Genomic DNA, 260,688 nt, shown 5'->3' with positions numbered 1-260,688 from the left:
TTAAGACCCAGGAATTAGAGGCCAGCTTAAACTTGGTGAGTAAGATGGTGATTGGTACTCAGGGACAGGATCGTATCCCAGGGCTACCACATGGCACTGTGATTCTGACCCCATGGTGCTCAACCAGTCCACGGACCTGACTCACAGCACAGGCATCCTGCATCTGAGTAGGGGTGGTGGCTTTGCATACAAGAGAACTTGTTATCTAACTGAAACCACTACAGAACATTTAGGGGGAAAAAAAATTCTATATTCTCATTTCCTTTCTCTCACCAGCCAATTTATTGTTGTTTAAGATTCAGATCATTTTCTTTATTCAGTTGGCAAAACAGACTTAAGAAGCACAACTCATAAATAACACTCCCAGGATTCTGGGAATCCTGCTGCTGGTTCAGTTGCAGTGAATCTCGTTATAATAATAATCTCTGTATAACTAAATCATTGCCAAGCCTCATCCGGCTGCTCATCAGTCAGGTCATCTTTGTTGAAAAACAACCATACAAAGTTCATTGAAATGGTATTTGATCTTTACCAACATCTACTTTGGCCACCTGATAGGAAGACTCAACTCGTTGGAAAAGACCCTGATGCTGGGAAAGATTGAGGGCAAGAGGAGAACGGGGCAACAGAGGATGAGATTGTTGGATGGCATCATTGACTCAATGGATATGAGTTTGGGCAAACTCCAGGAGCTAGTGAAGGACAGGGAAGCTGCAGTCCATGGGTCACAAAGAGTTGGACACAACAGAAACAACCTATTAAAGAAAATTTCATGGGGTAATTGGAAAGCCAATGAGAAAACATTGGGTGACAGAATGTTAAATGCGAGCTATTATTTCCACTTGGACAGTGGCCCCAAATAATAGTTGCCAACTACTCTCATATTCCAGACAAGGTGCAGAACCACCAAGTAGGGCTTAGAAGCAGTGTTCGCTTAACCTCTCACTCACCTTGAAGGTATACAAGGGTTGAGGTGGCAGCTCCTGAGGAAGGGTTTCTGTGGAAGGAGTTGTTAAGTGTCCCAAGCAGCCCTCCTGTGCAGCTGCTAGCGGGAAGGCGAAGAGGGCTCTTCTCTCACCTTGAGTCTGATGAGAGGGACTGAGAGCTTGAGGTGTGATGCCTGCAATTTGGGGAACGCCATGGACCATTATCTGGCTCATGCCTGAGAAATCTAAAGGGCCAGCGTTGGCAAAAGTGGCCTGAACACAGGGTAGGGACTCTGGTAGGGGAAGTAATTTACACCCACGGAAGACAAGTCTAAGATAGTGAGACAGACAGTGTGGGCTTGACTTTGATCAAGAGGACTGCTTGGAAGGGCAAAGAGACCTTAGCAGAAAGAAGCCAGGGGTTTGCCTCCGGAAGTCCACAGCCCAGGCAAAAGAATCTCAGGCAACTAGTCAGAAGCAAAATGAACTTGCCCGTGCTAAGGATATGAGTGGTCAGAGGCTGCCCAGTAGGATGGTGGTGGTGAGGGTGTTTCTGACAAACTCAGGAAAGCATGGATGAGAGACAGTGTCACCTCCGCGGCCAGAGGAAGCTCTGCCCATCTGGAGCCAGCTTTCTGCCTCCTTAGCTCTCTCTCTTCCCCACTTTCCTCCTGGAGGAGGCAGACAGCCTCCCTCAGGTACAGCAAGGGGAGAAACCAGGCTTGAGATAGAGCCTACCATTACTCCCCTTGGCCACAAAAGGGTGGGGTTTTTATCATTACTCTATACCAGACATATTAATTACTGATATAAGACTATTTTTTAAAACAACATATGCAATCTGTTTTAGCAGCTAATGACTTTTTAAAAAATATATGTATTCATTTGGCTGTATTGGATCTTAGTTGTAGTACACAGGATCCTTGTTGAACTCTAGTTGTGCCACATGGATTCCAGAACTTAGTTCCCCGACCAGGGATAGAACCTGCATTCCCTGCATTGGAAGGCAAATTCTTAACCACTGGACCACCAGGGAAGTCCTGGTATAAGCCTATTTTTGAGTATAAGTAATGAGAGCCCTTTTGTTTTGTGTGTTTTTTAAATTGAAGTATGGTTGGTTTCCCTGATAGCTCAGTTGGTAAAGAATCCTCCTGCAATACAGGAGACCCCGGTTTGATTCCTGGGTCAGGAAGGTCTGCTGGAGAAGGGAATGGCTACCCACTCCAGTATTCTTGGGCTTTCCCTGTGGCTCAGCTGATAAAGAATCCGCCTGCAATGTGGGAGACCTGGGTTCGATCCCTGGGTTGGGAAGACCCCTGGAGAAGGGAACGGCTACCCACTCCAGTATTCAGGTCTGGAGAATTCCATGGACTGTATAGTCCATGGGAGTCACAAAGAGTTGGACACGACTGAGCAACTTTCACTCTCACTCACAGTTGATTTACAATGTTTCAGGTGTACAGCAAAATAATTCAGTTATACATATTTATGAATATTTTCCAGATTCTTTTCCATTGTAGGTTGTTATAAGTTAATGAATATGGTTCCCTGTGCTATACAGTAATCCTTGTTGGTTATCTATGTTATATCTAGCACTGTGTATATGTCAATCCCAAACTCCTAGTTTATCCCTCTCCTCCCCCTTTACCCTTTGATGACCATGAGATTGTTCTCTATGTTTGTGAGTCTCTTTGTGTTTTATAAATAAGTCTTTTAATATCATTTTTTAAAGGTTCTACATATGAGTGATATCATATGATTATTTGTCTTTTTCAGAGGCTTTTTTTTCCTTAAATTTATTTTTTAATTGAGAGTGACCCCAAAGTCACCAGACCTACACATTAATTTATACAAGGGGCAGGAAAACAACCAGCCCCACAGAGCAGATTTGAGCAGGCATGATAGAAGGGCATTGAGCTGTTTTCTGATTATACCATGAGTCCTGCTGGGTCAATATATCAGCTATATATTCAAATATAATGTGTTCCCTATTATGCCTTAAAACCTCTGGGAATGTCTCAAGTGGCCATCTTATCTAAATTACAAATAACTGATATGTGTCAAGAAATTCCCTTCATGTGTAATAAATTATAGTTAAGCTTTCCAACAAGAAAGAATTAAGGATACTGGGTTAAAAGATCCAAATGGATCTAAATGTTGGTTTAACCTTTGCTGTGATTTCCTCTTTGAGAGACCTGGGGTTCGATAAAAGGTCTCTTTTAGTCAGGAAAGTCTAGGTTTTGAAAAGGCTATGGCCACATACAGCATGCCCTAGATCAGGGACCAAGTAACTCTTTGGGAGATTTTCTTAGTGTTCCTGTGGTTAAGAAAACCCCCCTCTCCCCCAGTGCAGGGGACACAAGGTCAATCCCTGGTTGGGGAACTGAAATCCCACATGCTGTGGGGGAACTAAGATTTGGGCACCACAACTAGAGAGAAGCCTGTACACTGCAACTAAGACCCAACGCAGCAAAATAAATATTTTTTTAAAAATTAATTCTTTGGGTTCTGTTCCACCAGTCCAGCAGCCCTCAGGCCAGCATATCTTGTGCTAGAGGACTGCAATGCTTTGGAGTAGGGAGGGAGAAACATTTCTGAAATGCAGACCAGTAAAGGGAGATCAACGTGTGGCTGAGGTTGCCATGATTACCTTGGTGATGGTTTCCATACCATGTGCTTGGCAGCTGTGATCTGGGAATTCCCGAGCACTTTCCTGTATTCTCTTGAGTGCGAGGTATTATCATCTTGCTCTCCTCCTCCAGTGGGAAAACAGAGTTGCAAAAAGGTCTGTGTCTGGTGTTCAGAGGAAGAACCTCAAATAAACACCAGATTTTGCGTCCTGAAATTCACCCCATTTCCCCCATTTGAACTATGAGACTGTCCTTCACTATGAGAGAATCGGCCAAAAGAGTGTGAACAATTTTTATTTCAATTCATCCTCTCTCTTTAGACCTTTTGCCAACACACACTGTGTTTGTGAAAGGCATCCATTATTTATTTGATTAAAAAAAAGAACCAAAAAACCCTTCCTCAGTCACAGAGCTAAAGATTAATCATATGACGGTATGATATTCTTTTTGTCACGAGTGACTGTTTTTAATCACTTGTATTCAGTCTTTTAAATTTCCAACTAGGAGATGTTGCTTCAGCCCCCGTGTTCTGTTGTCTGCCTTGGCTGCTGCCCCAGCCTCTACCCTGAGACCTCGCTTTGACCAGTAACTAAAGAGTTAACACGGATGGAGGAGAGGGCCTCCTTGTGGTGTCTGGACAGTTGGGGTCCACCCTGCTCTCATCATTAAGTATTTAAAATTTCACCCTTGGGATGGAGGCTCAACTTCTCTCCACCAAAAAACATCTTTTTATTTTCTATGATTCTTCTCATCGTTTTCTCTTAAAAAGGAAATTCCTCACTTTATTTCCAAGCCTAGCTCTACCACTGGTTATTCTTTATTCTACTTCCAAGACTTTCTTAAGGGTATCTAACCTCTCCCTCTCAAATGGCTCATTCTCTTCATCTATCGATGTGGACGTATTTTACATTAAATATGCACAGTTTTCTAAAGATTTATTTTCTGTTAATTGAAACATGGAACAACAGACTGGTTCCAAATAGGAAAAGGAGTACGTCAAGGCTGTATATTGTCACCCTGCTTATTTAACTTCTATTCAGAGTACATCATGAGAAACGCTGGGCTGGAAGAAGCACAAGCTGGAATCAAGATTGCCGGGAGAAATATCAATAATCTCAGATATGCAGATGACACCACCCTTATGGCAGAAAGTGAAGAGGAACTCAAAAGCCTCTTGATGAAAGTGAAAGAGGAGAGTGAAAAAGTTGCCTTAAAGCTCAACATTCAGGAAACTAAGATCATGGCATGTCCCATCACTTCATGGGAAATAGATGGGGAAACAGTGTCAGACTTTTTTGAGGGGGGCTCCAAAACAGTGCAGATGGTGACTGCAGCCATGAAATTAAAAGACACTCCTTGGAAGGAAAGTTATGACCAACCGAGATAGCATATTCAAAAGCAGAGACATTACTTTGCCAACAAAGGTCCGTCTAGCTAAGGCTATGGTTTTTCCAGTAGTCATGTATGGATGTGAGAGTTGGACTGTGAAGAAAGCTGAGCGCTGAAGAATTGATGGTTTTTGAACTGTAGTGTTGGAGAAGACTCTTGAGAGTCCCTTGGACTGCAAGGAGATCCAACCAGTCCATTCTGAAGGAGATCAGCCCTGGGATTTCTTTGGAAGGAATGATGCTAAAGCTGAAACTCCAGTACTTTGGCCACCTCATGCGAAGAGTTGACTCATTGGAAAAACTCTGATGCTGGGAGGGATTGGAGGCAGGAGGAGAAGGGGACGACAGCGGATGAGATGGCTGGATGGCATCACTGACTCAATAGACGTGAGTTTGAGTGAACTCCGGGAGTTGGTGATGGACAGGGAGGCCTGGCGTGCTGTGATTCATGGGGTCGCAAAGAGTCGGACATGACTGAGCGACTGAACTGAACTGAACTGAAGAATAGTTGCTTTACAATATTGTGTTGGTTTCTGCCATACATCAACATGAATCAGCTATAGATACACGTATGTCCCCTCCCTCTTGGACCTCCCTCTACAATTTTCGTTTTTAAAAAAGATCCCAAAATAAGTAATAATAAAGCTGAAGAAAATGTAAAAACCACTCAGTGTTCCTATTAATACTCATAAATAACCTATATGAGAAAAGAAACTGAAAAAGAATAGAATATATGGGCCTCCCAGGTGGTTCGCTGATAAAGAATCTGCTTGCAATGGAGGAACATGGGTTCGATCCCTGGATCAGGAAGATCCGCTGGAGGAGGAACTGGCAACCCACTCCAGTATTCTTCCAGAGATAATCATATGGACAGAGGAGTCTTGGGGGGCCTATAGTTCATAGGGTTGCAAAGAGTCAGACACAACTGAAGCGACTGAGAGTGCAAGCACATACGTACAACTGAACCACCTTGCTGCACACCCAAAGTCAATACAGCATTGTAAATCAACCACATTCCAATCTAATATAGAAATTAAATTAAAATTTAAATATGTAAAAATTATTCTCAGCTTGCACCCAGCCACTATTTTAATAGCAATTGCATTGAACCTATGGATCAGTTGAGGGGATATTGCCATCGTAGCAATACTTCTTAATTAATCATCTATTTTATACATAGTATCAATTGTGTATATATGTCAATCCCAATCTCCCAAGTCATCCATCCCCCTTTCCCTGTTGGTGTCCATATGTTTGATCTCTGTCTGTATCTCTGTTTCTGCTTGGCAAATAAGAGCTATATTATTTTTCTAGATCCCACATATACATAGTAATATACAATATTTGCTTTTCTCTTTCTGACTTACTTTATTCTGTATAATAGTCTCTAGGTCTATCCATGTCGCTACAAACTGGGTCATTTGTAGAGAGGTGGAGAGGGGGCTTTCTTGTGGAACTAAACCCTTAACATGTGAGATCTAACACTACCTCCAGGTATATCTATCAGTTCAGTTCAGTTCAGTCACTCAGTCATGTCCCACTTTTTGCAACCCTGTGAATCGCAGCATGCCAGGCCTGCCTGTCCATCACCAACTCTCGGAGTTTACCCAAACTCATGTCCTTTGAGTCGGTGATGCCATCAAACCATCTCATCCTCCGCCATCCCCTTCTCCTCCTGCCTTCAATCTTTCCCAACATCAGGGTCTTTTCAAATGAGTCAGCTCTTCACATCAGGTCACCAAAATATTGGAGTTTCAGCCTCAACATCAGTCCTTCCAATGAACACCCAGGACTGATTTCCTTTAGCATGGACTGATTGGATCTCCTTGCAGTCCAGTAAGAGTCTTCTCCAACACCACAGTTCAAAAGCATCAATTCTTCAGCGTTCAGCTTTCTTTATAGTCCAACTCTCACATCCACGCATGACTATTGGAAAAACCATAGCCTTGACTAGATGGACCTTTTTTTGACAAAGTAATGTCTCTGCTTTTAATATGCTGTCTAGGTTGGTCATAACTTTCCTTCCAAGGAGTAAGAATAGAGTTAATAAGACTGGTGTCAGAGGACTATTTAATGTGTGGAAAACCCACGTGTCTGGTATCAAAAGTGAAATAGTACTAAAGAGCGTTGAGAGTACAGGGGACATACCAAGGGGGGAAAGGGTGTGGATGAATTGGGAGATTGGGACTGACATATATACATGCTTGATACTATGTATAAAATAGATGATAAATTAAGAACCTACTGTATAGCAGAGGGAATTTTACTCAATACTCTGTGGTGACCTAACTGGGAAGGAAGTCCAAAACTAGAGGGGATATATGTATACATATAACTGATTCACTCTACTATAAGCAGAAACTAACACAACATTGTAAAGAAACTAAACTAATAAAAATTTATTAAAAAAAAAAAAAAGAAAGTCCTCCCTCCCCACTTCAGATGCCCACTTCAAGTCCAGGTTATTATCAGTGCTTCTGACCAATAAACTATAGCTTGGAGATTCCAGTGACCCTCACCTCAGGTTCAGTTAATTTGCTAGAGCTGCTCACTGAACTCAGGAGAAGAGTTTACTTACTAGATTATTGGTTATTATGAAAAAGTGAAAGTGTTAGTTGTGTCCGATTCTTTGTAACCCCATGGACTCGCAGGCTCCTCTGTCCATAGGATTCTCCAGGCAAAAATACTGCAGTGGGTAGCCATTCGTCTCTCCAAGAGATCTTCCCAACCCAGGGAATGAACCCATGTCTTCCACATTGCAGGGATATTCTTCACCATCTGAGCCAACAATTGTTGTCCAGTCCCTCAGTCATGTCCAACTCTTTGCAACCTCATAGACTGCAGCTAGCCAGGCCTCCCTGTTCTTCAATATGTCTCAGAGTTTGCTCAAGCTCAGGTCCATTGAGTTGATGATGCCATCCAACTATCTCATCCTCTGTCATCCCTTTCTCATCCTGCCCTCAATCTTTCCCAGCATCAGGATCTTTTCCAATGATTCAGCTCTCCGAATCAAGTAGCCCAAGTATTGGAGCTTGAGCTTCAGCATCAGTCCTTCCAATGAATATTCAGGGTTGATTTCCTTTAGGATTGACTGGTTTGATCTCCTTGTTGTCCAAGGGACTCTCAAAAGTCTTCTCTAGCACTGCAGTTCAAAAGCATCAATTTTTTTGTGTTCAGCCTTTTTTATGGTTCAACTCTCACATCATACATGACTACTGGAAAAACCATAGCTTTGACTAGACGGACCTTGGTTGGCAAAGTGGTGTCTCTACTTCTTAATACGCTGTCTGGGTTTATCATAACTTTTCTTCCAAGGAACAAGCATCTTTTAATTTCATGGCTGCCATCACTGTCTGCAGTGATTTTGGAGCCCAAGAAAATAAAGTCTGTCACTGTTTCCATTGTTTCCCCATCTATTTGCCATGAAGTGATGGGACCAGGTGCCATGATCTTCGCTTTTTTGATGGTTGAGTTTTAAGCCAGATTTTTCACTCTCCTCTTTCGCTTTCATCAGGAGGCTCTTTAGTTCCTCTTCACTTTCTGCCATTAGGGTGGTATCATCTACATAGAGTGAGTGAGTGAAGTTGCTCAGTCGTGTCTGACTCTTTGTGACCCCGTGGACTGTAGCCTACCAGGCTTCTCCGTCCATAGGATTCTCCAGGCAAGAATACTGGAGTGGGTTACCATTTCCTTCTCCATCATCTACATAGCTGAGGTTATTGATATTTCTCCTGGCAATCTTGATTTCCAATTTGTGCTTTATCCAGCCTGGCATTTCATATGATGTACTCTGCATATAAGTTAAATAAGCAGGATAACAATATGCAGCCTTGACGTAATCCTTTCCCAATTTTGAACCAGTCTGTGAGCCACCAGGGATGGATATAATTAAGGAATAGCCGTAGGGAAGAGACAAACAGAGTAAGATGTATGGGAAGGAAAATGGAGCTTCTGAACACTGTTCTTTAAGCTTCATTACATAGACGTGATTGATTATATCACTGGCCATTGGTGGCTGATTGAATTTTCTTCTTCCAATTTCTTTTCTAATGCTTTTACTGTTTTGTTTCTTACTGTTGGCTTTCTGATACACTTGGAATTTCTTACTTATGTTGCAATGTCCAGAGACCTAACTTGATGTCTTTCCAGTTCAATTGATAATTATGTCAATACTTTTCATTAAATAAGCTGCCATCAAATTGCAGCATTTGTCATGGGAATAATTTTAAAACCAATTTGGATTCATTTCTGCATTCTTTGTGCCAGCATCATTCTATTTTTAATCATTTTAATAAAGTAAAGCAAATTCTCCTTTGCTGTCTTCTTTTGCATAAATTCTGTCCTTGTAATTAGACATTTATTTTGTCATATTGTAGTGAACATTGTTGGTTGCCTTCTCAGCTTTCCATACATCGCTCTCCTACTGGGACGCAGCCATGAAGTTCGGATGGGGCTCTGAATCATGAATTCATTCATGGAAGAATGAGAACTGTATTTGTCTAATCAGAGTGAAACTTTGGACTTTTCGCTAAATGCTGGGAGAAATAGCAACTAGCCTTAGTAGCAGCAGTCTTGCAACCATAAAGATAAACTAGTCTGAGAATGATGCCAGCACATGGAGGAGAACAAGGCCAAGATAATCATAAAGAAATAAAACTGGGGTCTAATGAAAGTGTGCCTGTAGTCTGCCCTACCTCTGGAATTTTCAGCCGTATAAACCACTGAATTCCCTTTTTTTTATGTTCATGAGAATCAGCTTTTCTGTTACTCTCAATGAAAAGCCCCCTAACTAATACACATATGGGCTTTACAAGAATTTTCTTTTTAAAAACTGAAATGACCTTTTATTGTCCCCAAACCCTTCAATCTTCCCCATGATTCCCCACTAGATTCCATCTGTTTAGCATGGGCTTTCAGCCTCACTGCAATCTGATTCTATCCCACTTCCCAGGCTTCCTTCCCATTATTGTTGTCCCTCCCCCAAACCCCTACCACCTAAATCTAGAATTTATTACCCAATCCCCATCACTCTATTGGCACTCTTGTTGGCTCAGCCTCCTATTAAAGGTGTATCCACATTTTGACATACAGTCTCCAAACATGTATTGAGTGTCTAGTCCTATGGGGATGGCCTGTGTGAGGTGTTGGAGACACAGGCCTGAGTGAGACATGAATGCTGCCTTGTGGAGGGGGGTCGGACTCACAGATGGTTTTCACACAATGCGCTGAAGGCTCTTGTAGATACCTTCAGTAGACCTCATGTATGGTAGTGATGAATAAGTATTTGTTAAACAAAATGGGATTTAAGGCCATGTTAACTAACACAAACATGGATTCTAGATCCCTAAAATTAGATGTATGTATGTCAAGATAAAATTCTGCAAAGAAAAGCCAAGTAAACATAGGAAATGAATAGGACCCTTTAACAAAGTATGGTCATTTACAACTCTTTTCATGTGATGTCTTTGTCTGGTTTTGATGTTAGGATAATCTGGCCTCAAGAAAGGCAAGTTGAATATGACAGAAACCAGTACAATACTGTGAAGCAATCACCTTCCAATTAAAAATAAATAAATTTTTTAAAAATTAAAAAAAAGAACCATTGACCTAAAATATTTTCCCAGGAGATAGTTCTCATCATCTGATATGATCACACACCCTTAAACACATTTAATAGCACATTTCAATAACACCAAACTTTGAATCTTGTGACACCATGGTGAACTCTCAGCGCTAAAGTAGTTGTGAAATGTAATAAAAGAATCAAATTAAAAAAAAAAAAAAGGAGAATTGAGCAAAGTTTTTTTTGAGAGCTTTATACTATTCCATAATTTGCCATCACAACTTCCCCCTCTTCCTTTCGGGACTGTGGAAGGCCCCAGACTGTTGAAGATTGCAGTAAGATGAGTAGAACCAATTGATACACAGGAGAAAGTATGCCTCAGACACATGCATTCAGAGTAGAGTGTGGACCAGTGGAAGGGGGGGCCTCTGCTTTGTTCACCTTACTAACCTCAGGCACCCCATACACCCCAGTGCTTCAGCACAGCTCCTGATATATAAAGCAGGCACCCAGGTATTGCTCTCCAAATTGCAAAAACACTTCTATCTTCCCCCTCAAAAACCTGGGCCTGTCTCTTGCTAACAAAGCCCTATTTTATCTCCAGGCTATTTGTTTCCTTCTCCAACATTTTTTTCTTATTTTATTTTAATTATTTATTTAGCTGCACAGGGTCTTAGTTGCAGCATGCAGGATCTTTGATCTCCATTGCAGCATGTGGGATCTTTAGTTGCAGCAGTGGGAGCTAGTTTCCTGACCAGGGATCAAACTTGGACCCCCTGCATTGGGAGCACGGTCTTAGCCACTGGACCACCAGTAAAGTCCCACCAAGGGAAGTCTTCCCACCAGGGAAGTCCCCTCCAACATCTTTTCTTGCCCTTCTCTCCTTGAAGGCTGCCTGTACATTCATTTCAACCACAATGACCAGTGGAAGAAGCTGTACAGGTCCAGGCTGCACAGAATCTGACCCATCCTGGATTCCAGACTCACCAGGGCCCATCTCCTAGGATGAAGTTACCACCAAAACTTTGACTGTACCTTTCTGGAGAACAGGTTCCTGAGAACCAGACCATGCTGTCTCAGGCCGCAGCTACCACAATGTGAATCTGTCAGGTTTTTATATGCAGCTCAGCTCTGCAAATACACACCTAATTATCTCCTTCACCTTTTGCTCCTTTATATGTAATAACTGATCCTGGTGGCTTAGACGGTAAAGAATCCACCTGCAATGCAGGAAACCCCACTTGGAACCTGGGTCGAGAAGTTCCCCTGGAGAAGGGATAGGCTACCCACTCCAGTATTCTTGGGCTTTCCCTGGTGGCTCAGATGGTAAAGAATCTGCCTGCAATGCGGGAGACCTGGATTCAATCCCTGGGTTGGGAAGATCCCCTGGAGAAGGGAACAGCTACCCACACCAGTATTCTTGCCTGGAGAATCCCCGTGGACAGAGGAGCCCGGCGGCTACAGTACATGTAGTTGCAGAGTCAGACAGGACTGAGCGACTAAGCATGGCACACGTGCTAACTGAAAGTTAGGTATCCAATGTGGCCCTCTGGCAGTCTTGGCTGCTGGCTTCCTCAGGTCCTGTTTCCGCAGCACCAGTCTTCCAGGTTCCCCTCAGAGAGTTCAGAACCTTGGAGAGGCAGGCTGGCCCGATCATTGCCCCAGGAGTGCTGGCTGGATCTCTCCTTGGCTGCCCATTGTTGTCAACAGTTTCTGTCACTATAGATACAGTACTTGGAAGTAACAGAACTGTCCTTGTTCTAATATCTTCTACAAATTCTTCCCCTTGGCTCTCCTGCTACTTTTAAGTCAATGAGACTAAGTTTAAGTTCAGTTCTCCATGAATACAACTTAGCAAAAGGCCATTTTGCATTATGAACAGGTATGGGAGTTCTCATCCCCAGTGGCTCGGACAGTAGAGTCTGCCTGCAATGCGGGAGACCTGAGTTTGATCCCTGGGCTGCCATGATCCCCTGGAGAAGGGCATGGCAACCCCCTCCAGTATTCTTGCCTGGAGAATTCCATGGACAGAAGAGTCTGGCGGGCTGCAGTCCATGGGGTCGCAAAGAGTCAGACACAACTGAGTGACTAATACTTTCACTTTCAGGCTCCCAGTACCTGGTAAGACTCCCGACTGGAGTCAAGCCAGTTTGATTAAACTCCACCCAACAGCCTCTTAGTTAGACTAAGTTAGTCTAAGATGGTTCTCGGGCCATCAGCTATTTGTGTCAACTTGAGTCAGCCAAATTCTCTGGGCCTCAGCTGTAAAATTAAAGTCTTATAGACTATGATTGTATTTATTTTTATTAGTTTCATTGCATTTTTGTTTTTGTTGTGCAGTCGCTAAGCTGTGTCCAACTCTTTGTGACCCCATGGACTGCAGCACACCAGGTTTCCCTGTCGGTCACTATCTCCTGGAGTTTGCTCAAGCTCAATTCCATCGAGTCGGTGATGCCATCTAAACGTCTCATCCTCTCTCGTCTCCTTCTCTTCCTGCCCTCAATCTTTCCCAGCATCAGGGTCTTTTCCAATGAGTCGGCATTTCATATCAGGTGGCCAAAGTATTGGAGCTTCAGCTTCAGCATCAGTTCTTCCAGTGAATATTCAGGGTTGATTCCTTTAGGATTGACTGGTTTGATCTCCTTGCTGTCCAATAAAACATTTTTATTGAAGTATAGTTGATTTTCTATATTGTGTTAATTTCTGCTGTACAGCAAAGTGACTCAGAGATATATATATTCTTTTCCATATTCTTTTCCATTATGCCTTTTCACAGGATATTGAATATCGTTCCCTGTGCTATACAGTAGGACTTTGTTTTTCTATCCATCCTATATATAATGGTTTGCATCTGTTAATCCCAGACTCCCAGTTCTTCCCTCCCACCTCCCATCCTTTCAGCAACCACAAGTCTGCTCTCTATTATTTAGATTGAAAGTGAGGTCGCTCAGTCGTGTCCGACTCTTGTGACCCCCTGGACTGTAGCCTACCAGGCTTCTCAGTCCATGGGATTTTCCAGGCAAGAGTACTGGAGTGGGTAGCCATTTCCTTCTCCAGGGGATCTTTCTGACCCAGGGATCGAACCCAGGTCTCCCGCATTGTAGGCAGACACTTTACCCTCTGAGCCACCAGGGAAGCATTATTTAGATTAGTGTCACCCATTTGGTATGGAGCAGAGGTAAGTCACTGTGGGATCCCTTGTCCTTTGCCATTAATAGATTTACACACATGAAACTTGATTAGAAATAACATCAAGAGCAACTTGGGTGATTAATTAAAGCTTCTAATACTAAAAGGGGAGGGAGCATCATGGTTGCCAGATGACTATCAGACATCCTTTTTGGCAGAGGGGTGGGACCGGCTTGGGTCTTTTTTTAGCTGCAGTTGGAGGAGCCATTCTGTGGCTTTCTTCCTTATCTTTGAATCCTGTGGAGCTCCACCCAAACCATCCTCTTGGAAGTGTAGAGACACTCCTACTTCCTCCCTAATCCCAAAGTTTTCAGACTAGAGCAATGGAACTAATTTCTTGTTCTATAAGAGCAGGCCTGGGATTTCCCTGGTCCAGTGGTTAAGAATCCACCTTCCAATGCAGGGGACTCAGGTTCGATCCCCAGTCCAGGAACTAAAATCCCATGTGCTATTGGGCTACTGACCTCACATGCCTCAACTAGAGGTCTCCTGGGCGTAACTACAGAGCCCATGTGCTCTGGAGCCCGGGCACCACAAGGAAAGATCCTGTGCGCTGCAAGTAAGAGCCGTCACAGCCAAAAATAAATAAATAGATATTAAAAAGAAAGAAAAAGAGCAGCTCTAACCATCGTCTTATCATATGTGTATATATGTGTCTGCTTACTGTTTGAAAGTATTAATTAATGCAGCCTTCCCCATGGTATGGAATTCTTCACCATTTGCCGCTGAGAGCCTGTCCCTGCCCTGGGTAGAGACAGGAGTCAACGACTTCTGAAACAGCAAACCAAGATTGCAAATACTTAGTCATTAAGTCTACCTGTAAAACAGAGATTCAAATGCCTCTTTGTGCAGCAAGTTCCCTATCACTACTGTGGGCCTGGGGGCTTCGCTGGTGGCTCAGACAGTAAAGAATCTGGGAGACTCAGGTTCGATCCCTGGGTCGGGAAGGTCCCCTGGAGGAGGGCATGGCTACCCACTCCAGTATTCTTGCCTGGAGAATTCCACAGAGAGAGGAGCCTGGCAGGCTATGTTGATGGGGTCACAAAGACTTGAACACAGCTGAGTGACTAACACTTTCATTTTATTTTCACAGTGAAAATAAAGGCTCCCTGAAAAAGAGGAGGAGGGGCAAGGATAATGAGGACAGAAGATTGTAAGTCTGAGAAACGTCAATCCTCTTCCAGGGGAAGCCTCACTGCTCACCAGCACCAGTGGGTCTCCAAGTCAGCGCCCGGTCATCTTCCCTGAGCTCCTCCAGTTGTCAGTGATCAGCACACACCCACCCATCTTTCAGCCAATGATGCTTGCCTCTTCCCTGACTTCCTCATGCGGACAACTCCCTCCCTGTTCAACAGCCCTGGACCCTTGTTGGCCACCCGGAAGCAGTACTTAGAGGTGAAGTGGGTCTCTGGACACGTCAAGGAGGGATGGTGGATTGCAAGGGCACTCAGCGGCCCCTGACCCAGGTGAGAAAATCTGGAACAGTTTGAAATCCTCCACTGAGGCAGCATAATGGTGGAGCACGTGGTTCTTATTACACACACACAGTTCATTGGACTTTTCTCTATTTTCTTTGCCACCATCCTCATTCAATCTATCATCATTGTTTACAACTGGTCTCCCTGAGGCTACTGTTGTCTCCCTTCAACCCACAAAGCAGCTGGAGTGATTAAAACATTATCACAGACAGAGAAAACAAACTTATGGTTACCAAAAGGGAAAGGGTGGGGCGGGGGTGGAGAGGCGTGGAGAGCGGTAAATGAGGAATTTGGGATATGCACTACTATGTATAAAACTTCCCAGGTGGTGCTAGTGGTAAAGGATCTGCCTGCAAATGCAGGAGACGCAAGAGACACGGGTTTGATTCCTGAAGTCAGGAAGATCCCCTGGAGAAGGAAATGGCACCCCCCTCCAGTATTCATGACTGGAGTCAAGAATCCCATGGACAGAGGAGCCTGGCAGGCTACAGTCCATGGGGTCACAAAGAGTCGGACACAACCGAGCAACTGACCACAGCACATGTCCAAAACAGATAACCAGCAAGGAGCTACTGTATAGCACAGGGAACTCTATTTAGTATCTTTTAAAAACCTATGATGGAAAAGAATCTGAAATGCTGAATCACTTTGCTGTACACCTAATTATAAATCAACTATATTTTAATTTTTAAAAAGTTTACAAAAACACCACATTATACCAATCATTTCTGTCTTCAATGGCTTCTCACTGCACTAAGACTAAAGCTCAAGAACCTTCCACTGTCTACAAGGCACCATGCGGTCTGGGCCCTGGCCTCCTCTTCAGCCTCACCTAAGCCCCATCCCCCTTGCTTATCTTGTCCTAGCCATATTGGGTCTATGAACCAGTTTAGAAAAAACTAAATTCTTTCCTTCCCCAGGACCTGGCACTAAGTGTTCTTACTAGCTGGAAAGTTCTTCTCACTCATTCTCACTGGTCAGATCTCAGCTCAGTTGTTCCTTCTTGCTCTAAGATATTTGTTTCTTCTAGTCTCTATCTCCTCACTCTGTTTATTTCCTTCATAGCATTATCACAATCTAAAATCTTATGCATGTATTGATATTTATTATACATTTCTTTCTTCAGAACCCAAGCTCAGCAAGTTCAGGAGCAATCTATCTTGTTTTATCCAAGTGTCTAGCTCACTGCCTGGCACATATCAAATAGTCAATAAATATTTGTTGAATAAAAGATGTGCTAAAACAACACATTCACATGCATTTGCACACATAATATCACTCATACTGTGCTTAGCTTTGCAGGTGGCTCAGCGGTAAAGAACCCACTTGCCAATGCAGGAGACATGGGCTCAATCCTCGGTCATGAAGATCCCCTAAAAAAGGAAATAGCAATCCACTCCAGTATTCTTGGGAAATCCCATGGACAGAGGAGCCTAGTGGGTTACTGTCCAAAGAGTTGCAGAAGAGTTAGACACGACTTAGTGACTAAACAACAACAACATCAAATACAGTGCTTATTATACCCCAGGCATTGTTCTAAGAATGTTCTACCTGTTAACTCATTCAGTTCTCACATAACTCACACAGTGAGTTAGGTAAAGCTGGGATTGAAGCCTAGCAGACTTTCTCCAGAGTCTGTGCTTTTAACCCATATGCTGTAAAACCTCGGAACAAAGAATAACATATTTAGCACATTTTTAGTTTTCTCGTGTGGAGACACTCTTAGCCGCCCACTCAATATCCACCACAACCTCCTGCACCCTTGATGCTTGCCAACAGAACCCCACTTTAGTCCAGCAAGGCAGTGTGGCCAGCCCCAGCACTAAGCCAGTCCTGGTAACTCCACTCCATTCGCTCTGTACTCATATACTCAGCCTCTTTTTGCATATGGGGGTGGCATGTGACCTGGTTCTGCCCAGTGAGAGATCAGGAGGAGTCGACTGGGGGACATCCTCTTATAAAAGAGACTGGTGCGAGCTAAGAACTTACAGACACCATTTTTCTTCTTGCTGAATATATGGATTTGTTTCCAGAGCTGCGGCTCCGGTTTTGGGGCCATGAAACAATGAGCATGAGGATCAGAGGCCAATGAGATCAGGACAGCAGACTTAAAGCACAGCAAGAGCATGAGTCTGATGACGTCGTGGAGCTGCTGGATGAAGCTGAGAATCACCTACTTCAGACATCCAGTTATAAGAGATAATTAAATATCCGTAGGCAGCTGTTCTGCTTTTTTTTTTAAATAAACAGCTGTATTAAGGTATAATTTAATTTCGGCACCATACAATTCACCCATGTTAAGCATAATATTCTAGTTACAGAGTTGTGCAACCAGCTTTAGAACATTCCCATCACCCCCAGAAGATTCCTCGTGCCTGTCTACAGCCAATCTTCATTCTTACCCACAGTTCTGGGCAGTCACTAGTTTGTTTTTTGGTCTCTATAGATTTGCCTTTCCTGGACATTTCATAAAATGACATATGGATGTACAGATGGTACAGAAACCCACGCCCAGGTGACAGTAAAGTGAAGGAAAAAGGATGGACACCAATATGGTGTAATAGAAAGAGCCCTCAATATCAGGATGCCTCGTTCTGGCTCCGGCCCCTGTCCTAATCAAATATGTGCCTTGCATAAGTTTTAAAATAATCTCTGAGCTGCTTTTTCTCATCCATGAAATAAAGGGATTCCAGTGAGCGGTTTTTGAACTCTCTTCCAAATCTTAGTTTCTAAACTATTTTCTTGAGAAATGTAGTTGAATTATTTCAGATAAAGCTGTATCATTCAATAAACACTGACAACTCCACTCTTGTATGAATGAGTTAATCATGGTCAGGTGGATAATTCTGTAGCTGGGAGAACTGAAGGTGCTATGAAATATCTATCAAGAAAGAGATCTGTGTTGGGCAGGAATGTAATTGTACGCAGGAGAGAATGAGTGAATTGTTACAAAAGGATCATGTTGGATTGGACCACTTGTTGGAGAGAAGGGTGAAGGATGCTTAGAACATGTTCTCTTCATGGTACATTTGAATGCCTAGATATGAACGTTTCTATTGTAAAAGGGACATTGTGAATTAGAGTGTTGCCTCTTAATTATAGATAAATAGGATCATGTTTATCTTTAAAAAAGTCTGTTTGTTACTGTTTTTAAAGAAGTGGCGGTAAGATGGTGGCTGTAGATAAAAAGCCTTCTGGGGTCATGGGACTCTTCTGTATCATGATTGTAATAATGGTTACACGAATCTACACATGCATCAAAATTCATGGAAATATACACACTGAAAAAAGGCAATTGTGCTGCGTGTTCATTTAAAGAGTAAAATTCAAAAGAGCCTTTACCTTTTAGAGATACGTATTGAAGTATACAGTATCCAGTATTTGCTTGAAAATAATGTGGGAGGGAGGCGAGCAGTAAGCTACAGATAAAGGAAGATTGGCTGTGAGTTGATAATTTTTGAAACTAGGGGTATTGTACTCTCCAGGGGTTCAGTATGCTCTCTTCTCCCTTTCTGTGTCTGTTCAAAGATTTTCATCATAAAAAGTAAAAATAAAAAGCATCGGTGAGCAAGAATAAATTTTCTTCCTGCTTGCATGTTTAAAATAAGCTTATTTTGATTTCCTGACTGATGACTCTCTCTAAGTGAAGATGTAGTCTATACAGGTAAAGTAGTGTCAAAACTATATCATCTCTTTATATAATCTATGCTCATTTCATGATGTGAGAATGGATATTTTTATGTATATGATCCAGCTGGGCTGAATACATTTTAAAAATTACCTTTATATTAAATCAGAATGAATAACTACCATTTATTGAGACTCTTGAGAGTCTCTTGGACAGCAAGGAGATCAAACCCGGCAATACTAAAGGAAATCAACCCTGAATATTCATTGGAAGGACTGATGCTGAAGCTGAAGCTCCAATGCTTTGGCCACCTGATGCGAAGAGCTGACTCATTGAAAATGACTCTGATGCTGGGAAAGATTGAAGGCAGGTGGAGAAGGGGATGACAGAGGAGGAGATAGTTGGATGGTATACTGACTCCACGGACATGAGTTTGAGCAAATTCTGGGAGATCGTGAAGGACAGGAAAGCCTGGTGTGCTGTGGTCCATGGGGCCACAGAGAGTTGGTCACAACTTAACAACTGAACAACAACAATTTATTGAGCACCTGAACATCCCAGGTGGCACAGTGGTAAAGAATCCACCTGCCAATGCAGGAGCCATAAGAGATGTGAGTTTGATTCCTGAGTTGGAAAGATCCCCTGGAGAAGGAAATGGCAACCCATTCCAGTATTCTAGCCTGGGAAATCCCATGGGCAGAAGAGCCTGGAGAGCTACAGTCCATGGGGTCGTAAAGAGTTGGACATGACTGAGTGACTGAGCACACTTGCATGCAAGACAATACCTGTCTATTATAGTCATCAAAATAATCTTCAAATAAAACACCTTGAATTTTTACTCCTCCCCCAGAAGATACTGTTCCCACTTCATGAAGGAGAGAGCCAAAGTCTAGCAGGACTTGGTTGTATGTCTCGCAAGTGAAGTTGGGATGCAAATCCACATCTACTTCTAGAGAATGTGCTGACTTCCTGGGCAGTCAGATTTCCCGACTGGATGCTGTTCCAAGCAGGATGATTTGTACAGGTTCTGTATGTCCATCCTCCACTTCTGCCTGCTTCTGATCTAGCATCTCACATCTGGGACTTTCTTCAGAGAGTTTCAGACTCCCAAGGGTTTGCTCTGCTGAAGCCCAGAGAGCCAACAGTGTGCAGAGTTTATTACATCCCCATAAACTGGCCCAAAGGCAGTGATTCTATACACTGGAGTACAAAAGTTCACCTTCCTTGCTTTGACGGAGACAAACTCCGAGGAATAATGAACATATCTGAGCTCCCCTGGGGATCAGGTGTGAGCAGAAGCATGGTCTGAAATCAGGTCCTTGCTCAGCATCTGCCACAACCCTGGCCCACTTCCCCCACTCCCTCACTGGCTTCTTCTGAAAGGGTTTCCCTAGCAAATCACTTGTTCATGAACTGTTGTGTCAAGAGCTGTTTCTTGTGAACCCAACCAAGGACAACTTGTTTTTCCTATTTAGATGCAGAGTTTTTTGCTAATAATTTCACCTAGGAAACATTTATGAGACTATGATGTGTTTTCATAAGTTAAGTTCATAAAGTTAAGTTCTTTTGTTAGAGAAAAAGATAGTAAAACTATTTTTTTTTTAATTTATTTATTTATTTAGCTGTTCTGGGTCTTAGTTGCTGCATGTGGGATCTAATTTCCTGACAAGGGATAGAACCCAAGCCCCCTGCATTGGGAGTGGAGTCGTAGCCACTGGACACCCAAGGAAGTTGCCATATATATTTCTGCATGCAGTTCCCGCAGTGACTGGAAATAGACACGTCAAAGATAAAATATATTACCTGCTGTGAAGATCATGTGCATTCCTGTGTGCTGAGTCACTTCAGTCATGCCAGACTCTATTCGACCCCATGGACTGTAGCCCGCCAGGCTCCTCTGTCCCTGGGATTCTCCAGGCAAGAATACTGGAGTGGGTTGCCATGTTCTCCTCCAGGGGTTCTTCCCAACCAAGGGATCAAACCCATGTCTCTGATGTCTCCTGCATTGGCAAGGGTGTTCTTAACCACTTGTGCCATCTGTGAAGTCCTATGAAGACTGTTTTGACCCATAATGAGAGGCTAAAAATATGTGCTTTTTGTCGCTGCAGCATCCACACAAGTGATCTAGCAGCACAGCCGAGTCAGAATGGGCCTCTGGACGATCATCCAAATACCATCTGCCGAACCAGCAGAGCTTTCGCCCCTAAAGTTGGGGTGAGGGTTGGGAAGAGGGCCTGTTAGTGTGGGTTGAAAAGAAAAGACAGAACGGTTTGAGTAGACTCAAAACTCCATCCTTGGGACTTCCCTAGGGGTCCGCTAGCTATGAGACTATACTCCCAATGCTGAGGGCCCAGGTTCAATCCCTGGTCAGGGCACTAGATCCCACACGCGACAGCTAAGAGTTTGCATGCCTCAACTAAAGAATCCACGTGCCACAACTAATACCCAGAGCAGCCAAATATATGAATGAATATTTAAAACAAAACCAAAAACCTCATCCTCAAGACCTCCAAGCACGACAAGCACAATGCTTTCCAGTAAGCTCCTTGTTGGAAAGCAGGAACTGCGTTTATGGAGAATAGAGCTCAACTGAGTCCCATCTCTAGTGAGAAGGGGCTTTCCGTTGGTAAAAGAGTCTCCTGCTGTGATGTGGTGCAGGAGCACACTGTGGCGATTAATAAGAATGTGGTTCTGCATCTCAATTGTGTGAATCCATAGACTGGCTCCTTCACACCTTTGAGGCTCTGTTTCTTATTCTGTACAATGAGACAATAATAATAAAGACCTCATGTTGCTGTTGAGGGAATTGTATTAGGTCCATAAGCCCCCAGAACGTGATGAGAGCTTAGTAAGTGATTCTTACATTGGCAGAGCTGCACATGTTCTTCTTTGAATGTCTTTATCGAAGACATTGTGGTTGGAGAGACTGCAATGTACGCCCATGTATGCTGGGGGCAGGGACCATCAGCATCCTTTTAGAAAGAAATGCAGCAAATCAAGCACCTCCCAGACAAACTCCACCTGGGCTTCCACAGCAGTTTGTTCTTATCTATGTTACAGTGTTTGACTGTGGTATATTCTGATTTTTCTGTTAATGTGTCTCTCCATTACCAGGAAGAGAGGTTTTGAAGGGGTAGGCATCGTTTGCATCGCTGTGTCCCCAACATTTAGCAGCTGAAGCAGTAGGTGCTCAGTAAATATTTGTTCTTCAATGAAAACAGAGCCTGATCCCAGTAACTGGGGTGTGGGTAGAATTATTCTGACTCAAACCAAAGAAGAAAAGAATTTATACAAAGATGTCCAATGTAAGAAAGGAAGGAAGGAAGAAAAAGAGAGAAAGAAAGGAAGGAAAAAATGAAGGAAGGAAAGAAGAAAAAAGGAAAGAAAGAAAAAGAAAATATGTGATTCCATGATAGGAATTTTTAAGCAATTTAAAGCATATCAATTCTGATATTATAATATATATATATATCCATTAAAACTTAGAAAGTCTCTGTAACAACATGGAAAAAATAATTATGATGAATTACGGGGTTTTTTTTTCATTTTTTTTTTTTAGGGGCCATGTAGCATGAGGTGAAGGGGATGACAGAGGGCAAGATGGTTGGATGGCATCACCAACTCAGTGGACATCAGTTTGAGCAAGCTCCAGGAGATTGTGAAGGACAAGGAAGCCTGGTGTGCGGCAGTCCATGGGGTCACAAAGAGTCAGACATGACTGAATGACTGAATGAGCAAATGTGGCTCATGGGATCTTAGTTCCCCAACCAGGGATCGAACCCAGGCCATCTGCAGTGGAGGCAAGGAGTCTTAACCACTGGACTGCCAAGTAAGTCCCTAATTATGATGAATTGTTCAGTAAAAAGAAAAACATGCTTTTATCTTAATGATGACATTAACTCTGTAAAAGTTACATAAATGCATACAGACAAGGACTGGCAGGGAAATATGTAGACATATGAAAACAGGCTATTTTATGGTCATGATGACATCATGGGTGAATTTTTAAATTTTTTAGTTTTTCATTAGTCTTGCTATAATATTTGTGTGTGTGTGTGTGAAGTAAAATAATGTTCTTAAATAAAGAGAGTAGCTAATCTTTCACTGCAGAACTCTCAGTTTTCCCAGAACAGTGGCTTCTTCAGGTCTTTTTCAGCCCAGGAGTCTGGGATTTTCCAGCTCCTAGCTCTGCACTCTGAGACTCCCAGGACAGCTTCAGAAGCAATTGTTCGTACATATTGTCTGTGCTGTCAAAACCCTGTGGAAAAAGAGAGTTACAATAAGGCAGAATCAATACAAGTGGTGAAAGGGATGACCCCCACCTCTGAAGTACTCTCTAAATATTTACTAAATATTTGCTAATATGCCCATCACTCCCCTAAGTGCTGGGGATACAAAGGATGAACAGAGAACAGGATGAAGTTCTTGTCTCAAAGGAGATCAAAGCCCAACAGGAAAGGGAGGCAGCAAATAAACAGCTACAGTGTAATGCGGTAATCGCTATGGCAGAGCGTGGACTAGGTGTGTGGGAAGTTTCCTTAGGGGAAAGCATAAGAATGGCTTCAGACTAGCTGAAATCAAGGAGGGCTCATGTAAGGATGCGGAGAAGGCAATGGCACCCCACTCTAGTACTCTTGCCTGGAAAATCCCATGGACAGAGGAGCCTGGTAGGCAGTCCATGGGGTTGCTAGAGTCAGACACGACTGAGCGACTTCACTTTCACTTTTCACTTTCACGCATTGGAGAAGGAAATGGCAACCCATTCCAGTGTTCTTGCCTGGAAAATCCCAGGGACGGTGGAGCCTGGTGGGCTGCTATCTATGGGGTTGCACAGAGTCGGACACAACTGAAGCGACTTAGCAGCAGCAGCAGCATGTAAAGATGTAGAGAAATGTCATAGAACCCAAGAAGGAAGTGTATCCTGGATCCTTAGGATTCAGGAAGCCCATTTTCTAGATCTGAAATACCTTAGGAACCAGAGCAGCTTGCAGTCTCGCCATTTCTTTCTCTTTCTCCATCTCTGTCTCTTTCATTTCTTTGAGGATAATGGGGTCTTTTGTCTCCACTTCCCTTGGTGCATCTATTCCTTTCTCTGGACTCACCTCATTACTTGGTTTTCACAAGGCTCACCATGGATGATGCACATGTCTGACTCTTTGCGACCTCATGGACTGTAGCCTGCCAGTTTCTTCTGGTCCATGGGGATTCTCCAGGCCAGAATACTGGAGTGGGTTTCCATGCCCTCCTCCAGGGGATCTTTCCAACCCAGGGATCAAACCCAGATCTCCCACATTGCAGGAGGATTCTCTACCATCTGAGCCACCAGGGAACCCCGAAAATACTGGAGTGGGTAGCGTATTCCTTCTCCAGGGGATCTTCCTGACCCCTGAACTGGGGTCTTGAACTGGGGTCTCCTGCATCACAGGTGAATTCTTTACCAGCTGAGCTACCAGGGAAACCCCTATGGCTTCCTTCAAATGGTACCAAGCTCTAGACTTTGTGTGACCTTCAGATCTAACACTTACAGGTAATTAGAGTCATTAGACTCCAATTTCAAATTCCTAAGAAAAAGAACGTAGTAGGTGAATGTTGAATCGGGGCCAAATACAGTTGAGGGCAGGGTCACGTAGCCTACTGTCTACTCAGGAAGGGCCATGGTCCTGCCTCACTAGAAAGGGGCATCTGGAAGCAAACTGACCAATGCATGTCCTTTGTTGGAAAGCAAGAGACCTAAGATTTAGACTAGGGATGCTGTCGTCAAGAAGGTGTTTTTGAATTAAATTTTGGGGTGACAGTGAGGGGTTAAACTAGAGTAGGATGTAGATTTCAAATATAATTAGGAGGAAGAATCAATAAATGCGATTGGATGACAGAAGGAGGGTTGAAAGGTGAATCTCAGTCTGTCTCATCATTGCTTTAGCTCATCCTATCATCTATTAAGGAAACTTTTCAACTTCACTGTCCTTGGGAATACCAGAATTTTTTCTATAGACAAAACCAGGGAACTTCCACCTACCTCAGCAATAATACATTGTATTAACCACCAACTTCAACTGGAGAAGGACATGGCAACCCCCTCCAGTATTCTTGCCTGGGAAATCCCATGGACGGAGGAGCCTGGCAGGCTGCAGTCCATGGGGTCGCAAAGAGTTGGACGTGACTGATTGAGCACACAAGCACGTCAACTGCAATAAAAGCAGTTACAGGAAACGGCCTGATTCCTCAGAGGAACTGGAGAATTCCACCTATTGTCCAAGCTTTTTGCTGTATTCCAAATCCACACACATGTACACACACACTAACATATATTCCAAACACTTTCATGAAATGATGCAGAGCATCTTTGTCTGGCTATATTTGTTTTATTTGTTTTGCATAATGTATGGAATAAATTCACCACGCTATTTGTTGGAGAGAATCACAGCCAGCATGTGTGGTATGTTATACTCTGTATATATGTAAATACAGCCCATTTATAAACACAATGATTATGTGCATATGCATGTTTAAAATTAGATTTTTTTAAACAGAGGATCCATCAGTTTACAAACTATTATTTTGCACGTTGGTCCTTTCCATTTCCACTATTGTCAGCCTAATTCAAGACATTCAGCTCATCCTAAGTTATTGCAGCAGCCCTAATGGACCATTCTATCCATGACCAGCAGATTCAGCATCTTAAAGCATCACTTGCATGATAACACTCCTTGTTCACAGACCTTCCATGCTTCCCTGTTATGTACTAAAGTCCAAAGTCTATGTCCTAGCATGAAACACCAAGGGAATTTAGTACTTGCCAACTGCTCAAGCTTCTCTGCTTCTCTCCCATGCATCAGCTAAATTGAACTACTTTACTATGAGATTCCTAAATACACATGAATCTTTTCGATCAGGATATAATTCTGCTTTGGCCTGGAGTGATTACTTTTCTTTCCTCTTCTCCAATGATCATGCTAATTCTATTTCTTCCACTGCATCTTTGCTAATAAACTCAGTAAGAAGTGATTGTAGGGATTTCCCTGGTGGTCCAGTGGTCAAGAATTCACCTTCCAAGGGCTTCCCTGGTGGTCCAGGGGTTGGGAGTCCACCTGCCAATGCAGGAGACACCGGTTCCATCCCTGATCGGGGAAGATCCCATTTGCTGCAGGGCAGCTAGGCCCATGTACTACAACTACTGAAGCCCTCGCCCCTAGAGCCTGTGTTCTGTAGCAAGAGAGGCCCCTACGTGATGCAGCTAGAGGAAGCCCACAGGCAACAACAAGGACCCAGTGCAGCCAAAATAATAATATCAATAATAATACTAAAATAAATTAACTTTAAAAAAGAACCCACCTTCCAAACCAGGGGACTCAGGTTTGAAACCTGATAGGGAAACCAAGACCAGGGCGGGGGGTTTGGGGGGATGTGGGGGAGTGTGGGGGTGGGGTGGGGTGACGGTGGTTGGAGCCCTAAGCCCACGTGCAACAACCAGAGAGAAGCCCCCTCCTCGCAGCAAAGACCTGATGCAGCCTAAATAACTAAATAATTGTTTTAAAAAGAAGTGATCGTGCTGTCTTCTGCATCTCCAAAATATTTCACATGGATGTTTTTCCCTACCACGGTTATATCTGAGTAGATATCTCATCTCTCCTTCTAGAAGGTACTACCTGTGTTCTTCTTCCATCTTTACACACACTGTGATTTACACCTATCTCCTCCACGCGCCCCCCCACACCTGGCACCTCGCCTGCCTAACCCTCACCTATATCAGTCAGTTGCTTCAAACAACGGAATCCAAGCTTGGCTTTCCTTAAGGAATTTGTTGGCAGGGACTCATGAAATAACAGGAAGCTAGAGGACCAAGATTGGAATGCAGACATGCGCAGGGAACCAAGGAGGACCAAGGCCCAAAAGTACAGCTGTTTGGCTACAGGATTCTGCCATTGCGGCTGCTGGGCACTGTTGCCATTAGCCAGGACAGTTGGTACCATCGCCCACACTGGCTACAGATGAGTTCTATCCAGTTTGCTCCTCTGCCACCAGATTCAATATTGTGGGCAGGGAGTCTAGCAGGCTGAACCCAGGGCTTGTGCTCCTGCCTCGGCTTCCAAGAAGGAAAGAAGTCTAAATGGAGCCTCTTAACCTGGAGGAGACAAAGCTCTAGAGACCCAAAAGTGCACACACAATAAAGATTTTCTCTCAAATAAGAGAGCTAGGCAAGGTTATACCCCACAAAACACAAAGGTCAACCACAACTTCTATTTCCCCTTCAATCCATGACTTTGAAGTCACCCCCCTCTGTATAAACTTCTCTCTCCTCCTTCCAGGAGAGGTTAGGGACTCCCTCTCAGCTTGCAGAACATCCTGGAATTTCTCTATTACAGTGCCACATTGCACTTAATATAGTTTTTTTTTTTCTATTTGAAAATTCGTTTCTTGAAAAAGTAAAAGTATAAAGCAAAAACAAAAGCTCACTCATCATCTCATTTTTAACATTTTGGATTGAGTATTTTGATTTTTTCTTCTATTATACACATATTTTACTTATCATTTACAGAGTTTGGATCACACTTGCCACATGACATATTTGTGTTCATCTCTCACCTCTAGCGGACTGTGAAGTCCATGAAGGCAGAGATGGTGGTGTTTCCTAGTAGCACCTAGACGGTGTTTGGCACCTGCTTGGCTAATGCTTGTTAAATAAACTGAAAAGTTGCTCAAGGACAGAAGCCATGACCTGTAAAACTTTATAATCACTATAAGACCTATTATACTATCATAGTAAATATTTTAACTTAATAGTTTTGAATTAAATCATTTCTCATACATCAATCTTAAATTTTGAAATATATATATGTATACAAGTCAATATATATATATTGAAGTCCCCAAATTTCTTTCTCCATCCTCCTGGTAGGACCGGACAACTGTGAAGTTCTACTTAAATAGCCATTTGTTCTGACATTCTCTAGCTGATCTTTCCCATGGTCCGTGTAGGGCATTAAAGACGGCAGCAGGGACTTCCCTGGAGGTCCAGTGATTAAGACTCTGTGCTCCTAATGTAGGGGGCCCAGGTTTGATTCCTGGTCAGGGAACGAGATCCCACATGAAACAGCTCCTGTACTGCAACTAAGACCTGGTATTGCCACGCACACACACACACAAAAGGCAGGAAACTTACAGTCACTTTTGACACTGAAAAGTAGGAGCTATTTCTCTGCTGCTCTGTATGCTGGGCCAGCCTTGTGGCTGTTTTGACCAAAAGAATATAGCGGAAGTGACGCTGTCCCAGTTTCCTCTTGGAACCCAGCCTCCATATTGTGAGGGAGCCTGAGCTTGGACACTTGCCAAGGTCCCTCTGGAAGAGAACTGGGGCCCCTGGTGGCCAGCCCAGGCTGAGCACTCCATTGACAGTTAGCTATGGGAGGATGCTGGCTTGAGAGTAACCCTCCTCCCAGTCAAGCCGTCCCAGCAGATGCTACATGGAGCAAGGATGAACTGTCCCAGCTTTAATTCTGTTGCTGTCGTTCAGTCACTCAGTTGTGTCCGGCTCTTTGCGACTCCGTGGACTGCAGCACAGGTGAAGGCAGGCTTCCCTGTCCTTCACCATCTCCTGGAGTTTGCTCAAACTCATGTCCACTGAGTCGGTGATGCCATTCAACCATCTCATCCTCTGTCGTCCCCTTCTTCTCCCACCTTCAGTCTTTCCCAGGATCAGAGTCTTTTCCAATCAGTCAGCTCTTTGATTTAGGGGGCCAAGTATTGGAGCTTTAGCTTCAGCATCAGTCCTTCCAATGAATATTCAAGGTTAATTTTCTTTAGGATTGACTGGTTTGATCCACTTGCCATCCAGGTGACTCCGAAGAGTCTTCTCTAGCACCACAGTTCAAAAGCATCAATTCTTTGGCGCTCAACCTTCTTTATGGTCCAACTCTCACATCCATACATGACTACTGGAAAAACCATAGCTTTGACTATGCTTAATCCTGACTTGATATCAAAATGGTGAGCAAATAAATGGTTCATGTTTTAAGCCACTAACTTCTGGAATAGTTTGTGACACAGCAACGTATAACTGATACAACCCCCAGAGTTGACCCTGCTTCTCTCCTAGAGATAGAAGGGAGATCACTTGCCTCTGGGGCAACAGCAAGAAATTTGCTATTCCCATTTCTAATTCTTTCCTGAGTTGTATCAGGGAAATCAGAAGTTGAAGTGGCACTTTTAAGTGTCTCATTTTTTAAAAAACAATATTATTTATTTGGCTGTGTTGGGTCTTAGTTTCTGCATGTGGAATCTTTAGTTGTGTCATGCGAGCTCTTAGTGTGGTATGTGGGGTCTAGTCTCCTGACCGGGGATTGAACCCTGGGAGCCCAGCACTGCGAGTGTGGAGTCTTAGCCACTGGACCACCAGGAAAGTCCTTAAGTGTCTCATTGTGAAGAATTATTCAACAGCTGACCAGTGCTTCAAGAGAAACCTAGGGCCCTCAGCTTTGCCTCCCCCAGAGTCATCTCGCTAAACCTCCAAGGCATTGCTCAAGAAAGCCAGAGTGGCCTTGATGACCCCTTCTTGTTTAGAAGTCCTCATTATGGCTTCTAGGAGCCCAACTAGCAGTCCTCCAAATCATCTCTGTTTTTTCCTCCAAAAGATTCATCAGATCTCTGTGAAATTAGGATTCCACTTAGCCCTGGTAGATAGGCCCAGCCCCCTCTGATGTCCACACCTTAGTTACATTTGCATAACATCCAAAGTGCCTTACTAATCCCAAGCAAGCTACTCAAATTCTCAGTAGCTCATTGTAGAGACTCAGTATCTTTCTTTCCCTTGGTTTTTGTGATCCCCTATTTCAATTTCTTTTGCCTGATGCTTTGGCTGTCTGTGTTGGATGTCACTCCAGCATGTTAAATCCAGAGCTCTCTTCTGCTTCAGCAGCCCCCATGGTGTAATTTCCTCTTTTAATTCTGAAGGGCTGAGGTAGGGTATCAGGGCATCCTGGGGTTGGGGAGAATCCCAGGGGAATGATTTCGATCACTCCTCTGCTTTCAGGTGGGATTAGATGCACAAATCAGCACATAAAAATAACAGGAAGTATATATCTCACTACAAGATATCTGAGACTCTCTTGTAATCCACAATCTTTTACCCTAATCTGAAGCCTCCAGGATTGGGACTGAATCACTTATTAAAAAATGGACTGGGTCCTCTGCAAACTTGGGTCTCTACCAACACTAGGAGAGGCACACATTCATCTGAAATAGGGGAGGGAGGGCTTCCCTGGTGGTCCAGTGGTTGAAAACCCGCCTGCCTATGCAGGGGACATGGGTTCCATCCCCAGTCCAGGAAGATTCCACATGCCATGGGGCAAGTAAGCCCGTGGACACAACTACTGAAGCCTGTGTGCCTAGAGCCCACGCTCTGCAACAAAAGAAGTCACCGAAATGAGAAGCCCAAGCACTGCAACTGGAGAGTAGAACCCACTCACAGCAGCTAGAGCAAGCCTGTACACAGCAACAAAGATCCAGCACAGCCAAAAATAAATAAATAACTTTTAAAAAGAGTAAAATAGGGGAGGGGTGGTGTTAAGGGTCTTGCTTAAACTAGTTCCACTAAGAATCCTTTTAGGTAAAGCAATCAGTCATACAGATGGGGACATTTTTAAGAGTAAAAGGATTTGCTTTTGATAATTATGTCATGGCAACAGTTACAAACTGGGACTGTCCCAGTCAAACTCAGATGTATGGTCACCCTGTGTTTGGGAGGTCCTAAGAACATGTGGGACGGGAGGAGGAGTGAGGCAGGACAGATGTAAGAAGGAAAAAGTGTTCTAACACCCATCTTCTGTGTCCTTTGGAGTTTTTAGGCCCATGGTTCTTGCATTAAAATTGTCCAAGGAGCTTTAAAAAAAGTCAAACCCCAGACTCCAGCCTAGACCAATTGAGCCAGAAACTGCTTATGAAGACCAGGCACGAACATGCCTTGAACATTCCCAGGTGATTTTAATGCACAGGCAAGCTTGAGAACCCTGCTGGGGACCTTTGAGGAGAGCTTCAATTCATACCTGTAAAGTTTGACATAATGTTTAGGTTATGCTGTGTTGCAAAGAACAGAAGACCCCAGTAATCAATAAGGAGGTTTGCTCATTTAAATAAAAGTCTACGGTAGGTTGGTTAAGTCAATGGCTCAATGACATCATCAAAGTCTTACGTTCTTGAAACTTTGTGCATTTTGTCACTTAGTAATGTCTGGGAACAACAAGGGCAGATTGGGGAAACGTGTTCACTGGGACACATATTCTTTGTGTCCCAGTGAACAGCAAGGTCTTGACTTAGCAGGCACCCAGGGATTGTTGATTGTATAAATGTTAGTTCTTCCCATTAAAAAAAAAATCTTATAACCTTCTGCCTTTTCCCTCTGTCATCCTAATCTGTGGGTTTATTTCTGGGGTAGTTACCTGAACAGTCATGAGATGGCTTCCACAGTCCTAGACATTAAACTCAGCCGTGGAGTCCTGAAGGACTGTTTCATCCCTGTGTCTTTCTAAGATCTAAAAGACTTTCCTAGAAGCTCCCCAGCAGACTCGTCCCCTGTTGCATTAGCTGACCTGGGTCATTTGCCCAAAAACAATCACTGGCAAAGAGAATAAAGTCACCATGATTGGCTGGGATAGTTCAGGGCTTTTACCACTGAACTGGGGGAGAGTCTTCCAGGGAGGGACACGGCAAAGCAGAGTTCTGTGGCAAGTAAGGAAGAGTGTACAGGAGCTAATAGTTTCTGCAGCAGCTAACTGTGCCCCAAGTTAGAACAACTGCAGCAAACCCGGTCATGTGGGCTCATGGATAGGAACAACCACCATCCTTGGGTGGTTTTGTGCATCACAATGAGATAGTGTAAGTTGAAGGGCTGTGCATTATGTACTATTCTAAAATCATGTATTTTTATTTTTTATTATTTTTAAATTGAAGTATAGCTGATTTACCATGTTGTGTTAGTTTTGGGTGTACAGCAAAGGGACTCAGTTATACATACATAATTATATATATATTATATGTTCTTTTTCAATTCCCTTATAGGTTATTATAGAATACTGAATATAGTTCCCTGTGCTATGCAGTGGGTCCTTGTTGCTTACTTAATTTTTATCTGGTAGTGTGTATCTGTTAATCCCAGACTCCTAACTTATCCCTCTCCCCTCCTTTCCCTTTTGGTAACCACAAATTTGTTTTCTATGCCTGTGCGTCTATTTCTGTTTTGTAACGAAGTTCATTTGCATCGTTTTTTTTAGATTCTACATATAAGTGATATGATTTTTTTCTAGAATTTCATGTTACAGAAGGAAAAATGAAAGTGTTAGTCGTTCCATCGTGTCCGACTCTTTGTGACCCTATGGACCGTAGCCCACCAGACTCCTCTGTCCACGGCATTTCCCAGGCAAGAACACTGGAGTGGATTGCCGTTCCCTTCGCGAGGGGATCCTCCCAACTCAGGAATCGAACTTGGGTCTCCTGCACTGTAGGCAGGTTTTTTACCTCTTTACTGTTGGAGCCAGAAGGAAAATGAAGGCACAGAAAAATGGGGTGCTCTCATCAAGCTTACCCATGCAGTCGAAGCCATCTGAAGTGCTGGCTGGCCTGCTCCACAGGTAATGGTTCTGCTGGCACTTCCCACCATCCGGTTTCCTGTGGCTCAGCCAGGGAGTCTTTCAGGAAAGGGGTTAGAAGGAAAGTGAAGTCGCTCAGTTGTGTCCGACTCTTTGTAACTCTGTGGACTGTAGCCTACCAGGCTCCTCTTTCCATGGGATTTTTCAGGCAAGAGTACTGGAGTGGGTTGCCATTTCCTTCTCCAGGGTATCTTCCCGATGCAGGTATCGAACCCGGGTCTCCCATGTTTCAGGCAGACACTTTACCATCTGAGCCACCAGTGATGTGGGTAAGAAGGAGGTATGATGTAAATATAGCGCAGAAATTGAGTGGACTCTTGCTGGAGGAATACTATTTATGATGTGTGGGGGAGAATGGAGGAAATACTTGCAATGGTCAGGAAACGAAGAAACACTTAAATGGGGCTGAAATATTATAAAAACCCAAATGGAGACCCAGAGAAGATGCACGATGGGGAAAGAAGCCCTGGCAGGAGACATTGGAGAAATCGAACGCTGTTGTTTAATGTCTGTCAGGCTTGCACAGCGTTCAGTGCTCGTCGTGCTACAAGATGTTGGTTTTTTTTGTTTTTTCTGATTCCTAGAAGTTGATCTGTCAAAACACAGATGTTGCATTAGGCTGCTTTGTCATTAGTAGGGCAGCCCAGGTGGCACTCTGGTAAAGAAACTGCCTGCCAATGCAGGAGACGTAAGAGACAGGGGTTCAGTCCCTGGGTGGGGAAGATCCCCTGGAGGAGGGCATGGCAACCCACTCTAGTGTTCTTGCCTGGAGAATCCTATGGACAGAGGAGCCTGGCGGGCTACAGTCTATGGGGTCACAAAGAGTCAGACACGACTGAAGCGACTTAGCACGCAGGCAGGCACACATGGTCCCTTGTCTTAAAGACTTCACTTGGAGAGTCTTTGCAGAGGAGAGGAGATTGAGGTGTGCGTGAAGTTGAGATTCTATTTTTCTCAGATCATTTTAGAAATAATTAACTTAGTTATTTGAAAATGTGTGTATTGCTTCTCTTCCCCCGACTCCATGCCTTCTTAAAAAACTTCGCTCCAGCCTAAGTAGTTTCTTCATGTCCTTGGTGTGGGTGTAATAACATGTTTGAGAATTTTGAAATGCAGACCATGAAACAAAATATTCTGTGGTTAAGCCACAGTGCCGGAGGGGTAGTGTCATTGAGAACATTGCTGACCAAATAACCTTATACACCGGTATTTACTTTCTGGTGGTATCTTGTTCTGCCACCTCTAGATGCTAATTTATATTTGGAATAGTAAACCAGGACCAACAATACAGAGGAAATAGCCAAAGTTAAGGAACTTAATGCATTCTTGGTTAATGTGTCCTAATAAGCAGGGCGACTCTTGAGTAAAATTACAAAGATGATCATGTCCTTTTGGGGGCTATCTAGCTTCTCTTCTGCATGTCTCTGTTCCCCGCTGCCTTTCATTCCTACTGATGGAATAATAAGCGTTCTCCAACACTAGCCTCCCAGAATCCTGTGGGATGAATTCTTCCCACTGGTCTCCACCACCCCCGTAGCCCTCACTCTAGTTCATAGATTATCACAAGCACCGCCAGCTCTCTCCTTGCAACTCTCAGTCTATTCCAGCTCAGCATGGTTAAGCCACACTGGGTGTTAGGATGGGGTGGTTGGGTAAATCAATTTACTTCGAGGCATAAATGACCAAAGATATTTGCCATTTATTTATTTATAATATTTATGTGGCTGCTCTGGGTCTTAATCACAGCACGTGGGATCTTTAGTTGAGGCTTGTTGGATCTAGTCCCTGACCAGGAATTGAACTTGGACCCCCTACATTAGGAGTGCAGAGTCGTAGCCACTGGACCACCGGGGAAGTCCTGATATTTACCTTTTCAATGAGATGCTTTTAACCCAAATGGATCTGTAATTGGTAAAACTCTAGGCAGTGACAAAGAGCAATGAAAGTGAAGACTTTGCAAACAGTGACAAAGCGGGGTGAAGGAAGTCTGGGGACATGTTTGCTGTCACCCACTTAGGCCACAACAAACAAGCTACTTAACTAATCAGCAAGAGGGTCACACCTCCTCAGCTAGGAAAGAAGTAGAAGGGGAAACAGGAGATGTTCTTATAAAGCCATGGGATGCTTCCCCCTTTGCCTTGGGTGTTCCCTACTCTTTTTATGTCACTGGTCATGATTGTCTCTGGCCTATGTCCTTAGTCAATCCAGCTGGGCTTATAATTGTACAAACTGTGATAAAAGAAACATATCCCAGGATACCTTTCCTTAAAAGCAGTTCTTCTAAGATATCAGACTTTGGACCAGTATGTTCACAAAGATCTATAAGCAGAATTTTCAAGGAAGCAAACCCAGAAAAGCTTGATAAAAAGAGACAATGATAATGCTATATGTATGGGCTCTCATTCTTTGGTCCCTGGGGATTCCCTCATACAAAGACTCCAAAAGAAATGTACAGATTCTTTAGTTAAGCCTGATGAACTTCTTGTGTCAAATGTCAAAAGCAGCTAAGGAATCACAACCCTGAACAGAACAGTGAACTAGAAGGCTTGGCTACTGACCATCCCTCTCATGATAGTGAGCTGGCCAAAAAGTTCACTTGGGCTTTTCCATAAGATTTCAAAGAAAAACCCAAGCGAAAATTTTGGCCAACCCAATATATGCACATAAACACTCCATTTCTTAGTTTTCCCACAAAAATAAAACTTTGTGCTTGATTGTCTGCAATAGCAAAAGTTTGGGGGGAAAAATCAAATGTCTATTAAAAAAGGAAGTTGTGAAATAAACAATAGAATGTCTACACGATGAGGTATTAGGCAGCTATCAAAAAGGACGAGGAGGCTATTTTCCAGCACAGGAATAACTCCCGTAGAGATTGAACATACAAAGGTGTTACCCGCTGTGTAAGAAGGAGCCGTACAGTGACATACTTCTTCATATTGTTGAATCTGCATAAATAAATCAGAATCAGACGGTTACTCAGACTTCCATTGTGGCTCAGTTGGTAAAGAATCTGCATGCAATGCAGGAGACCCAGGCTCAGTCCCCCGGTGGGGATGATCCCCTAGAGAAGGAAATGGCAGTCCACTCTAGTATTTTTGCCTGGAAAATCCTATGGACAGAGGAGCCTGGTGGCCTATAGCCCATGGTGTTGCCAAGAGCTGGACATGACTCAGCAACTAAACCACCTGATGCTTACTTGTACAGAGAAAATGGGAGGGGAATCGAAATAATGGGAACTGGGGTGACAGGCAGACTCTTCACCATTTTCTATGGTTGGGATTTTTGAGCCATGAAAGTGGATTACCTGTTCCAAAGCTTCTGTGATTAGAATCTGAATTATTTCCAAACTGGTTTGTTGAGAGCATTTGTTATACTATTCTCCAGAGAAGTAGGTTGAACTTGGACAATATTCTCCATTGGATGGAGGAGGAAACAGAGCCTCCAGGTGATCTGGCTAAGATCCCTCCTCTGTCATTGTTTGATCTTGAGCCAACTGCTTAGCTTTTCTAACCGATCTGTGATCTTGGAATAACAATAGAATTGAAATGGTGACCTAATTAAAATGAAAACCTCTGCACAACAAAGGAAACTATAAGCAAGGTGAAAAGACAGCCTACGGAATGGGAGAAAATAATAGCAAATGAAGCAACTGACAAACAACTAATTTCAAAAATATACAAGCAACTCCTACAGCTCAATTCCAGAAAAATAAACGACCCAATAAAAAAATGGGCCAAAGAACTAAATAGACATTTCTCCAAAGAAGACATACAGATGGCTAACAAACACATGAAAAGATGCTCAACATCACTCATCATCAGAGAAATGCAAATCAAAACCACAACGAGGTACCATTTCACGCCAGTCAGTAGTCAAAAGACTACAAGCAATAAATGCTGGAGAGGATGTGGAGAAAAGGAAACCCTCTTACACTGTTGGTGGGAATGCAAACTAGTACAGCCACTATGGAGAACAGTGTGGAGATTCCTTAAAAAACTGGAAATAGAACTGCCTTATGACCCAGCAATCCCACTGCTGGGCATACTAACCAAGGAAACAAGAATTGAAAGAGACACGTGTACCCCAATGTTCATCGCAGCACTGTTTATAATAGCCAGGACATGGAAGCAACCTAGATGCCCATCAGCAGACGAATGGATAAGAAAGCTGTGGTACATATACACAATGGACTATTACTCAGCCATTAAAAAGAATACATTTGAATCAGTTCTAATGAGGTGGATGAAACTGGAGCCTATTATACAGAGTGAAGTAAGTCAGAAAGAAAAACACCAATACAGTATACTAATGCATATATATGGAATTTAGAAAGATGGTAATGATAATCCTGTATGTGAGACAGCAAAAGAGACACAGATGTATAGAACAGTCTTTTGGACTCTGTGGGAGAGGGAGAGGGTGGGATTATTTGGGAGAATGGCATTGAAACATGTATAATACCATATACGAAACGAATCGCCAGTCCAGGTTCGATGCAGGATACAGGAAGCTTGGGGCTGGTGCACTGGGATGACCCAGAGGGATGGTATGGGGAGGAGGTGGGAGGGGGGTTCAGGAGGGGGAACATGTGTACACCCGTGTGGATTCATGTTCATGTATGGCAAAACCAATACAATATTTTAAAGTAATCAGCCTCCAATTAAAATAAATAAATTTAAATTAAAAAAAAAAAGGAAATGGTGAGAGTGGAGTGGCAGACAAGGCCTCAGTGAAAGTTAGCTGCTGTTCTATGGCTGGTCAGTGTCTGAGATCCTTGAACCCAGGTCTCCTGATTCCTAGTCCAGTGTGCACTTCACCAGAAGCTCTGTAGGAAAGTACCTGCTCTTTTTCTCTTTTAAGATTTTAAAAAACATGGACCTTTTAAAAGTCTTTATTGAATTTGTCACAATATTGCTTCTGTTTTGATTTTTTGGGCCCTGAGGCACGTTGGATCTTAGCTTCCTGACCAGGCATAGAATCCACATCCCCTACATTGGAAGGCCAAGTCCCAACCACTGGACCACTGGGGAAGTCCCCGTGGCTGTTCTTTACTGTTCAAATATTTCAAGATTTCTTGGAAGGACGGTATCTTCTAAGAGGTAAGAATCATTTGGTATTAATAAAGGAATGCCTCTGAAAAGGATAGATTTTTCCATCCTAAAAGTTGTTCTGTTTTCTGGTTGTTGTAACGCTTTAAGCATTGATGGATGAATTAATATGTCTGAGGTTTGATTAAAAACACTGTAGGGCTAGAGGAAGTAGGTGGGGAGCGTAGATGAAACTAATTGGCTGTAAGTTAAAAACCGTTGAAGCTAGATGATGTGTACATGGAGGTTTATGTACTATTTTGCCTACTTTTAGATATGTTTAACATTTTCCATAATAAAAGGTAAATATATATACATATACACACACATATATAGTAGCAGAATAAAGATGGCTACAAATTCTCTGATACTCCCTCTTTTTGAGCGGTGGGGTCTATGTCTCTTCCCCTTAAGCTGGTGGCTGTTTTGATCAACAGAATACTGTAGAAGGGACCCTCCCTGTTAGTTTACTGACTGTGGCTTTAAGACTGGCAGCTTCTAGCCACTGTCTCTTGGGACACAAGCCTGGCTCCTGGAATTGCCATGAACGAAGTCTGACTTTCCTGCTGAGAGACCACAAGGAGCGGTCTTGAGACCACATGGAGAGGGGAAGGGGCTCAGCTTTCCAACTGGTGCCACTGAGGAGCCCAGCTCCTTGGGAATGAAGCTATCTTTGTCTCAACCAGCCCAGCCCTGGGACCAACTGGATACCGCTGAGTGACTTAGTTCTTGCACCTCATAAAATGCACCTTTTTGCATTCTCATAAAGCAGGAGAATTGCCCAGTCAAACATGCTCAGTCAAAAGTCCTGCCTCACAGAGAGTGAGCGTAGTGGGATGACTGATGTTTTAAGCACCAAAATTTATGGTTGTTTGTTACACAGCTGTAGAGGGATAACATACACATGAACATATCTACTTTTTTATATTATTATTTTTTATTCAAGTATAGCTGATTTGTTGTTGTTGTTGAGCTACTAACTCGTGTCTGACTCTTTATGACCCTATGGACTGTAGCCCACCAGGCTCCTCTATCCATAGGATTTTCCAGGCAAGAATACTGGAGCAGGTTGCCAGTACCTTCTCCAGGGGATCTTCCCAACCCAGGAATCGAACCCACATTTCCTGCATTGGCAGGGAGATTCTTCACCACTGAGCCACCAAAGAAGCCTCAATATCGTTCTATTTATTGCTATGCAGCAAAGTGATTCAGTTATTCTTTTTTTAATGTTCTTTTCTCAGACATACTTACTTTAAAAACTAAGTGCGAGACATTTAAACATCTGGCTACCTAAAATGTTGCATCACAATCAAACTAAGGTATAAAATTATGAAGAGCTTGGTTCTCAGTGTGACAAATTTATTTAAGTATTTGAAATTCAGGACAGTATTATAAAAGCAGACTGGGTCTTTTCAGTAAGTAAATTGTAATGAAAGGTTGTGAAAGAATTTCAGAGTCTGAGAAGTTCTACTAGTCTTCATTTGGTACCAGTTTTGCTGACAAAGGAACAAAAAACTTTCAAAAGTTCTTAGGAAAAAAGAACACAAACAGCTTACAGATGGATGCAGCCATATCTCAATTAAATGTGACTTAGTGGTCACTTTTCATAGTTTCCAGTGTCATCCTTTCGTTTGGTAATATGCGTGTTTCACCAAGTAGATAAATTAATCATAGTCTTTTGAGCATCCATTGATTTTTAAATCCAGTTTATTCATCATCTGCTTGTGCAAATTGCACTTAGGTTGACTTAAGTGGTAATTTCAATTGACGGAGACAGCTCCAATTTATTTAGAATCATACGTGACATAGAAACAACAAAACCAAAAAAGACAGAACTTCCTGTGTGCCGGTGCTTTCTATAGAACCTTTTCCAGCTCTTGGATTGGGCAGATCAAACCCCAGCCCTTCAGGGAGACCCCTCTCGCTTACCCTATCGCAGAACAGCGTCCCAGGTTACTAACTGACCCCTGGCTCTCTTTTACTTTGTGGTCACTCTGAGGGCATTATATGTCTTTCTCCGCCATGTACAAGACCCTTTGGACCTAAAACATTGAGTGGCATCTAGTAGATATGTAATAAATATTTGTTTAAGTGAATGTTTTTATCCCAATTGATTTATGGTGAGAAACCACCCAAATGTATCGACATATGGGAACAATTACATAAGTTACATTGGGGTTGGCCAAAAAGTTCGTTCAGGTTTTTACTGTAAGCTGTTAAACCGGAACAAAGTTTTTGGCCAACCCAATAGTATAGCCATGTGTTAGAATAATGTGCGAATTATGATGTGGTGCTAAGTTCCGAAGCAGTACACCGTGGGAGGACTTCAAAATTATGCCAGGTCTGCAGGAGGAGACCACTGGCCTCCTGACATGCAGTTTCTCTTCTCTGGGAAGAATGATTAATAGTCATTAGCTTGCTCTGAAAGCAGGCAGTTAGGCACCTGCTGCCTGAGGGAAGGACAAAGTATTTTCTGTGGCTGAGCCAAATTCTCTGTCGGGTGCTTCTTCGTGCAAATCATTCTCAGGAGGAAGTGCTCTTGTTTGCATGAGGAGCCCAAGACCTTCTGAGGGGAAGTGACCGTCCCTGAAACTCAAAGTTAAACGAGTCTGTTGGGTCAGGCTGGAAGGGCCCTAAGGCTTGCAGTTGGCATAGGCAGAGGGTCTTTTGAGAAAATTACCTTGAGGGTAGAAAGAGATAGGACGGGTAGCCTATTGTGTCCTGAGCTGGCATGTGTCAGTGACCATTCTAGGCCCATGAATGTGAAAGTAAGGGAGTGTGCCAGGGCACAGGGTCTTGGAGGCAGGCCCATGCCAAGGATGTGGTTCTGAGAATGCTGACCTCACCAAATGGTCCATCTAGTGGCCAACTTCTCAGCCATGCTTGACACTGCAAGGTGGTTAAATACAGGCTGTAGTCTCTGGGACCCTAGGGAGATTCACTCTTACTATCTCCCCTGGGCCCTGGATGACATCAGAGTCACCCCCACATGACCCCAGTAAGCAGGAAGACACCCCTGGAGTGACAAGTGTGCAAGGAAGCCAGACTGGACTTCCTGTGAACCTTGGTAAGAAATTCAAGTGCTTCTCTTTGGGAAACCAGGGGATGGAGGGATTGCGTTCCATCTATGAAGTCAGATATCTTCACTACAGGTTCTACTGGGTTAAAGGGTAGACCCCCCTCCCAACATTCGTGTCCACCTGAGACTGTGACTTTAAAGTCAGAATGGGACTTTATTTGGAAATAGGGTATTTGCAAAAGTAATTAGTTAGGATGAGGTCATATTGGACTATGTTGGAGCCTAAATCCAGTGACTGGTGTTCTTATAAGAAGGCCATGTGAACATACAAAGAAGCAGACATGCAAGGAAGAAGCCCATGTGAAGACAGAGGCAGGGTCTGGTACTTTGTTCCAACAATCCTAGGAAATTAATACACATGTATTTATAGAATGATCTTAATTTTGAAAAGAATGATAGATAAGTACCTGTATGTGTATTCACAGGGGAAGGCATACAAAAAAAGTGGGATCTTACACAAAGAACCTGTAGCAAAATGTTAGCTGTGGTTATTTTTAGTGGTATGAAAATGATCAACTTTTATTTCCTTCTTTTTTCTCCTTCAATTTTTCTATAACCAGCAGTTATTGCTTTAATAATCAGAACTAAATTAACTGCTCCTCTAATGGATGCTTCTGGCACATTAACACCCAAATCTGTAAATCGGATTGCTTTAAATCCCACTTTTAAAAGTACTTAGAGGGACTTCCCTGGTTGTTCAGTGGCTAAGGCTCTGTGCTCCCAATGCAGGAACCTGGGGGTCACTCTCTGGTCAGGGGACTAGATCCTACATGCCACAACAAAGATTGAAGACCCACATGCCAAGACCTGGTGCACCCAAATAAGTAAATAAATAAATATTAAAAATAAAAAGTACTTATACTGGCTTAATCAGTATTGCCCTCCAAATGTATTTGTCTTTCTAAACACAGCTATGGTTTGCTTTTGTTTAGCTTTTTATTTCTTTGTTTTATTTTCTGTCAAAAGATAATCCTCTTCAAGTTACAAAACTCCACAGGCCTGTGAAGTTTATTTCTCAATTCTTCCTTCTAACCATGTTGATGTTTAAAATTAGCTGGTGTTTCTAGTCTTGTAAGGAATAAATGAAAGAACCTCAATAATGATAATGATCAGCCTTACTCTGTGCTGGGCATTATTCTGTACGTTTACACATTGACCTGGGCTAGAATCCTCTTCATCTCCAAAATGTCCAGTGTGGATAATCAATGATGCGATTACCCTATGAAGTCCTATTGTGTGTGCGGGTGTATGTGTGGGCGCGAGCACTCAGTCGCTTGTTGTGTCTGACTCTTTGCAATCCTATGGATTGTAGCCCGTCAGGCTCCTCTGTCCATGGGATTCTCCAGGCACGAATATGGGAGTGGATTGCCATGCTCTCCTCCTAGGGGATCATCCCAAACCAGGGATTGACCCTGAGTCTCTTGCATTTCAGGCAGTTTCTTTACCACTGAACCACCAGGAAAGCCCCATGAAGTCCTATTACTATCCCCCATTTTACAAATGAGGAAACCAAGGCACAGAGCAATTCAAGAATCTGCCCAAGTTCACACAAGGAAGTGAGGGACAGAGCTGAGATCTGAACCCAAACTCCAGAATCCATGCTCTTCTAAATACTAAACAATACATTTGCACTACATCTGGTAGAAGAATATGGAAGAGTACAGACACTATAAGTGAAGTACAACTTTTTGCTAAGTAATTAGGTGCTTTAGATGTTATTTTTTTAGAATTTGTCTTGATGTGGACCATTCTTTTTTTTTAAAGTCTTTATTGAATTTGTTACAATATTGCTTCTGTTTCATGTTTTGGTTTTTTGGCCATGAGGCATGTGGGATTTTACCTCCCCAACCAGGGATCAGACCTGCACCCCTGCATTGGAAGACGAAGTCTTAAACCCTGAACTGCCAGGAAAGTACCTTTTAGGTGTTATTTAAAATCTGTTTTATATCCTACAAATAAGCACGATCCAGAGTAAAACAGATGTAATATGTTCCCTTAAAGTCCTGGAAAAATGAGTCTGAAATTGTTTTTACATAAGAGCACAGCCATTAGGCAAGGACATGGTTAGAAAATCAAAAGGCTGCAGAGACCAGCTGACCCCAGGGCTCTTACAGGTTTTCTTTCTGCTTCTGGGACATTCTTTTCTGCTACTTCCAAGTTTTTCTCTACACAAGCTCTTCCCTCTGCCTGAAGAGCCCTCCCTTCTTCGCCATGTTTGCCAAGAAAGTTCAAGGTTAAACTCCACTTTTCAGAGAGGTATTTCTTGACCCTGGTCCCCACCCCTCCACTCCACTCTACCACCCCTGCTCTGGACCCTCTGTGAGTTTTGGTCCCTCAGTTACACACACCAAGGGCTTGCTTTGCTCATGTTCGTAACACTCATGGCTCCAGTCCAACCTCTGTCTTCTCCATTCTGCTGGAGGGCCCTTATTCAGCTTGCTTAATGCCACATCCCCAGCATCAACACACAAGGAGTCATCTGGAAATATTTGTAAACTGAATTCCTGACAATCACACAGACTAAAAGAAACAGAAGACTCCCCTCCACACACACATTAAGCTTTGGGCTTGAAAAGTTTACCACTAACGAAAGCAATCGACAAGCCATCATGAGTGCGTGTGTGCTAAGTTGCTTCAGTTGTGTCCGACTCTTTGTGACCCTATGGACTATAGCCCTCCAGGCTCCTCTGTCCATGGGATTCTCTAGGCAAGATTATTGGAGTAGGTTGCCATGCCCTACTCAGGGGGATCTTCCTGACCCAAGGATCCATCCAGCGTCTCTTATGTTTCCTGCACTGGCGTGTGTGTTAGTTGCTCAGTCGTATTCTACCCTTTGCGACCCCATGGACTGCAGCCCTCCAAGGCTTCTCTGTCCATGGGATTTTCCAGGTTTTTTACCACTAGCACCACCTGGGAAGCTCACATCAATCATAAGACTGCAAAATTAACAGAATGGGGTTAAGGCCATGGCTGAGGTTGTCCTATTTATTTACCCCTAAAGCTGATGGTTAAATTCATCAAATAGGATTTTGAGAAGATGTCTTGCCTGTATTAAATTAACTATTCTATGTTCTAAATTGCACATAAGAATTTACATTTCTCAGATCTTATCTTGTACTGAAAGATCCAGCTTCCATCTGATACTAAGATATGCTCCACATTAGGAAGATAAATAAGCAGACCTGGAACTAACAAATGATTAGATGTCATAAGGGGCTAATTTTTTTTTCCTGCTGGAGAAATTAGTCATGACATATATAAATATCAACTATAGGTATTTATAGCAGGAAACCGAAAGTGTTAGTCACTCAGTTCAGTTTAGTTCAATTCAGTCGCTCAGTCATGTCCGACTCTTTGTGACCCCGTGAACTGCAGCACGCCAGGCTTCCCTGTCCATCACCAACTCCTGGAGTCCACCCAAACCCATGTCCATTGAGTCAGCGATGCCATCCAACCATCTCATCCTCTGTCATCCCCTTCTCCTCCTGCCCTCAATCTTTCCCAGCATCAGGATCTTTTCAAATGAGTCAGCTCTTCGCATAAGGTGGCCATAGTATTGGAGTTTCAGCTTCAACATCAGTCCTTCCAGTGAACACCCAGGACTGATCTCGTTTAGGATGGACTGGTTGGATCTTCTTGCAGTCCAAGGGACTCTAAAGAGTCTTCTCCAACACCACAGTTCAAAAGCATCAATTCTTCTGAGCTCAGCTTTCTTTATAGTCCAACTTTCACATCCATACGTGACCACAGGAAAAACCATAGCCTTGACTAGACAGATTTTTGTTGGCAAAGTAATGTCTGTGCTTTTTAATATACTGTCTAGGTTGATCATGACTTTCCTTCCAAGGAGTAAGCGTCTTTTAATTTCATGGCTGTAATCACCATTTGCACTGTTTTGGAGCCCCCAAAAATAAAGTCAGCCACTATTTCCACGGTTTCCCCATCTATTTGCCATGAAGTGATGGGACCATTTGCCATGATCTTAGTTTTCTGAATGTTGAGCTTTAAGCCAACTTTTTCACTCTCCTCTTTCACTTTCATCAAGAGGCTCTTGAGTTCTTCTTCACTTTCTGCCATTAGGATGGTGTCATCTGCATATCTGACGTTATTGATATGTCTGCCGGCAATCTTGATTCCAGCTCGTGCTTCATCCAGCCCAGCGTTTCTCATGATGTACTCTGCATAGAAGTTAAATAAGCAGGGTGACAATATACAGTCTTGATGTACTCCTATTCCTATTTGGAACCAATCTGTTGTTCCATGTCCAGTTCTAACTGTTGCTTCCTGACGCTCAGTCATATCCAACTCTTTGCAATCCCATGGACTATAGCCCACCAGGCTCCTCTGTCCATGAAATTCTCCAGGCAAGAATACTGGAGTGGGTAGTCATTCCTTTCTCCAGGAGATCCTCTTGATCCAGGCAGAGATCGAACCCAGGTCTTCTGCATTGCAGGCAGATTCATTACCATCTGAGTCACCAGGGAGAGGTAACCAAAAAGGAAGACAACTGATTTTTTATGATAGTTATGAATTATTTTGTTAGTTTATATAACTCAGAGATCAGCTGCCTGGGTACACCCCAGATATTCCAGAATTGTGGGAGGTACTCCGTTAGATAATATTTAAATAAAAATTTTCAACTACATAGGGTATCAGATGGTGATGAGCTGCCAAATTCTATGGAGGAAGTTAAGTAGGAGAGAGGACTAGGGAGTGAGGGGACAGAGCAGTATTAAGCATCCTGGATAAAGCCTCCCCAAGAAGGTGGCTTTTGAGTAAAGACTTGAAGTTGGTGCGGGAAGGGTGGAGGTAGGACAGAGATGGTGCAACCTTTCCAGCAAGTTCAAAGGCCCCCATGTCTGGTGAATTCAGGAACCCAGAGGCTGATCTGCTTGGAGCAGAGCCAGCAAAGTGGAAAGAAGCAGAAGGTGGAGACTGAGCAGCTTGGGGTAGGAAATAAATGGTATGTAAGGTCTTGGCTTTTAACCTGATGAAGTGGGAAGACACTGGAGGGTGTGGCAAGAGGTGTCATATAATCTGACAGCTTGTTGAGTAGAGATTGAAGGGTCAAGCGTGAAAACTCAGTGAATAATCTGGAGGCTTCTACAGAAAAGCAGACCAGAGAAAATGGTGACCTGGATCAGGGAGCTGGTAGTGGGTGATGAAAAGAGGTCAGCTTATAAATATATTTTGAAGATGGAACCACTTGTCTGATTACTTCCTTTTCAGTGTTGATACAACAGCCACATTTTCTTCCAGAAAACTTATGCCAATTAGTACTTCCTATGGGCAATTTATAACTTCAGATATGCAGATGACACCATCCTTATGGCAGAAAGTGAAGAAGAACTCAAGAGCCTCTTGATGAAAATGAAAGAGGAGAGTGAAAAGGTTGGCTTAAAGCTCAACATTGAGAAAACTAAGATCGTGGCAAATGGTCCCATCACTTCATGGCAAATAGATGGGGAAACCGTGGAAACAGTGTCAGAGTTTATTTTTCTGGGCTCCAAAATCACTGCAGATGGTGATTGCAGCCATGAAATTAAAAGACTCTTACTCCTTGGAAGGAAAGTTATGATCAACCTAGACAGCATATTAAAAAGCAGAGACATTACTTTGCCAACAAAGATCCATCTAGTCAAGGCTATGGTTTTTCCAGTGGTCACATATGGATGTGAAAGTTGGACTATAAAGAAAGCTGAGCTCAGAAGAATTGATGCTTTTGAACTGTGGTGTTGGAGAAGACTCTTGAGAGTCCCTTGGACTGCAAGGAGATCCAACCTGTCCATCCTAAACGAGATCAGTCCTGGGTGTTCACTGGAAGGACTGATGTTGAAGCTGAAACTCCAATACTTTGGTCACCTGATGCAAAGGACTGACTCATTTGAAAAGACCCTGATGCTGGGGAAGATCGAGGGCAGGAGGAGAAGGGGACAGCAGAGGATGAGATGGTTGGATGGCATCACCAACTCAATGGCATGAGTTTGGGTAAACTCTGGGAGTTGGTGATGAACAGGGAGGCCTGGCATGCTGCGGTTCATGGGGTCACAAAGAATCGGACACGACTGAGCAACTGAACTGAACTGAGCTGAGCTGATGGGCAATTTAACGGGATTCCTTTGTAGCTCAGTTGGTGAAGAATCTACCGACCATACAGGAAACTCAGGTTTGATTCCTGGGTCAGGAGATACCCGACATTCTTGCCAGGGAAACCCCATGGACAGAGGAACTGGCGAGCTTTAGTCTACGGGATCACAAGAGTTGGACACGGCTTAGCAACTAAACCACTTTCTCTATACCTTCACCAACAGTGAATTAATGTATTGCTTAAAATTTTAGAAGTGAAAGTTAATTCATATTATTTCTTTTTGGAGGGAGTCAGTTATTTCATGAAATGACCAAACTACAAGAAATGCCTTGGAGTTGAGGACCCCTCCCTTAGTAGGCAAGAGCTGTGAGCTGTATACCATCAGCCTATTGGGATGACTAAACTGCTGAGCTGACCTCGTGTTGCGTGCAGACCCATCTCTGCTCTCGCAAACCACATTAGAAAAGTGACAAGGTCAAATCGCACAACCATAAGTGGCTTACCATCTGGACGTTCTACTTTGCCCTCCCACAATGAAAGGACTCTAGCTTCTTGTTGATTTGCTGTTGCTGTTGACACTGAGGAATAGTTCTTTGTTTTACTTAGGATGAAATGATTCAAAGCACTTTTCTAAGGCTCAGTCTTTAAAGACTTGTTGAATTTCCCACATGACAGTCCAACCCGGTGACCAGCAGAGCCTGCGCCTAGCAACTGTCCTTCAGCCCTTGATTTCTGGGTTTGCACTCATCCACTCTGGGGTGCACACATTGCCATTTCATTTCTCACTTTGTTCTGCTGCGATAATTGCATGTTTGGGAAAAGGCAGCTAAAATATCACCGAGAAAATAAGAGAAGAAAAAGGTGACTTGTTGGAGTGCTTCCGTTAATTTAAATCTTTATTCTGGTTTGCTTTCTGTCTGGCTTCCTATTTTAGGTATTTACTCCTCAGGGCTGGAGTAATTGCATTTCTGGGCTTTCTTCTTCAGAGTTGGCTTAGTAAGATTTTTCCAACACCTCAAAGGTTTTGTTTTGTTCCAATATATTCGGTTCCTTTGGACTGTTTGTCCTGAATGTCTTTCATCACTTCTCTGTCCCCTCCACCCCTTTGCAGATTTTCTATTGTTCGCACACTGGTTTCTTCTTGCACCTGGAATTGTTTGCTGAGACATCTCCATCTGCAAGCAAACTGAAAAGAGGTTGTTTCAGTAGGAGTGTCGCCTGCTCTTTCTCAGCGTGTGCTTGCATTTCTGTGACAGTTTGGGCGATGAACTAATTTCCCAGTGTTTGGCAGTACACCAGGATTGTTGATGCATCCATCACACCCCTCCCTGCCCCCTCCAAACACACACACACCAGGAGAAAGTGTTCTGATTAAATCTCCCTCAAAGTCCCTCCCATTTGTCACTCACTTCCGCCTGGCTCTCCTGCTGCCCTTTGGTGGGAATTTTGGTTTTACATGAGAAAGAATTATTTTCTAGGTTAGATTTTTCCAAGGTAGCAATTTAACTGTGGTGGTTATCCTTTTTAAGAAGGGATGTCTTATTTTGGAACTGAGAAAGAAGCAGGGGGAATTCCACGAAAAATAACAGTGAAAGAAGAGAAGGTTGAAAATACACTGCCACCTAAATTTCCATTTAAACTGAGAAATAGTTTGCAGGATACCATCAAAACGCAAGGCCTCCTTAGACGTGGGAGTCTGATCACCAATTAGTCTTCCTCGTTGCTTGGTTGGAGTTTATCTTTGAACGCCCGGTTCTATGGAAGCAGTTGTCAAGGAAACCTGGACTGCAAGGCACTTCCTGAGTTCTTTCCATGGGTCCCGCCTCTGAGAGCTCGGGTGTGCCGTGGGGGCTTCTGTCTGCAGCTTATTATAGTTTTATCTCGATTAATACGAACAATCACTTGGTGACTCAGGACAATTTCTTTTTGCATCTCTTGATGAGGCATTGAAAACAATGAAACTGTCATTCTGTTCACCAGCTGGATTTTAACGGATGTTCCACCCAACAGTTAGTCACTAAGACTGTGTACAACACACCATCCTCGAAGACCTTCATATGTGGATTTAGGATGGTGTCCTAATAAAAAGATGAGTCATGAAGACTACCCAGATTTTTAATTCTGTGAAGATGAAAATTGTGATCTAAACATTATTCATAGTCTCCATTTCCCTACTGATAGGGATATAAGACTCATGGATTAAGAGAATCTTCATCTGTTCAGTGTGATGCTTGAAATGTTTCTTTCAGCACAGCTTTTAGATTTTCCTTTGCTTAAGCCCTTGTGCCGTAATGTGAGGGTTTTTAAATAGATAATTTTTTGTTTGTTTGGTTTAGGGAAAATCCATAATACTCTATTATTTGGCTCTATTCAGAACTTAGCTATTCCCTAAAGTCATCTTCTAAATGAAATGAGGAACTTGGAAAAATGATTTTGTTTCCAATATAGTAAGAAATCAGCAGATCATCTTTCCTAGCTGAGTCCATTGGGCTGCTATCACAAAATAACTTACAAACAACAGGAATTTATTTCTTATATTTCTGGAGGCTAGAGGTCTGAGATCAGGCTACCCACAGGGTTGGGTGATGAGCTATCTCCCTGTGTCTTCACATGTGGAAGGGACAAAGGAACCCATTCAAGAGGGCTCCACTCTCATGACTTAAGCACCTTCTAAAGGCCTCATCTCTTAATACTATATTAGTATTATAGTAATATAGTATACTATATGTGCTCAGTTGCTCAGTCATGTCTGACTCCTTGCAACCCCATGGACTCAGCCCTCCAGGATCCTCAACCTGGAGGAGCCCCAGCCCTCCAGGCTCCTCTGTCCATGGGATTTTTCAGGCAACAATACTGGACTGGGTTGCCATTTTCTCCTCCAGGGCATCTTCCCAACTCAGGGATCAAACCCAGGTTTCCTGAATTGCAGGCAAATTATCATCTGAGCCACCCGGGAAGCCCCATATAATATATATATATATATATATATATATATATACACACTATATATATTAGAATACATATACTATATGTAATATAGTATACTATGTGTGTGTATATAGTAGTATAGTATACTATAATATGAGCTTCTCTGAGGCTCAGAGGTAGAGAATCTGCCTTCCAATGTAGGAGATGTCGGTTTGATCCCTGATTCGGAAAGATCCCTTGAAGAAGGAAATGGCAACCCACTTCAGTATTTTTGCCTGCGTAATCCATAGGGTTGCAAAGAGTCAGACATGTCTTGGTGACTAAAAAGAACCCAAATATTATAAATAGTCATATAGTATGTCATCTTTGGGGGTCAAGATTTCAAAATATGAATTTTGGAGGTGGAGCAGAAATATTCAGACCATAGCACTAGGTCAGCAGCTTTGTACTATTCGTAATACCTGTGATCTAGTAAGTTCGGGTCAAAATTAGATGGCTAATGTTCATTCATTCCCTCATTCATTCATTCATCTAGCCATCCAACATTTACTTTGAGGAAGCCTCTGTAACTAACAGTGTAACTTCAGTGAAAGGCCATGTGGTATAGCAGATTGATGACTCATCTGAGCTAAGGCTGTGTGTAGATGTACTACAGCCAGGTCTCATATACAGTAATAAAGGGCTTGGGTTTTTTTTCTTGTAGCAAATGAAAGCCATTGCAAGATTGCAATCAGAGGGATAATGAGTGGCTGACGGCAACATGGAGGATAAATCAGGGTGGAAGAGTGGCGGCAGGTGAGAGTCGAGGAGTGTGTTGAGTGGCCCAGGCAAGCCTGATCTGATTTTGGGACACCCGGGGTGCAGATGGGAGAAAACGAGCTCTAGAGGTGTTTATGAGGAAGCATTGTAAAGAGCTGATCGATTATCCCAGAGGCACTAGGTGGGGTGACTTTGACTCCCAAACAGGAGAGGACGGATGTCAGAGGAAGGAAGATAAAATTGTGGGTTTGGGAGGTGCTGAGTGCGGGCTGCCTGAAGGGAAGCTCGAGAAAGCTCTGCAAAAGCTGAGCCGGGAGTTCAGGACACCTGAAGTACATCCTACTGCCAACAAAACATCCTCACTTTTGTTTTTGGGTCTCTTTGTTATTCTCACTTTCCCAAGCCCACTGTGACAATCTGTTAACAGCTCTTTTCCTGGCCTCAGCTCTGGTCTCTGCTCCATGAAATTCTCTCTTCATCCTGCCCCCAGAGGGATCCAAATGAAATGCTAATCCACCATTTCCTGATTAATTCCTTAAATGACATTTTCATGTCATTTCCTGATTAACGCTTTTCAGTGGCTCACTCCTCCCCACTGTGGGATGAAGCTTGAGCTCTTGGGCATAGCCCTCAAGCCCTCTCTGTGTGGCCCTTGCTGACATGATAAAGGATGTCCAACCTCACACATTTTGCTTCAGCCCTACCAGCCCCTGGCAGTTCCCTGACCTCTCCCTGTGCCGTTTTATGCTCCTGCTATCATCTCTTGCTGGTAGGGTTGAAGAAGCGGGAGCAAATGGACTAATGAATGAGGCAAGAACCTGGAAGACATAGAAAACAAGTGATCAGAGACACAGGAAGACAGGCAGGAGAGCTCTGCTGGGATTTCAGGAGAGGTGTAGAAATTGTAGGGGATGTAGATGAAAGCGGGGGCGACCCAAGGGGCTGGAAGTTGAGTGCAGGTGACATACTGGATCTGGGCTGCTTCTGCCAAACACAGGGTCCCTCTAGCGGGCAATCTTGGCTCCGGGACTTTCCAGTGACCTGATGGAGATTTTCTCAGGACTGTGCTGCAGTCAGGACCTGCCTTCCCTGCCTCCTTTCACAGGTGTCACGCCGCACCGTGGCTCAAAACCTCTCCTTGATGACTCCCACTCCCTTTATCTTTACAGGCATTTCCCTCAGTAAATCTCTGGTACATCTAACTCCATCTTTGTGTCTGGCTCGTCAAGGGTCCAGAATGATGTAACAGTTTGTAAGTTACCCAAATGCAGGGGCAGGGGATAAAAGGATTAAGGGAGGGACCTCGCTGGTGGTCCACTGGTTAAGGCTTCACCTTCCAATGCAGGGGGTGCTGATTGCCAGCTAAGATCTCACATGCTTTGTGGCCAAAAATTCAATACATAAAACAGAAGCAATAGTGTAACAAATTCAATGAAGACTTTAAAAATGGTCCACATGAAAAAAAAATCTTAAAATAAATGGACCAAGGGACTTGATTTGATATGGTGGAAGAATAGATGTGAGAGCATGGGGGTTGCCAGGGTAGATGGTAAGTATCAGAGAGGAGGGTGTGTGTGTGTGTGCACTCCATCTCTAAGTCATGTCCAACTCTTTTTGACCCCATGGATGGTACCCCACAAGGCTCCTCTGTCCGTAGGATTTCCCAGGCAAGAATAAGTGAATGGGTTGCCATTTCCTCCTCCAGGGGATCTTCCTGAACCAGGGACTGAATCCCCATCTCCTGGGTCTCCGGCATTGGCAGGCAGACTCTTTACCATGGAACCATGTGGGAAGCCCAGAGAGGAGGATATGAAAACTTAGTTGATCAGGAGGCGAGGCGTAACAAAGTACCAAGAATGGTCATGAAGAATAGGGTGGGTGAAGCAGAGTAGAAGCGAAGGTCAATGATATTGGACAAAAACTATAAGGCAAGAATATTAGTTTTCACTGATTTCACTCCGAATGAATAAAAGACCGTCCTTCTCAGCTTTCTCTGCAGTTGGCACAGCAAAAAATATATGTAAGTAGAAGTCCTCAGAAGGGAGGGGGACCTGGGAAAAATTGAAGTGAGCAGCCATCCGGAAGGTGCACCCATTTGCCGTTTTGTTTCTCTCTTTTCTTCTTTTAGCCTTTCGGTCAGTTTGAACCTTGAAGCCACTTGAAGGATAGAAACCAAGGTTAAGAACAGAAAGACTGAGTCCCCAGTAACATGGATTCACCCTTCTCACCCTATTCCACCTAATTTCTAGACTTGTTTTATATGAACGAACTCCATATTATTTAAGCCACTTACTTGGGGATTTTAGGTACAGCTAAACTTATGCTTCCCAGATGGTGCTAGTGGTAAAGAACTTGCTTACCAATGCAGGAGACATAAGAGACTCAGGTTCGATCCCTGGGTTGGGAAGATTCCCTGAAGAAGGGCATGGCAACCCACTCCAGTATTCTTGCCTGGAGAAACCCACTCCAGTATTCTTGACTGGAGCCTAGCAGCCTTCAGTCCATGGGGTTGCAAAGAGTTGGACATGACTGAAGTGACTTAGCATGCACACAAACTTATACAGAGATGCTGTTAACACAGACATAACAATAGGAACTTCTGCTGAACATGGTGTAGAGAGAAAGAAAGTACGTAAACAAGATGGCAAAGCACTTTGTGTATAAGGGGCGTGACTTGGAGGTCACAGACGAGAGGAGCAAGAGGGCGGTGGCAGTTACGAGAATGTGTGAATGTTGGGGGAATCAAGCGAGCAGAGTTTTCGCACGAGAGTGGAGAAGTAATGGGTTGGAAACATCAGTGGAAGGCAGCCAGTGGGAGAATGTTTATGTCCCCTGCCTGGCCCCAGTGATTGTGGGGTGAAGCAGAGGAATAGCTTCTAGGCTAGAAGGCTGAAGTGGAAGAGTTTGTTTCCAGTGGGAGTTTTGGAAAATAATTGAAATGGACAGGGGAGCTCTATCAAGTGAAGGGAAGAGTCAGAGGAAATAAATCAGAAAATGAGATTGAGGTAAAGAGAGAGGAGAGGATGGGGGGAAGCGTGGAGTGCTGCCTCTGGGGGCAAAGTGTCCGAGGATTAGAAAAAATAGAAGCACAGAGAGAAAGGCTTGCAGTGTTTCAGCCACTGATAGAGGCTTAGTGGTTGAGGGCAGCACAGCCCCATGAGCTAGAACTGGAGCCTGAAAAGGTTCTGCATTTTTGCTGCTATTCAGGGACACATTTGTGCATGGTAGCAAGGATGAGTCTAGTCACAAATGTTGATTCTGACTCCGGTATCATATAGGTGGCTTGCTGCGTGCTAAGTTGCTTCGATCATGTCTGACTCTTCGTGACCCCATGGACTGTAGCCTGCCAGCCTCCTCTGTCCATGGGATGCTCCAGGCAAGAATACTGGAGTGGGTTGCCATGCCCTCCTCCAGGGGATCTTCCCGACCCAGAGATGGAACCCACGTCTCTGATGTCTCCTGCGTTGGCAGGAAGGTTCTTTACCACTAGCGCCACCTGGTAAGCCCATACATGTGGAATCTCAATCCAAAAATGGAATCAAGATTCTCGGTGAAGCCAGGATTGGAAAGTCGCCTGAAGTTGAGGTATCTGAGAATTAGGGTTTTTACCAGGCTCTTTGGAGAGAGGTACAGTTTCTCCCTTACTTGCTGTTTCCTTAGGCACCCCTGTAGTCAAAAGAAAATCAAGGAAAAATCACAAATCTAAGGATTTGGGGGTGGAGGCCACAAGCGGAGAACTACTTGGCTCCATGTATTACATGAAAGAACCAATGTCTGATGTGATTAGCATTTCTGAAGTTCAAGAGTATTGCAGCCATATTTCCTCTTTCCTTGTCTCTTTTCCTCTCCTAAAAATGAGGCATGAACAATAGGACTAAATTTTCTGAACCCTAAAGACAATAAAAGCTCTGAACATAAGTGTATTTTTGTTAATAAGCCAGAATTCTTGAAATTAGACCCCCCCCCCCAACCCCCGCTTTACATGTAGGCTCTCTAGGACATACTCACTTTCTGGAAAAATATTTATTTATTTTTGGCTCTTCTGAGCACAGGCTTTCTTTAGTTGTGGAGAGTGGGATCTACTCTCTAGTTGCAGTCATGGGTTTCTCATGATGGTGGCTTCTCTTCCTGCAGAGCATGGGCTTTAGGTACACAGGCTTCAGTAACTGCAGCACATGGGCTCAGTATTTGTGGCGTATTGGCTTAGTTGCCCCATGGCATGTGGGATCTTCCAGACCAGGGATCGAACTGGTGTCCTCTGCATTGCAGGCAGATTCTTTTTATAAATTTATTTATTTTTTAATTAAAGGATAATTGCTTCACAGAATGTTGTTGTTTTCTGTCAAACCTCATGAATCAGCCATAGGCATACGTACATCCCCTCCCTCTGCAAAGCAGATCTTAACCGCTGGACCACCACGGAAGCTCCCATATTCACGTTCTATAACTAAGTTAATTCTGTTTTTAGGATTTCGTGACACTCACCCCATCTTGAGAGAATTAGGAAATATGTGGAATGTTGCAAAGATAGGGCTAGGGGTGACTAAGCCAGATATTGCTCCAAAGTGCCTCAGTCATCACAGGTCCTAACCCAAGCCGTGCACAATCTCCTCTCTGCAGAGAACACCCACTTCTTAACCTCCTCTCTTCATAGCACGTATCAGGCCCAGGATGTCCGAACAGTCCAGCTCCCAAGACGTAACATGTTTGGATTCCAGGGAAAATGAATAGACTTTGGAGGTTTCTGTTTTTGGCTTTCTGTCTTCAATGACTTTGGACGCTTTCTTCCAACTGGTTAAGATTGTGAATGAACACGAATGTGAAAGTCACTCAGTCGTGTCGGACTCTGTAACCCCATGGACTATATAGTCCATGGAGTTCTCCAGGACAGAATACTGGAGTAGGTGAAAGTGAAGCCGCTCAGTTGTGTCCGACTCTGCAACCCCAGGATTGTAGCTTACCAGGCTCCTCTGACATGATATTCTCCAGGCAAGAATACTAGAGTGGGTTGCCATATTCCTTCTCCAGGAGATCTTCCTGATCCAGGGATTGAACCTGGGTCTCCCGCATTGTAGGCAGATGCTTTACTGTCTGAGCTACCAGGGAAGTTCAGGGAAGTTCCCTTCTCCAGGGGACCTTCCGAACCCAGGTCTCCCACACTGCAGGCAGATTCTTTACCAGCTGAGACACAAGAGAAGGTTAAGATTAAATGTGCTTTTCTAAGGTTCTGTTGAGAAAAACCAGAAACCTGCATTTCCTATTCCTGTCACTGCTGGTTCCCACATTCCAGGAGATTCTCCCTGTCTCTCCACCTTCTTGTCTTGGGATGCTATTCCCAGGCCTGGAGGAGCCAGGATGGAAGCACAGCGGTGGATGATGAGGAGACGTGGTGGGGAAGCTGGGATGTGATGGAAACTGGGGCCTCACAGTGTCATTTCCCTTTGTCCACTGTCATGGGCAGGGCAGTCCTCAAAGCTCTCAGGGGCTTCTCCCCACCCCCAAGTCAGTTTGCGAACCCAGAGGAAACGCATTCAGTGAATACTAAAGGATGTCCATCCAGGGCCTGTGAGGGAAGAGGGGGTACAGTCAAATAGGGTCATCTGAAGAGAGTGTTAAAACGATGGCTCAGCTGGATTCTCCAGGAAACAGATGCTAGGGTGGAGTTAGGGTGTAACTGACTTATTGGGGGTAATGTCTGTGGAAGATGAAGGCGAAGGAAACAGGAATGAACAGGGAAACTCTGTGCTCTTTGATGCTGATCTGATCCCTTTGAAAGAACACAGAGGAGGAAGCAGGACTGGGCAGGGAAGCCTCAGAGCACCATTCAGATCTGACAGAGTCTTAACTGATTCAGCAGGGACGGTGAGCAAAGACTGCCAGTTAGTGGAGTCCCTCTTGTTGGGCAGAAACGGCCAGGCTTACCCACGATGCTCAGTCACTGTCTGGGGCTGTTTAGAAAGATGGAAACAACGGCAACAATTCTGATCTCGAAGTTCGAGGGCCACTGGTTAGTTGCAGCCTTGCAGCTCAATGGCTAATTCTTTTTTTTTTTTTTTTGGCTGCACTGGGTCTTAGTTGCAGCGCGCGGGATCTTTGATCTTCATTTCAGAATGCAGGATCTAGTTTCCCGACCAGGGATGGAACCTGGAACCCCGGCACTGAAAGTGTGGAATCTTAGCCACTCAACCGCCAGGGAAGTCCTGGCAAATTCTTTCTTGAAAAAAGATTTGAGAGACACACCTCTATGGCTGTCATCCGGGCTACTCAAAAAAGCATGGGGCATGGGGTTGTTAAGCCACTGGAAGCAACAGTCAGAGCTAGTGAGACAGGGGCACCACTAGCCCCCTTAGCTCCAAGGACAGAGAGACTGACCATGGCCGTCAGCTCAAGGATGCAGCAAGGATGGAGGGAATTGGGGCACCAATGCCTGGACCTCATTCACCGCCCCCCATCCTGCTGGTGCTCGCATTCTCCAGTCCCAGCCAGCTCGCTGATATCACGTGTGCCCCTCAGCCTCCTCAAGAAGAGAGTGGGGTGGAGGGGCCAGGTGCACCTAGTATCCAAGGGCAACTTCCGAGGAGCAACTACAGAGGGAGAGGTAACCCAGCCTTGGAGAGGGCAGGAGTCAGGACGTGCTGTTGCCTTGCTGCGCTTCTCCCCACCTGTGTGCTCCCGTGATCGCTGGCCAGGCTCTAGACCACGGCTCTCCAACCCTCAGCAGCTGCAGTTCCCAAAGCAAGGTCCTCAGTGGCAGATGACAGAGTAATTCCTTGGGTGGTTGGATGGCATCATTGACTCAATGGACAGGAATTTGAGCAAACTCTGGGAGATGGTGAAAGACGGGGAAGCCTGGTGTGCCGCAGTCCATGGGTCACAAAGAGTCGGACACGACTGATCAACTGAACAACAATTCTTTGGAAGTGGAGGAAGGAAGGGAGGGAGAGAGATAGAGACAGAGATAAGAGAGAGAGAGAGATGGGGAGAGCGAGAAGGAGGAGCAGGATAAAGAGGATGGTGATGATCATGGTGTTGGGGAGGAGGAGGAAGAAGGGGAGGAAGACAGAGAGAGAGACTGAGAGCCGCCCTCTCACACACACCACACATGTTCTATCAGGAATTTCCTGTATGAGGCATTGAGGGAACCAGAATCTGAAGTCAGTGACACGCCCTAGACTACTTATAAACCTGTGTGTGTGGTCCAGACTCCCCAAATCAGTCCATCTTTTAGAGGTCTGGCGCTTCTAGGACCCTGTGGCCATCAGCACATGCGTCCCCTTAGGTCTTATCAACTCCTACAGAGGGCTCCTCTCCATTATCAGCTCACTCTTTCCAGCTGCCTGTAGGCATTTATTTTGTGATGTTATTTCACAGACATTCACAGCCACAGGAAACATTAGTTCTGCTTCCGAGGAGTGGACAATGCTAGGCAAATTACTTTTGGCAGTGAGCAGTTAAGATAATTTTTTAATGATACAAACAGGCCTCAGCCAATGGTGTTTGACACAGGCCTGCTGGAGTTGAACCGGAGTGGACAGATGGTTTCTCTCCTAACTTAGTTTGATTGAGTGAGACATTTGATTTGAGCTTCTATTAAAGGGAAATAATGTATTTAATTGTTTGATGATGCTTGGCCTATTTTCAGTGAAAGCATGTAACTCTTTTTGTCTATAATTCCAAGCACCTTCCCCCACCCCCATTTAATCATCAAGGGTCAAATCCTTAAGTGAAGGCTCAGGACTTACTAAGTTACTTTTTTCCTACACATTTAGAAAAGTAATTGTGAAAGATATCCAAGCCATGTGACAGTATTGGGATCATGGGGTAGGAGATGGGGAAGATTTCTTCCTTTCCATAAGAATTTGTTTCCTTCTTGAGTCAGAAATAATTGGTGCAGGCAGTGTGGAGAACAATGTGGAGGTTCCTTTAAAAACTAAAAACAGAACTATCATATGACCCAGCAATCCCACTCCTGGACATATACTGGGAGAAAACCATAATTCCAAAAGATATACACAGCCCAGTGTTCATTGCAGCACTATTTATAGCACTCTTGCCTGGAAAATCCCATGGACGGAGGAGCCTGGTGGGCTGCAGTCCATGGGGTCGCTAGGAGTCGGACACGACTCAGCGACTTCACTTTCAGTTTTCACTTTCATGCATTGGAGAAGGAAATGGCAACCCACTCCAGTGTTCTTGCCTGGAGAATCCCAGGGACGGGGGAGCCTGGTGGGCTGCCGTCTCTGGGGTCGCACAGAGTCAGACACGACTGAAGCGACTTAGCAGCAGCAGCAGCAGGACATGGAAGCAACCTAAATATCCACTGACAAAGGGATGGATAAAGAAGATGTGGCATATATATATATGGAATGGCATATATATATATATATGTGCATATATACACACACACTGGAATATTATCTTCAGCCATCAAAAGGAATGAAATCGTACAATTTGCAGAGATGTGGATGGACCTAGAGGCTGTCATACAGAGTGAAGTAAGTCCAAAAGAGAAAAGCAAATATCTTATGTTAACGGATATGTATAGACTCTAGAAAAAGTGGTACAAGAAAGTGAAAGAAAGAAAAGAAAGTGAAGTTGCTCAGTTGTGTCCGACTCTTTGAGAGCCCATGGATTCCTCAGGCTCCTCAGTCCATGGAATTTTCCAGGCAAGAGTACTGGAGTGGGTTGCCATTTCCTTCTCCAGGGGGTTCTCCCGACCCAGGGATTGAACCCGGGTCTCCCACAATGCAGGCAGACACTTTACTGTCTGAGCCACTAAGGAAGCCCTCTAAATTCCATATATATGCATTAATATACTGTATTGGTGTTGAACCTATTTGCAAAGCAGAGGGATTGGGATGTAGAGGACAGACTTACAGACACCAAGAGGGGAAGGAGGGTGGGATGAATTGGGTTTGGGGTTGGCATACACTACTATGAATTGTCTTCTAATTGATTTTGAGAACTGGACTATTTCCTGCCGTATTGGTGAACAAGGATGTCACAGTCACCAGCAATTGCAGCTACCACAGATGGCGAGCTGGTGCGCCCTGGGGGAAACTCAGGAAGGAAAGAATACCTGCCGTCTAGCAGCCATCAGACTACAGCCACTCCCCACGGTGAGCCCTGAGCAAGCTCAGGATGTGAAAACAGGATACTGCCTACCTCCCCCAGCATAGCTGAGGGGAACAAAGGAATGACTTCAGTGAGCCCGGGCTCCTGCATCTTCCCATATAGAAAAGTGCTAAATTGCTTAAGTTGAGCTATCTGGTTTTCTTTCCTTAATAATAATCTTTTGCTTTCAGACTCGGATAATCTTCGAGTACTAGTACTCGAAGAAATTTCTATGTAACCTAGCTCATTCCCTCACCTCTTTTCTCTCAGGGTTACTTGAGATGCCATCTCCCAGGCTTGAAGTGCTAAAAATTCCCACTGAAGAAAACGTAACTTTCTTGCCTGGGAAATCCCACAGACAGAGGAGCCTGGTGAGCTGCACTCTTTGGGGTTGCAAACAGTCAGATACAACTTAGTGACTAAATAGCAACAGGAAGTGACCTAAATGCCCACTGACAGAGAAATGGATAAAGAAGATGTGGTTCTGCTAAGTCACTTCAGTCATGTCCAGCTCTGCGATGCTATGGACTGTAGCCTGACAGGCTTCTCTGTCCATCGGATTCTCCAGGCAGGAATACTGGAGTGAATTGCCATTAATAGAATATTACTCAATAAAAAGAATGAAATAATGCCATTTGCAGCAACATGGATGGACCTAGAGACTGTCCCACTGAGTGAAGTAAGTCAAACAGAGAAGGAGAAACATCCTATGACGTCCTTTGTATGTGGAATCTAAAAAGAAATGATACAAATGAACTTACTTACAAAACAGAAAGAGACTCACAGACTTAAAGAATGAATTTATGGTTGCTGGGGTGGAGCGAAGGATGAGGGGAAAGGAAAGTTCGGGATTGACATGTATACACTGCTGTATTTAAAACGGATAAACAAGAAGGACCTACTGTATAGCACAGGCAACTCTGCCCAATGTTACGGCAGCCTGGATGGGAGGGGCATTTGGGGGAGCATGGATGCATGTGTATGTGTCGGCAGCCTGGATGGGAGGGGCGTTTGGGGGAGCATGGATGCATGTGTATGTGTGGCTGAGACCCTTCCCCGTACTCGAAACTATCACAACATTGTCAACTGGCTATACCCCAATACAAAATAAAAAGTTTGAAAAGCAAAAAATAAAATATAAACTCTCAACTTGGAGGTTGTGAATATTTTTTTAAGTCCACAATTTACATTTGTAGGTTGGATCGCTGCATCCCATCTGTATTCACAGTGACAGCTGAACCAGCAATGTTGAGGCCTTGGTACCTGGTAAACTCTCTACTGGGAGTTTAGGATACTGGTGTGCACACCACAAACTTGGGATTGCCTGCCTGGGGTTTCACCTTTAACAAGGTAAAGAATGGAATGAGTTACAAACCTAAGACAGCAATACTAAATAGTTTCTTTCTGCATTGCATTGCATGGCGTGGCATTGCATCCATCCATTCATTCATCCAGTCATTCAGTAACATTTATGGAACTCCTCCCACCTCAGGCCCTGTTCTGCCTTCTGGGAAAACACTGGTGATTAAGTCTGGCATGATCTGCATGGCTCTTAAACAGGAGATGTGAATTCTTTGCCTATTATTTTATAGCCGCAGCTGTAATACATTCAGAAAACTGAGCCAAATGTGGTCAGAATTATGTGGAATTTGGGGAAATACGTTTCTTTCTAATGAAGTCCCCCCCCCCTCTTTTTCTGTCCGTTGTTTTTTGAAAGGTGGTGTGCTAAGCAAAATTTCAGTAATCTGAGGTGTCATTTGCAGACTGGTTTGCTAAGATTTAGGGCTTCCCAGGTGAAGCCAGTGGTAAAGAACTGGTCTGCCAATGCAGGAGACACAAGACACACGGGTTCCATCCCAGGGTCAGGAAGATCCATCCCCTGGAGAAGGGAACAGCAACCCACTTTAGTATTCTTGCCTATAGAATCCCGTGGGCAGAGGAGCCTGGTGGGTCACAGTCCACAGACTTGCAAAGAGTTGGACACAACTAAAGCGACTTAACATGTAGCATGCACATCGCTAAGGTTCTATGGTACCACTTGTGGTCTGTCATACCTGATGCTCTTCCCTTTGACTTTCTTTCTAACGCAAAAGAAATTTTAGAAATGCACTACCATCATTGGCCTAGAACTTGTAATAAAGGATATTCTTTTCAAGTAGAAATAACCCTTCAGTACTATATACCCACAAGCCAGGAACATTCTCCTATTTAGAGCTGAAAAGACAAGCGAAATGGGAGTAGCAAAAAAATGGATACATATGCATACTTTCAAAGAGTAATTATATTTTTACACCTCCTCAAGCTGTCCTATTTTCTCTCTCTCTCTCTGATGTGGCAGTGTTCAAGTTAAAGCAAATGGGAAAACAACAGACTAACTGTTACAACAGAAGACATTGTAAAAATCAGATTAACCAAGACAAGTTGGTTGGAAGGTTTAAAGGATCTCTGAGCAGCCCGATTCTAACATGGAGTGGGGAGCTTTGGCAGCCAAATCCCCATGGCATACGATGGGTGGTGACCTTATTCTGAAGCATGTTATTGTTTCCAAGTGTTATAAAGCTGCAGTTTCCTGGACACAGCAATGCTCATTTTAAGGGCATCTCTTTGATGGGAACTTCAAACAATTCGAAGAGAAACAAAGACAAAAAACCCCGAGATGGTGCATAAATATCTAGCCATCGCAGCGATGCCTCATGAATATCTCCACCAGCTGTTCACATGGGCTTGGAAAGAGGGTCGGTTTTCTGAGTGATGCTGTCTTTGAGACTTGTCCCTTCTTTCCTTTTTTAGGGATACACAACTAGGATGGCTTCTGGCCACATCTTTTGCTTGGGTAAAGCTGAACCGAGTACTTCCTAAGCTTGCTTGCAATCGATTCCTGTAGTTTCTGGCCTAAGAATGGATGCAGCAATCATTGTTCTATTAATAGCTCTTACATATTATGGATGGAGAAGCAGCGATTTTGCATATTTTTCCTCAGGCGTTTGTCTCCCAGCTGACAATGCAGCCATCCCTGTGTTGTATAAATGTAGGCCAAGGAGTCAAGTAATGTTTAAACAAAACCACATGAAAATGGCATGTCCATTTCAGTGCCTTTAAGTGGATTCAGGCCCCTGGCTTCAAAATGAGCAAGCAGGTGATGGAAAAGGCTCCAAAGTATCCTTGTTTAAAAATCTCCCACATCAAGGCAAAAGCAAGGACTTCACTTTTTAAAAATATATTTGTTTATTTGACTGCACTGGGTCTTAGCTGTGGCACGTGGGATCTAGTTTCAGTATGTGGGATCCAGCTCCCCAAGCAGGGATCAAACCCAGACCCGCTGCACTGGGAATGTGGATTCCTAGCCACTGAACCACCAGGGAAGTCCCAAGGTCTTCACGTTTAGAATAGTGCTTTGAAACCATCCAGGCCAAAGTATACATTGGGCTACCCTGGTGGCTTAGACAGTAAAGAATCTGCCTGCAATGCGGGAGAGCCGTGTTTGATTCCCTGAATCGGGAAGACCCTTTGGAGAAGGAAATGGCAACCCACTCCAGTATTCTTGCTTGGAGAATCCCACGGACAGAGGAGCCTGGTGGGCTATATAGTCCAAGGCATCCCAAAGAGTCAGACAGGACTGAGCAACTAAAACTAAAGACAAAGTATCCACTTGGAGATCATTTTTCCCATCTCACCTCAGTTGAATATATTGTAACAAGGTGACTCTCAGAATTCTGATCCTGTGTGTTACAAATGGCTCCCTCTAGCAGGAGGTGAAGAGAACAGTGCAAACAGCTGAGCTCGTGGCTTGGCGCACCTGGAACAAACACTCTATGACGTCAGGAGCGCTTAAGTGCCTTTTAGTCCACAGAAGGGATTTGAGGGAGCCCCTCTGGCTCTCAAGGAGCTGTGTGTGCGTTCAATGGACGGTTCCTCCGGGGCCAGGAAGGAGCTGAAGTGGGTCTTCCCATCCTCCCCGTCAGGCGTGAGAAGCCTGCTTACTGGAACCAGAACGTCATCACCCACATTGCTCATTCACTCTTGCTTTGAGACCCTGGATATCCCAGTGAGCAGCCCAGGTCATCTCCCACCAGTGATCACAAGGACCACACCGTGGGCCTGGTGTGGGCACCCACCCTCACGTCGTCACACTGAGAAGGCTGGGACGTGGGGCCCCGTGCTGCAGTGGTGCCATGCTTGCTCCTGGACACACCTCTCCTCGAGCAACAAAATACGAAGAAACTGTATGGGACTAAAAATAACTGCGTGCATGCATAGTTGGGGCAATTTTGGCAAAGAGACCAAAAAACCTAACTGCTACCTTTGAGGAGCTTGGAGCAAAAACAGAGTGTCAGGAGCAAAAGCAAGTTATGGCACATGCCCCCTGCACGCTGCATCACCCGAGGGGTAGGCAAACCACCTAAGCCACTCCTCCGCCAGACCCCTGGGCACATCCCTACCTTCACCCCATATAAGGAACAAGCTAGCCCCTCCTAGCGGGGAACGAGCAAGTCAGGGAACCTGTTGTTTGTTCTCCCAATCTTCCACTGCCCCCCCCCTCCGCCACACACACACACACACTCATACCGCAGCAGGGCCCCCAGTAAAGCCTTGCCTGAATTTCTTATCTGGCCTCTAGTCAATTTCCATTGATTAGGGAAGGTGAAGAACCCTGGTCCCAGGAGAGGAGTGCTGTCCACACGCAGCTCCTCTCTTTCCACAGGCTGTGAGCACAGGCTTAAGTGAAATATGGTGTTAAAAACACAACTACACCCCATCCAGTGGGAACCGGTGGGTTTGGCCATGGCCCGCACGGTGGGGGGGTGGGGACGGAGGGGTGGTGCCCAGCAGTTGGCGCTTCTATTAGAAAAGCAACTTGGGAGATTTCTTTCAGTGAGGGGAAGGGAGGAAAGGGGGGTGGAGAGGGGATGCCCGAGGTAGTGCACCCGAGTTGCAGGGATCTGGACAGATGGTCGCAGGCAGAGTCTCTTTCCGCCCGTAACTGTGGTTCAGGAAGGGCCCTTCCTGGTCCGACTGGCCCTGTGAGGAAGGGCACGTTGTGGGGCCAAAGCCTGCACAGGCCAGCCGGCTCTGGTGCTGTCCACCGCTCTTTTCATTTTGAATCCCGTGAGGAGGCAGGAGGCAGCTGGCTGATCCTCCACGTGGGGAGTCAGAGGTGGTGTGGTGGGGGTGGGGGATGGAAGTGGGGGTGAGAGGTGGAGGGTGGGGGAAGGGGGAGGAGAAGAAAAAGGCTGCGGTCCTGGAGCCCACAGGAAGCTGCTCACTGGCTTTGTGTCTCATGGGCATTCCTGAGTGAGCACGTGCCTTCCTCCTGTGATGGTGCAAACTTAGAACCAGGAACATTCAGGGGGCGGTGGAGAGTCGGGGATGGGGAGGTGGCCGCCACAGCTCCCCAGGGAGAGCAAGAGGATTTCCCCCCAACCCGCAACATCGAGGAAGGGTAAAGACAGGTCTGTGGGGCTCATACTCTGACCTAAAAATGGGGAAATTTTAAAAAGGATTATAAAGTTTCTTTCTTCCTTCCCTGTTTTTCACATGAGCAGCCACAGAGAACACAACTGGCTTTCAGTCTCCTTTGTAATTGGGGACAGGATTGAAATGGATAAATGAACCTCCCAGGTAATCCCCAAGCTCATTCTTTTCCATTAGCGTCAACCTCTCCCCTGCACAAATCTATCCCAGCTCCTGATGAGGAGAAAAATGAGCTACAGAAGCATAAAGGACATTGCAAGCCAGACCTGTCCTCTGATGGGAGTGTGAAGGCTCAGGAAGGAATGCAGAGGTGCAGAGGGAACCGCTTAGGGCTGGAGAGAGCCAGCCTGTGGGGCCTTCTGTCTGCAGAGAGGACAGACTCACAGAACTGGACAGGATAACCCATGGATAACCCAATCCCCCAATCCAGTTGGTTCCTATACAGTGGAGGGAGCAGGGTGGACACGGAAGTGCTGAGAGGTTAGAATTGCAGGGAAAGAAAAACTTTTCTTTTACCCTCTTACTGTCAGGGCAGAGTTAGGTTGACATAAGACGGATTGCAGTGCTGGAGAAGACTCTTGAGAGTCCCTTGGACAGCAAGGAGGTCACACCAGTCAATCCTAAAGGAAATCGACCCTGAATGTTCATTGGAAGGACTGACGCGGAAGCTGAAGCTCCAGTACTTTAGCCATGTGATGCAAAGGGCCAACTCATTGGAAAAGACCCTGATCCTGAGAAAGATTGAGGGCAAGAGGAGATGGGGCGACAGAGGATGAGATATTTGGATGGCATCTTCATGGACATGAACCGATGGACATGAATTTGAGCAAACTCTGGGAGATCGTGGAGAAAGATTCTGGTGTGCAGCAGTTGGTGTGTGTGTGCTCCGTAGTGTTTGACCACCAGGTTACTCTGTCCAAGGGATTTTCCAGGCAAGAATACTGGAATGGGTTGCCATTTCTTTCTCTAGGGGATATTCCTAACCCAGGAATCGAAGCTGTGTCTCTTGTGTCTCCTGCATCGGCAGGCAGATTCTTTACCAACTGTGCCACCTGGCCATGCCATGTGCGGCAATCCTTGGGGTTGCACAGAGTCAGACACGACTTGAGCAACTGAACAAAAACAAAGATGGATTCGCAGGAGAAAAGTATACAGCTTTTTATTGTTACATGGACTCGGGAGCTTTCACAGAAAAAATGAAGACCCCCCCCCAACCACATTCTAAATGGATAAATAACAAGGTCCGACTGTATAGCACAGGGAGCTATATCCAATCACCTGGGATAGACATGATGGAAAAGATATTTAAAAAAGAACGTATATGTGTGTGGCTGTCACTATACTGTACAATGGAGATCCGCACATTGTAAATCAACTATACTTCCATAAATAAATTTAAAACAAGACCCCCAAAATGGTTGGGTCTAAGTGGTCATATACCAGGTTGAACTAATTTCCCTGGTGGCTCAGATGGTAAAGAAGTCGCCTGTAATGCAGGAGACCTGGGTTCGATCCCTGGGTTGTGAAGATACCTTGGAGGAGGGCATGGCAACCCACTCCAGTATTCTTGCCTGGAAAATCCCCATGGACAGAGGAGCCTGGCAGGCTACGGTCCATGGGGTTACAAAGAGTCAGACACAACTGAGCGACTCAGCACAGCACTAGGTTGAACAGGGAGTAGTAACTGTGAAAAGGTAACTAAAATATATGGGGCTGCTCAAGGAAGATAAGGGCTATTTGAACAAGGTTTGTCTGTACTGATTTCTCTTGGCACCTTCTCCCTGTCTGTGGAGATAAGAACGTTTCTTTCCTCTTGGTACAGAGAGGACGTCTTGCACACTGGAGTTTTGTCTTCTGCTTTTAGGAAGGAAAAAGGAAGTCAGGGCGCCTTCTTGCATTTGCTGTTTTTAAAGTATCTCTAACTCAAAACAATCTTATGTCAAACTAGCTTGTTTGGGCATATTCTAGTAGCTTTTACCATCCAGCTGCTGCTGCAGCTAAGTCGTTTCAGTCATGTCTGACTCTGTGCGACCCCATAGACGGCAGCCCACCAGGCTCCCCCGTCCCTGTGATTCTCCAGGCAAGAACACTGGAGTGGGTTGCCATTTCCTTCTCCAATGCATGAAAGTGAAAACTGAAAGTGAAGTCGCTCAGTCGTGTCCGACTCCTTGCGACCCCATGGACTGCAGCCCACCAGGCCCCTCCATCCATGGGATTCTCCAGGCAAGAGTACTGGAGTGGGGTGCCATTGCCTTCTCCATAGTTAGTAGCAAAACAAGAACTGGAAGTTGGTCCTCCTCACTTCTGGTCTGTGGTTATTTGCACATCTCAGTTTCCTCCTCACTACCCAGGGTGACTGTTTCCTTGGTGGTCTAGGAAGCACCAGGCCCTATTCTCGAGGCCTCTGGGTTTTCTCTGATACATAGTATCACTCTTATTTTGTGGCTGAGGACTCAGGTTCAGAGCGGCTCTGTGGATTAGTGAATGGCAACTTCATGTTTGTGTGTGCTAAGTTGCTTCAGTCATGCCCGACTCTTCCTGACAGAGTTAATAACACTGTATCCAACCAGTCCATCCTAAAGGAAATCAGTCCTGAATATTCATTGGAAGGACTGATACTGAAGCTGAAACTCCAATACTTTGGCCACCTGATGGAAAGAGCTGACTCCTTTGAAAAGACCCTGAGGCTGGGAAAGATTGAAGGCGGGAGGAGAAAGGGATGATGGAGGATGAGATGGTTGGATGGCATCACCGACTCAACGGACATCGGTTTGGGTAAACTCCGGGAGTAGGTGATGGACAGGGAGGCCTGGCATGCTGGAGTCCATGGGGGTCACAAAGAGTCGGACACGACTGAGCAACTGAACTGACTGATTGTATATTTGAAAGTTTGTAAGAGGGGAGATCTTTAAAATTCTCATCACAAGAAATAAATTATTTAACTATGTGTGGTAATGGTTGTTAACTAGACTTACTATGGTGGTCATTCTGCAGTACATAAAAATATCAAATCACAGTGTTCTACACCTGAAACTAATATAATGTTATATGTCAGTTTCATTTCAGTTGGGGAAAAAAAGTGAATTCAAGCTCAGGTTTCTGAAAGTGAAAGTCTTAGTCACTCAGTTGTGTCTGACTCTTTGCAACTCCATGGCTTGTAGTCTGCTGGGCTCCTCTTTCCATGGAATTCTCCAGCAAGAATACAGGAGTGGGTTGTCATTTCCTTCTCCAGGGGATCTTCCCGACCCAAGGATCGAACCTGGGTCTCCTGCATTACAGGCAGATTCTTTACCCTCTAAGCCACTAGGGAATCCCACTTTCTGGTCTCTGAGTCCAGTGTTATTTCTACTACTCTACTAAGCTGGAGTCTTTGGCAGTACTTTCTTTTATTATTTTTCATGGGTTATACTTATTTTTACTGCTTCACTATATGTTGGGAATAAATGAGACACATACACTTTTTTATTTTTACTGAGAACATTCTTTCCTTTTGGCCTCAGCAGTTCTTGGTGGGGGACAGGGGAGGGGAGAAGGGGAGGGTGGGATGAATTGGGAGAGTCGAACTGACAGATATACACTGCTGCTGCTGCTGCTGCTAAGTCACTTCAGTCGTGTCCGACTCTGTGTGACCCCATAGATGGCAGCCCACCAGGCTCCTCTGTCCCTGGGATTCTTCAGGCAAGAACACTGGAGTGGGTTGCCAATTCCTTCTCTAATATATATACTACCATGTGTAAAGTAGATAGCTAGTGGGAAGCTTCTGTATAGCATGGGGAACTCAGCTTGGTGCTCTATGATGACCAGAAGGGTGGGATGGGGGTAGGTGGGAGGGAGATTTAAGAGGGAGGGGCTATATGTACACATATAACTGATTCACTTCATAGTACAGCAGAAACTAATGCAGTGTTGTAAAGCAATTATCCTCTAATAAAAAAAAATAATAAAATGTGTAATTTGGGGTTGATTAAAAAAGAAAAAAAAAAATTGCAGTCCTTATCTCATTCCTGGGTAAAGATGTGGCACCCAGGACTTCCCCAGGGGTCCAGCAGGTAAGACTTCTCGATTCCAATACAGGGGCTCCGGTTCAATCCCTGGTTGGGAAACTAAGAAAGATCCCACATTCCATGAAGCACAACCAAAATAGATTAAAAAAACAAACAAACAAACAAAAAAAACAAAAACGTGGCACTCAAGTTCAGAGGAGTGTAAATCCAGAGCTTCTGGATTTACTTGGATTAGCTGTGAAACAGCCTCCTTTCATGAGAAGATTACAAAGATTCCAAGTGTAATCTTTCCTATTAATAGACAAGCAAATAAGTTTAGTACTTTGAGGGGTCAAAAGTTCACAGAAATACAGCCAATCAGGGTCATTTTAGTTCAGGTAGATATAGATTCGTCTTGAACTATATCTACACTCTACCAACACTGCATTCAAGGTCTTAGCAACATATCCTTAGGGTACGAAGCAGCTGAACAATGCCTCGTTAGAGTCCTTAGGAATGAAATCCAGTCTGGCCCCCACCGAGGGCTGGCCTCCCACTCAACTGCAGGCAGGCTAGGACGTTGACAGCTGATGGCCAGGGCACTGCTTTGGGGCAAAAGATGGGCAGAGAGTGAGGGGCATGGCATGGGGCAGAGCTGAGATGCAGGGCTGAAGTGAGAGTTGAGTCCATCTGCCCACCTCGGCAGGGCTGTGGGGAGGAAGGGATGCTTCATGATGTTTTGACGACATGTAGGAGTTGGGTTCCCACGTGTCAGCTCGAAGCAGTACAAGCAGAGGTGCTGGTGAGTGAGAGAGACACCACTGGGGCAGCAGAGGTCCCCAAACTCTGGGATCTAATGCCTGATGACCTGAGGTAGAGCTGATGCAATAAAGTGCACAATAACTGTAATGCATTTGAATCATTCCGAAACCACCCCCCCAAAACACACCCCCCCCCCAAGTCTGTGAAAAAACTGTCTTTCACAAAACCAGTCCCTGGTGCCAAAGGTTGGGGACTGCTGCTCTACAGTCCAAATAAAACCTGCTGATTTTCCCTCTGGTTATGCGTAAGACTGATGGGATAGGAGAGGTCCCGTCTTAGGGGCTGTTGTTAGCCCAGAGCCCGAATCAAATGTGCATTATGTGGTCATCACAAAGCATAAAGCACCCTTGAGGGACATTCAAACTGGGTTTAAGTATCAGGTCAGGAACACCAACGAATTCATAATCATTTATTGTGAATCACTCATAGTTTACACATTATTAATGGCAAAAATAACACCGTTAAACACCTGCTGGATGAAGAACTTTATTATGACAATTCCCTACCGGCGTCACTTCTTTTCAAAAATGTAAATTTAAATCCTACATCTTCCCTATCTTTGCAGCACTATCTTCGAAGTGCTCTGATGCCAAACTATAAGGCTCTCTTTTGCTCTAACATCTAACACAAAGGGCACGCTGTCCCATTAATTCGACATGCTCTTTACAAGGCAACTTAACACACAAATTTTTTTAAAATCCAGAGGCTACATAATGATCACTTTATGTCTTGCTGCAAAATCAATGAAGGCCGCATGCAGGTGAAACATTTGTAGACACTGAGTTCTAGATAACTGTTGGTTATTCAGATCTGATGACCTGGTGTGGAAAATTAATATGCTTATTTAGCAGGAGTAGGTAAAGTACATGCACCAGTGGCTAGGATCAATTAGAATATAAATTAGGTGTCTAAACATTTAAATGAGAGCTTCCTTTGAGCTTCATTTGATGTCTGGCACTTCTGAGTTCTACACCTTAAAATGACAATAGCAAAGAGAACAAAATCAAACACTTAAAACAGGCACTGATTATAGGGTCAGCTGGACGGACAGCTCAGGACACAAAACTTAGCTGAGCAGTGAACAGACCCCTTGAAGCAAAGAAAGCGGAACATTAACAAGCTGGAAACGGGGCAAAAAAATAAGAGAGCCATTTCCTGTATTCTCATTTTTTAACATTTTCAATTTTCTTACTTTAAAACAAGAACACACACACAATAATTACAAAGCAGAAACGTTCTTTCCTTACTGCTTAGACCCTCTCTTTTGTCTTCCACCCTGCCTCTCTGCTCCTTCAGATAGTCTGTTTAAAAATAAGGTTGGGTTTAAAACAGAAAACAAAGGCTCTCCTGAATCACACTGAAAGAATATGAAATTCCTTCATCCTGTCAGGGTTAACATCAGGTACAAGTACAAGCACATGACGATGTATGTTTGAATGACATGTTGTAGCTATAGTGATTAAATCACATGTCCGCGTTCTAGTGTTAAAGCATAGTTACACTGACTTTTAAAAAATTCTTTTCATTGATAGTTTATATCTTGACATTATTTTGAGACCAACGAAAAAAATCCCCAAACTGCGTGGATTCTGTTCTCTCCCCAGCTTGCGCCCCCTCCCACGATCCAATGAACAAGAGAAGTTCATTGTAGAAGTAACAAAGGCCATGAACAGAGGCGTGTTGACAGCGGGTGCAGATGGAGGATCCAGAGTCAGGCGCTTCCGTCTCCAGTCCGGGCTTTCCGGGCTTCGATCATCTGCTTGGTTGCCCGTTTGCGGTCAGTGGCTAGCCCCAGCCAACACATGAAGTCAATGAACCAGGTGGTTGGGTTGAAATTTAAGCCAAATTCACTCGCAGAGTAGTCAAAGGGAAAGGTGTGATGGTAGTTATGGAAACCTTCACCTGGAAGACAAAGTAGGCTTGAAATAACACTATCGGCACCTCTCTGCAGAGCTTTTAAACGCCACGAGATTGCAAGACCCTGTGCTAGTCTCCATGGGGTACAAAAAACTTACAGAAGGTCCCCTATATACAAACCTGCAAAGATGTGTTGTACGCCATCTGTTGTACTGTGCATGCATTTCAAGGTACTGGACTGTAAGATTAGAGATGCTTTATTTTTTGTTTGCTTTTTATGTATGTATTATCTATGTGAAAAGTATTAGAGACCTATTACAGTTCAGTATTATATAGCCAATTGTGTTAGATGCCTACCTAGGCTAACTGCCGGGAGCCGGCGAGAGACATTCCACTCGTGACAAAGGTCATGAGGAAGGGGGCTCGGCATACGCAAAGGCGGGATCGAGCCTCGGGAGTGCCCCCGGATATTCTAGAGCATCTACCCCCCAAAAAAACCAGAGTCTGCCTACTTTATTGCTTTGTGCTCTCACCTCTGACTTTACTGGGGACTGTCCCCCACCACCATCTCGCTCTCTCTGTCAAAGAGTTAACTTACAGCTCCAATTAATAAAGTTCCTGGGCAATTAGGAGTGTTTAAATCCAAACCCCTCAGATGGCTCTCTAACTCGCCTGACAAGTTTACCCGGACACCTACAGCTATGCATACGATTGTTTACAGTCTCCCAGCCTCCAGAGGCACGGGAAGCTTAAGATATTCAAATAGCTTAGAGCCTCTCAGAGAATTAGAAACTGTCAGAATAAAACTAGTAAAAGATTTCATTGATGAGCCAATGTTTGTTGCCAAGTTTTCACATCCCCTGAATTGTATCCTTGAATGTGCATTAATTAATATAGTTGGTATGTAGAAAAAATAAGTAGTGGCCTGGTGTTAGTAACTTTAGACCCTTAAGGTAGTAAATTCTTTCCTTTGTAAACCCATTACACATCCACCCTATAGGAACGTAATCTTATCTTCGGAAGATGGCGCCAAACCTTAAAATAATTACTCTTAGAGAAAATAAGTCTTTGTTGATAAGTGCTTGTCAAGAGTCATAAAATGTTAATAGGCCTCTGGCCAGAAGATGATGTAAATCACCTAAACCATTTGTATACGATAAATCTGCAGGAAAGAAACCCTGGTTTTTGATAAGCATCAAAGACTGCTGACTTTGCATCCCCTATTATCCTCTATGTGTAACTTAGGGTATAAAAGCCCCTGTTGAAAATAAAGCTATGGGCCTTGCTCACCAACGCTTGGTCTCCCCATGTCATTCTTCCCTTTAACTTCTAGCTGAGTGTCCATCTGGAGCGTGGATGTCCTCTGCGACCATTTATTTGCCTGGGCTTCTAAGACCCACTCGAGAAGGTGTCTAAGGTGGGGCACCTTCCGCTATTCGAGAGGGCGCCTGCGGCCTCCGTGGTCAGAGCTAACCTGGTGTCACGGGTTATATTGATTTTCCGCGTAAACCAAGCCACTCAGCTTCTTTTCTCCACTGAATTTTCCTACTGAGCTATCCTCATTCTATTCCTCTTTATTATATCTAATTAACATTTGAATAGGTCGCCTAGCCGTCTCTCCTTCGAAGACCCTGGATCAGCCGGGGCTGGACCCCGGCAGCTAACTTTGTTGGACTTCTGAACAAACCAGACTTCCGAACTTGCTCTCAGAATAGAACATGTTTGTATGTAGGGGACTTACTGTACTTGCCGTCTGCCCTTAGGCAGCATTCACTGAATTGGCTAGACAAACGATTGGAACAGAAAAATAACAATAAAGTTATCAGCATAAAGTCTCAAGATGAATTTTCCCTGTACTGGTGACATGCTCCCATGACTTTAGAGCTGTACTTCAGAAGCTAAACGCCGAATGGCTGATAACAGATCATCATTTTGATGTATGTTCATGAAAGAAAAATAGCCTCTGTCGACTGAAGGGATTAAAGGAAGACTTCTTGGGAAAGCTCGGAAGAGATAAATGATAATCGTTCCCATAAGTAAGTGAATTAAGGAGTTGGATCTTTAAATATCCAAAATCTGCCTATATATTATTCTTCCCTTCGCAGTGAGTGACTTTTCCTCCCTTACTGCCCCTCCCCTGGGGTGTTTTCAGGGAGGAGTCTCACACATTTTTTCATTTTTCTCTAACAGCTGTATTAAGATGTAATTCACCACACAATTCACCCATTTAAAGTATCCAAGTTAATGGCTCTCAGTATATTCGCAGAGTTGTGCAGGCATCCCCACAAGGATCTTTACAACGTTTTCACTACGTAAAAAGAAACCCCACTCCCCAAGGATGGATGGATGTTGAGCCCCATCCATCCCCCCATCCTTCCAGTCCTACTTTCTTCCTCTGTGATGGTTAATTTTGCATGTTAACCTGACTGGCCAAGGGGTGCGCAGATTAACCCTTATTTCTAGGTGTCTGTGAAGGTGTTTCTGGATGAGATTAGCATTTGAAGCAGTGGAGTCAGTAAAGTAGACGGTCCTCCATGTGAGTTGGCATCAGCTGGTCCCTTAAGAAGTCCCTGGAGAAGGAAATGGCAATCCACTCCAGTATTATTGCCTGGAAAATCCCATGGCAGAGGAGCTTGGTAGGCTATAGTCCATGGTGTAGCAAAAAGTCGGACACGACTGAGCGAATTCACTTTTTTTCAGTCCCTTAAGGGCCTGGAGGAGGAATTGCCCCCTGTTTTCCAGACACACTGATTGAATGTCTATTTCATCTTCTCCTACCCTCAGACTGGGATCTGCATCATCAGCTCCCCTAGTTCTCAGGCCTTTGTACTCAGATTTAATTATACCACTGGCTTTCCAGGGTCTCCCGCATGCAGATGGCAGATGGTGGGACTCAGCCTCCGTAATCTCACCAGCCAGTTCCTCATCATAAATCTCTCCTCCTTCCCCTGCCCTGTTCCCGTAAATACACACAGAAACAGAATACATCTATCTACCTTTATATAGATTTAGAAATCCTACTGTTTCTATATGGATATACATTGGGTTGGCCAAAAAGTTCAGTCAGGTTTCCGTATGATCTTACAGAATATACCCAATATATAGGTAGAGAGAGACTTATTATAAGCAATATTTTATATATATATATATATAATTGCATATATATATATTCCAGTATCCTTGCCTGAGAAATTCCACAGACAGAGGAGCTAAGAGTTGGAGACAATTTAGCAACTAAACTACCATGTGTGTGTGTGTGTGTGTGTGTGTATGTGTATATATATATATATAAAATCTCTGACTCTTTGTGACCCCAGGACCATAGCCCGCCAGGCTCCTCTGTCCATGGGATTTCCCAGGCAAGGATACTGGAGTGGTTTGCCATTTTCTTCTCATACACACACACACACACACACACACACACACACACACATACTGTCACAAAGAGTCGGACTTGACTGAGCAACTTTCACGTTCACTTTTCTGGAGAACCTTTACTAATACAGTCTCCAGAGATTGGCTTATTCTGAACATTTTATGTAAATGAAATCAAATAATATGCAGTCTTTTGCAACTAGCTTCTTTCACTCAGTATACTGTTTTCAAGGTTGTAGCACGTATCAGTACTTCATCTGTTTTTATTGCTGAAGAGTATTCCATGGTATGGGATATATATACCACATTGCATTCATCCATTCATCAGGTGAGTGACATCTGGTGTATTTCTACTTTATAGCTATTATGAATAATGCTGCTATGAACACTCATATACAAGTTTTTATGCAGACATACACTGTCTTTTCTCTACGGTATAAATCTAGCAGTGGAGTTGCTGTATCCTATAGTAACTATTTTTAACCATTTGAGGAACCACCAGATTCCTCCTTTACTTCTTAAGTGGTTACTGGTCATCATACAGTTCTTCTATTGACCACATTTGGAAGATTCTGCTGTACGATGAGTCCATCAGATGGATCAGTCTGTGGTCTGCGATTTTCTTTTTAATTTAGGTTTTTTCAATCCTGCCCCTCCACCCTCATCATTCTTGGACTAGAATTCTAGAGTTTCCCCCTATTTTTCAGAAACAGGCACTGTTCAAAGAACTGTGAACATATTCCCCGGTCTCCCATATGGCTGATGTAATAAGAGTCTTCTAATGACCTTTATCAGGAAAGCTGACTGAGAGTTCAGTGTAGACCTTGAGAGCCTTCAAGCCAACACCCAGTTTTTCAGGACCTGTGTCATAGCCACATTCCTTGGTTTCCTGGCCCACATCCCCTACGGAAGGTGGTAACAGATGCATGGTGCCCACTCTTGTCCACTCTCAGAGTCACCACTGGATGTGGCTTCCCTCACCACAATTCTTATTAAAGACAAAGAGTGAGATGAAGAGAAAACAAGAGGAGAGATCAGGAAGCTCACACTTTTCTCTCTGCTTATCAAGTTATTCCCAAAGCTAAATCTGGTGTTTATTCAACTTACATTGCTCTTGTCAACACAAGATCCCTAGGGTCTGAATGGGTGACCCTTACACCATGATGGCAGAAATTCATTGTAGAGTGATGCAGAGACTGTTTATACTTAACAGCAGGAAACTTCCTTCCTGGGTTTGGTCTCGAGCTCAAGCTCAGCTTATACAGAAGCCCAAGATGCTTCTATCAAGACATAGCTGTGAGGCAATGGCAACCCACTCCAGTACTCTTGCCTGGAAAATCCCATGGACGGAGGGGCCTGGTAGGCTGCAGTCCATGGGGTCGCTAGGAGTCGGATACGACTGAGAGACTTCACTTTCAGTTTTCACTTTCATGCATTGGAGAAGGAAATGGCAACCCACTCCAGTGTTCTTGCCTGGAGAATCCCAGGGACGGGGAGCCTGGTGGGCTGCCGTCTATGGGGTCGCACAGAGTCGGACACAACTGAAGCGACTTAGCAGCAGCAGCAGCAGTCGCTCAATCATGTCCAACTCTTTGCAACCCCATGGTCTGCAGCCCACTTGGCTCCTCTGTCCATGGGGATTCTCCAGGCAAGAATATTGGAGTGGTTTGCCATGCCCTCTTCCAGAGGATCTTCCCAACCCAGGGACTGAACCCAGATCTCCTTCATTGCAGGCGGATCCTTTACAAACTGAGCCACCAGAGAAGCCCAAGAATGCTAGAGTGGGTAGCCTACCCCTTCTCCAGGGGATCTCCCCAGTCCAGGAATCGAACCTGGGTCTCCTGCATTGCAGGCGGATTCTTTACCAGCTGAGCTACCAGGGAGGTTCTGATAACATTTATTAATCACTTATTGTGTGCCAATCACAGGGCTGAATTCTTCAAAGGGTTTTAATGCTTATAATCTTCACATCACTCAGCTAGCTGCTACGATTAACCCTACTTTAAAATGAGGATGGAAGTGCACAGAAGGGACCAGTTACTTGCCTAAGACCATTAGGCTAGTAAGGAAAACAGCATCCCTGAAGGCTTGTTTCCTGCTAAGCACTGCTGCAAACATTAGGTAACCTAACCCTCTGGTGACCCCGGGCGAAGGTCAACGCTACTCTTATCCCCACTTTACAGATGAGAACCCAAGGTGGGGAGGAGCCAGATAATTTGCCCAGAGATTGAGCAGAGGAACCAAGCCTCAACTAAGCCTGTCAGACTGACTCTTAACCATTCTGCGGTCCCATGAGATTGTCAAGGTCCCGTTTCTCTCCATCCCTCTGTTTGAGGGCCTTTTTAAATGGTCAGCCAAGTGTTGGACAGCTGAGGCTAAGAGTGGTCAGGCAGTTTGAGAGTGACATCAACTGCTACTCCTCCTTTAGTAGGGAAATGGCTAGCGTAAAAATAAATAGCTGCTAATTACTGATTACCTACTATGTGCCAGGCACCATACTAAGCAGATGATATATAGTATCTTATTTAATTCTTGTAACACCCTTGAAAGTGTGAGTCCCTCAGTCGGATCTGACTCTTTGCGACCCCATGCACTGTAGCCCCCCCAAGCTCCTCTGTCTACGGGGATTCTCTAGGCAAGAACACTGGAGTGGGTTGCTATTTCCTTCCTTCTCCAGGACATCTTCCCAACCCAGGGATCAAACCCGTAACACCCTTATGAAGCAGGTATTCCTGTTTCCATTTCACAAATAATAAAGCTGTAAACCAGAGAGTAAGAGGCTTGTCCACGAGCCAGGATTCTAATGCCAAAGCCCAAGTTCATTCCAGTCCTCTCCACTCCCTTGCCTCCCTTTCCACGTGCCACAAACCCCCCAAGAAGCCAAGAAGGTCTGAACACCCACTGTCCCCAGGGGTTCCCACCCGACACTCACCAATGGCACCCAGGGTGACGAGTGGGTTCTGCCGAGGACTGATGTGCTTGTCATAGGGCCGGTTTCCGTACATGTGGGCGACGCTGTTGACCAGCCAGGTGACGTTGAGTGAGATGGTGTAGCGGAGGATGGAGGCCAGGAAGTAGGAGTTCCACAGGCTCTCTCCCCAGATGTACCAGGGCACCAGCGTGGGGACTACGAAGCACATGAGCACCACGGTGATCTTGTAGTACCTGGAAAGAGGAGGATGTCACGCTGCCACGGGGCACCTGTTAATGGTGGTGGTGGGGGAGTGAGCAAGCTGCAGGGGGAGTCAGGAATGATGCCAGGCTCTTGGAGCCTGTTGTGTGTCTCTGTATGGGGGTCACAAACCCATCCACCTACCAGGGCTAGGCAGGTAACACCAACTTGAGAATTAGGGCAGGCAGAAGTTATAGGAAGTGGTAGGACCTGCTGCAAACTTCAGAATTTCAAGTATTAAACAATCAGTACAGGTGAAACCCAAGCATCTCAGAGCTACGTGTGTCCTACAAGCCACAGTTTGATGGCTTCTATTTCTTTCACCAGTCGGTCAACCCGACAAACAGTTGTTTTTTTTTAACCATAATTTCAAGAAATATCCAATATTCTTTGAATACTTTGCAGGCATGTGAATCTGTTTTAATGTAGCTTGGGAAAAAGGTAAACAACCCTTCCTTAAATGTTCTTGAAAGGTTGTTGAATGAAAAAAAAAACGCCGGGATTCTTGGCCCCCAGAGGAGAATTCAATCTGGGGCCAGAGATGAGGCTTGATCGCTCAGAGCTTTTGTGTAATAAGGTTTTATTAAAGTATAAAGGAGATAGAGAAAGCTTCTGACATAGGCATCAGAAGGCGGCAGAAAGAGTACCCCACTGCTAGTCTTCAGCTGGATGTTATACAGTCACTAGCCGTCTGTTAATGAAAGAAAGGAATGTCTTAAAACTCAGAATGGCACCAGGCCCCTCAGCCATAAGATGCATTTTGGGATAATCTTGGCACCAAATGGTTCATCCTGGGCCATAAAATGATTAACTTGAATCTTGAAGAAGGGCAGATCACTATACAAATAGTTTCGTTTACATAGATTAGGGGAACAATATCTGAATATAACATACTGGTTTGTCAAGTAGGTTCTGAGCCAAGAGGCGGAACCGACTTGAACACAGAGTTTGGGGTAAATGCATAGTACATTAGCATAGCTTAAGATAAACATCTCCATAAGAAAAAGGCATTGGTTAACTCAAGGCTTGAGAATAGTTAACTTCAGGTGAAACCAGGTGTCATTATGGCAACACAGTATTTTAAGAGAAATAGAGAAAAAGAGAAAAAGAGAAAGTCTTTTTAAATTTGTATAGAGAAGGAAAAAATATCGCTAGTTTGTTTCCTCCTGCCGCTTAAGAGAGAGAAAAATGTCTGACACTTGCAGGCTATTTCCTCCTTTAGGAGACCCCTGGCCTTCCTGCCTGTTACCCTCTCACTCTCTGTCCATCCGCAATTACGTTCCAAACCAGCATAAAAATAAACAAATATATGAACAAGCATGGCCACGTATAAAGCAAAGATTAAAAATAAACCATCAATAGTTTGCTTGCTGGACTTGTGTACCCAGCAAGTGTTTCCTGAGCGCCTCCTGTATACCAGGCCCCAAGGGCTAGTGGTACCAAGACAAATTTGACAAGAGTCCCTGCTCCGGTCGTGTGAAACCTTTGGCTGTGTGGCACAGGCTCTTAGCAGGGACATGAAGGGGCTGTGAAATGAAAATGTTCAAAGCTGCCTGTTCCAGAACTTCCCTGGAGGTCCAGTGGTTAAGACTCCACGCTTTCACTGCAGGGGCCACAGGTTCGATCCTTGGTCAAGGAACTAAGATCCCACAGGCTGTGCAGTTTGGCTAAAAAATAAACCAACCCCTGCCCCACTCCAAAACAACAAAACAAAACAAAGCTGCCTGGTCACAGCTGTTTTCTCCTTGGTTTTCCTTCGGCTGACCCAGCTCATGGGAGGCCTCCGTCAAAAGGCGCATGTATGAACCAGGATGGGCGCAGCTTGAGGAAATGAGATGTGGGAGGTGGAAGAAATCTGACCTGAGTCCAGGTCTGACTCTTCACGGAGAACAAGCCTGTCTTTGTTCTTCCAGTCTTTGTGTACACAGTGAGATGGTTCTCCAAACAGAGCGTGAGGCAAGGGCTTGTATGTGGGTAGTTCATTTGGGGAAGTGACCTCGAGTAACAGGAGTGGGCAGCTGGGAAGAGGGAAATGAAATGAGGGAAGAGTCAAGCTGTGGGGTGCCCACTGCTGCGGGACCTCCCTGGGACACATGATAGCTCAGAATTCTCTCTAGGAATGAAAAGGGGACTATTTTCTCGTTGGCTCCAGTTCCTCTTTGGTCAAGGGGTCTACGTGGGATGTCAGCTCTCTCACACTTCCAGGTTTGCTTGGGTCTGAATGGCTGAGTGTAGTCACAGGCATCTCAGGTGGGGGTGGCACAGAAGCCAGGGCAGGAAGTAGGCAGTATGGCTGGGCACGTTGCTGGTGAGTTACACTTGCGTCGCAGGTAGCTGCAGAAGTGAAAAGGTGGGCTGGGAGTGTGAGGTGGGCACAAGAGGTGTCCAACACAAGCAGGAATTACAATACCACATGGGGTTCTTGTGAGGAACAAATACTAATGCCAGCATGGGGAGCTCAGCTCGGGGGTCTGTGATGACCTGGAGGGGTGGGATGGGAGTGAGATGGGAGGGAGGTTCAAGAGGGAGGGGATATATGTGTACACATAGCTGATTCACTTTGCTGTATAGCAGATACCAACACAACATTGTAAGGCAATTATACTCCAATTTAAAAAACACTAATACCTAATGGATGCTATGTGCTTACTATGTGCCGTGGCTATTCTGAGACCCATCCACGTACGGGGTCATTTAATTCTGACAAAAATTTTGGAGGAGGGGACCAGTAGTATCCTCATTTTACAGATGGGAAAATTGAACCTTTTACAGGTTATAGTTGGGTCAAGGTCACAAGGCTAATAAGTAGTAGGACCAAGATTCAAATCCAGGCAGAACCATTTCAGAGACCATCAGGCTATTCTGCTTTGCAAATAAAATCATGTAGGTTTTGCAGATTGCTAACTGCACGTAAGGGTCAGTTCTCACATAATTATCACCGTTTTTATTGGGCAACATATTAATCCATCAGGGTTCCCACGTGGTGCTAGTGGTAAAGAACCCACCTGCCAGTGCAGATAGACATAAGAGAGAGGGGTTCGATCCCTAGGTCAAGAAGATCCCCTGGAGGAGGGCATGGCAGCCCACTCCAGTATTCTTGCCTAGAGAATCCCATGGACAGAGGAGCCTGGCGGGTTGCAGTCCATAGGGTTGTAGAGTTGGATGTGACTGAAGAGATTAGCATGCACATTATCCTATCAGCACCCATTTCGGCATAAGATATGACTGCATTTTAGGGGAAGGAGGGTGCCTGGGAGGTCAGATGAGTGGCTGTAGTTGGAGGGGCAAAGACAACACACAGTGAAGAAGAGACTGCTGTCTGAGCCTGGGCTCCCAGAGTCCGATGCAGAAGGCTTTTGGGGAGATGCTTGAAGCGAGGAAGGCAGGGTGGGCCCGGGGAGAAGCTCACGCACAGTGAGCCTTGGCAGATCCCGTGGAGCCGGGCGACTCTTTTAGAGCTCTTTTCCTGGGGGAAACGTACCGCTGCATCATCCAGCCCCTGGCCTCAGGGTGCCTCCTGAGCTGGGTGAACCTGCGCACAAGGGCAACACCCCAGAAAGGACAGCAGCTGGGTGGGAGCATCCGCCGAAGAGGGGATCTGCAAGAAGCACGCAGGCTGTGGCCAAGGGTCCTGGCAGCTTGTGGAGGGTGTGTGAGGAGGCAGGGGCTCTGACGGGAAGCCCAGAGACGATGGTCTGCAGTGGCTGCTCATCTTGGGTGCCTCTGGGGAGGACAGGAAGCAGCTGAATGTTGTCTGCAGGGCATCCTGCAACTCGGGTGGTTCCTTCCGTCCCTCTACTCTGGGTTACAATCCAGTACCTCTGAAAGGAGCTTCTTGAAGTCCTGTTCTTTTTTATTTTTATTTATTTATTTATTTAATTTTATTTTATTTTTAAACTTTACATAATTGTATTAGTTTTGCCAAATATCAAAATGAATCCACCACAGGTATACATGTGTTCATGCAGTTTCTTCCTTCCTTTCTTTCCCTGCATCAGGGCTTAGTTGCCCCATAGCATGTGGGATCTTTGTCCCCCAACTAGGGATCAAACCCATGTACCCTGCATTGCAAGTCGGGTTGTTAAACCACTGGATCACCAGGCAAGTCCCCCTAGTCCTTTTCTGAGCCACAGTCTGGGACCCTCATTTTGCTCCTGGAAAGGAGACAGAAATCACGTACTGGCGGCTGACTCTGTGCTGGATGCTGGGCTAAGTGTGCCATAGGCTTTCTCTCATTTACTCCTCGCCATGGACTCAGGATGGACACACTCTCCCAATGAGGGTGCTGTGCCGTGGTGCAGAGGGGCTGTGGTTTCCCGGGGAGAAGCTTGGCCCTTGCCATGACTCTCTTGCTTTGCCCCCACACTATGGAATCCACCGTCTCTGGTTCGACTGCAGCCCACAGGCTTTGGCTTCAGTCTAACCATTCTTCCCTCTCGGGGGATTTCTATAGCTCCCTTGCACCAGGCAGGATGCCCCAGGTTACTGTACTTCTCAGAGAGAAAGGATGGTTATAACTTTGGGAAATAATAAATGTTAATGACAATGTTGAGAAACTGGAACCCTTATGCATCACTGATGGGAATGGAAAGTGGTCAAGCTGCTGCTGCTGCAAAAAACAAAAGCTTCTCAAAAGGTTAAATATCAAATTATCATATGATCCAGCCATTCCAAATCTGTGTATCTATTTAGAAGGTTGGAAAGCAGGGACTTGAACAGGCAGTTGAGCACCAGTGTTCATAGAAACAATATTAACAATAGCCACAAGGTGGAAGTAACCCAAGTGTCCATTAGTAGATGAACGGATAAACAAAATGCTGTCCATCCATACTATGGAATACTGTGCAGCCATAAAAAGGAACAAACTTTCGATACAAGTCACAGCATGGATGAAACTTGAAAACATGAAATTAACCAGGCACAGAAGGACAAATATGGTTACGATTCCGCTTATACAAGGACCCTAGAAGAGGCAATTCATAGAGAGAGAAAGTAGAATAGAGGTCACTAGGAATTGGGAAGGAAGAGGAAAGGAAAAGCAATACCTACTGCTATATAGGTATACTTTTTTTTTTTTAAGAGTGATGAAAAAGATTTGAGTATAAACGTGAGGACAGGTAAAAGATTTGAGTATAAGAGTGAGGACAGGTAAAAGATCTGAGTATAAGAGTGAGGACAGGTGAAAGATCTGAATATAAGAGTGAGGACAGGTGAAAGATCTGAGTATAAGAGTGAGGACAGGTGAAAGATCTGAGTATAAGAGTGAGGACAGGTGAAAGATCTGAGTATAAGAGTGAGGACAGGTGAAAGATCTGAATATAAGAGTGAGGACAGGTGAAAGATCTGAGTATAAGAGTGAGGACAGGTGAAAGATCTGAGTATAAGAGTGAGGACAGGTGAAAGATCTGAGTATAAGAGTGAGGACAGGTGAAAGATCTGAGTATAAGAGTGAGGACAGGTACACACTACTTTGCTGTGTGCTAAGTCACTTCAGTCGCGTCTGACTCTTGTGACTCCATGGACTGTAGCCCACCAGGCTCCTCTGTCCATGGGGATTCTATAGGCATGGGAATTCTACTGGAGTGGGTTGCCATGCCCTTCTCCAGGGGATCTTCCAGACCCAGGGATCGAACCTGGGTCTCCTGCGGATTCTTCACCACTAGCGCCACCTGGGAAGCCCACATACAACACTGTGAATGTACTTAATGCTACAGAATGAATGGTTAAAATAATAAATAGTATGTTGTGTATATTTTACCTCAGTAAAAAAAGAGAGTGATGAAGGAACATTTTCCTTGATAACAGAAAGGGCTCAGAGGGAAAGATGGCGTCTCTTTTTTCCATAGTGTCTCCTGACCTGCTCCACCGTCACAACCCTTGCGACGGTGACAGGAAGGAGCATCAGAAAAAAAAGGAGACCGCTTAGGTTGACGGAGCAGAAAGACAGAAAGGCTCTTGAATATGCTGCTGAGCCACCAAACTAACTGACCCTAGAGTGGCTTTATCCCTAAGGTATTACTCTGGGACAAGACAGGTGAGTCAAGAGGTTCTGTGGAGTAGCCAAAAGCCTTCTAGCATAATGTAGTGAACACTATGGTGAGGCATCCAGATTCCTCTTAGGATCAGAGGGCTTCATCTCCCAGGCGATGGCAATGCTGTCTCTGCCCAGTGGAGTCATCTTGCCCTAAGTCACACCTTCTCCCAACAACCCCATCCCATGACTGACCTAACAGGGCAGAAGTCCATTACCCAGGTGGAGTACCACCGCTCCCGCTCACCACGACTCTGAAGAATATACCACCTGTAGGGCTGGCTGAAGCCTCCTTTGAGACCAGTCAAGGCCTAGTTTCTTCCCTTCCTCAATCCTGTTTCTGTCCCTTCTTCCACAGGTGTTGACCACAACAACCCTCCCCAGGAAACTGTCTACAATGTAATATCCATCTCAGAGGCAACTTCGGAGTATCCTGTCTTGCCACAAGGATAGCCCGCTGGGCCTGTGGAGTGAGGCATAGAGTCAGACTCTGCAGAGTCTAGCACAGAGCCCTGCACAGAGCAGGCACTCCTAAATATGTTTACAGGAACGGTTAGTCAACGATGAGTTCTCAGAAAAATAAAAACACTTATGTGACTTCAGCAGGGCTGTTCAGAGTATGACAGATAAGATGCCAAGATTTTCAAAAAAACCCACAAACTGCACAATGAATGTGCAGCCTGCTTTTGGGTTTCTCATTAGATGTTCATCTCTTGGACTGGTGCCAACACAGGATTGTGTATATGAAGTCAACAACTCGATGAAAGACATTTGTGTTCCCTGAGACTCAACCCCCAGCTTCCACCAACAGGTTTCACTGTGAGGCTTCCTATGGAGGAGTCCTTGGGCCTGGAAAAGAAAACAACGGTCTCAAAGGCTCTTGCTGAATCATCTAACTTTGGGGAAAACAAAACTGAACTTTAAGTCCTGCCCTGATGCTCCGGGCCGGTTGCATCTACCTGGGACTTATCACCCCCTGCCCAGAAACCTCCCATCGCCTACATCTGCCCGGGAATTACTGCTCCCTGCCCAGGGGACTTATCACCCCCTGCCCAAAACCTCCCACCCCCTGTTCAACTACAAATGCCATCTCAACTAAAGATTACCCAAAATGCCCCATCCGACTAACGCTTCCCTTATCGCTTCCACAAACCTCCCTTTAAATATGAAGCCTCCCTGATCCCTCTCACGCTCAGCCTGGTTGGTAGGCTGACTGTTGCCCCTCCTTGCCTGAATACAGGTAACCTACCTCCGTTGAGGTCGTCTCTCCTTCTTTTCTGCCTTGGCCCGAACTATATCTTACATCCTACCTCCAGTTTAATGAGTGATATCTGAGCATAAGCTTCTGGGTCATTCTCTGAGCTGCCAAATATGCTACATTTTTGGCAACATTTAAGATTAACAGCCAGTCTAACAGGTTTGGTCTTTTCTTGGAATGTGAGTGACTTCCTCTCTGTCTATCTGTGAACACTCAGATGGGAGTTACCTATAGGAAAAGAAAGGAGATAAAAGCCTCCTAAAATCATCAAGGGAGAAAGAAAAAGAAAGGGGTGAAGAAAGAGATAAGGGGCGGTATGAATCTGAGAATGACCCACGGAAGAGTAGCTCTCCTTTACAGATCTGAAACCAGAGACTCACACGTTTAAGCCAAAATCACAAAAGTCAAAGCACTCAGCTCACCTTACAGTAACTCGGGAGGCGTGTCCTGGAGTTTTAAGATGACAGCTTGTAAGAGGAGACCCACAATAGATGTTGGAAACCTTTCAGTTCCCATCTCACAGTTGCTCATGACACCACTATCAAAGTGGGAAGATGGTTTTCAGCATTTAGCCCAAGATATGCAGTCCACTGGGCTTTCCAGGTGGCGTTAGTGGCAAAAACAGCAACAACAAAAAACTCACCTGCCAATGCAGGAGGCTTTAAGAGGTACAGTTTCGATCCCTGGGTGGGGCAGAAACCCTAGAGGAGGGCATGGCAACACACTCCAGTATTCTTGCCTGGAGAATCCCACGGACAGAGGAGCCTGGTGGGCTACAGTCCATGGAGTTGCAGAGTCAGACACAACTGAAGTGACCAAGCACGCACGTGCAGTCCATTTTCACACATCAAATGCCATCACGCCACAACACCACCATCCAAGTAGGCTTTGATTACAGGACATAGATATTGACACAGGCCCTAACCTTTCAATGCTTTGAAGAATATCCTTATTCTAATAAACTGGATCGCAATAAGAATTGAAACATTAAAGGCCTTGAGACCAAAAGTTTTTTCTATGGAGAAGAATCAGGGATTTCATATATATATATATATTCAAATCTGGGTGTGATAAACATCTTAAAACTCTCATTTTTCTTCAGATGAAAAAGAAACTGCTGTTCTCTGCAAGCATTTCTTGTTCTTTGAGTAACCCTTGCACAGCAGTCCGGTGCTGCTGGGGTGTGAGATCTTGAGAGTGAAATCTACTAGAGCATGAAAGAAGGGGAAATGACCTGCTGACTTCCAAACGGAGTCAGCTCAGGAAATGTGAAAAGAAGCAAATATAACGGGTGAGAGAGAAATTACAGTCCTCAAATGTATCGTAATGATGAGGGATGAGCCGTCACTGGCATCTTGATTAAACATGTTTGCTTCTGTGATTCCACTTACGGCCAAGTCAGAAATTCATCTTCCCTGCAATTTTCGCATCTTGTAGGGGACCAGGCAAAATCATCTGGGTGCTTACAACAAACATTTATTTTGAGGACAGATGTTCTGCCCTGGCAGCTGGTTAAATGAACGGACCATTCCCTCCTTCCTTTGTCTCCTCTGTTATCGACCACCAGGAGGTGGAATATGTGATTGTTTGGAGGCAGATCTGAAGACAGAAGCCCATTGATGGGCTTCAGAAAATCTTCCAGACTCTCTGAATTAAGTTGAAAAGAGGCTTCACCACTGTACCCTGGAGCCTGCTTCTCGGATGCTTCAGTGTCTTTAAATGAGAGTGTTTCATGATGGCTGCATTTGAAGTATTTTCAGAAAGTTTTAATCACTCCAGATTTGTTTTTGACCCTCAGTTAGTCTTGACATTACTTTCTCTGTGCTACTTCACAATAAGCATTCCCTTAGAAGAAAACCTTTAACTAGACTCTTTCACTTTAGAATAAACCTTTAACTAGATTACCTAGATGCATAATTCCCATATCCTGGATAATTCCTCCCATGGAGGAACCAGAGATAGCAACCAGCCTCTCCACGAAAGTATCTCTGTCGGAAACTTGCAGCGTGTAGGAAAAAGGACATATTTTTATTTTCTCTCCGACTTCAGCTTTATTTGCTTTTGAGGTCTGAATGTGGAGGCTAGTTGCATCCATCTACTTGATTTTAATTTGTCTTTGTACAAACAGCTTGCATGAGCTCACTAAGCAGCGTTTCAAAAGATAAACACCATCACTGCAGAATTTTAACACAAAAGAGCATTAACCCTACCTCATTAACAATGAAGGACTTGAAGAAAAATGCCCAGACATATTGATTGCTAAGACCATGGAAGGAAGGTTAAAAGGACTTTTTCCCTTTTCAAAGATTTGATTCCATCATAATGAGCGCAGGATGAATTCTTTGAGGTTAGGCTTTGTCTTGATCTAATTCACATCATTCGTAGTTCCTTGAACACAAAATGCTGGTTAACACAGCAGGTGCCCAATAAGTAGCTGAACTATTGACTTGCGTGACAGGAATCCACCTGTCTTTGGCCAAAAAAAATTAAGTCAGTTCACCCTCAGTTGTTTGATATTTAGGGTTTCTCCAGTCTCCTTTAGAAATTTAAGTTGATTAGACACTATGTCAATCTGTGTCTCTCTTGAGGATTTTTCGTCTCTGTCCTTCCTTCCCCCAACTCTACTCCCTCCCTTCCTAATTAGTTACCAATTGTTCTCAATAAATTATAAGAATAACAGATTAACTCCCGATGGTAACAGAATACGATGACTAAGATGAACAATTACAATTATTTACAAAATAACTTTAAAACAAAGTCACTGCACATCTACTTTCTCTCTTAAGACTGCACCCTTAAAACTGCATTCCACCTCGACTCTTGCTATCTGAGATAAACTGAACATCACAGGGGAAGACATAACCATTTTCTTTAACCTGGGACCCATGAAATTATATGCAAACTTTTTTTGTATTCCCATTTTTCTGGGGTTCAAGGTCCACAGCTTTCATCAAATTCTCAAAGAGATATTTAATTCCCAAAAGAATGAAAGCCCAATATGTTAGGTTACTACTTTTTGCTTTGATTATGCTGTTGTTATTTAAGTCTTATTTTCTCTGTTTCCTTTAGGATCTGGCCTAAGATTTAAGTAAGAAAAATTTAATTCATTTTAAAGAGTGGTCCTTTGATGTATTAAAAAATTTTTTTAAGAGTGGTCCTTTAAAATATGAGATTGTCCTCCCTTCTCTGTTTAACAGTAAAATTTTTTATAGAATTGGTGACAGTAGATAGCACTCTGTGTGTGTGTGTGTATGTGTGTGTGCTCACATGTGGATCTTGTGCTGAAAGGACAATAGCCAAGTGACAAGAGTACAATCCTCTTGCCCCACCCAAGGGAGCAAGGTTGATTCCCAAACTCTATCAATGATAAGTTACTCACCAGTAGCTGGTTTCTGCACAATAAAGAAGCCACTGGAGTAATTTTGGCTATTTGCATGATCAATATCAACTGCTACAGATGAACTGATTTAGGTGGGCTGACTAAGTTCCTTGTTGCACGCAAAAATGAACAGGCTGACAAAACACGGTTTTTTCCATTCCACGTGGAAGAAGTTATCACCCTTGCGCACAATGCATGCTTTCTAGCCCGTGGTTTCCATTCCTAAACTCAAGCTGAACCATCCTTCCAAAGGTCTCCAGGCCTTCAGAACTCAGCTGAAGTCTGATTTCCTGCAGAAAGCCTATCCTGGGACTTCCCTGGTGGTCCAGGGGTTAAGAAACCACCTTCCAGTGCAGGGGATGTCAGTTTGATTCCTGTTTGAGGAACTAAGATCCCACAAGCTGTCGGGTAACCAAGCCCGCTAGCCACAACTAAGACCCAATGCAGCCAAAAGTAAATAAATACAAAAAAGAAAGAAAGCCTATTCTGGTAAATCTCCCAACTCTGCTGATTGCATTTTCCAATAGCCCTCAGTACAATTGTGCTGTTAAGACTCAAGACAACACCTACTTTAGACAGCTGAGTTTTCTTGCTAGCTGAAGGTATAAATGTTTAATTACCCCTACTTTCTTTTAAATTGTTTGTGGCAAAGGATAAGATGGAGTTCCATCAGATGGAATCTGAATCAAAATGGAAATTTCTACATGAAAGGGGCCAAAAGACACAAATTTCCAGTTATAATTAGTAAGTCCTGGGTCTATAATGTGCATAGTAACTATAGTTAATAAAACTGTGTTACATACCTGTGTTGTATGCTCGAAAGCACCTAGGGGAATGGATCTTAGAATTTCTCATCATGAGACAAAGATTTGTAACTATGTATGGTGAGGCATGTTAACTGGACTTACTGTGGTGATCATTCTGTAGTAGCTACAAATACTGAAGCATGTTGTTCACCTGAAACTAATATAATATTATATCAATTATACCTCCTTAAAGATGGGTATTTCTGGACTTCCCTGGTGGCAGAGTGGATTAAAAATCCACCTGCCAATGCAGGGGACATGGGTTCGATCCCTGGTCCAGGAAGATTTCACATGCTGTGTTGTGGACAAACCCGTGGAGCACCTAAGCTCATGGAGCACCTGAGCCTGTGCACCATGACTGCTGAGCCTGAGCCCTAGAGCCCATGCTCCAAAATGAGAGAAGCCACCTCAATGAGAAGCCAGAATACTGCAATGAAGAGTAACCCCCAGCCAGGACATGTAAGCAACCTAGATGTCTATCAGCAGACAAATGGATAAGAAAGCTGTGGTACATATACACAATGGAGTATTACTCAGCCATTAAAAAGAATACATTTGAATCAGTTCTAATGAGGTGGATGAAACTGGAGCCTATTATACAGAGTGAAGTAAGTCAGAAAGAAAAACACCAATACCGTATACTAACGCATATATATGGAATTCAGAAAGATGGTAATGATAACCCTATATGTGAGACAGCAAAAGAGACACAGATATATAGAACAGTTTTTTGAACTCTGTGGGAGAAGGCGAGGGTGGGATGATCTGAGAGAATAGCATTGAAACATGTATATTATTATATGTGAAAAAGATCGCCAGTCCAGGTTCGATGCATGAGACCGGGTGCTCAGGGCTGTTGCACTGGGATGACCCAGAGCGATGGGATGGGGACGAAGGTGGGAGGGGGGTTCAGGATGGGGAACACATGCACACTCATGGCTGATTCATGTCACTGTATGGCAAAAACTATTACAATATTGTAAAGTAATTAGCCTCCAATTAAAATAAATAAATTTAAAAAAAAGAGTAATCCCTGTTTGCCACAACTAGAGAAAGCCTGAGCAAAGCCACCAAGACCCAGTGCAAGCAAAAATAAATAAAATAAACAATAAAAAATTTTAATGGGATTTTCTATGTGCCAAATAAATAGTATGTGGAAATCTGTGCCCATTTTTTGGTCCTTCTTAATCAGTGAAAGTTGCTCAGTCATGTCCAACTCTTTGCGACCCCATGGACTGTAGCTCGCTAGGCTCCTCTGTCCATGGGATTCTCCAGGCAAGAATACTGGAGTGGGTAGCTGTTCCCTTCTCCAGGGGATCTTCCCAACCCAGGGATCGAACCTAGGTCTCCCTGAATGCAGGCAGGTTCTTTACCATCAATTTTTTGAAATAACTTGACCTTCTATGATGGTGATGAGTATTCTGGCCTGGGTTTCTCAAAAGGCAAGTCTTAAGCCAAAGCTTCTATGAATTACTCTATATGGAGAGCTCAGTCCCGGGAGGACAGAAAGTGGGCGGCAGGGAAGGTCAGGGGGCTGACCTGAGCTGGTCACTGCTTGACCCCTCAACCTGGTGGCTCCATCTTCCAAGAGGCCAGATGGGTGACGGAGACTTGGAACAATCCCTCTGGGAGGAAGAGGGGGGAAGAGTGCATCTACCAGCTGCCCTACATTGCCCACATCCCCACTACCACCACACAGAAACTTCTGGATTGTCAACATGGGTGCTGAGAGGTGTCACGGGCTCCAGCACCAAGAGAGATGCCCCAGTGCAGGAGGCTCAGGCATAAGGATAGCGCTGTCAGGATGAACTTGCCGGAAACCAGCTGGAGCGCAGAGAACTGCCGAGAATGAGGGGCCTCAGCCTCAGGATAGAGGAGGTCCAGACATCTGTAATGTTGCCAAACAGGTGTCTGATACAATGAGCGTGAGCCTTAGACTCTGTTTTTCCCACAGGGTCTGTTAAGGTATGAAGAGCTCTTGGCTTCAAGTAACTGACTTATTATATGACTCAGTCATTACAAGAACTGAGTTCTTATATTTACTTATTAAATTTTGCCGATTCTGCCTTTATTTTCAGGTACACTGAAAAGCTGCCACTTCCGTTTGTCAGTTTTTCCACCTGCAGCAGCTTCCCTGTCTCCTTCTAACCTGCTCCTCTTAATCTGCCAAGGGTCCGAAAACCCTAGAGAGCTGAACTTGTATTTGCATGCGGATGGAGAACACACAGGCTCTGAGTCAGGGCCAAAGAGGGTAACCAGGGCTGAGACTGAAAATGCAGAATTACTAGGATTGTGACGTTTATTCAAAGACGTCTTTCTATGGAGGCAAAGGCGGGGAACATGTATTTTGGAGGTTAGAGGATTCCGTGAAATACGGTGAATCTGGTACTGAGCATCTACTGTGATGATTCTCTCTGTTTATTCAGAGGTTCTTGGCTTTATTCCAGTTAAATGAAATGATGGCATAGCTGAATTTCAGATAAATGAGACTCTACCGTATTTACTTTTCACTATATTGTGTGTATTTGAACTTAATGATATTGTTATACTGCCTGTGACTTACTTGAAGATACTTCAGCATAAACAGTGTGAGACAGGGGTGTGTGTACGTGTGTGTGTGTGCACACGCATGCACACTTTATTCTTCACCCTAGGGGATGTCCATTAACATCTGAAGTACCCTCATCAGGAACCCACACTTCATTAGTTAGCATTTGACAAACTCTCACAGTTCATAAACCAGAGGTCTGTCATAGAGTTCAACTACTGTTATCTCCAACCAGCCCTAAAGAGTTTGTAATTAGGATAAGGAAAATAAATTTTCACTGATAAAATGAGTGGTCAAAACATGTGGGTCGGCTAGAAATACTAGATAGGTACCTCTCAGCAGGATCAGAGTGGTATCACCTAAGCTTTTGTTCTGCCCTGTGTCCAGCCACTGACAGAATTCTGTTGCTGGATTCCAACAGGAAGAGGATACGACTGCATCATGGCTTCCATGCAAGGGGCTTGTTGTGGCATCCAAAAGGGCAGGAAGCAGGGTTAAAAAGAATGAAATAAAGTCATTTGCAGCAACATGCATGGGTCTAGAGATTGTCATGCTGAGTGGAGCAAGCCAGACAGAGGAGGGGAAATAGCAAATGACATGCATTCTATGCAGACTCTGAAAAGAAATACAAATGAACTTACTTGCAAAACAGAAAGGGACTCACAGACTTGGAGAATGAACTTATGGTTGCCCTGGGGGTGCAGGGGGAAGGATAGGGGAAAGGGATAGTTAAGGAGTTTGGGATGGACATCTGCTGCTGCTGCTGCTAAGTCACTTCAGTCGTGTCCGACTCTGTGCGACCCCATGGACTGCAGCCCACCAGGCTCCTCCGTCCATGGGATTTTCCAGGCAAGAGTACTGGAGTGGGGTGCCATTGCCTTCTCCAGGGATGGACATCTACACACTGCTATATTTAAAATGGATAGCCAACAAGGACCTAGGGCATAGCACGGGGAACTCTGCTTATGTGGCAGCCTGGATGGGAGAGGAGTTTGCAGGGAGAATGGATACATGTGTATGTATGGCTGCGTCCCTTTGCTGTCCACCTGAAACTATCACAACATTGTTAATCAGCTACATTTCAATACAAAATTAAAAATTTTTTAAAGGGTAGGAATCAGGGATTCATGAAGCTTGCAGATGTGGTACGTGGCTGTTTTTGTCCCTAACAGCGGTAGAGTTTAGTATGGTGTGGGATTCTATTCCCATGGGCTTCTTCCTCCTCTCACACTGGAGGTGGCCAGTCAGTTCCCAGCATCCATGGCCAAACGAGGCTCCTGTGGGGCCATCTATGTTTCTGTGGTCCTAGTCCACTCACTGTACCTTTACGGGTCAGAGAGCCACGGACACAGGGGAAGACGACCGCTGGTGTGATGATGCCGGGCACAAGTGGGCGCTGCTGCTCATGGAACTCCCCTGCTTCCCGCGGGAGGTGGGACTCCAGGCAGCTGAACATGGAGCGGAGGACCCCCGGGGCTGGTGCTGATGCCCACGTGTCACTTTAGCAACTGAGGGTTAGAGCATCATACACAAATCATCACCCCTGAAGCCGGTGCTCGGGCGTAGGCTGCCCAGGGCTCTCTCTATAAACTGGAGAGTAAACATACTCCTTAGTCCCCAGAGTATTCTGGGAGGAGGCTACACGTTTCTTTAGTCTCAGTAAATAGAGAGATGAATTGGTCATAGTCATAGTCCTCAAGGAGCTTAGGATCTAATGAGAGAACTATACAAGTAGGCCAGGCAAGAACACTGGAACCAGTTGCCAGGTAGCCATTTCCTTCTCCAGGGGATAGTCCTGACTGAGGGATAGAACCCATGTCTCTCGTCTCCTGCATTGGCAGGCAGATTCTTTACCACTGAGCCACTTGGGAAGCCCAACATTAACTATAAGGGAAATTCAAAATATCTCCTTGATTGAATCAATACTCAATGTTAATATATATCAATAATACAAGATTGCTTATAAAGTAAATAAATGTGTTTGTTCATGTCATACAGGAATATTAAATTGATCAGTTCATTAAAATAACAATAAACCTATTACGTGTTAGCATAAATAACATATATTGATGAAAAATAACTATTTTCCAAAACAAAAAATGAGTTTTAGTGTGAAGCATGGCCTCATTTTACATAATTGCAACTCTCTTTAATGTCTGGCTTAATAGAGGCAGCTGGATTGACATATCTGTGCCTGCAGTCAGTCTGCTGTAATATACTGTTTTGTTTGATATCTCTGAAGAAAAGCTGCCTTACATATCTCTGTGCTTAGTAACAGGAGAAGCTCACAGACACCCCCCTCCCTAAGAGGCAAGAGCTTATACGCTACATATAAAACTTGTACGCTTGGGGACCTCTCACCCAGACGGACCTTGAAAACTGACCTCAGCTCTCCAAAGGTAAGTTTTTGAAGAATAAGTGAGAGTTGTCAAGGTGAAAAACACGACAAGACAAGAACATTCTAGGTCATGCACGCGTGCTAAGTCGCTTCAGTTGTGTCCGACTCTGTGCAACCCCATGGACTGTAGCCCACCAGGCTCCTCTGTCCATGGGATTCTCCAGGCAAGAATACTGGAGTGGGCTGCCGTGCCCTCCTTCAGTTCTAGGTCTGTGCTTCCCAAACAATCACTGCACATCCTAATCACCTGGGATCTGGGGGTGCAGCTGGAATTCTGCCTCTCCTCTAACAAGCTCCCAAGTGATACTGATGGTCCCCAGAACCACAGTTTGACTAGCATAAATCTAAGCCAGAGAAAAAGCAGGAATCGAAGGCAAAGTGTCAGGGAGCAGGCTAAAGTGCGAGGGAATGGCACGACTAGAGAGAAGAGTGCAAGGCGGGCAGTTCCGGAGATAAGGGAAGCAGGCCTGGTCTCGGAGGTGACAGTGGTAACTTTTCCCACGGGGAAGCCGTGAAAAGGTCTTAGGCAGGAGACAAGTCTGGCTCACACGAAGTGTCAGGGATGAGATGGTTGGATGGCTTCACTGACTCAATGGACCTGAGTTTGAACAAACTCCGGGAGATGGTGAAGGACAGGGAAGCCTGGCGTGCTGCAGTCCATGGGGTTGCAACTTGGCAACTGAAGAACAACAACAAATAACTCAGAACTGCAATTATGTAAAGTTTAAAAATAAAATAAAATTAAAACAAAACAAAAACAAAAACAAATTCATTGCTGGAAAAAAAAAAAAATAAACACCACTGTAAAAAACAAAAAAAAAACATAAGAGCACAGTAAGCACAACAAGGATGAAGCGGAGGAAGCTAATATTTTCCGTGGATATTATTACAACAGAGTTTATTGGGAAGAACATGTGCTTTGGATGAGGATTGAGTTTGTCTAAATTCCAACTTTGCCCTCTTCAAAATGTTACCGAATCGCTTCCCGGCCTTTCGGCTAAGATCAAAATGTTACCGAGTCAACGTTTCAGAGCTTCAGATCCCATGCTGTGTAAAGAGATACGAATTACATGCACAGAGAATGAGTCTGGTGCATAGTAGGTACTCAAAACACTGAAATGAATACAATAAAGCATGTTATAGAGATAATTTTAAAGATAAAAACTGGAAGTTATTGCTGTTATTTTAACATTAGATGAAAGCATGAAACAAGACAATGGAGCTTAAGGGTTTTGTTTTTTTCAAGAGCAAAAACATTCAGAATGAAGGACAGAGGGGAATCACCTAAAAGTAAATGTTTTCCTACTGATATGCCAGGCAGTGTCAGCCCATAGTCATCCTTAGTAATGGAGGAGGTAGACTTCCTTGGTGGTCCAGGGGTTAAGAATATGCTGGAGAAGGTGTGGAGAAAAGGGAACTCTCTTACACTGTTGGTGGGAATGCAAACTAGTACAGCCACTAGGGAGAACAGTGTGGAGATTCCTTAAAAAACTGGAAATAGAACTACCTTATGACCCAGCAATCCCACTGCTGGGCATACACACCGAGGAAACCAGAATTGAAAGAGACACGTGTACCCCAATGTTCATCGCAGCACTGTTTATAATAGCCAGGACATGGAAGCAACCTAGATGTCCATCAGCAGATGAATGGATAAGAAAGCAGTGGTACATATACACAATGGAGTACTACTCAGCCATTAAAAAGAACACATTTGAATCAGTTCTAATGAGGTGGATGAAACTGGAGCCTATTATACAGAGTGAAGTAAGCCAGAAAGAAAGACACCAATACAGTATACTAACGCATATCTATGGAATTTAGAAAGATGGTAACGATAACCCTGCATGCAAGACAGCAAAAGAGACACAGATGTACAGAACAGTCTTTTGTACTCTGTGGGAGAGGGAGAGGGGGGCACAATTTGGGAGAATGGCATTGAAACATGTATAATATCATATATGAAACGAGTCACCAGTCCAGGTTTGATGCAGGATACAGGATGGTTGGGGCTGGTGCACTGGGATGACCCAGAGGGATGGTACGGGGAGGGAGGTGGGAGGGGGGTTCAGGATGGGGAACACATGTATACCTGTGGCTGATTCATGTTATGTATGGCAAAACCAATACCATATTGTAAACTAATTAGCCTCCCATTAAAATAAATAAATTTAAATTGAAAAAAAAAATCTGCGTTTCCACTGCAGGGGACATGGGTTCGATCCCTGATCTGGTAAGTTCTCCATGCCTCAAGATGTGGCTGAAAAAAAAAATCAAATCAAATCAAAAATAATGGAAAAGGAGAGAGACATTAGATGCTGGTGGCAATCAGAAGAGAAGGGCCTCGGGCCTCAAGCTAATTCTTTTCTAATACAACTTGGACCCAAAGTTCCAATACAAAATTTGAAGGGTTTAAATCCTAGATTTTTCCCCCCTTCTAGTTTCCTGGTGGTTATAATGGCAGATAATAATGGGCAAAGATACAAGGGCACAGAGGAAAAATTTATGCATGTGAAATACAGCCGCCACAGGTTTAAAAGCTCTCTCTCTGCCTGAGCATTCACAGTAGATCCTTCTAGTCCTCTTTCTCTATAATGCTTGGCTTGCAGGATCCAGAAATTCCCTTGGCACCACCTGGGATTCTGAGACTCTTAACACCTCATTCCTGGCTTGAAGTGTGAGTTATTGCAGTCACATCCGATGTGTTGCCTTCTCACTCCATTAGAGCAACCATTGGCCGTCTGACCGTAAATGAAAGTTTTCATTACCCTAAAAACAGATTCTTAGTTGGGCAGAACTTGAAAGCATATTTACTTATCTTGAAGAAAAGACATATATGGGGTTGGTCTAAATCTCTTGATAGTTAGGACATCTGAGGAATTGTTTTTCTTTACTTTGAAAGGAAAGACAAGATAAGAGGAGGTTTATGAGAGAAAGCCAAATGTCAAAAGAGATAGCTCACTTCAGCTGAGTCGTCAATGAGCATGTCTGGACAAACCACATTATCCCAGCACTACGAGTCTTTGTATCCGTGTGACCGATTTGTTATTGTTTTATATGAAAATAGGCAGTGTGAGGAGAAATAAGTGACTTGGACAGGGAGACAGTTCAAAGCCGATTTCTGACAAGGCTTTCCTCAGCTAGGGGGCTGATGGTGATTTCCTGGGTCTTTCTAATCGCTGGGAATTCATCTTTCTTAGTCTTTGTAATTTCAGGACTCTACAAGAAGAACTTGGCTCTTAGAACATCCTTGCCATAAGCTCTTAGAACTTCCCACAAAGGGAGAATTAGCCTGTGCTCTATTTTACTTTATTTATCTTATTATTTTAATACTTAATTATTTGGCTTCAACAGGTCTTAGTTGTGGCAAGTGAGATATAGTTCCCTGACCAGGGATCAAACCTGGGCCCCCTGCATTTAGAACGCACAGTCTTAGTCCCAGGACCACCAGGGAGGTCTCCATTCATTCAAGAATCTCTGAATCCACAAAAGCATCTCTTGAAAGAAAGCAAAGAGGGAAGGAGGTGAATTTTTAATTTCTAAAGCTGGGGAAGCTACCCTACCTGTCTTGATGGTGGTTCTGGGTTGGTGCCCTCTGCCTCTAGCCAGAGGGGCTTCCCAGGTGGCTCAATGATAAAGAATCTGCCTGCCAATATATGAGATGCAAAAGACGCAGGTTCAATCCCTGGGTTGGGAAGATCCCCTGGAGAAGCAAATGGCAACCCACTCTAGTAATTTTGCCTGGGATAATCCCAAGGACAGAGGAGTCTGGCAGGCTACAGTCCATGAGGCTGCAATGACTGAGCACGCACGCCTCCTGCCCGCACCCCTTGGGGCAACAACCTCCACATTCTCTACAGGTATGAGCCTCAGAGGTATTTTGTGAAAAGTCCGGGTAACTCACCATTTCCTAGTAACTCACCAGTTCCTGTCATTTACCTGAGATACATAGGGCAGTAAGCTAAGGTCTGGGCATCCACTCCCTGTCCCTGGGATACAAATTTAATGATGCTGTTAACAATAACAAAAATTATAGAATGCCTAGGAATGAACCAAACAAGAAACAAGGTCTACATTTAGAAAACTATGAACATTTACTGAAGGACAGTACGACAAAGGAATCAACTCTGTTCCTGGACAAAGAGACTCAGGAGAATGAAGAACCATCACTTTCATGCAGATTTCAAGGACCCTGTTCTTTCTTCCCTACTGTATTGTGGGTTTTCTCAGTTCATGATATAATCATCTACTAGTGTTACTTTCATACATGGACTTGGAGGTCTCTGGCGATTTCATGAGTGTCTTCTCAATTAAATGATTTTGTTGTTCAGTCACCAAGTCCTGTCCAACTCTTTGAGATTCCATGGACTGCAGTACACCAGGCTTCCCTGTCCTTCACTATCTCCCAAAGTTTGCTCAAACTCATGTCCGTTGAATCAGTGATACCATCTCATTTAACCATCTCATCCACTGTCATCCCCTTCTCCTCCTGCACTCAAGCTTTCCCAGCATCAGGATCTTTTCTAACAAGTCAGCTCTTCACATCAGGTGGCCAAAGTATTAGAGTTTCAGCTTCAGCATCAGTCCTTCTAATGAATATTTGGGGTTGATTTCCTTTAAGATTGACTGGTTTGATCTCCTTGTTGTCCAAGGATTCTGAAGAGTCTTCTCTACTTAAATGATAAGATAAATAAAAACAAGGACTGTCTCTTTTCAGTTCAGTTCAATTTGGTTCAGTTCAGTCGTTCAGTCGTATCCAAATCTTTGCAACCCCATGGACTGTAGCACACCCGGCCTTCCTGTCCATCACCAACCCCCTGGAGTTTGCTCAAACTCATGTCCATCGAGTCGGTGATGCCATCCAACCGTCTCATCCTCTGTTGTCCCCCTCTCCTCCTGCCTTCAATTTTTCCCAGTATCAGGGTATTTTCCAATGAGTCGGCTGTTCGCATCAGGTGGCCAAAGTATTGGAGTTTCAGCTTCAGCATCAGTCCTTCCAATGAATATTCAGGACTGATTTACTTTAGGATGGACTGGTTGGATCTCCTTGCAGTCCAAGGGACTCTCAAGAGTCTTCTCCAATACCACAGTTCAAAAGCGTCAATTCTTCAGCGCTCAGCTTTCTTTAGAGTCCAACTCTCACATTCATACATGACTACTGGAAAAACTATAGCTTTGACTAGACGGACCTTTGTTGGCAAAGTAATGTCTCTTTTTAATATGCTGTCTAGGTTGGTCATAGCTTTTTCCCAAGGAGCAAGCGTCTTTTAATTTCATAGCTGTAGTCACCATCTACAGTGATTTTGGAGCCCAAAAAATAAGGCCCACATCTGGGGGGAAAAGATCCTGATGCTGGGAAAGACTGAAGGCAGGAGGAGAAGGGGACGACAGAGGATGAGATGGTTGGATGGCAGCACCAACTCAATGGACATGAGTCTGAGCAAGCTCTGGGAGGTCCACATCTGGGGGGTTATGTTGGATCGAATGCAAGAAAGAGAAGCATATTCTGGTTTTAAAGCTTTGAAGGTGAAGGATCCACTTATGTTTTTATTTATGGAGATATAAAACCTCAGTTGCTTTGGATTTATGCGAAAACTGGGCAAATGAATAGGCTTTTAAAACCTAAGGTTTTGGACTTCCCTGATGGTCCAGTGGTTAAGAATCCCCTTGCTGCAGGGCAGCTCGCCCATGTGCCACAACTACTGAGCCCAAGTACTGCAAATGCTGAAGCCCACGTGCCTAGAGCCTGCACTCCACCGCAGTGAGAAGCCCATGTGCTGTAATAAGAGCGTAGCCCCTACTCGCCGCGACCAGAGAAAGCTCGTGTACAGCAATGAAGACCCAGAGCAGCCAAAAAATAAATAAACAACAAAATAACTAGAATACTAAAAAAACCCTAAGGTCTTCACAAACAGTATGGCTTTCATGGAGTTCTGGATGCGTAATTAATTACACAAATGTTTACTGCATATATTCTCACATTTTCATATAAATCAATTTATTCACCCAATAACTTTGTCAGGTAGATATCACTATCATCATTTTATGGGTGTGGAAGAAACAGAATCTCAGAATGAAAAAGTCAGATCTTTTGATTCCAAGACTGTATTTAACCTCTCCAAAACTACCTCTTTGGGTCAACTAAATGAATGAATGAATGACCGAGTGCTAACACAGATCATAATTCTCTCTATGCTTCACATAGTTTTAAAAATGGCTTGGTTTCTGAACGCACATCTGTTGTTGTATATAATGTTATCGATACATGTAATATATACGCCACCAACGTTACATTATGTAATGCCACAAGTCCCATATTCTATCTCTCTTCTGACCTTCAAATACCTCCAGGGATGTTAGAAGGGGCATGGGAGGGGGCATCGAGAAGCACCATTTGGAGTGGTTTCAAGAAATCCATAATAAAGCCATGAGGGTTATTTTTCAGTATGCATCCTTGATGCAATTCACAGAGCACCTCGTAGTGCATCCTCATGGTTGAGAATCCTGATTTGTCTCTGGACATCCTTTGTATTGATAGAAACAGAGACAATGGCTGAGAGTTCAACCCAAGTTTGTTCAGCAGGGGTTTAATTTCTCCAGTGCTCCTGTGTAAATTGTGTTAATAACAAAACCTCATATCTCTCTACCTAATCATTCTATAACACATTTAATAGCCTATAACATGGTGAGACAGGGACTTCGGAATTAGAATAAATTGTGTCACAGGTAAAGCTCCCTGGTAGCTCTGACATGACAGACTCTCATGAGTAATCTAAACATTCATTTTGGGTAATGGAACAGCTACCAATAAATTTATCACTTAAGACAATATTTTCGCTTCAGCTGTCAATGGACAAGGGGGCTCCATAATACATTACCAGTCAGCAGTCTGCATCAGTAAGAGAGCAAAACATACTTGAATTTCACAAATACGTAGGCATCACACTCTTTCAGTTTCAAAAACAGAGTCAGCCTCATCCAAAATTTTCACAAAACAGCTGTCACAATGACATAAACTTTGCAAATCATTTCACAGCAAGAACTATGGTTGTATGATAAGTAACGGATCTGTTTCTGGTTAACTAGTCTATTTCTCTAAGTGTATGCGCTGGTGGTTTCAGATGCCTCTGTTTAAACATCTTCTTTGTCGCTCTCTTTCTAGCTTAGTAGTTCCCTCCAGATAGATGTGGAGAGGAGCTGGAACAGGAGAGAGTCTTGCAGGAAGAAAAACAGCACTAAAATGACTCATTACCTGTGTTAACATATCCCAGCTCAGACCACTGAAGTGGGATGAACAAGACATGTGTAACATACCCCATGGGTGAATTTGCCTATCTAGACATCAGACGCACATGTGACTGTTCTACTTTCTTGTCCCATGACAGGCAGGATTCTGGATTAAAAAAAAGTAGGCTTTGGAGAAGGAAATGGCAACCAACTCCAGCAGTCTTGCCTGGGAAATTCCATGGACAGAGGAGCCTCAGGGGCTCCAGTCCATAGGGTTGCAAAGAGTTGGAGGTGACTGAGGAAGCAGCAGGTGCTCGCCAGAGGCCCCAGAGCTTTTGATGGCAGAGCCAGAACTGTGGCTGAAGACTCCCAGCTCCCAGGCCTCTTCATCCTGGCCTCTCTCACCAGATACGAGTGTGGAAAACTAGAATCTAAAATATTCCTGAGGGCTTTCCTGGTGTCTCAGTGGTAAAGGATCCTTACCTTCGAATGCAGGAGATGCGAGTTCCATCCCGGGAAGATCCCACATGGCACGGAGCAGCTAAGCCCGTGCCACAACTACTGAGCCTGTGCTCTAGGACCCGGGAGCTGCAACTCCTGAAGTCTGTGGGCACAAAGCCCATGCTCTGCCACAAGAGAAGCCACCACAATGAGAAGCCTGTGCACCCCAACCAGAGAGTGGCCCCTGCTTGCCACAACTAGAGAAAAGCCCAGGCAGCAACGAGGATCCTACACAGCCATAAATAAATAAAATCATTAAAAAAAAAAGTAGGCATTGTCACCTCACTTTCTCAGATATCTCTCTTTAACAACAAAAAGAAAGGAAGAGAGATGAAGAGACAGTATCTCTTTTAAAAAAAAACAAAATTAAATTCTTGCATTTGCAGTTTATTTACTTTTTGGCTCTGCTGGGTCTTCGCTGTGCCATGCAGACTTCTCTAGCTGTGGGTTACTGGCTTAGTTCTCTGGCTGTGGCGCACGGGCTTAGTTCTCTGGTTGTGGAGCATGGGCTTAGTTCTCTAGCTGCGGATCATGGGCTTAGTTCTCTGGTTGTGGAGCATGGGCTTAGTTCTCTGGTTATGCAGCATGGGCTTAGTTCTCTAGTTGTGGGTTACCGGCTTAGTTCTCTAGCTGTTGCGCACAGGCTTAGTTCTCTGGTTGTGGAGCATAGGCTTAGTTCTCTAGTTGTGGGTTACCAGCTTAGTTCTCTGGCTGTGGCGCACGGGCTTAGTTCTCTAGCTGCGGATCATGGGCTTAGTTCTCTGGTTGTGGAGCATGGGCTTAGTTCTCTAGCTGTGGAGCACAGGCTTAGTTCTTTAGTTGTGGAGCATGGGCTTAGTTCTCTAGCTGCAGAGCATGGGCTTAGTTCTCTGGTTGTGGTGCATGGGCTTAGTTTTCTAGTTGTAGAGCAGAGTCTTAGTTCTCTAGCTGTGGGTTGCCGGCTTAGTTCTCTAGCTGTGGAGCATGGTGGGAATTTAAAAGGGTGGGAATCCCTCATTATTCATCAGAAATAATTACAATACATCTTCACAATGAGATACTAAGCAGGGATTACAACTGGAAAGACTACCCCAATGTTCATCACAGCACTGTTTACAACAGCCAGGACATGCAAGCAACCTAAACATCCACCAACAGAGGAATGATGAAGAAGATATGGTACACACGCACAATGGAATATTACTCAGCCATAAAAAGAAACAAAATTTGGGTCATTTGTAGTGATGTGGATGACCCTAGAATCTGTCATACAAAGCAAAGTAAGTCAGAAAGAGAAAAATAAATATCACATACTAACACATATATATGGAATCTAGAAAAATGGTACTGATGAAGTTATTTGCAGGGCACGAATAGAGATGCAGATGTAGAGACCAGACTTGTGGACACAGGGTGGGAAAGAGGGTGGAATGAAGGAAAGAATAGCATTAACATAAATACACTGTCATGTATAAAGTAGATAGCTAGTGGGAATCTGCTGCATAGCACAGGGAGCACAACTCGGTGCTCTATGATGACCTAGAGTGGTGGGATGGGGTGCGATGGAGGGTGGGAGGGAGGTCCAAGAGGGAGGGGATACATTCATGCTGTTGTACAGCAGAAACTGACAAAACATTTAAAAAATAAATTAAAAAAATGAAAACTGGGAAGACTTCACAGTATTCTGTTAAGAGAAAACTGCAGATTATAAAGTAGGATGCTGAGTTCTGCTTCCATTTACAATGTGGAAAGTCCTAAAAGAATGTTGTTTCCATCTGAATGATGAGAAAAAGCTGAGTAATTTACAAAATAATAACTTTTCTCGAGCCCATCAAAGAGTTGAGGTCACAAGGCAACCAAGTAAACTGAATTCCAAAGAGCAAGAGGTCCATCCATGAACCGCCTCACTTGTGGCTGAGCACAAGCACCGGAGGTGGTCACCATGTTATTAGCTAAACATTCAAGGCATACTGAAAGGCCCAGGGTGGGTTAGTGTGTCGATGTGGAATAGCTTAGAGTCTCAGACAAGAGGGAGCTCGCACTTACTCTCAAGCTCTTTTCTACAGACCTCCACTGGGTGTTCATAAGAAAGGTTAGAGGCAGAGGAGGAAACTGGCGCGAGGGCCCCTCCACTTCACAGACATGCAGGAGGTGACACAGATAAGCAGCCGCTGCTGGGAGACAAGCTAGCTTCATCTGCTTTCCCAGAGCCTTCTCTTGCAAAGCAAAAATCTCAAGCTCCTGTGGGGAGGGCAGAAAACCCACTGGCCTCTAGGACCAGGCAGAAGTCCATTGCTTCTGGGAGAAGAATAAAAGCAAAACTTGCTTTTCTCTAAGGGAGGAGTAGGAGTCTCTCTCCCCCAGATGTAATCAAAGAGCCACTGCAGCTTAGCGAAGGGTGGAAGCAAAAATCTTCTATCCACTGGCTTACGCACTGCTCCAAAGCAGGTCTCTCACTGCAGAGAAAGGAATGCTTAACCCCAAGGTTCAGGCTTGCCTAAGACTGATGCAAGGCCAGGACAACAAAGAAACCCCATTACCCCTACAACAAGCCATGCCCAGAGAGACAAACAACAGAAGTGAGTGCTCTTCTCCTCCAATCATTGGGATGAGGACAAGAGTACAAGAGAGATCTACTCTGTGTGCAGGTGTGCAGAGACAGCTGAACGCTGAGGGTAAAGAATAAATGCTTAGAAAACTCCTCTGGCACCCCAGGTTCCACTCCACACACACACAGTAACAGCAACCATCCATTGAAATCTGTGGTGCACTAACTGTAACCATAGCAACAACGAGACCCAAATCCAGCTCACCTCTTGATTCACTGACTCAGCCTCCACCTCTGCCACACACCCCCAACACTGATGGCTTGAAAGAATAAGTATGTCCATTCTCAGTAATAAATGGTATTTACCTCAGTCTCTCTGTTCTTCCAGGCATGATGTCTAGCATATAATTAAAAATTATGAATCACACAAAAGCACAAGAAAAAAAAATTATCAAGAGATAAGTAATAAATAGAATCAGACTCAAGGACGACCCAGATGTTGTATCAATCCGATAGGGGCTTTAAGATAACTATAATTAACATGTTAAAGGGATCTAGTGGAAAAGATGGACAATATGCATGAACAGACGGGAAATTTCAGCAAAGAGATAGAAAGTACAAAAGTGTCAAATGCAAATGTTGTACACAAAAAGCAGTATCAGAGATGAATTTCTTTGATGGGCGTATTGTTAGGGCATAGCTGAGAAAAGAATTCATGAACTTGAAGATATGTCAACAGAAATTATTCAAACTGAAATATAAAGATAAAAAGGAGTGAATTAAACAGGACAGCACTTTCAAGAGTTGTGGAACATGAAACAGTAAGACATCTGTGTAATTAGAGTCCCAGAAAAAGGCAAAGATAGAAAACAAGGTCAAAAATAATCTGAAGATATAATGACCAGGTATTTTCAAAAATTAATGAAATAATATACAAACAGCTCATACAACTCAACAACAAAAAACTACCCAAATGAAAAATGGACATAAAGAGACATTTCTCCAAAAGAAGAAATATAGGTGGCCAACAGGCACATTAAAAGATGCTCAACATCTTAAATTATTAGAGAAATGCAAATCAAAACTACAATGAGATACCACCTCACGCTGGTCAGAACAGATACCACCTCATGCTGGTCAGAACAGCCATCATTAATTAAGTCTAACAAATGCTGGAGAGGGCATGGAAGAAAGGGAACCCTCCTACACAGTTGGTGGGAACGTAACTTGGTGCAGCCATTGTGGAAAACAGTATGGAGCTTCCTCAGAAAAAACTAAAAATAGAATTACTATATGATTCAGGAATCCCCCTGCTAGGCATATATCCAGACAATAATTCAAAAAGATACTTGCATCCCTATGTTCATAGCAGCACTATTCACTATAGCCAAGACATGGAAACAAATGTCCATCGACAGGTGACTGGATTAAGAAGATGTGGTACATTTCACATTCAGCCATAAGAAAGTAGAAAAATGATGCCATCTGCAGCAACACGGATGCAACTAGAGATTATCACACTAATGAAGTGAGTCAGAAAGAGAAAGACAAATACCAGACAGTATGACTTACATGTGGACTCTAAAATAGGACACAAATAAACCTATCTATGAAAATGAAACAGAATTAGGGGACGAGAGAGTAGTGGTTGCCAAAGGCTTGGGGGGATGAAAGAGGGTAGGAGTGGGAATCTGGGATTAGCAGATACAAACTGGTGTATCTGGAATGGATAAACAACAAGCTCCCACTACAGGAAACTATACTCAGTATCCTATAATAAATGGTATTGTGATTCAAATATACTTCAATAAAAAATGAATTAAAAAAAGTTAATGAAAGACAACAAGCCATAGTTCCAGGAAGCTCAAAGACTCTCAAGCAGGATAGCACTCTCCTGCTCTGCCCTTACTCAAAAAAATAAAACCAAACCAAACCTAGACACAGCAGAGTCAAACTGCTTAAACCAAAGACAAAAGAAATCTTGAAGGCAGCAAGAAAAACACTACATGAGGACCTGGGTGAGAAGGTAAAGAATTTGCCTGCAATACAGGAGACACGGATTTGATTCCTGGGTCGGGAAGATCCCGGAACAAGGAAATGGCAATCCACTCCAGAATTCTTGCCTGGAGAATTCAGTGGACAGAGGAGCCTGGAGGGCTAAAATCTATGGGATCACAAAGAGTCGCACACGACTGAGTGACTAACACTGGAGCTTGCTTATGGACCTCTGGTGGTCCAATGGCTAAGACTCTGCGCTCCCAGTGCAAGCGGCCCGGATCCAATCCTGGTCAGGGAACTAGATCAGGAATAATGCTAAGAATTCCTGCAGACTTCTCAGATGCTGTACAAGGCAAGACTGACATCTTGTTGTTCGGAAAGTCTGCTTTAACATTGTGTTACTTCTGAGTTTTATGTTCAGTAAAAATATCTTTCAAAAATGGAATTAAAATAAAGACCTCCAGACAAACAAAAGTTGAGAATTTATTGCCAATAAAACTGTGCTACAAGAAATAGTAAAGAAAGTTCTTTGGGTAGAAGGATGATATCAAATGGAAGTTAGGATACACACACAGTAAATAGGCTGGAAAGGAAATAATTAACGGAAATATTAAATATATTTTTCTTATTTTAATCACTTTTAAGTAGTATATAGAGTATGGATATATTTTGTAGAAAGAACAGCATAATGCACTTTAAAAAACTTTAGAAGGCTATACAGCAAAATTTCAACTAAATTTTTCTGAATGGAAGGACTACATATTATTTTATTTTTTACAAAATTTATTTGCATTTTCTGAATTTTTTGCATAGAATTTATATTACATTTTGTGCCAAAAATATCTTTTAAAGATAATGTGCAGATTTCAAGAGCTCAGAAGTTAGAGAAATTTTCTAAGTTAACTGTTAGAAGAAATAATAACTAGGAAATGAATTTTCTGTTATGAAAAACTTTTCCCACTTTTTCCCCCCTACTATATGGGAAAGAAGAGGCAAAGAAAAGGCAAAAAGGGCCTCTTTGATGCATAAGCCAATAGTAATAAAGTTAAGTTTCTAGATAATAAATAAGGATTAACTAGAAGCCTCTTAGAAAGGCTATGGATGTTCTCTCTGCAAGCTGAAACTTTGGGACTGGAGCCATATACATGACTTGAAGGGTTGTTTATTCCAAGGAAATATTAAAAGACTAATCTCTACATGGTCTAGAAAGAGAGCCAGGAATTGATAATGTCTAAATATTAGTGAGAATGTTATCTACTTGCACCAAAATGTCTTTCATTTTGTCAATCTTTCAAATGTCATTCTAATTTTGCTTTGACATCTCTGTAATTATTCAAAATTTACATTTACATTTTGAAAACTAACTAAAACTTTTTAGTTTTGGTAGATTCCCAGGTGGTGCAGTGGTAAAAGATTCTGCCTGTCAATGCAGGAGATATGAGACACGGGTTCAGTTGCTAGGTTGGAGTGATCCCCTGGAGAAGGAAATGGCCACCCACTCCAGTATTCTTGCCTGGAAAATTCCATGGACAGAGGAGCCCAGTGGGCTACGGTCCATGAGGTTGCAGAGTCTGACATAACTGAGCATATTAATATCTTATTTGTGGTTCAGTCGCTAAGTCAAGTCCGACTCTTTGTGACCCTGCGGACTGAAGCACGCCAGGTTTCCCTGTCCCTCATCATCTTCCGGAGTTTGCTCAAACCCATGTCCATCGAGTTGGTGATGCCACCCAGCCATCTCATCCTCTGTCGTCCCCTTCTCCTCCTGCCCCCAATCCCTCCCAGCATCAGAGTCTTTCCCAATGAGTCAACTCTTTGCATGAGGTGGCCAAAGTACTGGAGTTTCAGCTTTAGCATCAGTCCTTCCAATGAACACCCAGGACTGATCTCCTTTAGAATGGACTGGCTGGATCTCCTTGCAGTACAAGGGACACTCAAGAGCCTTCTCCAGCACTACAGTTCAAAAGCATCAGTTCTTTGGCGCTCAGCTTTCTTTATGGTCCAACTCTTATACCAGTACATAACTACTGGAAATACTATAAATTTGACTAGATGGACCTTTATCAGCAAAGTGATGTCTCTGCATTTTAATACACTGTCTAGGTTTGTCATAGTTTTTCTTCCAAGGAGCAAGCATCTTTTAATTTCATGGCTGCAGTCACCGTCCACAGTGGTTTTGAAAGAATAATTTTGTGCAGATATATGGGCTGTTCTTCTTTACATTTTTTTTTTTTTAAGAATTTTTACTGTGCTCTTCTTTTTTGACATGGTTAATCAAGGCCATGGGGAGCCTCAATCTTTAGAATTCAAGAACAGAATCCAGGTATCATCGTTTACATGACAGAGTTATTGAATGGATCAGAAATAGACTGAACAACAATAACAAAGACATGATGTAAGTAGACAGTAGGCAGTTCATGAAAGTGTTGGTTGCTCAGTCGTGTCCAACTCTTTTCAACCTCATGGACTGTAGCCCTCTGTCCATGGAATTCTCCAGGCTAGAATCCTAGAGTGGGTAACCATTCCCTTCTCCAGGGGATCTTCCAGACCCAAGGATTGAACCCGGGTCTCCTGCATTGCAGGCAGATCTTTACCATCTGAGCCACCAGGATAAACAGCAGCTATTATTGCCTACTGAACTGACTCGAAGATACAAGAAGATGCCTTATTGCCATCAGTAATGAAGCAAAGATAACACTTTACAAACAGCAGTTCAAAAATCCATTGACACCTACTGATTAATATGTCTAACATGTTCGTGACTGGAATATTCAGATGACATTCGAGACACTGTCTCTTCATCTTGCAGGGGAATTTCACACATAGACATGGATGGTCAGTGTGGGGAAAGAAAAATGATACTAACGTGGTTGATGTGTGTATTCACACACACACATGCACACACATACACACACAGAAGCAAGTTCTCCCAAAGTCCTAGTAGGAAAAGTACCTCTTACAGAGGCAAACACATGACATTTTCACTTGGAAATTTTCAAAAAGTCAAAATGAGTTCTTGAACTATGGGCCACATGGTTTCTCCCCTGTCCAAATTTTTAGCCACTAAAACTGGGAAGCTTTGTTGGTACTGCCACCTCAATATTGAATCATGTCCTGTATTCCAGAGTATCATCCAGGTGTTTGACCACAGCAGAGTCTTTTAGAAAGGCCAAAAACAACATTGTAAGGCAACAATACCCCAATAAAAATGTTTTTAAAGGAAAGGCCAGAAGTTTGGCTTGGGATTGTTCCACCTCTTCCTTATTGACTTTTAACAAAAGGGATCTGACTGAATACAGCTCATACTTCTTCCACTGATTTTTATCAAGTCCTTGGACCTCAGAAATTCAGAATTTTAACTCCTGTCAACGACAGCTGGATATAGAGAAAGTTATTCAAAGAAATAAATTATTTCATTCTTATAAGTTTTACAGAGCCCGGATAAGATGTGACAGTTTTAAAGTGAGGACAGAGTGGGAGAGAAGATTCCAGGGCCCAAGCTGTTAACCAGAGATAGGCTGTCTCTCACAGGGCTTCCCAGGTGGCGCTAGTGGTAAAGAATTCACCTGCCCGTGCAGGAAACCCAAAAGATGTGGGTTTGATCCCTGAGTTGGGAAGATTCCCTGGAGGAGGAAATGGCCACCCACCCTAGTATTCTTGTCAGGAAAATTCCATGGACGGAGGAGCCTGGCGGGTGACAGTCTGCGGGGTCAGAAGGAGTCGGACACGACTGAGCACTCAAGTGGAAGAAAAGATTCAAGGAGAAGGAACATTTACAGATACAAAGAATGTGTGAAAAGAATAAACCTGGGCAAGACAATGGAGCGAGGAGAGATTACAAGAGGACAAAACCCTCGCGCCATCAAAACAAAACGCCTGAGCAATAGGCTGAATGGCTTTTGTTCTCTCAAGAGGCTGGAGGAGAGGAAAACATGGGGAACATCAAAAGGGAGAACGCTGTGTGACAGAGGAGGGGAAACTGTCCTCGTGCAGAGAAGGGCACCAAGGAACAAAGCCCTCTGGCAGGGAAAGAGACAAAGACAGCCAAGATGGTAAGAGGCCCATCAACAAGATGGCATGAGCTGGAAACAGCTTCAGGAGACAGGACTGAGTAACAGAAGAGGTGGAACAGGGAGCAGCCAAGGCGTCCATGGAGAGAGACACCCAGTCCGACCATGGGCGAATGCCTAGCGAGGCTTCCTTTCTCACTTTCCCAAATCCAAATTGGGCTCTAGACAGAAAGAGCAAGTTCTGTCCAGAATCTGGTTCTCTTGTCCCTGTTCCATTGCCAGCATCTAGAGCAGAGCCTGGTATGCAGCAAATATTCAAAACACAGTATTGAATGACAAGTGATACACGTAGAAATGAAAAGGAGGCTGGATGCCTTGAGCCATGTGTCTCACGTGGGTATCAGTTGCTTCAGTCGGGTCCAACTCTTTTCCACCGTGTGAACTGCAGCCCGCCAGGCTCCTCTGTCCATGGGATTCTCCAGGCAATAATACTGGAGTGGGTTGCCATTCCCTTCTCCAGGGGATCTTCCCAACCTAGGGATTGAACCCAGGTTCTCCAGAATTGCAGGCAGATTCTTTACCATCTGAGCCACAAGGGATGCCCATGTGCCTCACGGCTTCCATTATTTTTTAATATTTCTTTATTTGGCTGTACCAGGTCTTAGCTGTGGCACTCGGGATCTTCAATCTTCCCTGAGGCATGTGGGATCTTTTAGTTGTGTTTGGACTCTTAGCTGCAGCATGCAGGATCTAGTTCTCTGACCTGGGATCAAACCTGGCCCCCCTGCACTGGGAGTGCGAAGTCTTAGCCACTGAACCACGGGGGACGTTCAAAGACTTTCATTATCGAGATGTGAGTGGGCAGAGACGATGCCCAAGAGCTGGGCTCTGCATACAGCATGCCTGAGTGATGCTCACCCTGGGGACAGTTTGATTCCGCCCTTGCAAGACCATCAAGGACCCAAGTGAGACAGGCAGTGGTCAAACCACAAGTGACTGATGAGCAAGGGAGCTACAGAGGGTGTTTATGCTTGAAAGGCTCTGTCCCCAACATCTCATCCACATGTTTGGATGTTTGAATGTCTCATTATCTAGAATCTCTCCTTTGGGGGTGATTTCTATAGAATTTTCCATAAGACACAATTAGCCAACCAATGTGCTCAGCCATTCAAAGTCACTAAATTCTAAACAAGAATTGTTGTATCACTCTAGCAACAGTTAGAGTAGGGCTGCAAGGCAAAAGAACTCAGGGTGGAGAGAGACTCCCCAAGACCCAGCATGGAGCCAGAACCAAAGAGCAATGGATTTGGTCAACAGAGATGGAGCCAACTTGTTTGTAAATTCCCAGGTGATTCATCCCACCCACCTAGGGAATCCCCCAAGTGGAAGATGAAGCTGTGACCATAGAGAAGTGAAGATGAGTCAATTGTAGACTTGTTGTTTGACTGCTCTGTCTTGGTTATGTGATGTTACCAACAGAGAAATACACTTAGGGTTTACACAGAAAGGACTAAAACAAAGTCATAAGAAGGAAGGTATCACCGAGAGATTTGGTGCTTGTCCTTAGAAAGGAAAAAAAAAAGACAAATGATAATAAATAAGGAGAGAAAGTGAGGTGAAATTGACCTCAAAAAGATTCTAGCCATTCAAATGCCTTTCTTCCTGAAATGGCAAGCTTTACACATTTTCATCTCTTCTAAGGGATTCTCACGTGGCTCAGTGGTAAAGAACCCACCTGCCAATGCAGGAGATTACAAGAGATGCTGGTTCGATCCCTGGGTTGGAAAGATCTCCTGGAGGAGGAAATGGCGACCCACTCTAGTATTCTTGCCTGGAAAATCCCATGGATGGAGGAGCTTGATGGGCTACAGTTCATGGGGCCACAGAGAGTCAGGGACTGAGGGACTAAACACACACAGCAGAATCCCATCCCCCCCCCACCGCCACCTTCCTTTGGGTGGAACGCTAGTGGTAACCTTGGACCATAGAATGAAACATGGAAAGTCATATGCTAAGGACGGAGCAGAAAGATGAAAGAATCCAGTCCTCTCCTGGCTCTGTATGGCTGCCATAACCTGGACCCATACAATTCTTTCATATGTGAGAGAAATGAACTTCTATCTTAAGACAAACACAATTCCCACCTAATAGACCCACTGTCAACCTTATGAGTAGCCCCTTCTAGGCTCACTCCCAACATTTTCAGGGTCCAGGCCAAGAGAAGAGGTGGGGGCCCTTAGCTGTGGCCTAACCCCTTCTCTTCCCACGTCTGTCTTCTTTGTGTGGAAATCCAGGCCCAGGCGTCTAAGCTCCTCCCCACACCAACATGGCGACTCTTGGTCTAGGGCTCATGCACTTCCCTTCAGGAGGACAAAGCCTGGGGGAGGCTGGTACAGACTCTGAAAGTGAGCTCAGAGACACTTGGGCAGGGCATTCCAGGATCCTAGGAGCCTAAGGCAAGGTCTAGAAGTGGAAGGAGGTTCCAGGTGGCAAGCCCTTGTGCTCTGTGATCTTCTTGCCCTGCGAGGACAAACACAGCTCTTGAAGGCACAGGAGCCAGGCAGGGACCCGAACCGCCATGGTCTAAATGAGATACCACTGGTTCTAGCCCTCTCATCTCCTAATGCCCGTCCTTTCAGCATTCACAACTAAACAGAGCGAAACCTGAAGTTGTCCAGGTACCTGCTTGTAATCACCTTGGTAGAATGACCTCTTAGAGGAAAAGTCTGGAACTAAAACTGAACTGTGCCACTTTCCTATTACCCTTAAGTGGAAGTCGCTCAGTCGTGTCCAACTCTTTGCGACCCCATGGACTATAGAGTCCATGGAATTCTCCAGGCAAGAATACCGGAGTGGGTAGCCTTTCCCTTCTCCAGGGGATCTTCCCAACCCAGGGATTGAGCCCCGGTCTCCCACATTGCAGGCAGATTCTTTACCAGCTGAGTCACGAGGAAAGCCCTATTACCCTTAAGGCCACTATTTTCTCTCTTTTATTAGACTGTATAATGGAAAGCTGAGCAAGCTTGGCTGTCAGGCAAGCTTTTCTTTTGATGGGTTGTCATTAGGATGACCAAGCACAGTGGATCCATCAACTGTAATATTAGTGCTAGGGGACGTCCCTGGTGGTCCAGTGGTTAAGATGCCACATTTCCACTTCAGGAGGTATTGGTTCAATCCCTTGTTGGGGAACTAAGATTCTCACATGCCGCACACAGTGGCCAAAAAAATAAATAAAATAAAATGATCAGTGCTTGTGTTCTGATTGAAGGTGTCTGACTCTTTGGGACCACATGGACTGTAGCCCACCAGGCTCCTCTGTCCATGGGATTCTCCAGGCAAGAATAAGGAGTGGGTTGCCATTTCCTCCTCCAGGGAATCTTTCCAACCCAGGGACTGAATACGGGTCTCCTGCTCGACAGGTGGATTCTTTACTATTGTGCCACCTGGGCAACCTTCTGACTGAAGGAGGAGTCTCTAAATCCTGGGTCTCTGTCATTTACACAATTGCCTGTTTGAGAAAACTCTGGGTTTCTTTGCACAAACATTGCTCTCCAGGAGGTAGTGGAATCAGTGGCAAACCCCAGCCACTAAAAATGGAACAAGGACTGTTGTCCTCAGAGGACCACAGAGGGGATGGGAATTCCATCCAGGAGAGGGACTCTCTAAGGAGTGCTGCTGAAATGGCACAAGACTTGGCTCAGAGTGAGCATCGTCTTCTGTTTTTCAAGATGCCCCTCCCACTTGGCACAGAACAGCAAGGTCTGAGACCCGATGTGGCAGTGCCACCCGTGATGGGACCCACTGCTCCAGCTCCCGTCTCTATGAGCAAGGACTTATTCCTTAAGGAATCTGCCTCCTCTATGGGGCCTGAATGACAGGATGGGTAAAGCTGGCTTCATAAATGTAGCTCTCTTCCTGTAGTTCAGTGATTCTTTTATTATTATTATTTCTTTGTGAGGCTGCATCGGGTCTTAGGGCTTCCCTGGTGGCTCAGTGGTAAAGAGCCTGCTTGCAATGCAGGAGGTGCAGGAGATGCGAGTTCAATCTCTGGGTCAGGAAGATGCCCTGGAGGAGGGCATGGCAACCCACTCCAGTACTCTTGCCTGGAGAATCCCATGGGCAGAGGAGCCTGGCGGACTTCAGTCCATGGGGTCGCAAAGAGTTGGACAAGGCTGAGCGGCTGAACAACGAACTTCACATGTTGAAATCTAATCCTCAAGATAATGAAGGGCTCCGGGGGGTGAGTAAGTCACAAAAGTGAAGCCCTCATGAACAGAATTAGGACTCTTACGAGAGAGACCCCAGAGAGCTCTCTTGCCCCTTCTGCTCTGTGAGGAGACAAGAAGACAACTATCTAGGAACCAGGAAGCAGGCTCTCACCAGATCTTCCGGTGCCTTGATCTTGGGCTTCCCAGCCCCCAAAACTGTGAGAAATAAATGTCTGTAGAGTAAGCCACCTGGTCGTCAGTATTTTTGTTATAGTAGTGCAAACAGACTGACAGTACTTCTATTCCCAACTTTCTATTTACATTTTGTTTATTTGTTTTCTCATAGGAAAAATGGAAGGCATGGGTTAACTGATTTTTAAAAATCTCCCAAACTCAAGGGCTCGAAAGACGTCTATGAAGTGACAGGCATAATAAATATTCTTGCCCCCGTCCTTATCTAACTTCTCATCCTTCAGGTCGTGGCTTGGGAGTTAGTTCCTTCCAGCCTGCAGGGTGGGCTAGGAGACCCCTCTCTGTGTTCCCATGGTGCCTTACTCTACCCTATTATATATCAGTCTCCTCCCTCTAGAATATAATTATCGGTAAGTTAATTTGTGGGTTCCCTGCTAGTCTGCAAACTCTGGGGGAACTGAGACCAATCTTTAAGACTGTATCCTCGGCTCTGACTTCCAGCAGGAGCTCAATGATATATGAAATGATACTGTGAATGAATGGTTTCTGATACTACAATCCTTAGGTCACTGAACTGGTAATGATAGATGTTCTCAGACATCTATTCAGGAAACATGCTGAAACGGTCTTTGTTCTTCTGCCTGCCTTTAGAGATAGTCTTTGGACATATGTACCATGAGTATACACCTAATGAATCAGATTACCACATTGTTTAAAAGGGAAAACTTGAAAAAAAATTTCCATTTTTATGCTCAGAGAAACCACACTATTATACTCGGCTCACTTCTCATGAATAAAATAGAAGATCCTCTGCCTTCTCATCTGAGCTCTTCAAGTTAATCTAAGGTCTGATTGTCCCAAAGCATTACTAATTGTATAGCAACATCATTTATATCACAAAATTGGAAACGACATACATATCCTGTCCTGGAGTGATGGTTAAATAAACTCTGACACTCAAACAGTGAACCCATGCAGCCTTGGATAATGGTGCCTACAACATAATCTGAAGTTAAAAGGCAAGACATAAAATTACATAAGCAGTATGACTTTCATCATGTAAAAATATGTCAAATGTATGCATAAATGTAGAAGATATTATAGAATCTAAACTGTGGTTGTGTTTATGTGTTAGAACGGTGGGTGATTTTCTTTCTACTTCTCTGAATTCTGCAGATTTTCCTATTTTACCCTCATGATAAAAAAATTAGAATCAAGAAGTCATTTAATTGAAAGCATCTTATTATTTTCTGCTATAAAACTTTTGGCTATCGATAACGTGTTGCATCTGCCTCAAAGAACTGTATGGAGGAGACAAAGAACAGCCTGTGATGAAGCCAACGAAAGCGGAGGTTCGCAGACTTCCCTGGTGGTCCTGTGATTAAGAATCCTCCTTCTAATGCAGGGGACAAAAGGTCTGATCCCTGGTTGGGGAACTAAGGTCGTCCCACATGCTGGCAACTAATCTCATGCACCACAACTCCTGAGCCCACCGGAGCAAAGACCCAGCACACCTTAAAAAAAAAGAAAAGAAAGCAGGGGGTGGACTGGAGTAGCTCCTGCCTAGGGCGTGAGTCATCACGAATCTATACTATGTGCCAGGCATTTCCCATCCTTTTTGTTTTCATTATGTCCTCACAAAAGCTGTAAGAGACAGGTACTACTGTTACCCCCATCTTACAGCCAAAACTGAGCCCTGAGAGCAGTCAACTCTTTTGCAAGGATGTGGAGGTGCTCAAGTGCAGGCCTGTGCAATCTGTCTCTTCCACCCTCCCTTTTCTCACCACCATCTTCGATGTGAGAAGAGAGGCTAAGGATCAAAGGGGCACATTTCAAAGCCATACTTCCTCTCACGCAAGGAACTTCACATCACAGGTACAGACTCCATTTCCATTATCAGGAGATTCTGTTTGAGAGAACGCTTCAAATGATTCTTGCCTGTCAGTGGAGATGGTATCCAGGGACCATTTGTCCACCATACCAACTCAAGGATCTCACTAGAATGCCATCCTCAAATCATCTCTCTGTGCACATAAATCCATTGTTTTGGGGGCAAGGAACCTATTTATAAGTGCTCTCATCGTGGCCAACTCTGCTGATTTAAACCAACATGAGTTTCCCTGGTGGCTCAGATGGTAGAGAATCTGCCTACAGTGCCTGAGACCCGGGTTCGATCTCTGGGTCAGGTAGATCCCCTGGAGAGGGCAATGGCAACCCACTCCAGTATTCTTGTCTGGAGAATCCCATGCACAGAGGAGCCTGGTGGGCTACAGTCCATGGGGTCGCAGAGAGTCATACATGGTGGAGCAACTAACACAAACACATTGTGGCCAACTCTGCAGATCTAGAGCAACACGGATGCAGCCAAGCCGGCTTCCTAGTGGAAATGTGAACCTTGGATGCTCCCCACTTGCCGCACAGTGAGAGGCAGGCTATCACCGGGGGGTTGTTGAAAGGAGATTCACCCTGTAAACGCTGACGGGCTGAAACCGCTCAGCTGACATCGTACATGCACACAAGCGCTTTGAGGCTCTTTGTTACCCGGGCATGTTTTCTCTGCACAGAAACCTTCCGGTGTTAACATTTCCAGGAGTCGGGGAGGGGAGAATTCCCGGAGCACAGAGCAGGGGACCGCCAGGGAGGCCAGTCCCGTTGGAGTCCAGTGTGTCACTAAAATAAAGCAAATCCTCTCTGCCCTCCTCGCCAGCCCAGGGAAACATGGACGAGCGAGTGAGGAAAACAACAGAAACATTCCATGAAATCAGTCACGCAGATGGGTCGGAAAGAAACGACAAGTGGGCTTACAGGAACTCCATTTCAAAATCAAGGTCAAATTCAAAACAAATGTGTGAACAGAGAAAAACATCATGATCAAAAGGGAATGAATCAACAGAGAGTGACCCTAAGAAGATCCAATCTGCAGGGCAACTGCCTGGGGATATTATTACACCCCACTGGGCTCTGTCTCTGGGTCCTGTCCCTCAGAGACATCGATGGTGATTGCTCACTTACTTTCTCTGGAACCGGACCACGGGGTCAGCCAGCAAGTCGGTGACGTCAAGCTTCCTCCCCTTCTCAATGACGTCCCGATGCTTGCGGACAAACAGCCAGCCGATGTGGGAGAAGAAGAAGCCCCGGCGGGCATTGTGCGGGTCAGCGTCCGTCTCCGAGTACTTGTGATGGACTCGGTGGTCCCTCGACCACTCGAAGATGTCGTTCTGCAGGGAGAAGGCAGACCTGAGTGAAGGGATCAAGCACCCCAATGTTTCCTGAAAGTTCTCCAATTTCCCCCACACCCTGCCTACTCCCACCCCGACTTCCATCCTCACCACTGGCAGACTTGCTCCCATCCTCAGCTCACAGTCTCTCAACCTCAAGTTCAATCCCCGGGGGTTGGTTTGGGGTGGTCTTCACCCAAACAGAAACACATCCTCACTTAGTAGGCATCTTAGCTCATCCTTGCGTGTGTGCTAAGTCACTTCAGTCATGTTTAACTCTGTGAGACCTTATGGACTGCAGCCCGCCAGGCTCCTCTGTGCATGGGATTCTCCAGGCAAGAATACTGGATTGGGTTGCCATGCCCTCCTCCAGGGGATCTTCTCCACCCACAGATTGAACCCGGGTTTCCTGCATTGCAGGCAGATTCTTTACTGACTGAGCCACGAGGGAATTAGGATGTGCCCACTGTAGGAGGTTCCAGCTTGTTGAGTGAACTAGTAAGGAAGCCAGAAGAAAGTTCTGGTGGGGACTACTGAAGCCCACTGGGAGATCATTCATGTCCAGAAAAGAGACATTCATCCTCAAGGAAAGGGGCAACCCTGAGTATAGAAGGGGATTAGTTCTTGGCCTGACTCTCTCTGTCCTTCATCCTTCTCTTCAATGGGCTTCCTGTCCAACACACCAGAGAACAGGAAGTCAGTAAGTAAAAACCCAAAGAGCTGCTTGACCAAATCTCTGCAAAATGCCAAGGCACAAAGAATATTGTCTGAGGACTGCTCTAACAGTATGTCAAAGACAGGAAGGGAGGGGACTTGGCTCTTGGAGGAATCTGGTCTGCTTGGCAGCATCCCATGTGGAGAGGCAGGTGGCACTCACTGGAATCCCAAGAGAGACTCTGGTGCCCAAAGAAGCAGACACGTCGGAGTCTAGCAGATTCTGCCAAACCCACAGATGGGGCGGGGCTCAGGCACACATGGGGGATCAGCTGTTGACCTCATGATTGGAGACAGTGTCAGGGTCCAGAGGTCGTAGGTGAGCTATCTGAGGAAGTATTTCAGCTGAAACTGTTAATGAAACCTTAGCTATAGCCATGGGCCAGAGAGATCTATAGATTTTTTCAGCTTATACTCTGTTTTGCTTTTATTTGATAATGCTTTCAAAACGTTGAGAATGGCAAATTAAGTTGGGAAGTAGCATTTTTGATAGGAAAATTGCAGCTGACCCTCGAACAACATGGGTTTGAATTGCACAGGTCCACTTATACACAGATATCTTTCAATAGGAAATGCTATAGTACTTCATGGTTTGAGGTTGGTTGACTCTGAGGATGTAAAGGAACCACAGATAGGAAAAGGCAACGAAAAATTATAGGTGGCTTAACCTCTGAGTTGTTCAGGGATCAACTATAATCTGAAAATAAAAATAAATGTATATAGTGTATAAGCCCTTTAAAAAGAGGTAATAATGTTTTATACTGTATTATTCAGTACTGAGTCATGCTTTCATTAGGTTTGACAGCATTCATCATGCTGTCATTTCACAGATATTGGCTTCTTCCTAATGATGAGAAGAGAGAGAACTGCTTTATTGTCAAAGTTTTAACAGATCTTTTAATCAGAAAAGGATTTATGGAGTTTTGTATGTGTGTGTGTCTCTGGCTCACCCAGTGCTGGTGGAAGGTGATTCAATCTTGTTTAACTTATAACTTTAAAAATTTGCTTAACACTTTGGTAATGGGACAAAGAGGGAAAGTAGAAAAACCTTAAGAAGTATATGCTCAGCTTTGAATACAAAGAGGGAAAAAAGGTGCTTAGAAGTCTGTGTAAGGTGAAAATTATAGCTTGGCTTACTGTGATAAGAAAGAGGTCTTTAAATTTTACCAGTGTGTTGAAACACAGTGGTTGGAAAGAGTGAAAGCATTCATTACTTATAATCACAGAATCGAGTCAGGAAGGAATTGCAAATGTCAAGATCACTGCAGCCTGGGGAATAATTTATTACTTTTTCATCCAATGTATTGCTTTTATTGCAAACCCATCTGAACATAGGAAGAAGGGGGAACACTCTGTCCCCAGTTCACAGATGGCAAAATTAAGGCTTAGAAGATATGTGTTCAAGTTCATCTAGTAAGTTTAATCACGGAACAAAGATGGAGCTCTTTCTGTTCTTAGTTCACACTCATTTCAACAAGATATTTCCCTTATCCTTATAGTTCAGGGGAGAGGGAATCTTTGAAAGAGAAGTCTTATTTTTCTTATTAAAAGGTTATGTTGACTCTTGAATTTATTACAATGCAATTTTATAAAAACTAAGTGGAGGGCTCCAAAGGGCTAGAAACATTATTCTTATAAAATTAAGCATGATATAACAACAAAAGAGTGAAAATGAGGACAAGTTGCAGCAGAGATATTTCTTTAATTTCTCTCACCTTGGAGACCTTCCCTACAGAAGCTACTCTGAGTGAAGCAATGGAATGAAGCAAGGATTTTGGCCACATTCCAAATAATTGAGCATACAATCAAGCCCAAATACTTTATGATGTGCTTTGAAAAATCTTTTATTTATTTTTTACTCTAAAATTGAGTCCAATGAAAAAGTGACTCAAAGAACAAGACATAAGCCAACAATAGGGCAGAAAGGAAGAAAGAGTCACACGCTAATCCCTAGGGCTTTTTTCTTCCTACTTCTCTGCATTTTGTTTCCACACTTCAGGTTGGGTGTGGAAGCCAATGTGGGAACAGCATTCGTGTTTGATGAAACGGTGTGTGCACCAAGGGTGTGTCTGGTACAATTAATAAGTAAGGAAGTGAAAGCGGAGGGCTGATAAGAGATGGCAGCCTTCCATCAATGAACTGTCCATCAAGCCTGTGTATTCCGTCTGCCCATTCTCTGTGTGCACATTTCAGCAGAAGCATGATGTTGACTCCAGCAGCAGTTCCTGAAGTCGAAATACATGCCCTTTCTCACCAATTAACAGATGATGCAACTTAGAGCTTGTACTCCTGGTCGGTTCTGGTAGGTTACGGTCTTAGTACCCCATTACCTTCAAAGTGGGCATTCACCACGTGTTTACTGATCATTCCTGACAGAGGAAAAGACTGAAGGCAGGAGGAGAGGGATGACAGAGGATGAGATGGTTGGATGGCATCACTGACTCGATGGACATGAGTTTTGAGCAAGCTCCGGGAGTTGGTGATGGACAGGGAAGCCTGGCGTGCTGCAGTCCATGGGGTCACCAAGAGTCGGATATGACTGGGCGGCTGAACTGAACCTGACAGAGGACTGTTGGTGGTGAGGGGGGCTACAGTAGTTCTAAGAGCACTGGCTGCAACTGAGGCACAGGTGGGCGTGGGGCGGGAGGAGCTGGAGAGGAAGAGAGCCTATCAGGAGTGCATCCCTCAGTGGCGGGTTTATTATCTGAGGATCTGTACGGGGTCCTACTCTGTGCTGTCCACGACACATACAGTGGAAGCCACACATGTGACTTGCATTTCCCTAGTAACTACACTAAAACAGTGAAATTAGACAAGTGAAATCAATTTTACTCATATATCTTTACTAAACAGACTACATCCTAAATGTCATTCAATATATTATTAGCATAAAATCATTAATGAAATATTTCCCAGGACTTTTTTCTGGACCAGTTCTTCGAAACTGGGTATTTTACACTTCCAGCATACCTCAATTTGGACCATCCACATTTCTAGTGTTACACACTTCAGCTGCCACGTGTGGCTGGTGGTTACCATATTGGACAGGGCAGGTTTAACCCGTGACTTGGACACTTTTCTATATGTGTTATACTTTTAAAGATTTTTAAAAAGTCAAAGTTGCTTATGGATGACAGTGAGAAACTGGCATAAATCATATGAAAGGCGAATGCACTGCACATATCAGACATGCTAAAATGGTGCGATTTGTTTTCTGGAGTTTATCTCAGGGAAATAATCATGGCTGTGTGCAAATGCTTAATCACAAAGATGTTCACTGAAGTTGGAAAAACCCTGATTTTCCACATAACAGGATTTTACTTACTACCTTGTGATACATTCATTAATTGAATACTATTTGTGTGTGTGTGTCCATAGAAATTTTCTGGAGAGAAACATGAAGTATACAGTCTTAGGGTTACAGGAAGGAAGGAAGACTGGAAGGTAGGAGAAATACTTTTTATTCTATACTTAGAAATTTTTAACAAGAGCATCTGTTGGTTTTGTATTTCAAACTAGCAAAAAGGGACTTCCCTGATGGTCCAGTGGTTAAGACTTCACCTTCTAATGCAGGGGGTGTGGGTTTGATCCCTGGCAGGTGAACTAAGAATCCCCATGCCTCAGGGCCAAAAATAAAAACCAAAACATAAAATAGAAGCAATATTGTAACAAATTCAATAAAGACTTTAAAAATGGTCCACACCAAAAAAATCTTTTTAAAAAACTTACAAAAAAAAAAAAAAAAAGGATACTGCAGTATTGACATGGAAACGTGAGCTGCAAAGCGGTTAAGTGAAAGACAAAGTACGTGATAGAGTGATGAATGTATTGGGCTTCCCTGGTGGCTCACAGGTAAAGAATCCACCTACCAGTGCAGGAGATGCAGGAGACACGGGTTTGGCCCCCGGGTCAGGAAGATCCCCTGCAGGAGGAAATGGTGCCCCACTTCAGTGTTCTTGCCTAGAGACTCCCATGGACAGAGGAGCCGGGTGGGCTGCAGTCCATAGGGTCGCAAAGAGTCAGACACGAAAGAGCATGAACGCAGGAATGAATGGATTCTTAATAAAAATATGTATTTAAGCATAGAAAAATGTTAAAGTATATGTCAATCTGTTTACAGGTGTTCTCCCTAGGAAGTGGGACAGTGAATGACTTTTAATTTTTTTCTTTGTTTGTTGTATTTTCTACATTTTTAAAATAATCAAGTTTTTCTTCTGTAATATGAGGGTAATAAAGTATTTTCAAGTTTCTATATACCTGAATCAAAACAATCAGCTTCTGCCACCAGCCCCATGTTAGGAAAAAATGATGAGGCAGTAATACTCAATCAGTAACGCATGCATCACTCATCCAGTGATGCATCTTTATACCACGCTTCTTCGATCTCTGTTCTTATGAGCACTGATCAACCTATCCCAACTCAAGTACAGGGACAGTGCCCTCGCTGAAACCCACCCTGGGTCCTGTACCTTTATCACGTCACTCCATCATAGATAATGTCCCTAACCGGGTCCCTGCTGAGACTGTAGAAATGGAAATTGATCCTGTATCAATTATGTGATATTAGTCCATAAGCTCAGCCTTTGCGTGTTCTCTGGGACTTGAGTAATCAATCTCAAAAGCTCCACTGAAGCAGATTAGGAAGAACCTACTGAATCAGAACTACTTTTCTCCCAATCTCCTTTTATACTGAAAATAAATTCTTGAGTCTAATCCTCTAAATGGCAGTAGGGGAATCTGTCTTTTAAGGCCCACCTCATTTGCTCTGGGTAATAAGATGAAGGCCAAGTGTGAACAGCACTGGGCTTGTCCCAGTCAACAGATCTAAGATCAGAATCATTTTTTTTTAACTTTTCATTTTGTATGGGAGTACAGTCGCTGAACAGTGCGATAGTTTCAGGTGGACAGCAAAGGGACTTAGCCATACATATACACGTATCCATTCTCCCCCAAACCCCTGCCATCCAGGCGGCCACATAACATTGAGCAGAGTTCCCTGCTGAGACTGGCATCACTGGCTGCCTTTCCCCTAGAGGTACTGCAAACAGATGCTTGCTTCTGACCAGACACCCGTGTGGTTGTTCCATCCCTAATTCAATTGTGCGGCTGCTTACAATTCCAAAAGGGAACGTCTACCAGGCGGTCTCAAAACACATCCCCAGGTAATTCCAACTTGTATTCATAATACACCTTCGTTTCCAGTCAGCAGTGAAAAAGAAACCAGGGCCAACATGTCAGCTTTGAACTGGCAAGTTTTAGAGTAGAGTGTGTGTGTGTGTGTGTGTGTGTGTGTGTGAGTCTTTTGTGAGTAATGGCATCCTGTCTGAGAAAGGAGTCATTTTATCAAGGGGGTCAAACAGGGAAAGACGCTGTGGCCGCCACTCTTCAGGGACCCGAAGGCTCATTCGAAACAGACTTTATCTCTGTCTCCAAGTCTGAATCTCATCTCCCCCAGTTCAGATGAGAACACTGCGCTATTCAAACAGTGAAGGACGTTCGGTGCTTTCCCCACAGCTGATACTGGGTCAGTATTGATTTCCCTCCAGATAACACTGACAATCTGTAAGAAGGGCCCAGAAAGTCCCCAAGAAGGCCTGGCATCAGCCTTCACCACCTGGCAAATTGCAGCTTCGACAGAACAAGTCCCCACCTGCTGTCTGGCCCTCATGTAAGCCTGGGGAAGTTTCAGAAGCCGGGAGAACGTTGAAAAACCAGTTTTAGCATTTAAAAAGTGTTTGCTGACAAAACTTAAAGACTGCAGGGGTGAGTCATGTTTTCTTTTATTCCTCCAGTACTTAAATTCTTACACAAAGAATATATTTGTGTAAGACATATTTTTAAGACACATTTTTAAGATGGCTTTGGGCAGTCCTCTTGGTAGACTTCTCTGGTAGCTCAATGGTAAAGAACTCGCCTGCCAACAAGGAGACATAAGAGACGTGAATTCCATCCCTCGGTTGGGAAGATCCCCTGGAGGAGGGCATGGAAACCCACTCCAGTATTCTTGGCTAGAGAATCCCATGGACAGAGAAGCCTGGTGGGCTACAGTCCATGCGGTCACAAAGAGTCAGACTTAGCACCAGCACCTTGGTACACTAGTTTGCCTTCTGTGAATCTTTCCAGTTTGGGATCTGGATGATTTCGGTCTGTGAGGTGACCACTGTTTAGTCTCCTAACCTAAATCTCTCTCACTCAATGAGTCAAAACTTCAGGGAAGAAAGGACCTGGAAAACAATGACAGTCCAGTCACCACAGATACACTTCACTCCCAGATCTTGGTTTTTAAATACATTCCCCACTGAAAAGGAATCAGAACTCTTCAGTGTAATGGCTGGTGCCAGGACAAAGGCAGGAAAAGCACAAGAGGAACTTGGTATATTTTGTTACATGAGAAAGTAAGGAATTGCTCCAAAACTTGATGGGGAGCTGTCAAAAGGACCCAGGAGTCCATCTGCAGTGCTCCCATTGAACACACTGGGGTACTCTGATGAATAATGTGGGTGCGTTAAGATGAATACTAACAGGAATGGATTAATAAAATAAGAATACATGAACCCACAATAAATAATTAAGAAGTAAAATGTCAACCAACAAATGTAGAAAAAATAATGGAGCTAGAAAAATCACCATTTTGCAGGTGCCTTGGCAATAACTGATTCAGGCAAGACTCACCAAGGTGTGCTAAAATTACTAAAATCAAAAGGTTGATTAAAATAAAAAGCATATTACATCGGCTCATAGGATCTCAGCATAAATTACTCATTAATTACCAATGGAAACATAGTAATCTTACTATGGAGAAACAGGGTGGACACTACCTTAGCTAAGCGATTTATGTTCATACCATGAATAATATGACAAAGTGATATCATGGGCCTCTTGTCTGATGCTAGGACACAAGATCATTAATGTAGCATTCCTGCCCCAAGTGCCCAATCTGAGTGAAGTTATGAGGAAACTTGAGCAAACCAAAAATGAGGAGTATTCTGCAAAATAATTGACCTGCATACTTCAAAAATGTCTACCTTCAAAGACCAAGGAACTATTCCAAATAAAAGGGACTAAAGGGACAGGTCAACTCACTGTTATGCAGGATCTTGAGCTGGTTCCTGGGCTAGGACCCTGGATACAGTACTGTATCAACATTAAATTCCCTGGCGTTGGTACAAGCATTGTGTCACTGTGAAATGTCTTTCCCATTAGGAAATGCACACTGAAGTGTTTAGGGATGAAGAGGCATGAAGTTGATAGCTTACTTGCAAAGGATTCATGAAAAACATAACACAGAAGAGTGCATACTCTACACACAAAGAAAGAAAGAGAAAAATAAAGCAAATGAAGCAACATATTAACAATGAGTGGATCTGGGTGAAGGGTACACAGGAGTCCTTCATAATGTTTTTGCAACTTTTTTGTCAGTTTGAAATTATTTCAAAATAAAAAGTTAAACCTAAAAAGAAAAAATGTCAAGGGCATCTTTCTTAAAAACCTCAGTTTCCCCTGTTCACTCCATTCCTACTCCACCACCCTTGTTCAGACTTCCATCAGTTTACCTGGACTCCTGGAAGGGCCTCCTGCCTCTAATCCTTTCCCTACTGCAATACATTTGATAAACTGTGATCACACTTCACATACTCATTCTCCCCAAATATCTATCATTCTCTTGCTTCTGATTTGACAACTTCACCATATCACTTTTCTCATCAAGCCTAAACATTTCTTCTTCTTAGCAATCAAATAGCTTCAACTGGCCTGATTATTATCTTTCCCACTTTCTTTAGTTTGATAAATATTTACTGAATGTTGGTATGTGCTAGAAGATAAAGAAGGAACAAGACAATCAAGGCTGTGTCATCAAGGAGTTTACATTTTATGGAGGCATAAACATAAATCAAATCATTTCAGGTTGGAATTAGTCCCATGAAGCAGATAAGTATGGGGAGATAAAAGGATGACATTGAGACAGGCAAAGGCTTTCTAATCAGATAATCTTATTGTTGTTGGTCAGTCGCCCAGTGGTGTCCGACTCTTTGCGACCCCATAGACTTGCCATGGCCTCCCTGTCCCTCACCATCTCCCAAAGTTTGCCCAAGTTATGTCCATTGCACTGGACATATATTCTTAGGCTGGGGGAGATAGGGCGGGACTGAAACAGGGAAGAAGGAATTGTCTCAGGGAGAGGAGGAGTTGGCACAGTCCAGGAGTTAAGAGAAGACCAGCATGTCTGGTGGGTGGGGTGCAAGAGTGGTGCAAGATGAGATCTGAGAAGTATTGTGATACAATAAAGATATACCTGTCCCCAGTGGCTCCTGGCAGAGAGCTTCAAAATCTGTTGGAATTTCCTAAATGATAGAAGTGACTTTACTGCATTAATTAGATGACTCAGTACAGACCACTGGATAGCCTCAGGATTGGGGCTGATCACCAGAAAGATCAAACATAGGATTAGAGTGCTGGCACTTTGGGAGGAGAAGGGGACTGGAGATCGAGCTCGGTAACATGGCCAAGGATTTAATCAACCCAGCCTTTGTAATGGAACTCCAGTAAAGCTCTGGATGCTGAGGTTCAGAGGAACTCCCTGGCTGGTGAACCCACAGATAGGCAGGCAAAGTGAGGCCCCTGACTCCATGGGGAGAGGCGAGGAAGCTCTGCATGAGGAATCCTCCCAGACCTCCCACTGTGTGTCTATTCCATTTGGTTGGTTCTGATTTGTACCTTTTATAATAAAACTGTAAGAGTAAGTATAGCGCTCTCTCTAGTTCTGTGAGTTGTTCTAGCAAATTATTAAACCTGAGGGAACTGTGGGAACCCCTGGATCTGTAGGTATGAGGGGCCTGCAGACTCCTGCCTGTGGCTGGCATATGAAGTAGGGGTGCCCATACGGAGGGGCTTTCCCTTGCATTGTTTTTTGACTAAGTTACTAAGTCGTGTCTGACCCTTTGTGACCCCACGGACTGCAGCACACCAGGCTTCCCTGTCCTTCACTATCTCCTGGAGTTTGCTCAAACTCACGTCCATTGAGTCGGTGATGCCATCCAACCATCTCATCCTCTGCCCCTACTTCTCCTCCTGCCCTCAATCTTTCCCAGCATCACGGTCTTTTCCAATGAGTCAGCTCTTTGCATCAGATGGCCAAAGTATTGGAGCTTCAGTTTTAGCATCAGTCCTTCCAATGAATACTCAGAATTGATGTTTTTAGGATTGACTGGTTTGATCCCCTTGCTGTTCAAGGGACTCTCAGAGTCTTCTCCAGCACCACAATTCAAAAGCATCAACTCTTTGGTGCTCAGCCTTCTTTAAGGTCCAGCTCTCACATCCGTACATGACTACTGGAAAAACCATAGCTTTAACTAGACGGACCTTTGTCAGCAAAGTGGTGTCTTTCCTTGTGTATCTGAAGCCAATGTGAGTGGTTAGTATTAGAATTATATTGAAGTGCACCCATGTGGTGTGGAAAAAGCATTAGTATGTAATAGCCTGACCGTACCAGGCTATCTATGTCATGATAACAAGGTTGGATTTCACTTCAAAGGGACCGCTCAGTCACTCAAATATTTTCTTTTCTTGTTAGAGAGTGGTTTCATTTTCAGTAAGTTCTGTGTGGCTGCGGTATGGAGAAGGGCAACTGCTGGAGGAGGAAGACACGTGTGTGGGGTTTTTGCAGTAGTCCAGACTGAGACTAGAAGTGGCAAAAATGAGAAGCATGCAGATACAAGATACAACTGTGCAGCAGAACCTAAAGAGATGGGCTAAAATATTGGGTGAGGGATGATTAGGGAGCTAGAGAAATCATGGAAGACATCCAGATTTCTGACGGGCAAAACTAGGAGAGAAGTGGTTTCGGGGAGAGGATGGAGTAACAACTTTGATTCAAGGCACACTGGTTTTAAGATGCCTCAGACACGTCCGGTGAGAGATGCCATACAGTCCGGTGAGAGATGCCGTACATGTGCAATGCGCCACACCAGTTTTTTCTTCAACCAGACCGATGTTCTACTACTCAGGGACTCGACGCAGTATGTCACAATCGTTTCTCTCTCTCAGTGCTATGCTGTGCTAAGTCACTTCTGTCATGTCTGACTCTGTGTGACGCTATGGTCAGCAGCCTGCCAGGCTCCTCAGTCCATGGAATTTTTCCAGGCAAAAATACTAGAGTGGGTTGCCATGCCCTTCTCCAGGGGATCTTCCCAAAGTGAGTGAAGTGAAAGTCTCTCAGTTGTGCCTGACTCTTTTCGATCCCATGGACAAGATTCCCATGGAATTCTTCAGGCCAGAATACTGGACTGGGTAGCCTTTCACTTCTCCAGGGGATCTTCCCAACCCAGGGATTGAACCCAGGTCTCCCACATTGCAGGCAGATTCTTTACCAGCTGAGCCACAAGGGAAGCCCAACCCAGGGATCAAATCTACCTCTCTTATATCTCCCTTTCAAAGTTGGGTTCTTTACCACTAGCACCACCTGAGAAGCCCTCCTCTGTCTCTGCTGCTGCTGCTAGGTTGCTTCAATCGTGTCTGACTCTGTGTGACCCCATAGACGGCAGCCTACCAGGCTCTCCCGTCCCTGGGATTCTTCAGGCAAGAACACTGGAGTGGGGTGCCATTTCCTTCTCCAATGCATGAAAGTGAAAAGTGAAAGTGAAGTTGCTCAGTCGTGTCCGACTCTTCGAGACCCCATGGACTGCAGTCCACCAGGATCCTCTGTTCATGGGATTTTCCAGGCAAGAGTACTGGAGTGGGGTGCCATTGTTGCTCAAATGTTTCCCTATCTTCCCCTTCTTCCTTGCCAATGCAAATCCTTTTCACCTTTTGAGTTTTCAGCTCAAAAATTTCCTTCTGCATTAGGCTTTATCCTAATACCCTAACCCATACTTCTATTTTTGCAGCCCTAAGAGTCAGTTTGAAGCTTTCAAGCAATTTAATGCCACATCATCTGGATAGAGTCCTTCTTCATTATATATGAATCTAGCCTGCTCTAGCAGATCATAAGTTTCTCATGACAAGGGCCATTTCATTTTCATAGCCTGTGTTCTTCACCAGTACATAATGGTTTATGTACCTTTAAATTCAAAGAGAATTAACTAGCAGATTTACACAAAAAGCTCTAAAGAATAAATAGGAGAAGATAAAGGGTAATCAAATGTGTTTGCCTTGCAAAAGAGTTTTTAAAAGGCGAAAAATTTCCTCCGGCATATGAAACTATAAATTTTACTGTTAATTAAAATTCTTGATTCAATGACTTCTGTAGCTATTGTACCTCTGGAGCTTAATAAAGCATATAAAACAGCATCCTTGAAACATTCCTGTGACAAGAGCTCTGGTTGGCACTGGAAGGAACTAGAACAGTATGATTGAAAAGCCTGAACTTTAATAAACAAGAACCAGAGATGAAAAACAGCTCAGAGTCTATGGGGATCGGGTGGGGGATGCAGCTAAAGGAAGGCTCCAAAGTAGCTGTTAGCTCTAGCTTTATTTAGCATCTTTATTAATGACTAGGAACAAGCTGTACACATTTAATAACATTTTTGGTTGGTGCCAAATTAGGGGGTGCTGCAGACATCATTGAGGGACAGAGAAATAACACAGATGGATCTAAAGAGGTTAGAAATAGGAAGAGAAATTATCACAATGAGATTTGATTTAGGCAAAATGCAAATGAAGGCAGCTGGGAGAGAAACCATCCAAAATGCCAAATAATCAGTGGGTTGGGAAACCTAGAAAGCAGCAACATAAGAGCGTCTGGCAGGAGAGCAGTGGAATGAAGAATGAGCGGTGACAACCTGCTGGCTCCGCCCCAACGCTTGGTGGCAGGTACAGACAGAAATGGCTTGTAAGGGACTTGCACTATGACACAGTCTCCTTCAACACCCACCAGCATTTTTTGGAGAAAACGTGGAAAAAATAAACAAAAATAAGTATGATATTTGGCCCTTCATTTTTCAGTTGTTGGAGGATATGGCAACCCACCCCAGTGTTCTTGCCTGCAGAATCCCCATGGACAGAGGAGCCTGACAGACGACCATCCACAGGGTTGCAAAGAGTCGGACACAACTGAGCGACTCAGCACTTTTCAGTTGTTAGAAAAGGGATACGACTTAGTTTTTAATGTCCCTCAGCTTCAAACTTGTGGTTTCAGAAAAGACTGGCAGGGGGGGAGTGGAAGTGGGGAGAGAGGTGAAGAGAGGGTAGGGACAGAATACTATTAAGATGCCCTGTCTCTGCACTTTTAAACATCTTAGGTGTGAAAAGAAGGGAGAAATAAACATTTAGCTTGAAAATATGTTTCAAAACAGATTCCAAATGGACAGAACTGCATGTGAAATTCATCTTAAAATAGAGGTATTCATTTTAATATTCATCTTAAAATATCTTTCAATAGAGGTGTGGAGCCAAATTCACATGTATCAGTAAAAATCTGGTGGCTATTTGTTTGCAAAAATACCCTCAACTTTACCAAGTGTTTCTTTCAATAAAAACTCTCTGTATGCCTTGAAAGTCTGTCATTATTTGCTTACAAAATTTAATCACCTGCTTAGGAATACATCTGTAGTACAAAGAGGGTAAGATTTTATAAAAAGCCTCTGCTATATTTGGGAAGACTAACACGAGAGACCAGACTAGTCTTATTGGTTGGCATGTCCATCTACAGTCACTCTCTCTTCTCAGGCCACCTCAGTCGATCACCTTTTCCTTCCCTTGAGACAGTTTCCCTCACGTCACCTGTTTCCACTGACCTAGATCCATAACAAAGAAGGAGGTGAAGCATCTTAGGCGGGAAGAGTCATCTTAATCTCTACCTTAAAGGGTACATTTTTCTTGGCAGGAAATATGTAGTTTATCCTACCAGAAGGAAGGACAATGCTGGGCCCTATGCAGTAGCCCTGGGAGAATTTCTTTTCTTTCCTGCCTCCCACCTCCTCCCCGTCATCTCTCGGAGTGTCTCTCGATTCTGATGGAGTCACAAAGCAGCATGTATATAACAATGCTTTGATGAATCCATATATCACCAGAGACCATTGCCATTTCCTCCTCTAGGGGATCTTCCTGACCCAGGGATTGAACCCGCGTCTCCTGCTATTCCTGTATTGGCAGCCACCTGGGAAGCCCTACTTCTACTTGATACCAGAGGTGACCAGGAGGGCAAGATGCCCTCCAAGAAGGAGACAGTGTGAGGCAGGCATGCAAGTCATCTTCCAAAACCATACCGGGAAGTCTTCTTTGGGCACTGGGGTCAGGACCACTTCTGTGCTGGCTGTTGACACAGTGGGAGGAAACCAACCACATCCACCCATCTCAACAGAAGAAGGAGAACATGTTTCTGCCATGTGGAAGAAAGGCTGTACATCTGAGACTTAGGGTAGCTGTTAGGGAAGGCAGTAGAACCTGAGAGAGGAGCTCTGCACTGAAAGTCAGGACCCAAGAACCAACGTAAGCTTCAGGATTCTTGAGCCTGTGGCATGTTCTGGGGTTTTCTTCTCCTTCTAAGCAACGGTCACTCCATGCTGCTGCTAACACCCCAAGCTGTCCTCAAGGGCACTGCCTCACATGCAGTCTCCCTCCTTGACACGCACACCCCAGAGAGACCCAGCCTTAGGGGGTAGGTCCCCGATCCTGAATCTGGTACAACATCTTTGGGGTCTCATGACAGTGGTCTGAGGTCTGAGGCTCATATGTGCCATTGAAATGCATGAGGCATGTCGCTCCACTGCCTAAAAGCTTGCAATGCCTTCCTGGGGCTTTATTTTTTTTTTTTTGGCTACATCACATGGCAGGTAGCATCTAAGTTCCCTGACCAGGGATTGAACCCATGCCCCCTGCATTGGAAGCACAGAGTCTCAGCTACTGGACCAACAGGGAAGTGCCCCGAGGGCTTTTAGAAGAATATCCAAACTCCCTGCCACTCCTAGCAGAGCCCTGCACTGGTGTGGCCCAGCCCTCCTCTCTGGCATCTCCTATGACCACCTTCTCCCTCAATCACGTGGCCTAGTCACACGGGCCATCTTGCTCCTCCTTGAACGTGCCATACTTGTTCCCACTTCTGACTCCTCCTTCTATCTGGAATGCTCTTCCCCTACTTGTTCCTTCCCTCACGCCTCAGTTCTAAGGCCACGCCCTAAGTGACAATTTCTCTAACCATTCTCTCTAAAGGAGTCACCCTCCCTGGCATTCTTTATCATACACTGTGTTTCAATTCTTCAGCTCTTCTCTCTTTCTAAATAAACTTGTCTATTCATTACTTGTTGGGCTTCCCTTGTGGCTCAGCTGGTAAAGAATCCACCTGCAATGTGGGAGACCTGGGTTCGATCCCTGGGTTGGAAATATCCCCTGGAGAAGGGAAAGGCACTCCAGTATTCTGGCCTAGAGAATTCCATCTCTTTCTGAATAAAGCTTATTTATTCACTGCTTGTTTATTTGCTTTCTCTCCCACTGGAATATACATGTTCATGAGAACAGAGACCTTGGCCTTTTCTTCTCCAGTGCTGGAAATGACGTTTGGCACATGTATCTGCCAAATGAAAGATAAATAGACACTTGAATGCTGGGAGAGGCATGAGGGCATTGCAATGAGAGGGTGACCTCTAGAGTTAAGGTGCCTGCACGTGCATTCCCCTTCTGTTACTTAAATCTGTATGTTCTTGGAAAGATTCAATGTTTTCATCTATCAAACGAGGAAAAGAGCAGTATCTTTGTACGGTTATTGTCAGATGACTAAAATACTAAATGAAGTGCTGGTATGTAGTCAGTGCTCAGTAACTGTTGTTCTTTTGTTGTTATATAATTGCCAAAGTTCATGGCCCATGACTCCGAGATTCACTTGACTGTATTTATGAATCACGCTGCAACTTCCACTTTCTGGTCTGACATGTAAAGAGCTTGGAAGTATTTACTCTCATCTTTTGGAACAAGAAAGAAAAAAGCCCAGTAAACTGAAAATCATCAAGTCTTCTTTGATCTATCAGAGAATTGAGGTCACAGGGCAAACTGCTGCACCAAAAGCTAGAGAGACAGACAGACAGAATCACAGCCTAGATGGACAGACAGAATCACAGACTAGCAGGAGCAGAGGCCAGGAGGAAAAGCCTGCAGCTGGCAGCAGCGTGGCAGCAATACTCTAAGCTGTAATTGATGAATTGCTGGAGGTTTAGTGTGGGCGAGCGTGAGAATGAAAAACTCTTAGGGAGTCCAGTCCAGGCGCCCCCACACTTTCATGAATCTTCCCTCCAGGAGGCCTGCCAGGTTCTCGCGATGATCAACCAAGAAAAATCCCCTTGCTCTTCCAGCAGGAGGAGAAAAGTAAACATTTTGAAATACAAGACAGAGCTCTCTGTTCCCCTTAGCAAGATCTGTTCTTAAGAGAAATTATTTCAGCAGAGCTTAATCAATGGGGATTTTACCAAAGCCTGACTAATCTGGGGGCGGGGGAGGGAAATACTCAGCTCCAGGTCAATGGAAGACTGAGACCTAATCATGGGATGGAGGAGGCGTCCCTTCAAAGGATTCTGTACAACAGGGGATTCAACTGAAAGAACTGAAAGCCTTAACTCCTGTTTAAGAAGTCTCTAGGAAAACCCAGCAACTCAGGGACAAAAAGAAGGTCACTGGATACTACACTACAGATACTGCACACAGTAACACAGCCTAATTCCTAGCCCGATAAACAAAAAAGTCTCACACTAAAACCCTATTTCCTCAGTTCCTGTTACCCAGTACATCATGTCCACCTCTCAACAAAAAATTATGGAATATGTCAAAAAAGCAAAAAATACCATCTTAAAAGAAAAAGCAAGCATCAGAACTAGACTCAGATATGAGAGAGATGTTGGAGTTATCAGACTGGCTATTTGAAATAATTACAATTGATGTGCTAAGGACTCGAATAGAAAAAGTAAACAACATGTAAGAACATATGGATGTTATAAGCAGAGAGATGGGAAGTCTAAGAAAGAATGAGAAGAAACAGACCGAAGTCAGAAACACTGTAACAGATGAAGAATGTCTTTGATTGGCTCATCACTAGACTGGACATGGCTAAGGAAAGAATCACTGAACTTTAAGACATATTGATGGCAGTCGCCCCAAACTGAAATGTGAAAAGATTGCAACAGAGTATCTGAGAACTGTGGGACAATTATAAATGGTGTAAGTTGTGTGTAATGGGAATACCAAAAGGAGAAGGAAGGAAAGAAAGGAGGGAAGGTGGGAAAGAGCAAAAGAGGGTGGGCAGGAGAGAAGAAGGAACAAACAGTAGAAATATGTGAAGAAATAATGGCTGAAAGAGATGTTTGTAAAATTACAGAAAGACACCCAACCACTGATCTAGGAAGTTCAGAGAGCAAGCACTAAGCAGGATAAATAGCAAAAATCTATTGTTGAGCATATCATATTCACCTGGAAAAAAATCAAAGACAAAACGAAAATCTTGAAAGCAACCAAAGAGTGAGGGAAAAAAAAAAACCTTACCTGTAGAGAAGTGAGGATAAGAATTACACCAGGTATACGGGGTTTTCTCTTAAGAAACATATCAGCAAGAAGAAAGTGGAGTAAACTATCATAAATGTTGAAAGAAAAATCCACAGACTTGAATTCTGTACTCAGAAAGTTATTCTTCAAAAGTGAAGGGGAAATAAACACTTTCTTAGACAAACAAAAATTGAAGAAATTTGTCACTGGTAGATCTGCCTGGCAAGAAATGACAGAAATGCTTTACAGAGAAGGAAAATGGCACAGGTTGGAAACTCAGTTCTACACAAAGAAAGAATATTAGAGAATGAATAAATGAAGGTAAAATAAAACCTTCAACTTTTATTATTCTTAATTGATCTAATAGACAACAATTGACTTGCAATAAAAAGGGCAAAAATAAAATTGGTGATTATAGCTTATGGATGTATGAAATGAATGACAGTGATGTCATAAGGGACAAGAAAGAGGAAGTGGGAATATCAGCGCAGTACCATGAAATGGTACAGTGTTATCTGAAAGTGGACTCGGATTACCTTTAAATGTATTTTACAAACTCTAGAGCAGTGACTAAAAGAATTTGAAAAGAAGTATAATCGACATGTCAAGAGAGGAAACAAAATAGAATCTTGTAAAATGTTCAAATAAAACCAGGGAAGACAGAAAAATGACTGGAAGACAAAAGAAACAAAGAACAGGGGCAATGAATAGCAAGCAGAAATACAGCAGATATTAACTCACACATATTAATAATCACTTTGAGTGTGAATGGTCTACATATACCAATCAAAAGACAGGGACTGTTGGGGTGGATAAAAGAACAAGATCCAACTAAAAGTTGTTTACAAGTCACACTGTTGAGCGTTACAAAAGAACATCTGTGTGTAAACCAAGGGTCAGAAGACTTAAGTTTCAGTCTGGTCTATCCACTAACTAGTTTGTGACCTTCAACAAGTCCCTGATATTCTTTCAGTTCAGTTCAGCCGCTCAGTCATGTCCGACTCTTTTCAACCCCATGGACTGCAGCAGGCCAGGCTTCCTGTCCATCACCAACTCCCGGAGCTTACTCAAACTCAGGTCCATTGACTTGGTGATGCCATCCAACCATCTCATCCTCTGTCATCGCCTACTCCTCCTGCCTTCAATCTTTTCCAGCATCAGGGTCTTTTCCAAAGAGTTAGTTCTTTAAATCAGGTGGCCAAAGTATTGGAGCTTCAGCTTCAGCATCAGTCCTTCCAATGAATATTCAGGACTGATTTCCTTTAGGATTGACTAGTTTGATCTCCTTGCTGTCCAAGGCACTCTTCAGCATCACAGTTCAAAAGCATCAATTCTTTGGCACCCAGCTTTCTTTAATGGTCCAGCTCTCACATCCAAACATGACTACTGGAAAAACCACAGCTTTGACTATAGCTTTTTTTTTTTCCCCTACACAAAATGATGGAGAAGAAGGATGTGCGCTCATCTTCTCCTTTGAGAACTCCAAAACTGCAACTCACTGCTGAACAACCATCAACAGGAGAAAGTTGGATCCCACCAAAAAAAGAGACCCCACGTCCAAGGGCAAAGGATAAGCCCCAACAAGACAGTGAAAGTGAAAGTCGCTCAGTCGTGTCCAACTCTTTGCGACCCCATGGACTTAGTCCAGGGAATTCTCCAGGCCAGAATAGTGGAATGGGTACCTTTTCCCTTCTCCAGGGGATCTTCCCAACCCAGGGATGAAACCCAGGTCTCCCGCATTGCAGGCGGATTCTTTATTAGCTGAGCCACAAGGGAAGCCCAAGAATACTGGAGCAAGTAGCCTATCCCTTCTCCAATGGATTTTCCCGTCCCAGGAATCGAACTGGGGTCTCCTGCATTGCAGGCAGATTCTTTACCAACTGAGATATGAGGGAAGCCCATCAACAAGACGGTATGCAGGGCAAAATTGCATTTAGAATCAAACCCCACACCCACTGCCCCTCTTTATCTTTCCGTAAAATAGGAGGACCTAGGCCAAATCCCTGTAGTTCCCTTACAGATTGAAATCCAGTGCCTCTCTACTAGGGTCTGATGAGTAAATGTGGACAGTAAGGGAGGGGACTAAAGCACCTACAGGTGCTTTTGGTTGGACTGAGGTCACAACAGACCCAGCTGCAGCCAGCAGGGGTGTGTGTCGATGAACACAACAGCCCAAATCCAAAGTTGTGGGTACTCTGTGAAAACCAAACTCTTGGAGACCACTGGATGGCAGGAATCCCTCACTCAGGTTCATAGTTGACTAGAGAAAATTATAAGAAGTTCACAAGCAACCTTTTGAGTGACTTATATCCTACTGGTAAGGAAGGAGAGTCCCTTGGACTGCAAGGAGATCAAACCAGTCGGAAATGACTGAGCGACTGAACTGAAGGAAGGAGAACAAGCCATAGAGGAATTCATGGGGTCTTTGCTGAATGCAAGGGTATGGGCGGGACAGAGGATTATTACAGCTCCTTATCTGGCATTCCTTGCCCATCATCATCTTTTAAGACTCAGCTTTCCCACTACTGCCCTCTCCCCCATACCCAGATCCTCTGAAGAAGAAAGAGAAAAAGAAGTTTTGAACGTTTCAGTCATATTTTTAAGATTGTTCTTGATGATCAAGATCTTGTTAGCAGCCTCTAGCAAAAGCCCTGTTGATCCTCAAACAGAGATAACCATGGCATCACTTGTCCATTTTGGCCAAAGGCATGACTATTCTTATGGAAGAAAGCAGAAGAGAATCTTTGAAATGATCTTTTAAAATGCAAGGGGACATCAAAGGGAAACGAATCAATGATGCTGCATTAAGTTAAAGGTGTAGGTCACTGCCCTAGACCGGCAGATCAGAGCACACTTTGTTACTTTCCAGGTGGTTCTCTTCCTAAGGTTAAGTGGCCTGAATCAACTGCATTCTTTCCTCTGACTCAGGCATTATACGGACCCTGGCCCTTTGCTGATCTTATGGAAGACATCGCTCATCTAGGTCAAAGTGCCATTGTTAAAAAACTGCAAATGCCAAAAGCACCTACATTTCCACTGGGAAACATCTCATTAGCTGGAAGCCTACATAAAGGCAAGGTTTGTAACTATGTTGCAAATCATTGTATCCAGTGTGCCTAGTTCAGTGCCTGCCACATAGCCGGTGCCCAGTAAGTAGGTGCTGAATTAATGAAGAAAGCCATCTACAGATGCGGGCCTGGAAGAAGCATGCGTAGTTCAGATTTGATGATTTCTAAAAATACTTTGTTGCTGTTCAGTTGCTAGGTCGTGTCTGACTCTGCAACCCCATGGACTGCCGCATGCCAGGATCCCCTGTCTTTCACTGTCTCCTGGAGTTTGCCCAAATTCATGTCCATTGAGTCGGTGATGCCATCCAACCATCTCATCCTCTGTCACCCCCTTCTCCTCCTGCCCTCAATCTTTCCCAGCATCAGAGTCGGCTCTTTGCATCAGGTGGCCAAAGTACTGGAGTTTTAGCTTCAGCATCAGTCTTTCCAATGAATATTCAGGACTGATTTCCTTTAGGATTTACTGACTTGACCACCGTGTGTCCAAGGGACTCTCAAGAGTCTTCTCCAGCACCACAGTTCTAAAACATCAATTCTTCAGTGCTCAGCCTGCTTTATGGTCCAACTCTCATATCTGTACATGACTACTGGAAAAACCATAGCTTTGACTATATGGACCTTTGTCGGCAAAGTAATGTCTCTGCTTTTTAATATGCTGTCTAGGTTTGTCATAGCTTTCCTTTTAAGGAGCAAGCATCTTTTAATTTCATGGCTGCAGTCACAATCTTCAGCGATTTTGGAGCCCAAGAAAATAAAATCTGTCCTTGCTTCCGCTTTTCCTCTTCTATTTGCCATGAAGTGATGGGACTGGATGCCCTGATCTTAGTTTTCTGAATGTTGAGTTTTAAGCCAGCTTTTTCACTCTCCTCTTTTACCCTCATCTATTATTTCATTTAACAGTCACTGAGTATTTTCTGTGTGATAGGTACTAAAATATAGAAATGAGTAAGATGGTTGCCAATTCTCAAAAAGAAGGCCGGAACAATACTCACTGAGTGTTACTATAAGCTGCTGCTGCTGCTGCTGCTGCTAAGTCGCTTCAGTCGTGTCCGACTCTGTGCGACCACATAGACGGCAGCCCACCAGGTTCCCCCGTCCCTGGGATTCTCCAGGCAAGAACACTGGAGTGGGTTGCCATTTCCTTCTCCAATGCATGAAAGTGAAAAGGCAAAGTGAAGTCGCTCAGTTGTATCCGACTCTTAGCGACCCCATGGACTGTAGCCCACCAGGCTCCTCCATCCATGGGATTTTCCAGGCAAGACTACCGGAGTGGGGTGCCATTGCCTTCTGGCACTTATTATTCATTATTTCATCCTCCCAATAACTGTGTGAGGTAAATATCATTACACCCCCCACTCACCTTTTGGAGATGAAGGAACAGAGGCGTGAACCAAAGCCTACATCCAGCAAATGGCAAAGCCAAGAATTTATTCAATGACCTGGATACTTCCTTCGACAATATATTTTCTCTTCAAAGTAAATTTAAAATCACAGTGTGATGTTCTCTATGTGATGTTTTGTTAAGGAAACTTAAGTTTTTAAAAACTGAATTACAAACAAGTTTTCCAAGTTTCATTTAGAAAAAGAGGTTTAGGCTCTCAACTTCAAGTTATTTATGTTGGAAAACATTCCAGTAATAGAGGTGCTTTATGGCAATCCACGCCAGCACTCTTGCCTGGAAAATCCCATGGATGGAGGAGCCTGATAGTCTACAGTCCATGGGGTTGCAAAGAGTTGGACACGACTGAGCGATTTCACTTCACTTCACTTCATAACTACATGAAGGCTTGAAGGCTTCATGTAGTTGAAGGCTAAAAATAATAAATTGCTTGAACAAAATAAATGAAAATTACTGAGTTAAGTCCTGAATAGCATCTAAGACCTAAATCAGTGAGTTTCTAAATTATAATTATTGTAACTCATTGTTAGGGTAAACAAAGCACAATACTGAACTAAGATGGCTGAATTCAAACTGAAGGGCAGTATAGTTCCCACTGCCAACAGTGAACAAAAAGAACATGAAACTGAGAAGCTGCCAGCTGCTCCTTTGTGCAAACAGCTTCCTCCCGGGACCCTGGTGCTTATTCCCAACTGCAATTGAATTGTTCGGTAGATATTCATAATATGAACTGTGATCCCTAAGTGATGAATTGTGCTAGATCCTTTTTGCTTTATGAATGCACAAACAGGAGGGGAGCCTGAACTGGGAAATGAATTCTTAAGACACAAGAGCAACTTAGAGAAATATTCAAGGTCACGCTGTCTTGTAGGGATGGGATGCCCATTGTACAGGTGAGCCACCCGACCTGAACATCTGAGGGTCAGAGAGAGACTTCTGGGTCACCTGTCTCCCTGGGCCCTAAAGTAGTTTTGGGAATCCCCATTTCTTCCCAATAGGTTGAAAATACACAGGGCCTGGAATCATTTGTCCTCATAACATGGGCAGAAATTTTGAAAGCAAGTTATTCTCACCCACCCTGTTTGGATCAGATGAGGAACTGTGAAAACAGAGATTCATGATCAATCCAAAATTCCAGCAGCTCAGAAAATGCCCTCGGTGGTAGGAAACGGTCTAGGATAGGCAAATTCTTCAAGTATATGGCCCAATCCTAGTGCAGTCATGACCTCTCCTACATTTGTGTCATGATTTCATAACGACTCTGAAATTGAAGTCATACTCTTATATTTACAGATGAAGAAACTGGAGATGCATGAATCAAAGCTAGCAACCATGAGAGTTAGTCGCTCAGTCGTGTCTGACTCTTTTGCAACCCCATAGACTATAATGTACCAGCCTCCTCTGTCTATGGGATTTTCCAGGCAGGAATACTGGAGTGGGTTGCCATTTCCTTCTCCATGGGATCTTCCTGAACCTGGGTCTCCTGCATTATAGGCAGATTCTTTACCATCTGAGCCAGCAGAGAAGCCCAGGGGCCATAAAGAATGGAGTGGAGTGGAGTGGAAGTCGCTCAATCGTGTCCGACTCTTTTGCAACCCCATGGACTGCAGCCTGTCAGGCTCCTCTGTCTATGGAATTCTCCAGGCAAGAATACTGGAGTGGGTAGCCATTCTCTTCTCCAGGGACTCTTCCCAACCCAGGGATCAAACCCGGGTCTCCTGCATTGCAGGTGGATTCTTTACCGCCTGAGCCACCAGGGCCCACCAACCATCAGAGTAAGAATTAAATCTTGAGTCTTCCTAATCCACACTGAGTAATAGACTTTTCACCACAAACCTAAAGCATGGCCACAAGAATATGTGTTGTAGGAGCAACGACTTTGGAGTTAGACTTGCATTGGCCTATCCAGATGTACCATTTTTTAGCCATTTAATTAGGAAAGTTCTTTAACATCATGAAGCCTTAGTTTCCTCATCTGTAAAATGGGGACATGCATCACACCTAGCTCGTGGGGTTATGGTGAGGATCAAAGGTGATATGCATATAGCACACTCAGCATAGAACCTGACCCTCATTAGAGCCAGACAGATGTTGAGGGTTTCAGGGTCATGTTTAGAGCATGGACTCTGGATGAAGGAATCTCCTTTTCTCCTCTGTAGTTTAGCATGCCTTGGGGCTTAAAACCCCCAGGGAACATTTTATAGTATCGAAAACCACAAGAAGATAAAAACTTGACACAAGCAGAGAGTGCTTGGGCCTAGAATGGGTGTGAAGGATGTCCACTGTACAGGAAGCGCATCTGTGTCTCCTCCCACACTGCCGTCCGTGCTGAGTCCCTGAGAGTGAGGACCCTCCATTCCCACCTGGAAAGCCATGGAGTTGGCAGCAGCCAGAAATATCCTCAGGGGTAGCTTAGCCTTGTAGGACCTGTGGCTCCACAAACGATGGGCACCAGCTGTCACGCCCAGAGCAGTCAGGAGGAAGCAGAAGTAGGCTGCAAGACACAATCAGGGAGAGAGTCAGCAGGTGTCAGAGCTTTTAACCTTCCCCTAGCTTTTCTCTCTTCTCACCCATGCGGAATGGTGTCAGAAGCATATGCAGTGTGAAGAATCAATAACTTGGGGAAAGGCAGGCATTTTTTTTTTGGTTTTTAGCTTTCCAGTATGAGAGAGACATAGAGAGAACTTTCCTTAAGAAACTGGGACCTTGGAACATTCACTTTTTCTGTGTCAAACGAATCTATTTCTTTCCAGTCTTGATACAAAATCACAGTGCTGTTAGTGTGCATTTGTAATTCTTACGTGTCCACTCTCGGTGGAGCTGAAACAGATCTCTAATCTTGCTTCTTAATTGGCACCCATGCCAGGATGACTCTTTTAAATGGCAGTGCCCATTTTCAGGGCTCTTCTAAATGGTTTGAAGGAACTCAGGCCAGACCTAAAAGCAGTGAAGTCTGGCTCAGGGCCAGTAAGAATGAGACTAAAACTGACATCAAGGACAGCTGAGATTTGTCTTCTAGCACTCCTCACTTCTACCATCACCGTCACTACGACAGGGCTGGTAGAGATGGCCAGGTGGGGATCTAGTTATTTTTTAAAAATTTTATTGGGATATAATTAAGTTACAGTCTTGTGTTAGTTTTAGGTATACAGGAAAGTGAATTGGTATGCAAATACATAGATCAACTCTTTTTTAGATTCTTTCCCCACATGGGCCATTACAGAGAATTGAATAGAGTTTCTGTGGTATACAGTAGGTCCTCATTAGCTACCTATTTTATTTATAGAAGTGTCAATCCCAATCTTCCAATTTATCCCCCCCTCTGCTTACCCCTCAGGAACCATAAGGTTATTTTCTGTAATTCTATTTTGGTTTTATAGATAGGTTCGCTCATAGCCCTTTTTTTAGATTTCATATATAAGTGATATCATATGATATTTGTCTTTTTCTGTCTGACTTATTTCACTCAGTTTAAAAATGTCTAGTTCTATCCATGTTGCTGCAAAATGCATTATTTTGGTCTTTTTTATGGCTGAGTAATATTCTATTGTATATATGTACCACATCTTCTTTATCCATTCCTCTGTTAATGGACATTTAGGTTGCTTCCACGTCCTGGTTATTGTAAATAGTGATGCAGTGAACACCGGGATGTATGTGTCTTTTCGAATTATGGTTTTCTCCAGATATATGCCCAGCAGAGGGGATTCTGGATCATATGGCAGCTCTATTATCAGTTTTTTAAGGACTGTCCACACTGTTCTCCATAGCGGCTTTACTAGTTTATGTTCCCACTAACAGTGTAGGAGGGTTTTCTTTTCTCCACGCTGGGTGGGAATTTTCTTAAAGTCAATGTACAGTGGAGCTTATTATCTGCCACACACTTAAATATATTATCATTAGTCCTCATAACATGTGTTAGCAACTCATTTTACAGCTGAGAAACTAAATCTCTGAGTTAAATCCTTCATATATACCAAAGTCAGCCTGGTTCTAAAGCCTCTGCCCAGAGACCCCACGCTGCCCCCACGTGGTGGTGGTGATTTGTTCTTTGTACAATACTTGGGAAAGGTTGAGCGCATGGTAGAAAGGAGATCAAAAATCACAATTCCTGAGATTATTTTCCTCTAGTGGTTTTAAAGCAATGTTCCCACAAAATGCTAAATGTCTTACTTGAATTATCTTATTAAAACATAGCAAACAACCCTTATAGGCCTATATTATTATTGAGTCAAAGGCTTAAAGAAGTTAACTTATTTCCCAGTATCACAAGGTTGCGGAGTGTCTTTGCTAAGAGTCAAACCCAAGTCTGTCTGAACTAAGAACAGAGTACTTGGTCTCTATACTCTCTTTTGCCTCTGGGAGATATTAGGTAAGTTTTATCTTCATTTCTCTACACCCTGGAAAAGGAAATGGCAACCCACTCCAGTGTTCTTGCCTGGAGAATCCCATGGACAGAGGAGTCTGGCTGTCCCTGGGGTTGTAAGAGTGGGACATGACTGAGCGACTAAACCACCACCACCACCCCTACACCCTACATCCTTAACGCATGCATGCTAAGTCACTTCAGTCATGTCTGAATCTTTGCGACTCCATGGACTATAGCCCGTCAGGGTCTTCTGTCCATGGAATTCTCCAGGCAAGAATACTGGAGGGGGTTGCCATTCCTTTCTTCAGGGGATCTTCCCCACCCAGGGATCGAACCTGGGTCTCCTGCACTGCAGGAGATTCTTTACTATCTGAGCCACCAGGGAAGCCCAATGTCCTTAATATTGGATCCCAATCTAAATTTAAAAGTGAGGTGCTTCCTTACTAGAGGGGAGAGACCTGAACTAGGTTATATGTAAGCAGGGTCAGGCAGATAGTCCTAGACAATTGTTTCTACCACTTAGCACATACAAGGCCCTCCATAAAGAAGTGTCAAAGACCAAGTGACCAGCTGTGAATAGATACATGAGTAGTCATGAACAGTACCCAGGCCAAGTTCTTAGGAAGCCCTTGTAGGACTTCTTTTGAAGTATTACTAGGGCAACTTCAGTGTCAATATACGTATTTAAAGGGAGCACAATATTATAGCTTCCAAAAGTCAAGTCTGACTGATCTTGACCCTGATATTTATATGGGTCTAAAAACAAGACTCACCCTTGGCACTAAGATTAATGAGTCTGAGTACATGTGGTTTTCATGAACTTGACAAATTATTCCTTCCTTGAAAGGTTAAAAACAAAAAGCAACAATCTGCCCATAAATCACAGAAAGTAGCAGTAAATAAAACACTCTGACCTCTTTTGTTATCATAATTTAACCTTGGTCATGAGTCCATGAAATGGACAGCTATTTCCTATGTCATCCCTGGCCTTCATGGCTCTGCCAATAATTTTTTTTCTAACTGTCAAGTGAAATCTATGATGGAAAAATTCAATGTGACCCTATCTTGCCAGTGGGCTAAGACATTGAACCTTGAGTGCAATAAGATGAATTCCCCAGGCTCCATGATACATAAAAGCAATCCCTCCAAACCATGGTTCTCAGGGCCTTGCCACGACTACGGCATTGTCTTGTCCTTTTCAAGATCTTCGATATTTCAGGAGTCATTTACCTTGTTGATCTGCTCGTGTCTGGGCCCCTGACAATGGGTCTGAGTCAGAGCCTGCACGGGGCAGTAGTGGTTATTGGTTTCCATGGTCCTTCTTTTGGCAACAAGAATGTAGCTGTTTGACCCAGGCCTTGCCCTTGCATTGTACCCCCATCTACCTTGTTCTGGGAATACAAACCTGACCCAAGCTTTCTCTCTTCTGGCTTAAAGACTAATGCATGATTGAAACAGTAAAGAATGAGGCCTGGAGAGCAAGAGGTGAAGATGACAGACACAGCCAGCTCTACAAGAGACAGAAGGACAGCTGTCTGCACTGAGCCACTGGCTGCAGGCCTTGGAGTTCTACAGTTGTTCTTTTCATCCATTGAGCCTCCCCAGTATTCCTCCCGGGAGAAGGCAATGGCACCCCACTCCAGTACTGTTGCCCAGAAAATCCCATGGATGGAGGAGCCTGGTGGGCGGCAGTCCATGGGGTCGCTAAGAGTCAGACACGACTGAATGACTTCACTTTCACTTTCCACTTTCATGCATTTGAGAAGGAAATGGCAACCCACTCTAATGTTCTTGCCTGGAGAATCCCATGGACGGAGAAGCCTGGTAGGCTGCAGTCCATGGGGTCGCACAGAGTCGGACACGACTGAAGCGACTTGGCAGTATTCCTCCCAGTAATGTGAGCCAACAAATTCCCTTTTCTTGCTAGTTTGCACTAGATTTCTGATAACTAAAATTCTGCAGAACGTCTAGGAAAGAAAGCAATCTTTTGGTCATAGTCCAAATGAGGATAAATAGCAAAAATCTTGGGCTTGTTATGAGGCTTTATGGGATATTCCATTTAGCAGGTCTCAGTTTTCCTACTTTGATAGGGCTAATTTGAGAAATTCTTAACTTCTCTTCTATGAGGTTTGTGGAGAGTAATATCCAAACAAGTTTCAATGAATGCTGGCTAGTTGGCTCTGAGGTAGTGAATAATCAGATACAGAATTGATGCCTTTGAAAAAAAAGGAGTAATGGGCAGTGTCAATAACTTTACCAAGTAATTCATACCTCACAGAGCAAAGTGCTAAAGTAATAGAAACTGGAATCACAAAATCACAGAACAGTAAGCAACACATGGATTGGTCTAACCAAATAAGAGTCACCAATTCTGGTTAGCTGAAGCCAAAAAGACATGTATTAAATAGATATTAAGTGGTCTGTGGAACTCACGAGGAGGTTGCAGGATAGGGTTTTGGTTCACAGCCTCCAAGATGGCGCCAGTGCTGCCTAAGCCTTCAATTCACAGCCTTGTGTAGTCTTCTCCCCTTGAGTAATTTTCTTCTAACCAAAGGCTCATAGCAACACTGAGGCACTATTAGTTCCATTATTTGGTTACAAAAGATATGACTTCTGTTTTGTCAGCAGATTCTTTCTTCCCTTGGGTTTGGTGAAGTAAGCTGCCATACTGGGAAGGCTAGGCTGGCAAAGAACTCAGGGTGGCCTTCATCCAACAGTCGGTGAGGAAATGAGGCCCTCGGTTCAACAGTCCTCAAGGAACCAAGTCCTGCCAACAACAATGCAAGTGAGCTTGGCAGTAGATCCTTCCCCAGTCAAGCCTTCAGGTAAGACCCCAGTCCTGGCTGCCTCATGAGAGATCCTGAAGCAGACAGTCCAGCCTAGCTGAATCTGGATCCCTGCCCCATATAAACTATGAGAAAATGAACCTATGTTGTTTTAAACCGCTGACTTTGGGAGTACTTTGTTCTGCAGCTGAAAGTGATTAATATAAGACCTGAACAGGAAATTTTCCATGAGGGAAGGAAGGTACAGTCGAAATCCCAGTTTAAGAATGGTTTGCCATCTATAGGGATGGACAGTAGATTCAAGTTGCATGGGGTGGGGGGCAGGGAGGAGAAGCATGCGGTGACTGCTAATAGGTATAGGGTTTGGGGGCTAAAGAGTGATAAAAATGTTCTGAAATTGATTTTGGTGACCGTTACACAAACCTGTGAATATACTTAAAATTAATGAATCGCACATTTTGAATAGCTGAGTTGTATGGTATGAGTTATAGCTCAATAAAGTCATTACTAAAAAATGACCGAGCTTCTATTAGATTTTGTTATTATGTATATTTTCTCAGTGTGAATAAAATAGACATGTCACAAAGGACATAGGACAAAACAAAGAAAAATCAACCATTTGCCTAGGATGGACACTTGCTACCAGTGGGCACACATATCACACCACGGACCCTTAAATCTTCCCTAGCTGCCAAGAACAGTGTCTGTTTGACCCTACACCTATGCATGAGTCTATCCAGACCAAAGATTCCAAGGCAGAATCACCTGCTTGCCAGTGTTCGGATCACAGTCCATGCTCTACCAACAAAAGAGAGAGAATCCATGGTCTCTTTGGCTTCCATGGTGGAAGGCAGAGTCTCTCACCGATCTGGATTCCTCCACTGGAGCAATGTGTGGAGAATACCTGAAGTGACCCTCTCTGGACCACAAAACCAGAGAACAGGCTGGGGGGTGGTGGTGTGGAAATGTATATATATATATACATGCTGCTGCTGCTGCTGCTAAGTCACTTCAGTCGCATCCGACTCTGTGTGAACCCATAGATGGCAGCCCACCAGGCTCCTCCATTCCTGGGATTCTCAAGGCAAGAACACTGGAGTGGGTTGCCATTTCCTCCTTCAATGCATGGAAGTGAAAAGTGAAAGTGAAGTCAGTTGCTCAGTCGTGTCTGACTCCTAGCGACCCCATGGACTGCAGCCCACCAGGCTCCTCTGTCCATGGGATTTTTCAGGCAAGAGTACTGGAGTGGGTTGCCATTGCCTTCTCCGACATACATACATATGTGTGTGCTAAGTCACTTCAGCCATATCTGACTCTTTGCGACCCTATGGACTGTAGCCCACTAGGCTCCACTGGAATTCTCCATGCAAGAATACTGGAGCAGGTTGCCATTTCCTTCTCCAAGGGGTCCTCCTGACCCAGGGATCAACCTTGCATCTCCTGCATTGGCAGGTGGGTTCTTTACCACTAGCGCCACCAGGGTATGTATAAATGTGTGTATATATATATATTATAGATTAATAATGCTATACAGTAGGTCCTTGCTCTCTGTTTATTTTATATATAGCAGTGTGTATAGTTTGGGCTTTCCTGGTGGCTCAGATGGTAAAAAATCTACCTGCAATGCAGGGGATGCAGGTTTGATCCCTGGGTGGGGAAGATCCTCTGGAGAAAGAAATGGCAACCCACTCCAGTATTTTTGCCTGGAGAATTCCATGGACAGAGGAGCCTGTCAGGCTACAGTCCATGGGATCGCAAAGAGTCGGACATGACTGAGTGACTCTTTCACTTTATTTTCAGTTCAGTGTGTATAGTACGTCTTAAAATAACCTCTTTTCATTCACCCTCAAATACTTTGCACACATAAGATCATTGCAATCTCTATTATGGGAGCAGTAAAGATGAAAAAAATCGGTATTTGGGGACAGAGTGTGCAAAAAGAAGTTGGTTTCTATAATTTCTTAAATGAATGCACAGTAAAATTCCAATTAAAAAAAGAAAAAAAAATGCACTGCACTGCCTAACAGTGTCAGCAGAGAGGCTGGAGAAAGGGGTCTGCTCTCACTGCCTGCCTGCCATGGACCCGCACTTCACCAATATGTCTAACTTTATTGTTTTGTTTCTATGCAGTAGATATCTAATCCCCATTTCACAGATGTGTAAAACTGAAGCCCAGAGCCTAAATGCCTCGGGATCTCACAAGGACAGAGCTGGGGCCCAAAAACCAGCTCAGTCCAGTCCAAGCCATCTCCCCTGGTGCCAGGGTCGCCAGCCCTGATTGCCCATTGCAGTCATCTGGGATCTTTAACATTTGAGAGATCCATCAGTTCAGTTCAGTTCAGTCACTCAGTCGTGTCCGACTCTTTGTGACCCCATGAATTGCAGCATGCCAGGCCTCCCTGTCCATCACCAACTCCCGGAGTTCACTCAAACTCATGTCCATTGAGTCGGTGATGCCATCCAGCCATCTCATCCTCTGTCATCCCCTTTTCCTCCTGCCCCAATCCCTCCCAGCATCAGAGTCTTTTCCAAAGAGTCAACTCTTCGCATGAGGTGGCCAAAGTACTGGAGTTTCAGCTTTAGCATCATTCCTTCCAAAGAACACCCAGGGCTGATCTCCTTTAGAATGGACTGGTTGGATCTCCTTGTAGTCCAAGGGACTCTCAAGAGTCTTCTCCAACACCACAGTTCAAAAGCATCAATTCCTCGGCGCTCAGCTTTCTTCACAGTCCAACTCTCACATCCATACATGACCACTGGAAAAACCATAGCCTTGACTAGACGGACCTTTGTTGGCAAAGTAATGTCTCTGCTTTTCAATATGCTGTCTAGGTTGGTTATAACTTTTCTTCCAAGGAGTAAGCGTCTTTTAATTTCATGGCTACAGTCACCATCTGCAGTGATTTCGGAGCCCCAAAAAATAAAGTCTGACACTGTTTCCACTGTTTCCCCATCTATTTCCCATGAAGTGATGGGACCAGATGCCATGATCTTCGTTTTCTGAATATTGAGCTTTAAGCCAACTTTTTCACTCTCCTCTTTCACTTTCATGGAGAGATCCATAGGGCCCAGTGAATCAGAGATGAGGGCCCACAGGGCAGGGATCTCTCTCCAGAGGGGACTGTGATGCACAACCGGGGCTGAGAAACCACTGCCCTGTAATGTACGTCCCCCCTTAGAGGCCATCTGGTCCCATCCCCTGAACTTACAAATGGAGAAACCTGGACCCAGACTGCACTGCACTCCCTCCAACGCACCCCACGCTGACTCCCACAGGGCTTGGTAAATGCTCAGCGGTTTGGGAGCTGGAAACAGCAAGCTGTCCTTTCATGTGGACCCAGGCTGCCTGTACTCTTCTCCTGGCGGCTCCCTTTGATGGTGTGAGATGATCCCCAGGTCCCCTCGCTGGAGGCTTTGATATCCACGCACTGGACTGGAAGGCGGGTATGCAGGGGGGCCCAGGCGGGAGAACCCAAGCTTGTGGGCACTTGTCTTCCACCAGGGAAGCAGGGAGGTGAGGCGGGGGGCAGGAATCAGAGGGTGAAGGCTCCTGGCCACAGGGCCACATGCAGCTGGGGAGGGCAGGGGTGGGGCAGAGCCTGCATGGGAGAAAACAAAGCACTTGGATATCTGCCTTTTTGGCTCAAGTGTTTTGAAGGTCACTTTGGGGCTCTGGCCAACAAATGATTGTTTCTCTTCTCCAGTCTTTCCTATATTTGGCAGATCAGTGGAGAAAAGTAGACACAGCCATAGATGAATCGAGAGATACACAAAGAGATACATATATACATATGAGTAAAAAATGCGGACTTCCTAGTGGTAAAGAACCTGTCTGCCAATGAAGGAAATGGGTCAGGAAGATCCGAAGGAGAAGAGAGTGGCTATCAGTCCAGTATTCTTGCCTGGAGAATTACATGGACAGAGGAGCCTGGCAGGCTACAGTCCACAGAATGGTGAAGAGTCAGACACGACTGAAGCGACTTAGCACGTATCTCTGGTGGTCCAGTAGTTAAGAATTCACCTGCCAATGCAGGGGACACCTGTTCGATCCCTGGTCTGGGAAGATCATACATGTGAGGAGGCATCTAAACCCGTGGGCTACAACTACTGCCCGCCTAAAGCCTGTGCTCTGCAATAAGAGAAGCCACCGCAACGAGAAGCCTGTGCACCGGCAGCCAGAGAGCAGCCCTCATTCGCCGCAACTAGAGGAAGCCTACATTCAGCAAGGTGCTCAGCAAGGAAGACCCGAGGCAGCCAAAAATAAGTAAGTTAACAGTAGAAAAGGAATCTTTCTCTGGGCTTTATATCTTTATCCCTAAAATGGAGAAAGTCTTTACAAAAAATAAAATAAGTAAATGATGGGCACTATAGCATTATGGTTAAGATGAACCTGGGCTGAATCCCTGGTATATCACCTTTCAGTGTGACTTTATCTCTAGACCTTGGTTTCTTCATCCATAAAATGGGAACACAGCCTGCCCTAGAGGCTTGCCGTAAGGACTGAAGGCAGCAGTGAACGTACAATGTGAGCCAGGCCTGGCGAGCAGCACTGGCAGGTGCTACTGGCCCAGTTGTGAACGCCAGCCCACTGCCTCTGAAACTAGCCCTTTCCCAGCTAACCCCCTGTGAAGACACCCACGCTCTTTATCACTCTCAGCTGGAGATTCTCAAGAGGATGGGCAATCTTGCCTACTCCCTTTCCTGAGACCTTTAGCAAAGACTCCAGACACTGTTCGTTGTCACAAACCACAGCTGGAAGGGTGTTACTGGCATCTAGTGGGTAGAGGAAGGGATACTGCTGAGTAGCCTGCAATGCCTGCAACAGAGAGGGACCATGACCAAAATGTCAGGCGTGCCGAGGTCGAGAATCCTGTTCTGATTTCTTGGGACAGTTCTTGAAACCTAGAGTGACTACACTGGCCTTGCCCACACCTCTGATTTCATGGGGAGTTATGGGAGTAACTCATGTTTCACGTATACACATAATATAATGTAATGCAATATAGGCCAAAGGGTTTGTTCAGGTTTTCTGTAACATTGTATGGAAGAACTTGAATGAACTTTTTGGCCGACCCAATGTAACATAACATATGATGAACAAGCTGAAAACAAAGAACTAGGACAAAAAGCCAATAGTATTTTAGGTCATTGATTCTTGAACGTTAAAGGGCCAGGGGTCTTGCAAAATGCAGATGCTCAGCTCTACTCTCAGAGATTCAGTAGGTCCGGGGAGAGATCCGGAAGTTTTGCTTCTAACAAGTCTGCAGGCGGCGCTGGTGCTGTTGGTTCAGGGTCTGAGTGTTTAGCCCAACCGTGAGTGTTTGGCTGACCCACCAGATGTGAGAGGGGCTAATAAAGGGCTGGCCCTCTAGGGCCACTCACCTCATGACATGCTGCAACAAAGAGTTGCAATTAGACCTTAGGTCTTCCAGTAAAAGGTTTGGATTTATAACATTTGAGATTCCAAGGCAAATTCCTCCTAGATACTATTTGAACACTTGACTCGAAATCAGAACATTTTTACAAGGTCACGAGAACTGTGGGCTTAGATGCAAAGGGCTTCTTTTGACTATTAAATCTTCCAAATTCTGTCATATTTTTAAAAATTGAGTTGATTTACAGTGTTGTCTTAGTAATTCCAGCATACGGCACAATAACCAACAGCCTTTGTGATCCCCGCCTCCTTCCTCTTCACCACCTTCTCCTCTGCGGCACATGGGCTGCAGGCGTCTTAAAGGAAGTGCCCACATCTTCTAGATTCAACGGAAAGGGAACAGAACAGAAGGGAGAAGATAGATTTCTTGCATTTCACAGGTACTGCCTATTTTCCTCCAGCATCCTTCCTGCCTTCAGTTAGTTTCACTTAGACTGTTCTGAAGTTCTGGGCAAAGCCTCCTTTTCCTAGTTGATTTACAAAATATATGACAAGTAGTATAAAAGTCATAGCAGATCACTAACAACCAGTACTCTTGCCTGGAAAATCCTATGGAGGAGACTGGTAGGCTGCAGTCCATGGGGTCGCTAAGAGTCGGACACGACTGAGCGATTTCACTTCCACTTTTCACTTTCATGCACTGGAGAAGGAAATGGCAACCCACTCCAGTGTTCTTGCCTGGAGAATCCCAGAGACGGGGGAGCCTGGTGGGCTGCCGTCTATGGGGTCACACAGAGTCGGACATGACTGAAGCGACTTAGCAGCAGCAGCAGCAGCAACAACCACAGAGTATAGCATAGTGTGTTTCCTCTCTGTTGTTGCACCCTACTATCTATTCAGTTTAGTCGTTCAGTTGTGTCCGACTCTTTGTGACCCCATGGATTGCAGCATGCCAGGCTTCCCTGTCTATCACCAACTCCCGGAGCTTGCTCAAACTCATGTCCATTGAGTTGGTGATGCCATCCAACCATCTCATCTTCTATTGTCCCCTTCTCCTCCTACGCTCAATCTTTCCCAGTATCAGGGTCTTTTCTAATGAGTCAGTTCTTCACATCAGGTGGCCAAAGGATTGGAGTTTCAGCTTCAGCATCAGTCCTTCCAATGAATATTTAGGATAGGCTGGTTTGATCTCCTTGCAGTCCAAGGGACTCTCAAGAGCCTTCTCCAGAACCACAGTCTAAAAGCCTCAATTCTTCAGCGCTAAACTTTCTTTATAGTCCAACTCTCACATCCATACCTGACTACTAGAAAAACCATAGCTTTGACTAGATGGACCTTTGTTGGTAAAGTAATGTCTCTGATTTTGAATATGCTGTCTAGGTTGGTCATAGCTTTTCTTCCAAGGAGCAAGCATCTTTTAATTTCATGGTTGCAGTCACCATCCACAGTGATTTTGGAGCCCCCCAAAATAAAAGTCTGCCACTGTTTCCATTGTTTCCCCATCTATTTGCCATGAAGTGATGGAACTGGATGCCATGACCTCAGTTTTTTGAATATTGAGTTTTAAGCCATCTTTTTCACTCTTCTCTTTCACTTTAATAAACAAAAAAGAAGGTAAGCATTCGAGTCTTTTCCAGGACCTCATTCTGTATCCACAGGTGTCATTTCAGGTACTCAGGCTAAGCCAGGCATCCCTGTTAGATGCTCTCTGGCCCTCTGTGTTTTCCAACATGCAAATCATCACATTGTAATTAAACAAGGAATTGTTCATCTAATACCATCTAAAACATAAACTCCAGGAGGGCAGGAATCTTATCTGTCCCTACATGTATTGTCAGCTGGTACTTGTGCAACTATTATAATTATATAATGTATGTATATAATTGTATAACAACTCTTTGTGACCCCATAGACTATACAGTCCATGGAATACTCTAGGCCAGAATACTGGACTGGGTAGGCTTTTGCTTCTCCAGCGGATCTTCTCAACCTAGGGATTGAACCCAGGTCTCCTGCATTGCAGGAGGATTCTTTACCAGCTGAGCCACCAAGGAAGCCCAAGAATACTGGAGCGGGTAGCCTATCCCTTCTCCAGAGGATCTTTCTGACCCAGGAATTGAATCGAGGTCTCCTGAATTGCAGGCAGATTCTTTACCAACTGAGCTATCAGGAAAGCCATTATAATAACTTAGCTAGGGGAAAATATGCAACCATGCTGATTGCTTTCACTTTAAAATTCATAAACCATAACTATAGTTCAGCTTGCATTATTACTCAGAAATCATATTACTTTCCCCTGGTCCATATGGGCTCCCTCCCTCCTAGACAACTGTTTCATACCTGTTTTGATCACCTTGCCCCCCACCATTCTCCCTCCCCCACTTCATATGATAACATTGCTTCTGTTTGAGGGCAGAACTTCCCCAGGCCCCACCACCTGTACCCTCACCCTTCAGTGCCCAAGCCTGTGCACCCGGCATTTCTCCATTTCTACAGATGGCCAGTGCACATATTCTTTAAGGCCGGCCCTTTCTTGTGCATCTTATCCACCCTGTCCTACTCAGTTGCTCTGCCATTTCCCCCTCTCTCTGCATCAGGAGTACCTCTTACTATTCCCATAGCCTACAATCAAGCTGTTATTTCTCTCATTTTAAGAAACAAAATTTAAAAGCCTCTGTTGACACTCTCCCCCCATCTAGAACCTACTCACTTTCTCTGTTCCTCTTTACACAGAATTCATTGAATGGATTGTCTCTTGATTGTGGATTACAGATCTTCACTTCCTATCCCAATCAATCAAAACTGCTCCCACCAGTCCAGCCAAGACAGACGTGGCCCCTTTCCTTGTGGGCAATCTCTAGATGTATATTAAGAAAGTCGATATGTGGGTGATGAACACAGTGAAGGAGGGGCAGAGGTGCTACCGGAGCCCCCAAAGGAGGGACTGACGTTCCACGCAGAGGTGACATTGTGCGCAAAGGCACAGAGGCTCCTGGGAGGAGCCCCACCAAGTGGCGGGGTCTGGCTCCTGGGAGGGGATGTGGAGTGAAACGAAATGCAAAAAGCAGGCAGTGACCCGACCAGGAAGGTGCTTAACGTTATAGACTTAATCTTGAGGACAAGAGGGTTCCACTGAAGAATGTTACATGGTCAGGGAGTTCCCTGTGGTCCAGTGGTTAAGAATCTATCTGCCTTGCAGGGCAGGGGACGCGGGTCCTATCCCAGCTGGGAGAACTAAGGTCCCATATGCCACGGGGCAACTAAGCCCTCGCACGGCAACTAGAGAGCCTGCACGATCTAGACCGCACTCTCCACACCTGGAGAAGCCCGTGTGCCACGACCAGACGCAGCAAGCCTGCACGCCGAAATGAAGAGCCCTCTCGACCAAGAAATACACAAAATTTAAAAATAGTGTTATATGATCACGTTTAGAATGACAGATGTGAGCGTGTTACGGAAGATGGAATCTAGTAGGCTGAAACTATCCCTTGTGCTGAATACTCTCCACGAGCCCTTGCAGACACACACCTTCTCTTTTTTTTGCTGTTCTGTGCCCTAGGAGGCTGGCTTCTATCAGCTAGACCAAAGGGCTCCTTCTGGAGCTGGACTAGCTGCATCAGGATTATTTGAGGAGTTTTAAAATCTATACACATCTTCTAGATCCTAATGCCCATGAGGCTGGAGTATGTAACTCCAGATGGTCCAGTTATATAGCCAATTATGGGAGTGATGGACAAGGAGAGTGACGAACAAGGAGAGTGCTCCTTAAACTAACGTGCCCATCAATCACCTAGTGCATGCCTACTCAGTCCCTCAGTCGTGTCTGACTGTGCGACCTCATAGACTGAAGCTCATCAGGCTTTTCTGTCCATAGGATTCTCCAGGCAAGAATACTGGAGTGGGTAGCCATTCCCTTTTCCAGGGGATCTTCCCAGCCCAAGGATCAAACCCAGGTCTCCTGTGTCTCCTGCATTGCAGAAGGATTCTTTACCCACTGAGCCATCTGGGAAGCCCCATAAATCACCTAGGGGTTTTATTAAATTGCCGATACCTAATCCAGTAGGTCTGGGCAGAGCTAGAGATTCTGCATTTCCAACAAACTCCCAGGTAATGCCACTGCTATTATCCCAGGGACCACACTTCAAGTTGCAAGACACTGGGTAACTCCTGCAGAGAATCTAGGACCAAGGAAACCCAGCTTCTCCTCTTAGCTTCTTATGCAAGCAAAAGGATGTTTAAGACAGAAGCCCAGGAGTGAGATCTCATCTCCCTACCCACAACTGGTGCTCCACTCTTCCTACCTTCTTTTCCTTGCCTTCTTTCTTTTCTCGGGTACAGAGTGAAAAAGTTTATTTCAGGTAGATTTAAATTTATTTTTTATTTATTATTTTTTTCACTGCACCACGCAGCATGTGGTTCTTAGTAGTTCCCTGACCAGGGATTGAACCCACGCACTCTGCAGGGGAAGCTCGAAGTTTTAACCACTGAACTGCCATGGAAATCCTTATTTCAGGTAGATTTTAAAATGTACAATACAAGAAAAGGGCTGCCTTCAAAGCATCACTAAAACAATTCCATGACATAAAAACACAAGAACTGAACTGCTTAAAGAACAACGGCTGAAGATATCTGTGCACTGCAAAACCGTCAAGCCTTGGTGGAGAAGATCTGATTAAAGAAAAAAGGTCCCTGGGTATGAATAAGATACTTGTTAAACCGAATCTTAAGAGCTCTTAATCATAACTGAATGGTGTTGACAGCCTTTCCCCTGAAGCAAAGTATGTAAAGCATGTTGACCAAGCTGAATTGTTGGGGGAAGAGAGGCGGAGTTTATTTTCTTTTGGTTCTTAAGAAAATGTCAGAAACTTAACACTGTTCCGCTTTCAGTTCATTTCTAAAAATATTTGGCATCTACTGCAAGTGGCCACATGTATAAGAAGAGCTATATTTGGAGCTGCCAATCATGTAACATTTTACTAGAAATGCAAAAAAACATAAAAATCAGGATTACTTTATGATTTTATGATTTATCAATATTTGTTCAGTACGACACCACCCTAATGGCAGAAAGGGAAGAGGAACTAATAAGCTTCTTGATGAAGGTAAAAGAGGAGAGTGGAAAAGTTGGCTTAAAACTCAACATTCAAAAAACGAAGATCATGACATCCAGTCCCATCATTTCATGGCAAACAGATGGGGAAACATTGGAAACAGTGACAGACTTTATTTTCTTGGCCTCTAAAATCACTGTGGATGGTGACTGCAGCCATGAAATTAAAAGATGCGTGCTCCTTGGAAGAAGAGCTATGACCAACCTAGACAGGATATTAAAAAGCAGAGACATTACTTTGCCGACAGTGGTGTGTATAGTCAAAAGCTATGGTTTTTCCAGTAGTCATGAACAGATGTGAGAGTTGGGCAATAAAAAAGGCTGAGTGCCGAGAATTGATGCCTTCGAACTGTGGTGTTGGAGAAGACTCTTGAGGGTCCCTTGGACTGCAAGGAGATCCAACCAGTCCATCCTAAAGGAAATCAGTCCTGACTATTCATTGGAAGGACTGATGCTGAAGCTGAAGCTCCAATCCTTTGACCACCTGATGCAAAGAGCCAACTCATTAGAAAAGGCCCTGATGCTGGGGAAAATTGAAGGCAGGAGGAGAAGGGGGCAAGAGATTGAGATGGTTAGAAGGCATCACTGACTCAACAGACATGAGTTTGAGCAAACTTAGGAAAATAGTGAAGGACAGGGAAGCCTGACATGCTGCAGTCCAAGGGGTCGCAAAGAGTCAGACATGACTGAGCGACTGAAAAACAACTCGACACCAAAGCAAGTCCTTGAGAGAGAACTATTTCAGAGCACAAACAAGTTCAGAATGGGATCTTTTCAGCATGGCTTCCTGCTCCCTCTGTGCTTCTTACTTTCTTGTTCAAGACTTCTTCTTGTTATTGTTTAGTCAGTAAATCATGTCCGATTCTTTGTGACCCCATGGACTGTAGCCCACCAGCCTCCTTTATCCATGGGATTTTCCAGGCAAGAATGCTGGAATGGGTTGTCATCCTCCTCCAGGGGATGTTCCTGGATCAGGGATCAAACCCACAGCTCCTACATTGGCAGACAGATTCTTAACCACTAAGCCATCAGGGAAGCTCTCAAGACTTCTCCTCTCCCTCAAATAACACAAAGCTTCTTTGGGGTGGAGGGGATCATGTATTAGGTGTGGGAATCAGAGCTCATTGGAACAGCTAATGGAAAATGCTGGCTCTTTATATAGAGAAGTGCGGGGGTGCACAAATAAATCCGAGAATTCACAAGTGAATTGCCTGCCTATCTTTTCCTAGCTGGGGATGGGGGGATACCATCTTACTTTTTTTTAGTCTTAGTTCCCTTATCTATGAAACACACAAGCTAACAAAAGACTATCTCAGAAAGTTATCGTGAGACAAATAAAAAAATATATATAAGGTGGTTTTAACAAATAGTGATATCTTAATCAACATTACTGAAAACACCATTATTCTTATTGCTAGGCAAAGATTTTCAGACAGAGGAAAGGAAGCAGGGTCTTCAGAGGAAAGAATGCCCCAAGTTTCAAAGCAACAATTTTCCTTACGCTGATTCTCAGCCCTCCCAGCTTCTTGGAGGTGAATTTGGCAAAATCAAGCAGAGTTCATGATACAGAATAACTCCCATCATTCCCTCCCTCTCTGTCGCTCACTCTCTCACACACACAGAGTCAAAATCAGGAGAAAACTATCAAAATTAGAATTAGAGATAACTGAATACAAAGAGAATAATGCACGGCACTATAGGCACACTGAATTTCCTTTTTATTAATTATTCAGTTGTGATTTTTCTCCTGGGCAGTAACTGCATGTGTGTAAGGAGAGAGAGACAGAGTGAGACAGAGAGGATTCATATACATCATATTGTTCTAAGTATGTGCACACTTATTAATGTCTTTAACCATAAATAGAAAACTGCAATATCTAAAATGTCAATCCCCCTGAAGGAAGGAAGACCAAAATTTAGAAACAGCACCCAAACTGGTCATTTGAGGGAACTGGAAAAAAGAATAATTTCGGCCCTTCTCATCTGAATTATCCGGGTACTTATGAGTTTTCATTCTCTCTCCGCCCTAACAAGCTATTTATTTCCCTACAGGGACTAAGACCGCCAGGGGTTGAAGCCCGCGCCAGAGGCTTAGGCAGGCGTCAGCAGGCATTAGCGGCCGTGAACCATGAAGGCGTGCCAACCAGACCCTTAGAGGGCTGAGTGCTGGGCCTGGAGGGGTGTCTCGGAGGAAAGTTCTGACAGGAGAAGCCCAAGGCACCTCTGCTGCTTTGATGTCTGAGCCCTCTGAAGGGCAGGGAATTAAAGTGACGTGTAGGGAAGGCTTCTGGGAGCCACAGCTCTCTGTCTGTCTTCATTCCTCCCCAAGGATCTCCTCCCCATCTTCATTCACTCTTCTGATCAGGGAAGGGTCCTCCCCAGGGCTCCACGTGAATACAGTGGGCTTGGAACAAACCTCTCCACAGAGCAGCCATAAGACACAGACAAAGCCCATTTGGCGGTGGAAGTGCCTTGATGCCCCCAAAGGGAAAAGTGATGAAACACAGTCCTTCCAATGTTATTTTACCACAATGTTTCTGCCTTAAAGAAAAGAGTTAAAATTTTCATAAGACAGCATTCTATCAAGACACCAAGAAATCCCCTTCGACTCTGATTGTCGACCGCATCCTCAGGGCAGCCTGACCTAGTTCACGAGCTCCGGTCTCAAGAGATTCCTTCACACATTTCTATTCCTGCCAAGTCTCCTTAAGTTATTGTGAATAACCCAAGGCGGGTTGGGTTTGTCTTTTCTTTGCAGCATAATCCAGGGCCTGCTTTTCTGATCGTCACAGGTTCTGAAGCAAAAAGTCCAACCTGATTTTATAAGTTGCCTTAGCAAAATATTTGGTTCTTTCCTTCCTTGACAAGCACACACCAATGCCTTCCGGGTGCCCGGCTGTCTAGAAGGTACTCAGCACGGAAATGGTCAATAGCTGTCCCCCAGGAGCCTGATGGCAGGACAGCTCCTCAAACTGGCAGCCCTCAGGCCACAATCCGCCCACAGATTTAAAAAAAACAAAAGTGAAAATTAAAAATACAGGATTTCAGGAAATTCCTGGGTGGTCCAGCGATTAGGACTCTTTGCTTCCCCTGCAGGAAGCATGGGTTCCATCCCTGGTTGGGGAACTAAAATCCCACATGTCCAGTGGTGTGGCCCCCCCCCAAAAAAAGATTTCAAATTTTATTTATTTATTTGTTGTTGTTCAGTTGCTAAGTCGTGTCTGAGTCTTTTGTCACCCCATGGCTGTAGCCTGGCAGGTTCCATGGGATTTCCCAGACAAGAATACTGAAGTGGGTTGCCATTCCCTTCTCCAGGGACTTTTTCTAGCCCAGGGATCGATCTGGTGTTTTCTGCATTGCAGGCAGATTCTTTACCAACGAACCACCTGGGAAGCCCATTTATTAGGATTATTTTTATTGAAGTATAGTTGATACACAATATTATATTAGTTTCAGGCGCTTCCGTGGTGGCTCAGAGTAAAGAATCTGCCTGCAATGTGGGAGACCCAGGTTTGATCCCTAGGTTGGGAAGATCTCCTGGAGAAGGAAATGGCAACTCACTCCAGTATTCTTGCCTGGAAAATCCCATAAACGAAAGAGCCTGGAGGGCTACAGTCCATGGGGTCACAAAGAGTCTGACACAACTGAGCAACTAACACACATCAGATGTACAGCATGGTGATTAAAAAATTTAAAGGCTATATTCCATTTATACTTATCATAATACATTGGCTGTATTCCCCGTTGCTATACAATATATCCTTGTACCCTTGATCTTAGCCTAAAGGCCTGGAAGCAATATCCTTGTGGATTATTTTATATATAGTTTTTTTTAATCATAGGATTTTTTTTTAATTGGAGGATAATTGCTTTACAATGTTGTGTTAGTTTCTGCTGATTGAAAATTTAAAATTTCAGTTTCTACCTTCTTTTGAAAAATAGAGAGAACTGGAAACATCAGGAGCTAAATGGCCCTTCCCTTCTGATGCCGCCCCCACTAACCCCATACACAAGGACACTCTAGGGTCAACCCTCTTCGCTTATCACCCGCCAGCCTCTGATCTGGAGCAGGGCCGAGGCCTTATCTGTTAGGCACAGAAGATACAGCTCTGAAAGTCCACAGTATATTTTTTTCAGAAGGAAAATAAACATAACAGTAAATATATAATAATGAATCCAGCCTAGGTTATATGTGTCTTTATATCAACAGTTACAAAATATAATTTCTAATTTTTCTGATAGCAGAAGGGACCCATAACAGCAAAAGTCATAACCAAGCCCAGTCCCTGATATACCCCCACGATAAACAGATTTTGAGTCTGCATCTCAAAATCTGTTTCCCAAAGAACCCAAGCTGAGATCCCAATAAGTAATGGATTCTGGCAAGAATCATCAATGGATGCTGTTATGAGTTGAACTTTGTCCTTCCAAAACTGATGTATTAAATTCCTAACTCCCAGATGCACCCAGAACGTAACCTTACATAGAGTCTTTACAGATGGAGTGTGTAGGACAGGATAGGCCCTGATCCAGTATGCTGCTGCTACTGCTAAGTCGCTTTAGTCGTGTCCGACTCTGTGCGACCCCATAGACGGCAGCCCACCATGCTCCCCCATCCCTGGGTCTAAAGGCAAGAACACTGGAGTGGGTTGCCATTTCCTTCTCCATTGATCCAGTATACTGGTGTCCTTATAAGAAGAGGAAACCTGGACCCACAAACACACACAGAGGGAAGACAAATAAACTGAAACAGCCCCCTGCAAGCCAAGGAGAGAAGCCTGGAACAGATCCTTCCCTTGGGGCCCTCAGGAGGAACGAACCCTGCCAACATCTTGATTTTAGGCTTCTGGCCTCCAGAACAGAGGAACAATACACTTCTGTTGCTTAAGCCACCCTGTCTATGGTTCTTTGTTATAGCAGCCCTAGCAAACTAATACATATACTCAGATAATCAGATCAGAGGAGTGATGCAAAGCAGGATACCCTCAAGGTCTCAGAGAATCACCCCTGGGACTGCAGACTAATTGTGAAGCAGAAAATAAAAGTTTACACAGGAGGAATCTGGCACCTAACCAAGAAATTTAGCATGGGGAATGCTGGAAGAACTTGACATTAGATGTCTTCTGACAGGATGAATATGAAGCACATCGCATCACCCTGGAGGGACTGCTGCCACCTAGGCTTAACTTTAATCTCCATATGCTTGTATTCTCAGCTCCTGGTATACAGAAAATAGGGAGAAAAGAAAACAATCAGACAACTCCAAATGTGGGACATTCTATAAAAAAAAACTGTCCTGGTCTCTTCAAAACATTCATGTCAAAGCTGAGAGCCTTTTCTAAAGACAGAGAATAAATATCAAATGGGATGCAATAATCTTGATTAAATCTGGAGTCAAAAAATAAATTTAAAAAGATATTTTGAGAACTGGAGAAATTTGAATATAAATGAGATATATTATTATTAAGTTATGATAATATCCTTATTTTAGGGGATGCATGTGGAATTATTACTCCTTGGAAGGAAAGTTATGACCAACCTAGATAGCATATTGAAAAGCGGAGACATTACTTTGCCAACAAAGGTCCATCTAGTCAAGGCTATGGTTTTTCCAGTGGTCATGTATGGATGTGAGCATTGGACTGTGAAGAAGGCTGAGCGCTGAAGAGTTGATGCTTTTGAACTGTGGTGTTGGAGAAGACTCGTGAGAGTCCCTTGGACTGCAAGGAGATCCAACCAGTCCATTCTGAAGGAGATCAGCCCTGGGATTTCTTTGGAAGGAATGATGCTGAAGCTGAAACTCCAGTACTTTGGCCACCTCACGCGAAGAGTTGACTCATTGGAAAAGACTCTGATGCTGGGAGGGATGGGGGGCAGGAGGAGAAGGGGACGACAGAGGATGAGATGGCTGGATGGCATCACTGACTCGATGGACGTGAGTCTGAGTGAACTCCAAGAGTGGGTGATGGACAGGGAGGCCTGGCGTGCTGCGATTCATGGGGTCGCAAAGAGTTGGACACAACTGAGCGACTGAACTGAACTGAACTGAAAGGGCCACAACATGTATAACTTAGTTTTAAAGAAGTGGCCCTCAACATTTTTGGCACCAGGGACTGGGGAAGACGACTTTCCCATGGGCCAGGGTGGTGGAGGTGGGAGGCGATGGTTTGGGATGATTCAAGCGCGTTACATTTATCATGCACTTTATTTCTATTATTATCACATCAGCTCCAGCTCAGATCATCAGTATTAGGTCCCAGAGATTTTAAATGACTGAGAAAAAAATTAAAGATAAAGCAACTGTGGCAAAATGTTAATAACTGTCGAATTTGGTAGCAGATGTGCTGGTGTTTACTGTACTAGTCTTTAAAATTCTCTGTATTTGAAAACGTTCATATTAAAAGTTTGGAGGAAACAAATGTCACTGAGAGCCAATACACAGACACTAAATGTCACCTTTCTTCTTTTGCTTCACACATTAACATACCAATCAGTTGAACACAGAAGGCCAGCATGTGGGAATATGGGTTAAACCTTGCTTTGTGCTGGCTTTATGATATTCAAGAAATTAAATATATTCATACTTAACAAATCCTCCTGCAATGCAGGAGACCCTGGTTCAATCCCTGGATCAGGAAGATTCCCCTGGAGGAGGGCATGGCAACCCACTCCAGTATTCTTGCCTGGAGAATCCCATGGGCAGAGGAGCCTGGAGGGCTACAGTCCATGGGGTCACAAAGAGTCAGACACGACTAAGCGACTACTGCACTTTTCTGCTCACAATTAAGCAGGCGACTGAACTGAAGATAAGTGGGAAATGCAAAGTCAGATAACAAGAAATATTGTAAAAAGATGTCCAGGTGGCTATGTTTCTGTCTCCTCTGATCCTTTCTGAGTCTCAGTTTCCTCATCTGTGAAATGGGGAGAATAACACAAATCAGGAAGGCTTGTTTTCAGGGATGCCCAGTGGCTGACACAGAGTAGACAGCTGATAAATATCCTCTGAACTGCTGTTATTACTCTGACTGTGGGTGGTGGGGGCAGCCAGCAGCAGCAGAAAGGTAAAAACCTAGACATGCTGGCCAGAGCGCCTGTCCTCCAGGTGGTGCTCGGCCGTACTGCCTCAGAGAAACTGTGCATGCATTTTCTTCTAATGAGGACAAGGGTAACGAAAAGGGCAGTTCACTCTCCTCCAGGCAGAGAAAAGTGGACGTACATTCTGTCTACATTTCAGATGGCACACTTCATATTTAGGATAATAATCAGGAAGAACTCAAGAGGACTTTCTTTCTCTTTTTTTAATTGGAGTATAGTTGCTTTACAGCGGTGTGTTAGTTTCTGCGGTACAGCAAAGTGGATCACCTATACGGATACATACATTGCCTCTTCCTTGAATGTCTGTCCCATTTGGGTCACCGCAGAGCACTGAATAGAGTTCCCTGTGTTATGCAGTAGGTCTCTCAGCAGGTTCTCAATCTCGAATAGATTGTTATCTATTTTATACATCGTAGTGGCTTCCTGGGTGGCTCAGACGGTAAAGAATCTGCCTGCAATGCGGGAGACCTGGGTTTGATCCCTGAGTTGGGAAGATCCCCTGGAGGAAGGCATGGTAACCCACTCCAGTATTCTTGCTGGAGAATTCCATGGACAGAGGAGCCCGGAGGGCTACAGTCACTGGGGTCGCAAAGATTTGGACATGACTAAACCAGGGACGGGGGAGCCTGGTGGGCCGCCGTCTATGGGGTCGCACAGAGTCGGACATGACTGAAGCGACTTAGCAGCAGCAAACCACTAACACTTTCCTTGTATATATGCCAATCCCAATCTCCCAATTCACCCCTCCCACTTTGAGGGGTTTCTCAAAGATCTGTTTTAACAAAAAAGAAAAGTCAGAATAGTTCCACAAGAAAGAGGCCAAAGTTTTCCTGTAATCTATGTCAAGACCTTGTAATACTGTATTGCTTAAAAAAAAAAAAAAAAAAAAAAACTTCCCTGAGCTTTAGAAGAGAAAGAAACCTTTCCGCTTCACATGCAATGTAGATGACGTTAGGCTATTCTCGGAATGGAAGGAGCCGAAGGACAAAGGCTTTTGATGTTTCAAATAAAACTTTGAATGTGAATTCAACTCAAACCCCAAGAGAGCTGTCACTCCCCATCAGCCGACATTAATTTTCCGAAGGTAAAATCCAAATTCCAGTTTTCTTTTCATTTCACCGTCAACTACTCAAAGTACCTCCATGGTACCTTTTCGTCTCGCCTAGCAAACACAAATGACAGCTTTGGGTGGCGGGGCTTTTTTTCTCCATTTGTTATTGTGACAGCCTTAGCTCATCCGTGAAAATTCTAAGACATGACGCCTGGTGAAGATAAAGCCCTATTCCAGAGGCATTTGATTTGGGTCCAAACCTAAGGGGAGCAGCATACAAGTGACAAGATGAGTCACAGAAAAAAAAAAAAAGTGAGGAAAAGCCACCTGAAAGGTGGACGAACTTCTGAAGCTCCCAGGGGCCTGAACCAAAGGAGTGAAGACAGCATCCTTCCCAAAGGCTCTTAGAGGCACAGGCAAAGTACTTTCTGCTGCCAGCGTGTCTCTTACTAAAAAATAACCCTGAATTTTCACAGCAAGGCTAATAGAACTCTCCCAACCAGGCAAATTTGAATTACTCAGACCCTGAGTGGGAAAAAAATGGTTATGTTTATTCTGCTTTTTAAGGAGGCAGCTGTTTATTTATTTAATAGAGACTTGCAGTAAAATGTGTTACACACTGCAATGTCCAACACAGACACAGAACTGAATCAAATTTTCAGAAAACAATCCTTGCGTGCCTGATTAGTTGTATCTGACTCTTAGTCGTGTCTGACCCCACGGAATGTAGCCCACCAGGCTCCTCTGTCCATGGAATTCTCCAGGCAAGGATACTGAAGTGGGTTCCGGTATTATTCCCTTCTCCACGGATATTCTTGACCCAGGACTTGAACCTGCATCTCCTTTATCTTCTGCATTGGCAGGCGGATTCTTTACCAGCTGTGCCACCTGGGAAGCCCCCAAATAACCCTTACAATATGCAGTGCACTGATACTTTCTGTTTATTATTTTTAAAATGTTGGTCACGATTCAAACTAAAGTTTCAAAGCTTCTACTAGGTTACAACGTGCTGTTTGAAATATACTGGGCTGGATGAAGCCTGGGCCTCTTGGTACAGTCCTGTCACATCTTAACCCTCCTCACCCAGTCCCTTTCCCTAGGAGCTGCCAGAAACCCATCTTGATTGGTTTCTGGCAGCTTTTCTGCCAAAGAAAAAAAGAAAAACAAGACAGCTTTTCTTTTTCCTCTGCATTTCAAACTCCTGAAGGGCATCCATCATGGAGGCTGACCCATGTCTAATGGGGGAGAGGGTGTCTATTTTCCCTTACAGGTATAATGAATGGTGAGTTACAGAAGGGGACTGAGACTCCTGGGTTCACATCTAAGTGAGGAGAGACTTCTCTACCAGAAGACCCATCAGATCCTCAACTCATGTGTCCTCAGCCTTGGGTTCACGGGAAACCTGAGCTTGATTACAGGACGTAAGGATTTGGGTGCCACAGTGATAGGCAGTGGACGTGCCACGGTGCTGCCCACTTGCAGAACGTACACCCTGCACTGTCTCTGGAATAGTCCATGGAGGGAGGCCAGCCTTCCCGATCACAGAGAGCGGTGCCCTTGCACGGTGCACCCCAGCCCCGTGGCTGAACACTCAAGAGAGGCACTTGTCTCACCCTATCTCTTCTTAGGGGGCATATGTGAGATCTGGGCTGCCCTGGTGGCTCAGATAGTAAAGAATCTGCTGGCAATGTGGGAGACTCAGTTGGATCCCTGGGTTGGAAAGATCCCCTGGAGGAGGGCATGGCAACCCTCTCTTGCCTGGAGAATACCATAGACAGAGGAGCCTGGTAGGCTATAGTCTATGGGGTCGCACTTTCACTTCCGCTTTTTTTCATGTAGGGTCTTAGTTCCCTGACTAGGAATTGAACCGTAGCCCCCTACATTGGAAGCATGGAGTCTTAATTACCGGACCAACAGGGACACCCCATATCCTCACTCTCTTTGAGTGTCCAGGCCCCATCTGAGGGCTCCTCAAGTCAGGGGTTATGGCTCACATGCACCCCCAGCCTCTGTGAACAACCCTCCTTTCATCTTCCAGAGAGAGGGTCTGCTCTAGGCTTCGGTTCCCTTTTGGTTGTTTTGAGAACTAATGGTCCTTCCTGTCTGCCCCCTTCAATTCAGTTCAGTTCAGTCACTCAGTCGTGTCCGACTCTTTGCGATTCCATGAATCGCAGAACGCCAGGCCTCCCTGTCCATCACCATCTCCCGGAGTTCACTCAAACTCACGTCCATTGAGTCAGTGATGCCATTCAGCCATCTCATCCTCTGTCGTCCCCTTCTTCTCCTGCCCCCAATCCCTCCCAGCATCTGCCCCCCTAACAGTCAGTCAAGACTGCTCTGACTCCACAGGTAAACCCCTCACCATCTGGTGCTCCCCTGGGAGCGTCCCAGACGACTTTTCCCGGTCTGGGAAAGTCCAGCTGCTCTCAGTGTCTCCTCTTTGGCCTTGAGATTTTTTGTGAGAAAGACTGTCTCTCATCTCCTCTGCACCGTTTGCCACCTTGCGTTAGTCCAGAAGTTTAGGCCAGTTAAGAATCATCATTCTGAATTCACCTATGCAGATCCTGTTTTTGTCTCCTTGTCCCCTTTTTTTTTCTGTAACATATTCTGAATTGTTGCTGTTCAGTTGCTCAGTTGTGTCCGACTCTTTGCGACCCCATGGACTGCAACAGGCCAGGCTTCCCTGTCCATCACCAACTCCCAGAGTTTGCTCAAACTCATGTCCATTGAGTCGGTGATGCCATTCAACCATCTCATCCTCTGTCATCCCCTTCTCCTCCTGCCTTCTATCTTTCCCAGTATCAGGGTCTTTTCCAATAAGTGGGCTCTTCACATCATGTGGCCAAAGTATTGGAACTTCAACTTCAGCATCAGTCCTTCCAATGAGTATTCAGGGTTGATTTCCTTTAGGATGGACTGGTTGGATCTCCTTGCTGTCCAAGGGACCCTCAAGAGTCTTCTCCAGCACCACAGTTCAAAAACATCAATTCTTAGGTGCTTTAGTTTTCACAATTCTGCCTGCCATTGTGTGTCCCCCAAGTTACCAATTAAAGATCTCCTGCCTGAAAAGAGTCAGCAGGCAGCCGTCCAAACAGCTGTTCCCAACCTGGCGGCTCACCAAGAGTCACCCGGGTGTTTTAGAACGTCTCTGGAGCCACAGATGCATCCCGACCAGTTAAATCAGACCTCTGGGGGTGGGGCCCCACCTTGTATTTTTAAAGCTCCCCAGGTGATTACAAAGTGTAGGCAAGATTGAGAATCATTGTTTATTGTTCCCATTTACAACAGGTTTTATGTTTTAAGATGCTTCTTCACCCAGTAGGAGAGCAGATGCTCCAATTTCCAGAGTGAAGACCATTTCATCCTCATTGTCCAGGAAGGTCACTTGCAGAGGTTAGATCTCATGTCAAAAAACAGTCTTTTAAATAAAAATCAAGGGGTCTGCGTGGTCCTGTGGCTAATATTCTGGCCCTCCCAATGCAGAGGGCCCAGGTTTGATCCCTGGTCTACCAATGCAGGAGATGTAAGAGATGGGGGTTTGATCTCTGGGTCAGGAAGTTCCCCTGGAGAAGGCATAGCAATCCACTCCAGTATTTTTGCCTGGAGAATCTCATGGACAGAAGAGCTTGGCAGGCCATAGTGCATAGGGTGGCAAAGAGTCAGACACAACTGAAGTGACTTACACACACACACACACACAGACAGGGAACCACATGATGTGACTAAAGATCCCGAGTGCCACAACTAAGACCTGGTGCAGCCTAATTAATTAATGAAAAAATTTAAAAGAATAAAAATAAAATCACTTAGCCCTAAAAATTAAAAAATAAATAAAAAATGAAATCAAGCCAGTTCTTCTCAGCACAAGTACGCAGATCTCCAAAGGGACCCAAGCAATGCTGGAAGCTGTGGCCTCACCACAGATCACCAAACCCGTGGAAAATGAGTAGGCTGTTCCTCAGAAGGGAGAAGGATGGGACTGGGCTGGAAGGGGAAGGCTGGTTTCCCAACAGAGACGAGAAGCTGCACCTCAGCTGGTCACGGAACCATGGGGGCCACCAGGGGAGCACGGAGCCTGGGCCAGAGCTGGAGATTGGGTAGATGGCTGCTGAACACCAGATAAGGGTTACTGTGTGTGTGTGTGTGTGTGTGTGTGTGTGTGTGTGTGTGTCTGCGTGCGCATGCGCGCCTGCTCAGTCGTGTTCGACTCTTTGTGGCCCCATAGACTGCAGCCTGCCAGGCTCCTCTGTCCATGGAGTTTTCCAGGCAAGAATACTGCAGTGGGCTGCCACTTCCTTCTCCAGAGGATCTCCCCGACCCAGGGATTGAACCTATGTCTCTTATGTCTCCTGCACTGGCAGGTAGGTTCTTTACTTCTAGCGTCCCCTGGGAAGCCTAGGATTACTGAAAGAAACAAGAAAGTGAAGTTGTTCAGTCGCGTCCGACTCTGCGACCCCATGGACTGTAGCCTACCAGGCTCCTCCATCCATGGAATTTTCCAAGCAAGAGTACTGGAGTGGGTTGCTATTTCCTTCTCCAAGGGATCTTCCTGACCCAGCGATCAAACCCCGGTCTCCTGCATTGCAGGAAGATGCTTTACCACCTGAGCCACCAGGGAAGCCTGAGAGTCCTGTAAAAAGTCAGTTACCTTTTCCTGTGTTTATACTTTATTTGATAGGCTCAACTGGAAGCTCTCTGAGAGCAGCCATCACCCCACCTGCAAGAGTATGGGCACACAGCTCTGCATCCCGTAAGTCTGAGCCAACAAGAGGTTGTCAGTGGAATAGTAGATATTCTCGGAATTAATGGAAGCAGAGGGAGAAATGGAAGGGATATGTTTAGGAGGAAGCATTTTAAATACACCATCATCTTCTTGAACATAAAAAGCGTACTCTCTTGAAAAACTGTTTCTTCTAAGGAAGGTTCCAGTCAAGAGCTGAGATTCTCCAAATAAGTCAAGTTTCCTGTCTGTACAGAAGCCCCCCAGCACCCCCTACCCCCACCATAAGACCCATCAAAGACCAGATTGGCATGCTCCACCCAACTAGGGTGCTTTAGCACTTTTCTTTAAAATAGAAAAAAAAATTTAATTGATATATCAGTGAATCAGCGTGTGTGCTCAGTCGTGTCCAACTCTTTGCGACCCCGTGGACTGTAACCCGCCAGGCTCCTCTGTCCATGGGATTCTCCAGGCAAGAGTACTGGAGTGGGTTGCCATGCCCTCCTCCAGGGGATCTTCCCAACCCAGGGACTGAAGTTGCATCTCTTCCATCTCCTGCATTGGCAGGCAGATTCTTTACCACCAGTATTATCTGGGAAGTTGATTTACAATATCATGTAAATTTCAGGTGTACAGCACAGCAGTTTGGTTTTATATATATATATATGCTTTCTCAGCTTCTTTTCCTGTATAGGTCATTACATAATACTGAGTACAGTTTCCTGTTATTATATAGTAAGTCCTTGATGGTTAACCAGTTTTATACACAGTGTGTGCATATATGTGTATGTTAATCCCAGTCTCCTAATCTGTCCCTTCTTCTACACCCTCTTCCCCCTTTGGGAGCCAAAATTTTGTTTTCTGGGTCTATGAGTTTTTATTTATGTTTCAGAAATAAGTTCATTTGTATCGTTTTCTCTTTGTAGATTTCACATGTAAGCAATATCATATATTTGCCCTTCTCTGTCTGGCTTACTTCACTGGTATGATAATCTTTAGGCCCAACCATGTTGTTGCAAATGGCATTATATCACTCTTTTTATGGCTGAGTAATATTCCATTGTATTTATATACCTCATCTTCTTTATCCGTTCATCTGCTGATGGGCATTTAGGTGTTTTAGTGCTTTTCAGTCCCTTTCATTTCATTTTACTTGCAACTCAGTGAGAGCTGACGACTGATGTGCAGTGGACCAGCCAGGTCTGCCATCCTCGAGAGCAGAAAGCTGAGGATACGGAAGTGTGGAGGTACAGCAGACTCTGCTCAGCGCCTTCTCCTGGTAGTCAGCTGGTTGTAGCTGGGACTGGCAATTATTTTGTCTTCATCAGGAATCCAAGGTGCAGATCACTGCTGCTGGGCTGAGGCCTGGCACATACCCAGCCTGGCTAGGACAGCTCCGAGGAGTCTGTAAGGGCGAGTGGGGGCAGAGCAGGCCACCCAGAGAGAGCACCAGTTCCCTCCCCCTCTCTCCTGCCAACGCAGAGGAACTTTCTCACAGCCGTGCTGTGAGTCAGTGCAGGACAGAGCCTGGGGCTGTGAGCGGCCTGGACACAGCAAGCATCCGCTGCAGCAGCTACAGTACAGGCCACACCCAGCTGTGTGCACGCAGTCTGGAAGTGGAGCCCTTCTTTTCAGAGCTCTGCATCCTGCAGAGAGCCTCTCCAGGTGCTGGGATGCAGGGGGGTTCCAGGATCTGGAGCCTCGGGAGGGGAACCCCATCACACTCCACCGACTAAGACAGAGAGTGAGCTAGATAGAATCCAGACCATGTAAGGACTCTGAACAGGCCAACTCACTTCTCACTCCCCTTCCTCCCCAGAGGTAGGAAAATGACTGCAGTTTCCCCTTTTTTCTTATTTATATTATCTCTCCTTTTACTTTGGAAAAGACAAGTTGTCATCTGCCTGGGTCAGACCAACTTTTGCCTCTTACAAGCCCCACAATTCCAACTATGAATGTTGTGATCAGGGTCCCTCCCCTCCTCTCCTGACTTTCCTTCATTGCTTGCATCTTTGCTCAAAGGCCATTTTTTTTCAGGGGAGGAAAATTCTTTTCTGTCTTCTATTACTTCTAAAATCGTCCAGTTTTTATCCATGGGGCTGCTCCTCCAGGAGTGTTTCTCTGCCTATTTCATGTTCCACATTTGCTAGCCCCCACCGACGTGAGTCTCCTCATGGCTGAAACTCACCACCTGTCAGATCCTGCTGAAACTCAGGCCCTGGCCAGGTTCTGAGATGGCATCTATCACTGGTCATTGACAGCCCTCCAGGCTGGGACACAGTCCCTGGGTCCCTTCACTCTAGAAAGCGAAAAGACTCCAACAGAGCTCATGGAAAGAAATAGAATGTGGGCTGCTAGGACAGCGAGAGCTCTGGATCCTCTTCCTCAGTGATCCTTGAAGTGTGGATCCCAGACTAGAGGCAGCAGGGGCCCCGGAATGTGTTAGAAGTGCTATTTGCATCACCACCAGTCTAGGAGAAAGAGGTGGAGCAGTGGTCCCCAAGCACTGGCATGAACGATGGCAGGAGGATCATGGCTAATGTTGATTAAGCATAGGCGCCCTGTACCAGCCTCGGTTCTCAGAACTTTATAGCATATTTAATCATCACAACAACCCTCAGAGGAGTTAAGTACTATTCATAAATCCTGTAGTTTTACCCATGTGAAAACTGAGAAATGGAGCGGTTCAGCAACTTGGTTTAATCGTACAGTACATGACAGAACAGCAGGTCAGGCTCTACACACGCAATCTCACACACACACACACACACACACACACAACACCACTTTACCTCACTCCTCTCTCTGCCTTTGGTCTTTTTTCCCAGAGCATGGGCAAGGTAAGCTTGGTTCACTGTCATGAGATGGTGAAGGTTAGTGGCTCCAAGCTTGCACTTAGGGCCAACTGCTTGGGTCTGAAGCTTGCTTCTACCACATCTTAACTTTGGACAAGTCACTTAGGTTTCTGGTGCCTATTTCCTCAGTTACAGAATGGGCAGAGGGGATTTAATGCCATCTCTACCAAATTACAGGATTTTTTTTCACAGAACTAGAAGAAATAATCCTAAAATGTATATGGAACCATAAAAGACCCAGAACTGCCAAAGCAATTGAGAAAAAAGGACAAAGCTGGAGGCAAATGCTTCCAGACTTCAGACAATACTACATAGCTACAATAATCAAAACAGCATCATACTGGTACCAAAACAGACATATGGGCCAAGGAAATAGAAAAGAGAGCCCAGAAGTAAACCCACACATCTATGATCAATTAATCTTCAACAAAGAAGGCAAGAATATACAATGAAGAAAAGACAGTCTCTTTAGCAAGTGGTGTTGGGAAAGATGGACAGCTGTATGTAAAACAATGAAGTGAGAACTCACCCTTACACCATATACAAAAATAACCTCAAAATGGCTTAAAGACTTAAATAAAACTCTTAGAGAGCATAGGCAAAGCATTCTCTGACATAAATTGTCGTGATGTTTCCTTAGGTCCATCTCCCAAGGCAATAGAAATGAAAGCAAAACTAAACAGAAGGGGACCTCTGTCAAACTTATAAGTTTCTGCATAACAAAGGAAACCTGTTTATGAACACAGGGGTATATGTACCCTGTTTATAAAGCCTGTTTATGGTTTCCATTGCTGTGCAGAAAGAAAATGAAAAGATAACGTATGGACTGGGAGAAAATATTTGCACATGATGCAGTCAACCAGGGCTTAATTTCCAAAATACACAAATAGCTCATACAACAAACAACCCAATTAAAAAGTGGGCAGAAGACCTAAGTAAGCATTTCTCCAAAGAAGTAGATACAGATGGCCAATAAGCACGTGAAAATATGCTCAACACTGCTAATTATTAGAGAAATGCAAATCAAAGCTACAACGACGTATCAGCTCAAACCAGTCAGAATGGCCATTGGTAAAAAGTCCACAAGCAACAAATGCTAGAGGAGGTGTGGAGAAATGCTGTTGGTGGGAGGACAAATCGGTGCAGCCAGTATGGAAAACAGTGTGTGTGCACGTGTGCTAAGTCACTTCAGTCGTGTCCAACTTCTTGCGACCCTGTGGACTACAGCCCACTAGGCTCCTCTGTCCATGGGATTCTCCTGAATCTCTTAAGTCTCCTGCATTGGCAGGCAGGTTCTTTACCACTAGCACCACATGGAAAACAGTATGGAGGTTACTCAAAACATTAAAAATAGAGTTGTCATATGATCATGAAATCCCACTAATAGGCATATAGAGAGAGAAAATTCTAATTCAGAAAGATACACATACCCCTTTGTTCATAGCGGTACTATTCACAATAGTCAAGACACAGAAACAACCTAAGGAATGGATAAAATGATGTGGTGCATATATGCAATGGAGTATTACTCAGCCATAAAAGAAGGAAACAATGCCATCTGCAGCAGCATGAATGGACCCAGAGATGAGCATGTTAAGTGAAGTCACAGAAAGACAAGTATCATATGATATCACTTATATGTGGAATCTCAAATATGATACAAATGTGTGTAGGTCATTCAGTCATGTCCAACTCTTTGTGACCCCATGAACTACAGCCCTCTAGACTCCTCTGTCCATGGAATTCTCCAAGCAAGAACACTGGAGCGGGTAGCCATTCACTTCTCCAGGGGATCTTCCCAACCCAGGGATCAAACCAGGTCTCCTGCATTGCAGGCAGATTCTTTACCATCTGAGCCACCGGGAAAGCCACCCATGATACAAATGAACTTACTTAAAACAGAAACAGATTCACAGGCATAGAAAACTTATGGTTACCAAAGTGGATAACAGGGGTTGGGGGGACCTCTCAGTAAATTAAGATTCTGTGATTAGCAGATACACACTACTATATAGAAAATATTCAAATAACAAGGTCCTACCGTACAGCACAGGGAACTATATTCAGCATCTTATAATAATCTATAATGGAAAAAAAATCTGAAAACAAATATGTGTATATATTCATACATATATATGAATCACTTTGCCTTACACCAGAATTAACACAGCATTGTAAATTAACTATACATTGATTAAACATATATATATAAATAAATGAAATAAAAATAAAGAAAGAAACAGTGATACTAACTGTTCCCATCTACCTCATAGGGAAGATAAAATGGGTTATCTTCATATTCTGTGAAGCTAAAACGGGTTAATATATATCAGCATGCCTGATGCAGAGCATATACTTAGTAAGTGTTAGCTTATTATCTCAAAGGCCTCTAATTGGGGGAGGAAAGAAAAAGGAAGAAAAATATGAGACAAGGAACAGAGGAATTGTTGGAAACCCTCCAGCAATTTCTCTGGTAAGAACTCACGGAGGGCCCTGCTGGTTCTCTCATCTGCCTGTGAAGCACACGCTAATGCAGCATCTTGTGCACATGTGAGGGTGGGTCCACCCTGGGTCTCACGTGTGTATTTAATCTTCCTGTGAAAGCAGATGGCGTTGAACAGGCCCGCCAGCCTCTGTCTCTGTAGAACTGCCTGATGCAAGCAGAATCCTGTGTCCAAGCACAGAGATTCGGGCATCTCTGCTACTGCAGAGAGGCAACTGTGAGACAAATCGATGAAATGCAAGGCCTGCTTATACATGTGTGAGGACGAAAAGAAAAACGGCCTCTACCGAATAAAATGACATCTCTATCTCAACCTTCAGAGCATCTTGCGACTTTGAGGAAATGTGTGACTATATTTTACTAGGATCACTGTCGCTGTCAGAGGTGGATGCGAGGAAAAATAAGAGGATGCCAAGCGTGAGGGACAAGAAGGATCAGACCAGAAAGAAAAAGAGGCCTGTGACTGGGAAATGTGAGATTAGCTTAATTTAGGGGGAGATTCTTACAAGGAGAGAAAGGAGTTGATGCTCTGCCTCCAGAAACTCCCAAACAATCCAAGCATAAGATCCAAGGAGGTAAAGCTCTGGCTTCAGATGAGCCAACTGGATAGTTAACCCGACCTGATTTTCTCCTGCAACCACTCCAGGCTCTTGGTAATCACATGTCCCCTGTCTGTACAATCAGCAGGGAATGCCACTGGAAAAGACCATGATGCTGGGAAGATTGGAGGCAAAAGGAGAAGAGGGTGGCAGGGGATGATATGGTTGGATATCATCACCAACTCAATGAACATGAATTTGAGCAAATTCCAGGCACCAGTGGAGGACAAAGGAGCCTGGGGTCCTACAGTCCACGGGGTCACAAAGAGTTGGACACGACTGAGTGACTGAACAACAACAAGCGATGCCGTTTTGGTGTGATTCCAGCTTGTGTTTACAATCTGTGCAGCTGTCAAAAACCACAAGACAGAGATGGAAGGATTTACCTCTTTTCTGTCCTTGATAAATTACAATATACAGTGCAGCCTATAAAATCGTGTTTTTAACCAATTTTGTAATGATAGATGAAACACAAACAGCAAAGCAACAGAGACTCAAATTTACTTCTCACCCTGCGATGTAACAAAACCGAATTATCTCTTCTTAGCTTTATTGTTGTTGGGGAATTTTTTTTACATATCTATGACTGAGCGACTTCACTTTCACTTTTCACTTTCATGCATTGGAAAAGGAAATGGCAACCCACTCCAGTATTCTTGCCTGGAGAATCCCAGGGACAGAGGAGCCTGTTGGGCTGCCGTCTATGGGGTCACACAGAGTCGGACACAACTGACACGACTTAGCAGCAGCAGCAGCAGCAGTCAATATTCAAAAAATTTGAGCTCAAGCTGTTTTTCACGTGGGCTTCCCTAATGGCTCAGATGGTAAAGAATTTGCCTGCAAGGCAAGAGACCCAATGATCCATCCCTGGGTCAGGAGGATCCCCTGGAGAAGAAAATGGCAACTCACTCCAGTGTTCTTGCCTGAAGAATCACATGGAGATAGGAGCCTGTCCATGGAGTACAAAGTGGGGTACAGTTCATGGAGTCGCAAACAGTTGGACACAACTGAGCGACAAAGCACACAGCACATTTTTCACTTAGCATTATTTTATATCAACTTTTCTATTTGCTTTCATAATAGACAAACTTACTATCCTTAATAGTAATATTAAATTTCATTTTTATACAATAGTTTGTTTTTATTTAAAATTTTTAGGTATTGGTTTTTCTGTTTTTTCCCCTTATTTTTTCTTCTTTTGAGTTATTTCTCCAGGATATGGTTTCAAACACATGCTTACAAACCAAAGGATGTGATCATCCATGGCTCACTACACTTTGCCATGTTGCTTTCCAGAAGTATTGTACTAATTGATGTCAGTATGAGAATGCAGCTTTCTCCAAAGCCTCGCCAGATTTTGATTTTGTAATTATAATGTACTTTTACCAGCTTTGCTGGCATTGTATAATTTTGTGTTTTAAGTTCCCACGATTACTAGGGAGGCTGCATCGTTTTGCAAGGATTTGTTTTCTTGTGTGAATCATCATGCATTCTGATTTTCTTGACCATGAAAGTAGTAGAAATAATATTGCTCTTACAGATGTGGTTCCATTCCCTAGAGATTCTGAATGTTCCTTTTTTTTTTTTTATCTTTTCTTTTTTTTAATCACAATTTCTCCCCTAAGTCACTTTGACTCAAGAAAGTTTTGCTTGATAGACACAGGTCCCACTCAGGCCGAAGATCATCAATTCAGCTCAGATTCCCAGCGCCCTATTTACTGGTGGCTGCACACAGTAATCCCCTCATAAATTTTCCTGAAGGCAGCCTGCTTTTTTAGTCCCCTAGCTCCCTAATGAACTGTATTCCCGATTTGTCAAATATAGCCAGCAATTATTCAATGTTGTATCATGTGCTACTGGAAAAAAGAAATCAAGGGTGCTATTTTCATGCTTGCCTTTCTGACCATCCCTGACTAATGACTGTGCCTTTCCGCCAAGGTAGAGAAGGAAATGGCAGCCCACTCCAGTGTTCTTGCCTGGAGAATCCCAGGGACGGGGGAGCCTGGTAGGCTGCCATCTATGGGGTCGCACAGAGTCGGACACGACTGAAGCGACTTAGCAGCAGCAGCAGCAGCATTTACATACTGGGGTCTCCACGCATTGTACACCTACTGGGTCAGACTCTGAAAAAAGAAGGAACCACAGTCAAGATGTCATCTCTGGTAGGAGGAGGGCTGGACAGGAAAACAAGGTCGTGGACAAGATGAAATGAAACAAACGAAAACAGAACGTATTTGAGAGTTGGGATAGTAAACGGTTAATAATACCATCTTATCTTTGAAAGTTGCTAAGAGAGTGGAAGTTCTCATCACAAGAAAACAAAACTGTAACTATGTGGGGTGATGGGTGTTAACTAGACCTCCTGTGTGATACTTTAGCTCTATGTATATCAAATCATTGACGCAGTGGTAAAAAATCTGCCTGCCAATGCCGGAGACTCAAGAGATGCGGGTTCCATCCCTGGGTGAGGAAGAGTCCCTGGAGGAGGAAATGGCAACCTACTCCAGTATTCTTGCCTGGAAAATTCCATGGACAGAGGAGCCTGGCAGGGCTACAGTCCATGGGTTTGCAAACAGTCAGACACGACTGAGCAATTGGGCACTCAGAGCACATACATCAAATCATTATATTGTATACCTAAAACTAATACAATATTCTATGCTAATTATATCTCAATTGTTTAATTTAAGTATTTGAAACACATTATAGAATGGACATAAGGTCAATTTAATGAGCTCAAAGAATACCCACTATATAGAAATGCATCTCCCTTTTGTGGGCATCACTAAAGATGGTAAAACAAGAACAACAAAAACTAAGAACTGTATGGTTTAATCACTAGGTTGTGTCTGACTCTTATGACCCCACGGACTGTAGCCCACCAGGCTCCTCTGTCTGTATAAGAAATGCTAAACATTTATCAAATTACTTGATAAAAAAGGCCAAAAGATTTCTCTCTTTTTAAAAAAGTCACTTCTTTTTTAAAAAGTCATTTCTTGACTTTTTTCCCCTTGCTTATATGAAGGATCCCCAGTCGGGGAAGACTGCACCCCAGCACATTTCCTCACTCAATTCTTTCTGACTTACAAACGTCACTATAAGGCCACCCACTCATCATTTCCGCCCCTCCACAGCCCCTCCCTCACCCTCGCCAACTCCCAGCCACTTTGGTCTGAGGATATGCCCCAAGGAGATGACAGAGAAGCTACTCCGGAGACCTGTCTACCCAACTGGTGAGCGGCAGGGGCATTTCTCCACTGCATTAGCCACACTGAGGGTCCAAGTTACAGATGACAAAAAGATGCTCTTGTTATTATTATTGCTGCCGCAATAATTGTGTGCAATAATAGTTGTGCTATTGGAACAACAATAATTAGTGAGTGCCTAGAATGAGCCATGAGCTGAGATGAGCATTTATATGCCTATCTCATTGAATCTTCACCAACATTATTTTACCCATTTTACAGATGAGGCAAAGTGAAATTTACAAACTTAGCCAATATCACCCACTAAGTATTAGTAATAACAACTGGGAATAGACATTGTAACATATCTCCTCTCAAGGTATTGTCACTTTTTGATGATTTGTAATCAATTGGAACTTTTCCCACAAGTCTGTTAGGTTTGAATACAAAAAAAAAAAAGAAAAGAAAAAGCACTTTAACGCGATCCCTCCTACTTTCCAAATGACTGTTCCTGTGAGGTCAAATGCAAAAGCCCCAGACTGATTTCCCAGGCCAACCACGGGAAGCACCTTGCCATCTTCTGTTCTTTTCTAATAGTTCCACACACAAGCCATCTTCCTCTCAACCCTGCCAAGATCCCTGACATCACGTGAGGGGTTGGGGTGAGAATGTGTGAAGGAGGAAGATGGAGGGTGGGGACCCCAGCACGGAAGGCAAGAGGCTTGTATTTCAGCCCTACTCCCAACACAAACTCACCTCTCTGGACCACAGGTTCCTCATGGCCAAAAGGAAACATCCCCGCCAGCATTAAATGTCTAACGATTTATGAAGCCTGGGAGTGTCATCGCGCTGGTTGGTGCCCGGAGGTGTGGACACAGCACCCCCTACCGGTAGCCTCTGGGCAGTGAGGCCGTGGTCACATGCTCAGCCTGCTGGTCCTGCCTTGGAGCTGGGGGAGCTGGGAGGACCGTGGGAAAGGGCAGCAATGGGGAAAGTGGTTCAGACTCGCCCTCAGCTCATCCCCCTTCTTCCTCCCCTCTCTAAACTGCCCTGTGTTCCGATGAAACAAACGTGCTTGGAAATCAGATGGGCAAAGATTTCAAAGGGGACAGATTACAGAATCATTTAGGCGGGAGTCAGATGGTGGAGGGCCTCCCCAGTGTCTCAGCGGTAAAGAATCCACCTGCAATGCAGGAGACGTGGGTTCGATTCCTGGGCCGGGAAGATCCCCCGGGGAAAGGAATGGCAACCCACTCCAGTATTCTTGCCTGAAAAATCCCATGGATAGGGGAGCCTGGCGGGCTACAGTGCATGGGGTTGCAAAGGGTCGGACGTGACTGCGCAGCAGCAGGAGCAGATGGTGGAGTGGGGCAGCTGGAAAGTCTTGTGCTCAGCCTTGTTGATAACAAAATGCCACAAGTTACAAAACGTTTTTTTAAAAAAAGAAATATTCTCTCCAAGGCAGGTATACATCTATTCTCTGAAAGTGAAAAATTCTTTTATAGATTTTATGTGTGCTGGTTTAAAATATCAGGCAAGTAAAGATTCTGAGCTTCCCCCTAAGCTGTGCTTATCAGCTTCAACAGTCTGTCCTCTGAGCCTGCTCACCTTGCAGGCTGAAAACAAACCCCAGCACTTCATTTTTCAGCAAGGCAACCTGCCCTTCCAAGGTCTCCCGCCTGGGCTCTCTTCCGCGTGCGGGCATCTGATGGGGAGTGTGGGCCCTTGCAACTTACACTCTAGATAAAAACACATAAAGTATTCACATATTTTTTAAAAGACCATTTTTAAAACCATTTCTTGAGGAGAGGGGTACTTATTCGCTCAGTCGTATCCAACTCTTTGCAACCCTTTGGATTGTAGTTTGCTAGGCTCCTCTGTCCATGGGATTTTTCAGGCAAGAATACTGGAGTGGACTGCTGTTTCCTCCTCTAGGGAATCTTCTCGACCCAGAGATCGAACCCACATCTCTGATGTCTCCTGCATTTCAGGCAGATTCTTTACCCTCTGAGCTGCTGGGGAAGTCCAAACCATTTCTAAAACCTTTAGAAATTTTCTTTTTTAAATGATAACCTCTGAGCCTTGAATCTGCAGCCCACAGTAGAGCAGAGCAATGGGCTTCATCATCCCTCAGTCGCCTTGCTCCTCCCACTCACCTGGTCCTGAAACCCCACCTGAAGACGGAGTTTCGTTGCTAGCACCCTGCACCCCTCTTTGTTGATGTTCACCTCCTCCTGTGAGCACAAGATCAGAGGAGAGAAAGGGTGGAGTGGAGGCGAGGTTGCATCCAAGGGGACAGGTGGAAGGAACAGGGTTTGGGCATCACAGAGCTAGTATCAAGATAGCATCCTATGGTGTCCACTCAGGCCAGGCCCCAAGGAGAACTCAATCTGTGCTGAAGTCCATTTCATAATAGGCTCCAGAAGGTCTTAGGTGGTGTTGTTTGTCTCTAAGTCAGGTCCGACTCTTTGCGACCCCAAGGACTATAGTCTGCCAGGCTCCTCTGTCCATGGGATTTCTCAGGTCCGAAGGTCTCATTTGCCCAATTCACGGAGATGTTGACCTGCACTCATCTTCACGATCGGAAGTTTAGCCTGTTCTCCCAGTTCCCCACCTGTGGTCCATTCCCCCCATGAATGCTTGCCCAAAGTCAGCCACAGTGACTCTGCTTCTTCTCCCATCTCCTGGATCTTTTCTCTTCCTTTCTATTCTTCCTAATGTAAGCTGACTAAAACCAATATAAATTCATTTTTCTTCCTCCCCTAACTCCACATCTGCTCAGGAAAACGTTTAGAACCAGAGCTGGCAGAAGCGGGTTTTCTACAGTGAACTAGGGAGAGCCCCAAACTGGAAATGCTAAAGGTAGAGTCTTTTTCCCACCTCTTGAATCTAGACTAGCCTTGAAATTTCACTTTGGCTTACAGAATGATGCTTTGTGACTTCCAGAGCCTAGGAGACTGTATAGTTTCTGCTTTGGTTCCCTGAAACATTGTCTGGATCACTCATGAAAGGAAGCTGGTTTAGCCTAACAAAGAATTGAGAGGCCCTGAGAAAGAGATCCGAGGCATCCAGCCAGCACTCAGCGCCCAGCGCCCGCTGTGTGAGCGTGAGTGATGACTACCCATCCAGCCCAGGTGAGACCAACAGAGAAGCAGGCCAGCCACCCCAGAAGCAGGAGAAAGGATGCATTGCTCTTATTTAAAGCTGCTCAGTTTCTGGGTGTTTTGACAGCAAGAAATAACTGAAATGTACACTTCTATTGTTTCTCTATGGTTTATGGAATAAGATATCAGAATGGGATTCTTTCTGCATTTCTTTTGCCTGAGACGCCAATATGATAGATATCAGGTACCCATGTGAATGGGAAACAAACCCCTTATACAGAATTCACAAAGGAAATTATCAAGACCTGGCTCCACCATTCCTGAACGCCCCCATTCAGATGAAGAATAGCAAAGAGTTAGAAAGAAATGTGAATGAGCTGTGAGCTGAATACTCCCAAGGAAAGAGGGCAGAGAGCCGTGACTCCTTCATCTCAATCCCAGTGAAGTGGGCTTACGTGGACCCCTTGGAGAAATTTGAAATTCAGTAAGTCTGCTTCATATGCAAGTTCCACGCCGAGAGCTCATTCATAAATCCAATTTGTTCATAAATCCGAAGTTAGCCTAGGTACCAACGGACACAGTAGGCCATGTAACACTGTACTGTAATAGGTTTATAATACTTTTCACAGAAATAATACATAAAAAACAAACACAAAAAATAAAATATTTTGAATCTTACAGTACGGTGCCTGGAAAAGTACAGTAGTCCAGTACAACAGCTGGCTTACAGCGGCTGGCATCGAGTGAACAGAAAAGGAGAGTTGCTGAGTGGAGGAGAGGGGGTGGGAGATGGTAGAGCTGAAGGATCGTCAGCAATAGGAGACGAGGGCAAGCTGCAGTGTCACTTACGTCTGACGTCGATGGCACAGGTTTTGGTTCCTTGCTGGAATCAGATGCATGTTCACATCTTTGAAAGTTTGTAACTTGAAGGTTTGTGTGTGGGGGACTTACTGTAGAGCCGGCAAACAGCACACACGGTGGGCCTAGATTCATGCTTTCTGTACTAAGAGAGGGCTGTGGCCATAAGGTAGAGGTGTGTGGGGGGCTGGTATGCTCTTTCGGGGTTTCCTGGCTGACATGTGTCTTGTGAACCAAATGTGATCACTCTGAAGAGAAAGCTGGGGTGGGATCAGCTTGGCTCCTGTCTCATAGGACCACCTACAGAGGCAGAAAGACCTCAGCAGCAAGAAAGTGGGGATGTGCACTGAACTGATAGGATCTTAGAAAGAAAACAAAAGAGATCTCCTGGAATACAGATGCACCTTCTTATGCCCAGAAACATCAACAACCTCAGATATACATCAACAAACATCTGCCTCATAACCACCTTATGGCAGAAAGCAAAGAGGAATTAAAGAGCTTCTTGATGAGGGTAAAAGAGGAGAGTGAAAAAGCTGGCTTAAAATTCAACATTCAAAAAACGAAGATCATGGCATCTGGTCCCATCACTTCGTGGCAAATAGATGGGGAAAAAGTTGAAACAGTGACACACTTTATTTTGGGGGGCTCCAAAATCACTGCGAACAGTGACTGCAACCATGAAATTAAAAGACGCTTGCTCCTTGAAAGAAAAGCTATGACTTTTCTAGATGGCGTATTAAAAAGCAGAGACATCACTTTGCCAACAAAGGTTCATGTAGTCAAAGCTATGGTTTTTCCAGTAATCATGTACAGATGTGCGAGTTGGACCATAAAGAAGACTGAGTGCTGAAGAATTGATCCTTTCAAACTGTGGTGCTGAAGAAGACTCTTGACAGTCCCTTGGACAGCAAGGAGATCCAACCAGTCAATCCTTAAGGAACTCAACTCTGCATATTCATTGGAAGGACTGACGCTGAAGCTGAAGTTCCAATACTTCGCTCACCTGATGTGAAGAGTCGACTCATTCGAAAAGACCCTGATGCTGGGAAAGACTGAGGGCAGGAGGAGAAGGAGGCAGCAGAGGATGAGATGGTTGGGTGGCATCACCGACTCAACGGACATGAATTTGAGCAAATTTGGGGAGATAGTGAGGGACAGGGAAGCCAGGCGTGCTGCAGTCCATGGGGTTGCAAAGAGTCGGACGTGACTTACCGACTGAACAACAACAATGCCCAGAGGACTGTAGGAGAGAGATGGCTGATAATGTGGGTTTCTAAAGATCTTGCACAAGGCCCAACAAGGGAAAGAGTCCATCAAACACTGGCCTGGTTCAGAGAGTGGAAAACCGACCTTGCCGAGTCCTCTGTTCCTAACCTGCCCACCCAATCCTCAGGGACTCAGAAACTAGCTGCCAAACTGAAAACTATAGGGAGGGGAAAGGCATGAGGTCGAGACCATAGATGACTGTCACCTATCCACCATCGCTCCCAGAGCAGGTTCCCAGCAGGCTCCAGAATAGAAAGCAAAAGAGGGTCAACATACACTCAAGTTCAAAGGTTTGATTCTCACCTTGGCCTGGACATCCTCATTTCTGAATTGAGACAGTGCAACTTAGAATGGCACGAGGACTGTTTCCTAAGAATGAGTTGAAAAGTCACAGGCCTGCTGAGTGTTTACATCCACCTTCCTCTATTCAATAAAATTTAAAGGGCGACAAGGAGAAAAAGCAATATTTTGATGACACCACTAATTGTGTCTGTTGGGCGTGCTGGTTACATTTATTCTATTCACCATTTCTCCAGAATATGCTTTTTTCTTTTTTTGCATCAACTTCTTTGAAAGTGAAAGTGTTAGTCAGTCAGTCGTGTTTGATTCTGCCACCCCATGGACTATAGCCTGCCAGGCTCCTCTGTCCATGGAATTCTCCAGGCAAGAATATTGGAATGGGTAGCCATTTATATGTATTCATATATCCCCCCTTTTTGGATTTCCTTCCCATTTAGGTCACCACGGATCACTGAGTAGAGTTCTCTGTGCTATACAGTAAGTTATCATTAGTTACCAATTTTCTGCATAGTATCAATAGTACATATATGTCGATCCCAAACTCCCAATTCCTCCCAACCCTACCCCTGCAGAATATACTTTTCAAGACAAAAAAATCCTCTTTGTTCAATTCTTCTTTTCCCAAGACAGTTACTCATATTTCTCTTTGCTCACGTGATCCTTCCCTTCAGACAAACTCAGTTCAGTTGTCGCTCAGTCATGTCCGACTCTTTGCAACCCCATGAATCACAGCATGCCAGGCCTCCCTGTCCATCACCATCTCCTGGAGTTCACTCAAACTCACGTCCATCGAGTTGATGATGCCATCCAACCATCTCATCCTCTGTCATCCCCTTCTCCTCCTGCCCCCAATCCCTCCCAGCATCAGACAAACTAGGTGGGCTTATAACTTATCTCACTACATGATTACATTTGTCCAAATCCAGAAAGCCCGTCACTGTTCACCATTTAGGATCTTTGAGCTACTGAGGCTATAAACTTGGAAGTTAAGTTCCCCAGGTGCTGAAGGTCTTGGTAAGCTTTGTCCCCATGACCGTGGGAAGAGGTCAGAACAGGTGTTGGCTTCAGGTCCGTCCGTCTCACTTGTCTGGAAATGCAGGACTTCATCCTGGCGACCTGCCTAAGAGCTTTCAAAGATTGAGATCTGTGGGTGAGGTTTTGGACTTCATGCCAGGAAGCTGAAATCTAATAGAGAAGATGGGTTGGCAGAACCTCTGGTTCTGAAATTCCAGCAGGTAAATTTTTATAAATAAAAGATGCCATCAATTATTTAGCATAACCAAACATGCTTGAAGAATTTAGGTATCACTTGCTAGTTCTCCAGAATTTAATGCATAATCATAGAGATGCATAATGCATGCAGACCTGGCCTCACCAGAGACCATCTTCCGAGAGAGAGATTGCTGGCGTGAGAGGAAAAGGGGGATCGCATTTCAATCAATTATCTGCAGGTTATGTGTTACATTTATTCATGCCGCATAATAAAGCTCAGGTGAGAAAGGAGCATCCATTTCTTCTCTGTGGAAAGCTATGTGAGTCAATGAGGATATATATTAGACGAGGAACAAGGGCGTAGAGCTCTGTTTCTGACTGCGGAACAAACGATGCTCAATGCTGTGGAAACATAAATCATGCTCCTGCAGCCCCTCCTCAATGCTGGGAATCGCCACTCCAGGAAGAAATCTTGCAGGCTGTCCTACGAAAGACATCTCAGGGTGGATCTTGAAGATTCTGACAAGGTCCAGGGTGTGGCCTTCAGCCTCCTGGGCACTCAAGTCTGATCTGATAACTCCATTTCTCAAAAAATCCATTTCCTGGGGACAGAGTCACATCTTCCAGCCTCAGATCCTGAACCAGGGGGACAATCTATTAATTCACAGGGATACTCGAAGTCCATATAACATTAGTTCTTTCCCTACAGGCAGACCTCTATGGGAGACCAAATTTTAAGCCCTGTGTTGCTGGGTGAGTGTGGCTTCCGAACAAGGAGAGACACGATTGGAATGTTTCAGGCACTGGACTAAGGCAGCCTGGCAGGTCCTTTCCCAGTACAGAGGGTCTGGTCAATGGTTTTCAAGCTTCGTGCCAGTACCATTAGAGCTGTGAGCTCATTTCTCAAGTCACACTGAGACACCATTAAATAATAATATTACCTATTAACACATATATGTGGAATCCAGAAAAATGGTATAGATGGCCTTATTTGCAAAGCAAAAATAGAGGCAGAGACATAGAGAACAAACGTATGATCAACAAGTGGGGAAAGGGCGGTGAGATGAATTAGGGGATTGGGACTGACATACGTACACTACTGATGCTGTGTATAAAATAGATAACTAATGAGAACACACTGTATCGCTCAGGGAACTCTGCTCAATGCTCTGTGGTGACTTAAAGGGGAAAGAAATCCAAAAACGAGGGGAGGTATGTATACACATAACTGAATCACTTTGCTGTACAGCAGAAACTAACACAACATTGTAAAGTATAATAAAATAAAAACAATTCAAATATGTAAAAAAAAAAACAAAAAACTATACAGTAGAAAGTATCAAAGTGCATTGCATGTAATTAAGAGATGTAAGGGGCAGTAAAGAGGGGTGGTGAAAAGGACAGACACTCAAGGCAGGCTCCAGAGGATCACACGCTGGCTTGGCCAAACACCAGATGTACAACCTGGAGTAAGTTATTGAATCTATATCTCAGTTTCTTTGTTTGCAAAAATGGGAATGTAATAGGACTTACCCCCAAGCTGGCTGTGAAAATTAAATGCCTTAATGCCTCTAAAGGGCAGAGAACTATGCCTGGCTCCCAAAAAGGACTGTATAAGCTTCCATTATTAGGAAGAATTGCTTTGTGGACTATTGCCCACACCAGAGATACGGGAGTTGAGTTCCTATGACAACTGGAGTCAGACATGCTGAGAGGGACAGTAGTTTCCCTTTTATCTGAAGGGTGGTTTCCATTGTATTTGAATTAGAGAATTATGGAAGCAGGACCAGGCTGCAGGAAAATGGGAAAGTGGAGGAAATTACCCAAAAGGACATCCCGGGTGACCCGGCTTGAGCCCTCAGAAGTTGAGGAATGCTTTTCAGTGAAGGAAGATGAAAGTGGAATTGACACATATACATTTATTGATAGTATGTGTAAAACAGATAACTAATGAGAACACGCTGTATAGCACCAGGAGCACTACTTAATGCACTGTGGTGACTTCTTTCCTAAATGGGAAAGAAATGCAAAAAAGAAGGGATATGTGTATATGAGTAGCTGATTCACTTTGCTGTACAGTAGAAACTAACACAACACTGCAAAGCAATTAATTAAAAAAAAAAAGATGTTGTTTAAATGAGTTGCTGTAAATCTCTTTCCTGGAGAGAATTCTCATTCTCTGATGTACATTTTGCCTTTTTTCTTTCTTTTTGGCTTTCTTCTGAGACCATGATGACGTATTTTGATGTGCTAGAATGGATCATCAAGTTTAGACTTGAACTTATAAAATTCCTCTGTTCAGATCAGGCAGGTTCTCATCTCAATTTTGAATAGTATCAGCTATTATCAATTGACTATTCCATCCCATACAACAAGTCCTTCTTTCAAACATGTTACACGTTCCCTGAAAATCTGGACAAATAGAAGGTGACTGGTTGGACTGCAAGGAGATCCAACCAGTCCATTCTAAAGGAGATCAGTCCTGGGTGTTCTTTGGAAGGAATGATGCTAAAGCTGAAACTCCAGTACTTTGGCCACCTCATGCGAAGAGTTGACTCTATGGAAAAGACTCTGATGGTGGGAGGGATTGGGGGCAGGAGGAGAAAGGGACGACAGAGGATGAGATGGCTGGATGGCATCACCGACTCGATGGACATGAGTTTGAGTGAACTCTGGGAGTTGGTGACGGACAGGGAGGCCTGGCGTGCTGCAATTCATGGGGTCACAGAGTCAGACTCCACTGAGCAACTGGACTGAACTGATAAGGTAAAGGCAAGAGACTAAATCATGTTTGCTAAATTAAAACGTCTTCTCCAAAGAAATGATCAAGTAAATGGGAGAGATTTGATAATATTCAAACAGAAGTTAACATAATTATAACATTGACCATACACATAGACTGAATACTTACCATGCACCAGGCATAGTGCTAAGCACTTCATGATTTTCACAGTGCCTCTTACAGACAGATGACCTTAATTACAATGAAAAGTAAGGAAAGTGATACTTAGAAGATAAGGGTCTGGGACTTCCCTGGTGGTCCAGTGGTTGGGACTCTGTGCTCCCAATGCAGGTGGTCCGAGTTCAACAAAGACCCAGCATAACCAAAAACAACAACAACAAAAAAATTGTTTTTAAAGGGCATTTTCCATGGCACTGCACTCCTGCCCCTGGCATTAGGAGAAAACCAGACATCAGTGAGGGCAAAAGCATGGAGAAGCAGGGTAAAATAACGAAACCAGCACTCCTGAAAGGTTTTAGCTCAGGCCTATGGAGCTGGGAAGACAGAAAGGCAGAGCTGATGTTTGAGACCACAGCCGAATCAGTCTCAAGAAGGATGAATTCAATAAACTGCAGAAGGCAGGAAGAATTACTTGGGGATTTGAGTGCAGGCTTTGGCTCATTTTGCTGCACGAAGAGGTAACCCCACAGAAGAGCCGAGGATTTAGGGTTGGGAAGAATTTAATCAGTTTCCTGAGCCCTGTTCTAACCTCAAGGAGATGGATTTAATTTTCAAAGACTTAAATAGGAACCAGAATTTAGACAGAGCCAAACCAGGAGAAGGGAAAAGGTGAGCCAGGCCCATGCACTGTCCAGAAACCAGAAGGGAGAATTTACCTAATTAAACTCAAAAAGCTTTTGCACAGCAAAACGAAAAGAAAACCCCCAGATTGGGAGAAAATATTTGCAAGTGATGTGACTGACAAGGGATTAGTCTCCAAAATTCAGTAATACAAACAGTTCATGAGGCTTGATATCATCAAAACAAACAACTCAATCAAAAAATGGGCAGAAGACCTAAATAAACCTTTCTCCAGAAGGGAGAATTGACCAGGCTCAGGTCTAAGAGTGAATTTAACTCAGTAAGCACAGGGCACAGCGGAGGGAGTCGGAGGAGGGAGAGACACAGGAATGAACGGTTATTTCCACACACATAGACACACCTAGAAGAGGACATCAAATTCAGCTGTGTGCACTTCTAATTGCCAGGCTAAAGATGCCAGGATTTTAAATTTAAATTGGAACAATCCATTGGGAGTGACATTTACTTTTAACACCTGCATGGCTGAGGATGACCACAACTGCCACAATCTCTGAGCTACAGAGGCAAAAAGCTTGCAAAGCATCTTTATCATTCCAACTAAGTGCAATTTTAAAATTTGTTATTGAGTCCAGAGATGCTGGGATATAATATATAGTCTGGACCCTACTGTGTTATTGCTGTTTAGTCACTAAGTCGTGTCCAACTCTTTTGCAATTCCATGGATTTATAGCCTGCCAGGCCCCTTGTCCATGGAATTTCCCAGGCAAGAATACGGGAGTGGGTTGCCATTTCCTTCTCCAAGGGATATTCCCAGACCAGAGACTGAACCTGAGTCTTCTGCACTGGCAGGCGGATTCTTTACCACTGAGCCACCAGGGAAGCCCCGGACCCTACTGTAGCAGATTCCAAACAACTCTGAGACCCAAGAAACAGTGCAAGTGAATTTACAGAGGTTAGTGGAAGAAGAACACAAAATGGGAAGAAAGAAAGAGGATTCAGTGTGCTCGATTTATCATCAGATGCTGCAGAACTGGGTTGCGTTAGCAGGCAGCCAGTCACGTACTCAGGGAACAACAGCCTTCAGTGGGAAAGGCCAGTGGGAGGAGACAGCAGCAGCTGCTGCTGTTAGAACCACCAATAAGCACCATTCACCACAACGTGTGAGCCATTCAAGGACATTGTTGTCAAGAAGCTTAGGGTCTTATTTAAGGAAACAAAGCATGTACATAAACAGAAAAAATAAAGAACAATACAAACTGGGTCAAATGGGTAATGTATCATCCTTGGAAACTGCTGAGTGTCTCCATATTACAAAAACACATCCATCTTGCAGAAGCCACACCACGATTCTAGACAGGAAGAGCCCTAAGTGCCAACACCATACAGTTTCACTCTGATTCATCCAACTACACCACGGACTCACATTTCAAGGAGACCTGTGAGATTGAGACATGAAGAATCACTGACCTATAAGTCGTTCAAAAAACTGCCTTGGACTTCTTTGGTGGTCCAATGGTTAAGAAAGTTTCTGCCAATACAGGGGACGTGGGTTTGATCCCTGGTCTGGGAAGATTGCACATGACTCAGGGAAACTACCGAAGCCCACATACTCTAGAGCCCATGCTCCGCAACAAGAGAAGCCACTGCCATGAGTAGCCCCTGCTCACCGCAGCTAGAGAAAAGCCTGTGCAGCAATGAAGACCCAGCACAGCCAAAAATACATTAAAAAAAAAAATCGCCTTATGTCCTATTTAAAATGGTCAGTTTTAGCTTCATGCTGATTTCGGAGTTATTTATCTGAAATGACTATAGGCTTTACACTCCTAACGATATTTTATATTTATTTGTGAGGGCAATATAAATTAGTAGCTAGGAGTAAGGACTATGGAACAGATTTCCTGGATTCAAATCCCATTTCTACACTTTTCAGCTGTGTAATTGAGGCAGGTTTCTTAATGCCTCTAAGCCTTGGTTTTCTCATCTGTAAATGAGAATAAAAGATTTGCCTCATATAATCATGGTGAGGAATACATAGTGATAAAGTACACAGCTCAGTGGATGGCACATAGTCCACAAAAATACCTGCTTTCGTGACCATTTTCAACAAGGTGGCTAAGAGCCAGAGCTGGTGTGCGATGGCCATTGGCAGGGGCCAGGGCACTGCACAGCCAAGGGTCTCCTGCACTGGTGACTTGGAGACCCACCTCCCCATTCTCAGTGTGTAAAGGCAGGTGAGTGCACAGACTAGAGACAGGGAAGGGGCATGTAACAGTCTGCACGAGCAACATGTGGGGAAATATCACATCCGATGTGTCTGCTTAAGAATTACCGGGCCAACAGAGAACAGATCGGTGGTAACTCCTACCAAGCGGGAGGAGTTGGGGGAGGGATGGAATGGGAAGTTGGGGTTAGCAGATGTAAGCTTTTATATATAGAGTAGATAAACCACAAGCTCCTACCGTATAGCACAGAGAACCATGTTCAATATCTATGATAAACCATAATAATACTTTAAAAGAATACTTTAAGAAAGAATGTATATAAATACAACTGCATCACACTGTTGTACAGCAGAAATTAATACAATATTGTAAATCAACTATACTTCAATAAAAAATATTGATTAAAAAATGAATTATTGGTCCACACACACAAGAGGTGATAAAAAGAAATCTGAAGTTAGAAATAAGCACACTTTGAAAACAGTAAGACTGCGATGTATGTGTATGACTGAATCACTTTGCTCTACACTAGAAACTAACATAAGATTGTAAATCAACTATACTCCAATAAAAAATTTTTAAAAACATTCAAAAATACTTAAATCCCACATTATAAAATTTTGATAAAAGAGGGTGATAGGGACAATGGATGAGAGGATGCTTCAAGGCTAATAAAACTGCTTCCAGAAAAATGTTCTTAAAGATTCAGAGAAGTTGTGAAGAGCCTTTTGAGTCTCAGAGAATACAGCTGTATTTCTGCCTGCACCAGAGAGCTGCTGGTAGCAAAAAAAAAAAGAGTTGTGGGATCAAAAGGCAGGTAATTATGTCTGCTTTAAGAGAGGGTATTGAGGGGAAGAAGAGAAAGCTCTGATTAAAAGGTCTGAGGGCTGACCAGGAGGGGAGGGTTTGGAAGCCCATTTCACATGCAGTGTTATTTCTTTTTCTTCTCTGATTGCCATGGCAAGGACTTCCGAGGCTACGCTGAATAATAGTGGTGAGAGTGGACACCCTTATCTTATTCTTGATTTTAGAGAAAATGCTTTCAGTTTTTCACCATTGAAAATAATGTTTGCTACGGCTTTGTTGTGGGCTTCCCAGGTGGCACTAGGGGTAAAGAACCCGCCTGCCTATGCAGGAGACGTAAGAGATGCTGGTTTGATCCCTGGGTTGAAAAGATCCCCTGGAAGAGGGCATGGCAACCCACGCTAGTATTCTTGCCTGGAGAATCCCATGGACAGAGGAGCCTGGCAGGCTACAGTCCATGGGATTGCAAAGAGTCGGACACGACTGAAGTGACTTAGCATGCACACACACACACACACATGGGTTTGTTGAATATGGCCTTTATTATGTTGAAGTAGGCTCCCTCCATGCCGACTTTCTGGAGAGTTTTTTTAATCACAAATGGATGTTGAATTCTGTCAAAAGCTTTTTCTGCATCTATGGAGATGATCGTGTGGTTTTCATTCTTCAATTTGTTAATATAGTGTACCACATTGATTGATTTGCATATATTGAAGATCACATGCGTTAAGTTCATGTTTAAGGGTCAATTGGAAATTGTTTGCTGAGGGCTCTGTGTACAAAGTTCCTCTCAAATTCTGCAGCAAATCCCAAAGAATGTGCCTTCCCCAGAGGCCCTGGACTGGAGAAAAACAGTCTAAGTTGGAATCTCTGCTCTACGCTCAGAGACCTGTGTTCCTTCCTCACATCGCACACCTGCATTCTCCTCTATTTCTGCTTGTCTCTCTCACTACCTTCAAACTTCTTGAGAACTGGGGCCAAGCCTGCTTTTGGTTTCTGCTGTATCTCAAATGCTTAGCAAAGAGCTCTGTGAGCACAGCATCAAGTGAACACTGGGTCCACCATAAATATTTGTGGAATAAATGAACGAGCCGCTGAACAAGTGCTGGAGAGCAGAGTTGGGAGGACCAGATACTTGGTTCTTTGTTATATGGGCCATTGTTGGTACGACTTGAAACACTTTATGTTTCACTAAGCCTTTTGGTCTCAAATGACTGAGAAAACCCAGCCCCTGTGAACACCAATCTGGGCTGCTGCTGCTGCTAAATCACTTTAGTCGTGTCCGACTCTGTGCGACCCCATGGATGGCAGCCCACCAGGCTCCTCTGTCCCTGGGATTCTCCAGGCAAGAACACTGGAGTGGGTTGCCATTTCCTTCTCCAATGCATGAAAGTGAAAAGTGAAAGTGAAGTCGCTCAGTTGTGTCCGACTCCCAGCGACCCCATGGACTGCAGCCCACCAGGCTCCTCCATCCATGGGATATTCCAGGCAAGAGTACTGGAGTGGGGTGCCATTGCCTTCTCCGCCAGTCTGGGCAGTAGCTTCCTAACACATGAAATTTTCAAGTTATTAATACAAATGTCTGTCTCAGAGCACATGGGTTAATCAAGTCAGCCTTTGTAATCTTTCCCTTTCTAAATGGAAATCAACTAGATGAGCCCTAAAATATCTTTCCAAACTATTTAACAGGCTGAAATGTTTTAAGCTATCTCATTAGCAAATAATAGCCATTTAAATTCTTTGTTATTTAAATAAGAGGTTTCTTATTAATGAAAACTACAATGAAGTATGTGTAGGTATCTGTGTATATATGTGTACATGTACATGTGACTACATATATGTGTGTGTGCACCATGCGTGCATGCTAAGTTGCTTCGGTCTTGTCCAACTCTTTTTGACCCTATGGACTGTAGCCCACCAGACTTCTCTGTTCATTGGATTCTTTAGGCAAGAATACTGGAGTGGGTAGCCATTTCCTCCTCCAGGGGATCGTCCCAACCCCAAAAATGGAACCTGCATCTCCTGTGGCTCCTGTATTGGCAGGCGGGTTCTTTACCACTGTGCCACCTGGGAAGCCCCTTAAATGATGGACCACCAGGGAAGGCCCTAGCAACTACTTTTAACCTGTATAGAGCCTTCAACAAGGAGGGCAAATGCACAGGCCCTGTGGTCCCCGGCCGCTGCTGTAAGGCCACGTTAAGCGCTGCTAATCCATGATGCACTTTCTCGCTGAGTCTAGGCGCCACCTCTGAATTGTTTTCAATCCAGTCCCCCAGCCAGCCATGATGAATCAGCTGAAGTTAGAAAACAAGAGGAAATATCTTAGCCTCCTTGACCTAGCAGTATACTGTCTAGTGTACTTCAAATTCTCTTTTCCATGATCCTCAGTAAAACAAGACATTCTGGGGACTTCCCTGGTGGTCCAATGGCTAAGACTCTGCTCTCCCAATGACAGCAACCTCTCCCAACCTCTCCCAGGTTCAATCCTGGGCCCCCTAAGATCTGGTACAGCCAATAATAAAGGCATTTTGCATCAAGTATTAGCACAGGTTTCACTAAAGAATACTAGTCCTTATTTGTGGGCTGTATTCTGATATTCTATTCTCTTCTACTTCATTGTTTAAAATGCTGGTTGCAACCTATTGATTTTCTAGCCTACATAACATGAAATACGGCTTGCAACCTACAGTTTGAAAGGTCTTGCTATAAAGGATTACGTCTGCGAATTCCCAATTCGAAGGTCAGGGCCAACACCACGAGGAGCCTGCATGAGTTTTCTCAGTCGGACAGAGCACTGGACTAGTGGAACCATGGTCAGGGGCTCACTCCCCACCAAGGTCCATCAGTTCTGCTCTTCGAACTACAAGTGGATGGCTAACTCCTGGCAGTGGGGCACATCCTTGGAAACAAGCAGATTCTTTATTCTTACAAAAAGAATAATTCAAAATACTCATTCTTCCACAAGGGATCAGAAAATTACTCATACCATGTGAAAGACAAACTCAGTCCTGTGTGCATGCATGCTCCCTCAGTCATGTCTGGCTCTCTGTGACCCCATAAACTGTGGCCTGCCAGGTTCCTCTGTCCATAGGATTTCCCAGGCAAGAATACTGGAGTGGGTTGCCATTTCCTTCTCCAGGGGATCTTTGTGACCCAGGGATGGAACCCCAGTCTCCTGCATTGGCCAGCAGATTCTTTACCCCTGAGCCACTGGGGAAGCCCCTAAACTCAATCCTAACCTTCAGGGAATCTTATTATTGATTGCTTGGTCCCCACAAGAACCATCGAAACTATTTTCAGTTTGCAGAAATCACGTGTTCTTTCACTTCCCTGTTCGTTCTGTCTGGCTAACTCTCACTTATCATTCTTCTCTGTAAGCCTTCCCCGACCACCCGGGCCCTGTACTCCCACCTCCTTCCATCCTCAGCCAGGCTGAGTTAGGTGCCCCTCCTTTATAATCCAACCTGCTATCCTGCATTTAATATCCTGGTCACCTCCTTCTGTGTCCTCCTTGAGGACAGAGGTGGTCTTTCAGCTCCATTCTGGGTGCCTGGCACAAGGCCGGTCTCATAAGTGCTCATAAGATCAAATGACTGATCAAAGTGCCAAGGAGGCCAGGAGCTAATGCATTTGAGGCAGAGAAAGAAATAAGCATTGGAGGAAAGGAAGGAGGAGGAAAAGATGTGACTAATACTTGATACCTTAGCCTTGCTTTCAGGACTTTTACCTCAGCTGATCCACACAAGACGTGGGGTAGAACTGGTACTCCCATTAGACAGATGTGTAAAGTGAGGCTATGAGGAATCCTTCTTATGGAGGGGAGGGGATGAAAATGATGCCACGGAGAGAGAGAAATTGCCTTTTAAAGACTGGAAAATATCTTTATCACAAAAACATTCTTCTCCCTTTAACCACAAGTTGGAGGAATCTCTGAAAATAGGACAGTGACAAAATCCTGAATTGTGAATTCTAGCAAGAAATACTGCTCTGCATGATACCTGTGCTAAAGCAAAACAAATCCTCATAATTATGTGGGCAGAACCACTATCACAAAGTCTGAAGTGTTTAATCTGAATTAAATATAATTTTAAACCGGGGGGAATTCATTCATGTATAGGAATCTGTACTTCTATCAAGATGAGGAAAAGCAGAAGGCAAAAATGCAGGCAACATCTCTAAGGCTGACCTTCACTTTAAAATATATATTTAATTGTGCATAAATCGGACTAAGTCTTCACATTCCAAGATAGTGTCCGTGGCTCATGGTCAGGCTGAAGGGCTGGGGAGGTACAAGGAGAGAGCCTTTTGAAAGCAGCCAGCTGAAATTTTCTGACCAAGAAAGGCACAATCTCACGTCTACTCCTAGGTTCAAATGATGGGAAGTTCTGATAAGCCCAAAGCTGTCCTTAGAATTTCAGGAATAAATTAAGCAAAGAGCTGCTTAGCACAGGGATGAGACAGTGCTGAGGAGATGGAGTCTTCTGGCCTCTGCACTGCTCTGGGAGCGAGAGCTCCACCTTCAATCCCAGCTGAATAAAACCTGCCCCTCTTCTCTAGTCTCCTCACCACAACTGGGCCTGGAGAAGCTACACATGCCCTTTGATCCCCTCTTAAAATTCATTTATTCAGAACATTCACCCTAGGAACACTCATACATTCACTCATTGCCCCCTTTCATTGTCTCTGTATTTCTCAGGCTTCCCAGATGGCTCAGTGGTACAGAATCCACCTTCCCATGCAGGAAACACAGGAGATGTGGTTCGATCCCTGGGTCAGGAAGATCCCCTGGAGAAGGAAATGGCAACCCGCTCCAGCATTCTTGACTTGGAAGATCCCATGGACAGAGGAGCCTGGCAGGCTACAGTCCATGGGGTTGCAAAGAGTCAGACACGAACATGCACGTATGCAAGTTCTATTTCTCTCTCTCTCTATCACACACACACACACACACACACATCCCTACACGCATGCACATACAGATGTATCTGTTTTCCTTTTTCTCCCTAATTAAACCGAGTTCAATATTGAAATCAGATACAAACTGAACCCTACCCGCCAAATACTGTCACATTTTCCCATAGACATCATTTTGCTCCAGTGATGAACGGGAACTTACTCCCACTACACCATTAAAATAATGTCTCTTTCACTCACTCCCTGCCCTCTTCCTGCCAAGAAAATAATTAAGGAAGTGTAGAATATCAGAGCTGCAAAGATCTTGAAGACCATCCCCGCCTTTGCTGCTCAGAGCACAGTCTGAGGACCAGCCTTTCCAGAAGCCTGCTGGAAGGACAGAACCTCTGGCTCCCCAGGAACTCGCGGAAGTAGAGTCTGAAATTGAACAAGATCCATGTAATTCACATGCACACTCTGACCCTGAGCTGGGCCGAGCTTCTCAGCCTGGCTCCCCAGAAGCATCACCTGGGGAGGTTTATAAGCCACCAACGCCAGGCCTCCCTTACCTGAGAGCAAATTAACTAGGCATATTCCTAGATGCAGGGTGGTTAAAGGGTCCCCAGCAATTCTGTTCTGCAGCCAGTATTGAGTAGCACAGCTCCTGCCCAACCCTCCCATTTTCCAGATGAAGAAATGGAACTGCAGAAAGCCAAGTGACCTGACAAGGACTCAATATAAAACAGGGGTCAGGCTGAATCCATCACTTGAACCCTAGGAAACCCTAGGGTTTCCTCCAGAGGGTGGGCTCCAGCCGTGGAAGGTCTATTCCCTGCGCCCTCAGGAGTCTGGCTCTTGTTGGGCTGAGAGAGAAGGCTATTCCTACAGCTGCTGCTGCTATTTAGTCTCTCAGCTGTGTCTGACTCTCTGCGGTGCCATGGACTGTAGCCCACCAGGCTCCTCTGTCCATGGGATTTTCCACGCAAGAATACTGGAGAGGGTTGCCATTTCCTCCTCCAGGGGATCTTCCCAACCCAGGGATCGAACCTGCCTCTGTTGCATCAGCTGCATTGGCAGGATTCTTCACCACTAGCACCACGTAGGAAGCCCCCTGTGTTCACAGAGGGTCCCCCCAGTCACTCCTTTTGGAGCCCTCCTAGTCTACTCCCTAAGAAACCATATTCACTTTGGCCTGGATTACCGCTTTAGAAAACCAGGTACCCATAACACTTCTGCTTGACCCACCATTTATGTGGTAAATGCATTCATAGCTGCCTGTCCCCCTCCTAGCTGTTTTTCTCTCCCCCTCTCCCCCACTCCTGTTTCGAAGAAAAACAACCAACACACACCAGCCCAACAGAAACCCCTAAGAAAATCCAATTCAGAAGGGTGAGAGACAAATCAGGATACGTGCCATTTCCTTGAAGCCCTGGAAAATGGTTACATCCGAGGCTGACTCTGGCGTTTCATTTTCGACCAGAAAAGCAACAGTGATTCCAGCTGTGGGAAGGAAGGCATGAGTTTGGGTTTTGAGATTGGCTGGGACGCTGCAGAGGTGGCTTATGAAAAGTCCAAAACTCGAAGCAGCCTTCTCTTTGCGGTCCCCTAGCAGACACTGCAGTCCCTTGTCAAGTAGACTTGTCTGAGAAATGCAGAGGTGAAGATCTATTCAAAGACAGAACTGGGAGGTTGGGACTGATATATACACCCTTTCAGGTGTAAAACAGATAGCTAGTGGGAACCTGCTGTATAGCACAGGGAGCTCACTTCGGTGCTCTGTGATGACCTAGAGGGGTGGGATGGTGGGGTGGGCGGGAGGCTCAAGAAGCAGGGGATATGTGTATACCTATGACTGATTCACGCTGTTGTACAGCAGAAACTAACACAACATTGTAAAGCAATTATACTCCAATAACAACAAAAAAAATGTTTTTAAGTGTTCGAGTCTCAGAGTTCCATGGCTCTTCATGTGGAGGAAAACTATCTCCCAAGTTTTGCAGGAGTCGAAGGGCAAAATGGAATGAAGGTGAAACGACATCGGAGGGCAAATCAGACTAGAAGAGGAGAGAGAAGGAGAAGAAGGAAACGAGAGGGCAGGAGGAGAGAAGCGCACGTTATTAGCAATACATTAGAAGGCTCTGCTTTCGCCTCCTGCATCTTCACATCACAGAACAAAGACAGAGGCCCCTGAGATCGTGCAAATGCAGGGACGAGGGAGAGCAGGCTGAGAGGGCAGGTCCTAGCAGCAACGGTGTAAGGCATCCCACCGCCCGGTCACGTGGCTGCGGCAGGAGCACTGTGCTAGGTGGTTCTGGAGCAGAGGGATTCTGCCCAGGCTCCATCCCTGGACCCAGTCGCTGCTTTCCATCAGGCCACCCTCACGTTTGGGAACGGAGTCTGCGAGGGAGACGATTCCAGCCCCTCTTCTATTTTCAGCTTCCCTCTCACAGGAGCGGCGCTAGTGGTAAAGGACGTGAGTGCCGGTGCAGGAGACATAAGAGACTTGGATTCGATCCCTAGATGGGGAAGATCCCAGGAGAAGGGAATGGCTACCCACTCCAGTATTCTTGCCTGGAGAATCCCATGGACAGAGGAGCCTGGAGGGCCACAGTCCATGGGGTCGCAGAGTCGGACATGACTGAAGCGACTTAGCATGCTTATACGGAGAGTAGCATCAGCCAAACTCCAAGAAGCAACCGAGAAAGGGGGCTGGTGGGAAGGGGGAAAAATCCACGTCCATCTACAAACCCGCACGGCCTGGGGAGGAAGCTTTCATTTTTAACACTGGGAGCTGTGAGGCCGACCTATATTTCGCTTCTAATATTGACAGGAATGACAAGCCTCGAAGGCCAGGACACAGACTGGCCCACACCCTCTGAAGACGTCACACAGAGGAGCAGTAGCCGTCAGACACCAGATCCCACTGTGGACAGAGACGCGAGGCTGAAACAGAAGGGGACGGAGGAGCTGGTAAAGGGTGCACTCAGCTAGGATGGAAGGGGACAGCCAGATCTTAGCTTTTAACTTCAGATTTTGGCAATTAGTCCCCATCCAGACTGGACATGCAGCTGACAAAAAAAATATGGGGAAGGGGGCAGGGACTAAAAGCCCAAGAAAGGAGAAGATCAACAGGAGATGTACAGAGAATTAGGAGTGGTGAAAGAGGCGAAGAAGGTGGTCAGGACGAGGTGGTCAGGAGTGGCTGAATTTCCCAATATCAGTAGGATAACTTGCACAACACAGCAGAATTCTCTGGCCAAGCAGGCAAAAGAGGAAGCGATATTAAACAAAGCCATCAAACAGGACTGCTTAAAAGCATTGGATATGCTTTTTTTTTTTTTAATGCATTATCCCCACTCTTCTTTTATTCCACATTTTATTTTTCCTACTCATTTCTCAAAACCTAACCCTCTAAATCATATTTGTCTGGCCAGCCTTCTGATGACAAGGCTTCAGACATGTAAGACAACGTTAAATTTAATTTTATGCCTCAGACACTGAAGGTTGGCCGCACATCGCTATTTTTTTGTCAAGCCTTCACATTTTAATCTGCCAACCAGTCAGTGAACTGGAAACAGAGAGGAATCACTTCAGATTATGAGAGACTTTAGCCTCGACACCACCAATTTTTTTTTTTTTTTTTTTTTTTTGCTTATCTGGCTGTCATCTAAATGTAAAGCTGTGTAATGATTTAGTGGAGGTGTACAAGCCCCCGGGGCCTCCATAACAAGAGGCTCCGAGAGGAAGGGGCTGAGCTGAATGTCTCCACTGGGTGTTCCCCAAGCATCTTCCGCTAAACACACATAAGTCAGAGCCCGGTATCTTCCTCTGCTGCCTTCTAAACCCTTGGTCAACGGCACCACCGTGCACCTGGTCATCAGCAAGGGCGACAGTGGTGAGGGGAGGAGGGGTCGTCTAGATGCCGCCCCCCGAGCTCACACAGGACGGATGCAGCAGGGTCACAAAGAGGGGAGGTGACAGAGCCCGACTTGAGTCTCTGCTTCATCCCTGGCTGGCCATGCGCCTGCCCTTGGGCCAAGTCACCTAGCCTCTCTGTGCTTCAGCATCCTCACCCGTGAAACCTCGGAAAGCTGGGGGTGTTGTCGTTGTTTAGTCGCTCAGTCGTGTCCGACTCTGTGCGACCCCATGGACTGTAGCCTGCCAGGCTCCTCCATCCATGGGATTTCCCAGGCAAGAACACTGCAGTGGGCTGCCATTTCCTTCTCCAGGGGATCTTCCCAGATCAGGGATCGAACCTGCATCCCCTGCATTGGCAGGCGGATTCTTTAACCACGGAGCTCCCAGGGAAGCCCTGTTGTGGGAGTAAATGAATTAAAATAGGCCACTTAGAACCAGACCTGGTACACATTAAGCACTCGGTGTCGGTTTAGACTTCCGGGCCCTCAGTGCCTCGTGGACTCAATTGTCAGGACCGGCCAATCTCAATATCCTCTCCATCTTCATCCTCTTTCCTCTCGTAGCCCTCACCACCTCCCACCTGGACTAACATCTTCCTCCCTGGTCTTATTGTCTGTACTCTTGTTCCCTCCAATCCATCCTCCATAGAACAATGGCACTGACGTATCTAAAACACAAAACCAGGGACTTCCTGGGGGCCCAGTGGCTAAGAGGGGGCCCAAGTTCAATCCACAGTCAGGGAACTAGATCCCACACACCACGACTAAGCATTTACATGATCACACATGCCGCAGCTAAGACCCGGTTGCACACAAATAAATATTTTTAAATAAATAAGTAAACCACAAAACCAAACATTCCACTCATTCTCAGAGCCCTTCAGCAGCACCCTGTTCTCCACAGGAAGGAATTTCCCAACTTCTTAGTGTATCAGACGGCGCCTTCCCCAGCCTGCCCTCCCGCTTCTCGCCATCTCCAATTCTGCCACCTCCTTTCTCTCCCCCTTTCCTCTCTGTGCCCCCGCTGCCCTGCTACTTTGAGCTGCTGTTCACCCCCCATCTTGTGGAGTCCAGCCTCCATACCTTAGTTTGAATGATTTCTCTATGGAAAAGTTCTCCAGCTTCCAATTTAGTTATCATCACCTTCAGAGAGCCTCCCAGAACTCCCTTGTGGCTCAGTGGTAAAGAACCCATCTGCCAACGCAGGAGACACAGGTTCAATTCCTGGTCCGGGAAGGTCCCCTGGAGAAGGAAATAGTGACTCCAGTATTCTTGCCTAGAGAATCCCATGGATAGAGGCACCTAGACAGAACCCACCTGCCAATGCAGGAGACACAGGTTCAATTCCTGGTCCAGGAAGATCCCCTGGAGAAGGAAATAGTGACTCCAGTATTCTTGCCTGGAGAATCCCATGGATAGAGGTGACTGGTAGCTAGGGGCTAGAGTCCCTAGCGTCTCAAAGAGTCAAACACAACTGAGAGACTAACATTTTCACTTCCAGAATCCCAACACTGGGCAAACTCTTCCTCTGGGTTCCCAAAGCTCCGTGTGTTTCTCCTGCTGCACATCCACCAAGTAAGACTGAAACTGGAGAGTGGGGCTCATTCCAAGCACCTTTACAACTCTAATATATTCAAACCCAAACAGATGACCGTGTGATGCAAGGGTTAAGGACATGGACTCTGGAATCCATGTGCTGGGCACGTATCCAGCATTTACTGGCTCTATGACCTTGATCGTGTCACTGACCTTGTGAAGCCCCATCTGTAAAACGGAGATGACTGCAGTACCTCCTTCACAGACGTATTGTGAAGAAACAACAAGGTTAATTTAACACAGAGTCTTTAGCCTGGTGCCTGGCACAGCCTACGCTCATATATAAACTTCAAGGGAGTGGGGAAAATTGTGACAAATGAAAAATAGCAATAGAATGCAAATTAAAAAAAAAAAAGGATGGCCACTAGCTTTAGTTTTATAGGCAGAACTCACAAACGGCTATGCCAAGATAATCTTGGATATGATGTTCATTTGGCTGCTTCTGAGACTTCCAAAAAGTCAGCGAGAGAAAAGGGCTGAATCAGCAGGTGGAGTGATTACGCTCCATTCCCCAGAGACTGGGTTACTGAGAGCAGTCCCTGTGAGGAGCCAGGGAACACATCCTGGAGAGTTCTGGAGGACAACAGTGAGCCCAGAGCAAGCTGCTCACCCCCAGCAGGCGGTGGGCAACAGATCCCTGGACCCTCCTGCTAGTCTGTACAAGAGCAGATTAACTCTACAGAGCTAGAGTGTCCGACTCTTTACAATCCCATGGATTGCAGCCTGCCAGACTCCTCTGTCCCTGGGACTTCCCAAGTAAGAATATTGGAGTGGGTTCTTTTCCAGGGGATCTTCCCAACCCAGGGGTTGAACTCAGGTCTCCTGCGTTGCAGGCAGATTCTTAACTGTCGGAGGCACCAGGGAAGCCTTCCCCAGAGCTAAGCTTTGCCAAAACTCTAACAATGGGTAACAGATCCATACTTTGTCCAGAGGACCTTCTTAACCAATCTCTGTTTCCATGACTTCCTTACACCTCCAGCCCCAGCAGAGTTGGCGGCGGGTGAAGATGATCAGAAATGATTCCCTGGCCTTCATGCCAGGACCTGGAGTGGAAATACTCTCAGTTCATTAAAATGCTACATAACGGAGTGAATCTTGCCAAACGCCACCACAAGCATGTATGAAATTTTTTTCTTTGCTAACTCGCCTACTCACAAATCTAACACCTGTCCAGCAGAGCATTTGCATAGGTTCTGCTGTATTTAGGCACTGGAGAAGACTCTTGAGAGCCTCTTGGACTGCAAGATCAAACCAGTCAATCCTAAAGGAAATCAACCCTGAAGAGTTGGACACGACTGAGCAACAGAGCAACAACAACAATCCTGAGAAAATAAACAAGCGGGAAAGGCAGGCCCTCTGCTGACAGCTTCTCTGAAGGAGCTGAAGGCCGGCCAGTCACAGCAAAACTTCTGACTGAGACTCTCCAAGCCCGTAAGGAAAACATGGATTTCCACAGCATGGGGAGAGGAAGGGCCCTCAGGGACCATGTCACCGTGGTCTCGGGGCCCACAGGCTCCTGAGCGCCTGACCCTCTGTCTGAGTCTACGAGGGCAACCATAGCAGGCCCCGCAGTCTGGGTGGCTGCAAGACATTTCCTCTCACAGCTCTGGAGGCTGGAAGCCCGAAATCAAGGTATGGGCAAGTAACCTTACTGCTGAGAACCTGAACAGAGGTTCATTGCCCGGCCACTCCCCTCGAAACTGGTTTGTGGGCGACCTCTGATGTTCTTCAGTCTCAGCCCCCATCACTCCTCACCTCTGCCTTCATCTTCACCTGGAGTCTCCCTGTGAGCACATCTATGCCCAACTTTCCTCTTTATAAGGACATCAGTTCTACTTGAATAGGGTCCACCCTTGTTGCTGTTCAGTCGCTTAGCTGTATCTGACTCTTTGCAACCTCATGGACTGCAGCAGGCCAGGCTTCCCTGTCTTTCACCACCTCCCAGAGCTTGCTCAAACTCATGTCCACTGAGTCGATGATGCCATCCAACCATCTCATTCTCTGTCGCCCCTTCTCCTTCTGCCTTCAATCTTTCCCAGCATCAGGGTCTTTCCCAATGAGTCGGCTCTTCATATCAGGTGGCCAAAGTATTGGAGCTTCAGAGTCAGCAGCAATCCTTCCAATGAATATTCAGGGTTGATTTCCTTTAGGATTGACTGGTTTGATCTTCTTGCTGTCCAAGGGACTCTCACGAGTCTTCCCCAGCACCAATTTAAAAGCATCAATTATTCAGTGCTCAGCCTTATAGTTGGACTATAATAGTCCAACTCTCACATCCGTACATGGATGGAAAAACCATAGCTAATGACTTCATTTTAGTTTGATTACCTTGTAAAGACCTATCTCAAACACAGCCACCTTCTGAGGTGCAGAGGGTTAAGACTTTAACCTATAAATGGGAGGTGGGATTACAATTCAGCCCATAACATCCACTCTCCAGAGACCACTCTGTAACCAGGACATGAGCCTTGGGTCTTGTGACAGACGTTGGTGTCGGTGCCAGGGCTCCATGGACATGGAGCAGGTGAACACACTGCTCATGGGTGGTGGTGCACCGCCCTGGTGCACAAAACACCCAGGGCGTGCACGCCAGGCTCAGGGTGCCAGCCACAGAGGTGCCTTCTCAAAGGAACAAGCCTCTCATCTCACAATCAGGGGGTACATACAACACTGGACTTCATCCCTCAGAGCCACTTCATTCTCACCCCAACCCCAGCCCCTACAGACAGACGGTTGGCTCCAACCGAGGTAAAGGAAACCACTCGTCAGGTGGCCCTCACATCCCGACACTCCTGGTGATGGAGATGGTCTGAGAATTCACTACTCCTTTTCTTTGCATCTTTGGCACTTCCCTTCAACCTGTCCTTTCTTACCTAGCCTAATTCTGCCTGTTGGTGAGAAAGTTCTTAACTAGCAGATGGCCTCTGTGAGAGGAGGAATCTAGTCCGTCCTGTTCACTCCTGTGATCCAGTGCTCCCCGCAGCACACGGTTGGTTGCAGGTCTCTAAACAGACCTTTGAAGGATACAGTGAATGTTCCTCCCCGCACTGGATGGGCAGTTTCTCCAGGGTGGGGAGCGAGCCTCACTCATCTCTTCGTTCCTGCCCAAGGGCAGCCTCACACAGAAGTCCCTCTGTAACAATGAATGGAACAAATGAATGCTTCCACTTAGATGTTCTGCTTCACCTCCAAGTCAACTCTGAAGTCAAATACAACCCCTAACATCATATTTCTTCCTCAAACAAGCTGTCCCTCAGCATTCAGTTCAAGCACATCTCTTATAAACCTCTTCCTGACAATCTGCCTTCTCCCCAGAATGGAGGACCACTCCTTCCTGTAAGCCCCTCCCTGGACTCTGCACATGCTTTTGTCCTGGCATCTCTAATCATAGTGGTCTCCTTGAACTTGGCTGTGAGTTACTTAAGGGCAAGAATTTTCCTCTTGTGTTTTTGATTAACACAGGGTTTCATAAGCATCCTTTCTTTTAAAGTTATGAACTGCTTTGCTACTCACCAAAGCTCAAACCTTACAGTTTCCCTCACCTGTTCTGCTGTATCCAATCAGTTACAGTCTATTCCTTCTCAGTATCCCTGGGGTCCCTCCTTCCCATCCATTCAGTCCATTCATGCACCCAAGCATTCATCTTTCCATTTCCTCAACCACCATCCAAACCCTTCAATCAGTTTTCCATTCAACCTTTCTGGCTCTTTCTTCCCTCCTTCAATCCTATACACAGCTACCAGATTAAGCACCCTACTACAGTATTATGGTTTTTGTTTGTTTTGCTCTAAAACCTTTGACAAACCATACTGCCTACAGGATAAAGTTTAAACTCCCTGCCATGCCCTTCAGAATCCCGACAACCAGAGCCCTTGACTTTGCCTTTTCACGTTTATTTTCCACCCTCCATGCCACAAACCATTTTCAAGTAAGTCTGCTCCTTCTCCTGAACAGCCACCCACACTGACTCCTGTCTCAGTACTTCTTTTCCTGCCATTTCCCTTGCTTGTTTCCAAGATCTTTCCTGTTACTCAAGTACTGCTCTTTATTCAAACCCAGTTCAAGTCCCACCCCTCCGTGAACTCCCTGATCACCCCAGCCCTGGAAGAAAGGCTGCTCTTTGGAATTCCTATGGCGCTTACTGTCTGCACCATGAATGTGGAGCATGTACCACCTGGTCCTGATATTTATTCTTTTCAGGAAAATGTTCATCATCCCATCCAGGTTGTAAGCATCCCATGAGCAGGAAATGTACCTGGTTGCATGCCTTTCTGTAACCTCAATAGCTAACACAGTGCCCTAAGCATCACAAGACTGTGGGTGAAAGGAAGCAAGTGGCTGTTTAGAGGATTTAAAATATTAGCCTTTATTTGCTGCAGATCTATCATAGGAGGGTGTAGGCAACCAGCATTCATCATGACGGGCATGCATTTCACCGTGTGATGGATGACTCTAGCAGAATTTAATGTGAGCCACTCTATAAATATTTCACTAAATGAACAAATTACAGGTTGGCCAGTGTCCTCTGGTTAACAAAGCCTAGAGGCAGGCAGGAAGGCGCCACAGCCTTTCCGCCCAAGAACTGCTGTTGCCATTCCCATAAAAGTCATTAGAGCAGGTGACTGCTCTCATCTCCCCTGGTGATGTGAGGCTCGACTCTTGGGAGACTTTTCCCAAAGCCCTAATATACACATTGTACGTTAGTTTCTCAGTCGTGTCCCACTCTTTGAGACCTTATGGACTGTGGCCCACCAGGCATCTATGTCCATGGAATTCTCCAGGCAAGAATACTGAAGTGGGTAGCCATTCCCTTCACCGGGGGAATCTTCCCAACCCAGGGATCAAACCAGGGTCTCCTGCATTGCAGGCAGGTTCTTTACTGTCTGAGCCCCCAGGGAAGCCCTGAGCCATCAGGGAAGCCCCCAAAGCCCTAGAAGCTAACCCAAATTTCTCCCTTCTAAGGTTAGTCCAATATATCTGTCCTGGGTCCTCTCCTCCAACTGACACCTGGATTCTGTCCACAGAGAGAGGAGAACACTTTAGAGCAACTGACAGAGTCAGCTAAGATGTTACCATGGAAACACAGTGGTGACTTCAGGAAATCCATCTGTTTTAAATTGCTCTACAGACCTGCTCTACCTTCTTTCACAGATCATGTAGCCCAGAGCCCCCAAAGCCTTTGCTCCCACAGGACCTTCCTGCAGGGCCTTCCTTCCCCTATGTCTCTTCCAAATTTGAAGCCTCACCTAGAAACCCTGCACCTTAGGGGCTAAATTGATCAACTTGTTCCAGTCTCCCAACATTAACAAAGCGAAGCCAAAACTAGCATCTCCACATGAATGTTGTCATGGCAACAAGAGGCAGCTGGTTGTGGGTGAGGAGAGTTGGTGGGCTTAGGGAAGGGTCAGCATTTTCAGTTGGTTCCTCTCTTCCACATCAGAAGAAACAACATTGCTTATTTGAAGCTTTTCTTTCATTATTCAAAAGGGAAAAATATATAGTAATACTTCAAGTAACAAAAAAGATATATCTGAGAGGAATAATTTGTTGTCAGAAGGTTCAACATAAATAATAGCAGTCACACAAGATTCTGAGTGGACAGGGTTCCCTTCCTCCTCATTCTATCTTCCTCCACAACTCTCTTGAGAGGTGAGCCACAGCCCTCCACCCTTGGGCCCTCCTCTCTCTTGGGCTGGTCCTTGCCTCATGGTCATCACAAGGAGGTCTCTGCCTGTTCCCAGACAATTACACCATACCCTGGAAGCGGGAGACACTGTTCTTGGGAGCACAGTGGTGATGAATAATCTCCCTTCCTGTTATGGGCTGAATTGCATCCCTTCCACTCCAATATTCGTATGTTGAGCCCTAACCCCCATTATGTGAGAATATGACTGCTTTGGGAGAGAGGGCCTTTAAGGGGCAATTAAGTTAAAGTGAGGCCGTGACTGTGGGCCCTAATCCAATATGACTGGTGTCCTTGTGAGAGAGAGACATCAGGGGTGCACGTGGACAGAGGGATGACCAGGTCAAGAGGCAAAGGGTGGCCATCTGCAAGCCAAGGAGATAGGCCTCAGGACAAACCAACCCTGCTGATACCTTGATCTTGGACTTCCAGCCTCCAGAACTGTGAGAAAACAAATGTCCAGTCATTGAGGCCACCAAGTCCATGGTATTTTGTTACAGCAGCTCTAGCAAACTCATACACCATCCTTCTTTCCTTGGCTGTCCCCACCAGCAACGGTGTAACACCAAGGACGACAAAACAAAATTTTTGTCCTCACAAGAGTTGTGATGTTCTCTTGGTGTTGACTTTGACATAAAAAGCTCAGCCTTTAATGTTTGCCTGATATATTTTTTTTCCATCCTCTTACTTTTAATGTATTTAATGTCTGTAGATTTAAAGAGTTTCTGGACTTTCCTGGTAGTACTGTGGATAAACATCTCCCTGCCAGTGCAGGGAACACAGGTTTGATCCCTGGTCCGGGAAGATTCCCCATGCTGCAGAGCAACTAAGCTGATGAGCAGAAACTCCTGAAGCCTGTGCGTCCTAGACTACGTGCTCCACAAGAGAAGCCCCGCTCACTGCAACTAGAGAAAGCCCGCACACAGCAATGCAGACCCAGCACAACCAAAGATACATTAATTAATTAATTATTGTAAAAGATGCTGTACCTTAAAAAAAACTAGTTTGTTTTGCCAGCATATAGATGGGTTTCGCTCCTTATCCAATCTAACAATTTTTCCTTTTAATTTGGGTATTTTTAACTATGCTGCCCAATAGGCCACTAGCCACATGTGGTTATTTTAACTTAAACTAACTAGAATTTAACAAAAGTTAAAATTCCCACCACAGGCACTCTACAACCACATGTGACTGAGTAGTAAAGAAGACAGATAAAGAACATTTTCATCATCACAGACAGTTCTACTGGGTAACCTGCTTTAGATCATTTATATTTGGTGCTATTACGGCTGATTAACTCTACCAATTTGCTATGCATTTTTTATTTGTCCAACTGTTATTTGTTCATTTTTTCATCTTTTTCTGTCTTCTTTGAATTACTTGAGCATTTTTCATGATTTCATTTAATCTCCTTTGTTGGTTTACTAGTGATAATTGTTTTGTTTTCTTCAGTGGTTGTTTTAGCGTTAATAGTATGTATACATCTTTAAGTTATCATCATCTACCTTCAAGTAATAATTACAACACTTCACACATCATATAAGAATCTTATAATAATCTACTTTTTGGCCTTTGTGCAATTTAATATTTTACTTCTACATATTAATATGTTTTAAACTCCAAAATATATAGTTACCATTTTTGTTTAAAGAGTCATTATCTTTTAAAGATAAGAAAAAGTCTTTTATATTTATCATTATATTCACATTTTTGATGCTAAACAGAATCAGAAATAAATAGCATTCTTTTATGTTGATCAATTTTTCAAACTGGTAGATTTTCCATCTATTAATAACTAAAGGACTTCTTTTAACATTTCTTAGTGCAGGTTTCCTGGCAATGGTTTCTCTGTTTTTGCATGTCTGTAAAAGTCAATAACCTCAGATATGCAGATGACAACACCCTTATGGCAGAAAGTGAAGAGGAACTCAAAAGCCTCTTGATAAAAGTGAAAGAGGAGAGTGAAAAAGTTGGGTTAAAGCTCCACATTCAGAAAACGAAGATCATGGCATCTGGTCCCATCACTTCATGGGAAATAGATGGAGAATCAGTGGAAACAGTGTCAGACTTTATTTTTCTGGGCTCCAAAATCACTGCAGATGGTGATTGCAGCCATGAAATTAAAAGACGCTTACTCCTTGGAAGAAAAGTTATGACCAACCTAGATAGCATATTGAAAAGCAGAGACATTACTTTGCCAACAAAGGTCCGTCTAGTCAAGGCTATGGTTTTTCCTGTGGCCTTGTATGGATGTGAGAGTTGGACTGTGAAGAAGGCTGAGCGCTGAAGAATTGATGCTTTTGAAGTGTGGTGTTGGAGAAGACTCTTGAGAGTCCCTTGGACTGCAAGGAGATCCAGCCAGTCCATTCTGAAGGAGATCAGCCCTGGGATTTCTTTGGAAAGAATGATGCTAAAGCTGAAATTCCAGTACTTTGGCCACCTCATGTGAAGAGTTGACTCATTGGAAAAGACTGATGCTGGGAGGGATTGGGGGCAGGAGGAGAAGGGGACGACAGAGGATGAGAAGGCTGGATGGCATCACTGACTCGATGGACGTGAGTCTGAGTGAACTCCTGGAGTTGGTGATGGACAGGGAGGCCTGGCGTGCTGCGATTCATGGGGTCGCAAAGAGTCGGACATGACTGAGTGACTGAACTGAACTGAACTGAAAAGTCATTTTAGCCTCTTATTTCAAAGATATCTTTGCTGGATACAAAGTGCTCAACTGACAGCTTTGTTTCTTGCAGTACTAAAAAGATATTGCTCCACTGTCTTCTGTCTTGCCTTGTTCCGAGCAAGAAGTTTGCTCTCTTCCTTGTTTTTGTTGATCTGTCCGTAATGTGTATTTTTTTTTTCCCTCTGTATGCTTTTAAGGTTTTCTCATTATCACTGGTTTTAAGCAATTCCAATTTTTTTTTCATATTTCTTGTGCTTGGGTTTGTTGAACTTCTTGAACCAGTGGATTCTTCATTCTGATCAAATTTTTAAAATTTTGGCCAGTATTTCTTCAAATATTTTCTTCCCCATCCTTTCTTTGAGGACTTTAATTACACTCTATGTTAGGTCAGTTGAAACTGTTTCACAGCTTACTGATGCTGTTAGTTACATTTCTTTCAGCTTTTTTTTCTCTATGTGCTTTAATCATTTCTATTGTGGTGTCTTCAAATTCACTAATCTTTTCTTCTGCAGTGTCTAGTCTGCCATAAGTCCAACCTAGTGTATTTTTTTAACCTCAGATTTTATATTTTCCACCTCTAAAAACTTGATTTTGGTCTTTTAAAATGTCATCCACCTCTTTACTTTTCATGTTCACTCTTTACTTTCTTGAACATATGGGATACAGTCTTAGTGTTCTTGTCTAATAATTCCATTATTTAAGTGTCATTTGGGGATCTGTTTTTTTGATTGACTTTTCTCCTCTTTATAGGCTGTCTTTTTCCTTCTTATTTGTCTTGTAATTTTTGATTGTATATCAGACATTGTGAATATTTCTTTGTCTGGTGCTAGATATTTCTGTTTCTTTATAGAATATTATTATTATTCTATAAATTATATCCCATTATATAAAATCACATCCTATAAGTATACTCTTGAGTTGTGTTCTAGGATGCAGTTACATGACCTATAAATAGTTTCATCATTTTGAGGCTTCTTTTTGTGTGTAGGCTATATTATTTTTAATTGTAGTGAAATACACATAAAATTTACCATCTTAACAACAGTTCAATAGTGTTAAGTACATTCACACTGTTGTGCTACCAATCTCCAGAACTCTTTTCAACTTCTGAAATTGAATCTCTATACCTCAAGTTTTCTTTTCAAGCTTTGTCAGGTGGGACTAGAGCAATCTTTAGTCTAGGGCTAATTATACCCCGCTAACAAGGCAATATCTCGCTAAGTACTGTACCCAATGCTGAAGTGTGTGGCTTCCCACTGTGGCTGGTGGGAAGACAAACTATTTCCAGTCCCATGTGAGCTCTAGGGATTGTTCCTTCCGCTTCTGTTGTGTGGCTTTCTTCCTGCCCTCAGGTAGTTTCCTCACATGCACTTAGCTAGAACACTTGGGGAGGACTCCCTGCATATCTCCAGAGCTCTTGTTCCCTTTGTGCAACTGTCTGCTGCTTGATCCTCTCCTCTGTGAACTCTAGCCACACTGGCCTCCCTGAATTCCTAGCTCCATATCCTCAACTCAAGGTTAGACATCACCTGGGTTAGTCTCAAGGTTAGTTGAGCTCCATATCCTCAACTCAAGGTTAGACGTCACCTGGATTCCCACTCCTTGATCTGCTGCCTGAAAATTCTCTCTCCTTGTTCTTCTAAAAGTAGTCTTTTGTACGTCACCTTTGCCTCTTCATTCTTTGATTGGTACTAAAAACTAAAGGTACATGAAACGGAGTATCACTCTGAAAACCCACATCACAAGGCAATGATGGAATCTACCAGAAAGGATGTTAGCAGCAGTGATCGATCTGTCGAGGCCGTATGCTGCATGGCTACAGAGAAACCCTGGCTTCATCACGTTACTCACCCCATGCTACATAAACATTCTCCATATGTTCACTTCTTGAAGGGAAAAGTAATCCCAGGTATATTATACGATTCATCACTACAAGGGAAAAAACACCCTGGATTTTCTCATTTATTTGGCTAACTGAGACTAACCAAAAGTTGCTCCTATATAAAAACAGTAAGTGGGATGGTGGGGGAAGCTTAAGAGGAAGGGGATACGTACACATATGGCTGATTCACATTGTTGTACAGCAGGAACTAACACAACATTGTGAAGCAATTATACTCCAGTAAAAAATAAAAATAGTAAATACTCATTACACATCACATACTCTTCGAAGTACTTCATATGAAGTACTTGTAGTATAATGTAGCATTATGCTATAATGTAGCATTGTAGTATAATGCAGCAATAAACTAAATAGTATAATTATTCTCATTTTTAGATGAGGAAACGGAGACTTAAGATTAGCTTAGGGACATGCACTAGTTGGGTGAACTGGGAATAAGTCTGTTTGACACTAAACCCGTCATAAATAGGAGAGGTCTGGCAAGTCAGAAACACTACTGCCTGACTGAGGAAAAATAACATTGGCCTAAAATAACTATTAGAATAACAATTCAAATAAGGAATAATAGTCTTTATTAGATGAAAAGTCTGACCAATAGTGAGGAAAAGTAAGGCAAGGAAAAACAAGCCATCACCTTTTATACGGCTAGTTGGTGAAAGGCGAAGGTAAGACTTTCGAAGGACGGTGGGTTTGGCAGTATAAATGAGAGTAGTAGTGATGTGACCGATCTGCAATGAAACGTATTATTATAAACACACTGAGATCATCTAGGGGAGCAAGATTCATGTCCTGTCTTGAGAATCACATCCTGGGAATCTTGGTCAGTATCACAGTGAAGGTCCATGTGAGAGAGGAATGGATGGTAGGGAGAGAGCTTTGGAGAAATGAAGTCATCCTTTGCTAAGAGGCATTCTTTTTTAAAATATTTTGCTCTTTGCTCCCCCAAGGCAAATATTTTCCTTTGAAAAGAAGCAGCAGAGCAAGATGGCTGAGAGGCGGCTCTGTAGTGTGGAGGTGGACCAGGACATGCACTTAACAGGCAACCTGGCCCTGATATCCACTTGCTGGGTAACACTGAGCCCAGATGGTAACGATGACCCTATATGCGAGACAGCAGAAGAGACACAGATGTAAAGAACAGACTTTTGGACTCTGTGGGAGAAGACGAGGGTGGGATGATTTGAGAGCATAGCATTGAAACATGTATATTACCATATGCGAAATAGATTGCCAGTCCAGGTTCGCTGCATGAGACAGGGTGCTCAGGGCCGGTGCACTGGGACGACCCTGAGGGATGGGAGGGGGGTTCAGGATGGGGGACACAGGTACACCCATGGCTGAGTCATGTGAATGTATGGCAAAAATCACTACACTATTGTAAAGTAATTAGCCTCCAATTAAAATAAATACATTAATTTACAAAAAAAAAAAAAAATCTTATGCAGAAGCTGTATATGTAAAACAAAAGAGGAACCAAGGCTCTCAGATGGCGGCTGGAGGCTGAGGTGTGGCTCTCCCTCTAGAGCCCAGTGGGTTCCCAGGAGCCTCAGAGGCTCCCCTCACAGACACTAGACTGGTCTTCTCTGAAGGACTCCCAAATCTAGAGTTCAGATCTCTAGGCTCCAGCCCCAAGCACTGCCCTAAGACTGTTAGGGCTGTGTCTTTCTGGGTCCCCAGTTTGCTTAATTGTAAAGAAGGCTGGAAGAGGGCTTCCCAGATGGTGCTAGTGGTAAAAAACCCACCTGACAATGCAAGAGACTTGAGTTCGATCCCTGGGTTGGGAAGACCCCCTGGAGCAGTGCATGGTAATCTACTCCAGTATTCTTGCCTGGAGAATCCCGTGAACACAAGAGTCTGATGGGCCACAGTCCATGGGGTCACAAAGAGTCGGACACGACTGAAGTGACTTTGCAGGCACACGCATAGGGCTGGAAAAATCTCTAAGATCCCTTCCAGCTCTAGCACTGTCTCTTAATAGGATTCTGATGGTTAATAAATTAATAAAATACCATTGCACTGAAGCAGGCTATTAAGGGAAAAGGATATTAGCCAAGGAGGCAGTGTTTTCCAAGGCCCATAAATGTTTCACCACTTTACAGAGGACTAGATTTCTTTTCTTTTTTTTTTTTAAACTGAAATAAAATCAATAGAATTTGGAAGCTCTGTTGAGCCATAACCTGTGTTTCAGCATCTCACTGGTTAAAAATTGACAAGTGTGCCAAGTCAACCCATTTGGTAAATGATATCCTGTGGTAGGAGGGCTTCCCTGGTGGCTCAGATGGTAAAGAATCCACCTGCAATGTAGGAGACACAGATTTGATTCCTGAGTAGGGAAGATTGCCTGGAGAAGGAAATGGCAACCCACTCCAGTATTCTTGCCTGGAGAATCCCACAGAAAGAGGCTGGCGGGCTATATAGTCCATGGGATCAAGAGAGTCAGCCATGACTTAGTGACTAAACTACCATCATGGGTGTATAAGAGAACATCCCCAAAACAAAACCAATGCTCAGAAAAATAACTCACTGAAATTTCTTTTCCTCCCATACCCTTCCTGTAAACTTCCTGTCATATCCAAATATAAAAGAGAGTATTTGTGACATTTTTCTCCACATCATTTTCTCTTCCTGATTCCCTTTCTCTCCTCTGTGTGTGTCTTCAGTGTCTCAAAGCACCAAAGGATGAAGAGGTGAGGCCAAGACTCTACATAACCAATGTTCATAGCTCTTCAACTGCTCCTAGGATACTTCCAGAACAAAGTAAGGAAACCACTGAGTTTCTAGAGTGATCCAAAGCGATCCCATCCAAAGTGATCCCAGGGCAGAGAGAACAGCCTCTCCTGGGACTGTGCCTGGGATGCTTGTGGAAGGGCAAGGAGGCCAGTGGAATGGACTAGAAATGAGCTCAAGGAGGTAACAGGGGGCTGGGGGGCGGGGAGGCACCACGCAGGAACAGCACATACACTGAGTGAGATGGGAGCCGCAGGAGGGGTTTGAGCAGAGAACAGGTGTGATCAGAGCACCATTAGATTCCCTGGTAGCTCAGCTGGTAAAGAATCTGCGTCCAATGCAGGAGACCCTGGGTTGGGAAGGTCCCCTGGAGGAGGGCATGGCACCCAACTCCAGTTTTCTTGCCTGGAGAATCCCACGGACAGAGAATCCTGGTGGGATACAGTCTATGGGGTCGCAAAAAGCCAGGGATGACTGAGCGACTAAGCACACGGTAGCACAGGGCTCCATGTTAGTAGGACCACTCTGGATGCTGTGTTGAGGGTGGACTAAAGAGGAAGAGCAGCAGTCGGGAGACACTGCAGGGGCAGAATCATGCAGGGGAGCTTGGACTGGGGTGGTGGCGGCACTGGAGGTGTTTTCTCTATTACCCTGTTCACTTTTACATATGATGGAAATATTTATAGTGGTGAAAAGATGACTAAAGAAGACCCTGATTTTTTTTTAAGTTTCTTTTTTTTTAACTATGCCTCAATTTACCTTTTAACACGTATTTCATTTGTTGTTCAGTTGCTCAGTTGTGTCCGACTCTTTGCGACCCCCATGGTTCGCAGGTTTCCCTTCCTTCACTGTCTCTGGGAGTTTATTCAAACTCATGTCCATTAGTCGGTGATGCCATCCAACCATCTCATCCTCTGTCGTCCCCTTCTCCTCCTGCCTTCAGTCCTTCCCAGCATCAGGGTCTTTTCCAATGAGTTGGCTCTTCACATCAGGTGGCCAAAGTATTGGAGCTTCAGCATCAGTCCTTCCAATGAATATTCAGGGTTGATTTCCCTTAGGATTGACTGGTTTGATCTCCCTGCTGTCCAAGGGATGCTCAAGAGTCTTCTCGAACACTACAGTTCGAAAGCATCAATTCTTCAGCTCCCAGTCTTCTTTAGGGTCCAACTCTCATATCCATACATGACTACTGGAAAACCCATAGCTTTGACTACACAGACCTGTGTTGGAAAAGTGATGTCTCCACTTTTTAATATGCTGCCTAGGTTTGTCATGGCTTTTCTTCCAAGGAACAAGCGTCTTTTAAGCAGTCACAGTCCGCAGTGATTTTGGAGCCCAAGAAAATAAAGTCTGTCACTGTTTCCACTTTATTTATTTATTTATCTGGCTGTAACAGGCTGAATGCAGGATATTAGTTTCCTAACTAAGGGATCGAACCCGTGTCCCCTGCAGTGGGAACTCAGAGTCTTAACCACTAGACTACCAGGAAAGTTCCCAACCTTGATTTTTGAAGGCATACCTAGTCCAATTGCACTCCTTCATAGAGGACCACACTGAAATGGCCTTGGGGAGACCAGAACCTTTTTTTACTTTCAAAGCCTTCCAGAGAAAAGTTTATATTCCTCTGCTTATGGCGAACTCCATTTGGTCCTTCCGTTCTTGACTTAGACATCACTTCTTTTTAATTTTTAAAAAAATATTTTATTTATTTTTACTTTTGGCTGTGCTGGGTCTTCAGTGCCGGGCAGGCTTTTCTCTAGTTGTGGTGAGGTGGGACTTCTCTCTAGCCCCGGTGCGCAGGCTTCTCACAGTGGTGGCTTCTCTTGATGTGGAGCACAGGCTCGAGGGCATGCGGGTCTCAGGACTGGTGGCACATGGGCTCAGTACTTGCAGCTCCCAGGCTCAGTAGTTGGGGCACACAGGCTTAGGTGCTCCGCAGCATGTCGGATCGCCCCAGATCAGGGATTGAACCCTGTCTCCTGCATTGGCGGGTGGATATTTTACCACTGAGCCACCAGGGAAGCCCTCTTTTTAACTGTTTAAATTGATTTTTTATTGATGTAACTTCTTTCACTTTCACTTTATTCTAGTTTATAACATTGTATGTTTCACACGTGACAACCACACTACAGAATGCTTCCCACCCAAAGTTCAGCTTCCATCCATCACCATACAGTTACCCCTTCACACATTTCCCTGTGCCCCTCCCCAGGCCCCTTCCCCTCTGGTAACCACTACTCTGGCCTCTGTATCTACCAAGACACCACATCTTTCGAGAAGTTTCGCTGACACCAGGCCCCCTCCACCCACCTCCACATCCCCATTAGGTAGAGTGTGCCCACCTAACGTATGTCCCTCTCCATAGCACACACACTGCCTGACACATTGTTGGAGGGTCTGTGCTCCACGAGGACAGGGACTGTGTGTTATTCCCTGGGTTTCATGGGGCCTGGCAGCTAAAGAAGCTCAGGAAATATTTATCATATGAATGGATGGCTATAGGGCTTCCCTGGTGGCTCCAACAGTAAAGAATCCACCTGCACTACAGGAGACTCTGGTTTGATTCCTGGGTTGGAAGATCCCCTGGAGAAGGGATAGGCTACCCACTCCAGTATTCTTGCCTGGAGAATCCCATGGACAGAGAAGCCTAGTGGGCTACAGTCCATGGGGTCACCAAGAGTTGGATACAACTGAGCAACCAACACTTTAACTTTTCACTTTCACTTTGGACAGCTAAAACACATTTCAAAGATGGATAAATGAAGTAGCCAGTTTCCGTTAGAGCCGCGGGTTTGCCTGAAAAGGAGACTTTATGGATAGGATAACATTTCAGGTTATCTCACAACCTCATAACATACAGCATGGGGAGCGCTGATGTTTTCCATTCCCAATGGGTGGGCCCTGGCCAGCGCCCCAGGACACAGGACTTCTTGCTCCCCATGCCAGCTTCAGGGAGACAATAGAGGCTTTCTGATCACTCCCTGCTCCTGCACTCTGCAGTGGTGTGTGTTCTCCCTGCCTGGGTCCTCAGTGCCCGGAACTGGCCTTCAGGTCCCTAAAGAATACATACAATTCTCTTTTCATTGCAACAAGGATGGCATTGTCTAGACAGCACCACCCCCTTCCCCATTCCTTCTCTCTCTGTGCCCCCTTCTCCTGTACCTCCTCCCGGGGCATCCTGCCCCTCTTTCTCTCCTGGATGCAAGGACAGGCTCCAAGTGGCTCACATTAGTCATTTCCCTTCTCCAAAACAGCGCGGGCACTCTGCAAGTGGCAGACAGGATGGGACTGGGTTGGTCTGAGTTGCATGCCAATTAAACTGAGTACCTTGACCTTGTTTTCCTTGGAGGCTTGCAAGCTCCAGCATCACAAATATTACCAAAACTAAAAATATCCATGTGTGTGTGATAGAATATTATCCAGCCATGAGACAGAAGGAAATCCGGCTGTTTGGGACAATCTGAATGAACACTGAGGGCATCACACTAAGTGAAGTAAGAGACAGACGAATACTGCATGATCTCATATATGTATGGAGGTTAAAAAAGTCAAACTCAGAGGTCCAGAGGGTAAAGGGCTGGTTACCAGGGGTAGATGGGAAGATGTTGGTCAAAGGTACAAACTTCCAGTTACAAGATTAACAAGCTCTGAGGATCTACCTACACTTGAAAGTTGTCAAACGAGTGGAAGTTAAATGTTCTCACCATAAAAGAGAAATGGTAACTATGAGACAGGATGGAAGTGTTAGCTAATGCTATGGTGGCGATCATTTTGCAAGATATCAATAGATGAAATCAACACATTATACATCTTAAACTTATACAATGTTATGCGTCAATTATATCTTAATAAAGCTCGGTGGGGAGAAGTGGAATTCATGTGTTCAAAGCAGAGTTTCTCAACGTTGGTGCTCATTAACATTTTGAACTTGATAATTATTTGACGTGAGAGCTGTCCTGTAATTGCTGGATGTTTAGTAGCACCATGCTTCCTTACCACTAGATGCTGGCAGCAACCTCACCTCTAGCTGTGACCGACAAAAGTGTCTCTGAAAGTGCAAGTGTTAGTCACTCCGTCATGTCCGACTCTTTTGAGACCCCACAGACTGCAGCCCATCAGGCTCCTCTGTCCACGGAATTCTCCAGGAAAGAACACTGGAGTGGGCTGCCATGCTCCCCTCCAGGGGATCTTCCCAACCTGGGGATCCAATTTGGGTCTCCTGCATTGTCTCTATACATTGCCAAATGCCCCTTGCCAGGGAAGTGTCATCTCTGCTGGAGAACCACTCGTCTAAAGCTTTAAAAATGCCCACAGAAATGTATCCTATGGAGAGAGAGAGGAGTACGGGATGAACAGATACAAACTACTATATATAAAATAGATAAACAACAAGGATTTGTTGTATAGCACAGGGAACTATATTCAATACCTTGTAAAAACCTATAATGGAAAAGAATCTGAAAATATACATACATACATATATATATATATGTGAATCACTCTGCGGTACATCTGAAACTAACACAATATTACAAATCAATTGTACTTCAATTTTGAAAAAAATAAGTTTAGAATGAAATATATATTATGGAAAGCTTATCGAAATGTCTTCTGAGGAAACAATTAAGGACACATATGAAGATGAAGCTACCAGGACAGAGTGCTGTTGACATGAGTAACAATAGCAGAAAAAGGACCACCTAAATTTCCAACAAGAGGGGAATAAGTCCACCCAAACTTTGCAAAACTCCACTGCCATTTTAAAAATTCCACGATCCACATCTATGGGCATGAAATAAGTCTCTGAGGTGGCAACAAGTGACAAAAGCTGATAACAAAACAGCACTGTGGTGTAAATGCAGAGAGTGAAATTTCGTTACACACAGAGAAAAGCGTCCAGAAGGACACAGCCCCAAATGTTAGCAATGTGGGCTTCCCTGGTGGCTCAAACGGTAAAGAATCTGCCTGCAATGCAGGAGACACGAGTTCGATCCCTGGGTCTGGAAGATCCCCTAGAGAAGGAAATGGCATCTCTCAGATGGGGAGATATTTTTTTTTTACTTTGGCACGCCTGCATTTTCCTAGGCTGTCTACAAGGAATAAGTATTTATAAGATATAAAATAAGGGAACCCTACTCAGTGTTCTGTGGTGACCTAAATGGGAAGGAAATCCAAAAGACAGGGGATATACATACACGTATGGCCAATTCACTTTGCTGTACAGCAGAAACTAACAACACTGAATGAAGCACAAGCTGGAATCAAGATTGCTGGGAGAGATATCAATAACCTTAGATATGCAGATAATACCACCCTTGTGGCAGAAAGCAAAGAGGAACTAAAGAGCCTTTTGATGAAGGTGAAAGAGGAGAGTGAAAAAGCTGGCTTAAAATTCAACATTCAAAAAACAAAGATCATGGCATCCGGTCCCATCACTTCATGGCAAATAGATGGGGAAACAATGGAAACAGTGAGTTAACTTTTACTTTCTTGGGCTCCAGAATCACTAAGGATGGTGACTGCAGCCATGACATTAAAAGACCCCTGCTCCTTGGAAGAAAATCTATGACTAACCTAGACAGAGTATTAAAAAGCAGAGACATCACTTTGCCAACAAAGGTCCATCTAGTCAAATCTATGGTTTTTCCAGTTGTCATGTACGGAAGTGAGAATTGGACCTTAAAGAAGGCTGAGCACTGAAGAATTGATGGTTTCTAACTGAGGCATTGGAGAAGACTCTTGAGAGTCCCTTGGACACCAAGGAGATCAAACCAGTCAATCCTAAAGGAAATCAATTCCGAATATTCACAAAAAGGACTGATGCTAAAGCCAAAGCTCTAATACTTTGGCCACCTGATGCAAAGAGTTGACTAATTAGAAAAGACCTTGATGCTGGGAAAGATTGAAGGCAGGAGAAGAAGGGGGCAGCAGAGAACGAAAAGGCTGGATGGCATCACTGACTCAATGGACATGAATTTGAGTAAGCTCAAGGAGATGATGAAGGACAGGGAAGCCTGGCATGCTGCAGTCCATGGCGTCGCAAAGAGCTGCACATGACTTAGCGACTGAACAACAAAGAAACTAGTGTAACATTGCAAAGCAACTATGCTCCAAGAAAAATTAATTTTAAACATAAATAAATAATAAAGTAAATATGTGTTAAAACAACAACAAAGATGTAATATAAGATTCTTCAGAGAGAAAAAGAGCAGCCTCGGGTCTCCAGCCCCACCCCACTCCCACTCTTTGCTCCTTCTATTTGGTGAAAGGACTGTGTTGCTTGAAGAAAGCTGTTAACCAAATCCAAAGTCTTCCCCTTCTGCGTCTCTCCAACCCTGCTCACTGTTCCACCCACCCTGTCCTCCCAGGATGCCCCTTAAAAGCGAGGGTATCAGCTGGGAGAAGAGATGCACTGGCCACTCAACCACCAGGAAAGCTTCAGAGATGTACTAACTGCCCCAGCCATGCCTGGCTGCCCCAGCCTCTCCACGGTCCACTCCCTGCAGCAGGGATATCTCCTTGGGCACATTCCAGATCCTCTAGGCATCCCCTCCCTTGTACAGCCTGCCTCTGCACGGCTGATTAGCCCCCCGGGCTTGGCCAGAGCCGGATGGTTGGGGGAGACGACATACTAGCCATCGCTTCTGCCTCTCGCCAACAGTGCCCATGAACCAGTTGCTGGGAAAGATGCAGCAAGTGCTGGTGGGGATGAATCTATGGAGATGCATCTCTGGTCATCCCCCATTCATTGGACCACAAGGGTCTCCTTCCTCCCTCGCGGTTTCCCTCCCCTGTCCATCCCGAGTCTTCCTCAGATATCTGCTTCAGGCTGGAAGGCTTCTGGGCAGGCTGGGGCTGGGGAAGCTCAGATCAGCAGCTCCCGGTCCTGCAGAGGAAAGCACCTCCACAGGTGTGGGGGTGTGGCTGTAGGTGTGCTGAGGGCAGGTAAAGGGGAGCAGGGGGACAAGCACATCAGGTCAGCCACACTGAATGAGGCTGGTCCTCAGGGACTGCGCCCACACTCATCTGCAGACTCTGTGGCCATTTGTTCTGGCCAGAGACCTGTTGGATGGGTGGGGGAGCTGGTGGCCCTACATGCCAGCCACAGTCCTGGCCCCTCTCAGAGCCCCTTAACCAACCAGCCTCACGAAGTCACTTTGGAGTCAGTAACCTTACAGACGAAGAACTGGGATAGGGAGAATCTCCGGTGCTTGTCCAAGGTCACGCTATCAGAACGGGAAGCTCCGAGCATCCCAAGTTTTTCCTCCTCACAGCCCTCTCCCTTCCTGCTCCTGGAATGTGGATTTCTGCCAAACAGAGCAAAGTGCCTGTCAAGCAGCATCATTATTCTATTTATCCAGTGCAACCAAGACCAGTTCTATGATAAGAAAGTAAGTCCTCAGGGCCAAGGCCCATGGTCTTGGCAGTTCTCTGGGAAACAGTCCTGGAACATCCCTTGTGATAACAGTGGGCGCCAAGGACACACACCACGAACGTTATCCTGGGCAGTGGCCTCTTCACGCTTCATGGTGTACGACCAGGGTGAGAACGCAATGCCGTAGAAGGGCCCCAAGTCTGGCTAAATACTCTGCCATCACCAAAAAGGGACATTTTTTAAAATTCATTTTTTAACTTTGCCACACCATGCCATATGGGGAATCTTAGTTCCCCAACCAGGAATCGAACCCGTGGCTTCCGCACTGAAGTGCAGTGTCTTAACCGCTGGACCACCAGGGAAGTTCTGAGAATATACCCTTTGTTGTGACGGTGTGCAGGCCTGCCCCTGCAGGAAGCCCTGAGGCTGGGGACAGGGAAGGAAGGGAGAAGGTGACCAAGAAACTTTCCCAGTATCAGGACCAGCTACATGATTTACAGGACTGAGTGTACAATGAAATACAGGACTGAGTATATAATGAAAATACAGGGCTCTTGTACAATAATTATTATGAGTTTCACAATGATGATGCCAGAGTGTTTTCAATAAGCAGAGATAAGCAGAGACTTTAATCCTGAATATTCATTGGAAGGACTGATGCTGAAGCTGAAGCTCCAATACTTGGGTCACCTGATGCGAAGGGCCAACTCATTGGAAAAGATCCTGTTGCTGGGAAAGACTGAAGGCAGGAGGAGAAGGGGACGACAGAGGATGGTTGGATGGCATCATTGACTCGATGAACATGAGTTTGTGCAAACTCCGGAAGATGGTGAAGGACAGGGAAGCCTTCCTTCCAACTCTTCCTCCATGGGGTCGCAGAGTTGGACACAACTGAGCAACTGAACAACAGCAAAGCAGCGGCAGGGAAAGGCCCCTGGAGGGACCATCGCTGCTTCCTTCATAATGAGAAGACCTGGCAAAACTGTGAATGAAATAAGATGATGAAAAACACACTATGTTCTTTGTTCTTGGCATGTGCCACAATGCAAGCGGACTCCTCATTTGGTGGTAGGGGTGGGAGAGGTGGGGTGCTCCACAAAGTGAAAGTGTTACTCGCTCAGTCGTGTCCGACTCTCTTTGACCCCATATACTGTAGCCCACCAGGCTCCTCTGTCCATAGAATTCTCCAGACAAGAATACTGGAGTGGACTGCCATTCCCTTCCCCAGGCAATCTTCCCAACCCAGGGACCGAACCTAGGTCTCCCGCATTGCAGGCAGATTCTTTACCCTCTGAGCCACTAGGGAAGCCCATTTGGCAGGGGGTCTGGTGTGTTCTATGAAGACCTGCCTGATAAAGACCTATGGAATCCAGACGCGATCAGGTTTTCCCTTCAGCACGTGCTAGTGCTAATTCACTTCAGTCACGTCTGACTCTGTGCAACCCTATGGGCTCCTCTGTCCGTTGGATTCTCCAGGCAAGAATATTGGAGTCGGTTGCTGTACCTTCCTCCAGGAGATCTTCCCTATTTAGGGATCGAACCCACCTCTCTTACATCTCCTGCATTGGCAGGAGGCTTCTTTACCACTAGCACCACCTGGGAAGCCCCCGCCCTTCAGCCTATCAAAGCTTAATTACCCTGCCTACTAAATAAAGCATGAAAGTGGTCATATTGACTATAGATACAGGAGGCGATAATGGATGAGAGTATATAAATGAACACTCATTTACTGTTTATCCTTTTAGGAAACACTGACATGTTTAATGAGGCTCTTTCCAGTCCAGCAGCACTTAACCTTTTTAAAGTCACAGGCTCCGCTGAGAATCCAATAGAAGAAAAATGCCAACTCACACAAAACCTATTTCAGGGGCTCATGAAACCCCTGAAGCGTGCAGTCTCAGTCCAGAATCCTTGCTTCAGTGGGTAGGAGAGCTGGGGAAGGTGATTTGAGGGCTGTTTCAGGCCTGTCCTGCGTCCCTAAAACCACTTCTCACCATTGGCTACGCCCTGTCTGAACACAAAGCTGATTCTGGGGTTGACCTACAAAACTCCATAATTATTTGCAAGTACATCTTTCCCACTGGTCGAAGAAACCTTAAGGGTAACAGACCGGAAGACAGTGATGGGAACAAAATGTGAGACGAATGGCGGAAAGGAGCAGTGAGAAAGAACCCAGGGTGGGGAAGTGGGCAGCTTTTGGACAGGGCAACAGCAGGTCTTGTGGGCAGAGAAGCATAGAAAACCCACTCCTCGTCGAACAGGACCTGACTACCACCAGAGTGAGGTGGCCGAGCCCAGACCAATGGGGGGAAACTGACACTCACATCCCCATCACAGCTGCCTGAGCACATCCGTGGGCAATGCCACCTTAATCCGTCACCACTCCAGAGTCACCCAGGAGTCCAGTGATCAAACCACTGCAGTGTAAGTCGGAGCCACTCAAGGCAGTGCCACCTGGGGTTACCCAGCAGGGTCCGGGAATCAGAAGGACATTCCCGCCAGCCCTGACCGCCCCTTACAGCTCTGGATCTCAGGCAAATGAGTCTGCCCTGCATTCTGCCTTCTCAGATGCAAAATGCAGATGATGTCAGGACAAGTCCCCAGGCCCTCATCAAAACCCAATGGTTTGCTGTGCTTCAAGATTCAGAATTGTTCAGATCTGAGAAAGGTAATACAGTGCCTATCCATTACAGTAATACCCACAGTGGGTCCATCATCAGACACATCAATGGTGAGTGTGCGTGCTCAGTCATGTCTGACTCTTTGTAGCCCCGTGGACTGTGTAGCCCACCATGGAATTTTCCAGGCAAAAATACTGGAGTGGGTTGCCTCCTCTAGGGGATCTTCCCAACCCAGGGATCGAACCCACATCTGCTTGGCAGGCAGATTCTTTATCACTGCACCGCCTGAGAAGCCCTAAGCACATCAGTATGACTATTCAGACTGTAAAGGATAAATAGTTTAGGTCAGACTTTGCCACCAAATGGCTTCATTGGGTTACACTTTCCCACTATTATTTAGTGGTGAAATAATTTTGTTTGCAAAGTTTTGCTATTGTTCAGAACTGCAGTGAAGATACGAACGCCCTGAAGGATTACTATTATGTGGATTAAAAGCACTACCATGCCCACCTCTTCCGGCCATCTGCATACCTCAGGCCCACTTCTGTCCTGGAGTTTATCACACTGAATTACAATTCTCCTCAGTCTGTTTCCCCTTCTAGATTTTGAGCATCTTGTGGGCAGGAATGACAGCTTGCTTATCTATGTATTCCCAGCAGCTGGCCCACACTAGGCTGGTGCTCCTGCTAAGTCACTTCAGTCATGTCCAACTCTTTGCAACCCTATGGACTGTAGCCTACCAATCCTCTGTCCATAGGATTCTCCAGGCAAGAATACTGGAGTGGGTTGCCATGCCCTCCTCGGGGAATCTTTCCCACCCAGGGATCGAACTCATGTCTCTTACATCTCCTGCGTTGACAGACGAGCTCTTTGTCACCAGCGCCACCTGGGAATCTCAGGCACATGTTCACAAATGTGTGTGAAACAGAATTTAATTAGACATCTAAATCTTTCCACCTCCCTGTCTCCAAGCAGATGGAAAAGCGCATCCCAAAAGCGCTCCCTCACTTGTTCCTAGAACCCGAGCACACATCAAAAACCAATCTGCTTATTCAGCAACATTACCATGGTGCAGGGGAAATTCTTTTACACTTTAAAAAACTTTAAGCTTTTTTTAAAAAAATAAGCTCAGAGGAACACATTTTTATTTGTGTTTATCAGTTTGCGTGTTTATCTGGCCATGCTGTGTGGCTTGTGGGATCTTAGTTCCCCAACCAAGGATCAAACCCCTGCATTGGGAGTTCAGAGTTCTAACCACTGGATCACCAAGGAATTTCCTACAGCTTTTTTTTGTCATAAACCCAATTAATGACCATTAGGAATGGCTCTGACCAGGGAGAGACTTGGAAGTTTGCTAACTGGCAAAAATTTATCTGAGTCCAAAGTCTTGCCTCCAACCTATAGACTAAAGAAGCACCTGGCAGCCTCGGGGTGGCGGGGCGGGGGTGGGGGTGGGGGGGGGGGGGAGCCTAGTGAGGCCAGCTTGTCTGTCTACCGCTCTGGGGGCCACTCCCACACGCCCGGCTGCCTGGGCACGGGGCCAACAGGAGCTCTGCTTTCAGGGTTTTGCATTTCTCTCTCTCCGGGAAGACTCCAGGCCTGGCTGGGTTTGGAAGGCTCTTGGCCGCCTCTTCACACACATCACTGTGAGAAATCCAGCCCAGCTGTCTATACAGGCGGCTGTCTACACAGGTGCCGGCTGCAGCCTGAGACGCACGGGTGCTAAAAGGGAAAAGGACGTGGAGAGAGCAGCAACTTGCCAGGAGAACGGAGGGGAAGGTTCCTCGGCAGGGGGGAATGAAGCAGCAGCGTGATTACTGTTCTAGGTGAGGGTGGTCACCTCCGTCACATGGCCACGCTGACGGGATGCAGGTTAGTATTAACACACTGCCTCCCCCTGGATGCACAGTGAACATCTAGAGCAGTGGTTCCCAACCTTTTTGGCACCAGGGACTGATTTCATGGAAGACAATTTTTCCATGGACACGGTGTGGGGGGATTACATTTATTATTATTTATTTATTATTTATTGTGTGTTTATCTGGCCATGCTGTGTGGCTTGTGGGATCTCAGTTCCCTGACCAAGGATCAAACCCCTGCACTGGGAGCTCAGAGTTCTAACCACTGGACCACCAGGGAATTTATTTATTTATTTCATTATTATTACCTTGTGGTAGGCTTCCCTGGTGGCTCAGACGGTAAAGAATCTGCCTGCAATGTGAGAGATCTGAATTCCATCCCTGGATCGGGAAGATCCCCTGGAGGAGGAAATGGCAACCCCCTCCAGTATCCAGTATACTTGCCTGGGAAATCCCATGGACAGAGGAGCCTGGTGGGTTACAGTCCCTGGAGTCACAAACAGTCAGACACGAATGAGCAACTAACACACACACACATATAATGAAATAATTATACAACTCACCATAAAGCAGAATCAGATCATCAAGCATTAGATCCTCATAAGGAGCACCCAACCTAGATCCCTCGCCTGGGCAGTTCACAGTAAGGTTTGAGCTTCTATGAGAATCTAACACCACCACTGATCTGACAGGAGGCGGAGCTCAGGTGGTAATGTAACTGATGGGGAGCAGCTGTAAATACAGACAAAGCTGCTCTTGCTTGTCCGCCACTCACTTCCTGCTGTGCGGCTGGTTCCTAACATGGGGGTTGGAGACCCCTGATTTAGAGAGTCTTCCCAATGGTTGTCATCTGTTGATGAGTCAGAAACATTTCCAAGGGCCCTTATATCTCAGGTGGCCAAGGAGCCTGGGTCCAGGATGTCCCTAGAGGTGTCCTGTCCCAGGCAGGGCTGCACTGCATCCCCGTCTGCTTAATCCAAGCAGTATCTGCTGCTGCTGCTGCTGCATCGCTTCAGCAATGTCCGACTCTGTGCGACCCCATACACGGCAGCCCACCAGGCTCCTCCGTCCCTGGGATTCTCCAGGCAAGAACACTGGAGTGGGTTGCCATTTCCTTCTCCAATGCATGAAAGTGAAAAGTGAAAGTGAAGTCGCTCAGTCGTGTCAGACTCTTTGTGACCACATGGAGTGCAGCCTACCTGCTCCTCCTCAAATGAAGATGTCTGGAAAGTCACCCACCCTCAGAGATGAAAGGGCCCAGAGAGCAGGGCTCCATCGACCTCCATATTTAGAAAAGACACATTTACTGAATGAACTCACATCTGTATAGCAGATTTCCAGCACCAAAGCGCATGTCTGGTCCTGGGAGCGCTAATAATGATGCCACGGCGACTCTACTGGGGCTGGTCCTTCCCTGAGGGCAAGCTGGGGGAGGGGAGGCGCTGAGGCTGCGCAGATGGACGCGGCACCTAACAGTCCTTAACGCTGTCCTAAGAAATGGTTTCAGAGCCCTCTTCCGAGAAGGTGGGGGTTTCTGCCTAGGGCTATTTGTTTGAGGTTTTCTCCTGAGCTTTTTTTTTTTTTTTTCACCTCTTCTGAACAGCTTCCCCGCCACAGACTCAGGGATGAGCCAAGCATCTCTGCCCCCACCCCCTACCCCCAGAAAACAAGCTCACTCCACACGCAAAATATTCCAGGACCACGTCCCCGGGGCGTGGCAGTGGTGGCGGGGAGCGGTTCTCAATCCGCTTTACGTCCTCTCTGCAGTGAGACAAACAGCCCTTCGGGATCAGCCCTGTGTGGAGGACCTCTGCAGCTCTTTCCATTCCCCCAAAGCTGCCTTTTATCAACCCGAAGGCATCTGGGGCCAGTGGGATTTCGGGCAAGGTGACAGTCCTGCATCTTTTCTGAGACAGGACAGGTGGGTGGGGACGTGATGTAAAACTGCCAGGGACACTGCATCACTTCCAGGCCACCTGCCCCCCAGGTCAGAGCACCTCCAACCCACAGGCTTGAAGAGCCACCCATGGCACCTGTTAAAATGCAGAGTCCGGGCAGCTCTGGGAGGAGTAACTCACATGAGCCCCGTAACAGTCCACAGATCACCCTGGGGACCACTGCTTCGCTCATTACTTGTGCTGACTTCTCGGGTTCTACCCCTTCCTGCTTCTGAAAACTGCCCCTCAAAGCTGTTTTTCCGCAAACAGCTGGGGGCAGTTGGGGAAAAGCTGTTTTCCCCATGGAAAAACCTCGAGGTTTTCTATGTGGACAGTGTAGCCAGAATTACCCCAACACAATGCCTATGTGCCTTAAGTCAATTCAGTCATGTCCGACTCTTTGCAACCCTATGGACTGTAGCCCAGCAGGCTCCTCTGTCTGTGGGATTCTCCAGGCAAGAATACTGAGTGGGTTTCTATGCTTTCGTCCAGGGGATCTTCCCCACCCAGAGTCAAACCTGCATCTCCTGTGTCTTTTGCATTGTAGGCAGATTGATTCTCTGCCCACTAAGCCATCAGGGAAGCCTGGATTAGATAATATCAAAGTTAAATTCCTGGTTTTGAACATTGTACAGTGGTTGCATACTTTTTAAAAATATTTTATTTTATTTATTTATTTTTAGCCTCCCTGCTTGTGGGATCTCAGATCCCCACGCTTGCCTCTGGCAGTGAAAATGTGGAGCCCTTCACTTTCACTCTCCACTTTCATGCATTGGAGAAGGAAATGGCAACTCACTCCAGTGTTCTTGCCTGGAGAATCCCATGAACACAGAAGCCTGGTAGGCTGCAGTCCATGGGGTCGCACAGAGCTGGACACGACTGAAGTGACTTAGCAGCAGCAGCAGCAGCAACCATTTCTTAAATTGAAGAAAGTAGGGAAAACCACTAGACCATTCAGGTATAACCTAAATCAAATCCCTTATGATTATACAGTGGAAGTGAGAAATAGATTTAAGGGCCTAGATCTGATAGAGTGCCTGATGAACTATGGAATGAGGTTCGTGACATTGTACAGGAGACAGGGATCAAGACCATCCCCATGGAAAAGAAATGCAAAAAAGCAAAATGGCTGTCTGGGGAGGCCTTACAAATAGCTCTGAAAAGAAGAGAAGTGAAAAGAAAAGGAGAAAAGGAAAGATATAAGCATCTGAATGCAGAGTTCCAAAGAATAGCTAGAAGAGATAAGAAAGCCTTCCTCAGCGATCAATGCAAAGAAATAGAGGAAAACAACAGAATGGGAAAGACTAGAGATCTCTTTAAGAAAATTAGAGATACCAAGGGAACATTTCATGCAAAGATGGGCTCGATAAAGGACAGAAATGGTATGGACCTAACAGAAGCAGAAGATATCAAGAAGAGGTGGCAAGAATACACAGAAAAACTGTACAAAAAAGATATTCACGTCCCAGATAATCACGATGGTGTGATCACTGACCTAGAGCCAGACATCCTGGAATGTGAAGTCAAGTGGGCCTTAGAAAGCATCACTACGAACAAAGCTAGTGGAGGTGATGGAATTCCAGTTGAGCTATTTCAAATCCTGAAAGATGATGCTGTGAAAGTGCTGCACTCAATATGCCAGCAAATTTGGAAAATTTGTGGCCACAGGACTGGAAAAGGTCAGTTTTCATTCCATTCCCAAAGAAAGACAATGCCAAAGAATGCTCAAACTACCGCACAATTGCACTCATCTCACATGCTAGTAAAGTAATGCTCAAAATTCTCCAAGCCAGACTTCAGCAATATGTGAACCGTGAATTTCCTGATGTTCAAGCTGGTTTTAGAAAAGGCAGAGGAACCAGAGATCAAATTGCCAACATCCGCTGGATCATGGAAAAAAGCAAGAGAGTTCCAGAAAAACATCTATTTCTGCTTTATTGACTATGCCAAAGCCTTTGACTGTGTGGATCACAATAAACTGTGGAAAATTCTGAAAGAGATGGGAATATCAGACCACCTGACCTGCCTCTTGAGAAATCTGTATGCAGGTCAGGAAGCAACAGTTAGAACTGGACATGGAACAACAGACTGGTTCCAAATAGGAAAAGGAGAACGTCAAGGTTGTATATTGTCACCCTGCTTATTTAACTTATATGCAGAGTACATCATGAGAAACGCTGGACTGGAAGAAACACAAGCTGGAATCAAGATTGCCGGGAGAAATATCAATAACCTCAGATATGCAGATAACACCACCCTTATGGCAGAAAGTGAAGAGGAACTCAAAAGCCTCTTGATGAAAGTGAAAGTGGAGAGTGAAAAAGTTGGCTTAAAGCTCCACATTCAGAAAACGAAGATCATGGCATCCAGTCCCATCACTTCATGGGAAATAGATGGCAAAACAGTGGAAACAGTGTTGGGCTCCAAAATCACTGCAGATGGTGACTGCAGCCATGAAATTAAAAGACACTTACTCCTTGGAAGGAAAGTTATGTCCCACCTAGATAGCATGTTGAAAAGCAGAGACATTACTTTGCCAACAAAGGTCCGTCTAGTCAAGGCTATGGTTTTTCCAGTGGTCATGTATGGATGTGAGAGTTGGATTGTGAAGAAGGCTGAGTGCCGAAGAATTGATGCCTTTGAACTGTGGTGTTGGAGAAGACTCTTGAGAGTCCCTTGGACTGCAAGGAGATCCAACCAGTCCATTCTGAAGGAGATCAGCCCTGGGATTTCTTTGGAAGGAATGATGCTAAAGCTGAAACTCCAGTACTTTGGCCACCTCGTGCGAAGAGTTGACTCATTGGAAAAGACTCTGATGCTGGGAGGGACTGGGGGCAGAAGGAGAAGGGGAAGGCAGAGGATGAGAGGCTGGATGGCATCACTGACTCAATGGACGTGAGTCTGAGTGAACTCCGGGAGCTGGTGATGGACAGGGAGGCCTGGCGTGCTGCAATTCATGGGGTCGCAAAGAGTCAGACACGACTGAGTGACTAACTGAACTGAACTGAACTGAACCATTGAACCACCAGGAAATTCCCTTTGGTTGTATTCTTACTGTTAGGAAATGTATACTGAAGTATTTTGAGATGAAAGGACAGATAGCTGTGATTTATTCTCAAATGGCTCAGAAAAAAATAGCACACACACATATGTGTGCACATATGCATAGAGAATATGATAAAGCCAATGGGATAAGATGCAAATAGTCCAGTCTGCCTAGAGTATATGGGAGTTCCCTGTACTAACAGGGAACTTAATACTGGTTCTGTGTGTCTGAAATTATATATCTAAGTAAAAAGCCACAAGGAAAAACAAATCCCCAGATGAGCAGGGGCTGTGGGAGAATACAGAAACTCCGTTCTGTTTACTTTTGTGTATGTTTGGAATTTTGCATCAATAAGACAGTTTCCTGTACCAAGCCTCAGCTATTGTTTCAGTGGCAGGAATCCTGGGCTGCTGGGTGCCCAGATACCATCTACTACGTCATGAACAATGACCTGTGAGCTAGGAGTACCACCTGGATGAGCGGCAAGGTCCTCCAGTTCTGCACTCCCCACTCCTGACACCTAGAGATACACCTTTACAACCTTATATTTACAATGTCATTTTTTTCTGATAATAAAATTAGTATCAAATCTCTCTGGGGGAAATCTTACATAAAGGCAATTATAAATTAGAAAATAAAAATCACCTTTTAGATACACACTGCTTCTATCACAAAAGAAGTTTTTATTAGGAAAGGTGAGTTACTTTCAACCCTAGAATTTTAATTGGGTACTAGTACCTTTCCTTACATGGTTTAGAATATAAATTTCAGCGAGAATGATCAACTGATTTTTTTTTTTCGAGTTCTCATTCAATTAGACAAAGATATAAAGTAACGATTATTCAGATCATATGATAACAAGAAAATGCACATGCAGAGATGACATAAAAATATTTGAATAAAGCATAGGGAACTATATTCAATATCATAATAACTTGCAATAGAAAAGAACAAAAAAAGAATATATACATATATATGTATGTATCTCCAAATCACTTTGCTATAACACTTGAAACTAACACAACATAGCATATCAACTGTACTTCAATTAAAAAAAAAAATTAACAACCCACAAGGGCACCACCCAATCAAAACCAATCAGAACAAGTTTAGTTTCAGGTTTAAGCTTTGCCGCTCTGGTTCTTGGATTGCTGGGAATTGCAGGAGTACCAGGGAAGGCACTGCTGTTCACTGATTTTAACCACTGGGCACATGCTGACTGAACACCAGCTCCGTGCATGAAGGAATATTAGCACTAATAACTGTGGTTTATCCCAACCCTCGTGGGAGCTCTGCTAAGTTCAGGTTCATATCCAGTCTATACTCAGAGGGGTAGTGACAAATCTCCCCAGAGCTCCACATTAGAGTCAAGAGAGTCTAGAGTAATTCCAGTAGAGCTCAAAGATGCTAATACTTGTCCACTTGTCAAGAGCCAGGGAGCCAAACACAATGGGTTTGGGGGTGGGTGATGGGAGGGGGACAGATGTGGGTATTATTCACACTTGCTAATAAATATCTTCCTTTGCTTATAGAGACTCTAGGGCAAAACTACTTGCTTTTGGGGACACTCCAGTGACTCACAGGCTGGGAATATGGATGATCTTCATCATAACCATCTGTAAAAGCTTCTTATGAACATATTTATTAGAAGAGTAAACTAACTACTCCAGGGAACAGTTACATTTAGGGATTCATTTCTAGTTTCATGCATGGAACTTTTACATTAAATTGTATATACTACTTAGGGAAAATCACAGCTGTTCCTCTGAGTTATAAAAGGAGGGTAGAGACCAACTGGACATGGAATAACAGACTGGTTCCAAATCGGGAAAGGAATACATCAAGGCTATATATTGTCACCTTGCTTATTTAACTTATGTGCAGAGTACATCATGCAAAATGCCAGGCTGGACGAAGCACAAGCTAGAATACAGATTTCCTAGAGAAATATCAATAACCTCAGATACGCAGATGATACCACCCTTATGGCAGAAAGCGAAGAACTAAAGAGCCTCTTGATGAAAATGAAAGAGGAGAGTAAAAAGTTGGCTTAAAACTCAACATTCAGAAAACTAAGATCATGGCATCCGGTCCCATTACTTCATGCAAATAGATGGGGAAACAATGGAAACAGTGAGAGACTTTATTTTGGGGGGGCTCCAAAATCACTGCAGATGGTGCCTGCAGCCATGAAATTAAAAGACACTTGCTCCTTGGAAGAAAAGCTATGACCAATCTAAACAGCATATTAAAAAGCAGAGACATTACTTTACCAACAAAGGTCCATCTAGTCAAAGCTATGGTTTTTCCAACAGTCATGTATGGATGTGAGAGTTGGACTATAAAGAAAGCTGAGCGTGGAAGAACTGATGCTTTTGAACTGTGGTGTTGGAGAAGACTCTTGAGAGTCTCTTGGACTGCAAGGAGATCCAACTAGTCCATCCTAAAGGAAATCAGTCCTGAATATTCATTGGAAGGACTGATGCTGAACCTGAAACTCCAATACTTTGGCCATCTGATAACGAAGAACCAACTCCTTGGAAAAGACCCTGATGCTGGGAAAGATTGAAGGCGGGAGGAGAAGGGGATGATAGAGGATGAGATGGTTGGATGGCATCACTGACGCAATGGACATGAGTTTGAGTAGGCTCCGGGACTTGGTGATAGACAGGGAAGCCTGATGTGCTGCAGTCCATGGGGTCACAGAGTCAGACACGACTGAGTGACTTAACTGATTGAGAGGCTAGCTCGCTCTCTCTCTCTCTTCTTCTTAACATAGTGCCTGACTCAAGACTATAGGAAATTAATATCTTGCTTGATAATAAGGTGAAGGATGCTTTGAGAGATGGCCTTGCTCATTTAGGTCACAGGTTGCATTTACAATCATTGTCTCTTTAAGGAACCAGGCTAAAACCAATACAGGCAGGGACTTCCCCAGTGGTCGAGTGGTTAAGACTCCAAGTTCCCAATGCAGGGGGCCTGGGTTTGATCTCTGGTCAGGGAACTAGATCCCACATGCCACAACTAAGACCTGGCACAGCCAAATAAATATTCTTTTTAAAAATTAAAAAAGTCAAACTATGACAGTCAAATTGTGAGTGCATGATGGTATTCATACAATAGACAGAGATACAGAAATGAAACTATTTTAAACCTGAGTTCTAAACACTATTCTTATACCTCTTCATTTCTGAGTCCACTGGTATTTGATTCCGCCCCCCCCCCATTTCAAAGGCAACCTCAGGATACTTCTACAATCCCCAAAGACCTTAATGACCACATCAATGTCACCTACGTGTATGGAAAGTAATGACCTGCTCCTAACAAGCCACCCAGCAACCACCTAGAGACGATTAAGCGCTGACCTTAACTCGGCACCCTGCATGCAGCCTTTGACTCAAAGGTTTACACAGCAGCTACACTACCACCCGCTTGACACATTTCCCCCATGTCTCATCTTTAAAATGCACTTTGCCATACTCTCCAGACAAAAGCTAGTGTTTTGTTTCTCTGATCACAGAGTTAGCCCTTTCCTCCAAAGTAATGGATGCTTCATTTCTAGCTTGTTTGTGCAGATAAAAAGTACTTGCTGGGTGAGGTGACATGGGACAGAAATCTGGCTGTGATGCCATCACTGACATCTTACATCACTGTGTCACCTGAAAGATGAAGACAAGGATCAGCCAAGAAAACCACTCATTGATCTAGGAAAGTGTCACCATGGAAAGTGCTAAGGAAGAACACATTCTAAGCCACTCACTCTCCATCTTTTTCTTCTTAATCTCATTTTCCCACAAGGCATTTAACAATTCTCTGTGCCCAGAGCAACCTTCCCCAGCCCTGTTTTGCCCCATAAAAAACCCAGAAGAGTGACAGAGAATTCTGCAAGCTCCTTACTGAAGTCCGGGTGACTCCTGGGTGGACATGGATGCAGAGGGGCATGCAGAACCCTGGGGCACTAAGAATGACCTCTCTCTTCCCAGTCCATCCTCCAAAATCACATGGAAAGTTCTCTTACAGGAGGAAAAAAAAAAAACAACACTTCTAAAGTTGGGACAAAACGAAAACTTTCCTTAGAAATAAAGGCCACACAAATCTAGAAAAATGGTACAGATGAACCTACTTGCAGAGCAGGAATGGACGTAAAAAAAGGACATGTGGACATTGTGGAGGGGAGAAGAAAGTGAAAGTGAAAGTCACTCGGTCCTGTCCGACTCTTTGCGACCCCATGGACTATGCTGTCCATGGAATTCTCCAGGCCAGAATACTGGAGTGGGTAGCCTTTCCCTTCTCCAGGGGATCTTCCCAAACCAGAGATCGAATCCAGGTCTCCCACATTGCGGGTGGATTCCTTACCAGCTGAGCCACAAGGGAAGCCCAGGGGAAGGAGAGGGTGGGATGAATTGGGAGATTGGGACGGACATATAAACACTGCTATGTGTACAATAGACAGCTAGTGGGAACCTGCTGAAGAGCACAGGGAGTTCAACTCTGTGCTCCGCGCTGACCTAGAGGGGTGTGATAGGGGAGGTGGGGGTGGGAAGGAGGTCCAAGAGGGAGGGGATATATGCATATGAGTAGCTGATTCACTTCCTTGTACAGCAGAAATGAACAACCTTGTAAGGCAAGTGTATTCCAATTTTTAAAAAAGAAAGGCCACGGAGACATCAAACTCATTCATTCAAGTCTTCCTTCATCCACCCTCCCAGCACCATGTCTATGAAGCAGAGGCCATGTGTTGGGGCCTAGGGAGGCAGATATGCCAGGAAAGAGCTCAGAACCTGATGGAAAAGGCAGACGTTGACAACTCACTGTGATGACAGCAGGAGTGGGGACAAGCCAAACGGGTAGGGAGTAGAGGGAAAGAGCATGTGAGACATGAATCCGGGGCCTGCCCATGGAATGGAGGTGACGCCGATGAGGGAAGGTCAGGAGAGAGAGTGAAGGCAGGCCCTGCAGCAGGGGTGCTGGCTGTCCCAGCAGCCAGGCTCTTGTTTTCTCCCTTCCCCCAGAGCCTGGGTTTTGTTTGGTTCTTAAACCCCAACTCATGTGACACGTGGCTCAGAGGCCAACCCTGATTAGCTTGAATCCCTTGTCAATGATGGCTTAACAAGGGACTTGGGACCCAATCCTGCTGATGATCCTGAGCAGACAACAGCTGTGAGACAACCAGGAGAGAGTTTCTCTGGTGAAACTTCAGGAAGGGGGAGTCTCTCTCTTCCTCTGTAGGACATCGTTGTAACTGCTGGAAATCTGGCAGCCATTCTGCAACCACGTGGAAAACTAAATTCCATGGGACCACCATGGCAGAAATGAAATCTGCTCTTTGATGTCATTTCTGAGTCATTCTACAAGTGCCCGACCTTAGGATTACTTTTCTGTGAAATTAGAAATTTTCCTTGTCTTTTATGGCATACTGAGTTTTGTGCTGCTGCTGCTGCTAAGTCGCTTCAGTCGTGTCTGACTCTGTGCGACCCCATGGACTGCAGCCTACCAGGCTTCTCCGTCCATGGGATTCCCCAGGCAAGAACACTGGCGTGGGCTGCCATTTCCTTCTCCAGAGTTTTGTGCTACTTGCAGCCAAAAGCATCCTTTGTGGAAGGCGGCCCTTTCCCCAGGCCTCCTCACCTTTACCAGTTCATCTGTTAAAGAGACAAGCTGAGTTCCCAATGACCATGCACTGAGCCTCCCTGTTATTTTTCCCCAGCTCTACTCACGAAAATAAAAATAATTTTCTAGCCCATGAATTAAACATCACGGCTGCCGGCTGAAAGATTTTAGCAACAGCCTTTTGCTGGCAAGAGAAGCAGGATCCCAACATGTTCTAAAATAAGCTACAAGGAGGCAGGAGGGGAGGAGGGGACATCAAGGGGAAGAGGCCATTAGAAGGACGACGAAAGAGTTGACAAATCCCACTTGTCCAGTTTCTCTGACCCGTCAGCCAATGGCCCAACTTGACGGAGTGTTTTCTCTAAGTTCAACCCAGACGGGCCACCCGGAGGCCTTATCAAAAGGCAGGTATTGATTCAATAGGTCGGGGTGGGTCTGAGAGTCTTTCTAACACACTCCCAGGTGATGCTGCCGCTGCTGGTTGGTGGACCACAGTCTGCTGGGACTTGCAGAGCCCTTCAGCCTTTAACCGGCTTCCCAGGTGGCGCTAGTGGTAAAGAACCTGTGGGCTAATGCAGGCGACAAAAGAGACGCGGGTTGGATCCCTGGGTTGGGAAGATCCCCTGGAAGAGAGCACTGCATCTCACTCCAGTATTCCTGCCTGGAGAATCCCATGGACAGAGGAGCCTGGTGGGCTACAGTCCATAGGGATGCAAAAAATGGAATATGACCGAAAGGACTTAGCATGTAAGCATCAGCTTTTAACAGTAGGCTGCAGAAATGGTAGGAAGGAGGATAATGAGAACTAGCTGTTTAAACTCAGGTTCCAGGGAGGAAGGGAGATCAGATGAACCCCACACACACCTATACCTTTGAGAAAAAGAGGAAAGAGAGCAGACGAGCACAAGAGTGCCCTGGGTCTGGTATGCCAGCGCTATTATACCCTTGGGGGCACACTAGTAATCTAGTCCTGGGACAATACCCCCGAGTCTGTGAGATCACAGGCCCAGCTGAGACATTATTCCTAGCTCTTCCTGAACTCTGGCCAGCCTGAGGGGGAGGCACCCAGCCCCACTGCACACTCGCTCTAAGGTGTCTGCCCTAGGATCTTTCCTGAAAACCTTTGGGCTCACTCATCCCACCAGCATGTGTCTGGTCTAGAAATTATGTGCTCAGAACCACTGGCGTGTGTGACGGGTGAGCAGAGGTGAGAGGCAAGTAGAGAATGAAGGGCAGCCGCTCCGCAAGCCTGATCTCCTCCCAGTCCCGCTGGTCCTACTGACTGCCCGCCCTGGATCTGGGCCCCGATCACCTTCAACCCCGCTGAATCTTCAGGTCCTCGACTGGCCCTGCTCCAGCTCTTCTCTCTCCCCTGGGGACCTCTCTCCTGTGGCTGCAATGTCATCTCACCCGAACCCCTCAGCCAGGGTCTCCAGCCAGGCTCAGTTCAGCCACCTCCTCCTCTCGCTTGTTGTTTAGTCACTAAGTCATATCCAGCTCTTTTGCAACTCCATGGACTGTAGCCCGCCAGGCTCCTCTGTCCATGGGATTGCCCAGGCAAGTATTAAGCAGTGGGTTGCCAGTTCTTTCTCCAGGGTTCGAACCTGCATCTCCTGCATTGGCAGGTGGGTTCTTTACCACTGAGCCCCCTGTGAAGTCCCCTCCTCTAGGGCATCTCCCTGACTCCCCCAGGCTGGTGCTCTGCAGCTAAGGCTGCCTTGGTGGTTCTCACCTCTCTGTCTCCCCAACTGGCCTTAAGTGCCATGAAGTCAGGAAAGGATGGCGCAGATGCCTGGTAAATCATGGGTGATAATAAGCATAACTGAATACGGAGCAGGGAATTAAATACACCAGCTGTGCCTCAGAAACACCCAAATGCCTTAAAATAATAATAATAAAGTAGTCATGGCCTCCCTCCTAGAGATTCCAATTCATTAAATCCAGGTGGGGGCCCAGGCTTCTGAATACTGTAAAGGACATCCAAGTGATTCTGATGTTTTGACAACAGTTGAAATGGAAAAGGAAAAAAAAAAAAAATGAATGAATTTGTGGGTGAATGAGTACATAACTGCATGTGCAACTGTGAGGATCTCTCCCATGGCTTGCTCACACTCAGAGTGAACAAACCACGGGCATTTACAAGGGAGAAGAATGGGTCCCTGCTGTGGTGGCCACCAGCCCATTGCGAGGGGAAACAAAGTCAGAAACCAACTGCTTTATCTGTGACCAGGGCTTTCTGACAACCAGGGTTGGGGGTGGGGGGTGGTGTGGCGGCTGGAACAAGTCCTAGCCACCAAGGAGGAGCTGAAGGAAGGGAAGGAGTGAAGGGAAGTAGCAAGGGTCAAGTTCTTTACTGACTGGTTTCATTTCACTCCAGCTGCAAACTGACGCTGGCTGAGCTGTACTTCTCACTGGGCAACTGGGGACGCCGAAGCTGGAGAGGGCGACTGATCTGCCCAAGGCTGTACCTGGGGGGCTAGGCTTTGAACCCAGACACTCAGACTCCAACGCCCATACTCTCAACCCCAGGATGGTACCACTTCTACAGAAACGGGTCACGACACAGCAGAGGGATGGGGAGACTGACACCAGAGAAGACAGGACATCAAAATAGATGCTCAGCAAGAAGAATGCCGGCCAAAGATAATGGTGCCTTTTATAGAAAATTTCTGGTGGCTCAGATGGTAAATAATCTGCCTGTAATGCAGGAGCCCGGGGTTCAACCCCTGATTTGGGAAGATCCCTGGGGGAAGGGAATGGCTACCCACACCAGTATTCTTGCCTGGAGAATTTCATGGACAGAGGAGCCCGGTGGGCAACAGTCCATGGGGTCACAAAGAGTCAGACATGACTGACCGAGTAACACTTTCACATTGTGTCACCGTTGTGTAAATTTATCACCGGCTTGTTAAAGCAATTATTATAATTTTCTACAATACACAAGTCAGGACAAGATGAGAACTAAATGTTACACAAGAAAGGTCATGATGTTTTATTCGGATTTAAACATTGTGCATTATATTGGAACCCCAAGAACTCCAGGTCCCAGACAGACATTGAAGCCCTGTGAGTTCCCTGATGCCGCCCCCGCGGTGGGGGTTAGAAGCAGTAGAGAGAACTCTGCCCTGCGGCTCCACTTTGACATTTGCCCTGATGCTTAAAGGAGCTTCCAGCTCAGTATTATCATTCCTGTTTCAGAGACCAGGAGCCCAAGCCTCTCACACTGGAAAGAGACTTGCCTGAAGCTGAACCAAGAGGCAAGGCTGGGATCTCAGCCCTGGTTCCTACTCTGCAGAAGGACTTCCCATTTTAGGATCACAGTGCAGTTGGCAGTGACCTTGACCAGTTTTAGAAGAAAAAAAGAACCAAGTTAATAATGTTAATCTCAACCTATATTTATACTTGTTGAGACTATGAAGCCACGCTCCATTCTCCTGGGTTTCTCTGTACTCCACCCAGCCTGGGGCGTGGCCCTTAGTGCTTGCCCCGTTATTAAAAATGGAAGAGTTGCAACAATGGGCTGGGAATTACAGACTTTAAAGGGAAGTCTCATTGATGTTTTTCAGTTTTTTTAGTAGTTTGAACATTAAAGTTTTGTTTTTTTAAAAAGATGACTCAAGAACACAAATGTGGGAAAAATTCAACACTGAGAACCTAAGACATTTAGAGAAATGATTAAGCCCTGTTTTTACAGCGATTGCAACTGGCTCCGCTCAAAAAACCCCAAAGAAAACACTAGAGACCAGGTGAGTTGTCCAGCTGAACAAAAAGATACTTATTTACAAAATAGTGACTTTTTAGAGGAAAAGGGGAGGAAGAGAGGATGAAAGAGAAGGGGATGGGGGAGGGAGGAGGAACAGGGCTATTTGTGTTCATTCCTCTTTGGAGACTTTGAGAAAGAACCCTTGTTTCCCAAACCAAAGCAATCTTTTCCATGCAAGAGGCAATGAAGCCACGTTGTATGCCAGCTTTGTAGAACTGATTGTGCTGCAAGAGGGCCTTTTTTCCTTCTACTAAACAAAACAAAGCCAGTATCAGGACCAGGAATAATGAGAGCAGCTAACAATTATTGGACATCAGCCAAGGGCCAGCTACTGTGCCAAGTAATTTACACCTATTATCGAATTTATTTCTCACAACCTCATGAGCAAGAAGTACGGATCTATCCATTTTACAGGTGAGAAAGTTGAGGTATGGAGATGTTCATTTGTCCCATCAGGCTATGCAGTTGGTGAAAAGTAGAAGAGCAGGGATTCACATTGAGAGCTGTTTCTCTTTTGAGCTGTGGGCTTCCCTGGTGGCTCAGAGGGTAAAGTGTCTGCCTGCAATGCGGGAGACCCTGGTTCGATCCCTGGGTTGGGAAGATCCCCTGGAGAAGGAAATGGCAACCCACTCCAGTACTCTTGCCTGGAAAATCCCGTGGATGGAGTACCCTGTAGGCTACAGTCTATGGTAGGCTACAGTCTTAGGGGGTCGCAAGGAGTCGGACACGACTGAGCGATTTCACTTTCACTTTCACCCTAAAAAACCCTGAGGTGAAACAGAAGTCCATGGCCATGCATTCTTGGAGCTCCTCAACAATATTAGGGATTTGACAGAAAAAAAGAAGCACAACTCAACAAAGACGTTAGGACCATCGAAGGTGTGGATTCAGGCTACCCAGTGTCTGACAGAAAATAGCTCATCCTTGGGCAGCTCACAGGATTGGACAGAATTTGACTGGTGGACCAGCAGGTTCCAAACCCCTGCCTCTCCTGACCCAAGCTCCTGCCAGACTGCCTTATCCACCTCTGCCACGTCTCAGCTTCCTCCCATAGGCTGGGTTCTAGCAACCAAAAGAGCACCAGAGAATCCTGTATCTACTTCAGCAATGGACACATTTGGCCTGGGGCAAGATGGAAGGCTGAGAACTGACGAATTGATGTTTTCAAACTGTGATCCTGGTGAAGACTCTTGAGAGTCCCATGGACTGCAAGGAGATCAAACCAGACAATCCTAAAGGAAATCAACCCCAAATATTCATTGGAAGAACTGATGCCGCAGCTGAAGTTCCAATACTTTGGCCACCTGATGCAAAGAGCCAACTCATTGGAAAAGACCCTGATGCTGGGAAAGATTGAAGGCAGGAGGAGAAGGGGGTGGCAGAGGATGAGATGGTTGGATGGCATCACCGACTCGATGGACATGAATTTGAGCAAACTCTGGGAGATGGTGGAGGACAGAAGAGCCTGGAGTGCTGCAATCCATGGGGTTGCAAAGAATTGGACACAACTTAGCAACTGAACAACAAGAACTGCAAGATGCAAAGGAGCAGGGCAGATGACTTGTTTCACATGCCTGATCCTCTCATTGAGGTGGTCATGATGTCACCAAGGCATATTTAGGGGACTCGAATGACATTTCAAAGGAAACCAGAAAAGTTCCTCATGTTTCTGGAAATCAAGGGCCAGAATGCCTAGCCATAGGGCAAAGCTTGCTGGGAAAAAGCACTAGGACTTTGGCCTTGAATCATGACTGCTGCTCCTCACTCCCTTCTTCTACTCATCTTGGGAGTCAGGGCATGAACTAACTGCCCCTTTGGTCAAAAATGCTCAGAGCACACCCATTTGTGAGCTTGAACCTTCAGGTGAAGATTTTTCCTCCAGTTGGAGTTCACATTCTGTCCTTGAAACTCATAAACTCATCCCTTAGGACCTGTGGGCACCAAGAGCGTTCCATTCTGACAGCCTGCCCACTCAGAAAACTGCAAGGATAAGAAGAGTAAACAACTTGCTCTGGCCCCAAGGAGAGTCATAAAAAGGCGGGGGATGAGGCAGTGGAGGAGGTTTGGACTGAACAACTTGATGAGATCTTTCATGGATGACATTTCACTGCCAAGCAAATTACTCTCCGCACACTGCACACCTAACACATCCTTTGCTGGGTACGCTGCATGGATGCCTCCTGTTTCCAGGGCAACCATACCTGGGGTGGAGGGTGGCAAGCAATGGATGGCTAAGCCTTATTGCCTTGACAACCCAGGTCCCTGAAGTGGATGAACAACCCACTGGTGCATGAGCCCAGCCCTAACACTAGGCAGAGCCAGTGGGAGTGAGGATGGAAAAGGCATCCAGTGGGGAGAAATCTGTAGCTCAAGGCACCGGGGTTTTCAACAAAAATAATCCTGATCAACAGTCCTCCAGGAGACCTTAGCCATCAGCACACCGATCTTGGCTGTCTCTCTCCCTCACTTCTTCTTTCACAAGATATCCATCAGATAACATTCACTTACTTGGAATGTTTCTAAGTCACAAGTTTGGATCTTGAAGCTACAACATCCACCATTGTCTGCTCTTTTTGGGGGGGGCAGGGGGAGGAAGCAGAGGTGGGAAGGGCAATGGAGCCCAGGTGGGGAGAGAATCAAGATTCGGGGAATGGAACTGATGAAAAGTAGCTAAAGCAGAAGACTCTGCAGGGAGGCAGAAGGATGGGCCTGGCAGCATCACCCATAAAGTGGATCCCAGACTCCTGCACTGTGTTGACTTCTCCAGGGAGCCAGAGGAGTCTGGGGCCAGGATGCTATCTTCTGGCCAAGGTCTTTCAGAACAAAGATTCTGCCTCCACCACCATGAGTGGCCAGGAAAGGGCAGAGGTGACTTGGCGAACCTGGAGAGGAGGCCTTGTCCTTGTGGCTCCTGGGGGGAGGCCAAAACCAGGGGGTGGGTGGCTGTAACGGGTGGAGCCTGTGGGCCTGTGGAGCTCTGGGCATGTAAGACAATATTTTAAGTGCTCACTTCTCCCTGAGCTCTCTCTGACACTGCAGCTATTAAGACTAAGCCCTAATCTCCTGGTGCCAGGAGGGCTCTAAAGTCCAAAGGCACAGTCCTGCCCCTGGGGGGGTGGGGGACAGGAGGGGTGCAGAGGGATCCATTCTAGGGGATACAGGGCAAAAAGAGCTTTGGTTGGCTGGTGGAGGAAGTGTGCCTAGGAAGCAATGGCTGAGCATCTTACGATCTAATCATCTAGCGGTAAAGGAAGAAGGAAGATAGGAGAATGAAATCAATACATAACAAAAAAGATGGAGAAAAGAACACTGAATTGAAGTGTACTGATGTTGGGAGAGGTTACTCAAAGCTTTCAGGGGACTTTCAAAGGCTTCACAGATTCCCAAAGACCCCTGCCCCTCCCAACATTCCTCAACTCTGCTCAGCCACACACCCTCCCCAAGAGGCACCCATCGTCTGCTTCCAAGAGCAGAGACTGCAGAGTTTCAAGGGAAAGCTTAAAACCGAGTGGCCCCATTCTGAACCCAGGCACTTGGAACTGGCACTATGCCAAGTCGGAAGCTTTGCCGAAAGAGGTCTTCGTATTTTCTTCCTTCCTCTTCCTCTCTGGAAATAAAAGGAGGTTATGTTTCTCCTGCTACCCTGTTCCTTGCCGATTTCGGACAGGAGACCTGAAAGGGCTTTTTGGATTACTTTGCCAGTTCTCAACCCAGGATAGCAAAGCCCAGGGCTGGCGCCTTTTTGTCCCGGCTAAGGTGGCCACTATAGTGACTGAGGCCAAAACCAGTTACTAGGGAAGGGGGTTTGAAAGTGGTTCTGAGTCAGCCACTGGAGTCATGCGGGGCAGGCTCTGAAGCCCCCTGGCCCCAGGAGCTGTGTGTGTGTGTGGGGGGGGGGGGGGGGTTGGAGGGGGAGTGGGCACCCGGGTTCCCTCCCATGCTGGCAGGGGTGGGGGTACTAGGAAAGTGGGTGGCGAGGGAGCGCTACAGGTGCGGTGATAGACTGGCACCTGGTCAGAAGGGGACAGGCCTGGAAGGGTCTACACAGCCACCTCGGAGCTTTGTGCTGGGCCAGAGCTCGCCGAGAAACTTCTGGGACCGGAAAACTCCAACTGGGCACAAGAGATCCCTGAGAGGGCAGGGACAGGGGCCTTACAGGCGCAGGAAGAGAACTGGCTTCTTCCATCTCCTGCGCGAAAATCAACGCTGAACCGGTGCCGGTGGTCTCTCCAACCCCCGCTACAACTCCCTTTCTAGTCCTTCACTCGGCCTCAAGGTCCGTGGCCCACGGAGGAGACTGAGACGCTGAAAGGCGGCCGATAGCAGCGCCCCTGGGACGCGCAGGGGCTATACAGTCACCGCGTTGGTCTCCCCGCCCTGGAGCCCGGGCTTAGCATCCCCCTTCGCGCGCCTCTGCGCACGGCGCTGGCGCCGCAGAACCCCGAGTCCCTCTCGCTCTCCATCCAGGGGTCGCCAAAGGCGCCTACTCAACGAGACAGCGGAGGGGGCAGAAGTTGAAAATACCTGGATAGAAATACCTTCCCGTCCCAAAGGCCGGACAACTACAGGCCTGGGGGCGGGGGGCGGGGGGGAGGAGAGGGGGGAGCAGGAGAGAAGGAGAACCGAGAGCCGCGGAGGCTCCGCACGGCCCGCAGCCAGCGGCGACCCGCGATCTCGCGCGCCCCGGCGCCGCCGGCCTTGCCGCGCCTCGCGCCTCGGTGCCCGGGGGCGCAGGGGGGCGCGGGCAGGACTACTCACCCCAGAGCAGAGTGAGCGGCTGGGCTTTGGGGATGAGCACCAGGGAGTACACGGCCGCCAAGTGGAGCAGGCTCATCAGGAACACGTTCCTCCAGACGATGTCCTGCCGGTGCCCGCGCGCGCCGGGCCTCTCCCGGCCGCCGCCGCCGCCGCCGCCCTCCGAGCCCTCGACCCCTACCCCCGCACGGATCTCCTCCTTGGCGCTGCGGAAGGGGACCTTCTCCGCGTCCACGGCCGGGCCTGGCATGGCTGGGGAGACCTGGGCGCCCGCGGCAGTGGCAGCGAGCCGGCGATCTCCGAGGAGCGGAGCTCTCCGGTGGGGGCGGCGGCTTCTGCCTTTTTTTGAGGGGATTGGGTGGGGGGGGATCTCCGGCACCTCCTGTCCCCGCCTTCCCGGCCCTTCTCTGCTTCCTTCTCGCTTCTTCAGGCGTTCAGCGTGGCCTAAGGATGCCAATCTTGGTGCCCGGCATCTGTTGCTGGCTCATCACCCGCTCGGCTGCCGGAGAAGAACTCGGCGGCGGCGAGGAAGAGGGGGCGAGCGCGCGGGGAGGGAGGGGGCGCCGGGGGAGGGGAGGGGGTGTGGAAAGAGCCGAGAGCGCGGCGGGGGAGGGACTGCTCGGAGGGAGCGGGGAAGAAAGACCTGCATAGCTACAGCCAATCAGGGCCGCCCTTGAGGCTCTTAAAGAGAAAGGCGCCCCCTTGGCCTCGGCTGCCCGGGCTCCCCGGGGCCGGACGGGGCAGTCCGCGGGCAGTGGGCAGCCTCCGCCGGGGGCGGAGCGCGGGGAAGTGGGTCGAGGAGGCTGTGGCTGCAAGGTCAGGGAGCCCGCAGAGCCTCCAAACCACTTGTGCTGCTGCTGAGGTGGTTTCTCCAGTTCCCCGAAATACCTTTCCCTATTGAAAAAGACTTCTTTTTACCCCGTCTTTGAAGCTACAGGCTGGAGAATTTGCAGTCCTATTCCCAAATTGCACACAAGTTAAGGCCAGATCTGGGATGACGATCAGAAGTTCCTGTGTCTCCCGGCTCCTATGGCTCTGGGGCCTGTGTGGAGGGGATGGAGGCAGCCGCTCGCTCGGTTCTTATTTGAACAACTGCAGCCAGACACACAGTAGGTGCTCAGATAGCGCCTGTCAGATGATGAAGGATCAAGGGGCCGGTTAGTATCCAGTCGGGCCCGGCCCACTTGCGCGGCCCCTCAGCCTTACAGCTGTTCGTGGCAAATTCTCCTCTAGCCAGTCGGCTTCTGGACTATCTTAGCCTTGAAGTCAGCCCCGGTTGAGAATGGAGCTTTAGGAAAAAAAAAAAAAAAAATCACGCAGAACGTTCCAAGGCAAATGAACCTAAGAAAAAATCTTGTCTGCTCATTCCCCCTAAGGCAGATAATTTAGAGCTCCTCAGAGAGCACCCTGATGGCACAGGAGCGCAGAGAAGGGGCAGCTGGCTGTGCCTGAAACAGCCGTGGCTGCACCTGCAGTGAGCAGGAGACAGGCCCAGGTATGGAAGCCAGGGGCCCTGAATGCTAGTTCTTATTCACTGTGGCCCAACTCAGTCCCCTAGGGACAAATTTCCTTGTTGTTCAGTTGCTCAGTCATGTCCCACTCTTTTTTTGACCCCATGGACACCAGGCTCATCTGTCCTCCATCATCTCCTGGATTTTACTCAAATTCATGTCCATTGAGTCAATGATGCTATCTAACCATCTAATCTTTGCTCTTCTTTCCGGCTTGCAAATTCTATAAATGTGAGTTTGAAAGGAGACTATTATGTTGACAAAGCTGACTTCCGGATCAACCATTGTTAGTAATTCTTTCCAGCATTCTGTGGTACATGCTGTGCACTCAGTCATGTCCGACTCTTGGTGACCCCATGGACTGTAGCCCACCAGGTTCCTCTGTCCATGGGATTTCCCAGGCAAGAATACTGGAGTGGGTTGTCATTTCCTTCTCTAGGGATCTTCCCAACCTAGGGGTCAAACCTGTGTTTCTTGCATCCCCTGCATTGGCAGGCAGAATCTTGACCATTAGCGCCACCTGGGAAGCCCTCTCGAATTGTCTGAGACAGAAAAAAACATTACCCAGAATTGATTACTTGAAAGGGCCACACATGAGCGTCTTGTTAGTAGACCTGAATCAGTCCAGTCAGCCAGAAGAAAATAATGTATAATCTAAAACTGACCCAAGATATGTGACTTGTGGAATGGGGGCCACTGAGTCAGTGTTAGGGTATTGCTTCAGACAAAGCTGAAATTATAGAATGAAAGGATACTTGCTGGGCCACCAGATAAATGTCAGCACTGCTGCTAGACCAGTGAGACAGCAGAACACGAAATGTCTGTGTGCATGCTAAGCTGCTTCAGTCGCGTCTGATTCTTGGCGACCCACCAGGCTCTTCTGTGCATGGGATCCTCCAGGCAAGAATAGACCCGTGAGACAAAACAGCATGAAACTTGAGGGTGTCAGTTTCATCAACCTGCTCAACCTTGGTTTCATACTGAACAGCATCTTCTCATGCTCCCTCTGCTGCCCACAACCCTCAGACTCACATACTCTCTGTGGCTCTCTATTCAGCCTGTCCTTTATCTCAGGGTGGATTAGTTGCTCTGGGTTATCCTCTCTCCAGGTTATCGTAATGACTCATCCCACCATCACTCTAACCACTCAGTCATTGGCTGGGCATGTATTAGGTACCTGCCAGGTGCCAGAACTGATGGATGCTGGGGATACGAGGATGGATAAGATGTGGTCCCTGCCCTAAAGGAGGTCTTCATCTAGGAGGGAAGACAGATTAAAGAAATGTTACCTCTTGGCTATGAACTGGGAAGGGCAGCAAGGTCCAGTCCATTATCTGAAAAAAAAAAAAAAAAATTATCGTCAGGCATCACATGTATTGGGTTAGCCAAAAAGTTTGTTTGGGTTTTTGTAAGACTTTCTGGAAAACCCTGAATGAACTTTTTGCCCAATCCAATACCTACAAAGAGTCTGGGTGGGGGGTGGCCAAATCATTCTTCATGGGGCCTCAGAGACCCTTATCTGTTAGTTAGTTAAACTACTCTAGCTTGAATCTGTCTTAAGTGAGCATCTTCCTGTCGTCCTGCTCACAGGTCAGACTGGGTAGTGCCAACCACTTCAGCTGGTTGAACTCAGGATGGGGAGGGGGATGTTTTTATGTTTTGGAGGTGGGAGGAAGTGCTCTTCAGGCCCTTCAGATAATACAGAAAACAGAACCTCCAGGTCTAGCCTCAGAGTGAAACCTCTACAGAAACAAGGTATCCTGTTGCTAATAATGAATATCCCCTGTATGTTATGCCATCAGGACTGCTGTCTCTTTTCTCCATCTTGCCAAAGACCCTAGTATATTTTCTTAGCTTATGGTCAAGACCCTAGAAGTGGATAAGTGATTATCTCACTCATGGAACAGTAACCTTTTTATCCTGTCAAACAAATCATTACCAAAAATGTGATAAGAGCCCTAATCGTGGTATGTGCATGACGAAGGAGTAGTTAACTCAAAAAAGATGTCCTTTTCATTATAGGGGACTGGAATGCAAAAGTAGGAAGTCAAGAAATACCTGGAGTAACAGGCAAATTTGGCCTTGGAATACGGAATGAAGCAGGGCAAAGACTGATAGAGTTTTGCCAAGAAAATGCACTGGTCATAACAAACACTCTCTTCCAACAACACAAGAGAAGACTCTATACATGGACATCACTAGATGGTCAACACCAAAATCAGATTGATTATATTCTTTGCAGCCAAAGATGGAGAAGCTCTATACAGTCAGCAAAAACAAGACCAGGAGCTGACTGTGGCTCAGACCATGAACTCCTTATTGCCAAATTCAGACTTAAATTGAAGAAAGTCGGGAAAACCACTAGACCATTCAGGTATGACCTACATCAAATCCCTTATGATTATACAGTGGAAGTGAGAAATAGATTTAAGGGCCTAGATCTGATAGATGAGTGTCTGATGAACTATGGAATGAGGTTCGTGACACTGTACAGGAGACAGGGATCAAGACCATTCCCATAGAAAAGAAATGCAAAAAAGCAAAATGGCTGTCTGGGGAGGCCTTACAAATAGCTGTGAAAAGAAGAGAAGCGAAAAGCAAAGGAGAAAAGGAAAGATATAAGCATCTGAATGCAGAGTTCCAAAGAATAGCAAGGAGGGATAAGAAAGCCTTCTTCAGCGATCAGTGCAAAGAAATAGAGGAAAACAACAGAATGGGAAAGACTAGGGATCTCTTCAAGAAAATCAGAGATACCAAAGGAACATTTCATGCAAAGATGAGCTCGATAAAGGACAGAAATGGTATGGACCTAACAGAAGCAGAAGATGTTAAGAAGAGGTGGCAAGAATACACAGAAGAACTGTACAAAAAAGATCTTCACGTCCCAGATAATCACGATGGTGTGATCACTCATCTAGAGCCAGACATCCTGGAATGTGAAGTCAAGTGGGCCTTTGAAAGCATCACTACGAACAAAGCTAGTGGAGGTGATGGAATTCCAGTTGAGCTATTCCAAATCCTGAAAGATGATGCTGTGAAAGTGCTGCACTCAATATGCCGGCAAATTTGGAAAACTCAGCAGTGGCCACAGGACTGGAAAAGGTCAGTTTTCATTCTGATACCAAAGAAAGGCAATGCCAAAGAATACTCAAACTACCGCACAATTGCACTCATCTCACACGCTAGTAAAGTAATGCTCAAAATTCTCCAAGCCAGGCTTCAGCAATATGTGAACCGTGAACTTCCTGATGTTCAAGCTGGTTTTAGAAAAGGCAGAGGAACCAGAGATCAAATTGCCAACATCCGCTGGATCATGGAAAAAGCAAGAGAGTTCCAGAAAAACATCTATTTCTGCTTTATTGACTATGCCAAAGCCTTTGACTGTGTGGATCACAATAAACTGTGGAAAATTCTGAAAGAGATGGGAATACCAGACCACCTGATCTGCCTCTTGAGAAATCTGTGTGCAGGTCAGGAAGCAACAGTTAGAACTGGACATGGAACAACAGACTGGTTCCAAATAGGAAAAGGAGAACGTCAAGGCTGTATATTGTCACCCTGTTTATTTAACTTCTGTGCAGAGTACATCATGAGAAACGCTGGACTGGAATAAACACAAGCTGGAATCAAGACTGCTGGGGGAAATATCAATAACCTCAGATATGCAGATGATACCACCCTTATGGCAGAAAGTGAAGAGGAACTCAAAAGCCTCTTGATGAACGTGAAAGAGGAGAGTGAAAAAGTTGGCTTAAAGCTCAACATTCAGAAAACAAAGATCATGGCATCTGGTCCCATCACTTCATGGGAAATAGATGGGGAAACAGTGGAAGCAGTGTCAGAGTTTATTTTTCTGGGCTCCAAAATCACTACAGATGGTGACTGCAGCCATGAAATTAAAAGACGCTTACTCCTTGGAAGGAAAGTTATGACCAACCTAGATAGCATATTCAAAAGCAGAGACATTACTTTGCCAACAAAGGTTCATCTAGTCAAGGCTATGGTTTTCCCTGTGGTCATGAATGGATGTGAGAGTTGGACTGTGAAGAAGGCTGAGCACCGAAGAATTGATGCTTTTGAAGTGTGGTGTTGGAGAAGACTCTTGAGAGTCCCTTGGATTGCAAGGAGATCCAACCAGTCCATTCTGAAGGAGATCAGCCCTGGGATTTCTTTGGAAGGAATGATGCTAAAGCTGAAATTCCAGTACTTTGGCCACCTCATGGGAAGAGTTGACTCATTGGAACGGACTCTGATACTGGGAGGGATTGGGGGTAGGAGGAGAAGGGGACGACAGAGGATGAGATGGCTGGATGGCATCACTGACTCGATGGACGTGAGTCTCAGTGAACTCTGGGAGTTGGTGATGGACAGGGAGGCCTGGTGTGCTGCGATTCATGGGGTCGCAAAGAGTCGGACACGACTGAGCGACTGATCTGATCTGATCTGATCTGAGAGAGGAGGAGGTTTGTGGTAACTGGGAAAGGTTTTCATTTTTTGGAACTTGATTTAAAAAAAAATTTCACTGTGGTAAAGTATACAGAACATAAGATTTACCATCTTAACCGTTTTTAAGTGTTCACTTCAGTAGTGTTAAATGTATTTACAATGGTGTGTAACTAATCTGTAGAACTTTTTCACTTAGCAAAACTGAAACCCTATACACATCAAACAACTCTCCATTTTTCTGTCTTCCTATTCCCTGGCAGCCACTATTGTGTTTTCTGTTTCTTTGAGTTTGACTCCTCTGATATCTCGTAGTACGGTATTTGCCTTGTTGTGACTGGTTCAGATCACTTAGCATAGTGTCTTCAAGTTTCATCTATATTATAGCGTGTGTCGGAATTTCCTTCCTTTTAAAACAAAGCCAAATAATATTCCGTTTTGTGAGAAATGGCAACCCACTCCAGTATTCTTGCCCAGAAAAATTCCATACAGTCCACATGGTCATGAAAGAGTCAGACACGACTTAGCAACTGAGCGTGAGCATACTTATAGCGCTGCTGCTGCTGCTGCTAAGTCGCTTCAGTCGTGTCCGACTCTGTGTGACCCCATAGAGGGCAGCCCACCAGGCTCCCCCGTCCCTGGGATTCTCCAGGCAAGAACACTGGAGTGGGTTGCCATTTCCTTCTCCAATGCATGAAAGGGAAAAGTGAAAGTGAAGTCGCTCAGTCGTGTCCGACTCTTAGTGACCCCATGGACTGCAGCCTACCAGGCTCCTCCGTCTATGGGATTTTCCAGGCAAGAGTACTGGAGTGGGGTGCCATTGCACAGCACATCTTAATTCAGAGTGGCCTTGTGTGGCTACTGGCTACATATTAGACAGCACAGTTTTGAAGGATGACTAGTTTACTAGACAGAGACATGGTGGAGGGCATTCCTGGCAGAGACAGCAGTGTGAGCAAAAGCTTTTGCCTTTGTCACTTAGAGAAGTATCTGGAATATCCAAAGCGAAAGTAGGGGAAGAGTGTGAGATGGAGATGAAAAGTCATGCAGTGGGCAGCCCATGGAGGATGTCTTTCATGCCCTGCAGAGCAAGCAATGTGGTAGGTGAGGGAAGTCGCTGATTGGCTTTATGCATGTAATAATATGATCAAGCTTGCATTTCAGCAGGACCACTCTGGAGGAGCCGTGGAGAATGACTGGACGGCAAGTAGAGGGAGCTAAGACTGGAGGCAAGAAGAGCTATTAGGACACCATGTTAAGAATCTGGTCAGTTGATGAGGAGGATCTGAAGTAAGACACAGGTACAGATTGTGAAAAAGAAGTGTTAGAGAGGAGATGATAAAGCCAGAGAAACGCAAAGAGAAGCACCAACAGGATTTGATGCTTAACTGAACATGAAGGAGGAGAAATATAAAGGACAGGATTCTTTTGGGGTCTCTGGATTGGGTATTCAGTTTAAAAACAATGCCAGTTACTGAGTACCAAATCATACTGTGTTTATTACCATTTTTGTGAAATGGGGATAATGATGCCTCTCTTACAATATTTTCATGGTGACTGAAGTTTAGAACTGTATCTGGCATGTAGTAAGGAATCCATAAATATTAGTCATCATCAGCATTATTATCTTATCAATCATTTTGGGGACAGGACTGAAGAAATATGAGCGAGCTCAATAAGGAAAAAAAAGTCTTGTTTTGGACATCCAGGTGAAACTGTCCAGTAGGCTGTTAAATATACATATAGACCTGGAACCCAGCAAAGGTTTAGGGTGGAGAAAATAACTTAAATATATATATATATTTGGCTGTGTCAGGTCTTAGTTGCAGCATGTGAACTCTTAATGACAGTTCAGCCACTCAGTCGTGTCTGACTCTTTGCGATCCCATGGACCACAGCACGCTAGGCCTCCCTGTCCATCACCAGCTCCCGGAGTTTACCCAAACTCATGTCCATCTAATTGGTGATGCCATCCAACCATCTCATCCTCTGTTGTCCCCTTCTCCTCCTGCCTTCAATCTTTCCCAGAGTCAGGGTCTTTTCCAATGAGTTGGCTCTTTGCATCAGGTGGTCAAAGTATTGGAGCTTCAGCATCAGTCCCTCCAATGAATATTCAGGGTTGATTTCCTTTAGGATGGACTGGTTGGATCTCCTTGCAGTCCAAGGGACTCCCAAGAGTCTTCTCCAGCACCACAATTCAAAAGCATCAATTCTTCAGCGCTCAGCCTTATTTATGGTCCAACTCTCACATCTGTACATGACTACTGGAAAAAACAACTCTGAGAGATCCTGGAAGAAAACCGTCATAGCCAGGGGCTGAGGCTCTGGCCAGTAGTATGTGCCTTGGAGTAGAAGTTGCTTCAGGGAGAGAGAGAGAAAGAAGACAGAAGATGAAAGTCTTGGATGGCAACACTGCCTATAGGAACTGTGAGTAAGACTTGCTGGTGAGGTGTGTGGTCTGGCATGGTCAGATGGGCTTCTCAGAGTGGGTAGCAGCCAACAAGGCCCTGAAAGATAGAATGACCTGGTAGTGACTCCGAGTTGGAAATCTGTGCAAGGATCGGCTCAGAGACTGGAGTGAGCCTGGCAAAGGACTGACTGTTTATCTAAGGTTGTATTCCTCTAAAGGGTAAACACAAACTAAAAAAAAAAAAAAAAGGCATCAAAATATTTGACAGTGGACACAGCAGGGGAAGGAGAAGGTGGGATGGACTGAGGGTAACGCTGACATGTGTACATTGCCATGTGTAAAATAGTTAACCTGTGGGAAACTACTGTAGAGCCCCGGGAGCTCAGCTCAGTGCTCTGTGATGACCTGGAGTGTGGGAGGGAGACTTAGGATGGAGGGGATATGTGTACACTTATAGCTGATTCAGGGCTTCCCTGGTGGCTCAGACAGTAAAGAATCTGCCTGCAATACAGGAGACCTGGGTTCGATCCCTGGGTTGGGAAAATCCCCTGGAGGAGGGTATGGCAACCCACTTGAGTATCCCCTGGACAATCCTGGAGAATCCCACAGTCCTGGAGAATCCCCATGGACAGAGGAGCCTGGCAGGCTATAGTCCATGGGGATGCAAAGAGTCGGACACAACTGAGCGACTAAGCACAGCACAGCACAGAGTTGATTCACGTTGTTGTATAGCAGAGACTAACATTACATTGTAAAGCAATTATATTCCAATTAAATAGATGTTTGTGGAGGGAAAGGAGTTCCTTGGTGGTTCAGCAGTTGGGACTGCACTTTCACTGCCACGGGCACAAGCTCAGTTCCTGGCTTGTGGATTTACATGCCTATGGTTTTCTTAAGTAAACCTGTATTTTGGCGACAGGAGCTAGTGTTGAGAAAATGATCCAGGTTTGGCATCTGAAAACTGGGTTTGAGTTTGGCCTCACCACTCTGAACTAGCCAGTCTGAGTACTCTGGTGGTTTGGGGACGATGACGGTCTCTTAACTCTTCAGTTTCATCCTACGTAATATAAGAATAAGACAGCTCCATGCTGGGAATGGTCTCTGTGCAGTTTACCTAATGATCTAACTTTTTTTTTTTTTTCATGTGCAAAATGGAGACATCCCCTTTCCTCACTGGACTAGAGCTTGGGACAGGGGTTGATGCCTTGTAAGTGCTGGATATCTGATGGTTTTTTAATCAGGCCAGAGAGATAGGCTCCATGAAGTTACAAAACGTGCCTGGCCAGGAAGCCATGGTGCTTCTGGGTGCCCCCGACTGGGTGAGCTGGAGGGGTTCAGGGTTCACTTAACCCTAAGCAAACTATGAAATTAAATATCCTGCTCTCCTTTATCAGAGGTAATCATTTAGGGCAACTCCTCCAGCTCAGGAAGGAATGGGCTCTGGATGAAGAGGGTGGGGGCAGGGGCGTGAGGAGACAGCCTGCATCTCGGGTGAGGTGGACAGAAATTTCAATCGTAACCCTCTTTCTGCTCCCAGGATGAGAAAACCACTCACAGGCTTTAGATGAGAGTGATTTCAGAGGAGCATGAAGTTGGGAAGTTAGCCTCCAAGATTATGGGAAGATTGGTTTTGAGATACAGCAACACCATGGTGGATAGAAAATGCATCTTCTCAGCATCCTCCATTCACAGGAGGGTTGGCATTCCTGCTTCTGTACTAAATGGGTTGGAAAATTTTTCCCATTAAGATTTTATACATTGGCAGACAGATTTTTATCCACTGAGCCACCAGGGAAGCCCAGGAAGGGGTTTTCTTTTAACAAAAACCCCCTGCCTTAGTGCTTCAGACCCTTCCCCCCCTTTCCTGACCACTCTTCGGAGAGTGCTGCAATTTGGCAGCAGGAAACTGGCCTTGGAAACAGCCCATGAAGGGCCTTAATTCCCAATTCATAGATCAGAGGGGGTCCACTTAACAAAACACCACTGAATATTGAAACCAACCCAAACCCAGCTCTGATGTCACTTGTCAGTGACATCCTGCCTCGAGCATCTTTCCAAGTTGTTTTCAGGTTGACTCAGTGAACAGACCTTCATTAGGCATCTGTCTATTTAGTCTCCAGAAGCAAGCACTGAGCTCAGCTCCAGGTTCAGAAGAGTACATGACTGTGTTCCTGGACTCACTGCCCTGCAGGGGAGGCAAAGAGGAATCAAATGATCACTACAAGAAGTGTATGCCACAATGTCTATGGAATCTAGAAAAATGGTCAGGAAATGGTACTGATGAGCCTATTTGCAGGGCAGGAATAGAGACATGGAGAACAGACTTTGGACACATAGGGGGAAGGAGTGGGTGGGACGCATTGAGGGATTAGCATTGAAACATATACACTATACCATATGTGAACTAGACTGCTAATGGGAAGCGGCTGTGTAACACAGGCTTTGCTCCACGCTGTACTCTGTGACAGCCTAGAGGGGTGGTGTGGAGAGGTTCAAGAGGGAGGAGATATATGAATACGTATGACTGATTCGTGTTGTTTTATGGCAGAAGCCAACACAATATTGTCCAATTATCCTCCAATTAAAAAAATACAAGGAGTGTATGCCGCAGACTCTAACAAATGCTATGGAGGAATCATCCTTTTTATGACCCAGCCATGACACGTGAAGTCTGTTAATATTTCACCACGTCCCCCTGTGACCAACATCTGGCTCAAAACAAGGTCCACAAACCAAACACACTCCTCCTCTATCTGTCTCTCTCCCAGCCCCTAAACGCCAGCTCTCTGAAACAAAAGAACAATCCCTTTTGTTGTGGCAGAAGAAAGACAGTATTGAGTTTTCACCCACATCTCTTCCAGCTCTCCGGCTCCCTTCTCCCCACAACACCCACCCCCCTTTCGTTCAGGATCGTTATTTTGGTTTTCCAAGGGCAGATAAATGCAGAGAAGCTCTTATTTACTTCTCAGCGTTAGCTGCTGTCATTGTTTCTGTGTCAATGACCTCTTTGTCCTCCCGCTGTGTCAGTTACCATGGGCTGCTCTGAAGGCCAAGGCCCTGTGGTTTTCCAGCCCGGAGAGGGCATTTGTCAGTGGAGTTCAGGAATGTCAAAAGGGTGACCCAGATTTGCAGCACCAGAGGGAAAACTGGCTCATTGCGAATATTCTGTGTGGTCAAATGGGGCGTATTCTTGATGTGAGGGAACAAATGGGTTTTAGAAAAGTTAATTGCGGGACTCACTACTTAAGGACCTCAAGGCCAAGCAAACACATCTGTCCCCAAGTCCACAAGTTACCAACTATTTCTTAAATGCCTGCCATTCATTTCCAACAAAGGAAAGTGTTGCATTGACTTTTCTCCAGTTAGAAACTCTGTAAGAGGAAAAAAAGTTTCCAAATATAAATAGGCCTGAGCTGTTTTCATCGTATTTCTTCAAAGCTTCAGTGCTTATCACAAAATTTGTTTTCCATTCCTTCTGGAATGTAACATATTGATACAAAGATGCTGTGAGAAGGAGGTGGGTCACAGACTCCCAGCGTTGGAAGTGAACTTAGCACTGAAGTATGCTAAGTCGCTTCAGTTGTGTCTGATTCTTTGTGACCCCATGGACTATAGCCCACCAGGCTCCTCTGTCCATGGGTTTCTCCAGGCAAGAATACTGGACTGGGTTGCCATGTTCTCCTGCAGCGGATCTTCCCTACCCAGGGATTGAACCTGAGTCTCTCGCATCTCCTACATTGGCAGAGGGGTTCTTTACCACTAGCACCACCTGGGATGACCCTTAGAGATCATCTAGTCCTACCCCCTCATTTTACAGGTGAGAAATGGAGGGAGAAAGAAGTGAGGTGGTTTGACCAACAGTTAAGTGGCAGAGAAGACACTGGAACCCAGCTCCTTGACTCTGATAGGTTCTCGTCTGCACTGTCCCTTGTGAAGTTACAATTACAGCCATTGGGATACAGTGGGCTCCCTAACAGCTTTTCAAACACATCTTGTTTTTTTGGACTACAATATTTTGATTTACAATGTTGTGTTAGTTTCAGGTGTACAGCAAAGTGATTCAGTTATACATATACCATTTTTTTTTCAGAGTCTTTTCCCATATAGGTTATTACAGAGTACCGAGTTTAGTTCCCCATGCTATGCAGTAGGTCCTTGTTATCTATATTTCCCTAATAGCTTTTTACTGTGACTCTCTAGTCTAGAACCCTGGTACCGTAACTTTCCTTTTGTGATCTACAGGAGGCAATGGAGCATTTTGCCTACTCTTTTCTCCACTCTTTTCCTGAAAATGGCACCCTTTCCTTTAGGAAACCACTTCATGTGGTTCTGGTGGGTTTAACATCACTCTGCTTGGGCGAGCAGATAACCTGGGCCAGCCAATTCTGATACCCTATGTCTTTGGGCAGGAACTTGATCAGGCAGGTGGTGGGCATGACACCCAAGCAGAGGCAACTGAAGTTGCCTGGTGATTCAGATGGAAAAGAATCTGCCTGCATTGTAGGAAACCCGGCTTCGATCCCTGGGTCAGGAAGATCCCCTGGGCAAGGGCATGGCAACCCACACCATTATTCTTGCCTGGAGAATCCCATGGACAGAGGAGCCTGGTGGCCTACAGTCCACAGGGTTGCAAAGAGTCAGACAGGACTTAGCAACTAAAACAGCAACAATCCAGAAAGCAACTTATTTTTAGGTCACTTTTAGGAGGTGGTTGCTTTCATTCTTTAGTACTGAAATCTGTTTTTGGATTTGATTCCACCATAAATTCTAATTTTCCTGGAGTGGGTAGTTCCTTTATTGGACCAAGTACAAGATGAAATTATTTTCACCATCAGCCTAATCATATTTACTGGTCATCCTTAGTGGCGCCTTTAAATTATATGCTCA

At 45.0% G+C, this 260,688-nt stretch overlaps 1 protein-coding gene and 1 long non-coding RNA gene across 2 annotated transcripts; one reads left to right on the top strand and one right to left on the bottom strand.

The window, feature by feature from the left end:
* Positions 1–70,166: 70,166 nt before the first annotated feature.
* On the bottom strand, positions 70,167–247,952 carry SCD5 (stearoyl-CoA desaturase 5). The gene is made up of 5 exons (XM_025289812.3): positions 247,441–247,952; positions 142,479–142,609; positions 118,271–118,476; positions 77,936–78,168; positions 70,167–71,673 (listed from the first exon to the last, which is right to left on the bottom strand). Exons 1-5 carry the CDS (start codon positions 247,685–247,687, stop codon positions 71,483–71,485), a joined length of 1,008 nt encoding a protein of 335 aa, XP_025145597.1. The 5' UTR covers positions 247,688–247,952; the 3' UTR covers positions 70,167–71,482.
* Positions 80,249–84,808, top strand: LOC112586151. Its single transcript, XR_003110532.2, has 2 exons — positions 80,249–80,380; positions 84,565–84,808. It is a non-coding gene; the product is annotated as an uncharacterized LOC112586151 (long non-coding RNA).
* Positions 247,953–260,688: the final 12,736 nt, after the last annotated feature.

This window comes from Bubalus bubalis, chromosome 7 (genome assembly GCF_019923935.1).
Source record: "Bubalus bubalis isolate 160015118507 breed Murrah chromosome 7, NDDB_SH_1, whole genome shotgun sequence".
NCBI classification, from domain to species: Eukaryota; Metazoa; Chordata; class Mammalia; order Artiodactyla; family Bovidae; genus Bubalus; species Bubalus bubalis.
Note: the sequence above shows the minus strand (reverse complement) of the source record. Positions and strands in the feature narration are given on the sequence as shown.

What these genes read in the sequence shown, in the direction of transcription:
- SCD5 (XM_025289812.3), bottom strand. Translation starts at nt 247,687, where the DNA reads ATGCCAGGCCCGGCCGTGGACGCGGAGAAGGTCCCCTTCCGCAGCGCC. An exon ending in CCAACTCCATGGCTTTCCAG is followed by an intron (nt 118,477 to 142,478) that starts GTGGGAATGGAG and finishes TTCTCCCTGCAG; the next exon opens with AACGACATCTTCGAGTGGTC. An exon ending in GTGGTCCGGTTCCAGAGAAA is followed by an intron (nt 78,169 to 118,270) that starts GTAAGTGAGCAA and finishes TCCTCTTTCCAG; the next exon opens with GTACTACAAGATCACCGTGG.